A 288,358-nucleotide genomic window follows, 5' to 3' on the forward strand; every position below is an offset into this window, starting at 1 on the left:
AGTATAGCATAGCTATTGGTTCATAGTCTACTTTTTTCCCTTTAAGCTTAATGTAATTTTCTTGTTTATCTTTTTATATTGATTTTTTTTCTTTGTCTGGTAGCATGATTGCAACTCTTACTTTTTTTTATTCCCTTGATACTTAGTAAATTTGTTTCAGTCTCTAATTTTTAATTTATATAAATGGGAAAGTGGTCAAAAATGCAAATGTTTAAGTATGTGCTAAATCTTTCTGCTAAGAAATATTTAAAGAGTAATATTGATAAACTGATACTGAAAAAAACTATCGAAGTTTACAAATTACAAAGACCAATATTGACATAAAAATGAGTGTGAAGAAACCGAACTTGAAAAGCAGGTGATAAGTTACAGGAAGAGAAGATCCTAAGAAAAGATTTAGTGTGCTAAATAAGAGAGTTATATCTAATTTGCTATCAAGATTGAGGGGGATGGCTATGTGGAAATCTAATTAATAAAATGAAATATCCCCTAAATCATAGAATTCTTTCACTTGAAGAAGACACCTAATTTAACCCTCTCAGTTTTAAGAAAGGGAAATTGAGGTTGACTGACTTGCCACTATTTATATACCTGAGTTGACATCCAGTCCGCTGTTTATCTTGTCCCATCACATAAAAAATTAAACACAAAAACTAATACAATAAAGACAGATATTATTATTATAACTATTAGCATTTACATGGACAAAGCTAGTACTCCTTGAGCTAATATTTGATATCTTCATGAATCCAAGTCCAGTGCTCTATTCACTGTGCTACCTACCTACCACTGAGAGAATTCCAAACCAGGTGCAATATGGAATTTAACAAAAACTTTAAAAATAATTAATCTTATGTTGCTAAGAATGTGTTTAAAAGTTCCTTTAATGAGCCCAGCCTTCTTCAGAAAACAATGGCCAACTTTTTTAATAGCAATATTCTACCAGCATTGCTATATGGTAACAAGATGTAAAAAAATGTCTCTGAAGAACTGAAAATAAATATCATATAGAGATCAATGGAGAAGTACATTGTACGTCTGATCAGGTCATAACATATAGCCAATGAGGAACTTTGAAGAACAGGAGTAATAGATGTCATCAGTGGAAAAGTATGCTATGAAGAAAGATAAGTTAGTCACATGGCAAGAACAGCAGACGACAGATGGATGACCACAACATTCCACTGGTATGCTTGTGTTCAGGAGAAAGTGACAAAGGCTCCCAGAATATCATGCAGGTCCCCTTTGATGAACTTATGAGAGGACACAGACAAGAGTCACACTGGATAGGTATGTATGAATGAGTTGCAATTGACCTCTTTGGAGGCAATATTCAAATCAAATGATCACAGGTGCAATTGAATATTGAGTACTGAGAACATGAGGAAGTCAGCGGAAAGGAAAAAAAAAATCCCTTGGGAATACTTATGCTTCAATACTTCCAAAAAACTTCAATACTTTCAAATTAAGAGAGTAAGGAATAGTTTATTTATCAGATTTATGGAGAAGGGAAGAATTTATGACCAAGAAGAGATAGAGAGCATTATGAGGTGTAAAATGACAGTTTAGGTTATATTAAATTAAAAGACTTTTCCACAAACAAAACCAATACAAGCAAGACTAGAAAGAGAGCAGAAATCTGGGAAACATTTTTTTTAACACAAAAGCCTCATTTTTCAAATGTATAGTTGAACTCAGTTAAATTTATAAGAATACAGGTCATTTCTCAGTTGATAAATGATCAAAGGATGTGAACAGGAAGTTTTCAGATGAATAAATCAAAGCTGTCTATAGTCATATGAAAAATACTCTAAATTACTATTGATTAGAGGAATGCAAATCAAAACACTCTGAGGTACCACCTCACACCTATGAGATTGGCCAATATGACAGAAAAGGAAAATAATAAATGCTGGAGAGGATGTGGGAAAATTGGGACACTAATGCATTGTTGATGGAGTTGTGAGCTGATCTGGAGATCAGTTCTCTCCATTCTGGAGAGCAATTTAGAACTATGCTCAAAGGGCTATGAAACTGTGCATACCCTTTGATCCAACAATACCACTACTAGGTCTGTATCTCAAAAAGATCATAAAAAAGGGGAAAAAGGACCTACATGTACAAAAATATTTATATAAGCTCTTTTTTGTGTGGTGGTGAACAACTGGAAATTGAGGGGCTGCCCATTAATTGGGAAATGGCTAAAAAGGTTGTGGTATTTGAATGTAATGGAATATACTTCCATAAGAAATGATGAGCCACCAGATTTCAGAAAAACCTAGAGATGCTTACATGAACTAATACAAAGTGAAGTGAACAGAACAAGGAGAACATTGTACACAGTAACAGCAATATTGTACAATGATCAACTATGATTGACATAGCTTTTCCTCAGACTTATGATGGAAAATATGTATGTATATAGATATATAACGTATGTATTGCATACATATGTATGTATATACATATATGTACATATACACACAGACATGCAAACACACACATGCGCACACACACATATATACCTAGAATTGAGGAAGGAGTCATGTGCATTGGCACTTATACTGTCACAAGTTGTATTTCATTTTCTACAATGCATGGTTTTTTTTGTAAATGGATACACCATTGATTTATTTTGAATTTTAGTATAGCACATTGTAAATTAATTTACTTTTGTTTCATTAGCATTTACAACTTTTCATCATGAAAAAAATGGCAAAGAAAAATATATTTTTAAGGATTTTCAATCTTATTAAAATTCCATGCTAAATAAATAATAACTACAAGGTTATTTTTCCTTCTGCCCTTTAAGAGACACAATAATGGATGATGAAATTTAAATGAGTTTTTGAAAAAAATGTGGACAGCAATAATTCCTCGAAATAAGCCATAGAGACTTCTATGGATAGAGATCTATAAAGGTATCTTTAGAAATTGCTTGTATTTTCTAGCTAATAAGTGCCATATCCAGAGCAGCAGGTTAAAAGTCTTGCATATGCTTGACAAACATTCATATACAAGTAAGATATATGTTGTGATATACAGGCATACCCTGGAGATTTGAATCAGCTCCTTATATAGTTTGGAAATGAATGCCTTATCAGCAAAATTGACTGTAAAGCCTCCCCCCTGCCACCTGTTTATCTTCCAACTTTAGCTGCATTGGTTTTCTTTGTGAAAAAACTTTTTAAAAATTCACATGATTAAAATTGTCCATTTTATCTTCTATGACACTTTCTGTTCCTTGTTTGGCCATGAACTCTTCTCCTATTCATAGATTTGAAAGGTAATTTCTTCCTTGTTCCTTGAATTAGTTTGTGATGTCACTTTTTGTGTCTAAAAGATATATGAATTTAGAACTTACCTTGGTATGCAGTATGGGGTTTTAGCCTATTCCTAGTTTCTGCCAGACTGCTTTCCAGTTTTCCCAACAGTTGTTGTCAAATAATGAGTTATTATTCCAACAGCTTGGCTCTTTGCGTTTGTTAAACACTTAGGTACTAGTTCATTGCTTCTACATGCTGTGTATTTTAATCTGTTTCAGTGATTGACCCTTCTCACTGATTGATTAGTTCTTAACCAGTACCAGCTCATTTTGATGAATGCTACTTCGTAGTACAATTTGAGATTTGATACTCCTGGGCTTCCTTTTTTTCTTCTTCTCCCCCCCCCCCATTATTTCCTTTGAGATTCTTGACTTTTTGTTTCTCCATGTGAATTTCATTATTTTTTTTCTCTCTCTATAAAGTAATCCTTTGGTTGTTTGATTGGTATGGCACTGAATAAGTAAATTAATTTAGGTAGTATTATCTATCTTCATTTCCATACCAAATGTTTTGTAGTTCACATAGTTACTATGCATGTCTTGATACATGAAGTCCCAAGTATTTTGTATATTTTTAGTTATTTTATTTAAAATTTTTTTTGCTATTATTATTAAAGTCACATTTCTGTGACTTAAAAAAAGAGACTAATGTTCCTCCTTTCTCCCTCCCTCTTTCTTTTTAAACAGTATTTTCTTTCCTCGATTCCATGTAAAGACAATTTTTAGCATCCATTTTTACAAGATTTTGAGTTCCAAATTTTTCTCCCTTCCTCCCTCCCTTCCTCTCTTCTCCCCACTTCCTAAAATGGTAGGCAAGTTGATATAGGTTATACATTTGCTATCATGTAAAAGATATTTTCACATTAGTCACAGTTACAAAAAAGAAATAGATCAAAAGGAAAAAAAAACTAAATAGAATAAGGTAAGTGAAAAAAGTATGCTTCAATCTGTGTTCAGACTCTTTCAGTTCTTTATCTGGTTGTGGATAGCATTTTCCTTCATGAGTCCTTTGTACTTGTCTTGGATCATTGTGTGGCTGAGAAGAGCTGAGTCATTCACAGTGGATCACATTTTTTACTTATTTTAAAGAAATTCTCTTTCTGTCTCTTCCAGCTGATTTATGCTGGAAACATGTTTTATTTTTATCACTTGGCTGATCTTCCCAAAGTTTATAGACTTTATCATACTGAATAGGCCATTTGTAAGCATTCAATTACCAGATTTAGCTTGTAGGCAATAAGTTGCCAATACTTCACATAGATATGTTAATTTCTTACTAAAGTTATTTTTAGGCTTACCATTAATGACTTCTATTTATTTTAAGGTAGAGTATTTTGGTGTGCTTGAAAAAAAAGGGGTTAGCAAGACCAATAATAAGAAAGCCACCAGAGGGCAGGAGAGTTCTTGTTGGATTAGAACTACAGTATCACAAATGGAGGAAAATAGATGAAGAAAACACATTCCCAGACTGGGCCACAGACTCATGCTAATCTACCTGGGCCATATACCACTTTTTATGATGTTTGTTGTTATTACATAAATTGTTCTCTTGGTTCTGTTTACTCTGCATCGTATGGGGTTTCTCTTTTATCATTTCTTACAACACAATAGTTTTCTATTGCATTCATAATCCACAATTTGTTCAGTCATTTCTCAATTGATGGGCACCCCGCCACCCTTGCCTAATTTCTGTAACAAAAAGAGCTGCTATAAATACTTTCTTTTCTGTGTATATGAATCCTTTGTCCCTTTTTTGGGGGGAGGGGGAGACAGAGTGTATAGACCTAGTAGTGTTATTACTAAGTCACAGTTTAGTAACTTTTGGGGATTAGTTCTAAATTACTTTCCAAAATGGCTGAACCAATCCACAACTTCACCAACTATACATTAAAGCACCGTTTTTTAAAATATGGCTATTGGTAGCTTAAATTTTGTCCTCTGAAAATACCCATTCATTTGTCAATTGGAAAATAACTCTAATTTTTATAAATTAGAATCAGCTCCTTAAAAATTTTGGAAATAAGTCCCTTATTAGCAAAACTCTCTGTAAAATCCCCCCACCCCCCACTGCTTACCTGTTTACCTTCCAATTTTAGTTGCATTGGTTTTCTTTGTGCAAAAACCAGAGAAAGGAATAGATGAAGAATTTGGGCATAAGTTCGGCACAAGACCATGACATAGTAATGACTGAGACTTTAGTTATCTGGAAATATATTGCAACTCATGGTGTAGTGGGTAGAGAATTGGATTTGGAATCAGGAAGATGTAAGTTCAAATCCCACCTCACCCAATTACTAGCTATGTAACCCTAGGCAAGTCACTTCTCATATTTACCTCAGTTTCTTCATCTATAAGATAAGGGAGTTGCAAATGGTTTCTAAGGTGGCTTTCAGTTCTAAATCTATGATCCTATGATCCATCACAAAGGGAGAGGGGTGGGGGAAGAATCAATATATGACTTACATTAATGAAGATACTGGAATTTCACAAAGTAGAAGAAACATCTCTCCAAGGTAGGTCAGCCCAGGAGGGACAGGAAGCTTACAAGAATGAAAGTCTGAAGACTATTACTGATGGGATGGGTGAGGAGCTATGCAGTATCAGATGGCTAAGGATGCTGAGTGGAGCAGAATTCCCTGGTTTCTTACTGTTCAGTCATCTTATGGAAAGTCCCTTAATAGCATTCTTGGTTATAAGCAAAATGATGGAAACAAAATCTGTACCCAGTGTTTAGGGAATGACTGTATAAGTTTAGGGAATGTGGAGTTTCCACACCAGGAAATTACCCACACTGGTGAAATTACAGGTCCTAACTTCATTCCCCCCATCTCCAGCTTCATCCCCAAAAGAATATAATAAAATATTATTGTTTTAAAAAGAATGACAGACATAAAAATTTCAGAAAAAAGTGGGAAGACTTTATGAAGTGATGTGGAGTGAAGAAAGTAGCCCAAAGAACAATATATATCAAGAGCAGCAATGTAAATAAAATCAATGCTGAGAGGCAGTAACACTTAGCCTTACCTGCTGTATTTACAACAGATACGTTGTCATTGTAGTAACAAAATCAAAGTACATGTACTTCCTTTCAGTTTAACAATGATTACACTACAAATGTGGAAAGCAACATATGATATCAGTCATAACCATTCTATTACAATTTTGGTTGTTTTTGGGAAATGTACTTCAGAGTGGCATCTTTTTGTGTGATTTTGGGAAATGGCTGTTATTCTTAAGTAAAATGTATTAATGCTAAGTGAGATAACTGGTACCAAAAGAAAAACAAGAAAATAGTTTTTAAAATCATATGGAGCCTGAATCCTAGGAAGTTGTTAAAGTCTGGGATATCATAGGTTCTGCTCTCTCTTTACAACTTCAAATTAATAAGAAAGATTCCTAGAAATGAAACAAAAACATCAAGAAGAAAGGGAGAAATGAATCAAATCACCCTAAGGTAATTTCTACAGAAAAAAGGAGACCCTTCAAGTTATCATTCCTAGTTCTCCCACCAGAGGTATTGTTACTCCATTAGGATGTGAGATACTCAAGAGTAAGGACTGCCTTGCTCTTTTATTTGTATCCAGAGTATTCAGTACAATGCTGAGAACGTAGTAAGTCTTAATGAATAATTTTTCATTCATTTATCACTTTCCTCACACATGGGGCTGCTTTAAGAGTCTAATAATTTAGAGTTGGGCTTTTTGTTCCTCCTGGTAGAGTTAGGCATCAGTTTTTGAAGTTAAGTCTTTGGCACTATTCAAAAAATCTTCAGTCTACTGGATAGGTTGGAAGGAGGAACGATTATGAAGCTATGGAGGAAAGTGCAGTCCTCTTAAAGTTTACTTAACACCAATGTTCTCCCTGAACCTTCCATCAATCCTTTAGTTTGCTAAAGATTGTAAATCCAAGACAGTCTCAGTCCCAGGCATAAGACTTTATTTTTTATATTTTTAATTAAATTTATTTTTCACTTTTCAACATTTACTTCTACAAGATTTTGAATTTCAAATTTTCTCCCCACCTCTCCCTTACCCTCATCCCAGGAGAGTGTGCATTGAGTACCCCTTCCCCCAGTCTGTCCTCCCTTCTATTACTGCCCTCCCCCTTCTTTTATCCCCTTCCCTTCTATTTTCCTGTAGGGCAAGATAAATTTCTATTATTATTCTATTATATCATTGCCTATATATCTTATTTCTCAGTTGTATGTAAAAACAATTTTTAACATTCACTTTTAAAGTTTTGAGTTCCACATTCTCTCCTTCCCTCCCTCCCCAACCACCCTCATTGAGAAGGCAAGCAACAGGCCTGGGACTTTAAAAAAATACAATAAAAACATGTAATATGGATGCTCTGGTCCCACTTTTTTAGGGCCTGCTATATCTCCCCTCAGGGTTTTCAAGTACCCCGAGAGACCTGGGAATGTCTCTTTTTTCTGCCATCAGCTCAAGCCCTACTGACTATGTTCCTCCCATTTTTGGTGGGGCAGTAACTATCACCCCAATTCCATTTAACCATTAGAAATTGATTTTTAGTTTGAAGATATAGCAAGAACAAACTATACAGACATTTTCCCCAACACCATGAGGGCATAATCCACCCCTATACAAACTAGTCCTGTCCAGGTGAGGGTAAGGGTAGATTAGGCTCAAAACTTATTTCAATTCCCACATAGCACTGGCTCTACAAGAACAGCATTGCTCCCCGATGAGTCCTCCGCTGGATTATAACTTACTCATCATAGGTATCTTCAGCACCTTGCCTGGAATCCGACTTTTGAATTACTGAGACTTGTGTTCCCAAATCCGAGACTTTACTCATTGAATTTAGAATGGATCCAGGACCATTTCTCAGGGGCCACACGGTCTCAGAGGGAAAGAAGGCCTCATGGCCCTTCCCCTTACAGCATGATGTCATTCTATTACTTCTATACAGAACATAGCTGAAGACAATGAAGGGAAGAACTTGATAAAGCTGATTGAGGTCTTTATTGAAGATGAGAACACCTGGAATAGTCAGGTGACTAATCTCGTATTTTTTAAAAATTTAGTACCATATTTACTTTCTCATGCAGTACATCTGGGACTATGTGGTTAGAGGACAAATGTGATAGCTCTATTGTAATTGGTGATGAAAATACTGTTATTAAAATCTCTATAGATCTTTTCAATTTTTATCTCCTCAATGTCTTCTTTTGGAGTATAATTGAATTTTTTATCAACAATTTTAAAGAAGTCATGGATACCACGTTTATTAAATTTGTATATGACACAAAGCTAGGAGAGATTACTAATATGTTGGGTGAAACATTAGGCTGCAAAAATACCTCTCACACTAGAATGTTGTGATGAATCAAAAAAGGTGAAATCTTACATGGGTAAATAGAATGTTTTATGCTAGGGTTAAAAAATCAATTTCCTAAATCAAATACAGAATAGGAGTGGTATTCATGTGAAAAAGTTCTGGAATCTTTAGTGTATTTAATACGAAGGCAGATATCACTCCAGACTCCTCTTCTACCCACTCCACCCAACCCCAACCCCAAAGAGTGCTCTCCTACGTGGCACTGAGAAAAGCACAGTGTCCAAAATGAAGGAGGTAGTAATTTCATTACACTCTGCACTAGCAAGGCAATAAACTTTAGGAAACACATAGGTAAGCTCAAATATATCCAGAGTGGGGTAAACAGGATGCTGAAAGGTTGGGAAACTATGTCTTACAAGAGAACTGACTGTATTTAGACAGGAGAAAAGAACACTTAAAGGTGAGAGCTGTCTACAAGAATTTGAAGGGCTGTCAAGTGAAAGGATTAGATTTCTGCTTGGTATCCAGGGAATAAAACTGGGATTTCATAGAAGGAGGAAGGAGAAGTTGTAGAGAGGCAGATGAACCAGAAAGGACCATTTATATGATCTATTCAATTTCCTTTGCTTTATAGGTGAGGAAACTTGGGTCTGGGCCATAAAGTAACCCGGCAAAGGGCATACAATGAAGTAGTTGCAGAGGAGGGACTAGAACACACATCTTGGAACTTCCAATTCCTGTGCTCTTTCCAGGTAATTTAGAATTGGCTAAGTCACTATTTCCATATACGAAGCAGTCAAGTAGTACTATATCAAAACGATTCCATAAGAAAGGCTGAAAATACTGTGGGTTAGAAGAGCTAAATGAGAGGAGGACAAAGGTATCCAGAGAGAATGATACGGAGGCAGCCTTTAATGAATGTTTTGATGGATCTATGATTTCATAGATGTTGTTGCTTCCTCCAATGGTTCAAGTCACAACTCAAATGTACCCTCACATCCTGGGTGAATCACTCCTTCCTCATTTCCATCTCTTACAATCTCTAGTTTCTTTTAAAGCCCAGGTTAAATGCTCCCTTTTTCTTGGGGCCTTTCATACTCACTTGCCCCCACCAATTGCCTTGTATTTATTTTGCATATATTATAAACTTGTATGTATACATATTGTCTCTCCCTTGAAAGCCCAGGCTCTTTCATCTTTGTGTTTGTATTCTCAGAGCTTAATATACTGCTTGGTAAGTACTAGGCACTTAATTAAGGGTTATTGATTAATTGATTCATTCTATTTATGGCAGGAGCCATAAATATTGTCTCTATTCAAAAATCTCAAGATTTTGGCTCACTCAAATCAAGCCCTCAAAGTGTCCCAAATGTTTTTTAAGCATAGAGTCTGCTCAGGGATGAATGTGGAATTCATATGCTTACAAAAGTACGTGGAAATAGAGTTGTACTGTTTGGCAATAAAAATTTTAAGCACTTACTATGTTTCAGGTATTCTGCAATACCTTGTGAAGCAAGGCAGTTTCTGCCTTCAAGAAGCTTACATTCTAAATGAAAGGAAACAAGGATTTTGGGCCCGGTGCTAGGTGCTAGAAGACAGTGGGAGGGAAGAGGAAGGCACATGATGAGGTATTGAGGGAATTTCTGCAGAGCTATGAGCCAGGGGAGATAAAGAGATAGAGCAAAAGCTCTCCTAGTCAGGCCTGAGAAACCAGGGGTGGAATTCAAAGTTTAGATGGGAGGGAGATAAGGATAGGGTTAATGGGTAGGGACCAGACATATTATAAGGAAACTGCCAGGAAGTGGAATGGAAGGCATTATTCCTTTTGAGTTGCTTTCCATTTTGTACCATTCAGATTTTTGTACCATGTTGCATCCCCTAATGTGATTCTAAGTTGGAGTCACAGAATTATAAAGTTTAATCATGTTGAAAGCCATTAGTTTATAGATTTATAACTGGAAAGAAAGATCATCTAGTCCAACTGAAGAAATGGAGCTTTTGCTTGTCCTACCCTATTGCTGACATTTAACACAAAATCCACTCTGGAGGTGAAGTTCTCTTCCTGAAAGCATAGACTGCCTTGCTTGCTGATTTTTGTACCACCAGGTATCTCAGGGTAACTAACACTCAGAAAGACCTTAATACATTTTAAATTTATTGCATCATAGTGAACACTATAATACATCATTTGATACTTCAGAGAATGTACTCCACCTTTGACTCATTAAAATGCTGCTTTCCAGACTGGCTTCCCACTCGGACATCTAAGTTAGAAACCAGTTACCCAAAGAGATCAAAGAAAAAGGAAAAGGATTTATAGGTACAAAAACGTGGCTCTTTTTGGGGTGGTAAAGAATTGGAAATTGAGGGGATAACTATCAATTGGGGAATGGTTGAACAAGTTGTGGTATATGATTGTGATGTAGTACTGTTGTGTTACATATAAGAAATGATGATCAGGATGATTTCAGACAAACTTGGGAAGACATATGAACTGATACAAAATGAAATAAGCAGAATCAGGAGAACATCGCATATTGTAACAACAAAATTGCAATGATAATCAATTGTGAAAGACTTAGTTAGTCTCTTCAAAACAATGATCCAAGACAATTCTGGAGGACACACCATGAAAAATGCTATCCATCTCCAGAGAGAGAACTAAATAAACTCTGAGTGCAGATTTAAGTATAATTTTTTACTTTAATTTTCTTCCTTTTTTTATTTGCAATATGGTGTAACAACAATGCTACTTGCCTCTACTGTGGCTGCTAGCACAAATTCTTTGATCTTTTTTCTAAGGAAAGCAACTTTTAAGGGGTTTACAATCTCACTTTAATTAAACATACATATATCATTCACTTAGTTTAGGGGATAAAGCCAGCACCCTGAACTCCAGAGCAAATACAAACAGAAATTACAAACAGAGAAAACAGAGCAAATAACACAAATCAACAGACAGGCTTCTAGCTGTCTGACCAAAGCTATATATACATAGTTACCAGAGAGAGAAGCACCAACATCTGGCTTTTTCAAAGCTGGGGGGCTCCTTAACAGCTACCTAGACTCTCCACACCAATACTCTTCCAATGAGTGAGCCCCTAAAGGCAAAATGCTAACCTCTGAGTTTATATACACTCCTTCAGGGTCAGAGGGAGTCACAACCATGCAACTCAAACCCATGTGACTTAGGCCTTCTCTTGACATAAGCAGGTCATCTAAGATTCCACATTCAGTCAAAGATTCCTTAGTGCTGAGAAGCTCTGCAAAAGAATGACAACAAAAAGTCCACTTTGCTTGCCATTACATTTGAAAGACAAAACTCATCAAAGGTACTTGATTACCTCAGCATTCCAAAAGAGAGAACAGTAAAAAAGTCCCACCCTAATTACCATAACACATGGATTATATGAAAATGTTTTGTATTTCATATGTATAATTGATATTACATTGCTTGCCTTCTCAATGGCAGAGAAGGGACTGGAGGGAAGGAGAGAATTCTACATTTAAAATTTTGTAAAAAGGAACATTAAAAATAAATAATAAATTTAATTTTTTAGAAAAGATATGTATATATACTATATGAACAGTAGTTTAAATATTAACTTTGCTTTGATGCCTCTGATTTCTTTTTTTCATCAGAGGTCATTTTATTTTGCCAAGCAGAGAAACATGGTTTTCAAAAATAATAGTTTAGAGTAAAATTATATTTGCAAAACATCATGGAGTATAATGGCAAAAAATTAGGACCAATGTGGCACATCACAAAATGGTAAAAAGGAATAAAAGAGAAAATAAACATGCACAAATTTTAGTGTAGGACCCCAAAAATTGCTAGTTTAAAAATGATATTGTGCAGGAAAGATTTAAAATGAGTGGACTGAAAGAAGGAAATATATTAAAAATTTCATAGTGGAGAATGGAGAATGTCTAGCTATTTTTATTAGGTCAAATATTTGGTAATGAGACAGATTTCCTTAATTCATTTTGAAGACATTAGAAGTTTAAGTATCTTGGCTAAACATGTATTCACAAGGAAATAAAGAAAAATAAATTTCTCATTTTCAGCACACTTTTACAGAAATGTTTTCATTGGAGCAGGTACTTTCTCCACTGATAAATAATAAAACCTGTACTCTTTTTTTTTTTTTGAGTTGATATGGTAGGGGAAAAAAGTATATTTTGGTGATGAACCACCCTGAAATGAGTAAGACTGGTCCTCAGATAACCAACAGTCTGGTGCCAGGTCTATGTTTGAAATATTTCTAGTTTGGTAAGACCTGACAGACCTCAGGCTTTACTGGTATAACCTTTGAGTATATGTCATGTAGAGAAGAGACATCACCTGTGATGCATTGGCCCACAATACTTGCAAGTGAGGCCCAAATGATATTAAAATATAATTGGGAAATATTTGACAAATAAAATACAGTAATACAGATAATATTAATATGAGGTTTTCTAAGTTAATATTAATCCCACAGGTATCCTTATGTATGCATTAGTGGCCTCTGTTTTTATTTGAATTTGACACCACCGATATGGAGGTATCAGAGGAATACTTTGATGGAGGGTATTTTTTGACAAGTTATAAAGATAGCTTTTTGTATACAGAGACAACTTTGGCATTTTTTCTACAAAGAGAAAACTTACATTTTTCCCTTGATATTTATATATGTCCATTATAAAGTAAAATTTATCAGGTAAAAATAAATGACACTCAAGAGAAATGGGTTTGAAACCGCAGGGGGAAAAAATCATTTTTCTTTTGCAATCTTGGTTGTGGAAAAGTACATTTTCACCTAATAAATAGCTAGTTTCATAACTCAAGTAAGATTAGATCACTGGAGCATAAGGTATACTAGGAAAGCAAACTAAGACACATTTGATAGGAGAAAAAAAGAAAAGTTAATGCAGTATTGTTAACACTACAACAAATAAATGACCAGAAAATTTTTCAATAAGTCTACTAGACATTGAAGTGTCACTGAAGAAAGTGATTGTCAAGATTTAGTGCAACAGTGATGATTTAAAGAATGCCCCTCTCAGTATCAGCACCAGGAGAGTAAAGCTCTTGGAAGCTAGTAGCTATTTTGATTTTTCTATGCACTCCAAGTGTCTAGTCCCATGCCTTGTACATAGGCAGGGAACTGAGCTGTCACAGCTAATCAGCTCCTTAATTTAGTCAAATAAAAATAACAAGTTAGGTGAATCTAAGGAACTTTATTAGAAACTGTTGGTATAGTGCAGATACTAAGTATCTTCATATTTCTGCAGAAAATCGCTTTAGTGGTGAAAATGGTGCTGGAATGAGAAGCATATTTTCATTAGATTTCACCACTTGGGCATCTTCATGGGATTTGTGTCTTCCAGCTGTGCAACTGTCTGGTGTCTCAGTCCCCCAAAGAACAGGAACTCTATTAAGTGTTCCATATTCCGTGTGGAAAACTCCAATCAGTTTTGAATAGCCTACCTAGATATGGGTCTTCACTGCTGTTTGAACGTGTTCACCCCACAGAGCTGGCCCCACCAGGCTTCATCTGAAAGATAACAAGTTCATAGACTCCTTCTTTAAGAGGCTTTACTATTTTGCACCATGGTACTAGATAAGTTATTTCATTCCTCTTTTGGACCATAAGTGGCAGGTTTGCGGAAATATGTTTTTCTTGTTATTCTTTATCCTTGTCTAAGGCTTCCTAAACTTAGGTCAATGAGCAAAATCATCGTATTTCCAAGTATGAAAGACGTTATTCATCACACCTCCAAACTCTTGTTTCCAATATCCAACTAATTCAGAATGAGCTGTACGAAGGTGAATGTGTTTGTTAGTGTTTCCCAGGAATTCATTCATCTTTGCTGGTTGTATGATACAAGTATGAAATCCATAGAATGTCCCATCATATTGTCTGGGACCTGTAGCAAAAGATGCACATATTTGGAAGGAAGAAGGAAAGAAGTGGGAAGATATGGTAAAAAGCTCTGGGCAAATCATCAAATGTCCTTGGGGCAGTTTTCTCCTCTCCACCTGAGGCAGGCGCCTGGACTAGAAGGTGACCAGAGTCCTCCAGGGCCTTCTGAGGTGGAACATGATGCCTCTGATTTCTGGAATGGTGTGAGGAAGTACATAATCCTAATGCAGCTCTGTCTCTATCACTCATTCTGCATTCACAACTTTCTCATGCATCACTTTGAGTTTTAAATTTAGTGATTTAGTGATTTAAATTTAGTGAAATTTAAAGTGATCCTTTATCTCTTATCAGCTTCCTCCCTTCCAAATCACAGACCTTCCTCTTAATGAGGGGTTGTTAATTTGAAGTCCAGGAGCTTAAAAAACATATTAACATGTACAGATAAAACTATTCAATAATCATAACAGTTTTCCCTTAGAATCACATCTATTTTATTTTACGCATTTAAAAACATTATCCTGAGAAAGGGGCAGCAGCTAAGTGGTGCAGTGCATAGAGTGCCAGGCCTGGAGTTAGGAAGAATCACTTCCCTGGGTTCAAATCTGGCTTCAGACTCTAGCTGTGTGACCCTAGGCAAGTCACTTAACACTATTTGCTTCAGTTTCCTCATCTGTCAGATAAGCTGGAGAAGGAAACGACAAACCATTCCAGTATCTTTGCCAAGAAAACCCTAAATGGGGATACGAAGAGCTGGATACGACTGAAAAACAGCAGAACAAATTCTAAGAAAGGTTTCACTAGGTGTCCAAGGGGTCTCTAAAACACACAAGAAAATGTTAGGAACCCAAAATGTTCTCCATTCTCCTAATTTCTCTTTTCTGTTCCCAAGAACTAAAATCCCTGCCTCTCATCCTCCCCCTCGAGCCCCTCCTACCCACTGCATTCCCTCCCACCCATTGCATTCCCTCTTTTCCTCTGGATTCCCGCCGCCTTCCAGAACCCCGCCTCCACAGAGCCCCGCCTCCCTGGCTCTGCCTTCTGCTCTTCCAAACCTCCCATAACAGAAGGAGAAGGGGGCGGAGATTATTTTCCCGTCGACGTCTGACGTCATCACGCCAACGCAGTCGTCCCTCGTAAGGTGCCAACCTCCTTTTCATTCCAACCCCGCTGCGGGTCGGCGACCGGCGGCCTGGGCCGTCGGGAAGGGTGGAGGGGAAGGCGGCTGTGTCGTCCTCGTCCTCGTTGGAATCTGGGTCCGCTTTCGTAGGCAGGGGCTGTCGCGTCCCTCTCTCCCTAAAGTAAGGCGATTTGATTTTTGGAAGGAGGCTGGCGGGCCCCGCCCCTGGTGTGGGGCCTTCTCTGTGGCTGGGCCTCAGCCCCGCCCCCGGGGGGGAGGGGGCAGGAGGAGGGGCGGAAGGCGCTCGGCCCCCTGGTCCGGGGCCTTTTGAAACCATAGGGCTCTCTGGTGTTCTCCCTACAGATGGCCTATTTCTCCAGCGAGGACGAGGCTCGGCTCCAGTCCATGCTCAGGCAGTTACTGCAGAGCGTGAAGGAAAAAATCACGGGCGCTCCCTCTCTTGAGTGCGCGGAGGAGATCCTCTTGCACCTGGAGGAAACTGATGAAAATTTTCACAAGTAAAGCTTCGTTTGGTATTTTAAGCGAACGGACTGGCGTGGCCGCTCAGTAGAAAGTTTAAAGGGCCATTCGAAGCGGTGTCTGACCGAAACCTGCCGCTACTCCTTCTGTTCAGTTCTACTTTTTCTTGTTCCCCTTTTGACAAAGCTCCTATGAAGGGTGGGTGGGTCCCCAGGGTGAACTCTTAGTCTTAAATACACATACTACACCCCGCCTGCCTGCCCCTACTCACATACCCACTAATTAGTGTTCCAAATAGTATCAGGCCTAAACCGTTAATCCTTTACCAGGGGGTAGGAGGAGTTTTAATAACTTAAAAGTGCACTAAGATTTTTGGGGATACCTTGTCAGAGAGCTGAAGACTCTCATTTTTGAGCTTAAATGAACACAGAAGGAATGAATATCCCAATGGAGTGCAGTATTTTGTTCATGGTGGTTCAGTGAAGGATTTTATTCCTTTACTGAAAGATTAGGATAACTGAGTTTCACTGAAAGTCTGGGAGTTTTCTTTTGAGCTGGATCTTATAAATAGAATATAAATATATAAAGTAACTTTTAAAATCTGACCTCAAGATTCTTTAATATATTTTTTAAACTCTTCAGATTCTAGCTTACCTCAACAAGGTAGTTGTTATATACCTCTGGGGATTTTTGGCCGTGTTAGTGATTCCATTAGTTACACTGCAGCTGCTATAATTGGAACCCTTGGTTATCTTTTAAGCAGTGGTTAATTTTAATCTTAAGAGCTGTTTAGAATTTTTTTTCTTGGCTAATGATAATTTTTCATCCAGATTTGTGATTATGCACCTCTCAATCTACTTGCATATTTCCTCATTTCAAGTCTCAGTACAGACCATTAGATGATATTCCTTTTAGAGGTCAAAGAAGAATAATTTTTATTTGATTACATTCTGGGTTTTTAATTTTGCCATATGCATCAAGAAAAAATCAAGGAAGGCTCAGGTTTAGTCACATACTGTTCTGTTTTTCCTTAGGCGACACAGCTAGTGGGATGATATTTGATCCTGGACAAACTTTAAGCTAAATACGTTGATTGTGTTATGTCACATTAAGTGAGTTTGTCAAATCATTTTTAGGATAATTGATACTAGTAGCTTAGTTAAACTTGTAATAAGAGTAGGTGTTTAGATTTACAAACAGCTTTACATTCATTTGTCTCATTTGATCCTCATCACAACTCTATGAAGTACATAATAGAAATATCACCATTTTACAGATGAGTAAACTGAAGGTTAGAGAAGCAGAGTCATTTATTTTTTCCTGGGTCATACAGCTAATAAGTTTCAGAGATGGACTTTTAACTCAGGTCTTCCTGATTTCAAGTTCAGCGCCTTAGCTGCACTAGTCAGGTTCTCCTTTAATTAAATATGGCAGGTCTTTTATTTTTTTTTTGAGGTGGGGAAGGGGCATAGTTCATTAAGCATTATTTCGATCTTAAGTGGCTGTCAGATTCAGCACTGAAAAGGTAGCTCAAACTTGCAAATGAATTTAAGGGGTCTGGAATTTAGAAGGGTACTTTCCTCTGTCCTGCTGGGGGAATGCTGGGGAAGGGAATAAGCATTTATGTAGTACCTACTCCATATTAAGTACTGTGCTAAGTGCTTTTTACAATATTAATCTCATTTGATCTTCACCACCAGCCTTCAAGGTAGATGTTTTTATTATCTCCACTTTACATTAGAGAAAATTGTGCCTATGGTCACATTCCAGTAAGTGGCTGAGGATGGAGCTCAGGTATTCCTGATTCCAGTCCCAGAGCTCTGTGTATGGCCTGCTAGGTTATCACATTGTGGTCTGAAGCCTAGAGATTACTGACACCCTTTGGTAGAGCCTGCAATAGAACTTTTCATAATACTAAGATGTATTAATTTCTAAAATGGTAAATATTGATAGGTATAATCCACGTAAACAAAATCTATTTGGGAGGGTCCCTGATAATTTTTTAAGGGGAAAGGTGCTGAGCCCCAAAAGTGTGAGAATCTCTTCTCTATGGGAATAATGCTGGTTGGATTTCCAGACCAGCCCACAAAGCCCTGTCCAACTGATAACATAGCTTAACTGTAGCCTTGAATGTACTAGTTTGTGGCTGGGCTCCTAGGAACTTGTGAGGTGTCTCAGGGAAGAGTAAAATGATTTCTTTTTCCTTTCCTGGCTTCAGAAATAAGTATAGAAAAACATTTTTGAAAAGAAAAACATTTTTTTCCTTCATCTCCTCCCACTCAACCCCTCTTTGAATCTTGTAGTACTTCTTGCCTTTGCACCCTAAAATGCTGATTGATTTGCCCTTCAAAGTGCTCTGTGATCCAAATTTATCCACCTCTCATCTTTCCCCTTCTTCTCTTACCTCCTTCCCCATCTTTCTCAGCTAGTTGCTGAGGCTAGCTGACTGTCTGAAAGCTTTTTACAGTCTGTCCCATAATATGTTTACTAGAAGTATTTACATTGTTATAAGACTATCTAATTGGTGAAATTTCCAGAAATGTAGCAAACTGAAGGGGGCAGGCAAGGTAGGCAAACTTGTCCTTGTTTTTGGACAAGGTGATAATCACATAACCACTGTACCTGATAGTCTGTAGTTGGTCAGGCCTGCAGTTGATTACTGTGTTGGAAAGTGGTTAAAGAATGGACTGTTGCAGCCCTTTTGTATGGGTCTTTTTTTCATATGGACTGTATGTGAAAGTTTAAATTTGTAAAACATTACTTAGGGTCTGATAACTTCTGCTAAAAATGAAACTAACCTTTTATGAAAGTGAACTTCAGTGGATTAAAGTGTATAATAAAACACCTATTTTCTAATGAGGCTCTTGTGTATAAAACTTTCCCAGACTTATATATATAGGCTAAGGAAGGACATGACTATTAGTAGGTAATAATAAAAACAAGCAGTTGTTATTATACCTTGGAAGGATACCTAAAGTGTTAGCTCTTTGAACTGTATAGTTTGTTCTACTCAAATGTTACAGTATGTAAACACTTTAATTTTGTTATACAGAAGTGTGTTTATAATAAAACATGACTTTTAAAAATTCCTAATATCTGTTACTGACAGTTTGCTGTGTATTTACAGCAGTGGTGTCAGACTCACATAGAAAGTGGGGAGGGCACTAATTCATAACATAAGGATCCCTGCAGGCTGAATAGTAGTTTATTTTAAAATGCAGTATTATTTACGTTTTATTGCATTTTTATTTACTTTATCAAATATTTCCCAGTTACAGTTTTATCTGGTTTAGGCAGCACTCAAGAGTATTACAGGTGACATGTTTGGCACCTCTGATGTACAGTATGAAAGTTTTACATGCTTTTAACCATCAGTATCCTCTGGTAGTTCTGTGCTAATGATTTTTTGGGGAGGGATCCTTACCTCTGATTTCATTGGTGGAGGAATTTCCTTGACTTCAATTAATGTGATAGGTAACTGTTCTGCAACTAATAGAATTAGCCAGTTGCCTGGGGCAACGCAAATGACTTGTCTTGTGTCACAGGGTCACTAGGTGTGTATTACCTGCAGGACTTGAACTCAGGATGTCCAGATTCATCCTGTTTTTAATCCACTTTGCCACCTAACTCCACAGCTGGCATCTTGCCATATGATACAGCCTCTCTGCCATTTACATGTTTTCTAAATAAACAGCTATGAGAAACATTGTTTTGCATACCTAATAACTTTAAAAGTGACAACCATCCTATCTTTTTTTTAAATTATTATTTATTTATTTAACATTTTTAGTTTTCAGCATTGATTTCCACAACAGTTTGAATTACAAATTTTCTCCCCATTTCTACCCTCCTCCCCGCCACTACAAGATGGCATATATTCTGATTGCACTGTTCCCCAGTCAGCCCTCCCTTCTGTCACCCCACTCCCCCTGATCCCCTTTTCCCTTACTTTCTTGTAGGGCAAGATAGATTTCTATGCCCCATTGCCTGCATATCCTATTTACTAGTAGCATGTGAAAACTTTTTGTTTTGAATATCTGGTTTTAAAACTTTGAGTTCCAAATTCTCTCCCCTCTTCCCTCCCCACCCACTCTCCCCAAGAAGGCAAGCAATTCAACATAGGCCATATGTGTATCATTATGCAAAACCCTTCCACAACATGTTGTGAAAGAGTAACTAAATTTTGCCCCTTCTTATCCTATCCCCCTTTATCCCGTTTTCTCCCTTGACCCTGTACCTTTTGAAAAGTATATGCTTTTGATTACCTCCTCCCCCATCTGCGATCCCTTCTATTGTCCCCTCTTTTTTATCTCCTTCCTCCTTCTTTCCTGTGGGGTAAGATACCCAATTGAGTGTGTATGTTATGCCCTCCTCAGGTCAGATCCAATGAGAGCAAGATTCACTCATTCCCCCTCACCTGCCCTCTCTTCCCTTCCAACAGAATGGATTTTTCTTGCCACTTTTATGTGAGAAACTTTATTCTATGTCTCTCTTTCTCCCTCTCTCAATATATTCCTCCTGAATATCATATTCCAAGCCCTTCGATCCCTTAATGTAGAAACTGCTAGATCTTGTGTTATCCTGATTGTGTTTCCACAGTACTCAAATTGTTTCTTTCTGGCTGCTTACAGTATTTTCTCCTTGATCTGGGAGCTCTGGAATTTGGCAACAATATTCCTAGGAGTTTTCTTTTGGGGATCTTTTTCAAGAGGCGATTGGTGGATTCTTTAAATTTCTGTTTTACCCTCTGGCTCTCGAATATCAGGGCAGTTTTCCTTGATAATTTCTAGAAAGGTGATATCTAGGCTCTTTTTTTGATCATGGCTTTCAGGTAATCCAGTAATTTTTAAATTATCTCTCCTGGATCTATTTTCCAGATCAGTGGTTTTTCCAATGAGATATTTCACATTGTCTTCCATTTTTTCATTCCTTTGGTTCTGTTTTATGATGTCTTGATTTCTTATGAAGTTACTGGCTTCCACTTGCTCCAGTCTAATTTTTAAGGTAGTATTTTCTTCAGTGGTCTTTGGACATCCTTTTCCATTTGGGTAATTCTGCCCTTCAAGGTATTCTTCTCCTCATTGGCTTTTTGGAGCTCTTTTGCCATTTGGGTTAGTCTGTTTTTTAAGGTGTTATTTTCTAAAGTATTTTCTGGGTCTCCTTTAGCAAGTCATTGACTTGCGTTCCATGATTTTTTTGCATCACTTTCATTTCTCTTCCCAATTTTTCCTCTACTGCTCTTATTTGCTTTTCCAAATCCTTTTTTGAGCTCTTCCATGGCCTGAGACCAATTCATGTTTTTCTTGTAGACTTTTGATGTAGGCTCTTTGACTTTGTGGACTTCTTCTGGCTGTATGTTTTGGTCTTCTTTGTGACCAAAGAAAGATTCCAAAGTCTGAGTCTGAATCTGAGAGTGTTTTTGCTGCTTGTTCATGTTCCCAGCCAACTACATGACCCTTGAGCTTTTTCGTTGGGGTATGACTGCTTGTAGAGTAGAGAGTACTTTGTCCCAAGCTTGAGGGGCTGCACTGTTGTTTTCAGAGCTGTTTCTACACAGCAAGCTCTGCTTCAGCAGCGCTCCCCCCCCCCCCCCCCCCCCCCCCCCCCCCCCCCCCCGCCCAAGAACTGCCAACCCTGACTGTGACTCAGATCTAAGCAGGTTCTGCACTTCTGCTCTGATCCACCACTTAATTCCTCCCACCAGGTGGGCCTGGGATTGGACGCAACTACAGCTGTAGCTCTGTAAGCAGCCTCAGAGCTGTACCACTTCTGCTGCCCCCGGGGCAGTGGCTGATGGTGAACTCCTTTCCCTCTGTCCCAGCAGTTTTTCCCACTAACTTTCTCTGTTTTCTTTGGTGTTTGTGGGTTGAGAAGTCTGGTAACTGCCACAGCTCACTGACTCAGGGTGCTATGGCCTGTTCTGCCTGGCTCCTGGTCTTGTTGGTCCGGGCACAGCCCACGCTGGGCTCTGCTCCGTTCTCCCAGCACTGTGCGATAGAACTTACCCAGCGACCATCCAGGCTGTCCTGGGCTGGAGCCCTGCTTCCCTCTGCTATTTCATGGGTTTCTGCAATTTGTTCAGAGCCATTTTTTATAGGTTTTTGGAGGGACTTGGCAGGGAGCTCAAGCTGCCATCTTGGCTCCGCCCCCAACCATCCTGTCTTAAGCTTGGAAAAGGTGTACTGTTATGGTAAAATAGTTTTCTTCAATTGAAAATGTTAATTTAATACTAAATTTGCTATTCAGATTATTGTCTAATACATCATTATGTACTCATCAATTCTATAAATTCATGTACATATTGTAAAATTTTTCAGAACTGTAACATTTTAAAAAATATTCCTGTGGTAAGTAATTTAGGTAAAATCTTAGGAAGAAAGTAATAGAAAAAAAAATTGGGGTTCAATTCATTAGCTATTAAATACCTCCTATGGACATGTCACTAGTTCTTAGTAATATTTTCCTAAGCAAGTATGAAGAAGATTGACCATTATGAATAATTCTCCACAAAGGGCAAGAGGTTGGGCAATAATTGTTTACTAGACCTCATTTTCAAAAGGGGCCAAATGAGTACGCCTCCTTTTAGTGGACTTGTTAGAGCAGCATTCCAGGAGTATTCCATATAGGTTACCAAGCATTCCCTAATGTTCTAAGAATGCTTTGAAAAAGATTATGACAAAATGCATTTAATATTCTTTGGGATCATTGAAATTTATCATTTTGGGCTAGTAGTTTGAAAAAAAGTAAACAAATATGATTGGGCAATTCCATGTTATACTTGAGGAGAAAAAAATACTATAGAAATATGAAGTATATAGAAGTATGAGAGGTGGGGAAGGAACATAGGTAAAGGTGAGTTAGGATCATAGTACTATTGTTCTACAGCTGAGAAAATAATCCCCAAACCAACCCATGATTTTTGGATATATAATAAACAGTATAGTACATATAAATCAGTGTAATTATAGCTAGATCTGAAAGGAATCTTAAAGGCTTAAAAAAACATACAGTTTTGAGCCAGAGTATTTGTTATAAGATACTGTTACACAATATAACCAAAATATTCCAGGTTTCAGCTGATAGACCTCTTAAAAGGGCGGTCACAGCTTTAACAGTTTTCTAACACAACAAAATAATTGCATACTCTTTTTATACATTTTGAGCTCTACAACTTGATGAATGTGTCCACTTTAAGAAGATCCCAGTGAAGTGTGGCTCCAACAAGAATAAAACCAAAAAAAATTCATACTACAGAATGGTAGATATAACAAATTTTCAGAACAGAGGTGGTTATTATTGATATTGGGTCCTGGAAGAAACATATGGGCTGTCTTTATAAATTTTAATTCTGGCTCTGCCAGTTGCTGTGTGACCTTGGGCAAGTGACATTACTTTATTAGGCCTTAGTTGCCTCATATGAAAAATGACGAAGTTGAGGTTGATAAAGGAATTGATTTTCGATATCTTCCAAATCTTATCTGTGAGTTGTTTGCCGTTCTCCCACTTCTGTATAGGCATTTAAAAGTCAGAGGGCTTAAAGGAGTTATATTAGCTGTATTACTTAAGGAATTATGTCCTGGATGTTAAATTCTCTTGATAGAAAAGTATTGTTTTTGAACAAGAGTTAGTGTGTTAGAATAATTGTTTTTATAATACGAAAACAATTCCTTATAATTTCTTTGTTTTTGCCTTCTCTAAGAATAAGGCTTAGATTTCTGAGTTACAATGATCCTCACTGATCTTGGGATAGCACTTTTCAGTTTAAAGGTAATTTAATTACCGTGGTATAATCATTTTTACAAATGAAGAAACTGAGGCCCAGAACAATTAAATGACTTACTCAAGCTCACACAATTAGTTAATAGCTAGGATTAGAAATAAGATCTTAACTCCTAATTCTCTGTTCCACCCATTTTGGTACATCTTTATCCATATACATTTTTCTTATACTTGTACATAATTCATTTTTTATGGTCTATTACTTTCTTTGTACTACTTAATGTTTTTTTTTTCTGGAACTTAAACCTTTCAGTTTTGTAGATTTAACCAAGCATTTTTATAATTCTTTATGTACAATGAACATTTACCATGCTAATTTGAGAATTAATTGTGATCAAGTAATCAAGCAGTTGTTAAGGATTTTTAAGCACCTGTAATACCTATGTTAGGCTTTGTGAAGAACCAAAAGAAGTAGGATTTTTTATTTTATTTTATTTTTTGGCATTGAGATGCTGCAATAAACATTTAATTACTTCAGGTAAATAGAGAACAGACAACCTAAGCCATGTGATTAAGTGCTGGATTGTCTTATAGGAACTCAAATACAATAGGAACTCATGTTTGGCACAGTTCTTTGTAGGCTGGGGTCTTGAAGACTTACAGGAGAACTTGGGTCTACCTTATAGTTCAGGCTGTAAGATCTCTTTTGACAAAATTGTGGCAGATGGGAAAGGAGCTTCCAAATGTGGAGAATTGTACCAGCAAAATCATATAGATGGGAATAGGTGATTTGAAGACCCAGGGAAAAATATAGGGAGGATGTAGTACAGTGGGAAAGTATTGGGTTTAGAATTAGAGGACCTTCATTTTAATGCTGGCTTTGCCATTTGCTGTGTGATCTTGGGCAAGTGATTTGATTTCATTGGGCCTTAGTTGCCTCATCTGTAAAATAATGGAGTGGTTGGAATTGATGTGGAATTGGGAAATTTCCTTCCAGATCTCTCTCTAAGGCTTTTTTCTTAGTAAAAAAAAGAAATTTGAAATTTTATTTTAGGTTTTTTAATGCAACTTAAGAAAGCTTCTTACATGTTGCAACCCATTTGTTACTTATCCATAATTTCTAAGATGGTTCAGTTGAACTATTTTATTTAAAATTAATGTTTTGGTATGGTTTACAATGAATTTTAGATTTAAAGGTAGGCGATAACATTTTCTTTTATATTGAACTGGATTACAAATAGAATACTTGGGACTTTGTATGGTAAGAGTCTAGCTAAAATGAGTTTTTTGACTTTCTATACTTCTCCCTTTACTAAGGCCATCTCCATTTGTTCAGTTCCTGCTCAAGGCCTAGTTCATATTCCACCTCCATTAATCCCTTACTGATTTCCATATCCCCTGAAATTCTCATAGCAGTTTACTACTCTCTTTTTACACATTCACCTTCTCCCTTATATTGTAGTTAATTATGCATATCTTATTTTACCTGCTTCTGCATAGTGCCCAGTACAGATTCTTGTACAAATTAGGTGCTCATTAAATACTTATTATTGAATGAATAAAGATGCTTTAAATTATTGCAAAATCATGAACATTTCAAGAGTTTGGGCCAGATATGGAATTAGGGATTTTAAAGCAAATGATCCATGTTGAGTGTATGAAATGGGGTCAGTTTATGGTAGGACTTTTGAATGTCAGGTTAAAGAAAGTGGACTTTAGAATCACAAGAGATCCTTCCAGAGTTAAAAGTCTCCATGTTTAGAAGGATTAATCTAGCAGCAAAATGCAGAAAGCATTAAAAGGTGGAAAGAAAAAGTAGAGAGACTTTTGGGCCAGGGTGGTGGGAGTGTTCATGGAAAATCAGAATGCACTGAATCCAGAATTTAGAGCTAGAAGTGGATTTAGCCCAATTCCCTTGTTTTGTAGATGAAGAAAATGAAATGCAGAGAATTAGAAACTGAGTCTTCTGACATCCAGTCCACTGTTTTTCTTTTAACATTGTGCTAACCTAAATAATGAATTGAAGACACTATGAAACAAGAATCTGCAAAGACTTATGACTCAGTGTGGGGGACAAAGAAGAGGGAGAAGTTAAAATAACATTGTGTTAAACCTGAGGGACTAGGAAAATATTGGTGCCTGTGGCAAATGGGAAGTCACAGGCTTTACTTACTCTGCCTTTCTAAGCAAGGAAATGAAAGGAATGAAAAGAAAGGTTTCTATCCTCTCACTCTCAGGGCTTTGGGGTCAGAGAGTCGGGGTAGGAAGACTTTTGATGTCATCTGAATTGCAGAGAAATTAAATGAATTGCCCTAAATCACATATGTAGCATTGAGATATTGTATGAGTGTATTTCAGCTGTCAGTTTGTAATAACAATATTAATATTTCCTTTATTTTAGAAAATGAATTACGAGAAAGAAAAATTAAAGTAAAATCTCAATGATTCAAACTAATTCGACTATAAGATCTTTAAGTTCTCTTGGTTCTCAGTTACATGTCTTGTCCACGTAGCTAAAGCACAGGCTTGGCCCTTCGTGAGAAGTGCCATAGATAGAACATATACCACTGGAATTGGCCAAGGTGCAAGCCTTTCATGCATAGCCCATATGATGAGAAACGGTATGACAGAGTGGTTAGAGGTCTAGTCTTGAAGTTGGGAAGACCTAAATTCAAGTTCTGCATTTGTCCCATACTAGTTGTGTGACTATGGACCACTAGTCACTGAACCCATCGGTATGTTGGTACCTAGGCAACTCTCTTAAGACCAAAAGTGATGAGACTTATTGATCAGCCTTGCTAGAGGGATTTTCCACATTGAGATTTCCTTACATTGTTTAAAAAAAAACAAAATAACAACCACCACCACCATCACAACAAAAACCCAAAACAAACCAGGTCTATCGCCACCACCACTGCTGAAAAAAAAAAAACAAACAAACCAAAACCTTACTTTAAATTGTCTGTAGAAATCTTTTCATCTCAGTGTATTCACTGATTTTCTAATCTTAACCTTGTATTCTTTATTATTTCTCATTTTGTTTAATGTTTTAACTCTGTTTTATTCCTTTTGTTTGTATCAGTTTGAAAAATCATGAAAACATTGACTAAATTATTTCTCTGCTGGTGCAAGTTTAACATAGGATAGACTAATAATATAAAAAGGCTCCAAATTTCTGAAATTACCTTCTTTAATTCTTTATTTTTAAAGGGTCATTGTTGTTAGATGATTTAGGGGAAAATTTTTGAATTCCTCAATATACTGCAAATGAGATAATGTATGTGAAAGAGCTTTATAACAAAAAAGCACCCCATAAATATACTGTATTCTTTCTTAACATTGTGAGATAATGAGGACCAAACCATTATTATAGGGAACTCTGGATGAGAAAATGAGAAAACATGCTCATTGATGCAAGTTGGCACCTTCTATGTAATTTTATAGTGTTACAGAGTTATGGGCAAGAGGCAGGGAGAGGCGAGGGAGGAGAGGTATTGAAAGGTTAAGTGACTTGTTCAGGGTCACCCGGAGTCAGGACTTGAACCCAGATTTTGCTGGCTCTGAAGCCAGCTTTTTATATACTACTGCATGTGGCATATAGTACAAGGACTAGAATCCCAAAATAATATAAAATTGAACCCTCTATAACTTTAAAATGATGACATTTTTTTATAATGACATATAAGGAATATGACATAGAGTTGTTTTTAATTTTTAATTTTTGTTTCAGCTATGAATTTGTGAAATATCTTAGACAATATATATACAGTACTCTGGGGGCTATGATTGAGGAAGAAATGGAAAAATGCACCTCAGATCAGAATCAAGGTGAAGGACCTGGCTATGATACTCTTGTTCAACATGTTACTAAAGTAACCCAGGAATCTAAAGAGTGAGTATGCTTACATTAATGTTTTAAAGGCATCTGTTTTCCCAGGCGTCTTTGGTAACATAATTATGTTCAATTTCACTTATGGTTTCAACAAATATAGACAACCAAGGGCTTTAGCTATGAATCAATGAATACTCTTCAGTCAGAAAGAACTGGTCATCCATTTTCAAATATATCAATGGCAATTCCAACAAAGATTTAACATTTCATATTTAATTACTAAGGACAGTGGTATAACTGCTGACTTTCTGTGTCTGTTTTATAGTTGATTGCAATCTTGTTGGCCTGTAGATTTTTCTTTTCTTTGTTTTAGAAGGGCTTTGAGGAAAGGAATCTCCTTTATAAGATTGTGTCCCCATTTTTAGTTTGCAAAATATAGTCATTGAAGTGCTTTGCCACTGTTTTTCAGGGGTGGGGAACCTGCAGCCTGAAGGCCACTTGTGGTCCTCTAGGTCCTCAAGTGCAGCCCTTTGCCTGAATCCAGACTTCACAGAACAAATCTCCTAATAAAAGGATTTGTTCTTTAAAATTTGGACACAGTCAAAATGCTGCACCCAAAGATGACCTAAAAGGCCCCATGTGGCCTTGAGGGCACAGGTTCCCTACCCTTGGAATCTTTAGATGTTTCACCAAACCCTATTGTGGATTCTAGTCCTCAGTTCAACAAGTGCCTTTGAGTGCCGAAAATATGCCTAACATGATCCTGAGAGCTACAGGGAATGCAAAATCAGTATATTATATGCTTCTTATTATGACATGGCCTTATTTTGTGTAGATAAGATTTATGTACAAATAGAGAAAAAATAAGAGACAGAACATAATTCTGTGCCAAAATAGTATAAGTGGTATGTGCTATTTGGGAATGGACAGGGAAAATGGGAGTTAGTTAATTTTTTTAAAGCTGTGTTAGAAATAGATTCAAACTGGTAACTTTGTCACCTACTACCCATTATAGGGATCAAGGCAGACTAAGAAGGGGACTTACACATGAGGGTGTTGTTCCCAGATGGAGAGGCCCTCAGCAGAATGACAAGAAATGAGGAAGTTCAAAAGCAAGCAGCAGCAGTGTTGTGTCTCAGAGCCCAGGTGGAGAGCAAGGTTTCTGGCTCAGCCTGCCAAAGAATAACCAGGGTAGGAATCCCAGACTAGTTAAGGAGGTTCCTATATAGTGCTGTCATTCTGAAACCAACAGAGATTTCCAGCTGACTGATAAAGACTTAATCCAGCAGCAATATACTGTTGCTCAGACCCAAACCCAAGTCAGGAAGTTGCAGAGCTCAGACTAGGGTGGGGTGGGCATAGCAACAGACTTTGCCCTTTGTCTTTTGCCACTTTGGGAGCCCTGAAAACTTTCAGGTCCTCAGCTGTCTCCGAAGTCCTGGAAAAACACAAAACTCAATACCCCCCAAAAGAAGCAACAGTACCTGCCCAGACTTTAACTCCAGAAGTGCAGCAGAGCCCAGCCTAGCTTCAAGTCTAAAGTCAGGAAGTAGACTGGATGGATGAACAAATAGAAAAAGAAGCTGAACATAAGAAACTATTATGGTGTCAGGGAAGCTCAAGACACAAATCCAGAAGAAGAGAATGATTCCTAAATATAGCCTGATCAAAAATCGAACTGTAATTCCTGGAAGAGATGAAGTGAGATTACACATACATACACAAACACACACAGACACACACACACACACACACACACATACACACACACACACACACATATTTCTAAACAGAATACTTGAGGAAAAAATTGGGAAAGAAAAATTATGAAAGAAAGATTTGGGAAGGGAATTAACAACTTGGCACAAGAAGTTCAAAACCTTGCCCAAACATCAAACTCCCTGAAAATTGGAATAGACCAAAAAGATGTCAATGACTCCATAGTGCAACAAGAAATATTGAAAGAAAGTGTAAGACTCCTCATAGCAGGGGAAAAAAAAAGAAACCTCACCCAGAAAACAGATCAAGGAGAAAAATAATTAAGAATCACTGGATTATCTGAATGCCATGAACAAAAAAAAAAAAGAAAAAAAGAAAAAAAAAACCTAGACTTCCTATTTCAAGAAATATTAAAAGAACACTGACCAGATCTCATAGAACAGAAGGCTCAATGGAAATAGAAAGAATCCACTCTTCAACTCCTGAAAGAAACTAAATGAAATCTCTAAGGAACATGATAGTTAAAATCCAGAGTTTTCAAGTCAAAGAAAAAATACTTCAAGCAGCATTTTTATATTGCAGAAAGAAAGAAATTCAAGTACTCAGGCACTACAGTCAGGATCACACATAATTTAGCAGCCACCACGTAAAGGAGTGGAAAACTTGAAATACAATATTCAAAAAGACAAAACATATAAGTTTACAGCCAAGAATAACTTATCCAACAAAACTGAGTATAATGCTCCAGGAGAAAAAAAATGGGCCTTAAAGAAATAGACTATTTTCAAGCATTTCTGATGAAAAGACCAGAGTGAGCAGTGTAAAAACTTTGAAGTTCAAACACAGGAGTGAAAAGAAACAAAACAAAAAGAATGAATAAACAATGATTAAGGCCTAAATAAGGATAAATGGCTTACATTTGAATATGGGGAGATGATACATGTGTCTCCTTGGAATTCTGTATCGTCAGGAGTCAGAGTAGTTCTCTCATGTCTTGATTTAAAAAAAAAAGAGTAAGAGGAGTTCATCGTATAGAGAGGGGAAGGGGGAAAGGGAAGGAAAAGTAGGGAAAATTATTTTACATCATGAGTTTATGTAAGCAGACATCTGTTTGTACAAGAAGAGGGAGGGGGTGGGGCTAACTCTTGAACCTCATTTTTTCTGTCCGAACTGGTCAGAAGAAGAAGAATCTCCACACATACAGTTGGGTACAGAAATACATTTCTCGCAACAGGGAAACAGAAGGAAAAGGGGAGAAGGAGGAGGGGAATCTGAAAGAGGGAAGATTAAGGGAGGAATTAGTCCTAAGTAAAGAAAGCAAAACAAAAAAAATTCTATAAAAATGCATAAAAATTTATAGCTTTTTGAGATGGTACAGAATCAGAAGCTGAGAGGGTGCCCAATAACTGGGGAATGGATGAACAAGTTATGGTACAGAATAGTATTGTGCTGATTTCTTATTAGCATAATGACCAACTGTGATTCCAGAGGACAAATTATGAAACATGCTACCCACCTCCTGATAGAGAGGTGAAAGACTCAGAATGCAGAATAAGACCAATTTTTTTTTTCTTTTGGACTTTGCCAATGTGAAAGTTTGTTTTGACTGACTATACATGTTTGTGATGGGTTTTGTTTTTCTTCTGTTCTCAGCTGAGGTAGGAAAGAGGATGGGATGGCAGGGTAAGAAGTTGGATTTTGGCTATTAAAACAATTTTTTTAAAGCAAAAAGACAAGTGAAGAAAAAGATAGTGGTAGAAGGCATCTGGGTGATCTGATATGAACAGGAGAGAAGAGAAAGCTCTTGGTGAATGGTCTCAACTTTTTCAGTAAAATATGAAATAAGATTCTCAGCCAAGTTGGTGTGGGGAAGAGAGAGCCATGGGAGGGAGGAGATAGGAAAAGGTTTGGAAGAGCAGCTATGGTGAGTTAATTAGAGAGGTGTAAAAAGATTGCCTTGTTGCTAGGAGGACCCAGTTTAGGTTATGTAAAAACTTAGTACAGTTTTGTGATTTCACTTAGTACAGTTTTGTGATTTCACTTAGTACGGTTTTGTGATTTTCTCCAGCTTTGTTAATTAGCACATGTGTTGGAATGAAGGCAGCAGATAGTGGGAGTGACCCAAGGCTAAGGCAAGATTAGCAATACCATAATGTGGGAAAGCACTCAAGAGTAAAGGGCAGCTTAGAATTGAACCAGTTTACTTCATCAAGGGGCCAAGATGGGAAAGGAAGGAGAGCTAGTGAAAGGTTGATGGTCTGAAAAGAAATGAGGGGTCCAGTGACTGGAGGTAACACGCCGTGTGGGTAAAGAGCAGAGCCTGAAATTGCAAGGCAGAGGGAGATGTAGAATGATAATAGATTGTAATCAGATAAAGGGATTGCCAACTTCATGAACATGGAAGTGGTACATTTGGTAGTGATATCAAGATCAAGGATATAACTATCTTTTGGTGTGATTTTGTTAGTGTGGAGTAGTATGTCATGTGAAATGAGTAAGCTGAGGAACTCTGAGGGAGGGTGTTGAGGGAGTATGAATATGTGTGTTGAAGGCCACTAGTACGAGGGCAGGAGTTGAGGAAGGGAAAGAGACTGTGAGTGAATCTCTGAACTCATTGAGAAAAGAAGGGTAATGGTCTGGAGATTGGTAGAAAGCCACTATCATGATTTTTGACTGGGGGGAGGGTATGGATATTCACTGAATGAACCTCACAAGAGGAGGTGTTACTGAGTGATGGTGGTGGAGGGAGTACCTGGAAGTAGCAATAGGAAACAAGGAGTATTTTACAATTCCCCCATCTCAACCAGCGAGTTGAGGGAATGAGTGAAGGTGCAGCCAGGGCTAGAAAGAGAAGCTGGGGATGCTGTGTCTTTAGGGTGGAGCCAGATCTCAGTGAGAACCAGAATATACAAGGGATGAGAAAGAAAATGATTTAAGATGGAAGGAGATTTGTAGCCTTCTGGAGCAAATATTCCAGAGGACACAGAGGAAGGAATAGGTAGTGTTAGAGTGAGACATTTTAGGGATTGGGTTGAAGGGAATGGAAATAAAGTATCAGGCAGTGGGGGATGAAGAATGGGGTTTGAATGATGACAGCTAAGGGTTCAGAATCTCTGGGGTGGGAGTAGATGACCAGGAGGGAGTTTTTTAAACCTTTGAGCAGTGAATTCACATAGATTTTGATTTGATTGTAGGGACTTTTGAGTGGAGGAATTAAATATCCATAGCTATAAATAATGAATTTTACTTTGACAACAGTATAAAGGTTGGGCTAGCAGAGTTTCCCCAACATATTCGGCCTACTGCTGCCTCCTTTTAAAAAAAAATTGCTAGTGCCCCTTTGGAAATCTACTTTCTTTTACCCTTTAGTGGTTTTTTTTTTTTTTAATTTGTGTCAAATGAGGCCAGTAACGGCCCTCTGGATTGTTCCAGCAGCCTCCAGGGGGCGGTATTGCCCTCTTTGGGCACCTGTGGGCTAGAGCGTGGAAATAGAGTGGAGTCAGGAACTTATCCTGGTCCTGGAGTCAGGAAGACCTAAGTTAAAATCCAAACTCAGACACTTACTAGCTGTGTGTCCCTGCGCAAGTCATTCAACCCTGTTTGCCTCAGTTTCCTCATCTGTAAAATAATCTGGAGAAGGAAATGGCAGACCTCTTCAGTATCTTTGCCAAGAGAACCCCAAATGGGGTCATTAAGAATTGTTCCCAACTGAAAATTATTGAACAGCAGTAACAATAGCACCTATGTCACAACAACCCTAGGAGGATCAAATGAGATATTTGTAAACTACTTTAGCACAGTGCCTGGCACATAGTAGGCACTATATAAATATCAACTATTATTAACTTTTAAAATGTTCATTTAATAGTCCAATTAAATATTGCAGAGGGCCTGTAATAGGATAGTCGCATTGGGAGTAAAAGTATTAAAAATACTGAGATAAACATTTTACAATGTGAGTTTTCTTTCTTTTTTTTTTTCCAGCTGAACTTTTTTGGACCTAGGGGAAAAAAAGTGATGTCTTTTCCTAGCAGTCTCTTTCTAGCAACATTAGAGTATCATTTTAATGAAATGATGAAAATATTTTATTAGTTAAAATTTTTACACTGCATTAATAGCAAAAATTACTGTGTGAAATCAAGACTTCAGATTTACTTTCAGTATTGTTAGCAAATTACTGTTCAGCTGTGAATAAGCAATTCTATTTTTGTTTTATTTCATTCATGTGTGAACATGTATGTGCAATGATAATTACCTCAACTGAGTCAGGTAACTTTTTTAATTAATGTCATTTGTTTTGTGATCTATACATGAAATAAAGAACTGTACATTATTTTTCTTTTCACATTAATATCTTCCAATTTTACAAAAAATTAATCAAACATAATGTTGTAGTAATAGCACTTATAGTAAATATACTTTACATTTATAAAATACAAATCGTATTCTTATTAAACATTTACAATTTTTTTTTTGCAAATAGCTCTTTTAACTTAGAATTCATCTATTTGCATATTTCCTCTCTTAGTTCAGGAAAACATAAACATAAAGAATTTTTTGTTTCAGCTTGACCAGCTATTTTACCAATACTTAAGTTATTCCACAGTTCTACATAGACCTCATTTAGGCTTTCTGCATTTTAGGTATAATTTACTCTTTTGTGTATGACAAAGATCCTTTAGAGCTTGAAAACTACTGACATGGCTTTGCATGTTAATTCATGCTCATGCTTCTACTTATGTACTTATGTATACAGTACATATAATTAAATTTTCCGGTATGTTTATTTAAAATACAGATTTTCCTCACCTATAAAATAGAAGACTTGAACTAGATGATCTCTAAGGTTCTGTAGAGCTCTAAAGTTTTATGACTGTATTTGTATAGGTTCCCTTGCTTCCCTTTTCCCCATTAGTGTGAATGATTTGAAGGTCTCACCAACTAAGCAGAGAAACTAATCTTATAACTTAAACTGTAGGCGTTAAGATACTGAAAAGACCTCACAGACTGTCCACTCCAATCTCCTTTCTATAGCATTCCAGACAAATGGCCATCTAGTCTCTATTTTGCTCCTTTGATTGACAACTTTGCTTATATTACATTAGATCCATTATTACCCTGTGATTGTGAATGCTTAGGAAACATAAATAATAGACAGGGTAGAAGGACCTAGGGAAAGGGGAAAAGAAAAGGAGTTGATAGAGAGGAATGAGCAAGAAAGAAAAAGAGCAGAAAGAAAAATAAAACATAGGAATGGAAGCAGGCACCAATAATTTTCAGTGGCCTTTTAGCATCACCCATTCCAGGAATCTATGAAATTTGTTGTTCTTGTCTGTGAAGCCAGACAAAGAAACTAGACTGATTACACATCAATACTGATTTCTTGTTAATTGTAAAATGTATATGTGATTATTTCCAGTGCCAAGTTTCCTATTTTGGAGAAATCAAAGTAATTTAGGTTTTTTCCTTAGGCTCCTTCAAACAATTTTTTGTTTCTGAAGACATTTTAACAATTTCATATTAAGTGAAATAAAAATACTTTGAAATATGTTATTTTCAGTTTTTCATTTGATCCTCTTCACTAATGGTCTTACTTTTAAAAAAAGTAGTAATTGAACTCTTAACTTTAAAGGTATAAAGAAATGATGCATTCCCTGAAGAATGTCATGATGGTTGTGGTGGAATCTTTAATTAACAAATTTGAAGAAGATCAGATACGAAATAAGGAGATGCAGAAGAAAACTGTAAAGGAGAAATGCAGTAATTATTGCACAGACAATTGCTCTGACAGTGATTCTTCATTTAATCAGGTGTGTTGTTTAATTTTGCATTTATGCCATGAAATAAATGTTGAACTTCATATGTACAGTAAAACTTTGATTAATGGAAATTATAAATATAATTTCATTTTTTAGGTACCAAAAAATTCCAAATTCTCCTGGCTACTCTGAAAACAACAGAACCTCCAACTGTGGAATTTAGATCAGAACTGAGGCAGACTTTAATACCTAGCTAGATTGGAACTAGAAGATCAGAGACTGGAATTTAAGCCTTAACCTTTAAAAACTTGGATCCATAGCTGAGATAATAAGGATTGTTTGCAGTTTAAGGAGAGTGAAAGGAAAGATTCTGTTTGAGGCTGGAGAAATCTTGTATTAAATGAGACTGAGAGTACAATGAAACCAGGATTCCTAGCTCTTACCTCTTTTGCTTCTCATATACTTCAGTAGAGCAAATGAAGGAGATATTTTTAGTAAACCAACAATATTTTATTATTGGTTGAAAGAATGTTGAGGCATAATCTGTATTCAGAGTAGGTAAGTTAGTTACACATTTTCACATTTCTCATATTGATTAGGCTTTTTACTTGATTTCTTTTAGGCATACTCCTTTTTTCAACATTTATAAGTTGACTGACTACCACATGTCATTCCTAGGAAGTTTTACCTTGACAGTCCAAGGCCAGGACTGGTCTTTTCGTGTGCTTCTTTGGAATATGTACCCTGGAGTAAGGTGGCAGTATGTTTTCATTCTGATAGATTGCTCTACATGGCTGGGCTTAAACAGTGTCTTTCTGCCACTTTATGCCAGATGGTGGGGCACAGAAGATATCTGAGCAAAGTCACTGCAGCAATAAATGTCTATGACCTGAGGCTAGGCTGCACAAGCCTGTGAGTTTGGTTGTGTCCTGTTTGGTATGTGGAGGCTGATGGGGGAGGGGCATGGAATGAGCACTCTGAAATGTATGCATTTTCTGATATTAATTCATAAAAAATTGACCTTACGGATGATTCTGTCTTTTTCTTCTTCCATGAATTTAACTTTAGTTATTCAATATATAACAGGTGTAATTCTTTTTTAGGGTTGGCAGATCATATAGGATTGAAGACAATGACTGATAAGGTGTCTTACTTGTCATGTGACCCACACTGTCTTTTCAAAATAGATATTTGATTATTCAGTTGTTTTTTAATCTGTCCTTGTTAAGAAGATGAGAGTGATTATTAGGTGATTGGACAGGTTTTTACCTAAACCTTCCTTATCTTTGTTTCCTACATAAATGGCAATAAGAAAAAAATGTGTCTTTACTTCTTCAAATTGTCATGTATTAAATAGTTTATAAAATTTTAAAGCAAATCATAAAAATTTCAGATGGCAATATTACCAGTATTGGAAAGCTTCCTTGTTCAAATGAATTATGGTAGTGATAGATATTTGCAATTGGAGAATACATAGTTATATTCCTGACACAATTTAAGTTAATGGTTATGAGAATATTCCTCATCTCATATTGAAATGAAGTAATTGATTATATGATTTCTTGGGGAAAAAAGATTACACACTATATTTTTCATGAATAACTTTTAAATAGTACTATAGCTAAACATAAAATATTTTGATTCTTTAGCTCAGTGAGAAGCTTTAATGGGACTGGTTGTGGTAGCACATACCTGTAGTCCCTGCTGCTGGTTAGACTGAGGCTGGTAAATCCCTTGAGTTAGCATTGCTGAGCTACAGTAGAGTTAAAGTCATTTGGATCTCTAGGCTGAATCTGGCACCAATATAGTGAACCTTTAGGGGTGGTGGAAGACCACCGAGCTGCCAAAGGAGGAGTAAGTCATGCTAAATTAGAAATAGAGCAGGTTAAAAGTTCTCATGTTGATTGACAGTGTGGTTGGGCCCTTGAATTGCTGCTGTACCTCTAGTCTGGGCAAGTTAGAGAGAGCCAGTCTCCAAAAAATAAAATAAATTTCAATGCTGAGCTTGTTTAGATCCAAGAATTATTAATTATGGATATCTACACTGGCCAATTATTTTCCTCTTCTTTTATATTGTTTGCCATCATCATTGCATTATCTTCATGAGAAATTCCTGTCTATGTATATAGTATTTTATGAGGTATTAGTCCACAGTTGGGGAACCTGTGGCTTTTAGGCCACATGTGGCCCTCTAGGTCCTTAAGTGTGGCCCTTTGACTGAATCCACTCTTCACAGAACAAATCCCCTTTATGAAAGGATTCGTTCTGTAAAACTTGGACTCAGTCAAAAGACCTCACCCAAGGACCTAGAAGGCCACATGTGGTCTTGGGGCTACAAGTTCCCCACCCCTGTGCTAGTCAAAGCAAGCTGAATTTAAGCATTTTATAGTTCAAGAATCTCTATTTAGACAGATGAACAAATGTTGATGGAATCCATTAATTATTTAATGAAGCCACTTTCCTTGTCATATTACCCTCTGCATCTTTTCAAGATATATATTTGAATGTTAAGCTGTTATTGAATCTGTTCTTAAGAGGAAGAAAGTGATAATTATGTGATTGAATTTTTATTTATAGACCTCATATCCATAGATTTCTGCTCTAATGTTTTACCATTACGTGGACTTGACCCTGCATTCTCGAAGGCTATATAAGCAGAACTTGAGTCCTGGCAAATTCTGTCATGATGGAAAAACTTTGATTATGACCCAGGCGATAGATTCTGCAGTAATAGTAGACAAATACAGAAAAAGGAGCAAAAGATGCTAGGAATCAACTTATAGACAGTTTGGTGCAGTGGAATGTGCAGTGAATTTTGAATCACAGGACCTGAGTTAAAATCTGAACTCAGGTACTTATTACCTGTATGACCTTGGGAAAATCACTTACATTCTTTGGACCTCAGTTGCCTCCTTTGTTAAATGAGATAATTCCAACTAAATGACTTCTAAGTCCCTTCTAGTTCTAGATGATCTATGTTACAGAATTAATAAGAAAAAAAGAAATTCCTCTCTTCATGCTCTCTGCCTTGGTGATCTCAGAATCTTATGGGTTCATTTATCATTTCTGTGCATATGACTGCCAATTTATATAACCAGAACTATCTCTCTTCTGAACTATAGCCTTTTATTACCAATTATTTGCTAGACATCTCTACTCAGGTGTTTTTTCAGGCACCCAAAACTCAATACATCTAAAATTGAACTCCCCTACCCCCCAATCTATCCTTCCCGTAAACTTCCCTATTTTTCTGGGGAGTAACACACCTAATTGGATTAGGTGTACAATCTCATCTTTGATTCATGCTTTCCCCACCCCATCCTCTATCTTTGTACAGCCAAGTTTTTTGAGTTAATAGATTTAGAGATAGGAAGGCCCTCAGAATCCCCCATTTTAGAAATGAGAAAAAAGACCTAGAGAGTTTAAGTGACTTGTGTAGGGTCACACATCTAGTCCCAGAGGCATGATTTGAACCTAAGTTAGCCTGCTTTTAAAGTGCTTGTCGTCTACTTTAAACCTTCTGATGTTCTTTCTCTAAGGAATTTTAGTTACCAAAGTGTGGGAGAGAAAATAGAAATAAAAGGACAAAGAAACTGTATTTGTTTGGATTTTAACTGTTTTCTTAAGTAGCATATTGTGTTTGTCACTTTTGTGTCACGAATTTGTTGGGACAAAATAATATGCGTATGATAACATCTTAACCTACTAGCTTTCTACATACTGTAATTAAAAAAATACAATGATGGTATTCATATGCGTGATGAAACTGTGTTCCATGAACTCTATCTTTGGATAGATAACAAACTATCTTTGGAAATAAAGATAGCTCATTTTTTTCTTCATTTCATTTTATGCCTAGAAATTCTAGTCTTTAAAGCACTGATTATGAGGATACTAAATAAATGAATTTTTTTCATATATTTATTTTTCAGAGTTATAAATTCAGTCAAGGAAAATTACAATTACTTCTAGAACAACTGGACCCTGGGCAACCTAAAGCGGTATGTTTAAAAGAAAAACATTCATAAAACTTTTTTTATATTGTATATTAATAATGAGTTATAGACATGATGAAACCAAGATAGTAATTCATCATAGCCCTGGACAGACTAGCTCTGATTTTTCTTATTAGATGTATCTGCATTCAAATTAAGATCATTAGGATATTTAAGGCAGTTTCTTAGAAAGAAATAATAGAATTCAGAAAAGTGGGCTAATATTATTTAAGTATACATATGCATGTAAATATCTTTAATGTCAACTTAGTGTATTCCTCCTCCCTCCCTACCTGAAAACTATCCCTTGTAAAGAAAAAAAAAATCAAAGAGAAAAAAAGTAGTTCAAGAAAAGTAATCAATACACAAACCAAGTGTGATAGTACATGCAATATTTCACATCCATAATTCCCCACCAAGAAGAGTTTGTCTTCACCTTTAGTTTCTGCCTTGCTTATCTAAAGACCTGAGCTACATGCAGCTCTTGAAACTACGTCTTTCCCAGGTGTTTGGAATGGTTCTTTTAATAGAATAGGATGCTTAAAGGACACTGTGACTCATTCTACATGTCCCATGAATTAGCTAGTGCATATTTCTTTTTTTTTCCAGTTTATTAATTAATTAATCTTAACATTCTTTTCTTTTAGATTTTGAGTTCTAAATTCTCTCCTTCCCTCCTTCTGCCTCCCTCAGTCACTGAGAAAGCAAGCAATATATCATAATCATGTGCTTCTTTTCCCCTCTTCCTCATCTCATTTCACTTAGAGGCTGTCTGCCACTGTTTCTTTTACCTTGTCTCTTAAGAAGTTGTAACCCTCCTTACCCAAAGCAAATGCCTGTATGTACAAGTGATCCTATTCCATCCCATCTCCTCCAACAGAATGCCCCCTTTGTCATCCATTCTCACTCTTTCGTTTATCTTCAATCTCTGCTATCTGCTGCTTCCTTCCCTATCACCTACCTACATTCCTATGTCTCCCCCCTTCCTCAAAAAATTCTTACTTGATCCTTCCATGCCAGCTATCCTCCTATGTCTCTTCTGCTCTTTGTGGCTAAACTCCTTAAGAAGACTATCTATGATAGGTGTCTCTACTTCTTCTTTCATTCTCTTCTTATTCTTCTCCAATAGGGCTCCAGTTTTCATCATCCCACTGAAATTGCTCTTTCCAAAGTTACTAATGATTTCTTAGTTGTCAAATCCAAACCTTAATCTGATCTTTCCGCAGCTGTTGATACTATTGGTCACCCTCTTTTCCTTGATACTTTCTTCCCTCTAGTTTTTTGGGACATCATTCTCTCCTGATTCTCCTCTAACCTACCAGACCACTCCTCAATTTCCTTTTCTAGATCTTTATCCAGATCATACCCTTTAACCGTAGGTGTTTCACAGGGTTCTGTCTTAAGCTGTCTTCTCTTCTCCTTCTACACTACTTAACTTGGTGACCTCATCATTACCATGGATTTAATTAATCACTGTGGTCCCAGACCGAGCCCCACTTGATCACTAGTTAGGCCCTGATTGTCTCAGAATGAATGTCAGTAACAATTGTTTCTGTTTTGGCCAGAACCCCTGAGGGTCTTCTCCTCCCAGATCTATTTTTTTTTAAAGAGGCCATTCATTGCCTTCTTTTTTTATTAAGCCTTAACCACTGAATGGCTCTGCCTCAGTCCAACTGAGACCTGTTAAAGACCTTAACTTGAAAAAGGCTAAGGTCCCCCACTGCATCCTGGGCCATCTCCAATTGTCCTGATCCATATCTGGCCATTGAACCCAGATGGCTCCAGAGGAGAGAGTGAAGCTGGTGACTTTGCACAGCCGTCCCTCACTTAAATCCAGTTCACTTGCATTTCATGGTATCACCTCCCTGATGTCATGGTCCTCTTCTAGAATGAAGGACAAACAGCAGCAATTATCTCTCTATGCTAATGATTCTCAGATCTTTTTATCCTGTCCCAGTCTCATAGCTGGACCTCCAATTTCACATCTCCAATTGCCTTTCAAACATCTTGAACTGGATGTCTTGTAGACATATTAAATTAAACATCTCCAAAACTGAACACATTATCTTTCTTCCTAAACTCTATCTCCTACCTAACTTCATTATTACTATCAAGGAAACCACCCTCCTCACAGTCCCTCAAGCTTGCAGCCTAGGTTTAATCCACAACTTCTTACTTTCTCTCTGATCCTTCATATCCAATCTATTGCCAAGGCCTGTCAATTTCACTTACAACATTTCTTGAATATACCCCTTTCTCTTCTTTGTCACTACCACCACTCTGATCTAGGCTGTTATCAATTCATGCTTGGACTACTGCAATAGCCTGTTGGTGGGTCGGCCCGCCTCAAGTCTCTTCTCACTCCATTTCATCCTCCGTTTAGCCACTAAAGTGATTTTCCTAAAGAACAGGTCTGATCATGTTTCCCCCTACTCAATAAACTTCAGTGGCTTCCTCTCACTTCCAGGATCGAACACTGTCTTTTGTTCAGCATTTAAAGTTCTTCACACATTCCTCTCCCTGATTCCCCCCCACCTCCTACCGGCCCTCACCCCAAGCCCCCATCTTCTTATACCTTATTCATTGCCACATACTTTTCTATGTAGTGACACTTACTTGTTCATTGCTCTTCTACAAACAAGACACTCCATCTCTCCACTCTAGCCATTTTTTCTAGCTACCTGCCATGCCTGGAATCCCTCCTCATTTCTACCTCATTACCTTCCCTCTCTTTCTTCAGTTTTCAATTAAAACTTTACATTCCACAAGAAGCCTTTCCCAACCGTTTCTTATGTCCAATGTCTTTCCTCTTTTATATATTTCTTAATTATTCTGTATATAGCTTATTTGTATGTACTTCTTTGCATGTTTTTTCCCATATTAGATTGTGAGCTCCTTGAAGGCAGGGACTATTTTTTATCTCTTTTTGTATTCCCAGTGCTTATTCCAATGTCTGGCGCATAGTAAGTTCTTAATAAGTGCTTATTAACTTGCTTTTTTGCTCAGTGACTTGACTTTTTTTTTTTGAGGTTGGGTTATTTCAGTAAGTACTCTGTTTTATGTTCTGTTGATTTAGGCCTGTAGCAACAATGATTTGGGCGTGTAGCGACAATCTGCTAGCCACTACTGTGACTGTGTAAGACCAACAACAACAAGAGGGCTGCCAACAGAGGTTCTTTTGATTTGCTTCACCAAGGAAAGCAATGTTCAGGGGTTAACAATCTTACTTTAATCAAACATACAAATATCATTCACTTAGTTCAGGAGGAAAAGCCAGCAACCTGAACTTCAGAGCAAATACAAAGAGATTACAAACATTGACAGACAGACCTTGTCTGATTCAAATCTTAATTCATAGTTATCAGGAAAGCGTCAACATCTAGGTTTATAAGCCGGCGGGCTCTTAATGGCTTCCCAGAGTCTCTTCAAGTCACACACCGCTCTTCCAGTGAGTGAGAGCCCCAAAAGTCAAATGCCAACCTTGGATTTTACATACCTGTCTCAGGACCCTGGGGCACTTGATTACCTTAGTGCTGAGAAGCACTCAAACAAAGAACAGTGAAAAATCCCATTTAGGTTGTGGGAAAGTTAATCCCAAGTACCACCATATACAAATCAATAACTTCTGATCTAATCAAAGAAACAAAGGCCAGACTCTTCAAGGCCACTTGATTAAATAAGTGTTAAAAGAGAAAACAGTAAAAGAAAGTCCCACCTTAATTACTAATACAGGGCATTACAGTTTCTTTTAAGTATTCATTGCATTTATATGATCAGATTTATTGGCATATAATTGCACGAAATCATTTCTTTTTTTCTTCATTGATTAAGAATTCACTTTTAAAATTTTTGCTGCTGGTAATTTGGTTTTCTTAAGCCAAAAAAAATCAATTTAACTAATAGTTTATGTATGTGTGGAAGATGGATCTGATAGTGTAGTGTTGCTGTTAAAAAAAAACAAGGATTTTCCTCCTTTTAATTGTTCTACTCCATTTTGCTTCTGTCTTACAGTTTTTGATGTGAAGGTAAATAGAGCAGTGTTTGACCAGAACTTTTCAATCAGACACACTCAACAAATTTCCCCCAATTAAGAATTTTTTTGTGGGGGAGGAGAAACTCTAAAGTATATTTTTACCCCCTTCATTCCAAGGAATGTAGGAGTTAAGCTACAAAATACATCTCAGAGATTTTTTTGTTTACCAATCAAAAAACAAATTTTAGGAGGACTAACACTTTTTTATTATAGTATACTTTGAAACTTTACAAACTTGTGCATTTTACTGTGTTTTTCGAAGTCTTATTTCAGTAGAACAGGAATTTGAACTCAGAATCACCATATGCTTTGTGTTGAGGCTAAGGTGAAAGGGGATAAATTTCACTTTGCTCATGCTTCAACCATTTGAATGCCACTGTTTCCACTGGACTCTGAGTAGGGACAGATTTAGTGATAAATGTTTTGTGAAAGTCTATAAGCTCAGTTTTCTAAGCTGTAGCTTACTTTTTCTGCCCTCCTTTCCTTTTCTACCTTTTCTTGGGGAAAAGATGATATTATTCAGTATCTTAGAGAAGTAAATTTAAAAAATATCTAGCTGGCTAGAATTGTAGTCTAGAAGACCTTAGTACTCTTGATTTTCAATTAAGAAGTTTCTCTTGCTTTACCGTAAGGATGCCTTTGCTTTTTTTTTTTTAATGCATACTATTATGTATAAGAAGTTGGCTTGCAAGCCTTATCTTTTAAAGGAAAATGTGGTTTCTTTTATAGTAAATTTCTAAATTAATTATTCGGACTCAGCTATTCAGTAGCTTATTGAACGTTGCTTATTTTGCTGGTTCTGTGCCAATGGTTTATGTTAATATAATGTGTGGATTTCTTTTTTTTTTCCTTCTGATGTCACAGGTGCGACTTGAAGCAATGCAAACATTGTGCTCTACTCCTCCTTCCGATGTATTAAACTGTGAAAACTGGACTACTCTTTGTGAAAAGCTTACAGTCTGTCTTGCAGATCCTGATCCTGCCTTTAATGTAAGGAGACATTGATTTATAGAAATGTTAAAGAAAAATCCGTTTATTATGTAAAATAAACTATATTTCTTTTTTTTCTATGCTTATGGAATTATTTCTATAAAGTAGTAGCTCAAAAAATGATGAGTAATTTTCTGCCTTTAAGAATTTTTTTTTATTTAATATATTTAGTTTTCAGCATTGATTTTCACAAGAGTTTGAATTACAAATTTTCTACCCATTTCTACCCTCCCCCCCACTCAAAGATGGTGTATATTCTGGTTGCCCTGTTCCCCAGTCAGCCCTCCCATCTGTCACCCCACTCCCCTCCCATCCCCTTTTCCCTTTCTTTCTTGTAGGGCAAGATAAATTTCTACACCCCATCGCCTGTGTATCTTATTTTCTAGTTGCATGCCAAAAACTTTTTTTTTTTTGTTTTTGAACATCTGTTTTTAAAACTTTGAGTTCCAAATTCTCTCTCCTCTTCCCTTCCCACCCACCCTCCCCAAGAAGTCAAGCAATTCAACATAGGCCACACGTGTATCATTATGTATAACCCTTCCACAATACTCATGTTGTGTAAGACTCACTATATTTTGCTCCTTCCTAACCTATCCCCCTTTATTGAATTTTCTCCCTTGACCCTGTCCCCTTTCGAAAGTATTTGTTTTTGATTACCTCTACCCCCATCTTCCCTCCCTTCTATCATCCCCCCTTTTTTTATCTTCTTCTTCCTCCTTTTTTCCTGTGGGGTAAGTTACCCAATTGAGTATGTATGGTATTCCCTCCTCAGGTCAGATCTGATGAGAGCAAGATTCACTCATTCCCCCTCACCTGACTTCTCTTCCCTTCCTACAGAACTGCTTTTTCTTGCCACTTTTGTGCGAGATAATTTACCCCATTTTATCTCTCTCTATCTCCCTCTCTCAATATATTCCTCTCTCATCCCTTAATTTTATTTTATTTCTTTTAGATATCTTCCCTTCATCTTCACCTCACCCTGTGCCCTCTCTCCCTCTCTCTCTCTCTCTCTCTCTCTCTCTCTGTGTATGTATATATATATCTGTGTGTATATATATATATATATATACACACAGATATATATATACATACATATATACATACATACACACTCACATATACATATATATATACATAAACATATGCCTTTAAGAATTTTGAATCAACAATTTAGTTTAAATTAAGAATTATCCTTGAATTTTGTGATTAGATGAAAAGCTTTGTCATATATTTTGAGTTATTTAAATAGTGGGATTTTTGATTCAAATGGTTTAAATGCTGAATGTTTTTTTTTTTTTTTGCAATACTATAAGTCTTATTGAAATATATCTTAATAGTGATAGCAAAAATAGTTAACATTTATATATACTTTAAAGTTTGCTAAAAGCTTTACAAATATGTCATTTTATCTTCATAGCAATTCTGGGAAGTATGTGCTATTATTATCCCTGTTTTTCAAATGAGAACATTGATGCAGACAAAATAAAATAAATTGCTTGGGGCATCCAGCTACTAAGTGTCTGAGGCTGGATTTGAACTCAGGCCTTTTTGTCGCCAGGTTCAGTTTTCTGTCCACTAGCTGCACTACCTAGCTGCCTTGTGCTTCTGGTAACACACAATTTAATCGAACTTTTAAGACTGACTTTTTTGTTATGTTACAGCATAGTCAAATATTTCTGTTATTCTCTTGTTTCAAGTAGAATTATTTGTATATAGCAGATTTGTATAGCTATAGATGCTACAGTCATAAAAAATAAGTGAGAAAGAGTGATAAATTAGGATTCATCAATTTTTTTCTTGTTAGTACTTTTAATATACTTAAGTTTTTGTTTACGGATGATTTCCCAGTCTGTTGAAAAGTTGAGAGATTTTAATTAGTGTCATATTTCTTCCCCTTCTAATACCAGTTCATTTTTGGTCATGTTAATTAATATTTCTAACACTCAGTTTCTTTATCTGTAAAGTATTCATAATACACTACTTGTCTCATAGGGGGTTTGTGAAGGAAGCATGTTATAAATTGTACATCACTGTATAAATGTGAGACGTTGATATTACTTGACACAGAAACTGGATGGTAGTGCATAAATTTAAAGCCAAAGTATTAGTAGTCATCTGAAGATGATTAAAAAATAGAAAATTTCTGTAATTATATGTCAGAGAAACTATTTTACTTTGTGTACAAATTTTCACAAACATGTTGTTTAAAGAAAAGCATGTGATGAAAATGAAATAGGAAAGCATTAAGTGCTTACTGGTTTCTGTGCCTCCAGCCACTCCCCATTCTAATCCATCCTCCATTCAGCTGCCAGTGATTTTTAGAAAGTGTGAGTGCACATGTTAACCTCTCCCTTCCTCATCCTCTCACAGTGAGCACCAGAGTTTCACTGTTAGCTCTAAGACCCTCTATAAATTCTTCTATTTATTTTTTTTAAAGATTATATATATTATTATTTAATATTTTAGTTTTCAACATTGATTTCCACAAGATTTTCTGTTACAAATTTTCTCCCCATTTCTACCCTCCCCCCACTCCAAAATGGCATATATTCTGATTTCCCCATTCCCCAGTCAGCCCTCCTTTCTGTCACCCCACTCCCCTCCCCATCCCTTTTTCCCTTTCCCCTTACTTTCTTGTAGGGCAGGATAGATTTCTATGCCCCATTACCTATATATCTTATTTCCCAGTTGCATGCCAAAAACCCTTTTTTTTTATGAGCATCTGCTTTTAAAACTTTGAGTTCCAAATTCTCTCCCCTCTTCCTTTCCCACCCACCCTTACTAAGAAGGCAAACAATTCCACGTAGGCCACACATGTATCATTATGTAAAACACTTTCACAATAATCATGTTGTGAAAAACTAACTATATTTCCCTCCATCCTATCCTGTCCCGCTTTATTCGATTTTCTCCCTTGACCCTGTCCCTTTTCGACAGTGTTTGCTTTTGATTGCCTCCTCCCCCATCTGCCCTCCCTTCTGTCATCCTCTCTTTTTTATCCCCTTCCCCCTACTTTCCTTGGGGTAAGATACCCAACTGAGTGTGTATGTTATTCCCTCCTCAAGTCAAATCTGTTAAGAGCAAGATTCACTCATTCCCCCTCACCTGCCCCCTCTTCCCTTCCAACAGAACTGCTTTGTCTTGCCACTTTTATGTGAGATAATTTACCCCATTCTATCTCTCCCTTTCTCCGTCTCAATATATTCCTCTTTCACCCCTTAAATTTATTTCATTTTTTTAGATATCATCTCTTCATATTCAACTCTCTGTGTGCCCTCTGTCTGCATATATGTATATTCTCTTCAACTACCCTAATACTGAGAAAGGTCTCCTGAATTACACACATCATCTTTCCATGTAGGAATGTAAACAAAACAGTTCAACTTTAGTAAGTCCCTTACGAATTCTCTTTCTTGTTTACCTATTCATGCTTCTCTTGATTCTTGTATTTGAAAGTCAAATATTGTATTCAGCTCTGGTCTTTTCATTGAGAAAGCTTGAAAGTCCTCTGTTTTATTGAAAGTCCATATTTTGCCTTGGAGCATTATACTCAGTTTTGCCGGGTAGGTGGGTGATTCTTGGTTTTAATCCTAGCTCCTTTGACCTCTGGAATGTCATATTCCAGGCCCTTTGATCCCTTAATGTAGAAGCTGCTAGATCTTGTGTTATTCTGATTGTGTTTCCACAATATTCAAATTATTTCTTTCTGGTTGCTTGCAGTATTTTCTCCTTGACCTGGAAGCTTTGGAATTTGGCAACAATATTCCTAGGAGTTTTTTTGTGGGGGTGGGGTGGGGGTGGGGATCTTTTTCAAGAGACAATTGGTGAATTCTTTCAATCTCTACTTTATCCTCTGGTTCTGGAATATCAGGGCAGTTTTCCTGTATAATTTCTTGAAAGATGATGTCTAGGCCCTTTTGTTGATCATGGCTTTCAGGTAGTCCAATAATTTTTAAATTATCTCTCCTGGATCTATTCTCCAGGTCAGTGTTTTTTTCCAATGAGATAGTTCACATTGTCTTCCATTTTTTCATTTCTTTGGTTCTGTTTTATAATGTCTTGATTTCTCATAAAGCCACTAGCCTCCACTTGCTCCAATCTAATTTTTAAGGTGGTATTTTCTTCAGTGGTCTTCTGGACGTCCTTTTCCATTTGACTAATTCTGTCTTTGAAGGCATTCTTCTCCTCATTGGCTTTTTGGAGCTCTTTTGCCATTTGAGTTAGTCCATTTTTTAAGGTGTTATTTTCTTCAGTATTTTTTGGGGACTCCTTTAGCAAGTCATTGACTTGTTTTTCATGGTTTTCTCGCATCACTCTCATTTCTCTTCTTTTCCTCTACTTTTCTTACTTGCTTTTGCAAATCCTTTTGGAGCTCCTCCATGGCCTGAGACCACTTCATATTTTTCTTGGAGGCTTTTGATGTAGGCTCTTTGACTTTGTTAACTTCTTCTGGCTGTATGTTTTGTTCTTCTTTGTCACCAACCAAAGATTCTAGAGTCTGAGTTTGAGTCTGAGTCTAAGTTCTTTTTTGCTGCCTGTTCATGTTCCCCGCCAACTACTTGACCTTTGATCTTTTTGTCGGGGTATGACTCCTTGTAGAGTAGAGAGTGCTTTGTCCCAAGGTTCAGAGACTGCGCTTCTGTTTTCAGAGCTACTTCTGCTCCACCATCACCACAAGCTCTGCCACAGCAGTGTTCCTCCTCTCCCAAGAACTGCCAACCAGGACGGTGACCCAGATACAAGCAGGGCACAGCAAGAGAACCTGCCTCTGTACTCCCACTCTCATCTGCCACTTGATTCCTCCCACCCTGTGAGCCAGGGACTCTGGAAGTAGCTGACGCTGGAGCTCTGGAAGCAGCCACAGGAGCTTCCTCCTGCTGCTGTTGGCTGCTACCTCTGCCACCCCCAGGGCTGGGGCCGGACCACTCTCTCCCCTATCCAGCAGTCTTCCCACTAACCTGCTCCGTGGTCTTTGGCGTTTGTGGGTTGAGAAGTCTGTTAACTGCCACAGCTCAATGATTCATGGCCCTCAGGCTTACTCCAACTGACTCCCATGTCTGGTTGGTCCTGGTGCAGCCCACACTGGGCTGAGGTCAGCTCCCAGAATGGTGGGATAGAGCCTTCCCAGTGACCGTCCAGGCTGTCCTTGGCTGGAGACCTGCTTCCCTTTGGTATTTCGTGGGTTCCGCAGCACTAGAATTTGTTCAGAACCATTTTTTACAGGTGTTTGGAGGGATTTGGCGGAGAGCTTAAGCGAGTCCTTGCTTTCCTGCTGCTATCTTGGCTCAGCCCCCTAAATTCTTCTATTTAACATATAAAGCTTTTCATAACCTGGCCACTTCTTACCCTTCCAGTCTTTTTAAATTTTACTTCCTTCCACATGTCATACAGACCAGTTACACTAGCCAACACATATTTCCTTCTACAGGATAATCTCTCTCCATGCTTTTGCACTAGCTGTCTCACCTTCTTGGGAGTCTCTGGCCCTTTACCTAATTCTTTTAGATTCCCTGTCTTCCTTCAAGATCTAGCTTAAAGCCTACCTTCTAAAGGAGGCCTTTCCTGGCCAGCCCACCACACACCCCTTGCCCCTAGGTGCTCATGTTTCCTCTTTATATTTTAAGTATACCTAGTTCTTAGTTACTTACATGTTGTCTCTCTCATTATAAGACAAGTAGATAGAGTTCTGGACCTGGAATCAGGAAGACTGGAATTCAAATCTATCCTTCTACACTTAGTCACTGTGTGACCTTGGGCAAATTAACTGGCCTCTGTTTGCCTTGGTTTCCTCAACTTTAAAATGGGAATGATGATAATAGCACCTCACATAGTTGTTAAGATGAAGAGATAAAGAAGGAGATAGTGGCAGACAGAATCTGCATAATATGGGATGAAGAAGAGGCAAGAAGAGGGAGCTCAGGGTGAAAAGCCTCAATTTATTTTTCTGCAAAATATGAAGCAAGTTTCTCAGTGACAGTTTGCAGGTACCCCAGGAAGGGGTACCGTAAGAGTAGGTGTAGCTATGGGGTATTTGAAGTGGAATGAAAAAGTTTGAAGATCCATTGTGGAGAGTGGGATAGTGAGCTGATAAAGGGTTTTTTGGTTTGTTTTTGTCTTCCTTTGTATCTGCAAACTTAGCTCAGTGCCTGGCACTAAGTAAATGCTTAAAAATTGGTTGTTGATTGCCAACCACTTGCAATATTAAAACTTGTGTTAGGTGAACAGTTTCTATCAAATACATTTTTTTATCTAAAAAATGATTCAGATAGTTCATTGCTGGTCAATAAAGTCTTTAAATAGTTATTTGGTTTATTTTCTAGAAATTATAGCTCTTTTATATATACATTTTATATGTCATTGTGTTAAAGCTTACCTTTAAATTCTATAGAATATTTTGTGCAAAATTTGGCAAGATAGAATAAAATGTTAGAGCTGGAAATGATCTTCAGGACTTTATCTCATTTTACAGATGAGGACACTCAATCAGCATAGCGAGGTCAATTTACTTGTCCAGAGTTACACTGTTAACTGGTGATATAGTTGGGAATAGAACCCATTATTACCAAGTCATTGCCTATCACCTCAGTGCTACAGTATGTTTTGTTATATCACTAATACTTATCTCCATATAAAGTTATGATATACGGAGATGAAAACAAATGATTGTATCTTGTAGACTTAAAGATAGTGGCACTATTTTTTGAGCTATTGTTACTTTGTAAAATTTTTATAGAGTAAAAGCTGTTTAATTGGCCATTACTTATGTGCACTTCAATATTTCAAACAGCAGAGGGTGTTGCAGACTACTACAAACTAAGCAATTTTAATTTGTAGTAATGACAGAAGGAAAGTGTCTTTGTGGGTCATGTTTTTAATATTTCTGGTGTTCTTTAATTAAAAGGTTGAAGAAAGCATCGTGTTATACTTTTCTGTTATACTTCTTGGTTCAATAAAGATTGTATTCAGTGAATTCTTTAACTTTATGACACTGGTAGTTTAGGAAGCAATTAAGGTCATTTAAATATTTTATGTAAAATACTTTGATAATTTTAGTTATGAGTTAGTGGTCCCTGGAAAAATTCTATATTTAATAATTTCACTTATTAATGTTTAACAGTGGGTCTTTTATGACAATGGACAGTACTGTTATTTAAAATAATCAAATGAATCTTGAAATAGGATAAGAGGTTATAGAAACAATAATTTTGTATTAGGAAATCCAGCAAGAAATTATTTTCATTCCTAACTTATATGTGCACTAAATATTTCTTTTAGCTTTGAGTCTGTGCTTCTGGTGACTCTTTTGTAAGAGATTCTGCCTTGAAGCAGTATATAAGAAGCCATAAAAACGTTAATTGAAATGTTATGAATTCCTGTGAATTTGCTGTAAATGAAACTTTATGCTTGCTAAAAGAGTTAAGTGTCTTAGATTTGGCAGAAATTTCTCAGAATTCCTAGAGAATATTTTGAGTCACTTGGTAGTAAGACTACCTCATATAAAGCTATGGAAAATAAGATTTAATTATTAAAAGTTCAACACATTGCTATATGTTCAAGTTGATACAATTCAAAATCAATAAAAGGGACATCTGAGTTGCTTAGTTGCTTTTATTTTACATAATTTACTATAATAGTTTAATGTAATAAATGTATAACATTAAAATTATATATAGATACATACATATATGTATCTATCTATCTATCTATATATCATAGAAGTGGAGAGAGAGTAGGGAGAGAACTGGATTTAAAGCTGGGAAGATCATTGTTCAAGTCCTCCCTTCGCCACTTAGTGGTTGTTTGATCCTGGGCAGATCTCATATACTTTACATTAAACATTCTAAGTATAAGAAGCACCGTGTTATAATGTAGTGTAGAGGTTTGCCCTTTGAGTGAAAAAGATCCAGATTCAAGTTAGACCTCAACACATTCTGACTAACTGTGGGCCAGTTAAAACTTCATACAACTAAGACTCTACCTTGCAGAACACTTAGAGATACATTTATTTAGGTGGTTTTCTTGCCAGGATCTCCCTACAGTAATGAAATTTTAAGACTGGAGTTCCTTCCTTATTGCCATCAATATGTAGCAGTATTTTTCTTTTCTTTGGGAGTAGGAAAAGGGTAATTAGGGAAATGTTTCTGCTGTGAAACTTGTAACAAAAAAGTTAGAATTTGAAAAAAAAAGTGATTAAATTCAGTCAGGGGACATTGTAAATTTTTCTTTATTGTCGCATGCAGATCTTCTAAATTGTGATATATTTTAAAATGTGTTTGTATCCTAAAAAAAACTCCAACTTGATTAATTGATGTCATTTTGTAATATCTGCTGTGGTTGGCCAGCTTGTGAGCATCTGTTCTTTTTTAAGTAGGAATTTAAGTAGATACATGAATGACTGACTTCTCTTCCTTGGGTTCATTCCTTTAAGAGACCACCCTTTGAAAAATATTAATCTTTTTTGAAAAGTTGAAACAGTCATTTGTTTTGCATAGATTCCTCTTACATTCTTTAATTCGAATGTTTGGTGTAAATTCTCTATCCTTCTTCTGTAGGATCGAATTTTGAAATTCTATGCACAGACATTTACTCTTTCACCACTGCATATGACCAAAGAAATTTATACAAGCTTAGGTATGTATGTTATACGTGTTTTCTCACATTTTTCTGACATCTATATAAACACTTCTGCACACTAATATATAGACATACACAGCTTGGAAAATGGGTGGTGAATAGTTGTCAGAGAAAACTAATAAATATGAGGTGTAATGATACTGTTCTGCTACTATGTTTTACCTTTTCAGCCAGACATTTGGAATTATATTTCCTTTCGGGTGAAAACCATATTCCAACTCTGTTGACTGGGGTAGATGTTACTCATCCTAATGTGATACGTTTACTTAAAAAGGTACATATTGATTAAATATACATTCCTTTGTATTTAGTTTTATATTTCAGAATTCCTGTTTTTTAAGACTGTGTTCCTTATCTTCCATATAGGTGCGTCTTCTAAATGAATATCAAAAAGAGGTTCCATCTTTTTGGATTCGTCATCCAGAGAAGTAAGTCATTTAGACAATGTCAGATTTAGAAGTAGAAATGTGGATTTGACCACTTCTTCCTATATTTCATGTGAGAGAGTACTATATTTTGATATTTAGGAATTGGGGTAGGGAGTGGACCTGTGATTTAAATGATGTATTTGTTTATGTATGATTGTCAAAGTAATAACTTAATTTTACCCTTTTGTGTTCTTTTCTCAACTACATTGTAATTCTAAACAATTCATTCTGTACAATACATAGGCAACATAGAATGATAGCTGGACCAAGAAGTCTGAAGATCTGAGGTTTAGTTGTAGTTTGTTTAGTCATCAACTACTTGCCAATTCAGTTAAGCCCTCTCAATGCTAAGCTGTGGCAGGTTGGTTGGCTTCTCTCAGATGGGAGATATATATGTCAATAGGTAAGGGTGATTCTCACCCAAATATGAGCAAATATGGAGTAAAGCCTGTAAGAATGATGGAACTTTGTGCATTCTAGAAAGGACACACAAGTCTCAGAGTTTCCCAACACGTTCTAAGATTTGTGGTTAAATTGTTCAGACTCTGGGTCTCTTTGTGGATACTAAGAAATAGGTTTAGACTTTTTGACATCTTCTAAGGCCTTTAATAACTTGTTCTCAAAGCCTCTGTGTTAGAGTGGATCCTGTCAGGGAATCCATACACTAAAACATATACCGACAGTGCTTTAACACTGGGTGTTTTCTTGTTTCTGGTTGGATATGCTTGTCTATATGTGGTAACTAAGAATAGTCAGAAGATCTTCATTCCAATCTTTGCTCTGTCATTGATGCCAATTACTAATTTAGTTTCTAACTTCTAAGTATGTGACCCTCTTTTGTGTGCCAACATTCCTTATTTGTAACCAAGGTTAGATTAAATGATATCTATAGTTTATTCCCACTGTAAAATTCTGTTTTATACTGTATAAAAGGAGTATGGCCTAGAATAAGCTAAGGAATTAAATTATGTTTATTTTGCCTCAAAAGAAATGCTGCCATCATCTTCAAGAAGAATAAAGTTTACAAAGAGATAAAAATAATTTTTCCCTTCCCTGGCATGTATGTGTTAGTCATTTCTGGAATTTTAAGGAATAATGGAATAGAGATAAAACCTCATGTTAAGTTGCTTCTAACTATAGGGTTTATTGATAGTATACAGGGTGTTCCTAAAGTCTGGACATATAGGCAAAAGTGCATATTTTGAAATATTTGGAATATTAACAGACCTTAACCCCCTTGACTTCTTTTTCTGGGGCATGCTAAAGGGGAAAGTGTAATCACAGATGCAACACACTTGAGTGAATGCATAAAGAGTGAATGTACTAAAATTGATGGCAATGTGGCGTTATTGTATCGAGTTCACATGAATCTTGTAAAGTGCATCAACCTTTGCATCATAAATGATGGAAATCATATTGAAGATGTTACTTGTTAATATTCTAATTAAATAAAATGTTGTTGAAAATTTCATTAATTTCATTTCTTGAAAATAGGCATTTTTGCCTATGTGTCCAGACTTTAGGAATACCCTGTATAAGCTGCTTTAGTAGATGTGCTCCCTCATACAAGAAAAGTAAAAAACATGTTCCCTGCTTCCCCATTGTCTCAGTGCCCCACTAGCGTGGTTTGGGAAAATGAAGCTGCTTATGTAATTGGGGTCCAGACAAATGGTTCTTTACAGCACACAGATCTAGTACTTTTCAGGACACACATCTATTCTGGATGACTTTCAGATGTGAGGGTCTGTGTGTGATAAGGATAGAACAAAGGGAGATGGTTCCTCTTCAGAATGCTCTAGGATAAACAGACCTCATATTCTTTTAGAGTATCAATCACCCAGTAGGCCAGTTAAGGTTACATATAGGACTTGGTCCCCAACTGCGGCCATGAAGTCAGATATTACTGAACAACAACAAGAAAAGAATTCCTTATTGGTTAGGGGCTGTACTCTTGGATATTTGTTCATCATTTTAGCTGTTTTTATTTCATTATCCCTCCCTCTCTTCTTAATGAAGGGCGCTGATTTAACTTGCCCAAATCAAGTTGTGTATTCTTAATGTTGGCTGCCTGTGGCTCTAAAACACATTCTTGTGCATCAAGCTGTGCTTTAGGGTGTCCAGCTCCCTTTTTGACAGCTACTGCTAGTGATAGAACAAAGAATAACATCTTCCTAAATTCCAGAAATTGGGTTTGGCATTTATATTGTTTCGGTGGCTACTCCAAAGAATCAGACTCTTGGAGTTGCAAAGCTGAGAGGGTTGATGTTTTCTTGTGACTGTGAAACCTACGTATGTTTTTAAACAAGATGGGGGAAAAAAGTATCTACTGATACTAAGAAAGGAATTTGAGAGATGATTATCCCTATACAAAGAGTAAGTAGTTTTACCTGAATTGGGGCTATTGGTTACTTCTAATCATAGGTAACTAAGATGATATGACATGACAAGTAAGTGGTAAATATATTTGATGATACTAGACACATTTTAGAGCAGAAATTCTTGATCTAAAGTCCATGAATGTGCTTTTAAAAATATTTTGATAACTATATTTCAGTATAGTTAGTTTCTTTTGTAATCTTATTTTTTAAAATTCATTTAAAGACATTATTCTGAGAAGGAATTCATAGCCTTCACTAGACTGCCAAAGGGCCACAAAAAAGGTTAAGAACCCTTCATAGATGTTGAGTCAAGGGGTCAAGGTTCATATAAAGGGCTACATGTGGCCTTGAAGCCACAGGTTCCCCACCCCTGGACTAAGTTGAAGTCTTCTGGAGGATGGAGACAAAGTTGTATACATTTTGTTTGTTCCCTACAGTACTATGAATATTGTATGTACCCAATAAGGACTTTACTAATTCTATATGTCTTTTGATGATTTTGTTTGGTAACTTTTCTGAATGGCGATGTTAATAATTTGATGAGTGAAAAACAGAGAACTATAGACCTATCCTTATTTCTGTGGGCATTCTATCTTCACTTTAGATGATTGTACCATACCTTTTAATAATGTGCTTCCATGTCAATCCTCCTGCTTCTCTTTTTTTCTGTCTTAAGAGATATACTTTCCTAACCAGTTGATATCTCAATAGAGCAACAACTTTACTGAAACTTTTCTTCCATTTCCTAGTTTATGTGTCATTTCCTTTCACACCATTTTCTTTTCATCTTAAAAGTCACATTATTAAAAACTGATATAGTATTAAGGTGAACTGCTTATCAAAATTTCAACTTTCCCATTCAAATAATATCAGATCAATCAATGTTATTTATTATTTTATACCTTGGATTTATTTACATATTAATGAACTTCAGTTTTTTGAATCCAATACAAAGAAAAATATTTGTAAAATTGTATATATCAAAATAGTAAATGTACATTTAAATGGACTTTAAATGGTATTTGTTTATAGAAGTTATTTTAACTGTTATTTTGGTATTATGTTTATTTTCGTGGTCTTTTAATAAAAAGTAATATCAATCAGTAAACATTTTTTTAAGAGTCTACTAAGTATCAGGCACTGTGCTAAACATTGGGGATACAAAAAGAGGCAAAAGACATTCCCTTCCCTCAAGGAGCTCACAGTCCAATGGGGAGACAAGGAATAGATATATGCAGACAATCTATATACAGGATAAATAGGTTATAGTTAACAAAGGGAAGGCACAAGAATTAAGATGGCTTGGAAAAGGTTTCCTGTAGAAGATGGGATTTCAAGGAAGCCAGTGTCACTGGATGGAAGAGTAGAGAGTAAATTTATTGGATTATGTTACTGCTACAAGATAATGATTAAGATAGGATTAAAGATTAAAAAAGCTTTATTTTCTTTGGTATTCACCTACTAAAAAGATTTATATGTTTTGAAAATAAGTAAATACATTACACATGAATTCTTAATTATGGATTATTTAAAGCTTTGCTTTTTTGTTACAATTGAAGTAATTCCAGTGTCTTGATTAAATATTGCTCAATTAATTTGATTAGGTCTGGATTATTTTTTCCATTAAATTAAAAAAATACACCTTTTTCCATTGTCTAAAAAGGATTGTAAAAAGTTTCTGTGAATCATTAAATAGTTCCTAAGGATGACTGGATTTTAGTGATGGGAAAAATACCTTCCATATCCTAGAATGAGGTAATAGTTTTGGAACATTATTATAAGATATTACTTATTTAAAAACACACCTAGTCTAAAATGATTTTGAAATATATGTGTTTATTCTTTTATCTTCTTTCCATGAATTAAAATGAAGAAATTGGAATACATGACCTCTAAGGTCACCCAATTCAATGATCTTATCCTAAAAATAATTTAAGTAATTTTTTTTTAAATTTCAAGGTATATGGAAGAAATTGTGGGGAGTACTCTGTCACTATTATCAATTAAGCATGACCAAAGTCTACTTGTCTCACAAAAGATTTTGGATCCAATCTATTTTTTGGCATTACTTGATGTCAAGGCTGTGTGGTTCAATAAATGGATGGTAAGAGAAAATGGAATATGTTGGTAGATTGTAAGTACCTTAATATTGTGTTTAATGTATAAAGTTAGGGAACTTTAAAAATGTCTTAAAAGCCATTTCAATGAATATTTATTGAGTGCAATATAATGTTATTTTAGATCAAATATGTTTTCATGAAAAAATTTAATATTAATTTTATTTTTCTTCTTGTAGTAGAACATTGGGGGAAAGTATTTAATTTATTTTGCACCATCAGTTGATGGCCAGAGCTTGAACATGTGATTCAAAAAGTGTATTTTGGATGTAATTGTGGCCACTGACATTTCTCCAGGAACCTTCTGCTTCTTGTTAGTAGTAATGAACCTTATTTGCAACAGGGTTTTCTCTTATGAAATAGTGCTGCTGCCTTTAATAGATGCTGCTCAATGTTTAAAACTGTGCCATTGGGGTAGTGTTTATGCTCCCTACCTCTGATTATTATCTCCCTTTCCTTGTACTGTGTTTTACTCAGTGAATAACACAGAATGGCGGAGGTTTGGAAAGAGAGCAGACCACATCTACTACTTTAGGGTGGAGTTAAAGTTTCTGATACTGCTAACAATAGGTCATAGATTATTGAATTTTATGTCATTTACCCAACTATATAGTAAAGTTGTGATTAGCAATACCCAACAAACTGGGACAGTCACCAAGAATGTTGTTGGCTTTTTCCCCCCTGCATTTGATTTTTGAAAAAGATAAAAGTAACAATATTTACTTGGAATTTTAAGGTGATCAGAGAGTGGCCTATTATAAACACAAATTGATCCCATTATATCACATTGTCTATCTAGATCTCTATTTCTTTCTCTAAATGTATGGGAAGGGCATGATAAAAGCCAGCCTCTGCCAGGAAGATGTAGTTTCAAATCCTGTCTATGGAACATATAGATTGAGTGACCTTATGCACCCTGAGTGATCTTAATCCTTCAATAACCCTGGCAATTCTTTAAGAGGATAAATTGCTGAGGAGAGGGAAGGACCAGTCTACATTGCTAGAGGGTGTTTCCTTACCCCAGATCCAGTCTCTCCTACTATTCTGGGCCCAGCTCTTGACCTATTTGTAGTATAAGAAAAAAAGCTTAATATGATATTTTAGTACGAATAAAGTAGTGAATATTTTTCTTCTGTCCCATCTCTTAATGATAAAATAGTTTTGTGAAATGCATTTATTCATTTCAGTTCTCTTGATTGCTTTGGTTCTAATCCAATGCTAATAGAGAAATCTGCCTGGTGCTGATTAGGATGACTGAAAACTTAATTTATTGTGTCATTAATTATATAATTATTGGAAATGATGCAGAAAAAACTGATTTGGGGGGTTATAATTTGAACATCAAGTGAAATATAACTTACATTTTCTCCCTAATTTTAGCACGCATATTATAGCAGAACTGTGGTATTACGGCTTCTTGAAAAAAAATACAAATCTCTGGTAAGTACAAATGTACAAGAATTTGGAGGAAATAGTATTGCTAAAAACAAAAGCTATGTGGACCAGTCTTCATAACCAAAGTATCCAAAGATAAGTGTACTGATATACAAACTAAGCAAAATTATTAATCAAACTCTTAGTTAACCTTTTAAAACAATTCCTTAAAGCTCAAAAGGACTGAAATTGAAAACCCTCAATTGGGGGGGTGCATAGATGGGAGGAAGAGGGGAGGAAGGAGGCTAGGAAATGCATAAGATTAGTGCTAAAGTATTAAAGAATGGAGCAATCTTGTAATAGCAATATTTTTTGAATTATATATAATGTGATTGGAAAACATCTGAAATTTTAAAGAAAGGATATAGAAAAACTCAGGAACAAGAAGAATTTTTATATTGCCCAAATTAGTTTAAAAATTAAAAATAATGAATGGACAAGAAACTTAAAGGAATAATTAGATTACAGTATAACACCCATTAGAAAAATCCCATTATAGGAATTACTGTGAAACTTCTTTTTAAAGACATATTCTTTATCATACAGGATAATGGGAGACCCCGGTTAAACATCTGGAAAGAACAAGAATGCATTAAATATATTATAGATGTACATAGTTCTTCTTCTCCTCCCCCTTGTGCAGGGTTTCACTGAAGAAAGGTATAATGGAACAGAAGTTTGAACTCATCCAGGTCTCAGTTTGTCTTCACCCTTAGCATTTTGTGATGTAGGCACGGAGGAGCATTTTAAGATGTAACACTCTGTCTCAAGTTAGGAAACAGTTCTTCTCTAGTCTTGCTCGTGATTTACTTTCATGTTAGTTCTTTTGTATAAATACAAATAAAATTTTCACAGTCATGCATATAATAGTAGAAATACATATATATATACACTCATACAGACTCAGTAGAGTTCCTGCCATAAGTACTAATCCAAATTGGTAGTAAAGGAATAATAAAAATGTTTGAAATCAAGTCATTTATGGGAAAAGTTTAATATGTGGTAATTTAGCCTTATAAATGTGGTAAAATCTTGTGACGAAGCTGTTTATAACAAAGTGGATCCTGTTATATAATAGGTCATTAAATCATACCCCTTTGTTTATGGAGTGCTATATATTACACAGCAATGTGTAAACCTTATATTGTTCTTATCCCCTGAAGTCAACATTGTGATAGGGTTCTGTTGTATGTTAGAAAAATATTTTGGCCCATGTATGTTTTCACAAACCTTTGTTACTTAAGCACATCATATTGATCTAATTCATCTGAGGGCAGTAATTTTCAGCAGCCTGAAAAAGCAGAATCCTAAATACTTTGAATCATAATTTCCTTTTATTTTCTGAGAGCATTGTTTAAGAACTGACCTAATTTATCTTAAACCCTAGAATGAGTAACTGTGCAAATTTCTAGGATGCTTACAATTTGTTATTTTTGATAGATAACAACATCAGTTCAACAGTGTGTTCAATATTTTGAATCATGTGAAAATATGAGATCTGATGTAAATTTGTTACGTCCCAAACATTGTGGTAAGTGTTATTTTCCTTCAATAAAAATAAGAAATCAACTTAGTTTATTAACAAACATAAAAATTATTTAGAAAAACATAATTAATTTTATTTTTCAAATAAAGTAAATCTAGGTAGTTATGACAAGTTGTTTAATTTTCTTAGATACCATTAAAAGCAAACTTTCCCACAATGTTAAATGTATCACAAATAATTAAAGTTTTAGATTACATAATTATGCTGATTTCTTCCACATGTATAATTATTCAATTTATTCTATGTGATGTTTTCTAGTTCTGATTATTGCAACAGCCTTCTTTGTAGATCATTTTAATACCAAACTTAAATCCAAGAAACTTTCTTTGACTACTTGGCACCTACTAATTGCTCTGTTTTTTTGTACTCTTTTTGTACCTAGTTTTTATCCCACCACTTAACCGTTGATATTATAATGTATTTTATTTTTCTCTAGTTATATCACGCATATTCTCTTCCAACTTGGTTGTAAGCTTAATGAGGAGCAAAGACATTGCTTATACTTTCTTTGTATTCTAGTAGTGACTAGTCCAATACAGGGTACCAAGTAAGTCCATAGGAAGGGTGCTAGAGGCAGATGCTTTGTAGTAGAAGAGTTTTACCCAGTGGCAGGATTTTAATGTGCATGATTAGGCAAATATAATTATAGTACCTGTGTATTAGAGAAAGAGTAATCATGAAAGTATGTAAACATAATTATAATAGGTTTTAAAGTTAGTTTCAAATTTTGTTGCAATTAAATATTTATTTATTTGGTTTTTAGTGAAGCATCTCCATGTCCCTTAATTTTAAAAATCTGTTGATATTGAAGGAACTTAAATATTATGACTTCCCTTTGGTGTCTATTACAAACACCAAAGTGCAATAGCTACAGAAATTATACTCTTCTCTGGTATTGAGACTTGTTAAATTTCATTATGACTGCTTTCCTACACAGATGTAGATGAGAGGGAGATTTGTATCATGTGAAATTTTGCTAGTAAGGAAAACTGTCAGATCAGAGGAATAATAAATTTCTTACTTGTACCAGAATTTTCTGCGTTAGACTGTTAGTCACATAGCCATTAGAAAACAAAGAAGATAACTTGTAAATTTAAATTACATTAAAATGATTTTTAAAAATTTGTTTTTCTTTTAAGGGAATAAACAGAAGACTTTCTATTCAGGACAAGAATTGCAATATATTTATTTTGTTCACTCACTATGCCTCTTAGGAAGACTGTTGATCTATACACAAGGCAGGAAGCTATTTCCTGTAAAACTGACAAATGGAAAAGGTAAGAACCATTAGAATAAGTGAAAATTGTTCACAGATTTTAGTAGGTAGCCTTTAAATAGATTCAAAGTACATGTTTAAAATACTTGCCTTTGTTACATACCATACTTTTCAGAAAAGAGAATGCTGAGAATAAGGAAGTGATACTTGTTTCTGTTAAGAGATCACATGCTCACTTAAATGCTTGAGGCACCTAAGGCTTGCCATGGGACAATTATCCTCTAGATTCTGTCTGCTTCTCTCCCAAACATGTCCATTGTTTTGGAAAGCACTGATGGAACTACATAATATTCTACTCCTTAACTTATGTATCTTTAATAGGAAATTTCTTTAAATTTGACCATACACAGTAGGAGAGAAACTCAGATATTATTAAATCCAACCACTATGGAAAGTATGAATTCAGTTTACCTTTCTTCACAAATAGATTTTTAATCTTTGCTTAAAGACTTGTGGTGAAGGGGAACTATTTTAACTGCATTTGATTGGTTTAAATTTTATAAATCCTAAAAGAATAACCAATTCTCTATTCTGATTGCCTTGACTTTTTTCCCCATTGAATTTAACTGTAATTTTGAATTATTTCTATTCAGTTGAAATGGAAAAACTGCATCTTAAAATGGCTTATTTTGTTGGCTGAATGCAGAAACTGAGTTTCTGCTTGTTTCCTTTCTACCTCCCCTATGTCTTAGTTGCACCTGTAATTTTTTCAGTTATTTGAACAATGATTATTAAATGTGTGTCAGCTCCCCTATCTCTGTTGGAAAGCTAGGACTTCAGGCCATGGGACATAGGAGTAGGAGCAAGTGATTGTGTTTCATAAATTTGAGAATCTAAGGTAGTTTCATGTATATTAGAGGCCAATTTTTCTTCTCTGGTTTCTTTAGATTCAGTATCCCTTACAGATTTATTGGTATTGTTTATCCGCCTTATCTATTATTCTCCAAGTTGTCCAAAAATGACAGTAACAACACATGCAGGTAATTTTATATTTACTTTTTAATTGATAACAATTAAAGATTTAACTATCATAAGATTATCTATGTTACGTCAAGAATAGAAACAGCTTAATTGTATGTACAATAAAATCCATTATAGTGGAATTTTTTTCTCCTTTGTACGGTTTGTATTTTTTAAGTGTAAATTACATTTAACTATGTGCATTTAATGAATTGCTCTATTTGTTTGGGCCACCTTCTACTTTTTATCGACTGTATTTTTAAAAAGTTTTATTGGTGGCTTTTTTTGCATCACTACCCACAAACTGGTCTCATAAAAGTCGTTCTTTGGAAAAGATATGTATTTATTTGTTCATCACAAAAAGACAAATATTATTCATTATGAAGATCACTGAAAAATTTATTTTGCCCCCAATCTTTGCTAGATCTGGGATCCTCAGTTCTCTCTTACTATTGTTGGTAACTTTTGTGGCCATGCACCATGAAGAGTTCCTGTAATAAACTGCTAGTGACCACACCTCTTCATCGCTTTGTCTCTCTCTAACTTATACATTTATCAAATGTTTTATTTTCCCCCAACTATATGAAAAACAATTTTTTAACATTCTTTTAAAAAAATTTTGAATTTCAACTTCTCTCCCTCCCTCCCTTCTCCCCTCATTTAGAAGGCAAGCAATTTGTCTTGCAAAACATATTTCTGTATTAGTCATGTTGTGAAAGAAAATATCAAAATTAAAAAAAAACACCAAGAAAAATAAAGAAAGTAAAAAAAAAAGTGTGCTGTGATCTGCATTCAGACTCCATCACTTCTTCCTCTGGAGATAGATAGCATTTTTCATCATAAGTCCTTTAGAATTGTCTTGGATCATTGTATTGCTGAGAATAGCTAAGCCATTTACAATTGATCATTGTACAATATTGATGTTTATGTATACCATGTTGTTCTGGTTCTGTTCATTTAACTTTGCATCAGTTCATGTAAGTCTTTCCAGGTTGTTCTGAGAGCATCCTGCTTATTATTTTCTTATAGCATAATAGTATTCCATCACAATCATGTAGCACAACTTGTTTAGCCATCCCCCAATTGATGGGCATCCCCTCAATTTCTAATTCTTTGCCAGCACTAAAAGAGCTGCTATAAATATTTGTGTACATGTAGGTCCTTTTCCTTTTTTATTTTATTTTTTTAATCTCTTTGGGATACAGACCCAGTAGTGGTATTGCTGGGTCAAAGGGTACACATGATTTTATAGTCCTTTAGGCATAGTTCGAAATTGCACTCCAGAATAATTGAATCAGTTCCCAAGTTCTATCAACAGTACATCACTATCTCAATTTTCACATATACTCTTCAAGTTTTGTGATTTTCCTTTTCTGTCATATTAACCAATCTGATAGGTGTGGGGTGGTAGCTCAAAAGTAGTTTTAATTTTCATTTTCCTAATCAATAGTGATTTAGAGCACTTCTGCCTATAGATAGTTTGGAGTACTTTTGAAAACTGCCTGTTCATATCCTTTGACGGTTTATCATTTTGAGAATGGCTCTTATTTTTATAAATTTGAGAAATGAGACCTTTATTAGAGAAACTTGTAATATTTTTTCACTGTTATGATTACTTAACTTTGTATTTTCCTCCATCATCATTTTTCCCGTTTATCCTATTCTCTTGCTCCTTTCACCCTGTCCATCCTCAAGTGTTTTGCTTCTGACTTTTACCTCCCCCAATCTTCCCTTCCCTTTATCACCCCCACTGCCCTGCATTTTTCCCCTTTCCTTCCTACTTTCTTATAGAGTAAGATAGATTTCTATACCCAAGTGAATGTGTGTGTTATTCCCTTTTTGAGCCAATTCTGATGCGATCAAGGTTCAGGCTCTTCCCCCACTTTTTGCCCCCACATTCCCCATTTCTCACTCTGTTGTAAAAGCTCTTTCATGTGAGATAATTTAGACCATTCTACATTTTCCTTTTCCCTTCTCCAAGTACATTTGTCTTCTTCACCCTTTAACTGTATTTTATTAAATATCCCGTCGTATTCATCTCACCCTTGACCTCTGTCTATGTAAACTCCTACTAACTGCCCTAATAATGATAAAGTTCTTAGGAATTACAAGTATCATCTTCTCATGTAAGAATGTAAAGTATTTAACCTTATTGAATCCCTTATGATGTCTCTCCTTTTTACCTTTTTATACTTCTCTTGAGTCTTATTTTCAAAAGTCAGATTTTCTGTTCATATCTGATTTTTTCATCAGGAGTACTTGAAAGTCCTCTATTTCATTGAATGCCCATTTTCTGTTCCCCCCCTCCCCCCACCCATTATGCTCAGTTTTGCTTGGTGAGTGATTCTTGGTTGTAATCCTAGATCCTCTGCCCACTGGAATAGCATATACCAAGGCCTTCACTCTTTTAATGTGGAAGCTGCTAAATCTTATGTTATCTTGACGGTGCCTCAATGATATTTGAATTATTTCTTTCTGACTTCTTGCAGTATTTTCTCCTTGACATGGGCACTCTGGAATATGGCGAAAATGTTTTGGGGAATTTTCATTTTGGCGTCTCTTTCAGGAGGTGATTGGGGGATTCTTTCAATTTCAATTTTACCCTCTGGGTCTAAGATATTAAAGCAGTTTTCCTTGATAATTTCTTCAAATGTGTTGTCTAGGTTCTTTTTTTTTGTTCATGGCTTTCAGGTAGTCCAATAATCTTTAATTGTCTTTCTTCAATCTATTTTCCAGATCAGTTGTTTTTCCAGTGAGATATTTCACATGTTCTTTTATTTTTTTTCATTCTTTTGATTTTTATTGTTTCTTGATGTTTCTTGGATTCATTAGGTTCTTTTTGCCCAATTTTAATTTTTAAGGAATTATTTTCTTCATTGAACTTTTATGCTTCCTTTTTCATTTGGCCAGTTCTGTTCTTTAAAGGAGTTCTCTTAGATGATTTTTTGTATATCTTTTTACATTTGGCTAACGCTGCTTTTTAAGGAGTTTTTCTCTTCAGTGGATTTTTGTGTCTCTTTTACCATTTGTCCCTTTCTGGTTTTTTAAGGTGTTAATTTCTTCAGCATTTTTTGTCTCCTTACCAAGCTAACTTTTTTTTCATGATTTTTCTTACATGATGCTCTCTGCCCCCCACCCTAATTTTCTTCTCTCTCTCTCTCATTTGATTGTTAAAATCTATTTTGAGCTCTTCTAGGAATTCTTTTGGGCCTGAGACCAATTCAAGTTTTTCTTTGAGGTTTTGGATACAATAACAGCTTCAACTTTGTTGTCGTCTTCTGAGTTTATGTTTTGATATTTTCTGTCACCATAGTAATTTATTTTGGTCAGGTTCTTTTTTTTGGCTTGCTCATTTTTCTAGCCTATTTCTTGACTTTTAACTTTATCTTAAAGTTGGGTTCTTCTCCTGGGCAGAGGGGGGTCACTGTCTCAAGCTTCAGGGTTGATTTTTTTTTTTTGCAGTGGCTTTCAGAGCTAGTTCTGGGGGTCCGTAAGTTTTCAGTTCTCCCAAGGTGGTATGATCTAGGGAACGGTGTGTTTACTAGCCTACTGGCCTTTAGTCTGGTATGTGAGTGATTATAAGCCCTCTTTTCCACCCTGGAATTGTGATGGTAGCCCCTGCTCCACTATAGCTGCAAGCTTTGGTATTCTAGTGCTCCTTCTCACCCTGGGATTGTGACTCAAAACTGCAACCTGAATTTACATATGGGCAATACAACAGAGTCCTGTACCCAGGGCCAGTAAAGGGACCCCTATAATCTCCTTTTGACCAACTTTCTGACTCACCCCCCCCCCCCCGCCCCAGTCTGTGGCCTGGGCACTTGGGAATACACCTCTACGCTTTCTGAATCAGTCACCCCCAAGGCCTGCTGCTCCTTGCTGGGGTATGGCCTACACTGGACTGTGCTCCACTCTCACCCTGGTGTGACAGATCTTTTGTGACGACCTTTGAAATTGTCTTAGGCTGGAAAATTGTTTTACCTTGTCCTTTTGGAGGTTTTGCCACTCCACAATTCATTATGAGGTGTTAAAGTTGTTTGGAGGGGAATTTGGGAGAGCTCAGCTCAGTCTCTGCCTTTGCTCTTAACGTCTTGTTTTCCCCACCCCTATTGTTGTCTTTTAAGTTATATAAATACTAAAAATCCTTATGCTGGTTTTAGTGAATATACAGTTGACAATGTATGTAGTAGTGCAGTAAAACACACAATGTATGCAGTAATACAATAAAACACTTTTTTAAAAAATTTATTTATTTAACATATTTAGTTTTCAGCATTGATTTTCACAAGAGTTTGAATTACAAATTTTCTCCCCATTTCTGCCCTCCTCCCCACTCCAAGATGGCGTATATTCTGGTTGCCCTGTTCCCCAGTCAGCCCTCCCTTCTGTCTTCCCACTCCCCTCCCATCCCCTTTTCCTTTCCTTTCTTGTAGGGCAAGATAAATTTCTACGCCTCATTGCCTGTGTGTCTTATTTTCTAGTTGCATGCAAAAACTTTTTTTTTGTTTGTTTTTGAACATCTGTTTTTAAAACTTTGAGGTCCAAATTCTCTCCCCTCTTCCCTTCCCACCCACCCTCCCTAAGAAGTTAAGCAATTCAACATAGGCCACATGTGTATCATTATGTATAACTCTTCCACAATACTCATGTTGTGTAAGACTAACTATATTTTGCTCTTTCCCAACCCATCCCCCTTTATTGAATTTTCTCCCTTGACCCTGTTCCCTTTCCAAAGTGTTTGTTTTTGATTACCTCCACCCCCATCTGCCCTCCCCTCCATCATCCCCCCCTTTTTTATCTTCTTCCCTCTTCTTTCCTGTGGGGTAAGATACCGAATTGAGTATGTATGGTATTCCCTCCTCAGGCCAAATTTGATGAGATCAAGATTCACTCATGTCCCCCCCTCACCTGCCCTCTCCCCTCCTCCCACAGAAATGCTTCCTCTTGCCACCTTTATGCGACATAATCCACCCCATTCTATCTCTCCCTATCTCCCTCTCTCAATATATTCCTCTCTCATCCCTTAATTTGATTTTATTTCTTTTAGATATCTTCCCTTCATCTTCAACTCACCCTGTGTCTGCTCTCTCTCTCTCTCTCTCTCTCTCTCTCTCTCTCTCTCTCTCTCTTCATATATATATATATATATATATATATATATATATATATATATATACACATACACACACACACACACACACACACACACACATATTCCCTTCAGCTACCCTAATACTGAGGTCTCATGAATCATATTTGTCATCTTTCCATGTAGGAATGTAAACAAAACAGTTCAACTTTAGTAAGTCCCTTGCGATTTCTTTTTCTTGTTCTTTTTCTTGATTACCTTTTCATGCTTCTCTTGATTCTTGTGTTTGAAAGTCAAATTTTCTATTCAGCTCTGGTCTTTTCACTGAGAAAGCTTGAAAGTCCTCTATTTTATTGAAAGTCCATATTTTGCCTTGGAGCTTGATACTCAGTTTTGCTGGGTAGGTGATTCTAGGTTTTAATCCTAGCTCCATTGACCTCCGGAATATCGTATTCCAAGCCCTTCGATCTCTTAATGTAGAAGCTGCCAGGTCTTGGGTTATTCTGATTGTGTTTCCACAATACTCAAATTGTTTCTTTCTGGCTGCTTGCAGTATTTTCTCCTTGATCTGGGAGCTCTGGAATTTGGAGACGATATTCCTAGGAGATTTCTTTTTGGGATCTATTTGAGGAGGCGATTGATGGATTCTTTCAATTTCTGTTTCTATTTTGTGGAAGCAACCGCAGCTGTAGTTCTGTAGCTGCCGCACCTCCCCTGCCCCTGGGGCGGTGGCTGAACCAGGAACTCTATCACCCTGTCCCCAGCAGCTTTTCCCAGTCACCTTCTCTGTTGTCTTTGGTGTTTATGGGTTGAGAAGTCTGCTAACTGCCACAGCTCACTGATTCAGGGCACTATGCCTGTTCTACCTGGCTCCGGGTCTGGTTGGTCCTGGTGCAGCCGAAGCTGGGCTCTGGGCCTCTCTCCTCCCAGCTCCATGCGATAGACCCTTCTCAGTGACCATCTGGGCTGTCCTGGTCTGGAGCCCTGCTTCCTTGTTTCTGCAGCTCTAGAATTTGTTCAGAGCCATTTTTATAGGTGTTTGGAGGGACCTGGGGAGGAGCTTAAGCAAGTCCCTGCTTTCCAGCCGCCATCTTGACTGTGCCCCCTATGCATAGATTTTAAATACATCTACATATTATTTATTTTTGTTATTCCTTTGTAATCATTAAGTCTTCAAGTTTTCACCTTGTTCCCAGTTTAGAAAAAAGGTTCAATACTTTATCTTTGGCCATTCACTTATTTCCATTCCCTTACTGCTCCTAAGCAATCAGCTTCCAAGGAGGAAGATTACCATATAAATGCAAGCATCACAATGATCTGTTTCTAAATTATCCACTTAGCTTAGGATACCTTCCTCCTAACTCTTTGACTTCCATTGTGTGTTATATCAAAGCCGTAGTCAAACTGTATCTTTTTCTCAGAATTTCAAAAAAAAGAAAGTCATAGAAATTTAACATGGAAATGAACCCCATCCTTATCAGATTTGCCCACTGTAAATCAATTTGAATTGTTTACGTAGCATTTTGGTTCAGTGGGTCCACAGTAGACTATTGAAACCCAAGGTCTGATTTCATCTAAGGATTTAGACTAACATTTTATGTAATCCAAGCAAGTTATTTGCCCTCCAAATACCTGTTCGTTCTTTCTTATAAAATTTAAATGAGAGGAAGTAATATATATTAAAATGTGCAGTCAGTGAGCACTTGGTTTGTAGTATTCTTAGTATCTTTTCTAGACTATTTAAAAGTTTATAATAATAATTTTGCACAATTATACAGTGTCTTAAGGTTTACAAAGTGCTTTTCAAAAATTATTTCATTTGATGCTCACAGAAATTCTACGAAGTGCTGTCTTTATCACTCTTTTACAGATGAGGAAATTGGGAGTCAGTAAGGTATAAATGACTTGCTCAAGGTCACACAGCTACTAAGTATATTAGGTTAGGTTTTGAACCTGGATTTTGTCTCCACATCCAACACACGACCCATGATACAACACAGCATTTGATGTTTCTGGAACATCCATCATTCAACATTGTTTAATTTATACATCTGCAATTTTCTATAGAATAATTTTGGAAAGGGCGGTGGATTTTATCAGATGACCTGAATTCAAGTGCTGACTCTCACCTTTCTTAGCTGTGTTGATCTTGGGCAACTCCCTTGTATTAATAGGATTATAAATGTATAGCTAGGCATAACCTTAGAGCAGGGAATGATAAGGAATTTTAAGAGGAAGGGAACAGAAGAGGAGGGAGTTCATGGCAAATGACCTCCATTTTCTTAGTGAGGTAGGCAATAAATTCCTCAGCTGAGAGCAAAGAGGGAGGTGTGGCAGGTTTGAGGAGAGAAAAGGTATGGGACATCTTGTATAGGGAACAGGATAAAGAATTTATGGTGGGGATAAATGAATTGCCAGTTTGAAGTTAGCTAGTGTCCTGATGTACTGTATCTAATCTGAATGGTTATATGACTTCATCCAGATCTGTATCAGTAAGGCAAGATTCATGACCTCGAAGATGTCCTGGAACATGCCTGTGTATTTCGGAATCACAAAGTGTAAGAGATTCTCTAGGTAGAAGCAGAGGAGGTATAACATTTATTTAGACACCAGAGAATCAAATCCCAGAATCAGTAATTCCAGTTCAATATAGTAGTGAATTGTATTCCAAAACCGGGAAGTCTACCTCACTGTAACACCAAGTAAAGTATAACAGTATTACAGCAAGGAACCAAGTCATCCTGTAACCTTCCCCCCTGCTGAGGCCTTCCCCTAAACCCTCAGGAATCCCAACTGTCTGTTTGCCTGCGTTCTCTACCTCCCTCAGTTCTCTGGTCTCCATAGCTCTCTGGTTTCCACTCTCTGCTCTGCCCTCTCTCTGTAGCTCTCTCTCATCTCTCCTCAGCTCTCTGAGTTCTGTAGCTCAGTAGTCTGCAGATCCTCAGCTCTGTAGTCTCAGAGTTCTTACTTCTGCTTGGGCTATATCCTGAATTCTGAACTTATAATGGCTACCTTCTGGGTATATATACTCTTTTTAGGGCTCAAGGGCCCTAAATGAGGGAAAGTAATTGGCCTTCACACCCAGTCAGTGGAATGGTGTAGGCCTGGGGGCTTAGCATTTAGAAAGTAAAAGGTGCAGGCCTGCCTCTAATCACCTGAGGCCTATTGAATGGGTGGGAAAGATCCAGACAGTATTATCTGAGTGAGAGTTGAAGAGGTAAACAGGTAGTTGGAGTAATTCAGAGTTGGAATTTGAGAAAGAATGAGCAGTGATACGAGGAGATGAGATATTGAAAAATTGATGACCGTATGGAACAGAACTGGCTAGCTCTAGGTTTAAGAGAGGAAAGAGAATTCAAATCTGTTGCTTGACCCTCTTTTTGTGTGGCTGAGGTGGAGTGGAAGAGGCATGGGATTTGAGAAGCTTGAGGAATTGGAAGGTTAAGGTATTTGTGGTAGCATCGCCATATATGTTGAAGTCCTCCAGTACAAAGGCAGGAGCTGGAGAAGAGAAGACAATGAACCACATATTAAACTCTGTGGGAAAGAAAGAAGAATCCCTCAAGGGCCAATAGACCACAGCCACTGTGATCTGGATTGATTTAATACGGTGAATTTCAAAGTAGAGTTTGCTGAGTGATGATGGCAAAGGCAAAGGCAGATTCTGAAAGTAGAGGTAAGGAGTATTGCAACTCCCTTCCAGGGCTGATATTTTTAAGGGCATAGGAGAAAGTGTAGCCAGTGCTGAAGACAATGGCTAGGTAATCATCTGGAGAAGATAGATTTCTGTAAATGCTAGGAAATGGGGAGCAGATAAGGATGTGAATTTATTAAACACTTATTATGTGCAAGGCACTGTGCTAGATTTAAACCAACTTCCTTCAATCCAGTGATTTTACTATACTTCTTTTGGGGCTCAGTTTTCTTACTTGTAAAACAAGGATAGTAGTACTCACCTTGCCTAATTCACTGGGTGGTTGTGAAGATTATAAATATAATAGTTTGTGTAAAACTTTTTGAATTATGAAGTGATGTTTGTGTCAGTTATTATTACTAATAATTGTCATCCTTAACAATTATAATTTTATTCAATTTAATCTAGTTATTCCTTCTTGTGCCAACAGATTACAACAAATTTTCTTTTTTTGTCTTAATGTTTGTTTTTTGGATTTGTAGTATATCATTCTTATTTCTCAATTAAATTATTGCGGAAATGTTTAAAACTACTTCGTTCCCTTTATAGATGAATTTTGTTTTTCTGAGGTAATATTGGTAGGAAAAAATGATTTAACGTACTGCCATTCTTGTTTCTCACCCAATTGCCTGAAGTGGACTTCATTTTATGTAGGCTTAATTGAGAATAGAACCACAGATCTAGATCAATCCCAATAGCAAGGTGAAAAAATACTAGTTTTGCATAAAAGAACCTAAATTCTATTCCTAGGTCTGACATTTAATATCTGTATGTCTAGAATGTCTTCTAAGCTCAGTTCCTCATATGTAAAAAGAGAAAATGAGAAAAATATTTGCCTTTCCTCCATCTCACTAGACTGTGGTGAGGATGAAATGAGATAACATGTGAACACCCCTTGAAAATTCTAAAACTATGCAGATGGAGCTTTATTATTAGTAGTAATCTGAGCTTAACCCTGTGTTTGCTTCTTCTGTCATATAAAAGTGTAGCAAGAGAATGTGAGTAATCTAAGGATTTTATGCTGTTTTGAAGCATTTCTTTTAACTAGTATATTTCTTCAAGGTCAGTTTCTGCAACTTGACCTGGACCTACTTGGGTTGAAATGCAGAGCTAGAGAGTTAGTCTAGAATTAACATAGTATTAATGGGCACATTACCATCTCTTGCTTTCTGTAGAAGACCCACTATGAAAATGGTTTTGCGGAAAGAACAAAAGCCAAGTTATCATGAAATAGGTATTCTGTTACTATGATGATAGGTATTCTATTAGTATGATGATGGACGAGTGATACTTTAAATATCGGTCTAATTTTGTAGCATATTCACAGTTAAGCATATGAATTATATGACATTTTAAATTAGTGCACATGTTATACTTACTTTGATGGATATGATTTCAGTCATGTGGTCACACATGATAGATCACAATATTTCAACCCCTTCTCATCCTTCATAATTCTAATGGTAATAATAGACAATTTTATAAGATTTTGAAGTTTGCAAAGTCTTCATATACATTATCTCAGTTGATCCTCGTGACCCTGTGAGGTAAGTATGACCAGTATTATTATCCCGATTTTACAGAAGAAGAAATCGATGATGATCAGAGATGATGTCATTTGTCCTTGGGTCATACATTTAGTAAGTAAAGTGGATAATTCAGGACTGTATTCACTGCACCGTGCTGTCTCATTGACTTCTCTATGTCCTTCCTTAAATTTTGCAGAGAATCAACCTAGTTGATAGATTTTCTTTTAGGTTAACAGTTCTTCAACTTTTTGGCCTCAGGATCCATTTGCACTTAAAAATTATTGAGGACCCCCAAATCTTTTATTTATGTTGTAAATATTTATCAATATTAATCATATTAGAAGTTAAAACAGATAAAATTTTAACATATTATTCTTTCATTTAAAATGCTAATCTCTCTACTAAATGTTAATGTAAATGACACATTTTTATGAAAAAATTACTATTTTCCAAGAAATATTGATGAGAAGAGGGGAAATATTTTATATATTTTTGCAAATCTCTTTAATGCCTGGTGTAATAGAAGACAGCTAATTCTCATATCTGTTCTTGCATTAAATCTATTATGATATGAATTTTTGTTCAAGTATTTAAAGAAAATTTATCCCCACACAGGTATGTATTAGAAAATAAGAGGACTATCTTAATATGCTAATAAAGTTTTAATTTTGTAAAACTAGTTTGGATTTTGTGGACCACCTGAAAAGGTTTCAGGGATCCCTAGGGGTCCATCAACAACATTTTGAGAAACACTGCTGTAGGTCTCTTAATAGTTCTTGGATACTAGTGCAACTACTAGGTTGTCCATATATTATTAGGAGCTCTCACTTCATGATTCCCCAGCCTTTTCTAAACATCCACATCCCTGATAATTTCTTTTATGCTACTTCTTATATTCAACTTAGCATTGGTAATGTACTATAGATTACTTAACTCATTGTATATATTTCTCTTTCCCTTGGTTACTTGCAATTGTGATTCTTGAGAGATTTCAATATTTCATGATTTGCAGGGATATATAACATGACCCGGAAAATGACAGTATTGAAAAGGTGTATACTTGTGTAAAGGAGCAGCATGAGATTATTTAAAGTGTTTCATAATTTTACAAATGCAATCAAATCCAGTATCTTTCACCTATTTAATTCTGGAGTTAGCTCATTTTCCATTTGTAGTGCCCTTCCAAGACATACGTGCTGCTGAACTAACCCAGTGCATTGGCTTGCAATCCATCAAACTGTATCTCATAATCTATTCATTGGCCATTATTTATCCACTTGGTTTTTCCTTTGTAGATTATTTCAACAAGGAACTTCCTTTGTTCTAATTACCTGATGGACTGACGTCATGGTTTAGTCTGATATGATTCCTATGTCTGTAACCAGCTATTTATTGTCTTTAAAGTTTTAGTTCATTTTTTTTTTGGTGATGTTTGATGTAACATTTCACCTCTACTAAAAAAGTCTTCCATGACATATAAGTGTGAGGCCTCTGAATATACTTTTTCTATACATGAGTTTTAATTTTTATCCATATTTAAATTATACAAAGATTAGAAGGTATGTCACTTTGGACTTAGCCTAGATTGGAACTAATAATAATCATATTACCTATCACAAAGGGTTGCTGTGAAATGTAGACTTAGCAACCAATACATTAAAATATAACTCTAAATGATTATGATGATGATGATATGTAATTTTTTCCATTTGCTATCTTTTCTTCCCCCCATATGATCTTTGGAACATTTTGACAAGTTCCCAGTCTTTACTGAAACCTCAAAGTTCAGACATCACAATCACATTTAAAAGCATTCTGTAAGAAACTCCTTTTTCTCAGTAAGATTCCACTTACTTTAACTGTGGTTGACTGACTTGTAAGACTGTTTCAAGAACTTAGCTTTCTTTTTATGACTTCTACATTCCTTTGGATATTTGAAAAAGTTTCCAGAGTGCAACATTTAAACATTCATGTGAATTTTGTGTATGTGTCACTTCTTGGCAAAAATCCTGAAAATAATTCAAGTGAATAAATGCTGGACAGCTTAATTGCTAAGAACATTTTCAGTACAACAATAGATTTCTCTGACACTTCCAACAATAGAAAAGGACAATATATTTTAAAATTCTGTTTTCATAATGTGTTTTTCATCCATTTCTTTAATTTTCTGTATGTGTTAACTAATAATTCAGTAAAATTCATTATGCGTAGAAATCAGGGGTGAGAGTCAGGAGAATTGGGTTCTAGACAAAGCACCACATCTGTCTAAATTGGGCCAATTCATTCCATATATTTCTCATCTGTCTTATCTGATTCATCAGCCATATACTATGTACTCACCTTTATACAGGGCTAAATGTTTTTACCTTTTGTTTTAAAAGATAATTTGAGTCCTTAATACTTAATGTGTATGTTAAAAGAAGAAGAAATTTTAGATTCTTCCACGAAATTACTTTTCTTTTAGCCTGTAACAGTTGCCAGATATACCAATTCTTAATTTTAAGATACCCCAGGTTATATTCTATTACTATGTGCATCATTACAAATTAATTTTTTTGCTTCCTGTTTTATCTATTTAAAGGGAAACATTTGTTATTTATTTTTAAAATTAAAAAAAAACTTTTGAGTTCTAAATTTTCACCCTCATTCTCACCCCTCCCCCACCCACTGAGAAAGCAAGCAATATGATATCGGTTACCTATGCAAAATCATGTAAAGTTTATTTACATATTAGCCACATTATGCCCCCCAAAACAATAAAAATAAAGAAAGCGAGAAAACTACTTCAGTGTGCACTCAGAGTTTATCAAATCTTTTTCTACAGGTAGAGAATGTTTTTCATGAGTCCTTTGGAATTATGCTGGATCATTGTATTGATCAGAGTAGCCAAGTCTTCTACAGTTGTTCATCATTACAATGTTGCTGTTTCTATGGACAATGATCTCCTAGCTCTGCTCACTTCACTTTACATCAGTTCGTGGTGTTCCCATGCTTTTCTGAAACCATTCTCCTTGTCATCTCTTATGGTACAACAGTTTTCCATCACAATCATATACCACAACTTGTTCAGCCATTCCCCAATTAATGGGTATCCCCTCAATTTCTATTTTTTTTTGCCTCCACAAAAAGAGTTGTCATAAATATTTTTGTCCACATAGCTTTTCTTTTTCATTTGATCTCTTTGGAGTATAATACCTAGTGGTATTGCTGGGTCAAAGGGTATGTTTTATAGCCCTTTAGGCTATAAAATGGTTGGACCAGTTCACAACTCCACCAAATGTTCATTAGTATGCCTGTTTTCCCTCATCTCTTCCAGGAATTACAATTTCTGATAGCTATGAGATGATACTTCAGAGTTGTTGCAATTTACATTTCTCTAATTAATAGTGATTTAGAGCATTTTTTCATGTGACTATAGATAGCTTTGATGTCTTCTGAAAACTGGCAGTTCATATCCCTTGATAACTTATTAATTGGGGAAAGGCTCTTATTTTTACAAATTTGACTCAGTTCCCTATATATTTGGGAAAAGATTCCTATACCCAACTGAGTATAGATAGATTAGAGATATACAAGAAAAAGATCTATCTGTCTATCTATATCTTTTTAAACATATTCTTCTCTCTTTGAACCAATACTTATGGAGTCATTAGCTTTCACTTGTACAATTCTAATTTTTAAGTTATGATTTTCTTCAGTGAGCTTTTAAGGACTTCTTTCCTTTAATAAATTTTTGGTACCTCTTTTACCATTTGACCAATTCTCTTTTTACAAGTGTTCTTTTCTTCAATATTTAAGCTCCTTTGAATTGGGATTATTTCATTCTTTGTATTTGTATTCTCAGTGCCTAACATTTTAAAATTATTATTAATTGATTGACTGGTGATATATACCATCTGCTGTAATTGAAGTATGTAACTATGTTAGTCAGGTTTGAGATTTTAAAGGATATATACATTATGTTTAATATTGCTGATCTAACTACAGGATTTATATGATAATATTTACAATATTTATTGGATAATATTGCATAGAACAAGGAGTGTACCAGCTATTTGTGCTCTTAGTCTCAGTGCCATTCCAAATCTTCATTTTGGCCTGATTTAGGGAAGTGAAGCCACATGTATATATATATGTGTATATATATATATATATATATATATATATATATATATATATATATATATATATATGTCAAATTTAGATAACTTTTCTCATTTCTGTAATAGTGAGTAAACTCTAGCTGCCTTTGATTATTCCAACCATAGGTGTAGCTTGTTAGAATTCTGAGTCGTGGAGTATACTCATGAGTATTGTTAATCATTCTAGCAGCCTCTTTCTTTATGTCCTCATTCTTTTTTTTTTTTTTTTTGCAGAGTGAGGGAGTTGATCTAACCAGCCTGTATCAGTGACTTTTAAATTTTTATACTTTGATCTCATTTGGATCTTGTTACTTTTAGTAGTTAGAAAGTGATTTTAGAAAGCTACGGTTAAAACATCTTTTCTAAAACTGTTTCTCTAAAGTCCTGTGTTGCTGTGTCATGGAGGCGTGTCCCAGGGTTCTTGCAGTCTATGATAGCAAAGAATTATTTTGGGCAGGCCCTACTAAGCTGGAAAAACCATAGGCTACATGTATGTCTGTTGCTCAAGAAATGGCCCAGGAAAAGGCATTGGTGCTCATCTCCAGAAGATTGGCTAGGAGATGACATTTTTTAGCCATAACAGTTCATAAAATGTTGTACTAAGGCAGGGATTTCAATCTGCATAAGTGGAGAGAACGCCCACTGATGAAAGCACAGATCCTTGACATATTAGAGTGATAAACCTGGAGTCAGGAAGACACTTAGTAACTCTGTGACCCTGGACTTATTTAATTACATTGTTTGCCTCAATTCTTTCAACTGTAAAATGGGAATAATAAAAGCATTTATCTCCCAAGGTTGTTGTAAGACTCTAATGAGATAATATTTGTAAAGCAATCTGCTGACGTTAAGCATTATACAAGTGCTAGTTATTATTATGAGTAATGAATAAGCAGCTAGGTGGTATAATGAATTTGGGCCTGGAGTCAGGAGGACTCGTCTTCCTGAATTCAAATATGGCCTTAGTCACTTACTAGAAGCTGTGTGACCCTGGACAAGTCACCTACCTCTGTTTGCTTCTTTTTCCTCATCTGTAAAATGAGCTAGAGAAGGAAATGGCAAACTACTCCAGTATCTTTGCCCAGAAAACCACAAATGGGGTCATGAAGAGTATGACTTGACTGAAAAATGACTGAAGAAGAAAAAAAAAAGAAAGTTGAACTTTTTTTTTTCATTTGCTAGACAGAGAATATGTATAGGGTGTTCTAAAAGTCTTAGTTCAGTAACTCGTACTAAATAAAAGTATAATGAGCTTCATTAAGATTTTTGGAATATCCTGTATTATTCACTTTTTGTATTTCCAGACATCTTTAAAAGAAATCTTTAATACTTGCTAATTATACAGTTTGTTGAATTACATCTCACAAAATGCTACTATGTTTTATCCATCAGAGGACTATTCTCCAGCAAGTTTGGTGACTGAAGTACTATGGATACTGTGTGATCAAAAAGAGTGTGCAACTGAGTGTTTATATAAGAGCCCAGTGATAGATGCATTTCTTGAACCTATTCGTAATTTAATGAAAGAAACTGAGGTTAGTATGCTTTACTAAATGCAGTCAGAGGACCTATTGATACTGTATTGGGAATCGATGAGGACACTCAGTAAGGACTTCATTTTGTAATGTGCTACATTTGAAATATTATTTTGTTATTCATTTATTTCCCAGTATGAAAATATTTTATGCTGATAGAGTTCTTATTGATAGTACATAATTTTCAGCTTATGCAGAATGTTGCTACACTAGCTATAACAAGGAGGCATGAAAAATTGCATAGAACATTTTGAGTGTTTCAGCTTTTATTTTGATCAGTCTTAGATAGGCTGATGACTTGTGAAAATCTTTAAAAAAACATTCAATTAGGATGATACCTGTGGAATGGGTATAGAAGGGGCCTAATATTAGCAATACTCAAAAAAAAAAAGAAAGAAAAGATTTCTAGTGAAGTATTTATAGAATATTCACAGAAGAATGCCAAAGAAGGGTTGGATCCAAGATATCACAGACAAGTGAGACCAGCTGGCAACTAATGCATGGAAGAGCAAGAAGAATAAGAGAAATCATGTAGTGGTTTCTAGCATCGTGAGTGGGACATATAATGTATGGTTTAATAAATAATTAACAAGTTTGGATTGAAAAATAGATATTTTTATTTTTAAGCTGATCAGTTCTGTTTTGGCAGTAAACTATCATTTACTCTTAAATTTTGTTCAATCTTTATGGTGATCTATAGACAGCAAAATTAAATTCCTTTTATCATCATGTAGACATGACTTTGTCCCTGCCACTTTAATATATGGGTTGAGTGAATCATTGGCATGAAAGAAAAGATTATAATTCACTTTATTTTTTAAAACATATATCTATACATAGGCTGCTCCAAATTGTTCCGAAACAGCTTTAATTCATATAGCTGATGTTTTGGCCAGAATTGCTTCTGTGGAAGAAGGTCTTTTTATACTTCTTTATGGAGAAAATATGAACTCTTCCAAGGATGAAAAGTAAGCAATTAACCTCTGTATAATTTTTCATCTTGTGTTATATTTTTATTTCCATTGATGTCATTTTATTTTTTTCACTTAATAGTATTTTATTTTTTCCAATTACATGTGAAGATAGTTTTCAGCATACATTTTTGTAAGATTTTGAGTTCCAAATTTTTCTCCTTCCATCCCTTTCCTCTCCCCTTTCCCTTCCCCAAGATAGCAAGCAATCTGATGTAGGTTATACAGTTACAATCATGTTAAACATATTTCCACATTAGTCATGTTGTGAAAGAAGAATCAACAAAAGGGAAAAACCATGAGAAAACAAAAAAACAAATAAAGTGAAAATAGTATGCTTCAATCTGTATTCAGATTCCATAGTTCCTTCTGTGGATATGGATAGCATTTTCCATGATGAATCTTTTGGAATTGTCATGGATCATTGTATTGCTGAGATCATAATTGATCATCGCACAATAATGATGTTACTGTGTACAGTGTTTTCTTGGTTCTGTTTACTTCACTCAGCATCGGTTCATATATTTTATTGGTTTTTAATAAAACTAGCTCTTATTTTTATTTATTATTTCAATAGTTTTCTTACTTTCAATTTTATTAATTTCTCCTTTGATTTTCAGAATTTATAATTTGGTATTTAATTGGGCATTTTTAATTTGTTCTTTTTCTTTTTTTTTAGTTGCACGCCCAATTCATTGATCTCTTCTTTCTCTGTTTTATTTATTTAAGCATTTAGAGATATAAAATTTCCCCTAAAAACTGCTTGCATTGCTTCCCATAAATTTGGTGTGTTATCATTCTCTTTGATAAAATTATTTTTTCTATGATTTGTTGTTACTTTCACTCATTCTTTAGGGTTAGATTATTTACTTTCCAGTTAGTTTTTTATATATGTGTCCATTGCCCATTCTTACATGTAATTTTTATTGCATCATGATTCAAAAAAGATGCATTTAATATTTTATGACTTTCTGCATTTGATTGTGAGGTTTTTATGCCGTAATACATGGTGAGTTTTTCTTTAGGTGCCATGTACCACTGAAAAAAAAGGTATATTCCTTTCTATCTCCATTCGGTTTTCTCCAGAGGTCTATCTAACTTTTCTAAAATTCTGTTCACCTCCTTAACTTCTTTCTTGTTTTTCGTGTGGTCAGATTCATCTAGTTTTGGGGAAGGGTGTTGAGGTCCCTCACTAGTATAGTTTTGCTGTCTATTTCATCCCTTAACTTCTCCTCTAAGAATTTGTATGCTATGTTACTTGGTGCATATATGTTTAGTAATGATATCTCTTATTATTTATGGTACCTCTTTATCAGGATGTTGTTTCCTTCCTTATCTCTTTTTTAGATCTCTGTTTTTCTTTTGCTTTGCTTGAGATCAGGAGTAGTGCCAATGCAGCATTCACAGTGCCTACAGCGGCTATGAATATGCTAGCATAGTTATGAATTGCAAAATATAACAGACTCTCCACATGGAAGACAGAATCAAAACATTTATTCAAACAGCAGAAAGCCAAATCCATTATAACAACAAAGAAATCTATATACATTAAGAATATGGGGGCACTGTCATCCCCAAGCCTCCCTCTGTTAGGGCCGTCCCACAAACGAACACCCTCAAGCGAAATCACTCCCTGGCTCTCATCCACGCTAACTGCAGCTCTGACTGCCGTTCTTTCTCAAAGTTGCACCTCCCACCATCTCTCTCCCAGCTCTAACTACTCTCCCTCACTTCCTCTCAGGTGTGTTCCACCCTTCCTGCTCCACCCTTCCTGTTCCACCCCTTCCTGTTCTACCCATTCAGCAAGCTCCTCCCACCACAGGCTTCATGTGACTCAAACTCATATGACTTAGGCCTATTAATGGATTGGAAAGATTTTCCCATTTACATTACCATTACACTACCCCTGCTTTTTTTTTTTTTTGTTTGTTTGTTTAATTCAGCTGAAGCATAATATACCTTTACTCTATGTGTATCTGTCTGCTTCAAATATGTTTCTTACAAACAACATGAAGGATTCTGGTTTTAACACTCTGCTATCCACTTCCATTTTATGGGAGAGTTCATCCTATTTACATTCACAGTTGAGATTACTAACTCTGTATTTCCCTCTATCCTATTTCCCCCCATTTTTACTTTTCTCTCTTATTTTACCCTTTCCCTCCTCATCAGTGTTTTGCTTCTGACCACCACTTCCCTCATTCTGCCCTCCCTTCTATCAGTCCTTCCACTTTTCTTTCCCCTTTCCCCTCCTACCTCTGCCTTCCCTTCTGTCAGCTCTGCCGCCTTTACTTTTCCTCTTCCCTTTCCCCTCCTACTTCTCTATAGGTTAAGATAAATTTTTGTACCCAACTGAGTATATATGTTATTCTCTCTTTGAGCAAATCTGATGACAGTAAGGTTCAAATAATGCTCACACCCCTTCTTTCCCTCTACTGCAGTAGGTCTTTTGTGCCTCTTCATGTGATGCCATTTGCCCTATTCTGTCTCCCTTTCCTCTTCATCTATTACAATCCTTTTTTCACCCCTTAATTTTTTTTATATCATCACATCAAAGTCTACTTATGCTCATACCGTCTTTCTTTGTGTACTCCTTCCCATTGTCCTAATAGAGATACAGTTCTCAGGTATCATTTTCCTATGTTGGGATATAAATAATCTTATTGAATAACGTTTATGCTTCTCTTGAATCTTGTATTTGAAGATCGAATTTTTCTGTTCTGCTCTGGTCTTTTCATCAGGGAAGTTTGAAAGTCCCTTATTTCGTTGAATGTCCATCTTTTCCCTGGAAGATTATGCTCAGTTTCGCTGGGTCATGATTCTTGGTTATAATCCAAGCTCCTTTGCCTTCCCAGAATATCATATTCCAAGACCTCTGATCCTTTAAGGTAGAAACTGCTAAATCCTGTGTAATTGTGACTTAGGCTCTTTGATATTTGAATTGTTTCTTTCTGGCTGCTTACAGCTTTTTCTCCTTGACTTGATGATTCTGGAATTTGGCTACAGTATTCCTTTGAATTTTCATTTTGAGATCTCTTTCAGCAGCTGCAGTGGATTCTTTCAATGACTATTTTACCCTCTGGTTCTAGGATATCAGGGAAGTTTTCCTTGATAATTTCTTGAAAAATGCTGTCCAAGTTCTTTTTTTGATCATGACTTTCAGGTAATCCTTTAATTCTTAAATTATCTTTCCTGTCAGTTGTTTTTCCAATGAGGTATTTTACATTTCCTTCTATTTTTTCATTCTTCTGATTTTGTTCGATTAATACTTGATGTCTCATAGAGTCACTTGCCCAATTCTAATTTTTAAGGAATTACTTTATTTAGTTAACTTTTGTCCCTCCTTTTCTATTTGACCAATTCTATTTTTAAGGAGTTGTTTTCTTTAGTCAATTTTTGTGCTTCTTTTTCCAAGCTGTTGACTCTTTTTTCATAATTCTCTTGCTTAGCTCTCATTTCTTTCACCAATTTTTCTTCTACTTGACTTTAAAAATCCTTTTTGAACTCTTCCAAGAGGACTTTTTGGTCTTGAGACCAATTCATATTCCCCTTTATGGCTTCACATGTAGGCATTTTGACATTGTTGTCATCTTCTGAGTTTGTGTTTTGATCTTACTTATAGTAGATAGTAGATTTGTATGGCCAGGGCTCCTTTTTGTTTTTTTGTTTTTTGCTCATTTTTCAAAGTTGAGCTCTGCCCCTGAGGCACAGGGAGCACTGTCCCATGCTTCTTGTGTTGGGGTGCTAGTGGCCTGGTCACTGACTTTCCATGCTGGGGCTTCAGGTGCTGGCAGCTTGCCCATTGTGCTGGGGTGGCCCAATCTAGTCATGCCTGTTGTGCCAGGGTTCTAGGGCTGGCAGTTTGTCTGCTGAGCTGGGGCTGGAGGCCTCACAGCGGCCTGCTGTGCCACTAGCCTGCTGAGCCAGCACGGAGGGGTTTTGGCTGCTGATCTGTGCTGTGGCTGAGAGCCTGCTGCTGGCTTGCCCAGCACTGTTTGCTCTAGGCTGTGCTTCCCTTTTACCCAAGTGAGACAGACCTTCTTGAAGTCCTTCTAAGTTATCTTAAGTTGGAAAATTGTTTCGCTCCATTTTGGTTTTTGTTGTTGTTATTGTTGTTGGTTCTGTCACTCCAGAATCTGTTCAGAGGCTTGAGTTAACATTGTTTCCAAGGGAAACTGAGGTGAGCCCAAGCAACTCCCTGGCTTCTCTCTCCCATCAAAGCTCCACCCCCTTGATTAAAAAGTTATACTACTATATATTATAATGAAAAAAATAACTAACCAACTGTGCCATGGCTAACAAAGGTTATTGACCTTCCATGGCACACCTGATAATTTTCAGAAGAGTTCTAAGCAAGGCATTGCCAAGTGATGTATGGGGTGCAAGACTGAGTGTTGTTACGACCATGGGATTAATTGCAAAAGTTGGGCTTACCCTGGGCTAGGGACTTCTAAAATCTTTGCATATTTTCTATTCAGTACTCAGTTACTCTTTTTGGAAATAACCCTATCAGTCATTCAATAAATAATCATTTGTTAGGTACCTACTTTGTGCCAAGAACTATGAAAAGTTCTGAAAATAATCCAATATGTATATGTATATGGCAACCTATGTATGCCTGCCCATCTTGTGTAACTTTTATCTGTTTCTCCAAAAATTCACTGTAAGGTGCCAGCTGTTGTGCTGGGGGCCATCCTCCATGTCTCCTAAAATGGTAAGGGTACCGGTTGAACCCTCTGCTTGCCCATCTGTAATGCTAGTGCTCTAGTCACATAAAGACAAAAATAAACTATTTTCTGCTCTCAAGGAGGTCATGTTCTAGTGGAAGGAGGCAGTATATATGCATTGATATGCAGTATAAATACAAAGTGACTTTGTTAGAAAGGTATTGCAGTGGCTGGGGGGAGGGGAAAGGGTTTAGAAAAGGCCTCCTGTAGGAGGGTAGCATTTGTGCTCTGCTCTGAAAGAAGCTAAAAAGCAGAAGGGAGGAGGAGGTGTCTTCCAAGCTTGGGGAATAGCTGGTGCAATGACTCAGAGACAGTCAATTTAATGTTGTGGAGGAGGAATAATAAAAAGCCAGGTTGGTTTCATCAAGAGCATGTCATAAGGCTGGCAGGTTGGTGAAGACAGGTTATAAATGTCTTCAAATGCCAATTACAGGAGCTTGTATTTGATTGAGAGGCAATAGAGACCTATTAGAGTTTATTGAGTAGGGGAGTGATGAGATCAGACCTGTGCTTTAGTAGTAGTATTCTGGCATGTCTTTGTTAGATGGATTAGAAAGAGGAAAGACTTCGAAGGAAGACCAATAATGGGCTATTTCAATAGCCGAGTTGACAAATATTGAGTGTCTGAACTAGGGTGGTGATCACGTGATTGAGGAGGAAGGGACAGATATGAGGTGTGCTGTGGGAGATGGAACAAAAAGAACAACTGATTGAATACATGAAGTGAAGGAGAGTGAGGAATTGAAGATGATCCCGAGGTTGTGAACCCTGGTGACTGGAAGATAGTTGTACCCTCAGCTGAAATATGGAAATTCAACATTTGATGGAAAGAAATGATTTTCATTTTCATTGATCTGAGTTTCAGATACCTGCGGTATATCTTATTTGAAAAGTTTGAAAGACAATTGGTAATGTAGGATGGAGCTCAGAAGATGGAGGCTAAAATAATTCATCTGCCTAGAGATAGTAATGGAACTCATTGGTCTTGGTCAGGTGACTGGGAGAGTATAGCAAGTGAACAGGGTTTAGGAGCCAACCTGTATCTAAGTACAGCTTTATCTATGGGACCCAGTATATATGATGGCCAAGCAAAACATAGTGAGAAGGTGCAATGAAGACAGAAGGAGAATCAAGAACAGTGTCATGAAAATTCAGGTTGGTGGCAGTATAGGAATAGAGCATAGTCAACAGTCTTGCAGAGAGGTCAAGAAGGATGAGGATTGAGAAAAGGCTCTTTGGAAAGAATATTTCAGTTGAATAATGAGATCATTATAAGGGACTGAGAAGTGAGTAAGAGGAGAAGAAATAGAAGCAAGGTGTGTAAGCATTCTTTTTTTCCTTCCTAGGAGTTTGACTGTGAAAGGAAGGAGAGATATAGAGTAATAGTTTGAGGGGATGGTAGGGTCAAATTAGGATTTTTTCCCCCCAAGGATGAAGATCTAGGCATGTTTATAGACTTCAGAGAATGAATCATTATGTAGTAAGATATTGGACACAAGAAAGTAGGGATGAATGATTGAGGGGGTCAGTAATCTGCTGGAGAAGACAGGACAAGTTAAGATTGAATTTATTCTATAAGGTAGAGAAGGGGCAGCAGGTGGTGCAGTGGATAGAATATTGGGCCTCAGGTCAGGAAGACTCATCTTAGTAAGTTCAAATCTGGGCTCAGATACTTATTAGCTGTGTGATCCTGAGCAAGTCACTTAATCATGTTTGCCTCAGTTCCCTCATCTGTAAAATGAGCTGGAGAAGGAACTGGTAAACCACTCCAGTATCTTTGCCAAGAAAATCTCCCTGGGGTCATGGAAGAGTTGGACATGACTGAAAATGACTGAACAACAATAACAAACAGTGAAGTAGAGAAGAATCATTTCTAGCTGTAACCCTAATTCTGATTGTTGTACTGGAATACTAAGTACTATAAAGGTGGTTAGGTAATGAGTAAAAGGAACTCAGGAATCTAGCTCTATCCCCAAAAGAAGCATATTTAGGTATGCTTCTTGTCAATTCTACTTGAATTTCCTCCGTATCATGCTTCTGATGCTTTGGAAGTCACTGCCATACAGGCAGAGCAGGAGCAGTAATATGAAGAGTCCTAAGGAAGGATAGAATAGGGTTAGGGGAACAGGACTAAGTTAGACTTTTGATATTGCAAAAATGGTTCAAAAATTTAGAATGGAAAGTCAGGATTCATGGTGTTCTCTTCTAGCCCCACAGGTGCTCATTTAATTGCCCAGTTTTCAAAGAAGCTCCTTGATGAGGATATTTCTGTGTTTTCTGGATCTGAGATGTTGCCTGTGGTTAAAGCAGCTTTCATTTCAGTGTGCCGCCAGATGTATAGCACCTGTGAAGGTCTTCAGGTGTTAATTCCTTACAACTTGCATGATTCTATCGCTAAGGCATGGAAAAAGGTAACTCTGATAGCTATTTTCTTTTTAGAATTTGTTGAAACTTTGGCCAAATATATATTTCAAGTACATTTATTATTATTTTTTCCATAATGTATTTTTGTGCTGAACACTTTTATTGATTTCATTATTAGGATGAGTATTTGTGATGGGGGAGATTTATATAATACAGGTGTTGTTATTTGTCCTTTGTTCTCAAAGAGGACCAATGACATCAAGAGGATAATAGCATAACTTACAAGTGAATTTGCTTTAAGTGAGGCAGTGGTGTGCAGAATCATCAGCCTCATCCTCTCCTCCAGAGTCATCTGAATCCAGTAGCAAGACATAGCTCAGGACATCTGGAGATGGCCTCAGATGCACTGGGTGAGACCTTGGCCTTTTTAAGCTAAGGTCTTTCCCAGGTCTCAGTTTGTTTAAGGCAACACCCACTCGTTGATTTAAGGCTAGGTAAGAAATGAGGCAAAAAATGGACTGGTTTGCCTACTCAAAAAAAAAAAATAAACTGGGATGGGAAGACCCTCAGGATTTCTGGCCAGAACAGAAATAATTGGAGGAGAGAGTGAGGCCGATGATTTTGCACAGTCCTGCCTCATTTAAATCCAATTCACTTAGAAGTCATGCTGTTACCCTCTTGATGTCACTGGGCCTTTTTTGGAATGGAAGGACAAACAACAATCTGTGAGTAGTAGTAGCTGCCCCACTGGGAACCCAACTGGCCATTTTCATTTGGATGATGCTCCTTCCTTCCTTCCTCCCTCCCTTCTTCCCTTCCTTCCTTCTTTCTTTTCTTCCTTCCTTCTTTCCCCTCTCCTTCCCTCCTTCCCTCTTCTCCCTCTGTCCACATGGAGAATCATACTCTTACATGTGGGTACATATTCTAATAAATTATTTTTAGTGCATTCCAAATAATTCCTTGCTAATGTTGGAATATTTGAGATCTGACTGTATAGTGAAGTTCATTCACTATATGCTATTTTTTCTCCCTATATGCTGATATATATCACAACCCTACAGTGGTCAGTAAAAGTCATCCTTTGTTGTCTAATCCTTGCTGATAAGATTTATTAAATGCTTTGGTTTTGTAGTTTGTGGAGTACTTTGCAAGGGGATCTACATAATAAACAAATTACTTGAAAAACATGAGTCCAGGAGAGATTATAAATATTTTATTCGCAATAAAACTTCACTTTTGAGCAACACATATTAATAATAGCATTTCCAAATAATATAAATTTTTACCTTATAGACCAGCTTGCTTTCAGAAAGAATTCCTACTCCTGTAGAAGGTTCTGATTCTATTTCATCAGTAAGCCAGGAGTCTCAAAACATGTAAGTATTACAGACTGTACTCCTATGTGTTTATATTTTATGTAATTATTAAAAATGAGTAGATGATAGCAGTTTACCATAAAGACTTTACAAAGAGGTGAAAATGTGCATTGAAGTTGTTTCTTTTTCATCACAATATTTGGTTTACCTACTTTGTTAGCTTAGGAAACTGAGCTTACATTGTTGTTTGTAGAAAAGTTAGTGATTTCCTCAAAATTGCAATAGAATAGGTAAAAGCATTTTTTTTTTCAGAATAAATTTTGTGTTAAGTTTAATTAGCAAGTATAAAAACAAGATAGGAAAATAGGAAAAACAAGGACAACTTATATTATTTTCAGATTAAAAAAATAAAGAAAACATATATCTTAACCTTCACAAGATCATAACAGAATTTGTTTAGATAATCTATTCTTCCAAAGGTGCTGCAGTAGATAGAGTACCAGGCCTGAAGTTAGGAAGACTCCTCTTCCTAAGTTCAAATCCGGCCTCAGACACTAGCATTGTAACCCTGGACAATCACTTAATCCTGCTTCCCTCAGTTCTTCATCTGAAAAATGAGCTGGAGAAGGAAATGGCAAACCACTCTAGCAACTTTGCAAAGAAAGCCCCAAAACAGGGTCACAGAGATTCAGATGTGACCAAAAATCACTTAACAACAAATCCCATTCCAAACTTATTTCTGTGAAAGTTCAGACCCCCTATAAAAAGTTAAAAAGCTGTGAAAATAAAATATAATGCATATATGCTTTAGAAACTTCAAAAGAATGCTACTTAGTTATAAAAAGTAAGTATATGCATAATGGAGAGCTGAGACTTTGGAAATCTAGGCACAGAAGTATAATTTTTAAAAATAGTGGTACAATAGATAAAATGCTGGACATGGAGTCAAGAAGACCTGAGTTCAAATTATAACTTAAACACTTACAAACTCTGTCACCCTGGACAAGTCACTTAGCTTCTTCCTCAGTTTCCTCATCTATAAAATAGGAATAGTAATAGCACTTACCTCCTAGGGTTGTTGCGAAGTTCAAATGAAATACTTGTCAAATGCTTAGCAGGATTCCTGGCACATAATACTATATAAATATTAGCTATTAAATGAGGTGAAATAGAGGTGTGGATAAAAGAATGTAAATAATATGAAAACTGATGTTTTCTTGGTTTAGCATGGCATGGGAAGAAAATTTATTAGATGACTTGCTAAATTTTGCCAGTACTCCAAGAGGACTACTACTTCTTCAGAAAACAGGTTCCATCAATGATTGTGTGACATTTATGTTCAACCGATATGCAAAAAAACTACAGGTATGAATTAAAATCTATCACAGACAAAATGTATTTATTATTGTTACTGTTAGTAGTAGTAATAGTAGTAGTATTATTAAAACAGTAATATTATCTTTCTGTGGATGAATATTATAACAATGCAAAATTTAGTTAAAGAAAGCATCATACATAACCTACACATTGATTTTTATGTAGCAGATCATTAGGCAGTTGAGAACACAGTAGGTGGCCTTATACATGTGAGAAAAGCACTTCATAAACAGTGAAAATCAGTGAATCAGCTGTATATTTTGTTAATATGATATCAAATATCTGTGTACAGTTAAATCTAAGTTATCCAGATAGTAAGTTCCTTAAGGGCCTTTAATTTTTTTTGAATTTTAATTGTTTAATTTTTATCTTTATATCCCTAGTGCTTGGCACATAGTAGATTCTTGAAAAATGTTTTTTGAATTTAACTCTCAAGGACTGAATTTATATATATGACTGAATTCTCTAAATAGCTCTTGATGTGTTCTTTTAAACCCTAACATTTTAAAAAATATAAACCACTTTGACTGGAAATCTTTCCAAAATGCTTTATACAGTAGGCATTTTAAAAAAGAATGTACTGAAGAAAATGTTGATTTTCCTTCATGGCATAGAAATATTATTATGAACATAAATTGTTTTAATCTTCTGTAGTAGACACTATTAAAATATGTTGGAGATAAATGGGCCAAATTGTTTTCTTCTGGAGATATATGCATTTTTGATCAGTTAGTCTATCAATTCTGAATATAGTCCGTGATTCTGCTTGTAACCAACCTTCTGACACATTCTCATTGTTTATTATTGATAATCTCTGCCAGCTTAGAAATCTGAGTGTGTTATACTTATACCTAAAATCTGAATTAATGGGCTTCTGTGAGTAAAAAAATGGAGCTTTCTTAGTTCATGAATTCCACCATCAGTTTTAGCAACTAAGCCTTTATTCAGTCCTTTATAGTTACTTTTAAAATAATTTTAATCTCTAGCTGTTTTGGCACAGCTGTAGTTATAACCTTAAATTCAACGTATAATTATTAAGCACCTTACATTTTGAGGGAAAGGCACTGGTAGAGGCATAAAGTTGTTTATTTATTTTTTAATGATACAATTCTTTCTGTCACAGAGCTTAAATTCTGATCGTTGATTATACTGTTAGTCTTTGATTAAGATAAAAGCTGCATAAAAATGTGTAAATAATATTTATTTTACTTTTAATCTTAAAAATCATACTCTTTTCTTGTTATTTTTAGGTAAGCAGGCATAAAAATTTTGGATATGGAGTGATGGTTACTCAAGTGGCATCAACAGCTGCAGGCGCAGTAGCTCTACGGAATTCAGGTAATATTTTTGGCTTAAAGCTATCATTTTAAAAAACAAACCTGATACCATCTGAGCTTAGTATAGTAGCAACAAAATTCTATAATTTCCTAAAGATATACATTACCTGGATGGTATGATTTTTCTCTCAGTCAAGGTCATCTTAGAATTAATTGATTTACTTGATTTTCTTCTTTAGAGCAGTGATAATTGATGAAGCAATCTATGAGGGATACTTCTTATCATAGGATTTTTCCTTTATTAAATATTGGAAAGTACCTTGTAACAATGACTGGTGTCATCCTTTCGTGAAGTAATATTGTATTTTAATCATTCCAGGAAGATTTCTTTTGTCCATCACCCTGCTTCCCAAACCTTATGATCCTACAGTTGGTGTCAGGAAATCACAATCATGCCAAAGATTTAATTGTCTTATGGGCTGTTGATAAAGTAGTGTTAAACCACCTTGCTGGGGGGTCCCGTAGGGCCAACGTCATCTTGCCTCCTGATATCATACAGCATACATTACCAGCTTTACTGTGACAAACAAAAAAAAGGCATGTGTTTTAACAATCTGGCTAGCAGCTTCTGTGGGGGCGTAAGATCCACCCACAGCCAGCACCCAGGAGGCTGCCCGCACGCCGGGAAAGCACAGGTTCTTTTTATCTGCTTAACCAAGGAAAGCACGGTGAAGGGGTTGACCAGCTTACTTTAATCCAGCATTCAGTTAGTTCAGGGGAAAAAGCCAACACCCTGAACTTCAGAACAAATACAAACAAATTACAAGCATCAACAGACAGACCCAATACAATTCATAGTTACCAACATCTAGGTTCAACCCGAGAACTTGGGCTGGCCCAGAGTCACGCTCACCACCCCTGCCGTTCCAACCGAAAAAGGGATCTTCAAGCTGTCCTCTCCCCTCTTATAGAGTTTTTGACATCATCAAGCACCGCCTGAATGACCAGGGCCTTCTCTGCTCCCCGGCATGGGTCTCTGGGCTTCCTGCCCTGGAAGAGAAGCAGCAGACCCAGTACTCAGCAAGGCTCAATGAGATAAACTGAGTCACTCAAAGAAAACAAAGGCTACTCTGGCCACAGCATGGAAACTTGGCATAATATCCAAAATTAGAGTCATACTGCAATTGCTCTCAACAAGTTACATTGTGACTTCATTAAGTGTGTCTTTTGTGAACTGCTACTTGATATTATTATTTTTATTATTAAATATATGTGTATATACACAGATATCCTTGTATATACACATACATATTTTTACTCTGTATTTTAAGTACTTCCTATGGAATTTAAAAATGGGCTACTTCCATTATGTAACATGTTTTGAGGTCAAGATTACCTTACTTTTTAATCTGTTTATCTGTTTACTTTAGTATACGTGAGCATATATATTTTGATTTTTAAGTAGAAATTTTGTTTAGAGCTTGTTATTCATTCTACTTGCCTTACTTCAAAAATAATTTCGTGTTCATATTTCTATAATTAATGGAAGAGTTTTTTTCCCCTCTATATGGAAAGGTTATTTTGTCATTCTTGAGATTCTTAAAGCCTGGATGGCGGTAAACATTGGACATGAAATAGGAAATTTACTGCCTCCAAGTATGGAATTGTGTAAAACACAGAAATGTAATTATGCTGAGAAAAGGAAACATGCTAGGCAGAAAGATATGATACTGTATTAGACTGGAGTAAAAGAATCAAAGGATAGAAAGAAATGAGAAAAAAAAAGTTATGGGTAGATGTGAAATAATAGAGAGTTTTGAAGTCAAGGACAAATAATTTAAATTGTGGCAGTAGAGCAGTGGTGAACCAATGGAGATAATTGAGAAAAGGTCATAAGCTTTAAAGGCCTTTCTAGCATCAAAATTCTATGATTTTAATTATGCTAGTACTTTGTGAACTGATTTGGCTTAGGTTTGGGGTACAGAAAATCCTTTAGCTGAGATTAGGTTGGAATATTTTTAAATTAAATTTTACTAGAGAAATATTAAAAGCAAAGAGAAAGAAGAAAGCAAGATATACATTTCTGATTTGAACTTTAGTATAAAGTTAAATAGTATCTTGGTACTATAGCTATCAGATTGCCACCAGCTGGTTCTTTTCTGTCTCTTCAGACATATCTAGGTTTAATGCTAATGATAAAGGAAATTTTGGTGTACAGTAGAGTTGTTACTACTTCTTGGTCTGGTGGAAACTTCTGTCTATCTCCAGTCATAAGTACCTGTCTCATCTAATTTTGAAAGCCTGTATGTCATCACCTTTTTGTTTTTGTTTTATTCTGAACTTAAGAAATAAAACAAGCATTTTCATAACAAAGTAAAGTAGAAAAAAAGGATTACACATGAAACTGCAAATCTATTATATGCAACTTGCTTTTTCTTTTAAATATATTGTGAAGTCATCATGTAACTTTCTCTTTTCTCCTTCTCCCTTCCCCCTCCCCACTCTAGAGATGGCCACCATTAGACACAAATATATATATTGTGTATATGTATGTAAATGTATATGTGTGTGTATGTGTATATATGCATATACATATACATATATATATGTAAAATCATACTATACATACTCCTATTAATCAGTTCTTTCTCTGGATACAGAGGGCTTCTCCTTTGTAGTTAATGTGGGTACACTCTGGTTGTTCTTCAGATCACATACATCTTTTGCCTTTTACTATATGTTATCACCTTGGCACTAGGCTATACTGTACTTCCATTCTATATTCAGTTCATTGCTTTTGGGGTCTTTCCTTGATTTTTGGCCTCCTTCTTGATAAAGTAACTTCTCTATCTGATTCCCTCAGATTTCTTCCAGTGACATGATCTTTCCTGAGTGGTACAGAGATTATAGGCAGTATATTAATACTTATATAATTTAAATCAATAATAGAAAATAATCAATTTTTTAGGGTTTATCAGTGCACTTGTAACTGAATTATGGGCCATTTTGGAATGTGGAAGAGATGATGTTAGAGTAACACATCCCAGATCTACCCCAGTGGATCCCATTGACCGAAGCTGTCAAAAGGTAAGAAGTCACTTAGCGCATTCTCTAGAGTAAGAATTCTTAACCTAACCCATTTAGCTGTGTGGTGAAGCCCATGACATGGGGAACAGCAATTGAAAATATACAGTAAGGAGATAGAGAAAGTAGTGCAAGGAATAGCAGGGAGGCTAGTGTCACTAGATAGCAGATTATGTGAGAGTATGTAAGGAGTAAGAAAACTGAAAGGTATAAAAGGTCCCAGTAATGAGGGAACTTAAACAGAGAATTTTACATATAATGGTGGAGGCAGTAGGAAGCCAGTGGAATTGATAAAATTGTGAGGTGACATGGACAAGTTTGTGTTTTAGGAGGGTCACTTTGACTGCTGGGTGGAAGGTTTCACAGAGTGGAGACAGACTACAGGCAGGGAGACCAATCATCTGACTATTTCAGTAGTCCAGTCATGAGGTGATAGGGCCTTGGATGTAGGCAGTTGCAATGTCAGAAGAGAGAAGAGGACATATTGAAAAATATTGTTAAGGTAGAAACGACAGGATTTGGGAGCTGATTTGATATGGAGGTGAGAAAGAATGAGGAGTCGAGAATGATACATAGATTTTGAGTTTAGGTGACTGAACTCAGTTTTGGACATGTTGAGTTTAAGATTTCTACATGACATCTACATTAAGATGTCTTTTAGGTAGTTGGAGATCAGTAGATAGGTTAGGGCTTGATAAATAGATTTGATAATCTATAAATTCTCAGCATAGAGATAGCCTTCTCTAGGAGTTTAGTTAGGAAAGGGAGACGAGATATAGGACAATAGATAGCTGAGATAGATGGATTTTTTTTTTGGTTTTTGTTTTTTAAGGATGAGGGAGACATAGGTATGTTTGTAGGTAGTAGGGACACAGCCAATAGAGATTAAAGATAAGTAATGGAGTGGGTAATAGAGGAAGCAATATTCTGAAAAATAGGGGATGAAATGGTATCACTTTTGCATGTGGAGTCCTTAGTCTTGGAAATGAGAAGGACCATCTTTTCATGTGAAATCAGAGGAAAAAAGGATGGTAGAAGGCATTTTAATGATATGAGATAAGGAGATAAGGAAGAGGGGAAAAGAGGGATGTCTCTTGGTGAATGGTTCCAATATTTTCAGTCAAGTATGTGGCAAGATGTTCAGCTGAGAGGTTGGGGAACCATGGAAAGTTTGAGAAGAGATGAAAAGGTATGGAAGATCCCCTGTAGCGAATGAGATAGTCAATTCAGGAGATGTAAAAGGATTACCTTGTTTCATTTAAGGCCTAGCTAAGATTATATAACATAAATTTGCAATGGATCCTGTCAGCCTGGCTTCATGATTTTCTCTAGCTTTATTCTGTAGCATATAGATAGGAGTAAAATCAGGAAGTAGTAGGAGTTATAGAAGGCTGAGGCTTCGCAGGACAATATTTTTGATTGGATAAGGGAGCATGGACTCTAGAATAAAATTGAACTGCTTCACTTGTGGTCTGGATAGAGAAGAAAGTGTAGTCAGTGCATGAGCAGTGGCTCAAGAGAGACCTGAGGGGTCATTGCATGGGATGACATGGTGCAGATGGAGAATAGATTTTGAGGTTTTATTCTCAGTACCTAGCACAGTATTTGCTATATACTAAGCACTTAATAAATGCTTGTAGGCTGAGAGACTAGTATAATAGAACATTCCTTCTGTACCATTATTATGTGTTAATATGGACATTTTAATCATTGATTCATTTTGTTTTAACACCTTCACCCTACTTCACTGCAGAGATAGGAAGTCCATGGTGTGGAAATTGTATGTATGTTTAGACTTTTTCAATGCATTGACCAGTTTTTATTTTTTTTTTCTCTTTTTTTCTCTTTTCTAAAAATATGTGTTATATAGGTTGGCTCTTGAGGAGGATTAGGTATCGTGGGAGAATTTTTGTTAATCTAAAAAAAAGATATCAATAAAAGTTATATAAAAAAGAAAAATTAAGCTTTTATAGATGAATCTCTTACAGTAGTATCAGAATCAAGTAGCAGTGGCTCCCTGAGGGCTGTATATTATGTAGAAAACCACAAATTAACAGTATACTGTATTGTGTTTTTATTTATTTTGTTTAATACTTCCCAGTTCCATTTTAGTTTGGTTAGGGCTTACTTGGGAGTTTGGCTGAAAGTTTGACAGCTTCATAATCATACAGTTGACTTTAAAATGTAGAGAATACGGGGGCGGAGCCAAGATGGCGGCTGGTAAGCACGGACTAGAGTGAGCTCCGTACCCAAGTCCCTCCAAAAACCTATAAAAATGGCTCTGAACCAATTCTAGAACGGCAGAACCCACAGAACAGCAGAGGGAAGCAGGGCTCCAGCCCAGGACAGCCCGGATGGTCTCTGGGTGAGCTCTATTCCACACGGAGCTGGGAGCTGGGAGCTGGGAGCTGGGAACGGAGTGGAGCAGAGCCCAGCCTGAGCGGCGTGGACGATCCAGACCAGAAGCCGGGCGGAGGGGGCCCTAGCGCCCTGAATATGTGAGCTGCGGCAGTTACCAGACCCCTCGACCCACAAACACCAAAGACTGCGGAGAAGGTTAGTGGGAAAAGCTGCGGGAGTGGAAGGAGTTCGCGGTTCGGCTTCCAGCCCCGGGGGCAGCGGAGTTGGGGCAGCTACAGCTGTTGTTACTTCCGGCTCCAGGCCCACCTGGTGGGAGGAATTAAGTGGCGGATCACAGCAGGGGTGCACAGCCTGCCGAAGATCTGAGCCCAGTCTGGACTGGGGGTCCTTGGGGAAGGAGGAGTGCGGCTCTGACAGAGCTGGCACCTCCCCCCCAAACATAGAACATAGAACTCTGTAATCTACAAGCAGTCATACCCCACTGAAAAACTCAAGGGTCAAGTTAGTTGGTTGGGAATATGGCCAGGCAGCGAAAACGTGCCCAGATTCAGTCTCAGACTTTGGATTCTTTCTTTGGTGACAAAGAAGACCAAAACATACAGCCTAAAGAAGACAACAAAGTCATAGAGCCTACAACCAAAGCCTCCAAGAAAAACATGAACTGGCCCCAGACCATAGAAGAACTCAAAAAGGATTTGGAAAAGCAAGTTAGAGAAGTAGAGGAAAAATTGGGAAGAGAAATAAGAAGGATGCGAGAAAACCATGAAAAACAAGTCAATGACTTGCTAAAGGAGACCCAAAAAAATACTGAAAAATACACTGAAGAAAACAACACCTTAAAAAATAGACTAACTCAAATGGCAAAAGAGCTCCAAAAAGCCAATGAGGAGAAGAATTCCTTGAAAGGCAGAATTAGCCAAATGGAAAAGGAGGTCCAAAAGACCACTGAAGAAAATACTACTTTAAAAATTAGATTGGAGCAAGTGGAAGCTAGTGACGTTATGAGAAATGAGGATATTATAAAACAGAACCAGAGGAATGAAAAAATGGAAGACAATGTGAAATATCTCCTTGGAAAAACCACTGACCTGGAAAATAGATCCAGGAGAGATAATTTAAAAATTATTGGACTACCTGAAAGCCATGATCAAAAAAAGAGCCTAGATACCATCTTTCAGGAAATTATCAAGGAGAACTGCCCTGATATTCTAGAGCCACAGGGCAAAATAGAAATTGAAAGAATCCATCGATCGCCTCCGCAAATAGATCCCAAAAAGAAATCTCCTAGGAATATTGTTGCCAAATTCCAGAGCTCCCAGATCAAGGAGAAAATACTGCAAGCAGCCAGAAAGAAACAATTTGAGTATTGTGGAAACCCAATCAGAATGACCCAAGATCTGGCAGCTTCTACATTAAGAGATCGAAGGGCTTGGAATGCGATATTCCGGAGGTCAATGGAGCTAGGATTAAAACCTAGAATCACCTACCCAGCAAAACTGAGTATCGTGTTCAAAGGCAAAATATGGATTTTCAATAAAATAGAGGACTTTCAAGCTTTCTCAGTGAAAAGACCAGAACTGAATAGAAAATTTGACTTTCAAACACAAGAATCAAGAGAAGCATGAAAAGGTAATCAAGAAACGGAAATTGCAAGGGACTTACTAAAGTTGAATTGTTTTGTTTACATTCCTACATGGAAAGATGATGAGTATGATTCATGAGACCTCAGTATTAGGGTAGTTGAAGGGAATATGCATATATATATATATATATATATATATGCATATATATATATATATATGTTTAAGTATCTATATAAGTGAATGTGCATGTATGTATGTATCTATGTGTATATGTATGTATGTGTATGTATGTGTATATATATATATGTAAAAGAGAGAGAGCAGACACAGGGTGAGTTGAGGATGAAGGGAAGATATCTAAAAGAAATAAAATGAAATTAAGGGATGAGAGAGTAACATACTGAGAGAGGGAGATAGGGAGAGATAGAATGGGGTGCATTATCTCGCATAAAGGTGGCAAGAGGAAGCAGTTCTATGGGAGGAGGGGAGAGGGCAGGTGAGGGGGGAATGAGTGAACCTTGCTCTCATCAGATTTGGCCTGAGGGGGAATACCATACATACTCAGTTGGGTATCTTACCCCACAGGAAAGAAGAGGGAGGAAGATAAAAAAAAAAATAAAAGGCGGGGGGATGATGGAGTGGAGGGCAGATGGGGGTGGAGGTAATCAAAACAAACACTTTGGAAAGGGGACAGGGTCAAGGGAGAAAATTCAATAAAGCGGGATGGGTTGGGAAGGAGCAAAATGTAGTTAGCCTTTCACAACATGAGTATTGTGGAAGGGTTATACATAATAATACACGTGTGGCCTAGGTTGAATTGCTCAACTTCTTAGGGAGGGTGGGTGGGAAGGGAAGAGGGAAGGGAATTTGGAACTCAAAGTTTTAAAATCAGATGTTCAAAAACAAAAAAATTTTTTGTATGCAACTAAAAAATAAGATACACAGGCAATGGGGCGTAGAAATTTATCTTGCCCTACAAGAAAGGAAGGGAAAAGGGGATGAGAGGGGAGGGGGGTGATAGAGGGGAGGGCTGACTGGGGAACAGGGCAACCAGAATATATGCCATCTTGGAGTGGGGGGGGAGGGCTGAAATGGGGAGAAAATTTGTAATTCAAACTGTTGTGAAAATCAATGCTGAAAACCAAATATGTTAAATAAATAAATTGCATTTAAAAAAAATGTAGAGAATACAAGATAATGCTGTTTATTAAAAAAAATAAAGAACAAAAATCAATGAGAACACTGAAATCAAGATTTTCAGAAGTTCAGTTTTAGAAGAGAAATTGAACTGTAGCTGTAAGGAATAAAAAAGGCAGAGGAACCAATCCCTACTTCAAGTGGATTTATACGAGAATTCTATCAAACTTTTAAAGAAAAATTAAGTGAAGTAAGTAGAACTAGGACAACCACATATTCAAGTGACGATGCCAGTGTAAATGGAGAAAAAAAAAACAATAAAATCAGCCATGCAGTAAACTTTTATTTAGCACCTAGTATGTGCCAGGTCCTGTGCTAAAAGCTGTGGATACATATATGAAAAAGAAAGACAGACTGCTCTCAAGGAGCTTAGTATGTAATGGGGGAAGACAGCATGCAAAGGGAAACTGATAAGTGGGGGAGAGGAAAGAGATTGAAAGACAAATTCCATTTAAAATAAGTACATAGAGTATAAAGTATTTAGGAGTTTACCTGCCAAGACATACACACAAAAACTATATGAATACAAATACAAAACACTGTTTACACAAATAAATACATATCTAAATAATTGGTGAGATAGTAAGTAATTTTTCATAGGTAGACTGAGCCAATTTGATCAATGACAATATTATCTAAATCAATTTACTTATTCAATACCATCCCACTCAGAGTACTGTAGGATTACTTTATAGATTTAGAAAAAAAATAATTCATTTGAAGGAATAAGAGATCAAGAATATCAAAGGAATCAGTGGGGAAAAAATTGGACAGGAGGAAGCCTAGCAGTGCTGTATTTCAAACTATGCTACAAAGCTGTAATCATCAAAACAATTTGGTATTTGGTGCTAGGTAAGAAATAGAGAGATTGATCAGTGAAGTAGAGTAGGTATACAATATAGAGAAGTAAATGAACATAGCAACATAACATTTGATAAACTCAAAAATCCCAGTTACTGGGGCAAGAATTCGCTATTTGACAAAAACTGTTGTGAAGACTGGCAAGTAGTCTGGCAGAAACTATTTTTAGATCAACATTTCACACCATATACCAAAAGAAGCTCCAAATGATTTAGACATAAAGGGTGATATTCTAAGAAAATTAGAGGAACATGGAAGAAATTATCTGTCATATCTATAGATGGGAGAAGAATTCATGACCAAGAGGGAGAGTTTCAGAGGGGCAAAATTGGCAGTTTTGATGACGTAAAATTGAAAAGATTTTGTGGAGACAAAACCAATAAAACTAAAATTAGAAGAGAAGCAGGAAGTTGGGAAAATATTTATAGCAAGTTTGCTTTTAAAGTTCTCATTTCAAGATACACACACACACACACACACACACACACACACAGAAAACTGAGTCAAATTTATAAAAATTAGATCCATTCCTCATTTGATAAGTGGTTAAAGGACAGGTATACACAGTTTTCAGAGGGAGAAATCCAAGCTACCAAGTTTAATCAAGCAAAACATGTTCTCAAATTCTCCGTGCCCAAAAATATATGCCTCATTCTGCATCTTGAGTCTATTACCTTTTTGTCAGGAGGTGGATAGTATGCATCATCATCAGTCTCTTGCAATCATAGTTATTCATTACATGGATCATTGATTTGGCAGCTAGGTGTCAGAGTGCATAGAGTGCCAGGCCAGAGTCAGAAACATTCATTTTTCTCAGTTCAAATCTGTCCTCAGACACTTACTAGCTATGTGACCCTGTGCAAGTCACTTAACCCTGTTTGTATCTCATTTGTAAAATGATCTGGAGAAGGAAATGGCAAACCACTCTAGTATCTTTGCCAAGAACCCCAAATAGGATCACAGAGAATTGTACATGATTGATACAACTCCATAACAACAACAACACCACATTGATCAGAATTTTGAAATTGTTCATAGTTGCTTTTTGTTCACAGTATTGTTATTGTATACATTTTTTCTTGCTCATTTCACTTTGCTTGTATTCATGTAAATTTAACTAATTTCTCTGAAACTGTCCATTTTTTTGGAAAAGTATTTCATCATATTCACTTATCATATTTTTTTTAGTAATTCCCCAATTGATAGGCGCCCCATTAGTTTCTGGTTTTTGAATGAAGTACTTTTCCTCTTTCTTTGTTCTCTTTGGTGTATGAGCCTACTAAATGCTACAGATGGGTTTGAGGGCATGCACAATTTAGGAACCCATACCGAGTTGCTTTTCATAAACTTTTCATATAGTTCTGCCAGCAGTGAATTAATGTGCCTGTTTCCCCACAGCTTTGCCAATAATAATATTTTTTTTATCCACTTTGCTAATCTGTTATTTGTGAGGTGGGACCTAAGAATTGCTTTAATTTGAATTTCTCTAATTAGTAATTTCAAGTGTATTTTCATATACCTGTTGACAGCTTGAGAACTTACAAGGTTATTGAGATCTTCCTATTCATATCTCTTGATAGTTTATCGATTGAAGAATGGTATTATTTTCATAAATTTAAATCCGTTATATATAATAAGTACATATTATATAAATAAAAATGTATATGTGTATACACTCACATACATGTATATTTTTATTAAAACACACTCACACACATACCTTGGAAATGGGACCTTTGTCAGATAAACTTGGTGCCAAGTTTTTTTTTCCTAGTTAATTGTTTCTCCTAATTTTAGCTGCATTGATTTTATTTATGCAAACCTTTTTTTAAAAATTTTGTGTGATCAATATTGTCTATTTTCTCTACTGTCTAGTATTTTATCTGTATTCTCTGTACATTGTTTTGTTATCAGCACCTTCCCAATCCATAAATCTTAAAGGGAATTTCTCCCTTGATTCTCTAATTCGTTAATGATATGGCCTTTTAAGTCTAAGTTTTATATCCATTTGGAGCTTATTCTGAGACATAGTGTGAGATGTTGGTCTAAACCTAATTTCCGCAAGATTGCTTTCCAGTCTTCTCAGAAGTTTTTGCAACAATATTTGTTTATGTATGTATATATGTATGTATGTATGTATGTATGTTTGTATGTTTGTATCTACACTATTCTGCAGATCAACTCTTCTCTTTTTTGAGCACTACCAAATCATTTAGATGATAGCTGCTTTATTCCTATGCATGTCCTAATAACATAAAATATTCCTTAATGCAGAATTAATAGAGAATTAATACAGAATTAAATTTGTTCAGTGATCCTCTGGCTGTTAGTATCAAGGAGGACATGAAATGGAGACATAAGTGTTCAAAATTCTCAGCAAGCGTGTCCTGAATTGACTGTATAAAGAGGAGGGATTTCCTATGGCTTTAAAGTACTGTATCGAGATGTTTTTTTGTCTGCAGATGATATACTGATTGTAAATGTATTACCACACTTTCAGTTTAAGATCCTTAGGCCACTCAAGAATTTGGCCTAATGGTGAGGAAAGACTATTGCCTAGAAGACGAGAACCAGTATGAAGGGTTTCTATTAAAATAAAATCAAATGACTTGTTATTTCAATCAAGTTTTCTTTATAACAAGATATTTGAATTTTTGTTTGTTTATTTTTGACATGAAACTAATGAGATCATCTAAGGCTTGAGAGATTTGTAATTCCCAAGAAAAGACTTGGCCTTAAGGCAGTGCTTTTGCGTTAAAAGTAAATACCACATTTTAAAAAAGAAACTTTATTCTTTGTTGTTTATCAGTTGAATTTTCATGTTGCTTTCTAAGCGTTAATAATATTGGAATTATGTGATTGGTATGCCATATTTTTGTGAATAATTAATGAGTGATATAGCATATTAAAATTATACTTGTCCTAGGGACTTGTAGTCTTTATATATATTTTCTTAAATTTCCTGCCGTCTTGCAGGATAACCAGATAAAATTATATTAATTAACCAGATAAAATTATATTAATTATATATAGCACATTAAACTATATTAATGATTCTTCAAAAATCTTAAAGTAAAAATGGTATTTTTACTGTAATCTGACTCTACTGAAGCTCAAATCTCTTTACAATTCTGTTCAGGGATGTTTTAGACCAAATGCATTTATTGGATTGTTTTCACATAGAGTTCTACTTAATTGAATATGGGAAATAGCACATCAGAACTAATTAAGATGATATGTGGACTGAATTTTATAATCTGATGCTTAAGGGTAATCTTGTAGAAATCAATAGGAATTTTACAGATAATTATATCATGGCTTGCAGTAAGTTACAGATGCATAATTTGTTATAAACAATGTTATCTTAAACAGCACTTTTTAAAGCTTTATTAATCAGTTATAATTATGTTGGTTAAATTCAATTAACTAAAAAAATTAGCAGTTTTCCAAAGCAATATTTAATAAATATCAGCATGTCATGTAAGCTGTATATTATGATTGATATAAATAAAATTTGAACACATTTTTATGATTACATTTCTGTGTACATATTTGCATGTATGTGCATGTGTAAGAAGTTAATAAACACATTACCCTCATGAATTTTTGAGATATATTGATGTAGAAAATAGGCTAAATTGGAATTTTCATTTCTATTTGCTGTTCACTTGTTCACTCATGTCCTACTCTCAATGACCCCATTTGGGGTTTTCTTGGCAAAGATACTAGAGTGGTTTGCTATTTGTTTCTCCAGATTTCAGAGCTACTTCTCTAATCTGGGCCCTGATTACCTATCTACTGACTTCTAGAATATTATCCTGCTCAACTTCTTTTCCTCCAGATTATTTTCTTTCTGTTCATTTACTACATACTTGTTAAATAATTATATCAAACACAATTTTTTAATCTTAACCTTTTTTTCATTCAGTTCCTCAGTGCTTTTTTGAGAAACTGGAAAGCCAACAAATGAATAGACCCAAAATCAACACAATAGAAAACATTTAGAAAGTCAGGAATCATAAATGAATTTGAAACCAAAAAGACTATAGAACTAAAAGCTTATTATTTGAAAAGGCTGACTAGATAGATAAACTTTAACCATCTTGATTAAAAAAGAAGAGGGTGGAAAATTAAAATAAAAGTGAACAAATTAAAAATCACAAGGAACCCAGAAGAAATAAAAAGAATTATCAGTGCCTACTGTGCATAATTAGATGCCAACAAAATTAAAAACTCAAAAGAAATAAACAGTTAATTACAAAAGTGTAAAATATCCAAATTACCACAACCTCAAATAGTGTTCTTAAATAATCCTAAAGAATAATTAATACTTATACTAAACAAATAGTTGTAAGAAAGGATAAAGAAAGCACTCTTCCAGTTTTGTTTTGTTAGACAAATATAGTCCTGATATCTAAACTAGAGAAGGTCAAACAAAGAGAACTCTTGGCTAATTTTGTTAATGAATATTTCTTCAAAAATCTTAAAATTCTCATATAAAGATGTCATCAATTTGTGCAAAAAATCATTATTATCAAGGTGGAAATTATGGAAATGTTTAACATGATCATATTAAAAACAAAAATATCTATAACTATGTGGCTATCTCATTTGATGCAAAAAATCTTTTTACCAAGTGCAATACTCATGCTAAAAATGCTGGAAAAAACAGGAATAGAGGGATCTTTAAAAATGTGATAATAAGCAGATATATCTAAGTCAGTAAGCACTTATTAAGCCACCACTGTTTCAGGCACTGTAATAAGCATTAAGGATACAGAGAAAACCAAAAAGGCAATCCCTTCTCTCAAAGAGCTCATTGACTAATGGAGAAGCTGGTACCAGAGAGAACAATTGAAGATAATCTCAAAAAAGGCACTAAGGTAATGGAAGACTTGGGACAGGTATCTTGGGGGAAGTTGAGACTTTAGTGGAGATTTGAAGGAAGCCAGAGAAACCAGGAGGTGGAGATGCAGAGTGAGTGAGTTCCAGGTGGGAGGATAAGGAGAGTGAAAAGCATGGAGTTGAGAGAGAAAATTTCATGTGTCAAGAACAGAAAGGAGGCCAGTGGATTGAAAAATAGGTCGGAGAGAATGGAATAAGAAAATTACAAAGGTAAGAAGGGGCCAGGTTATGAAGGACTTTCGGTGCCAAACAGAGGCTCTCTTCCTTTTCCCTTCAAGTTCCTCCCCATCCTCCAATTTGTAACTTCCTTCACTGGTTTTCAAATTTTGTTTAATGTACTAGTTCATTCTTCTTGATTACTATTATTGAGTTATTTAATCCTTATCCTCTTTATCCCTCTCTCAGTTAAGTAGTCAAATAAAATCCCTCTCCCCCTTCTCCCCTTCACCTTTTGTTCATTAGGTTTTACAATTTAATTTCCTGTTCCGTTTTGTAAAAACAATTTTCCCCTGTTATTCTCTTCATTATTTATCTTCCCTATCTATTCTACACTTTAGTTCTTTGATTCATCCCTCTTATACTTAGTCTTTCTTTATTCTCTCTATTCCTCATGGAATTAAAGCATCTATTTTGGGTTCCTTATTCTATATAGTTTCTATATTATTGCATTTTAGATCTTGGCCCATTGACTGGTTTTTCTTATAGATACCCTGTCTGCAGGTGATAGAGAGGATATTAACCCATGGTAGGAATTTTCCCATGTCACTGATTGTTCCATTCATTATTAACCTCTGCCTTCCTCATGATTGTTCCACCTACCACCCCATCTGCTTGAAATCTCTTCTATGGATCTATACCCTTCCACTCTTTTGAATGTCAGTTGACCCCTTTAACCTGAGGCAGGATGCATTGGTCTTTCTAAGCACCAAATCTCTGCAGATAATGCCCACTATCACGTCCCTATTTACTTTTATGGATTGTCTCTCTTCTCCTTTGCAAGCATTCCTCAGTGGTACTCCTTCAAACAAGATTTACCTATTCTTATTCCCACTTTTAATTCCTTCCTGTCTCATCAGCCATTCTCCTGAAGGCTGTCTTCTTTCTGGGTGACTACAAATGTTGTTTTCCCTTCATCATTAGCAATTGACTTGATTAATTTACATCACATATTTTCCTATATTTTCCTCCTTTCATCTCTGTTTTTATTTTCCCTCCTATTCTTGTTGAGGGAGAAATGATCCCCAGGGATGTAAGAATCCCAAACCAAAGTTCCCAGGTTGCCTGGAATGAATTTGTAGATCCAAGCATTCTTTAAGTCAAGGAGGGAAAGATTTATTACACTTTTCAGTGGGCAAGTGTTCTTAGGGAACCTGAAACTCTAAAGAGGTGCAGGGGGGGATTTTTATAGAAGCTTCTAGGGGATGAAAGGGGGGACACATGTCAGTTAGGTGTTTGGGGATGGGATTAGGGAGTGGTGGGGGCATGGTTCTTAAAGAAACAGGCACATTTAGTATCTGCTGCACAGGCGTATTACCCAGAATTCTCTAGGAAATAGCCCACAGTGGGGTTACTGGTGGTGTGGTTTTTACTGTGAAATATCACTGAGTTCACTATCGCTTGGGACTAAAGGGAATAGTTTCTCATCTAGTGTCTTGTTAGACAGAATACCATGTCTAAGATACATGTTAGGTCAGCAAATAGTAAATATGGTTATGACTTAGTGTACTAAGGAAGAAGCAGAGATAAGTTAGGGCATACTGCCCTTTAGCTAGAGATAGACAGCCTGAGAGAGAATATGTTTTGAGAACTAGATGTGTTTTGGAATTGGGATGCTGGCACAGGCATTCTGGCAGAGGCTGTTAGAATTAGGGTTCAAGCATAAGCACCCCATCATTCCCCCCTTAAATAGATGGGACCCAAAATCATTTGGGGTAAGGGATGAAGGTCTCAGCTTCTGGAACTGCTTCTTGCTGAGGGTGGATGTAGAGCTGTCCCTGCCTCACAGGGTCTGTACCCAGTGTCTAGAACTTGGTTGACGCCAGGTCCAGGGGGTGATGGGTCATGGTCTTGGACAGAGGTTGGTATCCAGCTTGAGCTGTCATCTGCAGGTGCAGTGCACTGAGCCTAGAAGAGACAAATCTGGCAAGAAGGTTAACAAGAACCAAAAAGAAATAAAAGAATTACGATCAGGAGGGGGACAAGAAAAGGAGTTAACAAGAGCTTCGTAGCCAGAGAAGGCCGTGGCCTTTTGTATTGGCTGAGAAGTGAAAGCTAGATAAGGAGAACCTACAAGGAGGGTGGAGAGAGGAAAATGATCATAGGTGCAAGTTGGGCATGTTCCCTCAGTACAAGAGGTACAACTGGCAAAAGATGTGAGAACACTCTTCACTGTGGGTATCCTCACAGGTGGAGCAAGTTAAAAAAAAACCAGCAGAGACATTTACAAACCCTCCCTTAACAGAGGTCTTTACCAGTTCTGTGGCTGTAGAGCTTATCTGCCAAGCCTGAGAATAGTTCCCTGTTACTAAACAGGGGGTGGGGGAGGATAAATTTGCCCATTGTGGAGTAGCCAATACTATAGGGGTGGCAAAAACCTCTGAGGAGGTCACATTGGGGAGAGGGGCTTTGCAAAAACTGCCTCTGGATAAAAGTGAGGATTACTCTGTGGATGGGGGTGACATACCCAGCAGTCTTGGGCTCCCCCTCTGCCTACATAATTTCCCAGTTTAATTAAATAGTTGTCTTCCCACTTGCGAGGGTGAAGGGAACTTAGGGTATCAGGGAGAAGGAGAAGGAGAGCTATGGTTGACATTATCAGTACAAAGGAAATGGTTCCAAGCAGGAGAGAGAAAACAACTACTTTCCTCTATATTTCTACCATAGACAAGATAGCTCATAAGTTATTACTCTTCACTAACTTAACTGTACTGCCTTAAACAAAAAGAGGTTCCTGACTTGAACCTTACAAATGAATAGACACACATTGTTGTTTCACAAGCTTCTTTTTTTTTATCCTTCCTGATTGTATTCATTCTGGAAGAAATAGATACTTCAGAAATTGAATCTTTTACATATAATAAGTTCAAACATTAATTTAACTGTTGCTTAGGCCATGGAATGACTACAAATTCAGATCAAAACAGCAAGATCTGTAAACTCATTACATTAATTTAGCAATTTTCTCTTGGCAATCTGGGAATTCTTTTGATTGGCAATTCCGCTCCCCCTCACCCCCATTTAGATGTTCTGGGCAGTTTTTTTTTGTTATTTCTTGAGTAATAGTCCTTTTTTTCACTTTTTCTGTTCTCCTGGAAGACTTATAATTCTTAAGTTGTCTCTACTTACCCATTTTTGAAGATCAGCATGTTTTGTTTGTATGGAGACTATGTTTTCTTTTAGTATTAGTGCTTTTTGTTTCTCTTCTAGATCATCTTCACTTCTTTGTATTTGCATTCCTACTCCCTTATTCTCTCTTTTGCTTCTTTGGTGATACTTCCCACCAGGGATTAAAGTTGTTTTTCCCCATTCTTACAGTTATTAATGTGTGCAGACCATAAATTCTGCTTTTGTTTTTATTTGTCTTTCAAACCATTTAGAAACATCCTGCTGTGGTTCCATGCCCTCCTGAGGATGGATCTAGAAGGTCTTCTGCCCCATTAGGTTTTGCTTTATTTTCCTTTTTTTCAGAATATTCATATATAAATATATATATATGTACATATATATATACACACACATATATATATACACACACATACACACACATACATATATATGGATTATTTCACTGATATGCAGGTCACATTCTTTTTTGTTATTAATATTTTCCCTTTCAGCTTATCTGCTTATGTTCTAGGCCTTTAATTGAGTTTTCTTCTTCCTAAGATCTTTGTAATTTCAATTTTTTTTTCCTCGTAGGCTTCTATTATCTACTTTCTGGCTTCTTCTCCTTTGGAAGGGGTTGCCCTCGAAGTTGAACTGAGATAAAATTCTCATCAATCTCCTTCCACAATAGGCAGTTCATGGTTCACTGTCCTCAGTTTCTGCCCCAAGTGACTTTTGTGGGCACAGAACTGGCTCCAGCTAGTTGTGAGGCTCATTCTTTCATGCTCAGTGGAGTACCACACAGCCATACATATTTCCTCCCCAATTTCCTCTCTTTTATAGTTCTCTGTTTGAACTCTGCTGTACTGAGGGAACATTCCCTACTTGCATTTTGATTTTTCACAACACTTGGGATTGGGGTGGGGTGGGAGGGAGCATAAAGAAGAGTTAAGTTCTTGTTGTAGGCTAGTGGGTCATTTTGTGCAGCCTTGCTCCCAGAACATGATGGGCAGTAGAGGAAGGGGTGTTAAGTGAGTCAGGTAAGAAGGGCTAGCAATTAACCTTCTTTGTTTTAATTTCACTGACTTTTACCTCATTTGAGTGCTTGGTGTCCTAGAACATAAAGGCGACTGAAATTTCTTTATTTGTTGTGTATATAGTTCCTGTTTTAGGGAGATTTGAGAGGTTGTAAGAACTGGAGGATATGTCTAGTATTCTGTCTTATTGGTCATATGTCTGGGAAGTCATATCCAGGTCTTGACCTTACCATTCTCTTAATGTTCCAGGGTTGAAATCTTAGACTGCTTTTTTGACTCCCCTTCTCCCTCACTCTCAGTGTCCAAAGAGTTACTAAGTCCTATGGGTTCTGCCTCCTCATTTGCTCTTGTATCTGTACCCTTCTTTGTTTTCCCATTGCCACTATTCCAGTTCAGGCCTTTGTTACATCTTGCTTGGAATTTCAGTAGCCATCTATTCAGTTTCCCTACCCCACTCCGATCTGTTTCCACTTTGCTGTAGCCTACATAGACTAATGCCAGTGTAATTATCCTAATACGATACCTTGGTTGCTCTTCTCATAACCTTATTTGGACTCTCCATTACCCGCCAAATAAAATACAGTTATTTAACAAAGAATGTAAGACCATTCAGTATTACCTTATACTGCTTTTGAGGGTTGAGGGAGCCGAGGTCCAGGAACCCCAAGACTGGAGTTCCTAGATGGGGTTGTTGAGGAGGAGTGCCCTTCAAGAATCTGAGTACTGGAGAGAGTCGGGGCCATCTGGAATGAATTCATGATCTCAAGCATTCTTTAAGTCAAGGTGGAAAAGATTTATTACACTTTACAGCTGGCAAGAGTTCTTAGGGAACCTGCAACCTTACAGGGCTACAGGGAAAGTTTAAGTACAAGATTTGGGGGTGAAACCTGTCAATTAGGTGTTTTGGGGTGGGATTAGGGAGTGGTTAAGGGGTGGTCGGTTCTTAAAGGAACATGCACTTTTTGTATCTACTGCACAGGTATCTTATCCAGAGTTCACTGGGAAATTGCCCAAGGGGGGCAACTTGGAGGTGTGGTTTTGACTGTGAAATGTCACTAAGTTAACCAATGGTCAGGGCTGACTGGAAATATCCAGGTTGCTTCCATCAAATGTCTTGTTAGTCAAGAGTAATGTAAGGGAGTATACATTTGACTATGTCTAGGATACATATCAGTAGGTCAGTAAGTAGTAAATTTTGTTACATCCCAGTGCACAGCCAATTAGCACTTACACAGGGAGTCGTACCAATAAATTCTACAGGTGCAGCTGGCCGTAGTATCAGGAGGAGAGATAAGTATTTTGCAAAGGCATGCTAACCTTGAACTAGAGAGGAACTGCTAGGGCCAATGCTTAAAAGCTGAGGAGAGATGTAGTTTTAGAACTGGATGTGATTCTGGAATTGGGGTCCAGGCACAGGCACCCAAGCAGAGGCTAAGGGGAAATGTTAGCATTAGAGTCCAAGCACAAACACCCCATCCCTACTATGTTTCACATATTCCATAGCCTGACTAGTATGTTACTCATCTTAGGAATTAGTATTTCCTCAATTTTTCTTATGCTATCTTTCTTCCTTGATGTCTACTATGTCTGTAAGGCACTTTCTGACCAATTTCTGAAACCTTATCTATTTTTCAAAAATTAGGTTAAATTAGTTTTATCTATCTTTTTTCATGAGGCTACTTCTATCTCTTTTGCTTCTAAATTGTAGGTGACTCCTTGTCCTCCTTCAAGGCACTAATAATGTAATGTTACTGCTGTACCCAAATTGTATAATGTGACTACCAGAAAAGGATTAGAGTGAAGGCTGTAAAAAAATTGTCAGAAAATTATTTTTTAAAAGTGGATAAGCTGAGCTAATTAGAAATAAACCTTTTATAGAAAATATAATGACCCTTGGAATCTATAGAACCAAGATTCTAGTACTGAGAGACTTGCCCATGTCACTTATCTCTGTCCTTATTTCTTCATTGTCAAAAGCAACTTGAACTAGCTCATCTTTGGAGTCCTTTTAAGCTTAAAAAGTTATGATTCTAGCTGGTAATATATATATGAACATAATTTTAAATTGATAAGAAAATATATCTGCAAATGAATATAAACTGTAAGTATATATGAAATGATAAGATCTGAGTGAACTTCATTTGGGAATGTTTGGGGTTTTAAGCGAAGTGTTGAAAATTTAGAGTAATCTGGTATAACTGCTAACATGGGCATGAAGATGGGAAAAAAATACATTTTACATAGTGTATGCACCTATATGGGTATTATCGTAGTAAGCAAATGTACTTGTCAATAATAAAGGGCTTGTGTTGTGAAATAAAGAAAAAAAAGTTGTTGAATAATACAAAGGGAGATGGAGAGCTTTTGAAACTAGGTGAAGGAGCTTCAATTTGATTTGTTAATGGGGAATTGTTAGAGATTCTTGACCAGAAGAGTAATATGATAAAATTGGCATTTTAGAAGAAAGATTGTGTTTTGTGTAGAATTGTTCACAGTGAAGAGAGACTTAGTGATTACTATAATGGTAAACTAAGAAAGAGTCTGTTCTTTGATCTGGAAAAGTGATGAGTTTTATAGGTCACTTTACTTTCTTCCTGAAAGCAATTTTTTTCTACAAATCTAAATTGCTTCCATGAACTAGCAATAAGTAGTTAATTTGGTTTCTGATTTTTATGCATTAGATAAAACAGAAGTTCTTAACCTGGGGTCTGTGAATTTCCCAAGGTGTTATGTGTAGATTTCAAAGGGGCTATAAACTTGAATGGGAAAAAAATACATCCTTATTATATATCCTCATTTCTTTAAATTATGGATTTAAAATATATTCTAAGAAAAGGGACCATAGGGCCAAAAGGTTCCATGACACACAAAAATGGTTAAAAACCCTGAGATAGAATTATTAAATAAATGGCCTTGGTTCATAGGTTGCATCTGTGAGATCAAATGTTTTTGAATACTTTGCTTTGCCTTTAAAATTTTTCATCATGTTACTTTTTTCACAGATGCTAAATGCAAATATGTCTTATATGTGATATTTTCTTTAAAATGCACTCAGAATGTATTTTTATTTACTAAATATTATTTTCAAAAAGAAATGGACTGAAATCTTGCAATTAAAACTGTTATGCTAGTCTACTTCTTAGCTATATATAAACAAAATTTCTTTCTTAAATTGAACAAAATTTCTTTCTTAAATTAAATAACCTCTTCTATTCTCTCCTCTTTTTTTCCTACTCTCTCTACCCCTTCCTTTTCTTTCCATTCTTTCTCCATAGTCTTTTCTAGCACTGGTAAATTTATTATCCTACCCTGCTGTTTATGAATTGATAAGCAACCAGGATATTCCAAATAAATCAGAATATTCACTTCGTGAAGTTCCTACATGCATAGTTGTAAGTATGTTCTTATAAAAACCATTATTAGAGATTTAGATGTAAAACTATTCTCTGAATAAGAACAGCCATTCTTTTAATCAAATTTAGAGCCAATTTTGATTATCTCCTCATGGATTATCTGTATTGTAAATTATACTTGAATGTGATACATGGGTGAACCTGGGCATCATACTCTCTTGCTGACATTGCTCCAGATTGCAAGGTCATCTTTCTATGTGTGGTTGAAAGGAAGAAGGATCATAGTTGATATGTACGTAGTTGAAATTACAAGTGACTGTTTTTTGTTGACTATATTTTTTTTATAAGTGACTATGTGTTTGGTGATTATTTTGATTATCTTTAGAAATGTGGCTAATTAGGAGCAAACTCAATTTCAACCAAATATATGCCCTTTTAAAATCTGAAATTAAAAGAAACAAACAAAAACCTGTTCTAGCAAACTATTTTTTAGTACTGCATGTGAATAGTACGTGCATGTTTGTTTTATCCAAGGCATTTAACACTTAAAAGTCAATGACCATTTTTTGATTTTTCAAAGTTTTTTAGTGCCTTGACTTATAATGAATATGTATGGACTATATGAACATATAAGGATTAATTAAGTAAAGGTTAAAGGAATAATAATTACTTGGTACCACCTCCTCATAAAGGCAGGAAACTGCTGCTCTTGAAATGGTATTTTTTTTTTCTTCAGAAGAGACCTTGGAAATGAGGGAGGAGACCTGGCACAATATAATGACATTTTCTCCTTTTATGCCAAAGCCTGGTATGGGAAGGGATAGTAGCTCTCCTCTTGCTGTGGGAGTCTGGAAACCAGGCAGAAGAACCAGTGTGTTGATGTGACTTTTTTCTTCTTCCAGAGGGAGGCTATAGACCATGTAGGATACTGGTTCAATGAAAGGGTAGTATCTTCCCTCTCCACAAAGATAGGAGACTGGTATGTGATAGAATGACTTTTCTCCTATTCTGTCATGCCAGCCAGAAGGCTGGTTTGCGATGGGATGTTGTTTTTCTTCTTCCTATAGGAGAGTGGGTTGTAGGTAGGAACCTGGGACCTGGAAGTGATTTAGGATGTTATTTACCAGGACTTTGACAGATTATAGCAGTGTGCTGTTTCATGAGCTAGTGAGACTAAGTTCTCTCTCCTTTTTTGTGAATGAATAAATGAATGAATGAGAACTTAATAAATGCTTACTCTATGCCAAGCAATATGCTAAGTGCTGGGGATACAAATACCGGGTGCTGGAGAGACACTTCCTGCTCTCAAGGAGTTTACAGTCTAAAAGAGGAAACAATATACATAGAGAAGTGGTGGTCATTTAAATCAACAATCATGTTTTAAGTGCTTATTATATGCCAGACATGGGTTAAGAAAGATATTTTAGTTTTTAAAAGCATGGTGATAGTGAGTGGAGTCATAGGGGAAATGGTAGATCAATTATACCCTTTCAAGTGGCAGTGGCAGCATTGGTTTAGTTATGCCTGCACAGCAGCAGGGGTTGGGAAAAAAGAGGAGGACATATGCATGGTGATGAGATGGCAGAGGAATAAAGTAAAGCTTGGCTGTCCAACTAGTTGTAGTAAATCATATGAGTCTCTCACCAGTTAGGACAATGAGGGCCCCAGGGCACAAGTTTCAGAGATGAGGGGTTAAGTCCTTAGCATTTTCTCTGATTGTTGGTAAGAAGATCAAAGGTTTCTTTACACGTAATACTTAGATTCAAAACTAGAACTTTGGAGTTACCTTAATCAGATGCTTGCACCAGTATCCTTGAAAGTCTGGATTATTTTATTTTTCCTGCTGTTTAATAAATGCTTATTGACTGATCAGTTGTGATTCAGAAAAACCTATAGGATCATCTTTCGAAGGTGCTTCTCATAGGAAAAAAATAGTGCTTTTTCTTACCTGAGACTTAATAAGGCAAAATGGCAGGCATTATTCCCTTTACAGATTTCAGTAGAGAGCTATTTAATTTCCTTCTTATCAGAACTCTTGCCTTATCCTGCTCTTGCTTCTCATCAATCACATGAAAATTTTGGACTTGAAGTCCTTGGAAAGAAAGGTAATGATTTTCCTGTCTATGAGAATAAGTTACAAAGAGCTCTAATGCATGGAACATATATGAAGCATGGCACATATGTGAAGCAAGGCATTCTTTTAATCATTGTGGATGGTTTTCAGAGTATTTTTGATATGAACTAATAGGCTTAACTAACATCCTCTAGCTCTAAGACTAACTGATGATAACTTTAGTCTACCAATCTCTCTCCTCTCTCCATATATCTGTGTGTGTGTGTGTATATATATATATGTGTGTGTGTGTGTGTGTGTGTGTGTTTATATATATACACACACACACAGACATATACACAGATATGTGTGTGTGTATATATATATATATACTAATGTCATGATAATAAAATTTTAAAGATTATAATTTTTATTTTGGCTAATAGACATTCATACAAAAATTCAGTATGAAGTTGTCAGAGGCCTGGGGTTTTTCTTGGCTTTGACTAAATGATTGTGTAACTTTAGCCAAGTTACTTAACATATTTGGGACTCAGTTTCTTCATCTGTAAAATAAATATAGTGATAGTTGCACTATGTTTTTTGTAAATCTAAAAGTATAATCTAAATGCTGTTATAATTATTGTTATAATTATTCTTATATTGTATATAATATAGAAAATCATAGAGAAAACAGTATCAAGGCAACTTCCTTGGCAAAATCGGTTATATGAGATTATACACACTGATATATACTATAAAAATTAGACTATTTTTCTAAATGATTTTAATCATTGGTTTCTTAGGGTAGATAATATTTAGACTAGCAAATTGAACTGATTTACTGCATATGAAATTTTAAGATATTTGTGTTTCCTGGTTTTGTTTGATTTACTCTTATTCTAATAGTGTTATGGAATTTTAGTATAGATTTTTCATTATTGAGGATCAAGACTGAGAAAAAGTAATTGAATTTAGTAATTAAGAGATCATTGTTAGCTTTAGAAAGAGTTGTTTCAGTCCTGTGGTGGGGTCAGAAGCCAAATTATAAGAGGTCATGCATTGACTAGGAGTTGGGAAAGAGGATGTAAACTGCTTTTCTAGGAATTTGCTTTCTAAACAGTAGAGAGGGGAGCCAAGATGATGGATTAGAAGCAGCCACCCAGCTACTCTCCTAACATTTAACTTCAAACAACTTTAGAATAACACCTCAAATTAAATTTTGGAATAGAAATGCCAACAAGTGTTGGAGTGAGACATTTTTTCAGCCTAAGAAAACTTAAGAGATTGGCAGGAAAAGTCTGTGGGACCAGGTTGGAGGCCTTTCCTGTGCCTACACATACTGCAGTGGCAACAGCTATTTCAGCAGCAGCTTTTGGGAGCTCTCAGCCCAGAGATGGGAAGGGACTTGGACAACTGGTTACAAAGAGATTATACGGGATCTTTTGCTGGCACTGGATAGAATTGATGCTGATTGGCAGCTCTATTGCCCATACACAGTTCTGAATCACAGTTCCTGGACAGAGAGGAGTGCTCTTGGTCTGTCACAATGGAGTAGGGGCCCAGATCACAATTCCAAGGCAGAGAGTGTTAGTGCTAGCATTGGTGGCTGCTGGGGACCAGGAGCCCTTTTTGGGTAAAAATGAGAGCACAGAACAGGAGAACAGTGACCTTACCTTTCCCAGGATCACATTACCTTAGAAGCACCCAAAACTTGTATGCTCCCAGAACTAGTTTTGAAAACAGCAGTACAAAAAGCCTGAAATTTTTACACACACACACACACACACACACACACACACACACACACACAGATGGGGGGAAAAGGATAAATAGAAGAAAATAGGATGGAGGGAAATGCACAGTTAATAATCATAATGTCACACAAACTAAAAACAAAACCAGATGTAATTAAAAGAGATAATTATGGTAAAAATACCTTAGACAATGACGTAAGATCAAAATTTTTTACAAGTTTCTCTGATAAAGGCCTCATTTGTCAAATAAATACTAAGGGTAGAACTGAGTCAAATTTATAAAAATAGGAGCCATTCCCCTAAGAATACAAATGAGCAGTTTTCAGAAGAAATCAAAGCCATCTATAGTTATATGAAAAAATGTTCTAAATCACTATTGATAGGGAGAACAGCAAATTAAAACAACTCTGAGGTACCATCTCATTCCTATCTGAAATAACAACCGCTGGAGGGGATGAGGAGAAAATAGGTACAGTAATGAGCTTCTGGTGGTATAGTGAATTAGTCCTGCCATTTTGGAGAACAATTTGGAACTATGCCTAAAGGGCTATAAAACTTTGACCAAGCTGTACCAGGACTATGTCTTTATGACAAAGAAATCAAAGGAAAAAGAAAAGGACCTCTCTGTCGAAAAATGTTTTATAGTACCTCTTTTTGTGGTAGCAAAGAATTGTAAGTTGAAGGGATGCTTGTCAGTTGGGGAATGGCTGAAAAAGTTGTGGGGTATGATTGTGAAGGAATACTATTGTGGTATAAGAAAAGATAAGAGGGATAGTTTCGGAAAAAAAAGCAACATGGCAGGATCTGTATGGACTGATGCAAGGTGAAGTGAGAAGAACCAGGATGTCACTGTGCATAATAACAGCAATATTTTAGTGATGATCAATTGTAAAAGACTTGGCTGCTCTGATCAGTACAGTGATACAAGACAATTCCAAAAGATTCATGAAGAAAAAATGCTCTCCACCACCTCCAGAGGGAGAACTGATGAACTCTGAGTGTGAATTGAAGTATAATTTTCTCATTTCTTTATTTTTCTTGCCTTTTTTTTTGATGTGGCTAATATGGAAGTATGTTTTGAACAATTTTTTTAAAAAGGGAGGAGCTTGAAGGGATGGCAGGATCAATTATATTTTGGGAATTCAAATATCTTTTTTGACAATATATATGTGTGTATGTATATACATGTAGTATTTATATATGTATACATTATATATACATATACATATACATTCACACATACACATGTGGCAAATAGGTGGTGCAATGTATAGATTACTAGACTTAGAGTCAGGAAGACCTGTGTTTCGATCCTGCTTCTGCTAGCTCTGTAACCCTGGGCAAATTACTTAACCTTTCTCAGCCTCAGTTTCCTCAGCTGTTAAATGGGGATAATAATAGTATCTACTTCACAGGGCTGTTGTGAAGATCAAATGAGATGACCTATGTAAAGCAATTTGTACACCTTAAAGCACTATATAAATGCTAGCTATCGTATATATACATGGAAACATACACACACACAAAAGCTGTATATCTGTATGCATACACAAAAGCTATATATGATAGCTAGCATTTATACAGTGCTTTTTATATGTATGTGGGTATAACAACATGTTTATTTGTATGTATATATGTATGTTTTGCAATATAAAACATAAATATGTAATAACATATCATTTCAATGATTTTGATGACTTAAATCAATGAGTTTGATTTAAGTGTTCCTTACAGTAGGGTTTTATACCCCATATTATGTCATAGAAAACCTTGCAATATATTGAGACCTGAGCTGCATAGCTCCAGTAAGTTGTCAGCAGGTCACAAAACTTCCATTCAATGCACTTCAGAATTGTGATCTTCTTTCTATGGGCTTCCATTATAATCATTTCATCTTCTTGGCTAACTTTATTGAATTTCTGAAAAAGTGTTTTTAGCCGGAAAAATTATATGAGAAAAATGAAAAGTTAAAAGCACACTAAAATGACTATAGGATATAATAGCTTGAGAACAATCTGATGTCACACTGGTTTATCTTCTTTAAAACTGATTCTGTAACTTTTATATGTTCTTAATAAATATCTGTTATATAATATACAATATTATACTCTTATTCCTTTCTCTTTTAGGATATTATTGATAGACTTATAATTTTGAATTCTGAAGCCAAGATTCGATCATTATTCAATTATGAACAATCACATATTTTTGGTCTAAGGTATGGGATTCTTTTCCTTGGAATGTGTATGTTCATTTACATTAAAACAGCAAGTATCTCTTCAGGATTTTAAAAATAATTTGTATTGATTTTCTTCCTCCTGTACCAAAATAAGAACCTTTAATATCAATTATTAATCACCATTTTTTACTATTTCACTTGTAGACTCAAAAACCATAAAATAGAAGTTGTTACCTAACAGTTTGAAGACCACCCCAGGCAAAAGGTCCTATTATATTGTTTTATTTGGACTTTACACTTTATTCATTGTTATTTTGCTTTATAAAACTGTGGTATTCTTTAGTCTAGATTCTATTTCATTGTGTAAGAACAGTAAGTTGTCTACTGGGCAGCACTCTGAAACTTCATAGTGAATTGGAGCCTTCTTAATCTTGAACAGATCCTACCTTCCCCACAGATTTGGTTTTGATGGGATACAGTGACATATTTGATCCACCACTGATGCTTCAATGTTCATTACAACTTTGATTTTCTGAAGTTTTGTTGTAACCACTGGGATGAAATTTCTGTCTCTTAGCTATTAAAAACTAATTTAACAAATATTAATAGATAATCAGGAAATGGGTTTTGGAAATATAAAGATATATAGAAAAGACATCAATAAAATATTTTAGAAATGTTAATAGATCAGTTTTGTCTAGGTGTTAGCCCAATTTCCAAAATTTTCTTTGCATTGTTGATTGTAGGTTACAGTGATAAAAATAATCCCAAAAGGATACTAGATTTTTAATATTTGTTTTAAAGACTTTTTCAGTTTTGTTAGAGTCAAGCAGTATCTTTTTTTGCCTGAAAAAATTAATTGTTCTTCAAGAACATGAGGGGGTCAATGGGCAGACTTTTTTTTTTTTCTAAAAGAGAAAGCAATTAATTTTTCTTTCCTTAAAATTTAATTTATTTTCTTTTTAAAATTAATTTATTTTAAACTTAAATACTAAAACTTAAAAATACAATAAGAAAGGAAAAACAAATGTATGATAGACTTAAGTACTAAAACTAAAATATAAAATAAGAAAAGACAAAAAAAAGCATTGCCATGTGTACAGAAGAATGTAAGAGAGGATTCAAAATATACAGGAATAAATTTCCATTTTAAGAAAGCTTATATAGTAAATACTACACATTGTATTCTGAGCGGTTCATCTTTTATTTGCTTCCTTATAAGTTTTCTTTTGTTCTCTGGTGTGTACTTTTTCTTTTTTCTTTTTCCCCCCTTCCCCTAAGAAGGCTGCAATTAAGCGCAGATATATTTGTGTGTGTCTATCTGTGTGTGTGTATGTGTACACACATACACATATATACATACCCACACACATATATACACTTATACATACAAACATATATACATATACATGCATACACTTACATAAACGTACTATATTTAGATATCTATAATCATACTCATGTATGGATAAATACATTCATACGCATCTAATATAAGACTGTGCTGTTCTTATTTGTCCTCTGTTTCTCTGAGGGTGGATAATGTCTACCTTCATAGGGCCAAATTTTTCCCTATTTTTTTAAGTCTACCAATTCATCATTTCCTATATCACAGCATTATTATGACCTTTTACTGTCTACTTATTTAATAGTGTAAAATATTATTGATTAATATGGCTGACATATAGTGTAGTTTCCCTATTTTTCTTTTCTGATTAAATCTATTTTAGCTTTTTTGTCTGGGCTCATGATTACTACCTTTGCTTTTCCCCCCCAATAACTTCTACACCTGATCTTTATTTAATGTTTGTGTGTATCTCCTATTTCCTATCCTTCCTGACTCCACTACTTGCCTTCTACCTGCTACCGTGGTCCTGGGATTTTTCTTCTGATTGTCCCAGGAGGACCATTGTTCTGCCCCAACTCTTATTGTTTTTTCTGCTCCATGTTCACACATTGTGGGGGAAATCTGGAGAGTTTGGAATTTTCTGACCTACTCTGCCATCTTTCCAGAATCCTCCCAATTTAATTTATTTTTAAAAAGTTTTAAGGATATTTTTATTTTTAAATCACAGCCATTCTTTTATATACTTTCTCCACCCCCACCAAATGAGCTCTCCCTGGTAATAAAGAAAAACATAAGTAAAATCAATCAACACAATGATCACTTGCAGTATATGTGACATACTACATGCATAATCACTCATCTCTCTCCTCGAGGTGGAAGATAGTTAGGCAACTCTTTTCTATGACCTAGATTGTTATGTATGCCTCAGTGTTGAACTTCATTATGGCATTCTTTTATTTATATCATTAGTCATTATATATATGTATATATATATGTATATATATATATATATATATATACACACACACACACACACACACATATATATATATGTATTATTCTCCCACTTCTACTTACCTCATAGGATTATAAGATTATAGATGCACAGTAATATTTAATGGGATCCCAGAAGAAGCCATCTAGTCTAAATCACTCATTTTACATATGAGGAACTGAGGCCCAGAGTGGTTGAGTACCTTGCCTAAGCTCACACAGGTTGTAAGTGGCAGAGACAGTATAAGAACTTAAGTCTTTTGACCTCAAATCCAAATTTTCCCCCATTTCACCTCACTGGCTCCCATTTTTAAACTGCTTTAGTTCATAGAGGTATTACTAGAATTACTGAATTCCTCATATTTGTTATTTCTGATAGCACAATAATATTCCATGATGATACCCAAGATAGTTTGATACTTACATTAAAAAATAGTAAGAGCTTACCAGTTTTTTCTTAATGAATTCAAGTCACCTGGCCCAGATGGACTTCATTGTCATTTATTGAAAGAATTGGCAAATGTGATGAAAGAAGTACTAACAAACTGAATAAATGTTATTCCAATTTTCAAAAATAGGAAGAGAACAGACTCTTTAAACTATAGCAACTCTTCAAACAGTGAGCTTGGTTTTACCTCTTGGGAAAATTTAAGAACAGATCATTAAAGAAGTGTCAGTCAAGTGATTATAAAGAACTACCTTCATCAAGAATAGGTCATGCCCTGCTGACTTCATTTTTTTCACAGAATTATTAAACTACAAGATGAGGGAAATGGTGTAGACATATATTGCCTAGTTTTTTTTTTTAATAAATCTTAATGTATCTCATACTTTTCTTGTAGAGAGCATGAAGAAATTTGCATTAGATTATAATCCAACTAGGTAGATTCAGAAGTGATTGAATAGACTGTTCAAGGTTCATGTGGCAATAGATCTCCTGGAGAATAACTTGGAGATCTGTACTTAGCCTTGTGACATTCAACATTTTTAACATTGGCTTGGTTAAGGCCATAGATGGCATGCTCATCAAATTTTCTGTTGACAAAGCTGGAAAGGATAGCTAGCATTCTGAATGATTGTTAGGATCCAAAAAGATATTGACAGGCTGCCTAATAAATTGAAATGAATTAGGGGTAAATGTAAAGCTTTAAGCTTGGGTATAAGAAAATTAGCTTTATAAGTAAAAGATAAAGGAGACATGATTAAACAGTAGCTGTAAAAAGAATCTGGTGGTTTTGGTGAATTATAAGCTCAATATGTGTCAGTAGTATAATATAGCAGCCAAAAAACCGAAGCTGCACTAAGGGACCTTTGTATATTTCTGAAATAAAGAGATGAGAGTCTTGTACTCTGCCTTCATCAGTCTTATCTGGAGTATTGTGTTCAATTCTAGCCACCGCAGTGTTTTAAAAGGACAGTGGTAAGTTGCAAAACATCCGAAGGAGAACAGCCAGCAGTTTGGGGGAATCATTGAATCCATGTCATATGAGGTTAAGTTGAAGGAATTGGAGAGATCTAGCTTGAAGAAGACTCGAGGTGGGGGTGCGGGAGGAAGGACACAATAACTTTGTTCAAATATTAGACTTCTTCCATTTGGTTCCATGTAACAGAACTGGGAGCAGAGGAAGTTGAAAAGAGGTAAATTGAGGCTATATGTCAGGAAAAAGATTCTTTAAACTTACAACTGTCCAGAGGTATTCTAGCATAGCCTTGCTGAGTGCTTGCCAGGGAAATTATAAGGACTCTTTGTTATGGATTTGTAGATGGCTGCTGAGGTCTCTTTGAACTCTCAAGATCTGTGATTCATATATCCCAGTTTATTTAGGCATTCCCCAATGGACATCTACTTTATTTCTCTCTGTACACACACACACACACTGTTGCTAGGAATATTTTAGCATGTATATTTAGCATGTATATGGTTTTTTTTTTGTCTTTGACCTTCTTGTGGTATATGCCCTGTGGTGACATCTCTGGATCACAGGGTATGAACTATTTATTGACTGTTCTCACAAAATTCTAAATTGTTTTCTAGAATGGTTAAGCTATTTATAGCTAGTGAATTAGTGTATATATCCTTGCTTTGGGAGCATTTCCGACATTTATAATTTCTGTCTTTGATCATATTTGCTAATTTTCTGGGTGTGAGGCAAAGTCTCGTCATTGTTTCAATTTTAATTTTTTCCTTTTATTGAAATGGAACAGTCTTTCATGTGATTGTTGGTAGTTTACAATTTCCTCTTTTGTAAATTTAATATTCTTTTACTATGTATCTAATGGGAAATGGTTCTGGATCTGAAGCAATTTTTTTTTAAATCACTGTCCCCTGATCTTAGGACATGCCTTAGATCTTTTATTCAAATATTTTGACCTTTCATTAAGAGCCAAGCTTCATTATAGGGTTTTTAAAATTCAAATAGGGATAAAGCTAGAAGCATGACATCACCAGTATAAGATTCTTAGGGGTAGTATAAGTCAGCTTTTCTGTAGCTTAATTATCTAGTTATCTAGAGAACCGAAAGGTTAAGCGACTTCCCAGGGTCACATAGCCAATATGTGTCAGAGACAAGACTTGAATTCAAGTAGGTTTTGAGGCCAGCTCTCTCTACACTGCATGGCAGTCTTAGTGTAGAAAAATTACAGGTATAAACAGTTTTTTGCATTTTGTGTCCTTGCAATCAAACTTATTCTCATGAAATCCTAATAGAGTTTTTAGCTTATTGTTTCAACAATTCAGCTAGCAGCTGCTGTGGGGGTGAAAGACGAACAACAAGAATGTTACCAGTACAAGTTCATTTGATCTGCTTTACTAAGGAAAGTAGCGTTAAGAGGTTAACAATCTCATTTCAATCCAATATACAAATATCATTCACTTAGTTTAGGGGAAAAAGCCAGCACCCTGACCTTCAGAGCAAATACAAACAAATTACAAATATACATTATAAACAGACCAAATACAATTCATAGTTACCAAGAAACCAACAACATCTGGGTTGACAGCTGGGAGGCTTTTACAGCTGTTACCCAGAGTCCCACACTAACACTCCTCTAGGAGTGAAAGCCTCAAGCAAATAGCTCTGTTCTCTCTTTTTATACAGTCTTTGGACATCATCAAATGTTATCTGAGCGACCAGAACTTAGGCACCTACTATTGGCTCTGGTCTTAGCAACTCCCCTTAGTACACTGAGGGCTTCTTGCCCACATAGGCATAGCACCTAGTAATTAGCGGTTTGGGCCTGGGGCTTTGCACCTAGTATTAAAACGGTGTGGGCCTGGGGTTTAGCACCTAGTAAGACACAAGCAAAGAGACTTAATTAATTTATCAATCTGAAACAGTAAGAAAGTCCCACCTTAGTTACCAATGTACTTGTAAACTGATAACTCTATGAGCTATCACCTCAGTCACTTTTTTTGTGTAAATCTCAACAGCGGGGAGCAGTATACTATAGATGAGGAATTCTTTAGTGCTTTATTTTGACAAGGGTAATTCTGGGTTTTATAATGATAAACATACATTCTAGATTCTTTTAATAAATGTTTTATATCTCATATTTTTTCTCTTATAGAATGATGCCAAATTATGTCACATGCATCTTGAGTTATGCTTTTCAAAAATGCATATACAAGAACATTAATATCTAATGAACTAAAACAAAAAAATCTATCTCATTATTGAAATATGACCTGTAGTTCTTTGTGTCATACACCATGGATGTAATTTAATTTCTTGGAATCTCAATTTCCCCATCTGGAAAATGATAATAATATTTGCCATAGCTTATTCTGCAGGATTATTGTGAGGAAATAGCTTACCAAACTCTAAAATAGTATAGAGATGTGAGTGATCATTATTATGTCAGTTTTATTTATTCTCTTTTTTGGTAAAATTGTAGTAGATACAGTCTCTCTTATCCACATTCTAGAAACCTGTAGTATATATCTAAATTTTATAGGTACAGGTTAGGAACTTTTACTGGGCTTTTGAAATCTATATATTATAAAGTGCTTTGTTTTTAATATATATTGGCTACATTTTGCCTGTGGTTAATGATATTTAATCCATTAGTTATACAATGCTGGTCAACATGGATTATTAATAAACAGCACAATGAAAGAGCCAAAATACTTTTGGGGAAACAGACACTCTTCTTTAATCGGTTCTAAAATCTGCAATTCTAGGGATCAGGCAGTTTTGTGCATTTTGGATATTTGTGTATTTTAAATTTGAAAATTTTACATTAAAGACCCACCTTAAATTCCTCATCAGTAAGATTCATTAATCTAGAGTCTATAAATTGGGTGCTTATCCTTTTTTATTTCTCCTAATTTTTGATGATAATGGAAGTGAAGTATATGGGAAAAGAAAGTTAATGATTTCCAAGCTCCATGATGCATATAACTACTGGTAATATTTCAACATGGACTGACTTTCCTGATGATTTTAGGTCACTAGGTATTAATGTTCTTGTATGTAATTTTTTTTTGAAAAACTGCTCAAAAATGCAGGTGATAATTTAACATGATTTTATAAGAGAAAAAAATGGGATACTCACACATTTATTACAAGAATCTAGAGGAATATGAGGACATATTTAAACATTAGCAAAAGTACAGTGGGAAGGATAAATCAGGATAATCAGGTGCAATAATCAAATCAGGACAAAAACAGGTGCAAAAGACAGAAGGAGGAGACAAAGAAGGTGCTCCTGGGCCTCAGGGTTTCCAAGGTCTTCTGCATCCTCAAATGGAATGCACCAGGGCACAATATGCTAGACTCTCTTCTTGCCAAATTTATATGGAATTTTCAATACTGAATTAAGACCATCAATATAAACTTTCAAGTATTTTCTTTAGTTTTTGAAACTAAATAATAAGGTGGAAGACTATTAAACATATATTTTTAAACCTGCTTTTCTTAATATAACAAGTATAATGAATAAAATGGACATAAAGGAATCTATCACCTTTTCCCCATCCTCTATGTACCTAATCACAAAATATCATTATGATCTAATGAATGTTCCTTAATTTTCTTTATCCTAGATCTTCAGACTTTTATCTAAATTGCTATCATCTAATTTTCCCAATATACAGGTTATTAAGTGTATTATGCTGTGATCTAGATACCCTTCTACTTTTAGAGTCCCAGTATCAAGTGTCTGCAGTGCTGCTAAATGCTCAAGAGGAAAATGTTTTAGAAGTCGATGGAGGCAACAGGTAAGAAATAACTAAAAGACAAAAACAAAAACCCACACTAACCAAAGAGGGAACCAGGTCCAAAAATCTGAGAGTTTACTTGTAGATTCAGATGGAGACTTACAGTATGTGAAAGGTAGTGGAGGATTTTCAGTGACAAGGTATAGCAAAGTATCTGGAAATTAGAATAAATCTTATAAATCATCCAGTCTAAATCTTTCATTTTAAAGGCAAATAAATGTATACCTTTAAAAAAGAGACTATTACCTTGATTGTTTGTTGATTTTTCCAAATTCTTATTTTATAAATTATCTCTTGCTTTGTAGAGGTCAGTATATTAATTTTAACCATATACCGTTATCAAATTAAATGCTGTTAAATGAAAATATAGGCAGCTAGATGGCACAGTGGATACAGTGTCAGGCCTGGGATCTGCAAGACATGATTTCAAATCTGGCCTCAGACACTTATTAGCTGTGTGACTCTGGGCAAGTCACTTAACCCTGTTTGCCTCAGTTTCCTCATATGTAAAATGAGCTGGAAGAGGAAATGGCAAACCTCTTCAGTATTTTGCAAAGAAAACCCCAAATGGGGTCACAAAGAGTCAGACATGGCTGAACAATTAAAAAAAAAAACAACAAAAAAATTAAAATTAGAGTTTTGTTTTTCAGGGACTTTATAATTGATGGCCTGTCAGTAGAAAGAAACCATGTTCTTGTTAGAATAAACCTTATTGGTGGACCTTTAGAACGGATTTTACCACCCAGGGCACTACAAAAGGTAAGTGACAAACACACTCTTTGAATTTGGTAACAGAATATAGCCTAATTTAATAGTTCCGTTATCTCTGTTGTGTATGTCACAGGGTCGATTTTTTTTGTTAACCAATTTGAAAATGCAATGGTATTTATTTTATTCTTCTTACAATTTTTTCTTGATTTCCCACATTTGTAAATGTTACTGAGGGGGAAGAACAAAAGCGTATTGCTTTTTTCACTCCCTCTTTCTGTGATTCTTTGATTTTTACTTCTTTAGATAATATATACTTTTTATAAAAAGTTTTTTTTTTATTTCCTTAACAATTTTAGCCTCCTGTACCCTCATTAGTATTTCATAAAGTTTATTATTTGCTAAGGAAGTTTTTTTCTTAAGTAATATACTTCTCCCGTTATTAATAAAAAGAAATAAAAATTACTGTAAGCAGAGAGGACACACAGATTGTTGAATGAAAATTGATAGTAACATTTTTTTATTGAAGGCTATTTTACTAGCATGTGTTTTAACAACCCAGCTAGCAGCTTCGATGGGGGCATAAGATCCCTCCCCGGCAGCCGGCACCCAGGGGGCTGCCGGGACCCAGGAAGCTGCCGGGAAAGCACAGGTTCTTTTTATCTGCTTAAACAAGGAAAGCAGGTGAAGGGGTTGACCAGCTTACTTTAATCCAGCATTTAGTTAGCATACAGACAACAATCATTTAGTTCAGGGGAAAACGCCAGCATTCAGTTAGCATTCAGTTAGTTCAGGGGAGCATACAGACAAGCATCAAGAGACAGACCAAATACAGATTCATTGACTTACTTCAGGGGAAAAAACCAGCACCCTGAGGTTCAAAACATTCATTTAGTTTGGGGGAAAAAACAAACCAGCACCCCGAACCTCAAAAACAAAATACAAACAAATTGCAAATATCAACAGACAGACCCAATACAATTCATAGTTACCAACATCTGGGCTCAGCCCGAGAGCAAGGGCTGGCCCAGAGTCACGCTTGCTTGCCGCTGCTTCCCACACCAACCGGAAGAGGAAAGAGAGAGCTTCAAGCTGTCCTCTCCCCTCTTACAGAGTTTTTGACATCATCAAGCACCGCCTGAATGACCAGGGCTGATTGGTTCTTGACTTGGCCCCTCCCCCTAGCGTAGACCAGATTCTGGAGCTAACACCTCCCCTCAGCCAGCCCCATGACTCATCACACAGGAAGTTGTCTGCTTCCTGGAATGCTCTTTGGGCTTCCTGCCCCGGAAGAGCAAGCCACAGTGTCCAGAGGCTCAATGAGGTAAGCTGAGTCATTCAAAGAAAACAAAGGCCATTCTGGTTACAGCATGAAAAAATAGTAAAAGCAACATTGTCTGCTTTGGTTAACCGTAACAAATTTATGTAGATGTTGGGTATTAGCACAGACTGGATGTTTGTATGTGTTAATCTTTCATCCAAAGTATAATGTTAAATTACGGTATCAAGTAGAATTTTGGTAAGGAGACAATAATTCTAGAAGTTATGAGAGACAAATGCCATAGAATAGATTACACAAGTTATATAAATAGATAAAATAAAATAAACTCGTGTTGATTCATAGCTGATATCAGTTATTTTTCCTTCCCTTTTTTAGGGTAATGATCCATATCCTTGGCCAATGTTTTCATCATGCCCTTTACCAAACTGCTATCTTTCAGAAGTTACTAAAAGAGTTGATCCAAAGCAAGGTGAATTATTTCTCTTGTCATAAACTAAATCAAGTACATACACACACATACACATGTTGGCTTTTCTTCATTTTGACATGTGAGGCACAGAAAACCTGTTTAAGAGCAGCAGAAATTTGGTTAAATATGAGAATTAGTTTTGCTTCTTTTCTTGAATTCACTCTGTTTTGGGGAGAACTTAGGGTATTTTAAGAAGCTTCTTGCTACCATAAACTTTTGATTTTTCTGTCATTCTGTGCCCTTTACAATTTGGGGCATGCCTATGGAAACAAATTAGTATATATCATATATGTCGGTAGGTCAAAGATCTGTGATATCAGTGTGGGAATTCCCTTCACTGAGTCAGATCACAACTTTCCATTTTGTAGAGTTTAATTTTCTTGCCTGCAGCCACACAGCTGGTAAATGTCAGAGGCAGAATTTGTACTAAGGTCTTTCTGAGTATGTTTATATAACACCCTATTGCCCTTTGTATTGTTTATAAACATCCTTGCTTCCTCCCACCCCTTACCTCTATGCACATTTACTCTAACTCATGTCTCAGGGATCTGTCATTTTATTGGTATGGGTATTCTCTGGACCAACATAAATTAGAATCCTTTAATGCTCCACTAGTTGGTTTTTGTGTATTGCTGTGACCAAAAAAAAAAATATTCCCCAGTGGACACATATCAGATGGTGATGAGCAGCCTGATTCCTTTGGAGTAGATACATTTAACCTTAGGCCCATTTTCCAAACCTTTCTAGCTTGGGTTCTGTTTTTGCAGTCTCTGAGAATGAATGCTCATGGAAGTAGTCAGTATGGAATAGGAGAAGGAAAAAGTATAGCCTGTTCTTCCACCAAACCTCCTCCACAAAGATCTAGGAAGCACACCACAGTGATCCTCATTGGAAATCCAACAAAAAAGCCATAGTGAATTATATTCCAGTTTAGGGCAGCTTAGGGAGATAGAGAGATCTGTGGATGGTGGTCATGGGGTCTAGCTAGGAGTATGCTGCACATGGAGCATTCAAGTTTCTGGGGTTTGAGAGTGAGCTACAACTGGTTACTACAACTTCATGAGGCTCCAAGGATCCCTGGACTAATGCAAAGTGAAGGAATTGGAGCCATTTAGTAAGTCTCTTGCTTATGTTCTGAAAGCAGTAGGGTTAAAGGGGTGGGATCCAGGTAGAGATGGTAAAGGAGAGGTTATTAGCAAGTCCTACATGTGTACTGAGGAAGGTGCAAGTTTGAAAGAAAAAATAATAACAGTGTCTCTGCTGTAGCAGAGCTGGGACATGACTCTAGCTCCTAGCCCAGGGTAGAAGACTTCTATGGAATAGATAGGGCAGAAGTACCAGGCTAAAGGGGAACCTATAGTTCAGTAATTGAACCTGCAGAGCCTCCCGGTGGCTGAAGCCAGCAGTTGTGTATAATAATAATAGCTAACATTTATATAGTGCTTACTATGTACCAGGCACTGTGCTAAATCCTTTGCAATTATTTCATTTGATCCTCACAACTTTTGGAAGTAAGTGCTATTAAAATCTTCATTTTACAGATGAGGAAACTGAGGCAAATAGAGGCTAAGTGACTTGCCCAGGGTCACACAGCTAGGAAGTGTCTGAGGTAGAATTGTAACTCAGGTTTTCCCAGTTCCAGGCCAGGTATTCTATCCACTATGCCACCTAGCTACCCCTATTTCTACTGAAACTACCAACTAGAGAATGTCAACAGACCAAAACCAAGGTAAGGAATTTGCACATTTCAGACCAATGGGGAAATGAACAGACTTTCCCCCATATCATATCACTTTAGGAGCAGTGAAAACTTACACAACCTTGTACAAACCACCCCCCCCCCCCACACACACACACGCCCATGCACATACACTCCCAGCCTGAGCTGCGAAAGCAGCAGAATATAGAAGAAAAACTCAAGCCAGACATCAGTCCTTTAAATATGCAGAGCCCAAAACTAACAATACAAAGTCAAGAAGGAGGCTGGAAAAATGAACAAACAAAGAATCTCATTAAAAAGCTACCATATTTCCCCATGTATAAAATACACCCTTTTTTGAAAAATTTGGGCTCTAAAAACTGGATGTGTCTTATACAGTGGTTGTAGATTTTTTTACTTGGCATTTCCCACTTTTTCACACTTGTATTTGCGCTCATTGTTGTAGATTTTTTTTACTTGCATTTCCAACTTTTTTGTACTTGTTGTCTTTGGGCTCATTTTTTTCACATTTCTTACTGGCATATTAGGTTACGTTTTGCCACGTTCTGCCCAGTGATGGCCCAGAAAAGGTTTTCGTACAGTGCTGAATTCAAGTCAAAAGTGATCCAGTTTGCAAAAGTGAATGGAAATCATGCTGCTGAACTGAGAAAACAATCTGAGACTGGCTATGGGAATAAGAAACCCTACTGAAAACCCATGGCAGAAGAAGGTCATGAGAGGCAAGTCAGCAAAAATGGCCTGATTTTGAGAGGGAATTGAAGATATGGATTGAAGAGCAAAGGGCATTTGAAATTCCTGTGTCGACAAAGATGGTTCAGCGTAAGGCAAGAAGAATTGCTGATGAAAAAAAGTTACTGATTTCAAAGGAAGACACAATTGGTGCTTGAGGTTCATGAAACATAATGGACTAAGCATGCGTACACGCACCAGATTTGCCCAAAAGATGCCTGAAAGCTATGAGCAGATGAATAAAACTTTTGAGTTCAAGTGAGTCTTATACATGGGGAAATATGGTATTTTTGGTAACAGGAATGTTCAAAAAACAAACCTGGGAGAGAATGACTCAGAAACATCTGCAAGAAAATGCTCAAAACAAAATGAAGCATGGACACAAGTTCAACCAGAATTTCTAGGAGAGTTAAAGCCAGAGGTTTTTTTTAATGTAAAAAAAAATTAAAAAACAAAATGAGCGTAGAGGAAGAAAGGATGAGGAAAAAAGAGCTATGAAAAAGAACATATGAAAAGAGAATTATCAACTTGGAACAAGAGGTGCAGAACTTTATGCGAGAAAATAATTCCATGAAAATTAGAATTGTTCTAATAGAAGTTAATGATTCCACAAGTCATCAAGAATAATAAAACAAAGTCAAAAGACTGAGATGATTTGAAACAACAATGACTGACCTATAAAACAGATTGAGGAGAGGTAACTTCAGAATTATTTGACTACCTGAAAGTCATGACCACAAAATAGAGCCTAAATATTATATTTCAAGAAATCATAAAACTGCCAAGATCTCTTAGAACCAGAGGGCAAAGTAAAAATTGAAAGATTCAACTGTTTACTTCTTGAAAGAAACCCCCAATTGAAACCTCCCAAGAATGTTGTAGACAAAATCTAGTGCTCCCAGTTCAAAGAAAAAAATACTGAAAGGAGGCAGAATGAAAGAATTCAAGTTCTGAGGAGCATCAGGCAAGATCACATAGGATTGAGTAGTCAATACTATAAAGAAATTGAGAGTATGGAATATGATATTCTAAAAGGCAAAAGATCTAGGTTTACAACTAAAAGTAACATGCAGCAAAACTGAGTACTACTCACAGGGGGAAAATGGATATTTAATGAAATAGAGGGCTTCCAAGCATTCCTAATGGAAAAAAAATGGGATGAACTCACCAATAAAAAGTAAGAGAATATCAGAATGAATTAGGAACTAGAATCCAGCTCACATTGTTCTGGACAGCTTGTCAATAGAAGTGTCACAAAATGGTGAGATTTCTTAATATGCTATCCGGTATGGTGAATCTTTAATAAAACTTTGTTTTTCTCTTTGGCTGTAACAAGGCTTGGGTCAACTTCATTTGGCAGGACCCAGCATGTCGATATTTTGGGGTCCTAGGCATCCCTAAAGCCCAAACCTCAACATATGATTTCCTGGGCAGGAAAAACTGCTAATCGCAAGTTCCTCTCCAGTCAAGACTGGAAGAGCTAAGGCCCAGCAAGCAAGCTATGCTTGCTATGATAACAATCCTTTGTGCTCTGGATGAACTTTCCTGCAACTAAATCACAGAACCAATGGTCCCTGAGCTCTGGCAGGCACCAGTAGGCCTAGACATGAAACCCTGCTAGGAATGGACATTTTGTCACTAGACATCCTTGCTTCACTGTTGCTGTGCTATACTGTTTGAGTCTTTATTTAGCTACAAACATATAAATCAAGTTTAGCCCAATGCCTGGAGTTTCCTTTTAGAGGAGACCCTGAACATGTCTAATTTCTCTTCCCTAATGGAATAAACATAGCTTTTTGCATAAAAAAAGGAAGAAAGAAACTAGAGTCCAACAAAGTGTTGTTAAGGAAAAAACCTCCCACAAAACAGAAAGATAAACAGAATTAAAATAAGGGGGATGGAGCCAAGATGGTGGCTGGAAAACAGGGACTTGCTTAAGCTCTCCCCCAAATTGCTCCAAACACCTGTAAAAATGGCTCTAAACAAGTTCTAGAGCTACAGAACCCACAGAACAACAGAGGGAAAAAGTCTCCAGCCCAAGACAGCCTGGATAGTCACTGGGAAGGGTCTATTGCACCCCTAGGAACAGAGCACAGCCTAGTGTGGGTCTTTCCAGGACTAACCAAATGGGGAGTTGGGTGGAGCAGGCCTTAGGGGCCTGAATAACTGAGTTGTGGCAGTTACCAGACTTCTCAACCCACAAATGCCAAATACAACGGAGCATGTTAGTGGGAAAACTGCTGGATCAGGGTGAGAGAAGTGTGCAGTGCAGCACCAGCCCTGGTGGCAGTGGAGGTAGCGCAGTAACAGCAGCAAGAAGCTCCCGTGGCTGCTTCCGGCCCCAAGTCCACCTGGTAGGAGGAATCAAGTGGTGGATGAGAGCAGGAGGGCAGGGATTGCTTTGCTGACACAGAGGCAGGGTTCTCTTGCTTTGCCATGCTTGGATCTGGATCATGGTCTGGGTTGGCCGTTCTTGGGGGAGGAGGAACACTGCTGTGGCAGAGCTTGCTGTGTAGAAGTAACTCTGAAAACAGCAGTGCAAGGCACCTAAAGCTTGGGAAAAAGTACTCTCTATTCTGCAAGCAGTTATACCCTGACAAAAAGCTCAGGGCTCAAGTAGTCTGGGAACATGACCAGGCAGCAAAAAAGGACTCAGACTCAGACTCAGACTATAGAATCTTTTATTGGTGACAAAGAATATCAAAACATACAGCCAGAAGAAGTCAACAAAGTCAAATAGCCTACATCCAAAGACTCAAAGAAAAATATGAATTGGTCTCAGGCTGTGGAAGAGCTCAAAAAGGATTTGGAAAATCAAGTAAGAGAAGTAGAGGAAAAATTGGGAAGAGAAATGAGAGTGATGCAAGAAAATCATGCAAAATAAGTCAGTGACTTGTTAAAGGAGACCCAAAAAATACTGAAGAAAATAACACCTTAAAAAATAGACTAACTCAAATGGCAAAAGAGCTCCAAAAAGCCAATAAGGAGAAGAATGCCTTAAAAGGCCAAGTGGAAAAGGAGGAAAATACCACCTTAAAAATTAGATTGGAGCAAATGGAAACTAGTGACTTTATGAGAAATCAAGAAATTGTAAAACAGAACCAAAAGAATGAAAAAATGGAAGGCGATGTAAAATATCTCATTGGAAAAACCACTGACCTGGAGAATAAATCCAGGAGAGATAATTTAAAAACTATTGGACTACCTGAAAGCCATGATCACAAAAAGAGCCTAGACATCATCTTTCAAGAAATTATCAAGGAGAACTGCCCTGATGTTCTAGAACCAGAGGGCAAAATAGAAATGAAAGAATCCAGCAATTGCCTCTTGGAAAAGATCCCAAAAAGAAAACTCCCAGGAATATTGTAGCTAAATTCCAGAGTTCCCAGGTCAAGGAGAAAATACTGCAAGCAGCCAGAAAGAGACAATTCAAGTACTGTGGAAACACAATCAGGATAACACAAGATCTAGCAGCTTCTACATTAAGGGATCGAAGGGCTTGGAATATGGTATTCCAGAGGTCAAAGGAGCTAGGATTAAAACCAAGAATCACCTACCCAGCAAAACTGAGTATAATGCTCCAAGGCAAAATATGGATTTTCAGTAAAATAGAGGACTTTCAAGCTTTCTCAATGAAAAGACCAGAGCTGAATAGAAAATTTGACTTTCAAATACAAGAATCAAGAGAAGCATGAAAAGGTAAAGAGGAGAGAGAAATCATAAGGGAATTAATAGAACCGTTTTGCTTACATTCCTGCATGGAAAGATATTTGTAACACATGAGACCCTTCTCAGCATTAGCAAAGTTGAAGGGAATATACATATATATAGACAGAGGACACAAGGTGATTTGAATATGAAGGGATGATATCTTAAAAAAATAAAATTAAAGGGTGAGAGAGGAATCTATTGGGAGAAGAAGAAAGGGAGAGATAGAATGGGGTAAATTGTCTCACATAAAAGTGGCAAGAAAAAGCAGTTCTATTGGAAGGGAAGAGGGGGCAGGTGAAAGGGACTGAGTGAATCTTGCTCTCATCAGATTTGACTTAAGGAGGGAATAACATACACACTCAATTGGGTATCTTACCCCACAGGAAAGTACGGGGGAAGGCGATAAAAAAGAGGGGATGATAGAAGGTATGGCAGATGGGGGGAGGAGGTAATCAAAAGCAAAAACTTTTGAAAAGGGACAGGGTCAAGGGAGAAAACTGAATAAAGGGAGACAGGATAGGCTGGAGGGAAATATAGTTAGTCTTTCACAACATGACTATTATGGAAGTGTTTTGCATAATGACGCATATGTGGCCTATGTTGAATTGCTTGCCCTCTCAAGGAGTGTGGGTGGGGAGGGAAGAAAGGAGAGAATTTGGAACTCAAAGTTCTAAAAACTAATGCTCAAAAAAAAGTTCTTTTTACATGCAAGTGGGAAATAAGATATATAAGCAGTGGGGTATAGAAACCTATCTTGCCTTACAAGAAAGTAGGGGGAAAGGTGATGGGGGTGGGGAGTGGGGTGACGGAAAGAAGGGCAGACTGGGGAAAGGCGCAATTAGAATATATGCCATCTCAGAGTAGAGGTGAGGGTAGAAATGGGGAGAAAATTTGTAACTCAAAATCTTGTGGAAATCAATGTTGAAAACTAAAAATATTAAATAAATAATAAGAAGAAAAAGAAAAAAAAAGAAGTAAAATAAGGTGCTGGAGCAGAATGTATTATGCCTCATTTGAAGTAACAAAGGCAAGGGTAGCAGTTATGATCTCAGCCAAAGCAGAAGCAAATATAGACCTAATTAAAAAGATAAACAGGGAAACAACATTTTCCTAAAAGTTACCATAAACAGTGAATTTATATACAAAGCACACATGCACCAAATAACATAGCATTTAAATTCTTCAAGGAAAAATTCATTGAGCAGAAATAAATAGCAAAAATAAACAGTAAAACTAATAGTTGGGAACCTAAATTTACTCCTCTTAAACCTAGATAAATCTAACCAAAAATAAATTGAAATGAAATGAACTGGAATAGAAGTTTACAAAGTAAACTATGATAAATATAGAGAATATTTAATGAGAATAGAAAGGAGTATATCTGTTTCTCATCTGTGCATGTCATTTTCACAAAAAAAACTAACTATGTATTAGGACATGAAAACCTCAAAACAAATATAGAAAAGCTGAAATATTAAATACCTCTTTAACAGAGCCTTTGGGACAAGAAATCAATATCTGGCAAAAACCATAGATAAAACTAGAAAGCATATCAGCAGAAACTAGATATACACCAACATCTCACATATGTACCAAGACAAATTCTAAAGAGAGACATGATATAGACACAAAGGTTGACATCATAAACTAATCAGAGGAACACGGAAGAAATTACCTTTCAGATCTATGATTAGCAGAAGAGTTCCTTACTAAACAAGAGTTAGACAGGTTAATGGGAAGTAAAATGGACAATTTTAATTACCGAAAAATTAAAAAAATACACAAGCAAAACCAATGAAGTTAAATTAGAAGGAAAAAAAAGGAAATTGGAGGGAGGAATCTTTGCAGCAAGTTTATCTGATAAAGTCTAATTTCTAGTATCTATAGCAAACTAGAGAAATGCAAATTAAAACAAATTTACCAACATATTAATTTGCCTAGTCTCCTGCAGCATCTCTAAGACTTGGTACAATACCTAGCACATTATAGACACTACACAAGTCTTTATTCCCTTTTTCTCCTTGTCCTGCAACATTTGCCATTTCCTTTTTTTGTCAATCTTGCTAATCTTATGGTCGTGACCTAGAACATCAGAGTTTTTGTTAATTTACATTTCTCTAATAATTAGTGACTAGAAGTATTCTCTTTCCACATTGCTATCTATCTTGGCTTTCTTCCTTAAACAACTGCCTATTCATATCCTTTCATCCTTATATCAGTTGAAAAATGGCTTGTTTGTACCTTCTTCTTGAGTCTTATTTCTGTTTTTCAAAGAGTGTTTCATTCTTCCTGGTAAGAGGGGGAATAGAACTGTGTTCCAGAAGCCTTTCATCTTCCTGTGTGAGATGGAATTTTCAAATAATAGGAGAGACATCTTTAGGAGAAACAAAGTAAATTTATTTTACAAACCTTGCAACATTTGGGCACACCTCCATAATGGAGGAGGCAAGGTAAAAGGGAGCCTGCCTTAATTTATACTCTTAATGAAAAGATTCCCACCCACCTCTATCTCTTCTCACCATTAGCTAGGAGGTGGGCTTACAGTCTAGGCAGGAAAACTAGACAGAGGACTGAGCAAGGTTGATCCAGTTCATTCAGGTTTTCCCTATTGGAATTCAGCTGCCGGGGTGGTGTCTGAAAGTCTAGGAGAAGAAATGGGGTAGCAGGGAGGGGGTGGTGAGGAGAGACCTTCCTGGAGCAGAGAACAAATAGCTCATAGGAAGTTCATTATCTTCTAACATCTGAGAGAGAGGGGGAAGGGCATGCCCATAGCTCCAGGCCCTGACCTTCCAGAATCATAAGGCCAAATCCCAAACCTCTCTTACTCCCTGTGAAGTCTTCACAATTATCCATCCCATTCATTCTCTAGGGTGAAGACCAAATTGAAGTTTATGTGTATATGGAGTTTGCCTGGTTCTGGCAGAAACACCAACATAGCACACTTTCTGGAAAAAAAAAATCCATAAATGTTCAAAGTCAGATCCCCTGTTCTTTGCTTTCCTTTTGTACTTATCCTTGTCAACTCTTGTGACAAATTGTAGTTATAAATTACCTGTTTGCCATGCTTCTTTGCTGTTCTGAGAGTTAGTGGTTAGGGCCTCCTCAATCAATATTAAATTATTTAGAACACTTCCCTAATTTTCTTATTATATGACCAAGCTATGTACTTAGTTACTTAAAGTTATCATATTCTTTCTGTGACCTAAAAGCCAAAAGCAAGCAGAAGATGGCCATAAGCATAAATCTGATTATCAAATTAGAACTAAAACTGCCTTGTCACTGAATTCTGGTATCTATTATGCCATGAGGATTTATAGAAAATGGCTTCCTAAGGTTAAAGAAAATAGATCCCATTGTGTTCCTCAAAGGAGTAAATGTAGACTTCTAAAAGCATGGTCAGTAAAAATAATGCTGAAGCACAATCTTCTCCAGAGCAAGGCAGCATTTTAGTAACAGCAATGCATATATTGTTAGTAAAATAGTCACACTGGCACCTTATCAAGAAGCCAGGGACCAGGGAATGATCAATTTATTATTTAGGTTATCACTAACCAATAAACTAACAAGTTACCTCAGCTCCTCCCTTAGGTGACAGAAAGTGGGCTGGCCTTCAGATATGGCTGATTATGCCCCTTTCTGACACTTAAGGAATACTAGTTTTTTTATGAGACTCCTAAAGCAAAACAAAAACTAACAGAATCAGGTTCCCCCTGGTTTGGCCATCCTGTTGAAGACCAAGTCATCCCTCACTTTGATGAGGAAAAGCAAGAACAAGAGAGTTGTCCCTTGTGGAAGGCCTAACCCAAGCTGGTTCTCTTTTTAGGGAGTAAACAGAAGGGAGGGTCCCACTTGGGAGAAGCCCAGCCCAAGCTGGTTATGGAACAGATGCCTTGGGGGCTGGAGTGATCACATTTACTTGATCACACCCTTTGAAAGCTAGCTGTTAAGCTAGACTGAAAAGTGGGGTCTGACAAAATGAGGAAAAGATGGATTACAAATTAATGTTATTAAATAAGATAGCATAATATTTATTTTCCTTGATGGTAATTTAATGGAATAAATGTATTTAAATAAATAACATGAATTGAGAAAAAAAAATTAATGTACTATGTGCTAGAAATATTTAAAGATCCAAATCGTTATTTTAAAATTATATATTTTCAAGCTTTGAATATAATTGGGGGTTGTTTTTGTTAAATTTCTTATTGCTTGTTCAGTATCGTGCTGCAAGAAGTATTGGATATCTTTTTAATCTTGTGGGAAAAATATCCTTTCTGTTGTATGTATGTGATGACAGTGTCTCTAGATCATCTTTATTTATTTCCTTGATCTACTCACCTTCCTTTATAGTTAGCATCTCTTTTAAAATTGCCTGTTGTCGTCTAATTGCCATCATTGTTAGAAAAATCTGAGTATGTATCATCCCTAAACAAGAATCATGAAATTTCTTTTGTTTTTTTTTTTTAATTTCCAAAGTCATCAGATTATAAACAAAACATCCACTTAAAAGCTACTGAATAAGACACATTTTATTTTCACAAAATTCCATTTCTAATGCAGCGAGTAAATTAGATCTATTGTTGGGACTTACAATCATAGCCTATAGTTTTCATGAAGAAGCAAATACAAGTTCATATGCAACTTTTCATTGTTTATTCTTCTGTTAGTAAAGTTGTAAATAGTTTACTTATCAGTAAAATATTTATTAATGAGAAATTGCATGTAAAGTGCCCCCCCACACACACATATTTGCCTGTTATGTGATAGGTTTATAGGAAGTAAGGATTAACAAATGAATTCAGTTTAACAGACATTTATTAAATTCTCCATTGTACACTGTGTCAACACTGTTCTGGGTACTGAGGATACAAAAACAGAATAGTTTCTGTCCTCAAAAAGTTTACATTCTCCTTGGGGTTGGGTAGGAGACAAAATGTACACAAATAATTAGAGCACAAGGAAGACTGAAGCAAAGGAAAGCACTGACAACTAGTGTCTGTGAGTCAGAGAAGGCTTCAACGAAGAGTGTGGCACCTGAGTTGAGCTTTTAAGGGAGATAGGGATTGTGAAAGGTACAGATAAGAAGGGAGCATGTTAAAGGTGTGGGGAGTGAATGATTAGTGATCTGGTTTTGGTGTAATGTTTAGTGTGTGAGTGGAAGCAGTTCAGAAATATTTATGTTTGGAATAATTCTGGAAAGGTAAGAAAGAGCCAAGCTGTTGAGGAATTTAAATACTGTTCTAAGGCATTAGCCAATAGAAAGATACTGAAAAATTTTTGAGCAAAGAATTGACATGGTGAGACCTATGTTTTAGGAAGATTATTTTGACAGCTGTGGTAGATTTGGAGAAACTTTAAGCAGACAGACCAGTTATAATGTACTTAATGTAGTTCAGGGAAGAGCCAATACTGAGGACCTGAATGAAGGTAGTAATTAGGCATCTGTAAAAAAAAAACATGATAGTTGCAAAGGATTTGGTGACATAATCAATAAGACTTTGCAAATGTTTTTTTATATATGGAGGATGACAGACTCAGCTCCTGACAATGTCTGTGAGTTCCTATGTCATAGAAGAGTCTTAGTAGTGACAGATTGACGTCTTTAAGTTTTTCTTTGTCAAAACTCTTCCCTGTTACTCTCTTGCATATATTTAAATTGCAAAACTTTAATCACCCATCATAATTAGCATGTTCTTAGTAAGCTTAGATGTAGGCTGAAACTATAAAGTTAGCTGGTAGAAATTAAAATTAGGCAAAGGCTAATATGAATTTTAGTAATTTATGCCATGTCACCACTATTCGATTTTTATGAATTGCCAGTGCTAGGTTAACACTTCCTTCAAGACAACTATTTAAAATAAATTTTCTCTTTCCTCTAATATCTATGCATAATAATGGCTATATAATAATTTTAGAGGTTATTATTTATGATATTGTTATATTGAGAAATATAGTTCTTGAAACCTTAATTGATATATTGTGGCAATCCAAACATCCTCTTGTAGTTTTGACTTCCCTCTAGACTAGCCTACTGCCAGATGTACTTTTATATCCCCTTTTCCTATGTCTTCTTCCTTTATGGTCCTTCCGTTTCTCCTGAATTTCAACTATTAATCAGACCTGATTTAAATAGGGCTATGTGACACATCTTAATAAGTAAATGCTCCTGCCTCTTCCCATCTCCCCCCTTCCCTCCCCCATGAATATTTTTTAAAAATTTATTTATTTATTTTTGTTTTCAATATTTACATCCATAAGATTTTGAGTTACAAAAATTTGTTTATTTATTTTTGTTTTCAATATTTACATCCATAAGATTTTCTCTGTCTCCCTCCCTCCCCTCCCCCTTCTCCAAATGGCATGCAACCTGATCACTCATGAAAATTTTGTAGCTATGTCTATTGTCCTTTCTTCTGTCTTGATCTTTCTACTCTCACTTACCTTTCTTCTCTTTTCTTTCTCCATTATAATTACCCAAACATATTATTTTAAAAGAATGGTTTCTTTCCATCCCCCCCTCTCCATCAGCACAATACCCTCAATCCATTCCAGTTTTTATTTTGTCAGTTAGTCAGAACTCTCTCCTTAGGTTGTTCCTAGAAAATTTAGAATTAGGTACTAGTCAATGTGTACCATTTAGAATGTGTATACCTTTCAGGTTATAATACCAGTTTGCTAGATAGACTTTTGCATTTATCATTTAGAAGATTGCTACTTTACTGCAGAAAATTTTATCCTTTACAAAGATTTAAAATTATGTTGAACCTAATAGAAATTTATCATTAAAGTTTCCCTTCATTTTTGACAAACTGAGGGGAAAAAAAGTTAACTAATGTTCAATTTTTTTGTTTTGTGATTCTTTCCAATTTAGGCTGTGGTAACATATCACTCTTGATCCTTCGAATTTGTTACTTCCACCAAAATGATGTCTTACAAATAATATTTGAAATAGATCTATTCCTTATTTTTGAATATTTGGAAAGTGTTGACATATTAAAACTTCCATAGTTAGATGATACAATGTTTTTGATAAGGTACATCTACAAGATGTCATTATGCTTAGTGGTGGAAACCACTAAGCATGTATATAATAGAAAAAATACTCCTATGGATTCTTTTCTTTTTCAGTATAAAATATTTTTCTTGCTGTAAATTGAATGAGGTATGTAGTATATTGATTTCATGCAAAATTGAAGGAAATTCTGGTTAGAACTTGTCTTATACTTTTCCTAAATTTTCAGGTCTGAATGAATTCTGTGAAAATCCACTCTGAATTATCAAGATCTACATGGTAATTGAAAATGTCTGTACATGTAATTCTTAGACAAAGTTCACACATATCTTGCTGTACAGACTTTATTAGTTGTATAGATACATTACTTAAAAAAAAAATAAAAACAATAAAGTACCTAAACCTTTTTTTGAGGAAAAAAGGTATTTTCCATTTTGATTAAGGTATTATTTATCTTATAATGTAGCACTTTATATTTGTAACCAATTTTATAATCTTTTAAGATACCCATATCAGCTAAATAAGCATTGTAATATTATAGTTAGGTTTTTTTGTTTGTTTGCCACTAAGGACAAAGACAATGAAAATCAATAACTTGCCAACATTGCCAAACATTCTTAGTTATGCAGTTTTAATGTAGAGGTTAAGGTGGTATAGTCTTACCAAACTTGCCAGTTTTCACTATGCATATATAAAAGCAACTCTGTTTGTACCTCTGTTATTAGAATGTTAACCTAGTTTTGTTCTAATTTAGAAAAAAATCCTCAGTAATCAAGATAGCATCAATTACTATTTTTGTATTATTTGTATATATTCTTTTACATGATTATTACATGTTATTTATTGTTAACTGCTAACTGATACAGTTTTTGCTCTGTTTTGAATGTTTCAAAAGTTTCATGAAGCTGTTCTAATCTGTACTAAATTTGCTTAAATTACTTTTCTTATTCTTGTTCTGTTCCATACTCTCTGGGCCATGATAACTATCTTTCATATACTTTAATGATTTATGTTCAAATAATTTTAGAAATATTGACATCTTCTCTTGAAATATAGCTATTTTATTAATATTAAATATATAAACAGATAATAAATCACTACATCTTCCTAATGTTACTAATCTCCTTTATGCTTTGCTATTTTTTAACTAATCAAATTGGAATATAGTTAATATATTTGTAATATATTTTATATTGTAAATTTTATATTGTAAATTTAGGGGATTGTGGGATTTTTAAGGAAAGGAAATGTTGAGTCATGTATATTATATATATATGTATATATGTGTATTATATATGTATGTATATATATGTAGATTATGTATGTATGTATATATGTATAATATATATACTATATATGTATATATAGTTAAAAATGATCTTCATTTCCAAATAAAAGTCTTAATTCCTAAATTAGGTGACTTCACAGTCAGTCTGATCACTTGTATAAAATTTAGGTTTCCTGAAGTGATTTGCACAGAAAAAAAAAAACTACTCTCAAATAGACTAGGAGTTGGGATCCTATACAGCAGTACCTACTTTTTCTGTACTCATAATACCATCTATTATTGCCTTGATCATAAAGTCCTTTTTGAAAATTATTTAATAATGATTAATTTGCTATTTTATCAAGTCTTCTCCAGGTCATCTTTATTTTCCTTTTATGTCTAATCTGTCATTTAGTCATTCTTTTTATTTCGAATATTGTTCCTGAAATTGGCATTAAGATTTCCTTTCTTCAGGTGAAGATGGCTGGCTTTCATTTGCAATCACTCTTTAACCGTGACTGGTATAATGACAGAGCTTATGGTTTATTTACTACAGCAAAGGGAACACCTCACCTGGAGCTGCAGCTCTTGCCATATTCACTTTAAAATTCAAAATATATTTTCTTTTTCATGTTAATTTTTTATTGTCCTTTTAAGTTTTTAAATTAAAAACAATTATTGCTGTTCATAGCAATCAGGGAAAAATACTGTTTGTATCCTGCATAAGAAAGAATATTATGGAAAAACAAATTGTTTTTATTTTTTATATTATTGACTTATTATAGATGAGTTTTGATCATCCAAGCCAGTGAAATAGTTCATCTAAAGTAAAGGATGTTGCATTATATTTATATTTGCTATTTAAATATGGATGTTTTTGATGTTTTGAGGAGTTCACAACAGTTTACGTAAAATAATGAAGGTACACTAAAGATTCAGGCTCAGAAGAAATATCTGGAAATCTGCCAGACTTCCTGATCTTGTCACTCTTTTTAACTCCTCTTTGCTCCCTGTTTTTTGTAGTGAATGATATTTCTGTTTCCTCTTCTCCCTTCTCCCCCTTCATCTGTTCTTTCTTCCTCTCTGCTTTGCTGTCTTTATGACTTAAGCTATCCTTACACCCTCTCCAAACAAGTAGGTAAAGTGCTATATTTCTCTCTCTTAAATAGTAATATGGTGTTTACTGTTTGCAAGACACAAAAGTAACATGGCATGGTGAATAAATTGTTGAACTTGGAGTTAGTAAATCTAGGTTTAAAACTGGCCTCTGATCCTTCCATGTTTGATCATGGGCAAGTCAGTTGTTTTCTCTAAACATCTTAAGCTAACTATAATTTTATAAATTTGTTGCAATCTGTGAAAAACAGGAGTTCTCAGATTAAAAAAAAATCACAACTCCATCTATTGATATGTGTGCAAAACACTGTGCTAGGCTTTTAGGGATAGATGGAAAGTTGCAATCATAGTCCTTTTCCTCAAAAAGCTTACCAACTATTAGTTGAAATAAAGGCAGATACTCTTGCTTACTTTGGTAATAAGACTAAACAGAGAATTAGAGACAATTAAGAAATAAGGGTCATAAGAGATTTTGTCAGTACGACTTGGAATACAGAATTACAGTTATAAGTTTAAATGTATGATCTTGGATAGAGAGCTAACCAAGTAATCAGGAAGACTGGACTCAAGTCTTACTTCTTGTACATAAGTGGCTGAGTGAGCCTGATAAAGTAATAAACTCTCAGTGCCTCAAGCAAGTCTAGCACTGAATTTTCCCCAGCAGTCCCACTGTTAGAGGCAGTTTCCTTATTGGAAGTCCCCTATAACAGTGAATTTACAGATCCGGATCCCTTCCACCATCCACCCCCATAGCACAGCAGGATCAGACATGTAAAAGTATAAATTATTAAGTAACAATTACTCTCTGTTCAAAAGAAAATTATTAGTATTAAACAGGAATCGGGAGAACCTCTGTAAACTGTTTACTCATTTAGCCTAACAAGCACTATATTTTACTAGACATATTGGATTTTCATTATTCATTTAGGAGTCTATTAGAAAATGATCTTGATAGTGTGGTATTCCCTAAGGGAAAGTATAATTTTCTAATCTTTCTAGATAAATACCTAGTAGCTGCCTGAGATATCTATTTCATTAGTAAATAATATGTAGCAGAATCTAATCACAGATTGTGATTGGACTGCCTTACATATGTCACCCAGGGTCAATAAAATTAGAATGATTCTATTACAAAACAGTAATATAATACATACTTCAGCAAATCTCAAAGTGTAAGAATAATGTTTATGTTTAACCCTTACTACCATTATGAAACTTGTGTAAGCAGGTAGTATATCTTTTTACTTATATTTTAGTAATTTAAATGTGGTTTCACACTTACAACATAAAATTTAAAATTGGAAGGACATGTTGTCTAATCTCCTACACCGTCCAGAACTCTTCTGGAATATCCCTGGCAGAAGCTTGTGGCCCAAAGTAGTATTTATTCAGAGGCATGTTAGTTTTGCAAGTTGAATATCAGGCAGTAACTTAAAAGAGTCATTTTGAAATTCTGAGATTGGAAAAAGGTTCATGCCATTCAGGCATTTTTTAAGCACCTTTCTGGTTGAGACTGAAATCCTAATAATGGTGTCCAGCCAATTCCAAAGGGATTGAGCTGTTCTTCAGACTTTTTCTTTCCTGCCACATTCCTGACCAGGGACACTAAACCAGGGCCATACCCTACCCTCCAGCAATCATGAATGGGGTTGCCAAATCCAAGCCCTGGCCCTTCTTAAAGTTCTAAATTCAGAGCTCATAAGATAGGGATTATAGTCTTTGATCCTTGCCCCTTCTCAGCTCCTGTGAAATTTGAGTAAGTGGAAATTATAAAATGATACAGGATTCATTTTATGTGAGCCAAATTTCAATTAATTTGGTACATATCAGCCAGTTGAAAGTTTTAGTGTTGTTAAGTCATCATTCTGTTCTTGCCCATCATCACATGTGGATGTGTTGTGCTACTGCATACCATGTTACCAATGATTCTTCTATTTTTTAAGCCCTTAACAAAATGTACAATAAAGGAAGAATAGTTAACACTGCCAGCATGAAAAAAGAAAGGCTTCTTATTACATTAGAAAAAGAATTTAATGTAACTCTAAAATAGAATGAGATGTCAGAATACATGAATCTGTAGCATGGAATATTATAAAACATGCAGACAAAATAAAAGAAAAAGGCAAAATTATATCAGATTTTTGTGGTGTACAAACTTAGAAGGATTAGTGGTCTTACAGTGGTAAAAATAGAGCTATATGGATTGAAGATTGCAATCAAAAGCATATTCTTCTTAGCAAAGTAGTCCACCAATCAATAAACTTTTTTAAGTGACTATAATGTACCAGGAACTGGGCTAATGAATGGGGATGACGAAGGCAAAAGGCACTCCCTGCCCTTGAGGAGCTTACAATCTAATGGGGAATACAATGTAAAAACAAACATGGACACGTAAGCTATATAGCATAAGTGGAAAATAATAGAGAGAAGACACTAAAGTTAGGAGGGATTGGGAAAGGCTTCCTGTAAAAGGTGGAATTTAACTGTACTTTGAAGGAAGACAGGAGGTAGAGATGAGGAGGGAGAGCATTTTAGGCATGGGGACAGCCAGAGAAAATGCCTGGAACTGAGAGATGGAGTATCTTATGTGTGGAATAGCCAGGAGGCTAGTGTCATAGGATCAAAGAGTATGTGTATCTATTGGGGGTATGGGATGGGGATATAAGGTGTAAGAAGACTGAAGAAGTTAGAGGAGAGAAGCGGGTGTATTCAAAAGATGTAAGGGTGAAATTGGCAGGCCTTGGCAACAGATTCATGATGGGGAGTGAGAGAAAATGAGGAGTCAACAACATTTGGTTGGATGGGAAACTGGGAGGATGGCTATACCTTTGATAGTAACAGGGAAGTTTAGAAAGGGGGAGAATTTAGGGGAAAAGATAATGAGTTTAGTTTTTGACATGTTGAATTTAAAATGTCTAATGGACATCCTGTTCAAGATGCCAAAAGGCATTTGGAGATAGGAGACAAGGTCAGTAGAAAAATTAGAATTAGATAAGTAGATTTGAGGATTTGAGAATCACCAGCATAGAGATGATAATTTAATCCATGGGAGCAAATGAGATCATCAAGTGATGTAGTATATATAGAGAAAAGAGTGCCCAAGACAGCCCTGTGGGAAACCCAGGGTTAGTGGTGTGATCTGAATGAGAATCCAGCAAAGGAGATTGAAAAAAAGCAGTTAGATAGATGTCAGATGGGCGTGAGGAGAACCAAAAGAGAGTGGTGTCTCAAAAACCTAGAGAAAAAGAGAATGTCGAGGAGAAAAGTGTGATTGACAGCATCATAGTTTGCAAAAGGTTCAAGAAGAATAGAGACTGAGAAAAGGCCATTGGATTTGGCAATTAGGAGATTATTGTTGACTTCAAAGTGAGTAGTTTTGGTTGAATAATGAGGTCAGAAGCCAGATTGTAGGAAGGGAAGAAGAAAATATGACAGAGGAAGCAGAAGCACCTATTGTAGATGACCTTCCTCAGGAGGTTAGCCACAAAGGACAAAAGAGAGATAACACAATAGTTAGCAGGGAGGAAAGGATCAAATGAGGGTTTTTTTGTGGATGGGGGAGATGTAAGCATATTTATAGGCAGTAGGGTAGGAGCCAATAAATAAGGAGAGACTGAAGAGAAGTAAGAGAGTGGCACTTCACTTTGCTTCAGTTTCCTCATCTTTAAGATGTGGCATTTGGACAAAATATTCCATAAGGTCCCTTCCAGCTATAAATATATGATTCTTTGTTAAAGCGTTTTAATTTTAGAAAGCTATGGTTACAAATAAATGCTTGTGGTGGGTTTGTATGTAGATGGAAATGTATAAATAATTCTGCAAGATATAATCATATTTATTTGTGAAGTTTATTTTATTCTCAAAACATCATGTACTTGTACTATGATTAATAGTTGTTTATATTACTTGTTTCCACCAGATTCTTCATTTTCTTATGAGAATAACAACATGATTTCTTTCTTCTTACTTAGATAATGATGATATTGGGAAGCTTTTATCTCCTTTCAAGATTTCTGATAAACAAGCTGAATGGATAGAGAACTGCAGAGTACAATTTCGCCAAACTATGAGGACCAAACCTAATATCATCAGTGGAGCCAGTGAGTTTTAGGGCAGTTTGGCCACCTGGGTGGAATGGAATGGAGAAGCTTGTAATGACTATCAAGAGAACTTGAATTGGGTAGAAAAACCTCATGAGTCTCATTGACATCTGGGTAACATAAAATTAAGTAGAAAGTCCACTCTCCGAGAAAGTCCCAAATTTATTGAAGTATACACAAAGTGTCATTGTGTTATAAATAGAAACTAGAACACTGGAAGTTGCCTGGTTCTAGCAAATCTTTGGTTATACTAAAACAAATGAATTTTTATGCTTATATTTAGATGTTGACTTCTTGTTTTCTGCTCCAGACCCCACAGTGTATTTCAGATTAATACATAAATATCTATTTTAACTTCATAGGGTTACTATATATGTTCAAGCTTTAATATATGAAAACAAAGTCCTGGTATGTATGTGCCAGCTTGAGAACATGGAAGAAAAGTAAATTTTCTGTTAGCTTTATTCAAAGTTAATTTAATATCAACCTGACAAAACAGATCTGATGGTTGTGGAGATTTTTCTAAAAGTTTATGAAACTCGGGCACTGCCATTAGTCATATTACTTTAATCTACTGCTGAACATTCTAATGAATAAGTCCAGTAAAGGAGTATTTATTGGATACCTACATCATGCCTTGTACCATGCCAAGAGAATTGGAACTTGGTTCAGAGGGCAATTAGGGAATACTTTTCTAGGCAAATAACCACCTACCCGATTCTTAATAGTGATCAAAGACTTTCAGTCTTAAAAAAAGGGAATAATTGCCTGAAGTGATTCAGCACATGTTTTTGGATCTCAGAGATAAAGTTTTCCTTATAACTCTTCATTATTATACTTACACTCTGTATTGCTTAAACATTTATATTATTTTAGGGTAGCAGGTCTTTTTGTTCTAATTTCACATTTCTCAGTTTCTTACCATTTATTAAAATATATGTGGTTATCTTTGCTAAAAAATAACAAAAATATCATTGTCTGGCATTTCTGAGCAGAAATTTCCAGATAAGCATATATATATATATACATATATATATATATAACTATGCTGCTTATGGATAACAGTTAATGAAATTAAAACCAATAATAAAATACCATTTAAAGTTAGTGTACTATACCAAAGATTTTCTCCAGTAAAAGGAGATGATTTAATGAATCAATTCAGAAAACTACATGGATATATAAATTCATTGAACTCTTACTTATATAACATTTTTCATTGGACTTACACTTTATAGGATATAATATATATGTATTATGGTCTTAGGGTTTTTCAGTTACTAAACTCCTTTGAACTGGTTCAAACTGGAACTAAATTTTTCTTTTTTAGAAAATGCTGCTGGAAGTTCTAGTACATTACTGTTATACTATTCATTTTATATTTGAGATTATACTCTTGAAAACCCTTTGAAAAGTTTGTTATTTTTAACAGTAGGATAAAATTGCTGCCATCAGTCTTTGATTGCTTAGTTCATTTCATTTGTCATTGTCTCAGAGAAAATTTGATTTAACAACATCTGAAGGACAATACCCACTCCAATATCCCTATTTCTCCTGTATATTCTCATTATTCTTTACTTTTGTATCACCACTGTTAGGCTGGATGGGGAAGACTCACAACTAAAGTTGAATGTTAAATAAGTTTATATGTTGATGGTTCAGAACCTGCATGTTTTTGTAGGCTTTATGATAGGATATCAGAAAGACTCCAGTTTCCCCACTAGAATAATGAAAGAAAATGAAAAACTGTTTTTATTTCATTTTAGAAGACTGTATACAAATGATATATACATTTCTACAATCTTCAAAGTTTCATACATTTATTGGCTATCCTTGAATACAAAAGAAATATTGATACTCAGATTTCATATATCCTGTTAACCTCTCAGTATCAATAAAGTGAATTTTGATTTTAAGAAACGGTAATTTGCTATGCAGAGCAAGTAGTAATGTAATTTCTAAAATGACAAACCAATTTATTTGAATGAAGTATATTTTCTGGAGTAGTCATTCACTGAAATAATTTTTTCAGTGGATATTTGCTTGTGGTAAAAATAGAAAGACATTAAGGAAAATAAGTTTGATGTCAATAATAGAATGTTTGTTTATTAAAAGCTATAATTTAAAAGAGCTTCTAATGTCAACATTCATGCCATATGGATTTTAATTTGTGTATTATCTGTTAAGTAATTAAAAGATGGGGATAAAAATTCAAAGCAAAATATTAAAATTTTCTCATGGGATTTCCAAAAAAGTTACATTTATAGAGGATAAGTGACATATTAAAATAACATAAATAATGACTATATTTTCCTCTGAAAAGTATATTTGTAAATGATGTGTTTTAATTATTTAATGCCAACAAAGTAATTATAAATGCTATAGTACAGTTTTTTAAGCAACAATTTATCAAACAATGTAAATATAGTCCATTTTAGTAGTCATTGTGCTATAGGGTTTTACAATGAGAAAAACAAAGAAACATCTATAATAGTCTTTATTGATATGTATTCAAAAACAGTACTTTCTGCCCAACAAGAATAAAAAGAATACAAATGGGTCTTATGGTTTATCCTTATAATTAATTGAGCAGATACGTTTAAATTAAGATCATAGGATCATAGCTAGAAGGGAACCGAAGAGGTCCAATCCCCTTGGAAGAACCCAGGTTTTCCAACTTCAAATCCTGCATTTTTTTTTGCTATACCATATAAAAGGAAAGGAATACTACAGTTAAGATTTATCTTAGGAAAGTATTATTTTTAATAATAGCTAGAATTTATACAGTGCTTTGAATTTTACAAAGTGCTTTACATATAATACCTCATTTTATCCTCAGAACAACATGGAGATAGGTGCTATTATTATCTCCATTTTATAGACAAGGAAATTGAGGCAGAGCTTTCTATGATTTGCCTAGAGTCACACAGCTAGTTAAGTGCCAGGGATATTCAGTCTGAACCAAAGCTGGTCAAGGCCTAGAATAGGCCTAGAATCCCCAGGATTACAGATGAGTCAGGATCAAGCCAGGCCTTCTGGCCCAGTAAGGCACTTTCCTAAGGATTCGGCTCTCCTTGGCTTCCGTATATAGGTATCTGAGTCTGGATTTGAATTCAGGTCTTCCTGACTCTAGGTCCAGGGCTCTTTTCATTGCACCTGGAAGAATTAAGGAAGTTTTCAACAGACTCATTTTGCTTAGACCGAGGGCAGAGACAAAAACATGGAAGCTACAAGGAGACAGATTTTAGCTTAGTTTATAAAAGAATATACTAACATCATAGAATCATAGACTTAGAATTAGAAGTGACCTTTGAATCCACCTGCCTCATTTTAAAGATCAAAGTCAGAGAGGTAAAGTGACTTGTGTGTGTGTTTGTGTGTGTGTGTATGTATGTGTGTGTAAATATACACATACATACCCAGAATAACCATTCATCTTCTGTCTCCCTGTATACCGATTCCTTCCCTGCTGTCTATAAACATACGCTTCTTTACAAAAACCATATCTTCATCCTGTCTTCACCTCAAGCTGTTATCTTATATTTCTCCTTCAATGCATAGCCAGAATTTTAGAAATAGCTGGCTATATTCCTTATTTCGAAATCTACTTTTCTAATTCTCTTCTCATCCTAGCTTCTAACCTCACTACTCAACTTAAACTGCTCTCTTCAAAGTTAAGAATTATTTCTTAATTACCAGATCCACTGATCTTTTCTCTTTTTTTCAATCAATGAGTACTTATTTTTTTCTCTCTCCCACCACCTCCTGACCTACGGAAGAAAATAAAAAAATAATAAAAACAAAAAAATTTTTTAGATAACACATATGCATAGTTAAGCAAAGGAAATTTTACATTGATTGTATCCAAAAATGTATTCTCAATCCTCATCCTTCTGGACATCTAAATATTTGAAGCTATTGACCCCTCTTCCTTCATGTGGACACTCTTCTCTGGATTTTCATGACACTGAATTCTTTTGGTGTTCGCCTCACCTGTTTGACCACTCCTCAGCCTCTTTTATTGGTTCGTCATCTAAATTCCATTCCCTGACTGTGGGTATACTACATGATTCTGTCTTGAGCCTTTCTGTCTTTATCCTGATTCTTGGTGAAGTTACAGCTTCCATGGGTTTAATTGTTATCACTATGTAGACATATCCCAGTTCTATATTTCCTGTCCTCATCTCTCTCTTGAGCTTCAATCCAGCGTCACCAACTGCCCATTAGAATCTTTGAACTAGATGTCCTGTAGGCATTTTAAACTCATCATGCCCAAAACAGAGCTAATTTTTCCCTGCACTCAGATCTTTTGGAAAATTCTCTATTTCTGTTCAGGGTCAGCTCATTGATGCAACGTATTGGGCCAAGAGTCAGGAAGACGCATCTTCCTAAGTCCAAATCTGACCTCAGATACTCACTAGCTGTGTCACCTTGGGCAAATCACTTAACCATATTTGCCTCAGTTCCTCATCTGTAAAATGAGCTGGAGAAGGAATGGCAAACCACTCAAGTATCTTTGCCAAGAAAACCCCAAATGGGATCACCAAGAGTCAGACATGACTGAAATGACTGAAAAACAACAATGAATCCAATCTATTGCCAAATCTTGTTGATTATGGCTCCACAGCAGCTTTCACTTCTGTCTCATTTCTACTTATCACCCTTCTTCAGGCCCTTGGCACCAGTACTTCGCTATAGTCCCTCAGTTGGTCTCCCTGCCTCAAGTCACCTAGTTTTTCAATCTACCATCTACTTAAGCTGCCAGAGTATTACTTGAAATGCCTTCTTTTAATAACCACTTGTCATCTCCTTCTCAATGAACTCTAGTGTCTCCCTAACATCATCTCCACTAGCATCAAATTAAAACTCCTTTGTTTGGCATTTAAAACACTTTACAGCTATTAAAGCTTAAAATGAATTGACTTTTGGGGCACCCTATATTTTTTTCTCTTCTTCCTGCACACCAACAAAGCTACTCTTCTTGCTTTTCCTCACAAATGACATTCTAGTCATTTAGATGTGCATATTGTTTTATCCCAGAAGGAATGTGAGTTCCTTGAAGCAAGGACTGTTTCATTTTTGCATTTTTATCCTTATCACCCAGAGCAGTGCTTTTCAGGTAGGATGTGTTTAATAAATGCTTCTTGATTAAATATAAATATAAAAATATAAAAAATTAAATATAATCATTCCCAATCACTATTTGCCTTGAGATGAGAACATAAATTTGAGTTCAGTTGGTACAGTTCTGACAGGCTAAGTGAAAGGCTGAAACTGACTACAGCTTTCATCTTTAAGACTTTGCTAATTCTAGTATTGGCTCTAGAGTATGATAAATCATGACCCAGAACTACCACAGGCATCCTTATTTTTTCCATCTCATTGTGCCACATTCCACAATAACACAGTAAGAGACCTAGGAAAAATACAATTGGTCCTCCAGAGGTACCCTGCCTACCAACCTCAACTAATCTTTTCTAGCACCCACTCCATTTACTCTTACCCCAACATGTTATATTTTTTTACTCACTGACTCTGACCTAAATTCCCTTACTACAAGAGAAAAACCTGGAATATTCTATACCACAGAGGTGGGGTTTTTTTTGTTTTTTTTTTTTAAGGAATGCTCATGGTCTGTTTTTTGAATGGAAACAGGTTTGTTCATTGGCCTCTAATTTGATTAACAGTTTTTGAAAATCTGTCCTGCAGCACCTCTAAAACTTTTCAGAAGGTCAATGAAAATATATAATTCTGTGACCTATAAACTCTTTTCAGTTCTCTGGGTTGTAATTTATAGACTTTATGACTTGAGTTCTATGAGAGCTACTAAGCACTCTGTTGACTTTTCTTCACCTATCTAAGGTTTCAATTTCCTCTTAATTTCTGTTGTTCTATCATCTTTAATTTAAGGATCATCTTCAATAAAGAAGATTGAAAAAAGCAAAATATTAATAAAGTATTCTTCACTGCCTCTCCCCCCTTTTCAGTCTTACTCAAGTGCCATTGACCTTCTCTTGCTCTTCTTCAAACAAGACAGTCCATCTCCCACCTCTGGACATTTTTATTAGTTTTTCCCTATTCCTAGACAGTTCTGCTTCTTCATTTCTGTCTCCTGGCTTCATTCAAGCCTTAGCTAAAGTTCTCTTCTCCTAAAGGAAGTTTTTACTACCCCTCTTAATTCTAATGCCTTCCCTCTGTTGATTATTTCCAATTTATTCTGTATATAGTTTGTTTGTACATAGTTATTTACATTTTGTCTCCCCCATTAGAGTGTGAGCTTCTTGAGAGGAGGGACTGTCTTTTATCTTTACAACCTCAGTACTTAGCGCAGTGCCTGCCATATATTATGCATGTAATAAATGTTTGACTAACTTTTGCCTAACTATAAGCTTTCACCACTTGTATTATAATATGCAAACAGATGGAAGTTTTTATAAAACAAGAAATACAGTTAAATAATTTTGACAGAAATAGGCTAATTCAAAGAATGGTAGTTCAATCAAAAGACCTCCTTATACCTGCTGTTTGACTGAATTGACATATCCTTGTATTCACCAATCATTTCATTGAGAAGGGTCAAATGAGTTATACGTGTACATTCTTGTATTCTGCCCCTCCTCAATCCCATTATCTTCTTCCCCCTAGTTTAGATAAATGATAAACAGTGGATCTGTAACTTCATATATTTTCTCATTTGAGTATTGTCTGTCAACTAAGGTTAAGTGCTTCTAAGAAAGCTCAACACAAAAATATTAAACAAATCATTGTTTCCAAAGTACCGAATTTAATATGGCTTAGTGTATCAAACATCACAATATCAAAAATTTTAAAGCATAAGTAATTAGAACTAAGAACAAAAGCTTTTAGATACAAATTTTCCAAAAGTTAGTATTCCATCTATGCAGAAATTACATTATCCAGCATTATGGGTATGAATATTTAATAAACATTTAGTTATTATAATTATCATGAGGAATAAATTGATCTTAGCTATATTCTTATGAATGAAAAGTAACATAAGCTCAAAGAACGTCAATAAATTGCTGACCAACTTGTTAAGAAGCAGCTAAATGCATATATTTCTGTTATTATAAGAAATCTAAAAGAAGTATAGGGATTTAAGAAACTCTTAAGGGAATTAAAATACAGTCATACAGATAAAAATAATATGCATTAAGCAATTATAAAAATATGCCCTTTCTTTCTATCCAATTGATTGCTAGGGTCTACTGATTCTATCTAAACATTATCTTTTGAATTTATCCTTTTTTTCCACGGCATGTCAATACTATCTCAGTTGTATGATTGGAGGGAAGAAGGCAGAATCTGAGATAAGAGGACCTGGTTTCAAATCTTGACTTTGCCATTTATAAGTTTTGTGACTTTGAATGAGTCACTGAACCCTTTTGGGTCTTATTGTTCATATATAAGATGACACAGAAGTTGGACTAGATTATCTCTAATGTCCCTTCGAGTTCAAAATCTATGATCCCATTGGCACTACCTTAAGTTCCTCATTACTTGGATTACTGGAATGCCTTGAACTTTCTTCTCTGCTTACTTTAACTAATTCCTACCTCTTCCCTTACCCACATTCATCCTGAACATAACTTCCAGATTCATTTTCCTACAGCACAGATCTAATATCATTCTTTTTATCCAAGTACTTCAAAAGTTCTATTTTAGGTGATATGTCCTATCTCTACTCAGGTTGATTACAAAAACTGTCTTCACCTTAGTTGATGTTTTCATGAGTTTCTGTGGCCAAAACATTTGTCACCTAGCAGCCAACCTTTGGATACTGAATGTTTTCATGCTAGGCTAGGCTGACATACAGACTGTAGGCCTTCACTGGACCTGTAACTGACATTTTTATAACACTTTGATGAGGTGCTTGCTAAATATTGTCATTTGAGGTCAGGGCAGACATGAGATAGGTACTACATATGTTCTGCTTGAATGTAAGAAATTGAGGCTGGGAGAGAAGAGACTTATGCATGGCTATGCAAGAGCATAAATGACAGAGGTGGGATAGGAAACCATGTCTCTGCTGACCCGAGTTCTGTATTCTTTCCACTGCACTATATTTTTGTACTCAAAAACTTTTCAGTTTAATAGAACTTGCCAGAGTTTACTGGCATAAACTTTGAGAACACAGGGTCACTTCCATACCATGGTGACCCATTATTGATTAAAAATATTCAAGGGCTCCCTGTTGCTTGTGCCAAATAATCATTTTCTTTATTATCAAATTTCTTCCTCAATCCAGTATACAAATCTGGTTGTCAAGTTTCATTAATTGTTTCTTATCTGATTAACCGTAATGATATTTTTATTCTAGGGACTAGACTTATTTAGAAAAAATTCATAATGGAAAAAAAATTCCACATTTTATATAGTTTCTTCAAATCTGTTTAAAAGAATTCCGTTTGGTTACTGATATTTTATACTTTCTATAACTCTTTTAATCTTTGGTTGTACCATAAAAGTAAAGCTAACAGTTACCACAGAGGATATTTAAGCTAATGCAATCCCATTATTTTGTAGAGGAGGAAACTAAAGCCCAATGAGGTTAAGCTACTTGCTAAAGATCGTAACGAGAGTTTATGCATTAGAGGCCAGATGTAAACCTTCCAGGTCCTCTGACATCCAACTCCAGGGGAAGGTTCATTCGTTCTTTTTTTAAAAGAATTTATTACTGATTATTTAATATTTTAGTTTTCAACCTTAATTTCCAGAAGATTTTGAGTTACAGATTTTTCTCCCCATTTCTACCCCGCCCCACTCCAAGATGGCATATATTTTGATTGCCCCCTTTCCTCCTTCTGTCACCCCACTGCCCCCTCATCTCCTTTCCCCTGACTTTCTTATAGGGCAAGATAGATTTCTATACCCCATTGCCCATATATCTTATTTCCCAGTTGCATGTAAAAACAACTTTTTTTTTTGAGCATTTGTTTTTAGAAATTTGAGTTCCAAATTCTCTCCCTTCATCCCTCCCTACCCACCCTCTTTGAGAAGACAAGCAATTCAATATAGGCCACACACAAGTCTGGTAACTGCCACAGCTCCATGATTCAGGGCCCTAAGGCCTGCTCCACCCAACTCCCGGTCTGGTCTGTAGTGGCACAGCCCTTGCTGGGCTGTGCTCTGCTGCCAGCACGGTGCGATAGACCCTTCCCAGCGACCATCCAGGTCTTGGGCTGCAGACTTGTTTCCCTCTGTCATTTCGTGGGTTCTGTAGTTCTAGAATTTGTTCAGAGCTGTTTTTTACAGGTGATTGGAGGGATTTCAGAGAGAGCTTAAACGAGTCCCTGTTTTCCAGTTGCCATCTTGGCTCTTCCCCAGGTTCATTCATTCTTAAGGATGTAGATGGTAGAGTATTTTGCTCAATTAACAACATAGTGAAGTTGTTGATCATATACTGATCATAATGCCGCCTCCATTTATTCCATCATCTCTACCTTCTTTTGGACTCTGCCCTTGGAACCATTCTGGGCTTTAATTTTCCATCTTGGTCTTTATCTTATCTGAATCTAGGCCTTCACTCACTTCTAGGCCATTTCCATTCTCTGCCTCTAGGAACATACCTCTCTACTTCTCTCCCTCCTAGCTCCCCTTTATGTGTTATCTTTCTCTATCAGAACGTAAGTTCCTTGGGAACAGAGACTTTCTGGGTTGCTTGTATTTCCAGCTTTTAGTATAGTTCTGAGAACATAGTAAGTGCTTAATAAATATACAATGAAGAAAAACTTCTGTTAAATTAACTCAGTTGGTTAGGGTTGTGAGCTTTGAAATCAAAAAGATAGTTACCTTTTATATCTTAATAAATATTTCCTATTTATTATGAAATCTGCTAGTTATCCAGTTGATAAACATTTATTAAGGGATTACTGTGTGCCGGATATCGTGCTCAGCAAATTAGTGGTCAAAGAAAAGCAAAAAAAAGTCTCTCTCTTTGCGGATCTTATCCTCTAACGGGGGAAATAATGGGTAAATAACTAGGTTCCTACGAGATATATACAAAGTGGATGGAAGATTGTCTGGGAGGGGAAGGTTCTAGCATCTGCTGGGGTTGGGATTGGTTCAAGAAGGCAGGATTTAAGCTGTCTTGAAGGAAACCAGGAAAACTGAGAGGGAGACATATTTGAGGTCTTGTCTGGATCACTAGGTATGACCGTGTTCATTGGAAACAGACTGCATATATAATCCATAGCCAGTTTTGCAAATCCACACTACTAGTTACAACAGAGATTGGGAAAGAAAGAATAGGTGGACTTGTTCAAGTCAGTCACTACTTTTGAAAATATAATAAAAGTGTGTGCCCTAATTCAAATGGGCTTTTATTATTTTCATGTAGTATATTATTACTATAGAGAACTGTGATTTGTAGGTCACATATCATCATGCTAAATTGAGTTTCATGGAAAAAAAAAAGCATTCAAAGTCCTCAGTAAATTGTTAATTCCATTCAGTTAAAAAAAATTTGTGTTCAGATTTGATTAAGAATTCTCTCAATTCAGTGATGAATGTATAGTCGCATATCTAGCTACCCAAAATTGATTTTTGCTCCTGAGTTTCAAAGAATTGCTTAGCAATATACAATTACTTAGTTACTATTACATTAATTGAAACACTGAACTAAAATATTGGCATAATGCCAGTATCTGGATAGTTTGCCCCCAAATTTGAACTACCTAAGATAGATGCTTTCATTTTAAAAATCATTGTTTGGCTTTATCCTGGGTACAAAATAAGTATCTTTCATCTTAGATTAGCGTGAGTTTATACTGCTAAATTCAAAGTAAAAAGCTTATTTGAGATATTACTCATTCAGAGTGAAATTAAAACCTTAAGGTGGACAATTGTCATTTAACTTGCCACTGATGTCTTTGTAGTCTTCTTACATATTACTTATTACTTTTTACTTATCACATTACTTATTAAGTATTACATATTATGGACAAGTCTCAGTTATCTTGCAATTTGCCTTCTTACATCTTACTTGTTGTTCAGTTGTTTCAGTTGTGTCTGACTCTTTGTGACACCATTTGGGGTTTTCTTGGCCCAGATACTCTAGTAGTTTACAATTTCCTTCTCCAGCTCATTTTACAGATGAGAAAACTGAGGCTAACAGAGTCAAGTGACTTGTCCAGAGTCACACAGCTAGGAAGTGTCTCCATGCATGCTGTGGTCCAGCCATACTGGACTTTTTGCTATTCTTCACATATAATGTTCCATCTCCCATCTCCATGCCTTTGCACTAGCTGTTTACTATAATTAAAATGTTCTCCCTTCGAACCTCCATGTCAAGCCGTAGCTGCACTTAAGGATCAACTCAAGTGATGCCTCTGGTAGGAAGCCTTAAAAGTTCCTTCCCACTATTAAGTTATTTTTTATTTATCGTATATATATATATATATATATATATAAAACTGGTTTATTTGATAATTGCTATGGTATCTCTCTAGGTTATTCTGGAGATGTATACTTTTTTTCAATGGACAAAAAACTTTAATACATATTTTTACAACCTACGAGGCCTTCCCTGATCCCTCCAAGCTGGTAACAAGCTTCCTTGAGGGCAGAGACTATATCTTGTAAGTTAAGCATTATTGTCACTCACTCCCTATCTTCTGACAAATCTCAGCCCTGGATTATTTCGACAGTCTACCTCATCTCCTCCTACTCATGCTGAATAGAGCTGGAAGAAGTCACATTACTATGCTTCGTACATGTTATCTGGCTTCAAATTGACCCTCACTAACATTGTTTGCTTCTCAATGGGTGAGAGAGGGCCTAAAGGGAGGAAAAGTTTTGGAACTTAAAAATATGACTAAAATGAAATTTTAAAAATGGTCATCACTGTAACAAGACAATCCTTTTATTCCTCTCTAATTGATTTTCTTTTCTCATTTGCCACACAAGCTATTCCAGACATTCTGTCTTTTCTCCATACCTTCCCCTCAATACCCTCAGCCACCTAAATTCCCTCTACTTCTTTTCATCTCGAACTTCTTGGCATCATCTCCTACTCTTTTCTTTCTCCCAGTTTCTGACATTGTAAGATTAACTTCTCTTCCTGAATACTGTTGTCTTTGGATCTTTGTGGTACTGCATCCTTCTAGTTCTCCTATAGGACTGAATAGTCTTAAGTTCTCTTTTTTGGCTGATGTTGTTGGTCAGCAGTTTTAGATAATCTATATCAATGCTCCTACTCTAGATATTACTCCAAGGCTCTGTCCTGAACCCCTCTTATGTCTCTACACATCTTCTGTCATGGTGACCATGTTGAGGTCCCTTGAGTTTAATTATCATTGCTATGCTGATGATTCAAAGATCAATATTCTGACCTTCTCTTTTCCTTGAGCTTCAGTCCCACATCAGCAATTGGCTATCTTACATTTCATATTGGACATCTTATGGACATTTCAAACTCAACATATCCAAAACAGAATTTGTTGTCTTTATCCCCAATCTCATCCCTCTTCCAAATTTTTCTGCTGCCGTCAGACACTACTATTCTTCCACTCTTCTAGTTTCGTAATTTTGATCTTACCTCAACTTTTTATGTTCCCTTTATGAACATATCTAATTAGTTGACAGATATTGCTGTTTTTATCTGTACACCATTTCTCACATCTGGTCACTTTAGTTCAGGCCCTCACTACCTTTCACCTAGGTTATTGCACTGATCTCCAAGTCACAAGCCTTTTCCCACTCCATCCCTACTATACTCCAGAGGTGTCAAACTCACTGCAGCCTGCAAAACTCCCAAGTGTGACGCAGAGTAGATTAAAACATAATTGGGAAATGTTTAATAAAATAAATAAGAATATAATGAAATATAGTGGTTTTCTAAGCCAATATAAAGAGCACAGAGATCCATTTCTATTTGAGTTTGATACCATTGCTCTACAGTGCTGCTAAAGTGATTATCCTTAAGCACACATCTGACCAGGCTAGTCCCCTACAGTTAGCTTCAGTGGTTCCCTACAGTCTCTAGAATAAAATATAAACTTCTCTGTTCACTTTTTAAAGCTTATCACAGCCTTGCTGCAACCTCTTTTCAGCCTTATTTGATACTATTTCCCTTCCGCATTTTGTGAACCAGCTAAATTGGTCTTGTTACTATTCCTCAGAAACAACACCCATTCCCCCATCCCCATGTCTTTTCACTGGCAGCCCCATTTGCTTGGAATGCATTTCCTCTTCACCCTTGCCTCACAGAATCTCTCTTACTTCAGTCCACAGTTCAAGCCTCACTTTGTAAATGAGCCTTTCCTGATTTCCGCAACTTTTAGTTCCCTCCCTCCCAAACTACCTTATATTTAATTACATGTATTTATTTGTATTTATTCTTTTTATTTATTCTGAATATACATTTACATATGTGTTTGTGTATTTATATATTTATATACATATACTTTTTTTCTCCCCCATTAGAATGTAAGTTTTTTGAGAGTAGGGGTTGCTTCATTCTTTGAACTAGTATCCCCAGCACCTAGTACAGTGCCTGGTAGTAGGTACAGAATACATATTTATTGATTGATAAAGGTGGCTTTGACGCAAGGGGTACTCATAGCTGGGAGGGAAAGGCAAGGATTGGGAAAGACCAGGTTATAAAGGGCTTTAAATGACAAACTTGAGTTTTTATTTTATCCTAGAGGCAATGTATTTGTCAGGGGTAAAGGGAGTTTGGTCATTGGAGTTGACAATAGGAATGTTATATTGTCAGTCGTGGATTTTAGGAAAATGGTAGCAGTGTAGAAGATGATTGGAGTAGGGAGATAATTGTAGCAGTGGAACTATTTAAGCCCTTATTTACCGAAATCTAAATGAGGGGTTGACAAAGGTCTTAAAGAAGGTAGTGCCTATGTAAATATTAAGAAGGAGCCATGAAATATTGTGGATGTAGAAATGACAGTATTTGACAACTAATTGATATGTGGTTAAAAAGGGAGTGAAGAAGTGAGCATACTATTGACACTGCAAGCTTGGGACACTAGAAGGCAGTGTCCTTCATTGAAATAGGGAAATTTAGAGGAATACATTCAGGGGGAAAGATACTAAGTTCTGTTTTGTACATGTTGAATTTGAGATGTCTTATAGGACATCTGTTTTGAAATACCCAAATGGACATTTGTCAGTATGGGACTAGGGCTCAGAAGAGATCAGAGCTAAATATTCAGATTGTGGCATAATTTGCATAGATAGTGATAAACTTATATAAGCTGATTTAATCGTGAAGTGAGAGATATAGAGAAAAAATAGAAGAGGGGCCAAGACAGATCAATTGAGGTTTACCACAGTTAAAAGAACTAAGTTTTATATCTCTCTTAGTGATGGGGTTGGGGTGGGGTGGTACTCCTCAAGAACCAGAGTACTTGATGGGGTCATCTAGAATGAATTCTCAGACTCAAACATTCTTTAAGTCGGGGTGGCAAAGACTTATTGTTATGCTTTTCAGCGGGCAAGAGTTCTTAGGTAACCTGCAACCTTAGAAGGGTACAGTTAAAATTCATATAGGATAAACTATAGTAAAACATGTGTGAGATAGCTAACTAGGTGATTCAGGCTGGGATTAGGGAGTGGTTAAGGAGTGGTCAGTTCTTAAAGGACCATGCACTTTTTGTTTCTACATCACAGGTATTTTACTAGCATTCACTTGGGAAAAGCCCAAGGGTGGCTATATGGGGGTGTGGTTTTTGATCTGCTATGTCACTAAGTCAGCTAGCAGTCAGGGCTGACTGAGGAATGCCCAGTCTGCCACCCATCAATGTCTTGTTTGATAACATAGATGTAGGGAGTATATACATGTCTAAAGTCTAGGATACACATAATCAGGAGTCCAGGATGCATATAATGAGGTAGGTCATCGCTTATAGATAGTCCAGTGGGTACTGAATATCTTTATAAACTAGTACAAAGCCAGTTCAAACTGATAAATCCTATAGCTGTAGTTTGTTATTGTATCAGGGAGAGAGATAAGTGTTTTGCTGCGGCCCACTTGTGAGTAATTGTTAGGCATAGTGTCCTTGGGCTGGGGAGAAACTGCCAGGGATAGTGTTTTGAGGCTAGGGAGAAATGTGATCTTGGAATTGGGGTCCAAGCACAGGCACCCAAGCACCCCATCACTAACACCCGCCCCAGTGTTCTGTACTTACTAGATACATTATAAATAGGATCATAGGATTGAGAGTTGGAAGAGACTTAATCATCTAATGATTAAAGTACAACTCAAATCTGCCATCTGCCCTCTGTCCCCTAAGCTACATTCTTTTCCACCATTTTACAAATGAGAAAAATGAAACCTAGAGTGATACTATCACTGAGGCCATTAATAGCAAAGCTGTTATACAAACCCAGATCTTTTCACCACATCATACTACCTTTCTATATTTGTTTTAGTTTTTAATCCAGCTGGGTAGGTACTGTGCTTATGTGTGCAGATATAGTGACAGTATTGATACAGGGTTACTAATAGCAAAGAGCAAGGTATCCTTTGAGTCTCATTCAGTACAGTTACCCTGAACAGACATAGATAGTTTCTAATTTCATACTTTAAAAATTTAATATATGCGATATATAAAAATTGAGACTATATTTATCCTAGCCTACCCTTAAAGAATTTTTTTATTCTTAAATGTGCAGATAAATTTGATGTTATTATCACCTAATTATATGTTAATTTTCTTCTATTGAAATAATTTAAATTACTGAGAATTCAAATTCTCAGCAATTCTTGGAGAATATAAAAATAGCAGATGATTATTTTTCAAAAATTTTACTTTGAATGGATTCTCACTAAAGCTATTAAAATTTAATTTAAATCTGAAATGTTGTTATGAATTCCAAAACAGTGTGTTTTTAATTTCTGCCTCTCAAAATCTAACTCTACAACAGTTCAAATTACTTTTATTGCTTATGTTTATAATTTATAGATGCACTGCCATGCTTCATTCATGATTCTAGCATCCTAATGATTTTCTTGTTTGTTATAGTTTTGGCAGAATTGCTTGAAAAGTTTGTGTTGGATCTCACTGAAAACCCATCTGACTGCTACTTTCCCACTGTTGAATATAAAGGTACACATTCAACCTCTGTTTTCATAATGTAAACATTTGTATATACAATTTAATTAGAACAGTAATATTTTTGAATTTTGAGAAAAGTATGAAGTGTAGAGATGCGGGTCATACTTTGCAGAACTAGTATAGGATCTATAAACTTCAAATGGTAGGCTGGATTTGTGAATTTATTGATGTAAGGAGCTCCCAGTGAGTAAACTCTAACCAGCAGACTCACAACTGTTTTACAAATTAATTTTAGAGAATTGCTGGAGGCACTGGAGGTTAAATGAATTGCCCAGCCATACAGTCAATATGTGTCAGAGGCAGGACATGAACCAACATTGTCCTGACTCTGCAGTCAGGCCTCTCTCCAGTACAGTGCTTCCTCTTAGAGATAACATTGAAAATTGAATTTTAAAACCTTATTTTAGCTGGTTTTTTTAAAAAATAAACTTCTTCACTAAAAATTTTACCAAAGCATCTAACCAGTAGCAAAATAAGCTGCTTTTTAAATTTTATTTTTTTTCCTTTACTTTTTTTGCTTATTTTTTGATAGACATTAAAGATTCTGAGGAAGTTGAAATGAAAGCAGAAAGGATATATAAGAATGTAAAAGATTCTTTAATAATCTTCAAGCCATTCTTGGGTTTTTCCCCCCTTTGACCATTACCTCTTAGTTTTATAGGTTCGAGGTATCACTTTGCATTTTTATAGGGAAGAGAAGGGAAGCACTTTATTAAGTTCTTACTATGTGCCAGGGACTATGCTAAATGCCTTGCAAATATTTTTTCATTTGGTCTTTACAAAAACCCTGGGAAATAAGTGCTCTCACTAATTCTCATTTTAAAGTTGTAGAAACTAAAGCAGACAGATTAAATTACTTGCCCAGGATCACACAGATGGTAAATGCCTAAGGTCAGATTTTAGTTCAGGTCCTTTTTGACTCCAGACAAATAATAATAGTAATATTAGCTAGCATTTATGTAGCATTTTAATGTTTACAAAGCACTTTACAAATATTATCTCATCTTTTCCTCACAACAACCCTGGAATGTAGGGGCTCCCATTATCTGCATTTTACAAATCCAGAAACTGAAGCAAACAGAGATCAAGTGACTTGCTTAGGGTCACATAGACAGGAAGTGTCTGAGTCTGGATTTTAACTCAAGTCTTCTTGAGTCAAAGTCTAGCACTCTATCCACTGTGTCACTAAGCTGCCTTTTTCTGATTTTTCAAATGGCCAGTAATAATTTGAATTTTCAAAAAAAATAATTTATATCATTTATTCTCTAATCTATTAGAAAGTGAATTTAAATTTAACATTTCCAATCAATTTAGGTGTCACATATCAGATTTTTAATACAAAGATTTTTAACTCATCCCTATATATTTTTCTTCTTCCATTGCTGCTTTTTCTGTGTGTGTGTGTGTGTGTGTATATTTTTAAAAACTTTACATAATCAGATGTGTATTTTTCAATTTATTTATTTATTTTCGTTTTCAACATTCACTTCCACAAGATTTTGAGTTCCAAATTTTCTCCTTATCTCTCCCCTCCCTTCACCCCATGATGGCATGCATGCATTCTGATTACCCCTTCCCCCAATCTGCCCTTCCTTCTGTCACCCCACCCCTCTCTTATCCCCTTCCTCTTCTATTTTCCTGTGAGGTAAGCTAGATTTATATACCCCATTGCCTGTGTATCTTATTTCCCAGTTGCATGCACGTAAAAGCAATTTTTAACATTTGTTTTTTAAAACTTTGATTTCCACATTCTCCCCTTTACTCCCTCCCTTCCCATGTACCTTCATGGAGAGGGCAAACAATTTGATACAGGTTGTACATGTGTAGTCATGCAAAACATTTCCATAATAATTATGTTGTGAAAGACTAACTATATTTCCCTCCATCCTATCCCTCCCTCCCATTTATTCTCTCCTTTTACCCTGTCCTTCCTCAGAAGTGTTTGCTTCTGATTATGTCCTCCCCCAATCTACCCTGCCTTCTATTACCCCCTGCCCCTTATCCCCATCCCCGCCCCCACACTTTCCTATAGAGTAAGATAGATTTCCATACCCAATTGAGTGCTTATATTATTCCCACCGTGAGCCAGTTCTGAGAGTCAGGTTCCCTCATTCCCTCTCACCTCCCCACTCTTCCCCTTCACTGTAAAAGCTTTTTCTTGCCTCCTTTATGTGAGATAATTTAACCCATTCTATTTCTCTATCTCTCCTTCTCCCAATACATTCCTCTCTCTCACCCCTTAATTTAATTTTTTAGATATCAATTCACCCTGTGCCATATGTGTGTGTGTATACGTGTGTTTGTGTGTGTGTAAACATATATATACATATGTGTATATATATATATATATATATATATATATATATATATATATATATATATGTACACATAGATAGATAGATAGATTGATTTTATCCAACTACCCTAATAATGAGAAAGGTCTCATGAGTTACAAATATCATCTTTCCATGTAGGAATGTAAACAGTTCAACTTTAATAAGTCCCTTATGATTTCTCTTTCCTGTTTACCTTTTCATGCTTCTCTTGAGTCTTGAACTTAAAAGTCAATTTTTCTGTTTAGCTCTGTCTTCTCGAGACTGCATTAAATTCCTCTGTCTCATTGAATGTCAATTTTCCCCCCTCATTGATTACACTCAGTTTTGCTGGGTAAGTAGGTGATTCTTGGTTTTAATCCTAGCTCTGGAATATCATATTCCAAGCCCTCTGATCCCTTAAAGTAGAAGCTGTTTAATCCTATGTATACTGATTGTGGTTCCACAATACTTGAATTGTATTTTTCTGGCTACTTGTAATATTTTCTCCTTGACCTGAGAACTCTGGAATTTGGCTATACTATTCCTGAGAGTTTTCCTTTTGGGATCTCTTTCAGGAGGCGATCAGTGGATTCTTTCAATTTCTATTTTACCTTTGGTTCTAGCATATCAGGACAGATGTCCTTCATAATTTCTTGAAAGATTATGTCCATACGCTTTTTTGATCATGGCTTTCAGGTAATCCAATAATTTTTAAATTATCTCTTCTGGATCTATTTTCCAGGTCAGTTGTTTTTCCAATGAGATATTTCACATTGTCTTCTTTTTTTCCATCTTTTGGTTTTGTTTTATAGTTTCTTGATTTCTCATCGTCATTAGCTTCCATTTGCTCCATTTTAATTTTTAAGGAATTGTTTTCTTCAGTGAGCTTTTGGGCCTCCTTTTCCATTTGACCAGCTCTGATTTTTAAGGCATTCTTCTCCTCATTGACTTTTTGGACCTCTTTTGCCATTTGGGTTAGTCTATTTTTTAAGGTGTCATTTTCTTCAGTAATTTTGGGGGTCTCTTTTAGCAAGCTGTTGACTTGTTTTTCATTATTTTCTTGCATCACTCTCATTTCTCTTCCCAATTTTTCCTTTACTTCTCTTACTTGATTTTCAAAATATTTTTGTTCTCTTCCATGTCCAGAGATCAACTTACATTTTTTCTTGGAGGCTTTTGATGTAGGAGCATTGACTATATTGTCTTTTTCTGAGTGTAGATTTTGATCTTCCTTGTCACCGAAGTAAGATTCTATAGTCTGAGGGTTTTTTTTTTTCTGATTTGCTCATTTTCCCAGCTAATTACTTGACTTTTTAACTCTTTGATAAAGTTGGGCTCAATTTCTAATGTGGAGGGTATACTATCCCAAGCTTCAGGGGTTTTGTGCAGGAGTTTTCAGAGATCCTTCTGGGGACCTCTAAGTTTTCAGTTCTTCTAAGGTGGTATGATCTAAAGAGAGGTGTTTACCCTTCTCCTGGTCTGTGCTCTGGTTAGTGAGTGACCACAAGTACTCTTGTCTACCCTGGAACTGTGAGAAAGTTTCTCTCTCCACTGCTGCCACAAACTCTCCTATGCAAATGCTCCTCCTTGCCCCAGGACTGTGACTCAGATCCAAATATGGGCAAAGCAACAGAATCCTACCTCAATGCCAGCAAAGACATCCCTGTAATATCCTTATCAGTTGTTCTATTCCCCTTACCTTCTGTGGGCTGACAGCTCTGGAAGCAGCCACTGCTGCCTCTACTGTTGCTGATGCCACTCCCATGAGGCTGCACTGGGGCTGAGGCTGGTCTGTGTTCCTCTTTCACCCAGGTCTGGCAGACCTTTCCCACTGACCTTCTAAGTTGTCTTTGACATTTGTGGGTTGAGAAGCTGCCAGTGATTCAGTTCTCTGAGGCCTGCTCCAGTTTTTTGGGGGCCCAGTCTGTGCAGGCACATGCTTTTCTCTCAGCCTGGCACAACAGACCTTTCCCATCCACCATCCAGGTTGTCTTGGGCTGGAAATTTGTTTCACTCTGTCTTTTTGTGGGTTGCGCTTCTCTAGAATTTCTTTAGAGTCATTTTTTATAGTTATTTGGAGGGGTTTGGGGAAGAGCTTAAGGGAATCTCTGCTTTCTGCCATCTTGGCTCCACCAATCCACCTTCCCTGCCATCTTGGCTCCACCCCCCTTTTTTTTTCTTTTATAACTTCCACTTTCCCACAGCTGGTTACAAAGTCATATCTTATATATACTTGTGCAAGATATAACTTTACATTCTTTGTTTTATTTTTTGGGGGTTCACATTTGTATTTGGATCATTCATCTATTTTTTATTTCTTCTACTATATCATGTGTATTCTTATCTAAACCTGTTTTCTGCCAATTTGCTGCTCCATCTTCTTAACTATTTTTAGTGAATAAAGACTCCATTCAGACATAGTGGAGATTGTCTCCATTCTCTTAATTTTAAAAACTTCCTCACAAAATTATTTGTTCTTTCACATATGTGATAAATATCACTTATAAATCCATCAAGCCTGGTTGTTGTTACTGTTTTCAGTCATTTTAAATTTTCTCTTGAAATTTTACTTTTTCCTTGCTCAATTTCTCATTCTATGAACATTTTATTTAGGTTATCTCTTTTCTGTTGAGCACATTTTGACATTTAATTTTTTATTAGTAACTAATACTTTTTAAAAAATTTTCTGTTTTGTTGACATATAATCTGGTATCATATTCTAATTTTTCATTATTTCCTCTCCATTGTAAATACCCCTTTTTAATTTTTGATTTTAACAATTTGTTTTTCCTTCCTCATTTCTTTTCATTTTGGTTAATATTTTTCCAGTGTTTTTTAGTATTCATAGCCCTTTGTTTTACTTATTATCTACTTTTAAATTCTTAGTAGTTGTTGTACCTTCGATTTAAAAAAAATGTGCTTATTAATTTGCTAGACTTAAAATTTTTTTAAATTGTATGCTCAATTCATTAGTATGGTTTATGCAATGCCCTCCATCTCCTTCCTTTTATCTCCACCTATTGAAATTAAACCCATCTTAGAAGCCAAGTCCAAATCCACTTCCATGAAGCTTCCCCTGACTATTCCAGTAAGAATTCATTTTCTCACAGAATTCCAGTAGCAGTGGTATACATGAAATCTCAAACATATATGCACTGGGTAGATACCTTTTGGAAGATTCAAGGGAGGAAGACATAGACAGGGATGTGTTGTGAACTACACCCAGTAGAAGTCATATTTTCTACTAATGTTGACTGATAAGAATTTCTATCTTTTGACACATTGTTGAATTTTTTCAATGTAGTAAACAATTTATGTTGCAAGATGCAAGTTTTCTAAATACTGAACAAGATGGATTACTCAGTGAACATTCATGTTTTCTGCCCTCCTGCATCATTTCTTAATCATGCTAAATGATCTCAGATGTTAGCTTTTCAGCTTGTTCTCTGGACATGTATATAGAATGAATGTGAATTAAAAGTACTTAAAGGCTATAATTGATTAGCTACTCACTGCAGTTGAGAGTATAGGAAAAATAAAATGGCCTTCTGTTGATTGATTCTTTAATATTTAATTTGGTGATATGCTGAAGCTGATGCTATTATTGCTGTTAGCCCAAGGCTTTAGGTTTCTTCATGATTAATCACTTTTTTGCCCATGGGACAACAGTTTGGTGTTATAAAGTATCTATTTATTGCAAATAAACAAAAAATGCTGTTTTTTTAAATATGAAGGTATTTCAAAAGAAAACCTGTTGGATAGATTCGATGTTTTCCAAGTTTCCTAAAATGAGAACTTGATTATCTTTTAAAAAATCACAACTTCTCAACCCTCAGGTAGCTGAAATTAGAATGACAATCATCCATCTGTTCTTGATTCCCTCAGGATTTCAATCTATTATAAAATTTGCAAATGTGAAATAAATTAAATGATTTAGCTTTTATCCCCTTACAAGAGAAGAAAAGAACAGATAAAGTTTAACACATTCGCAATTTATGATTCCTTATATGTGTCCGCACAAATTTTAATTGAAGCCAACATTCTGGTATACTGGGTTACCTTGACTGGGAGAAGGATGAGGTTTTTTTCTTATATTGTAATTGCCACTTGAAAAATGATAAATTGAAATCAAAGGGATGCCCATCAATTGGGGAATGGCTGAACAAGCTGTGGTATATGAAGGTAATGGAATACTATTGTGCCATAAGAAATGGGGATGATACGGACTTCGTAACAACCTGGAAAAACCTACACGACATAATGCTGAGTGAGTGGAGCAGAGCCAGGAGAACATTGTACACAACCACAGATATATGGATTCCGTGAGGACCAACCCTGACATACTTCACTCTTCTCAGCAACGTAAGGTGCAAGGACAACTCCAGGGGACTAACGATGGAGAATGCTATCTTCATACAGAGAAAGAACTGTGAAGTTTGAATGCAGATTGAGGCACACTACATGCGTGCCTTTTTTCTTCTCTTTTGTTTTTGTTTTTGGGTTTTTTTTTTTTTTTTGGTTCTATCTCTTCTTTCTCATGATTCATTCCATTGGTCATAATTCTTCTCCACAACTTGACTAGTGTATAAATTAATTCAATGCGAAGTTATACATGGTAGTTATATGAGATTCCATGCCGTCTTGGGGAGGGAGGGGGAAGGGAGGGGAGAAAATCTGTAACTCAAAATTATGTAGAACTGTGTGTGGTAAACTAAAAATAAAAAAATATTAAAAAAAGAAAAATGATAAATTAAATAGCTCTTTTAGAAAATTATTATCTTTAATCCCAAAATTCTTGTTAACCAAGTATTTAAAATATAACAAATAGCTGAGAATTATCCTTCCTTCAGAACATAAAAATATAAGTTTACTGAACACGGGAACTAATTCTCTCCCATATTTAATATATACCACCACAATTACCATCTGTAAATCCTTATATTTGCCATTATTTGAGCATTCAACAAATGTGATAATCATCATCATGATATGTACTTATTTACTAACTGGTACAAAACGCTGGTTCTGGCAAAATAGAAGAGTATGGTTCCCAACATCAAGGAGTTTGCATTCTAGTTGGGAAGACTAAATGTATGAATAAAAATATAAATACCAATGCAGAATACAATATTAAAAGCCAAATAAGTGATTTTTCTCTTTTCCGAGCTCCAGTCACACATTACCAACTGCCTAGTGGCTATTTCAATCTGAATGCTCTTGCAGTGTTTCAAATTCGGCACATCTTAAACTGAACTAATTATATTTATCTCCCTCTCTACTCCCCCATTCCCAATTCACCACACCTCTGAACTAAAATATTTCAGTAAAGGCTACCAAGGATGCCAATCTTTTAGTCACCCTGATTTATGGCCTTTGAGTCAAAATTTTTCCCTCTTATTGTCCCAGTATATCTACTGACTTACCAAGTCTTCTCATATTTATATCCATGACATCTCTCAAGTCAGTCCTCTATACTCCTATCATACAGCCACCACTCTAGTTCAGGCCCTCATCAGTTTTTGCCTGGGACATTGTAGTTGTATCCTAATTTGTTTTCCTGGATCAGGTCTCTCCTTTCTCCATTCTATCTTTCACATAGCTGCCAAACTGATCTTCCTAGTATTCAAAAAGCCCTATGTCACTCTCCTACTCAGTAAACTCCAGTGGCTCCCTACTACCTTTAGAATCAAATATAAACAACTCTCTATGGCAATTAAATCTCTTTGCAACTTGGCCTCAATCACACTTATACATTATTCCTTTTCTCATACACTGGAGTCCAGTCAATCTGGCCTTCTTTTCTGATCCTTATATAATGACATTCCATCTTTTACTGTTCCCCATGCCTGGAATTTACTTCCTCCTCATCTCCATCTCAGAATCTTTAGTTTTCTTCAGCCTTATCTCAAGTACTCCTTCCACATGAGGCCTTTTCTGTTTTCCCCAACTAATAGTTTCTTTCCTCCTATCCACTTTGTAAACATTTTATGCATACCTAAACATACTAAAAATGAAGGCAGAAAGGGAGCGTTTCAGCTCATTGACTTCTTGATTGAAGTGAAAGTTTTCTTACCTTTCAACAAATACAGGCAACAAATCAGAAAAGTTGATAAATATCAAAGTAGGTCCTGCTTCTTCAACTATGGATTTGTCCTCCAGTGGAGAAATTTGTCACTCTCCTGAAAATTTATTTTTCCACACCATTAACCAAGTGCCAGACAGAATAAATTTAATTTTTTCATCATACATGTCCTAACATACTGAACTAAAAATAGAACAGACTGAAATGAGTGATTTTACTGCATACTAAATATATTCTTTCAACTATTTTTGTCCTTCAACTATTTATAGGTTAAATGCTTTTTCTTTCTAAATAATATTCTTTGATTTCAGTACAGATTTTGCTTGAATTAAATGTAGGTAAATAGACATGAAATGCAAAACATGGCATTTTAAATATTTAATTTATTTATTTTCAGTTTTCAACATTCACTTCCATGAGTTTTAACTTTTCTCCCCCTTCTTCCTCCCTCCCTCCCCAAGACGCCATACAATCCAATATTGGCTCTACATATACGTTCCTACTAAACACATTTTCACATTAGTCATGTTGCATAAAAGAATTATAACGAATGGGAGAAACTATGAGATACAAAACAAAACAAAAGAGAAAAGAGTCTGCTTCACTCTGCATTCTGACTTCATAGTTCTTTCTCTGGATGTGGATGGCATTTTCTATCATAAGCCCTTTGGAAAAGTTTTAGATCCTTGCGTTGCTGAGAAGGACTAAGTCTATCAAAATTAGTCTTTGCACACTGTGGCTGTTACTTGTACAATGTTCTCCTGGTTCTGCTCACTTCATTCAGTATCAGTTCATATAAGTCTTTCCAGGTTTTCCCAAAATCTGCCTGTTCATCATTTCTTATAGCACAATAGTATTCCTTTACATTCAGATACCACAACCATTCCCCAATTGATGGGCATCCCCTCAATTTCCACTTCTTGGCCACCACAAAAAGAGCCGCTATAAATATTTTTGTACGTGTGGGTCCTTTTCCCATTTTTATGATCTCTTTGAGATACAGCCCTAGAAATGATATTGCCTTTATTTTGCTATCCCTTTCATAGTGTCTTCAGAGAATGGAAAGTAAAAACTTCCATTTTCTGTCTGACTTCACTTTAAATATAAGGAAAAAGCATTTTTTTTTAAATTCTTTCAGTAAGTAGTTATTGACTATGGACTATATGTATATATCTGTAATAGATGTTTGTTTTCATTTTTAAAGAAGACTAATGACATAATGTCTTGATTTGTGTGTAAATTGGATTTAAATGAGGCAGAGTTGCACAAAGTAATCATTCTCACTTTCTCTTCCTGAGTCATTGAAGTCCAGTGGCAGGACAAAAGTCAAGATGACTGGTGATGACCCAGGTTGCAGTGGACCTTGGCGTCTTTGATGCCTGACCAAGCTCTAAGCACTCCATAGAGCTTTCTTTAGCTGACTTCATAACCATTGGAACAAATTGTCCTCATGTGCCCATTCCCCCTGGGAAAGTCTTCATGTGCTTGGGGTAGACATCCCCCTAACTCACCAGAACGTTTGAGGCCTGTCAGTTACCCTCAACCTGGTTTAGCCTAACCCACATCTGAGTATGGGCAAAGCAAGAGAGTCCTGCCACCAAGCCAGCAAAGAGACCTCTGTCTCCTTCTGTTCAACCCCTTTACCATCTGTAGGCTGAGAGCTCTAAGAGCTGCTACTGATAATTCAGTAGTTCCCAAGGCTTGCTCCTGGTTTGCTAGGGCCCAGTCTGTACTGGTGTGGCCTGCATGGAACTGAGCTCCACTCTCACCCAGGTGCAGCAGACTTTTCTTGCTGACCTTCTAAGTTGTCTTTGGCTGGAAAATCATTTCACCCTGTCCTTTTGTGGGTTCTGCCTCTTCAGGAATTGTTTTATGGCATTATTTAAGGTGTTCAGAGGGGTTTGGGGGAGAGCTCAGGCAAATTGCTGCCTTTTCTCTGCCATCTTGGCTCTGTCCTTACTGGTTTATTTTGACTGTATTTTAAAGGAATAGAAGAATCCTCCTCCAAAGAAGTAAGGAAGGAGTGCTTTCCAGGCCTGTGGAAGAACCAATGCAAAGACACAGAGAAAAAGAAACATACTGTCCTGTGTGAAAGAGAGGGAAGACTAATTAGACTAGATTGTAGAGGGGCTGCAAGGGGATTCATGTCCAGGGAGGAAGGAGAGATAAGTGAGGGCCAGGTTGTATAGGATTTAAAAGTCTAAATTGAGAGGTTTATATTTTAACTTAGAGACAATAGGTAGCCCCTGGAGCTAACTGAATTGAAGGGGGCAGGAGGGTCAGATGGCCATATTTGCACCTAAGTAAAATTGCTTTGGCTGTAGTGTATGGGATGGAGTGTTAAGAGACTTGAGGCTGGGACCAACTGGATGCTGTTGAAATAATCTAGTTGAGCCATAGTGAAGGCCTGAATTAAGGTGGTAGCTGGGTAAATGGAGGAAAGGCTTCAGATGTGAGACATGTGAAGGTAAAAACAGCAAGATTTAGCAACTAACTGGATATTTGTGGTGAGGGAGAGTGAGGAGTTGAGGATAATACCAAGGTTATAAACCTGGGAGACTGTAAAGATATTGGTCCCTTGATAGTAATAGAGAAGTTTAGAAGGGGGATGGCTTTTAGGGGTGAGGGCAGAGAAGATAATTAGTTTGGGGCATGTTGAGTTTGAGATGTCTCTAAAAGCACCACTTTGAAATGTTCAATAGGCAATTAGTGATGAAGGACTAAAGATCAGAGGAGAAACTGGGCAAGGTATTTAACCTGATATACAGTGACCCTGGATGAGGCATTTAATCTCTCAGTGCTCTAGGCTTTTCTTTAATGCTATAAACTGCAGAACAGATTCTAGCCTGCATGGAGAGAAGGAATTCCTCACCAGGAAATCATAGGTTTAGTAAAAAAAAATGGAGAGTGGGGTGGGGGCAAGGTATGTTAGGGGCCGTGGAAATAAAGCGAGAAACAAAACTATCTCTGCCTCAGGCTTTCATTCTTCAGGGTTAAGGGAATAGGAGTACAGTATGTATATTGTTGTTGGGTAGTTTTTCAGTTGTGTCTGATTCTTCATGATCCCTTTCAGGGTTTTCTTGGCACAGATACTGGAGTAGTTTGTCATTTCCTTCTCCAGCTCATTTTACTGATCAGAAAACTGAGGCAAACAGGGTTAAGTGACTTGTCCAGGGTTACACAGCTAGTAAGTGTCTGAGGGCAGATTTTAATTCAGGAAAATATCTTCCTGACTCCAGGCCTAGTACTGTATCCACTGAGGAACCTAGTTGCCCAACAGTATATATACAAGTAAGTCAACATAAAATATATGAGAAGAATTTCATTCACACCATTTGAATTCATCATAGAATGTTAGAGGGAGAAAGAAGATAGACACAAGAAATATGGAGATAAGGCCACAGCTGATTTAGATATGGCATTTTACAGAGAGGCAACAATGAAGATTATAAATATGTGTAGTTAGAAGGAAGTTAGTATTGTCAATAGAAAGAGATATTTGGAGGGGAAATGGTTCCCAATTAGTGGATATAGCATCATAGAGTTGGAGATAACTATGGGATATGTAAGTGCCCACTATGTACAACAAACTTTGCTCAGTACTAGGGATACAGTAACAAAAATGAAATTCAGGGCCCTTTAGGAATTTATATTCTGCTGGGGGTGGAGTGGGAGTCAGTGTGCCTTGCTCTTCCCTGCCTGCCTGTTCTTTGCTTATCATTTCTTCTTGTGTGGGACAAAAACTAAACCCAAAAATTAAACTCAGAGGCTACTCAAGTAGAAAGTAGAAAGTGATTTTATTACGATCCCACTGGAAAGGGTGGTCTCTGAACCCATAGACAATCAGTAGGGAGAGGCGGGCTCAGAGGGCAGAACTTGAGCTTTATACCCTAACGTAAACAACCCCCCACACCACCACTGGCCTTTTACTCTCATTGGTGGAGTCTAGTCTCACAGTCTCATGAGAAATCTAATCCAGGTACAAGGGACAAGGAAACGCTAATTGAGCCATTCACAATTCTTAAGAACACTTACATCCTCATTTGGTGAGGCTCCTGCTGAGGTAGTAGTGGGGAGGAAGTGGGTCTGGGTTCTCTAAGTTCCGGATTCCTATAGGTCAGGCGATTTTGTAGTAACTGGAGATTTAGGCCTAGCTGTCAATCAGAAGCCCTGAGCCACACTGCAAAATTCCCACCCCATTCATTCCACTTAACTCACAGAAAGGCCAAGATCCAGATTCCATGAGAGGGCTTCACTGTCCCACTCATTCTCACCTATGATTACATTTTTTTTGCCCTCCAGTTATCCATATGTTTTTCTGTGTAGTCTTCCTTGATCATTCGGCCTTTCTTTCATCTCCCTTTCTCTTAAACTTCTAGCATATGTATAGTCTATAACAACACAATTAAGTGCTTAATTATGTTCTCTTATGTCTGTCACTCAAGATGAGTTATGTTGGTGGTCCTACAAGATTTTAAGCTTTTTGAAGTTATGGAACCACAATCTTATGCTACTTATTTTCTTCCCTCCCCTGTACCGCAGATCGCCTCCCCCCACCTCCCCATCCTCCATCTTGGCACAGTACTAAATTCATACATTTACAATGGTATAATCTCTAAGGAAGGAATTATAGAATCTTTGCCCTAGGACAGAGTTGTCCAAGGATGGCATTTTTGCCCCAAGATAGGAGATTTAAATGACTTCTGACAAGGAACTGTATTCAGTTAAGGAGGAAGGCAGGAGTGAAGCCTGACAGGACTTGACCTGGTGATAGAAACCAGTAGATAGGGGCCAAACTGTTTGAATGATCAGATTGGATGCCAGTTAGAAGGCACAAAATTTAATGTAGAATTTTTTTGTCTTTTTTATTGTATTCAACACACATTTATTACAGCACAATAATATTCTATTACATCCATGTACCATAATTTATTTAGACATTCCCCAATTAATAGGCATCTACTTTGTTTCCAATTCTTAGCTATCATAAAAAGTGGTACTAAAAATATTTTCAAATAGATGGGGACTTTTTTTTCCCTTATCAATGGCTTCCTCAGAATATAAGCCTAGCAATGGAATCTCTGGTTCAAATTATATAGACATTTTAGTCACTTTATATGAATAATTCCAATTTGCTTTCCAAAATTATTGTATCATTTCACAGCTTAATCCTTGCAACATTTACTATTGCCATTTTTTGTCATCTTTGACAATTTGCAAGGGGTGAGGTGAAACATCACCATTATTTTGATTTGCATTTTTCTTATTATTAGTGATTTGGACTATGTTGTGAATAATGTGCAGTTTTTCTTTTGAGAATGGTTTGTTCATATCATTTGACCACTTATTTATTGGGGAATAGCTATAAGTCATACATGCATACATGCATACATACATACATACATACTTGTGTGTATATATATATGCATATATGTGATACCAAAACTTTATTAAAGAAATTAGATACATTTTTCACATTTCCTTGTTATTTTAGGTGCATTAATTTTTTTCTGTGCAGAAGTTTTTCGATTTCACATTATCTTTTCCAATTCTCTTGTTTGATTAAGAATACATCTCTTGCCCATAGTTGTGAGAGTATTGTTTACTTCTTTTCTAATGTTTTCAAATAATATTATCTTTAATATTAAGGTTGTGTATCCATTTAGAATGCATTATGGAAAATAGTGTAAGGGATTGGTCTAAGCTTAATTTCTGCCAGACTGCTTTCAGATTTTCCCAGCGATTTCTTTTCTTTTTTTAATCAAATAGGGAATTCTCTCCTGGAGAATTTATATTTTACCTAGAATGAATTACCCCAACACTGGGTCATTGAGTTCCATTGTTTCTGATTCTCCCCTTGCCTAGTCTGTTCCATTGATATGTTTCTCTAATTTTTATCGATACCAAATGGTTTTGGTGCCTATTGCTTTATAATACAGTTTGAGGTGTAGAAGTACTATTCCTCCTTCATCCTTATTTCTTTTCATCATTTCCCTTGATATTCTAGATTGGTTTTTTTCCAAATGATTTTTTGATGATTTTATCAAGTTCTCTAAAATAACCTCTTGGTAATTTGATTGGTATAGCATTAATAGTTATAAATTACTTTTGGTAGTGTTGTACCAAAAGCGAGTGAGACACACCACAGAGTATAAGTTTTAAATGGAGAATTTATTAGCCGGCCACCATTCGGGGTCTTTTACCCAAATCAAAATGACCTCGAGTTGGGGTAAAAAAGCAGTTTATATAGAAAATACAGGGTACAGAGGTTAATTATCTCTTGGAACTTACAAGGGTCACAGGGTGGTCTGGGGGTACAGGAACAAAGGTCCGGACAGATCACAGATTCTGACTGCTTATCGTTAAGTGGGATAATCTTATCTATTGACATTCCTTGGAGGAGTCACGGGGCCCCAGGGACATTTGCTAAATGCCGAAGAGGTCTGAGTTCCTTCTTTCCGGGGGTGTTGTCAGAGGCTAGGGGTTTTCTCAGGGGTCTCCTTAGCAGTAACTGATTTTCCAGCACCACAGTAGTATTGTCATTTTTGTTATATTGACTGTCCTAGTGATGAGCACTGAATATTCTCCAGCCTTTTAAAATATTCTTTATTTCTTTTAGGAACACATTGTAATTGAAGTTATACAAATTTTTTCTGTGTTTTGGCAGATTGATCCCCAGAGAGTTTATGTATTTTGTAGTTATTTGGAAAGAGATTTCCCTTTCTATTATTGCTGCATGGGTTTTGTTATTATTATGTGGAAATGCTGTTAATTTTTTAGTGTTCATTTTGTAGCTTAACTTGGTAGTGTACTTTCTAGAGATGTACACATTGATAATGAGAGTGACGCAGGCATTGCCAGAATCACCTCAGTTTTGGGGAGGCTCTGAAGGAAAGTGTGGGAGAGAAAAGGAATTAGACTGACTACCAAGCTGAAGGTCTGTAGAACTATTGTGCTGACCTCATTGTTGTATGCCTGCGAAACCTGGACAGTATACCAATGCCATGCCAGGAAACTGAATGGCTTCCATTTGAATTGTCTTAGGAATATTCTGAATATTCTGGAATATTCTGAACATTCAAACTCTGCTGAAGAGAGCACACCTCCAATGGGCTGGCCACATTGTTCAGATGTAAAACAAATGCTTGGCAATGTAGTTCAAGAAAGGACCTCAGTGTCTGGTATCTTATCTTGCCAGGTAATTATCAGAATCTTCCTAAGACAATTCAGATGGAAGAGATCCAGTTTCGTGGCATGACACTGGTGTACTATCCAGGTTTCATAGGCATACAACAAGGAGGTCAGTACAATGTCTCTGTAGTTTGTTAAGCCGTTTTTAATACCTCTTCTCTGCCACACTTTCCTTTGGAGACTCCCAAACACTGAGCTAGCTCTAAGCAATCCATGTGTCAAACTCATCATCTGTGTGGACATACCTGGAAAGTATAGTGCCAAGATAAGTGAACTTAACCCCAGCATTCAAAATTTCTTTATTTGCTGTAACCAATGGTTCCACGTATGGATGTGGTGGTGGCTGATGGAGCACCTGTGTTGTCTTGGTGTTAATTGTTAGGTTAAAATTAGCACAGGCAGCAGAGAATCAATCCATACTTTGTTGCATCTCATCTTCAGAAGCTGCATTGAGTGCACAAGCATCTGTAAATAGAAAATAATACACCGATACTCCTTCCACTTTGGTCTTGGCTTGTAGACTTTTTAAGTTGAAGAATTTATCATCAGTATGGTAGCTGACCTTGATGCTGAGTTCTCACTGAAGGCATTTGACAATACGGCTAAAAATATCATGCTAAAAAGCATGGGAACAAGCACACAACCTTTTTCCACGCCATTGGTGACTGGGAAAGCATGAGATCATTGTCCATTATACAGAACATAGGCAAGCATGCCATCATGAAATTGACGTACAATACTGATAAATTTCTCCAGGCAACCAAATTTTGACATAATTTCCCATAAGCCCTCACAACTGAGAATATCAAAAGCCTTGGTCAGACCTACAGGTGTTATGTACAGACCTCTGTTCTGCTTCTAGTATTTCTACTGCACTTGTCAGGAAGCAAACACCATGTCGACTGTTCCTCAGCCCTTTCTGAAGCCACACTGTCTCTCAAGTAGATGACCATCTTCCAGGTGAAGGATCAGCCTATTAAGGAGGACTCTGGCAAGAATCTTGCCAACAATGACTAAGAGAGAGACCCCACTGTGATTGTCACAGGACAGTCTATTTTCTTTACCTTTATAGAGGTGGACGATAGAAGCATCCTTGATTCCTGGGGGATAACCTCTTGCCATATAACCTGGAAAATTTCAGTCAGCTTTTGTATGAGCAATGGACCCCCCACCTTGTGTTGGAACAGAATAAGCACCAGGTGCTTTGCCACGTAAAAGGAGCCTAATGGCATTTGAAACCCCTTCTTCAGTTGGAACTTCAGCTAGAGAAGGATTGACTTCAACATGAGGTAAACAGTCAGTGGCTTCAGCATTGCTTGATGACAGTCTGTTGAGAACACTATGGAAGTGTTGAGCCCATCTCTGTAGGATCATGTCCTTATCATTAATCAATGTGGCTCCATCATCACTGAGTAGTTGAGATGCACCGGAGATCTTTGGCCCATAAATTGCTTTCAGGGCATCATAAAAGTGCTGTGGATTGTTACTATCAGCATAAAACTGAATTTCATCTGCCTTCTTACTGAGCCAAGTATCCTGCGTCTCTCCAAACTTTGCCTGTGCTTTACTTTTGCTGGACTTAAACGCTGCCTTCTTAGAGATAGATGAACTACCCTGATGGTAAACCCTGTGGAGTTCTAGTTTTTCATTTAGCAGCTTCTGAATTTCCCCACCATTTTCATCAAACCAGTCTGGATGTTTGGGAGTGTTCTGACCCAGAGGAGCAAATGCAGTACTGTACACTAAATCTCTGAAAGCTGCCTACTCCTTTACTGCTCCACTTTGGCCAACTTTATGTTGGCTCAATTTTCCCTCCAAGTTAGCAGCAAACTGTTTCTGGCTCAAATAAGTGTTCTAATCTGTTGACGTTATTCTTCTGATAGTCATTTTGCCTTGGGGCTGCCATTTTTGTTGAATGGGAATACTTGACTTGGAGAGGATAAGTCTCTGATCAGTGTAGCACTCTGTGCCATGCATTGCCTTCTTCACTCTCACATCCTGTTTGTCTCTTCTCCTTATACTAACACAGTCTATTAAATGCCAGTGTTTACTATGAGCATGCATCCATGAAGTTTTTTGCGTTTGGTAAGTGACCATTGTTGTTGCTGTTTCCAACTCCATTCTTCCCTGGGACTCCTGCAAAGTCTGGTAGTCTGAGCCTGCTCTATCATTAAAGTCACCCAGGAATATCAACTTGTCCTCTGATGATAAGGGTCTCCAGGCCTTCATAAAATTTTTCTTGACCTCATCAGGGTTCATCATAGTGGGAACATAGGCACTGATAATGGAGGCATAGAGTTTTCCTATAAGTGGCAATCATGTTGTCATGAGCCTATCATTCACTCCTTTTGGTAGGCATACAAGCTTGTTGACTAGATTAGTTTTGATTGCAAAACCTACAGCAGCTTCGCATACTCCCCTTCACTGTGGCCACTCCAGAAAAAAAAAAACATGTATCCAGCTCCAAATTCAGTAAGCTGGCCTTCATTTGCCAGCCTTGTTTCACTCAGGACTGCTTTTTGGATGTGATACCTGCTGAGTACTCTTGCAACAAGAGCTGTTCATCTTTCAGGTCTACTGGATTTTGTGTTGTCTATAAGTGTGTGCACATTTCATGTACTGATGGTGAGTGGAATTGTCTTTGTAGACATTTTTGTACATTTTTTTGTGTTTCAACCACAGGGTGGGATCCCTCCCTGCCATGGTAATCAGGCTAGGGTTAGGTAAGCAGACAATTTTTTATGACACATCTTCTAGCCCCTTCCTCACACCAGGAGGTGAGCAGTGCAATCCTTAAAAGGTTGCCCATATACGCGGGGGGCTGCTGAATCCCACTGCTGCTTCCAGTGAGAAGACGATCCTATGGCCTGGGATTCCTGTGTGCGGGATTGTGACTACAGCTCCCAGTGTATCCGTACCTGCTGCTTTGTCACTTATCTGCTGCTTTTGAATTTTTATTGGACTTTGAATTTTTTTGAAAAGAATAAAGACTAGAAGAAGGGAGAACACTAAGGAGACTATGGCAATCACTTAGTCTTAAAATGATGGTTACCTAGACTAAAGTGGTAGAGTGATTGAGAGAAAAGACAGAGAGATAGAAAATATGAATATCTCTTAAGCATTTACTACAAGCCACTTACTGTGATGAGTGCTGGGCATTCAAATACAAGCAAGCAAGTCATGTTTTGCCCTCAAGGAGCTTACTTTCTAATGAAGGTAGCAGTATGTAAGGGGGAATTGGAACAGGGTGGGTGAGAGCTAAGATGACCATAAAGTGGAATGGACTCTTGTTTCTGGGCAAGAAAAGGTAAAATGTCAGCTATCAGAGCCTGGGGACTCAGGATAGTGCCTAATAGAGATGACTGTTGTTGATGATGATAACAATGATAACTGACATTGATATAGCACTTCTTAAGGTTTTCAAAGTCATTTACATATGTCAGCTCCTGTTATCCTTACAGCAACCCTTAGTTGTTATTTTTATTTTATAGATAAAGAAACAGAGGCTAAGTGGCTAAGATAAGTTAAGTGACTTGCACATGGTTGCACAATTGAAGTTAAAAAAAAAGTAGATGCAATCTTCAAGGGAGAGAGTGAATAATAGAAGATCACAATGTTGAAGATTAGTATTGGACAATGGCCACATTTGTAAGGAATAATAAGAGCATAGAAAGATAGAGCCATGACAGTGGAATATTGTGAAATCCAGGGAAGAAGACAGTTTCACAATAGAGGTAAGGTAGTCAAATTTGAATGCTTCAAATATTTCATTTTTTAATAGCAAGAACTTAAAATGGTCATTGGAGGTGATAATTAGAATTAAATTGGTTTCAGATGTAAACACTTTAAGAGTAAAGATTGTTTAATTTTTTTGTACTTTTATCCTCAGTGCCAAGCATGCTACCTAGCACATAGAAGCCACTTAATAAATCTTTGCTGCTTGATTGATTGACAAATAGAACATTTTACAGAACATTTTAAATTCAAATACATTGAGCATCTTATGAATTACATTCAATTACCCTTTCAGATATCAATTATGAGTGTACTTTTGAATGTTTAAATTTTTCTCTAATTTCTATTATATTATAAAAATACAGTTTTGGGAGTCACTTGTCTAACCACATATCTACATGAAAGAAACTTAGTGAGGAAATAAAACTGTACTTGTGGTTTCTAGTAGAATATGTCAGTGACAGTTATAGCTACACAGATACCATTTGATCAAGTTATTATTGTATTTTTCCATTCTGAGATGTTTTCAGTCAAACTGATTGATTGGTGCACATGAAAGCAGAATAGTCTCAACCTGGGCTTTTGTCCTTATTGTCCTTATAATCTGACTGGCACAAATACTTTATGGGAGGGGGGTGTTTACATGTGGTGATAGCCATATTTTTTCCATTCCTTTATTCTCATCACAAGAAATCCTTTAGACACTAGAAAAAAATCATCTCAGTAAATATTAAATCATACTGAGCGTGATGCTCTTTCACCTTCCAGTTTTTAAAGGAAACACTGTGCTTTCCTAAATTCTTTGTTGTTGTTCACTAGTTTCAGTTGTGTCCTACTCTTTATGATCCCTGGTAAGGTTTTCTTGGCAAAGGTACTGGAGTGGTTTACCATTTCCTTCTCCAGCCCATTTTACAGATGAGAAAACTGAGGCAAACAGGGTTAGGTTAAGTGACTTGCCAAGGTCACACAGCTAGTAAGTATCTGAGGCCGGATTTGAACTGGGGTCTTCCAGACTCCAGGCCTCTACTGCATCACCTAAATTCTAAGAATGCCCCAAAGGACCACATTTAAGGAGTTTAGAGAATAAAGAATATATCTCAGGCCAATACCATCCCATAATGATCTTCCTAAAATGGGGTTTATCCCAACTTACCCTCTGAGTTACACATCATTTAAATTCTCTTACAGCAAAACATTTTATTCATCATAATATGAATAAAGCACTAGTTTCGGAATCAGAGGAACTGGGTTTTGAGTCCTACCTTCTCATTAGCTAGGTGCGCTAGTTTCCTCATCTGTAAAATGAGACTAATAATACTTGCACTATATACCCTGCAGGTATATTGTAAGGAACCACCATATAACAGTGAGCTATTACTGCTATCATTTTTGGTAATAGAAAAAAAAAACAACCAAAAAAGCTTCCAAACTTTCATTGTTAATTATTGCCTGTTTGTAAGGTATTGATAAGGTAGTTGTGTAAATCAATTATCATTTAAGATTTACTGTTTAATCTCTTAAACAAATATGTAACATATAGTAATATCTAATCTTTGAGTATAACACATAAATAGGAGTATGGATTACTTTTAAAATATTTAAACCTGTAAATTATATGAAATAAAGTTTTGCTTTTAGGTATTGAGTTAAATGAGCAGTTCATATTAGAATCTACTCAAGAATTTTGAAGATTGTGGTCTGGTGCATTGCTAGACAAAAGTGCAGTATTTCTGGATTGTTTTCAGTTCGACATTTGTGTGTGCTAGAAATTATACAGCCTAGTAGAATAGAAAAAAAAAGTCCAATATATCACATTTTGTTTTTAATGTAATTTTAAATGCCTTTTTATGATAGAAGGTAATTATGTTAAGTTTTATGTTAAGCTATTTGAAAATAAACTGATGGCATTTAGAGTACAAATTCATCAGTGTTTTCAAAATTCACTTTAAAATATGTAAAAATATTGCTTTCATCAATTTCCAATTAAATGTGATTATTATTCAGGCTTTAATTCATTTTTATGACTCAGTTTTCTATTGTTTTTAGCTACTGATGCAAATGTGAAGAATGAAAGTCTTTCATCTGTGCAGCAGCTTGGCATTAAGATGACTGTCAGGTATACTTTTTGAAACCATCTCTCGTGTATTTTTTGATTTTGTTTTATCTGCTTGGAGTATGTTTAATAATATTTCATTTAACAACTCACTATTTAATTCAGAGTTCATCTTTAAGAAAATAAAAAAAACTTGTTTTTTTAAATATTAGCACCTCATTAAACAATCTTTACAAACTAAAACTCTTCATCGTTATTCTAGAAGCCAAATGCAATATATTTAAGCCTGTATCACTGTTAATTCTTTCCAAAAATAACATTTTAAAATCATTATATAATAGCATAGTCTTACCTATTTTCTAAAAATATAATTACTTCTAATTGGCATTCTATGGTGATGAGCACAATAAGTGTTTTAAAAATAAATGTACAAATTAAAATTAATGAATTCGAATTAATGTAGTTGGAATTCAGAATTTTAAAGGTATACTTCTTCTAAAGAATAAATAAGTATAATGTGCTGACCTGGTAATTAAGATTCCTGGTTTCCCTGACCCTCAGATAATCACCTCTATAAAACCAGGATAATAATACTGTTCTTGCCTTCAGAGGATCAACTAAGAAAACTAGTATGAAAGCATTTTGAAAGCATAAAGTATTAAAAATTTAAGATTTTTTTTATTAGTCCTCACTTTGCCACTGATTGGTTGTGTATACTTGGATATGTATCTTAACATCTCCGAGTCTTGTTTATCAAGTTGGGTATTGTGTAACAGATAATTTGTAAGGTCCTCTCCCAAATCTGATACATCTTTAATTCCAATCCTCCAGTACTTCATAGACTGTATTAAATCAGGATAAAACCTTCTCTAGAACTGCTGTGACTTTGAACTAACCATCCATTGTCCCCCCATTCGTGTACTATTAGACTTCTTGAGAGCAGTCCACACTTGCTGCCTCTACTTTCTCACCACCATTTTATTGTTTAATCCCTTGCAACGTGGCAGCCATTTCTACCACTCTTCTGAAACTCTATTTTAAAAAAAAACCCCATTGACCTTGTAATCCAATAAATTATTCCTAGTTTTCCTTTTTGACCTCTCTGTACCTCTCTATTTGACCAAAGTAACAGTATTCTCCTTCTTGAAACCCTCTGATCTCTTGACCTCTTTGACACTGTCCTGGTCTGGTTCTTTTATCTATGACCATACATCTTCCATTCCTACTTCTTTTCCTCCTTTTGCCTCCTCTAGGTATTCTTTAAGACTCTATTGTTGGTTCTCTTCCTTGATAGGCATTCGGTAGCACTGCAAACTAAATTTGTCTCACATCAAACATCTCTCACTCTCTCCATCCCCGACAACTTACTATTCCTCCTGATTTCCCTGTTCACACTATTGTCTTATATCTTATCCTGTTTCAAAACTTCACTGTAATCTCTGTCTCCTTTCTCCTTCAGCTTCACATAGTGTCACCAAATCCTGTGCATTCTATAGTGCTCTCTCTCAGATATGTTCAATTGCTATTGTTATCACTCAAGTTCAATCTGTTAATAACTCCTGTACTTGTTTTCTAACTGGCCTCCCATCCTTCCTTCCTTTAACCAGTTCTATATAATACTGTGAGATTATTCTTCCTAAAAATTGTGTTGATCATGTTATACTTCTCTGTTTAAAAATCGTTAATGGCTTCCCATTTCTTCAAGCATAAAATCCAGACATTCCACTGGCATTTAGGGCCTTTCCCAAAATTATTTTTAAATATGTTTTATTTATTTCATTAAGTATTTCTTAATTATATATAAAAATTGTTATTTAAAAAAATTAAGTTCGAAATTCTCTCTCTCATACCGCCCTTTGAGAAGGCAAGCAATTTTATATTATATGAGTAAAGTCATGTAAAACATTTCTATTTTAGCCATGTTTCAAAAGAAAATGCAGACAAAAAAATAAGAAAAATAAAGAAAACAAAAAAGAACATGTTTCAATCTACATTCATAGTTCATTGGTTCTCTCTCTGTAGGTGAATGGCATTTTTCATCATGGGTTCTAGGGATCATTGTCCTGATCAGAGTAGCCAAGTCTTTCACAGTTGATCATACTTACAGTATTGCTGTTACTGTATACAGTGTCCTCCTGGTTCTGCTCACTTCACCTAGCATGAGTTGATAGAAGTCTTCACAGGTTTTCTTTGAGAGCATCTTCCTCATCATTTCTTATAGCACAATCATATACAACAACTTGTTTCCCAATTGATGGCCATCCTCTCAAGTTTCAATTCTTTGTTACTATAAAAGAGCTACTATAAATAGTTTTGTTCAAATAGGTTCTTTCCCCCTTTTTTTAATCTCTTTGGGATGCAGACATAGTAGTGGTAGTATTGCTGAGTCAAGTGGTATAAACAGTTTTATAGCTCTTTGTGCATAGTTCTAAATTGTTCACCAGTATGGTTGAACTAGTTCACAACTCTATAAACAGTACATTTGTGTCCCAATTTTCCCATATCCTTTCCAGCATTTTTCATTTTCTTTTTTTTGTTATGTTAGCTGATCTGATTGTGTGGGGTGGTATTTCAGAGTTGTTTTAATTTCCATTTTGCTAATCAGTAATGATTTAGAGCATTTTTTCAAGTGATTTTTGATAGCTTTGATTTCTTATTCTGAAAACAGCCTGTTCATAACCTTTGACCATTTATCAATTGGGGAATTGCTCTTATTTTTTATTAATTTGGCTCAGATCCCTACATATTTGAGAAACAAAGCCTTTATTAGGGAAACTGGTTGCAAAATTTCCCTCCAGCTTCTTGTTCTCCTTCTAATTTTGGCTGCATTTGTTTGTGCAAAAGTTACTTCTTTTTGATTTCATGTAATCAAAATTATCTGTTTTGCTTCTGATGATCCTATCTCTTATTTAGTCATAAATTCTTCCCTTATCCACAAATCTGGCAGATTCATTTTTCCATATTTCCCTAATTTATTTATGATATCACCCTTTATGTCTAAATAATTTATTTATTCTGACCTTATCTTGGAATGTGGTCTGCAATGTTGGTCTATGCCTAGTTCCTACCAAACTGCTTTACAGTTTTCTTTTCAATTTCTGTCAAATGTCCTTACCCCAAAGATTGGATGTTTGGCTATATCAAACATTAAATTACTTATGGTCATTTACTACCATGTAGTATGTAGCTAACCTATTCTCCTGATACACCATTGTATTTCTTAGCCAATATCAGGTTATTTTGATGATTACAGCTTTGTAATACAGTTTGAGATTTGGTACTGCCAAGCCACCTTCCTTCACACTTTGTTTCATTGATTTCTTTAATATTCTTAATCTTTTGTACTTCCAGATGAATTTTGTTATTATTTTCCTAGCTGTTTAAAATAATTTTTGGTAATTTGATTGGTATGGCACTGAATAAATTAACTTAGGTAGAATTATTTGTGTAATGATTATTTTGTAATTGTGTTCATATAGTTCCTGGGTTTGTTTTAGCAGATAGACTCCCAAGTATTTTGTAGTGTCTGTAGTTATTTTAATTGGCATTTCTCTTTCTATCTCTTGCTGCTGGGTTTTGTTAGTAGTATACAAAAATTGATGATTGATGTGTGTTTATTTTGTTGAAGTTAATTCTTTCAAGCACTTTTCAGCTGACTTTCTGGGTTCTCTAGTTATACCATTTACAAAGAGTGATAGTTTTGTTTGCTCATGAACTATTTTTGCTCCATTTTTTTTGTCTTATTGCTGTAGTTGGCATTTCTAGCACAATACTTAATAAGAGTAGTGATAATGGACATCTTTGTTTCACACTTGATCTTACTGGGAAGCTGCAAGTTTATCCGCATTTCAGGTGATACTTACTCTTGGCTTTAGATAGATAACACTTATCATTTTAAGAAAGGCTCCATTTATTCCTATGCTTTCTGGTATTTTTAATAGGAATGTATATTGTATTTTTTTGCTTTCAATTTTATTAATGTCTCCACCGATTTTTAGCATTTCCAATTTGGTGTTTAATTGGGGATTTTTAATTTGTCCTTTTACTAGGTGTTTTTTTAGTTGTATGTCCAGGTCATTGATCTCTTCTTTCCCCCATTATTGAAGTACTTGTTTAGAGATAGAAATTTTCTCCTAAGAACTGCTTTGGCTGCATCCCACAAATATAGATATGTTGTTTTATTGTTGCCATTTTCTTTAATGAAATTATTGATTGTTTTTATTATTAGTTCTCTGAGCCACTCATTCTTTTTTAAAATTATTTATTTAGTATTTTATTTTTGCCCCAAATACATGTAAAAAAACATTTTTAACACTTGCTTTTAAAAAGTTGTGTTCCAAATTCTCTTCCTCCCTCTGTCTCTTTTCCTCCTCATTGAGAAGACAAGCAATTTAATATAGGTTATACATGTGCAGTCTTGCAAAACATATTTACATGTTATTCATTTTGAGAAAAAAAACACAGGATCTCCCTCATCTCCCCCCAAAACCCAAGAAAAATAAAGTATGCTTTGATCTACATTCAGACACAATCAGTTCTTTCTCTCAGAATGGAGAACATTTTTTTTTTTATCAAAAGTACTTAAGAATTGTCTTAGATCGTTGTATTGATGAATATGGTTAAGTCATTCACAGTTGATTATTGTACACTATTGCTGTTATTGTGAACAGTGTTCTCCTGGTTCTGCTCATTTCACTTTACATTAGTTCATGTAAGTCTTTCTAGGTTTTTTGTAGCATCCTGCTCATCATTTCTTATTGTACACTAATATTCCGTCACAATCACATAGCACAGTTTGTTCAGACATTCCCCAATTGATGGGCATCCCCTCAATTTCAAATTATTTGCCACCACCAAAAGAGCTCCTATAAATACTTTTTTAAGTATAGGTCCTTTTTCTGTCTGGTTTTTCATCTCTTTGGAACACAGCCCTAGTAGCTGTGTTGCTGGGCCAAAGGGTATACATGTTTTATAGTTCTTTGGGCATAGTTTCATATTGCTCTACAGAAAGACTGAATTTGTTCACAACTCTAGTAATACTGCAGTAGTCTCTTAATTTTCCCACATTCCCTCCAGCATTTGTAATTTTCCTTTTCTGTCGTAATTAGCCAATCTGATAGGTGTAGGGTGGTATCTCAGAGTTATTTTAATTTGTGTTTCTCTAATCAATAGTGATTTATATTATGTATGACTACAGATAGTTTTGATTACTTTGTCTGAAAACTGCCTGTTCATATCCTTTCACCATTTATCAATTGAGGAGTGGCTTTTTTAAAAAATAAATTTAACTCAGTTCTCTATATATTTGAGGAATTAGGCCTTTCTCAGAGAAACTTACTGTAAAAACTTTTTTTCACAGTTATGATTACTAGCTGTATTTCTCTCTGTTTATTCTACTGTCTTTCTTCTTTTACCCTGTCCATCCTTAAAAGTGTTTTGCTCCTAATTAATGGCTTCCACAGTCTGGCCTCTCTTCTATCAGCATCCCCCCCACCCCTCTCTCTTATCACCTTATTCTCTTACTTTCCTGTAAGATAAGATAGATTTCTGTACCCATCTGAGTGTGTATATCGTTACCTGTTTGGGCCAATTCCAATGAGAGTGTCACACAGTCCCCTCACCTTCCCCATCTTCCCCTCCAGCTCGTTTGTGCTTCTGCCTCTACCTTTCCCCTTCTTCCAGTGCATTCCTTTTTTCACCCCTTTATTTTTTTAGATAATTGTTCCATTATATTAAACTCAGATCCTAGCCCTCTATCAACATGCAGCCCTTGATCTGCCTTAATAATGAGAAAATTCTTAGTAGTTACAAGTGTCGTCTTCCTATGTTGGAATAGAAAGAATTTAACCTTTCTGAAACTTTTATGATTTCTCTTTCATTTTTACCTTTTTAGCTTCTTTTTGAGTCTTTTATTTGAAAGTCAAATTTTCTATTCAACTCAGGTCTTTTCAGGAGGAATGCTTGAAAGTATTCTGTTTCCCTGTATGTCTATCTTTTACCTTAAATGATCATACTCAGTTTTGCTAGGTAGGTTGATTTATGGTTGTAATCCTAGCTCCTTTTCCCACTGGGAAATCATATTCCAAGTCCTTTTATCCTTTAATGTAGAAGGTTCTAAATTTTGTGTTATTTCTTTTTGGCTTTTTAAAATACTTTCTCCTTGAACTGGGATCTCTGGAATTTGGCTATAATATTCCTGGGAGTTTTCATTTGGGGGTCTCATTTAGGAGGTGACCAGTGGATTCTTTCCATTTCTATCTTACCCTCTGGTTCTAGAATCTCAGGGCAGTTTTCCTTGATAATTTCTTTAAAGATGGTGTCTATGTTCTGGCTTTCAGGTAATCCAATAATTTTTAAAGTATCTCTCTTTGATATATTTTCCACATCAGTGGTTTTCCAAAGAGATATTTCGCATATTCTTCTACTTTTTTTTTTCATTCTTTTGATCTTGCTTCATTCACTGCTTCATGATGTCTCATGGAGTCATTAGCTTCCATGGGCCCAATTCTAATCTTTAAGGCATTATTTATTTCAGTGAGCTTTTGTACCTCCTTTTCCATTTGGCCAGTTCTACTTTTTAAGGATTTCTTTCTTTAGTCAGTTTTTGTACATCTTTTCCCATGTGGCCAATTTTGCTTTTTAAGGAGTTCTTTTCTTCAGTAAATTCTAAATATATCTTTTTTTTTCCATTTGGCCAAATGTGCTTTTTAAGGCATTCTTCTCTTCATTGTATTTTTGTGCCTTTTTACCATTTGGCCTGTTTTTAAGGTGTTATTTTTTTCGTTGTTGTTGTTGTTGTGTGTGTGTGTGTGTGTGTGTGTGTGTGTGTGTGTGTGTCTCCTTTATCAAGCTGTTAACTATTTTTTCCTGATTTTCTCACATCATTGTCATTTCTTTACCCAATTTTTCCTCTGTTTCTCTTATTTGATTTTTAAAATCCTTTTTAAGCTCTTCCAGGAATTCTTTTTGGGCTTGAGACCAATTCAAATTTTTTCTTTGAGGTCTCAGATGTAGCAGTTTTGACTTTGTTGTTTTCTACTGAGCTTTTGTTTTGATCTTCTTTGCCACTGTGGTAACTTCCTATGATCCTGATCTTTTTCTGTTGCATGTGCATTTTTCCAGCCTGTTTCTTAACTTTTAACTTTATATTAAAATTGTGCTCTGCTCCCCGGGTGTAGAAGGCATAGTTCCAAGCTTGAGGTTTTTTTCTGCAGCCTTTTTCAGAGCTGAGTCTCTGGGTCTGTATGTTTTCAGTTCTTTTGAGGTGGTATAATTTAAGGAGAGGTGTGTTTACTGTTTTTCTGGCCTGTGCTCTGTCTGATCCATGATTAGCCACACAATTTTCTGCTCGAGAACTGTGACCAGGGTCCCCACTTTCCTTTGGCCACAAGCGCTGGTATGCTAGCGCACCTTTCCACCTGAGATTGCAGTGTAGAACTATGACCCAGATCCTCATATGGGCCATGCAACAGAATCTTGTACCCAGTGCCAGCAAAGGACCCTTGTAATTGTTTTCTGACCTGTTGTCTGACCCCCTTACTGTCTGTGGTCTGAGATCTCCAGAAGTAGCCACTGCCTGTGCTGATTCAGTCACTCCCAAGGCCTGTTGTCTAGGCTGGACTACACTCCACTCTCAGGCTGGTGCAATAAACCTTTCCTGACAACCTTCTAAGTTATCTTGGGCTGGAAAATTGTTTTGCTGCATCCTTCTGTGGGTTCTGCTATTCTAGAATTTGTTTTGAAGAAAATATTTAAAGTTGTTTGGAGAGAAATTTGGGAGAGCTTAATAGAGTCCCTGCCTTTTCTCTTCCATCTTTGAGCTACTTCTTTATGATTAGATTATTGTTTCCAATTAATTTTAATATGTCCTTTCACAGCCTTTTTAATGTAATTTTTATTGCATTATGATCAGAAAGGGGTACATTTAATATTTCTGATTTTTTGCATTTGGTTGTGAGGATTTTATGTCCTAATACATTGTCAGTTTTTGTGAAGGTACCATGTACATCTGAGAAAAAAGTATACTTCTTTCCATACTCATTCAGTCTTCTCCAGAGGGCTACCCTTTCTTAATTTTCTAAGATTCTATTCATCTCCTTGACTTCTTTCTTATTTATTTTATACTTATATATGTACAGCTCTGAAAGGGGAAAGTTGAGGCTCCCCACTAGTATAATTTTACTGTCTATTTCTTCTGTAATTCATTTTATCCTTTAAGAATTTGGACGCTATGCCCTTTGTTGCATATATGTTTAGTGCTTCATTGTCTCTGGTTCTTTTTAGCCATATGTAATTTCCATATTTATGCCCTTTAACTAGGAATTTTTTTGCTTTTCTTTTGTCTTGGATCATAGTTGCTACCTGTGACTTTTTTTAAAAATTTCATAAAAAAAGCATAATGGATTCTGCTCCAGCTACTTATTTTAACTTTGTATGTGTCTCTCTGTTTCAAGTTTGTTTCTTGCAAACAACATATTGTTGGAATCTGGTTTCTAAACTGTTCTGCTTTCCATTTCTGTTTTATGGATGAGTTCATCCCATTCATGTTCACAGTTATGATTACTAATGGTGCATTTTGTCTGTCTTGCTTTCTTTTGCTTAACCTTCTCTCTCACTTTTTATCCTGTCCCTCATCTAAAATTTGTTATGCTTCTAACTACTGCCTTCTATCTACCTTCCCTTTTATCAGCCCCTGTTTCTATTGTCTCCTTCCCCTCCTACTTCCTTGTTGTATAAGATAAATTGCTCTTACCAATTGAGCATGTATATGTAACATGCAGACATATACAAACACACATATGTATATATGTTTTCCTCCTCTTTGAACCAATTTTGATGTGAGGTTCAAGCATTGCTGCCATCCTACCCCCCTTCACCATTTTCCCTTCTACTATAAAAACTCTTCCTTTCATACCTCTTTTATGTCAGATAGTTTTCCCCATCCTTCCTCTCCTTTCCTTTTTTTTTCCCCAGGGCATCCCTCTTTCTTAGCTATCCACTTTTTCTTATCATTCCAACATAATCGACTCCCTTCCAATACCTTCTTTATATATAAGGTCCTTCTAACTGCCCTAATAATGATAAAATTCTTAGAAGTTATATGTATCATCTTCCTATATATAAAATTAAAAATTTAATCTTATTGAATCCCTATGATTTCTCTTTCATTTTTACCTTTTTTGGCTTCTCTTGAGTCTTGTATTTGGAAGTCACATTTTCTATTTAGTTCTGGTTTTTTCATCAGGAATGATTGAAAGTCCTCTATTTCATTAAAAGTCTGTTTTTCCACTTGAAGGGTTATACTCAGTTTTGCTGAGTAGGGTATCCTTGGTTGTAATCCCAGTTTTTTTGCCTTCAGGAATATATTTCAAGCCCTCTGCTCCTTTTTTTGTGTTAGCTTCTGAATCTTGTGTGATACTGACTGTGGCTCCATGGTATTTGAATGGTTTCTCTCTGGGTGCTTGAAGTATTTTGTTTTTGACCTCAGAGCTCTGAAATTTGGCTACAGTTTTCCTGGTAGTTTTCATTTTTTGCATATCTTTCAAGTGGTGATGAGTGGATTCTTTCAATGTCTATTTTACTCTCTGGTTCTAGGGACAGTTTTCCTTGATAAATTTTTCAAATATGATGTCTAAACTGTTTCCTTGATCATGGCTGTCAGGTAGTCCAATAATTCTTAAATTATCTCTCCTGAATCTATTTTCCAGGTAATTTGTTTTTCCAAAGAGATATTTAATATTTTGCTCTATGTTTTCATTCTTTTTACTTTTTTTTGATTGCTTCTTGACGTGTCATGGAGTCATTAGCTTCCACTTCCCCAATTCTAATTTTTAAATAATTATTTTCATCAGTGAATTGTTTTATCACATTTTTCCATTTGGCCAGTTCTTCTTACTAAAGAAGTTCTTTTGTTTGTTTTGTTTTTTGATTTTTGTTTATCAGTGAAGTTTTGTACTTATTTCTTTCCATTTGTCCAATTCTGTTTTTTAAGGTGTTATTTTTCTGCAGTATTTTTGTGTGCCTCTTTTACCAAATGTTTAATTCTCTTTTCATAATTTGTTTCCTTTGTTTTCATTTCATTAACTAATTTTTCCTCTATCACTCTTAATTTGATTTTGAAAATCAATTTTTTAAGTCTTCTAGGAATTCTTTTAGGCTTGTCCAATTCACATGTTTCTTTGAGGCATGGCTTGTAATTGTTTAATCTAATTATCTTCTTCTGAGTTTGTATTTTGATCTCCCCTGTCACCATATTAGCTTTTTATGGTTGGGTTCTTTTGTTGTTGTTTTTTTAATTTTGTTTTCTTTTTGTTACTCACTTGCTCATTTTTCCACCCCAATTCTTGATTTTGAGCTTTATGTTAATTTTGTGTTTTGTTCCAGCATGGGGTTAGGGAGGGGTGCTATCTCAGGCTTAAGGCTTTTTCTGCACTGCTGTTTTCAGAGTTAGTCCTAGAAGTTTAGACATTTTTGGTGCTTCCAAAATGGCATGATCTGGGAAGAGGTGTGGTCACTTGTCATGCTTTCTCATCCTTGCCCAGGAAGGGCCCTTGATCTCTTGGGATTTCAATTGATATTGCTCTTAAGGGCTCCTTTCCCCTTGGGACTGGAAGTGATACTTTTCTTCAGGGTCCCTGATCCCTTGAGGCTGGAAGTGATACTGTTCCTCAGCATCCCTGATACCTTGTGACCAAAAGCAATACTGCTTCTCAGGGCTTTCACTCCCTCCTTGCTGAAAGTGCTCCTCTCAGCCCTTGAGCTGTGACCAACACATTGGTAAAGGCAACAGAGTTGCCAAACATCCTCTGCTTCTGCATCCACTGCTAACAAAGGGATCTCTTGTAATCTCTTTCTGACCAGTTGCCAGATCTCTTTATTATCTCTGGCTTAAGAACTCCCAAAGCTGCTGATGCTTCTCTTGCCACCACTTGGTTTCACTGCTAGTGTTTCATCTTCATGGGCATCAGGTCAGCCTCTACTCCTTGTGTCACAGATCTCTCTTTCAAACCTCCTAAGTTGTCTTGTTCTGGAAGAATATCTCACTCTGACCTTTTGTTGACTCTGCTTCTCCAGAATTCTATTTGACATGTTATTTTGAAATTATTCCAACTTTAAAGTTATGTTGACTTCACTATTTCTTCCTGTGGTGCCATCATCCTCTATCTTTCTCTCACTGTTGTGCAAACAGTACTAGATCTAGTCAGAATAAATTTGTTCAGGTCTGGTTTCCTTCATACTACCTCTGTGATTTTGGGAAAGTCACTTAAGCTCTCTGGACCCAAATTTCTCAATTTTTAAAGTGACAGGGTCAGAATAGATGACCTCTGAGAACCCTTCCAGCTCTAAATCTCATCTTGTAATCCTTGATCCTTGAAATTATAGCTGACTTTTCCTTATCCTTCATTTCTCATATCCAGTCAGTTACCAAATCTCCTCCACATTATTTCTAGTATTCAAAACCTCTTCACCATGGCCAGAGGCACCATTCTCATTATTACTCACAATGTGTTTTTTTGCAGTGCCCTCTTTACAGATCTTTTCATCTCTATTCTTTTCCCTCTCTAAACCATTCTGTATAGCAAAGATCTTCTTCCCAATGCCTTAATCGAGTTATATGACTCTTCTGCTCAGAAATATTCTGTGGCTTTCTTTTGCCTATGAAGTTCAAATTCATTTTTCTGTAAATCTAAGCTCTCCACACTTTTTGTTTTATTGTACTTGAGAACTTTGCTTCAACTCTGTACTAGAGTTAAGAATTTAGAAGGAGGAAAATTGTTTAAGTTGACCTCTATATTTATTAATTCACTTAAATAGAATTTAATCAATTGTTTTCTAGTGTATGTCTCATTTTAAATGTGTAATGGGTTTTGTGTAGATATGGTAAATTCCTTAATCTACTGGACGATGGTGCTGAAAATGATCTAACTTTGGTGTTGAAGCATTCTGAGAGATTTCTGAAGCAGCAGCAAGCGACAATAAAATCTTCACTTCGTATCCTTTCCTAATAAAATCTAATCAAAAGGAACATTGCCATGATTTAAGTTTCCTAGATACTTTTTTCAAAGTATCTTATATTTTTAAATTTTCACTTTTACCTACAGTAGTCAATTTGTGTTTAATTTGCCCAATACACTGTGAAATTTAATTTAGAATTTTGTATCTTTTTAAAAACTATTTTTCTTAACGTGCTTATTTATTTATGATATATCAGTGGTCCATTCATTAGAATTTGTTTACAGGCTTATTCAAGGAAATATTTTTTTTAGAAACTCTTGTCTCCATGCATTTTCACAGGCAACTGCCCTCCTTTCTTTTCCCTCTCCCAGCATTGGTCTCCTCACCTTCTCCAACTCACATTTTCTCTGGCTTTCTTCAAGACTCACCTCAAATCCAACTTTCTGCTGGAGACCTTTCCCAATGCTCACAGATGCTAATTCCTTCCCTTCTGAAATTACCTTCCATGTACTGTGCATATATCCTTTTTATATGTAATTAGTTACATGTTGTCTCCCCTATTAGAATGTGAGCTCCTTGAGGCCATGGGCTATTTTTACTTTTCTTTTTATCCCCAGCATTTAGCACCATGCCTAGTAGTGAACACTTATTAAATGCTTGTTGGCTGACTCACTAAAATCACATGATGTTGCTAAGTATTTCCTATTGTAAATTTAGCCACATGTTACTGAATTTCTTCAAGTATATAGATTCAATTTTATTACTTCAATAGAAAATTTGTTATTCAGTAGCAGGTAAAATAATTGTACTGAATTTTACCAAACTAATTTTTTAAAAACATTACTGAATTGAATAAGTACATTCTCACAAGATGAACAACTTGCTTTTGGCTCACTAGTAACTGCATCAGACTCTAACTGAGAATAGAAGAAATTAAAATACACTGAGATAATTATAAGATAATAGCTCCACTTTTTAATCTGATATTGCTTATTTTTACTTTACTACTTGTAAATGTGTTTGCACAGGGGAATAAGGTATCTTGCATCTGTCATTCCTGAAGGAGAACTTGAAAATGAACACTTGCGTATACATAAGTAATATGGGTAACTCCTTGTAGCAATGTTTTTGTATATTTCCACATTATATTACAAAAATAAAAGTTAATTACAGTTGCTTCTTAACAACATTCTAAAGGCTGCCTACAGGGACGTTACCCTGGCCATGATTGGTTTGTGTCCTCTCTGTTCCTTATGATGTTGGGTGACAAAGAGAAAACACTAATGTTTCTGCAGAAATTCTCTAGACTGCTAACTTCTGCATTTCTCTGGTTGCCAAGACTGCATATTTCTGTAAGTTTTATGTGTATCTGTCTTTGTGTATGTGTGTGTGTGTGTGTTTGCATGAAAATTGTTTTGTTTTGGAAAGCCTTTATATATTTTAAATTAATCAGTTCTTTGTGTGTATGTGTGTGTGTGTGTGTGTGTGTGTGTGTGTGTGTGTAAGTAACCTTTACTTAAAAAGTTTTTTTTTTTACACCTAAGAGTAACTAAGTTACAGATAAATTGATGGTAATGGATGCATTATTGAATTCAAAGCTGGCAATAAAACAATTTTTACTAGTGGGTTTAATGTTCTTGTATAAGCAAAAAGTACTACTTAGTGACCAATTTTTAATATTGTTTTTCTATGCCTTCATGATTCATATTAGAGCATAAGATTGTTAGAATGTAGAAAATATAAGTATGATTAGAAAGAAAAGTAATTTTAAATATTTTTGACATTAATGCTTACCAGGTTCTAACCACATTTTAATAATTGTGTGCGTGTGTGTGTGTGTGTTTGTTGAGTTATTTATGGGTTTCACTTATTTTTTAAAAATCTTCATGGCTTTTTTGTTGAACACTTGACAAGTTCTTGAACTCAAAAAAATTGTGCTGTAATTTGTGATCAAAGGCTAGAAAATTTTTCAGCTGGCAAACTTTACATTAAAGGATGTTTTTTAATCTTTTAAGGTTTAAATCTCTACAGTTTCCTCAGAATTGTATGTCAAGCTTCATGAACTCTGTTTTTTTAATTATTTAGACCAGCTTTTTTTTTTTTTGTTATGGCTACTTTGCTATTAACTTTTTAAGTGGAAAGACCATTTAACTAATCATTTAACTAATAATGATAGAACAACTTTCAATGCATAGAACATTTTTTGAGTGGCCATTATAGTAAATTAGCATCTTGGGTACAGAGATCAGGTGGATCATATAACTAATAATAATGAAACAGTGTTAAATGAATAAACACATAAACTCACCTTGATATTTTAAGGTGATAGTATACCATAACTGCTTTCAAACAAGTAAGATTTATGTTTGAATGCTCTTCGTTTCCATATTTTAAAAAATGGTTTGGAATCCAAAGGACATGATTTCTTCCAGGTTCATGAGTTAAATTAACTCTACTGAAATATCTTTAAGAGAATAAGAAGATAAATTTAGCTAACTAACCCTTACTAGAATAAAATATGATTTTTCTAACAACCTGAGAGAAGAGAAAGAAGAAGGGAATAAGCATTTATGTTGCACTTACTATTCACCATGCAGTGTGATAAGCATTTTTTTTTTACAAATAATATCTCATTTGATCCTTACAACAACCCCATAAGGAAGATGATATATTAACTTTAATTTTTTTAGTCCTGAGTTTACTCATTTCTTTATTTAACCATATACTTTCTAATACATATTAATATCTATAATTTTTTCCTAGTCTACCACTCTAATGTCTTCTTAACTTTACCTAAGCATTCTTAGTTGCATCATCCTTTAAAAAAAATATCTATTATGTAGCATGATTAGGGAATGATTGTATGCTCTTAATAGTCAAATCTTCTGGTTAATGGAATTAACTCATATGTTTCTGCTTTTTAAACAATTAGAATTCTATAAAACACCATTAAAATTAAAACTATGCCATATTTTAATTTTTCTTGTTTCAGAGCATACTAGAATAATTCGTAGTATTTTATGAACTTTTATCATCATCAACTGTTGTTCTATAATTGTATATTATTAATAGAGTTCTAAACAAATAGCATGGCAGATAAAAGTGAAATTTCTGTTTGTGTATTGTCAGATAATTTGTATCTCTCCATGCTTTGAATTAATCCAAAAAATTAATTGAGCAATAAAATCATATTTAGCCTGTGCTAAAAGATCTTTAACCTTTAAAGTATGAGTCATTTCAATCTTCAACTAACATATTTTTTATGCTAGGTGGTTCAGACAATATAGACATATAGGATAGATCACCTTTATAGTAGGAGAACTGATAGCTGATGAGAGAAAAAAAATTAGAAGTATTATTATCTCCTCCTTTAAAATTCAGTTAGCAGCAAGGGCATGCTGTTCAGAAAATACAATTAACAAGACTGATCTCATTCATTTTACTGGACTTCTTATGTTGAAAGTGGCTGTTTTTAATTCAGCATAAAATGATACTGTTACAGGAAGCCAAAGTTGGCCAATGTAATTTTTTCTTGTATATTTAAAGAATAATTATCTCCCCAACTTTTGTTTATTATTTTTATGTACTGTCTAGTATTCTTAATTTTAATTTTTCATAATTATAATATGTATTAGTGTATTTTGTTAATGTACTACCACATTAATCACAGCAACAATTTAAGGAATAACATGACAGGACATAAACAAGTGCATATTTGATTCAGCCAACATTTTCATTAATTCTCAGTTTCTCTTTTTCACTCAGAAATACCTACCTACTGATATCTCAGAATCTGGCATACATCCTATATATTTTTGTGGTGCTCATTATATTGAAATGTTGCTGAAGACTGAGGTTCCACTTGTCTTTTCAGCTTTCCATATGTCTGGATTCACCCCATCACAGGTAAACACTTCAAGAGATTTACTTTGTTTAACTGATAAATCAAGGATACTTTTTTAAAAATCAAATTCTCAGTCTTACAAAATATAGGATATATATAGAATTATTTTTATCAATAATATATATATATATGTTTCATCTTTAATATGCCAATCCAGACTGATCATTTGTTATTTCCTCTTTATTAAAAATCAAAGTAATACTTTCTTCTTTATCATTATGGAATTTTGGACTAGTTGACTGGTAAAAAGTTCTTCCAGTTATATTTAAAGATTCTATTATATTGGGACTCTGTCACAGTTTGAGAAAGGTAGCCTGGAAAGATCACTAGAGTAGTACTTAGAGGAACCTGTGTTCTAATCCTTGCTCTGTCACTAACATTTGGTTTAAATTAGACCAGTCACAATCCTTCTTTCTGCTTCAGTTTCCTTATCTATAAGGTTGTTTTAAGCATTAAGGCTTTATGGTTCCATGACTATATCCCTAGGATTGGGTGGGAGGAAGGAATTTTGCATCCATTTTTGCATTTCCCTGGCTTCAGCTTATTATGTTGCCTCTAGGGTTGGGGCTATTGTGTTCCTGGGCTTAATTAAAAACAAAACAACAACAACAAAACCACAAGAAAATAAATACATAAATACAACAACTAAGTGTAGCACTAAAATCTTGGACTCCCTTTCTACATAGGGAGTCTTCTGTGACTTCACTTGGCCTTTTTAACCTTGATGTTATTCTCAACTTCTTACTCTCTCACGTCCCACATATCTAATCAGTTGCTGAATTTTACCATTTGCACTCTCATAACACCTTTCAAGCTCAATGCTCCTTCTCTACTCATACAGCCCTAATGTTGGTTAAGGTCTCATCAATTCCTGACTCAACTATTACATTGAGCTCCTACTTGGTCTCCCTGCCTCCAATTGTTCCCTTCTCGATATCTCCTCTACACAGCTGCTAAAGAGATTCTTTTTTTCTTAAGTTCAAAGTTGACCATGGCCCCTGCTCCATAAAGTCCATTGGATACCTATTTCCTCTGTGATAAAATATAAACTTGACTTTGGCTTTAAAATTTCTTTACAATATGGCTACAGTCTTTCTTATTAACCTCATTATATGTTAGTCTCCTTCTTCCACCCAAACTAGCTTTCTCTTTTTCTCACACCCAACATTCTATCTTTCATCTCTATGCCTTTGCATTTGTCCCTTTGTTCGGAAAGTATCGCCTTTCATAGAATCTCTTACTTCTTTCAAGATTCATCTTGCCCACTACTTTCTGCACAACCCCTCCACTTGCTAGTGTCCCCCCACCCCAAGTACCATGTATTTATTTTGTATATTCTCATATGTATATACACACACATTGCCTCCTCCAGTAGAATTTAACTCTTTAAGAACAGGAACTGTTTAATTTATGCCTTCTCCCAACCTAGCACACATAATTAGGTTCTGGTATGCATACACATACAAGTACATAGTATGGCCTTAATAAATGCATCTCGATTGATTGAATGATTGAGTGATTTATCTTTTACCTAACTGGATTGGGATTTGTGTGACCTGAGTGTACATTAGAGAGAGTCAGTTGAATATGTGTAGAGAAGCCAAGAGCTCTTTTTACCTATATGTACAAATATAAGGAAGTAAAAAAAAAAAAACGAATCTAAATGTGTATTTTCCATAGGCATTTCTTCCCATTATGAATTGCCAAGACATATTTCCACAAGAATTGCTCCTGACTCTTGGATGATGGATGGGAAACAGTGGGCTGAAAGCAGGGTTACCCTCTTATCTGTGCCATTATGTGCTACGAACTATGCTAGGAGTTGAGGATATAGAATAAAAAGTGAAGCATTTCTTGCCCTCAAGGAGCTTACATTCTAGTGGAGGAAACAACATGCAAACATTTAAGTTGTGTGTGTGTATGTGTATTTTATATGTGTGTATATATATATATATATATATATATATGTATATATATATATATGTACACACACACACACACACATACTTATATATAATGTCTCTGTGTCTCTTCTCTCTCTCTCTATCTCTCTTTCTCTCTCTCCTCCCTTCCTCCTTTTCTTTCTCTTAACAAAAATTGTGAGGTATATATTCACACTATATAGTGTGTACATAATACATATACAACATGGTATGTATATACACAGCACACACACACATATATATACCATATGAATATGTCAAGTATATGCATGTAAACATGTGTATGATATTTATATAAAGAGAATATAAATATCTTATATATGTACACATATATGTTTAAGATTATGCATAGATACTATATGTATGTATATATACATATTTTCTATGTATGCATATATACACACACATGTAAAATGTAAACATGATATCTGTGTATATGTGTAGGTGTGTATGTATAATAATCAGATAATTTTGTGAAGAAGTCACTATCAGCTGAAGAAAGATTAGTGATGTTTGGGCTGAGGTTTGAAGGAAACCATCGATTATAAGAGGTGGCTATAAGATGAATCGTATTCCAAGAATGAGGTATAGCCTGTGAAAAAGCATGAAGGTAGGAGATGTTAATGCCTTGTGTATGTAAGGGTCAATAAGAACATCAGTTTGACTGGACCATAGTAGTGCTTGAAGGGGAATAATGTATAATGAGCCTGGAAAGGTAGGTTGGAACCAGGTTGTGAAGGACTTTAAATATCAAAAAGAATAGCCTGTATTTGCTACTAGAGGAAGTAGACTTTATTGAGCAAAGGAATTATGTGGTAAGACCTTTGTTTCAGAGCTCTCTTTAGTAACTTATGGATAAAGGATGTTAATTATATTGAATAGCATATGTCCATTTTTATTTTAAAAAAAAAACCTCATCTCTTTTGGTGCTATACTTTTACTTCATATATTGACTGCTAGCATCAGAGCGCTAGATTTTAGGATGTACCCAAGAGCAAGGTACATAGAATAAAGGTGACATTTTGGCTTTCTCACAGTTTTATTCTTTGCATGTTACAATGCATATTTTTCCATAATGCCACCGTTAACTAATGGATTATCACATATTATCTTTTCATGTGTGAATGGACTTTTAAAAATCTTAGTGGAGAAAAATCTATAATACCTTTACTAGGTGGCATAGTAGATATTAATGAAATTAAGTGAAATTAATTCAGCTGACAGAGTCACCTCTGTGTCATGACACATCAAAATAAGACTAATATTTATGAATAACATGTTACATGTTAACTAATAATAACATTTATATGGTACTATATAGAGTTTCTCGAAGTAACCTTACATTTCAGTTTAAGTTGTTGTGCAAGTAGTAAATTTACTTAAATAATTTAACTAAGAAGACAAGTAGACAAGTTCTATTTGATAGAACGCTATCTTGGAGTCAAGAAAACCAGAGTTTAAGTACTGACTTAGACGCAAAACTGACTGTGTGACTCTGGACAAAGCACTTGACATTCATCGCTGCAGACGTGAAGTGTCAAACACTGTGAGGGCTCATAAATGCTTCTGAGTGCCCCTGAGCCAGATTAAAATGTAATTGGGAAATATTTAGCTAAGTAAATAAAAATATAATAAAGCATAGAGGATATTAATATGTGGTTTTCTAAGTCAACATGTGGCCCAAAGGGATGATGGAATACTATTGTATTATAGGAAATGATGAATAAGATGTTCTCAGAGAAACCTAGGAAGACTTAGATGACCTGATGCAAAATGAAATGTACTTTGTACAAACTCACAGCAGTATCATAGGATGATCCCTACGAATGACTTAGCTATTCTCAGCAGTACAGTGATCCAAGAGGACTCTGAAAGACTTATGATGAAAAATCCCTGAATGCATCCATCTGAATGCAGATTGAAGCATTTTTTTTTACTCTCTTTATTTTTCTTGAGGGTTTTTTTGTCTATGTTTTCTTTCACATGACTATTAGGAAAATGTTTTGCATGACTTAAAAAAATAACTCTTCCTCCTTCTTTTTAAAGGTGTAGGACCATGGTTGTAGAATGCTGAATTTAATATGAGACTTGTTGGTATTTTGGTAATGTTTGTTAACTTTTTTCCCCTCTTACTCCTTTTTAGTCTTTAGCCTTCAGGAATACAGTTGCAAATATAGGTGATATAAAAACAAAAGATATCAACAAAATTTATTTCTTAAAAAGAATGTTTTTGTTTAATTTTAGATATGTCAGCAATGGATAACTCAGTGTTTCTGGAATTATTTGGATTGGATTGAAATCTGTCACTACATTGCCACTTGTGTCTTTCTTGGTCCTGATTATCAGATATACATATGTATATGTATATTAAAACATTTGCAGCAAGACATTCTAAAGCATACCCAGTCTCAGGATTTACAGATTTTTCTTAAAGTAAGTCTATTTTTAATTTCATGGGCAACACATAAATTAAATATTGTATTATTTTTAAGTGGAGTATTTTTATACCAAGTCATCTATATATCTATCTATATGCACTTATGTATGCATAAATACATAGATACACATATATATGCACACATGCATGTATATGCGCATGTATTACCACATGCCTATATGCACACATATGCACTGTGTATATATGTATGTGTGTATATAAATTTATGGAGAAGAGAATGCATATACCTATATCCTTCTATTGAATTTTAGAATATTATCAAAAACAGGTAGTTTTAACCCCTACCCCATTTTGTTGTTTTGTTGCTGTTTAAAAACATTTTCTCTGTAATTTCACATTGGCTTTATCTTTCATTAACAATAGATATCTTTTAGTTACTTTCTATTTGGTAAATAATGGTGTTAGACTATGTGGCAGTCCAACTATTCAAAGGAAAATCATTTGAAAGATACTAAGTTTGAAAACTTGTAAGTTTTGTTTAAGCATGCAATACTAAAATTCAGTCTGAAAAAAAGTTTTCATTAAAATATTTTTGTACTTCTTCATCTTGCATAATTAATTGAAAAAGTGAATTTCACTTAGAAATATTAATAATTAAATATTAGATGTTAAAAATTAAACCCATAACAAGAAATATAATAACATATAATTTAGTTTTCAGGAATTTTATTTGGGTAACATTTCATGTGCTAAGATCACTTAATATGGAATCAGAAGACAAGTTAAAATAATAGCTCTGTCATCATCTAGTGGTGGAATCGTAAGCAAGTCACTTTAATCTATTTCAGTTTTCTCATTGGTTAAAATAAAAGGGATGGGGATGGGGAGGATCAGACTTAATGATCCATTAAGTCCCCTTCTTGCACAAAACCCATATGATTCTGTGAGCCTCTAAAATACTGGAAGGCATGTGTCAAATGGAATATATTCAAACTAATTTTTAAATGTTATATTCAAATAAATGTAATCATTTCTTGAATTGTGGTTATAATAACTAATTGTCTTGACTATCTGTAATCCACTCCCCCTACCCTGAAATTATTCCAGGCCACTATTCCTTTTCAGATAGCCCTAAGCCGACAATTCCACCTTAATGTGCAGCATTAAAAAAAATAGGGAATTTTCCCCCCTCCACCTCTCTTCTTTTTTATAGGTAAGGGCATCAGACTGCTCTTCATATTCTACTTGGTTTTACAACTTAGTTCATTCTATCTCAGACATTCTCTTCCTTACATGCAGATGCACATCTTCTTTGCCTTAATCCTCTTTTCTTCCCTTTCCTCTCTTTTTCTTCTTTCCCTGTTATACCAGGAAAATATTTTTTCCCTCTCTCCCTGTCCCTGTCCTATCTCCCTTTCCTTGCTCCATCTGTGAGTCCTAAACCTTGTTTGACAAATATGAATAGTATTTCTGATATATATATTTGTCAAAGAAAAGGGTTGTTTTATGTCTTGAAATGAAAAAAAGAGATAGTAAAGAAAGAGTCCCACTAATAGCACAAATGACACAAAGAAAGGCGAAAAGAAACTACAAACCTAGAGCTGCATAACAGGAATTAGAAAATGTGCATAGACAGTGCATCTGGACCTTCTGGGGAAGAAGTAATGTTCCATGCTTCCCATAATCATAAGAAACAATCTACAGCCACTAAAAGAGTACAAAGAAACCTTTTACTCACCCAAGAGGGAGGTATACCACTGTGCTTAGTGACTTGCTACTGAAGTAGCCTTACACAGATTTGATATAAATAATGAGATGTGCCATCTTCCTAAAACAGAGGTTCTTAATCATTCTTGTGTCATAGATGCCTTTGGCAGTCTTGTAAGTCCAATAGATCCCTTCTCAAAATGTTTTTAAATTCATAAAATGAAATACATAGGATTTCAAAAGAAACCAAAGATTAGTGGAAATATTTTTTTCTACACCGAAGTTCAGGGAACCCATGAAATCTATCCACAGATGACAAGTTAAAAACCATTGTCCTAGAAGCTATATATGAGACCTAAGGGAGCCTATTGATTCTTATTAAATATGCTCAACACTTCCTCATTTTGACTAATTTGGGAATCAGTGATTCATTAAACCTATTGACTAGGGGTGGAACCAAGATGGCAGAATACAGGAAACAGCCAAATTCTTGGAACATTCTTCTCTAATCAACTTTAAAATAATACTTCAAATCAAATTCTGTAGTGGCAGAGCCAACACAAGGTCAGAGTGAGATATTCTTCGAGTCCAAGGAAATTTAGGAGGCGAGAAGCAGAGACAGGTGACATGGGGGTGAAGATTAACCAAGAAATCACTTAGATGCAACACTAGTGGTGGAACTAGGTGATGGTGACAGAAGCAGCAGCAGCTTTGGGAACTCTCAAATCAGAGCTATTCAGGGGACCTGGCAAATGGATTCAGGACCAGAAATTGTCTGGCAGCTCCTTTGCATATACCCACTTCTGGGTCACAGTTTAAGGGCACAGAGGAACACTTTATGTGAAGGGGAGGAGGGGAATTTACAGCAAATTACTCTGATAAATGCTTTGTTTCTCCAATATATAGGGAACTGAACCAAATTTATAAAAATAAGAACCATTCCCCAGTTGATAAATAGAGGATATGAACAGGCAGTTTACAGATGAAGTAATTAAAGCTATCTATAATCATGTGAAAAATATTCTAAATTACTATTGATGAGAGATGCAAATTAAAATAACTCTGAGATACCACCTGAAACCAATCAGATTGGCTAATGTTACAGAAAAGGAAAAAGACAAATTAGAGGAGATATGGAAAAATTGGCACATTAATGCATTGTCAGTAGACTTGTGATTTAGTCCCACCATTCTGGAGAACAATTTGGAACTCTGCCCTAATACCTGTAAAACTGTGTGGCAATACCACTAGGTCTGTATCCCAAAGACATCAACAAAAGGAAAAGGGACCTATTTATACAAAAATATTTATATCATCTCTTTTTGTGGTGGCAAAGAATTGGAACTTGAGGGTATACCCATCAATTGGCAATTGGCTGAACAAGTTGTGGTATATGATTGTGATGGAATGTTATATTGCACTGTAAGAAACACTGAGCCAGATAGTGTCATAAAAACTTTCAAAGAGTTATGTGAACTGAAGCAAAATGAAGTGAGCAGAACCAGGAGAACACTGTACACAGTAATAGCAATATTGTAAGGGTGATCAGTTGTGAAAGACTTAGCTACTCTGATCAAGATGGTATCCCAAAAAATTCCCAAAGGATCCATAATGATAAAAACTACCCTCTTCCTGAGGGGGAACTGATTAACTCTGAAGGCATGGAGATTGAAGCATACTTTTTAAATGTCTTTATTTTTCTTGGGGTTTTTTGTTTGTTTGGATTTTCTTTTGCAATGTGGCTAATATGGAATTACGTTTTTCATGTGTAATTGATATATTACTTGCCTTCTCAAGGAGTGGGAAAGGGCAAGGGAGAGGAAGGGAATTCAGAACTCAAAATTTTTAAAAACGAAGGTTAAAAACATTTTTGTGTGTAATTGGGAAATATTTGACAAAATAAATAAAAGCTCTTCTTTAAACCTTTGGACTACAAATTTATGGGCATTTATTTACATTTTAGCCCAACCAGACAACTGATTGTTACCTAACGTTATGCATTTTCACAAATCATCTCCCATGCTTGGTGTGCGCTTCCTCCTTATTTCTCTTTTTCAGAATTCCTGTCTTCCCTCAATGTTTTCAGCCCAGGTACCATCTCTTCCACATATCCTTCCTCCTTTCAGGTTTTAACTCTCTTTCTTAAATATTCCCTGAGCCCTTTGTCTCCTTTTTTATCCCAACTCCAACTCCCTCCTTCTCTTAACTAAACCAAGAGCCAAAAGAGCCCTAGCCACTCTGGCTTATTGTCCTACCTTTGAATTACAGAGCTCAATCATAGTCTATATTATCTGAACCACCTAGCATAAAAAATATGTTAGTTGAAGATTGAAATGACTCATACTTTAAAGGTTAAAGATCTTTTAGCACAGGCTAAATATGATTTTATTGCTCAATTAATTTTTTGGATTAATTCAAAGCATGGAGAGATACAAATTATCTGACAATACACAAACAGAAATTTCACTTTTATCTGCCATGCTATTTGTTTAGAACTCTATTAATAATATACAATTATAGAACAACAGTTGATGATGATAAAAGTTCATAAAATACTACGAATTATTCTAGTATGCTCTGAAACAAGAAAAATTAAAATATTGCATAGTTTTAATTTTAATGGTGTTTTATAGAATTCTAATTGCTTAAAAAGCAGAAACATATGAGTTAATTCTATTAACCAGAAGATTTGACTATTAAGAGCATACAATCATTCCCTAATCATGCTACATAATAGATATTTTTTTTAAAGGATGATGCAACTAAGAATGCTTAGGTAAAGTTAAGAAGACATTAGAGTGGTAGACTAGGAAAAAATTATAGATATTAATATGTATTAGAAAGTATATGGTTAAATAAAGAAATGAGTAAACTCAGGACTAAAAAAATTAAAGTTAATATATCATCTTCCTTATGGGGTTGTTGTAAGGATCAAATGAGATATTATTTGTAAAAAAAAAATGCTTATCACACTGCATGGTGAATAGTAAGTGCAATATAAATGCTTATTCCCTTCTGCTTTCCCTTCTCTCAGGTTGTTAGAAATGTAGAACCTGGACACTTGGGGATAACAATTTTCTGATTTGTTTGCTCTAATACTGATAAAACTTGAGAACTTATGCTACTACCTTAGAGATAAACATCTACTTCCCCTACGTGAACTTTAGCTCACAAGGCATTAAGCAGAACAGATTTTATTTACATAGTTAAGCACATAGAAGACATTGGTTCTTGAACCCATAGAGTCAAGAACTCTTCCTTCTTCTTACATTCTCCTGTCTGTTTCTTCCTCAAGAGGGATACATTGCTATGAATCAGTATGGTCCTGGTTGAATCTCCACTGAAGTACAAGGCCAGGGTTTGTTTCACCTCTAATCAGACAGTTTGGGTTCTTCCGTATGCTATTTATCTCTCCTTGTGCATAGGCTTTCTAGTAGTTGCTTCTCCCCAGGAATGTTTGTATCTTCTCAAGGGCTACGAGCTCATTATGAAACAAAAGCATATATGGCTGCCAAGCAATTGCGCGTGTTATCACTAAATGCATTAAAGAAGTACATCGAGAATAAGGGAGCTATTTCATTCTGTCTTTACTGGTTAGAATTCATCTGGCATGCCATGTTTTATTTTTTTTAATGATATTTATTAAGAATAAGGGCAGCTAGGTGATACAGTGAATGGAAGGCTGGGTCTGGAGTCAGGAAGACTCATCTTCCTGAGTTCAAATCTGGCTTCAGACACTTACTAGCTGTGTGACCATGGGCAAATCACTCAACCCTATTTGCCTCAGTTTCCTCATCTATAAAAATGATCTGGAGAATGAACTGGTAGGAAACCACTCCAGTGTCTTTGTTAAGAAAATCCCAAATGGGGTCACAAAGAATTGGACATGACTGAAAACTCAACTCAACAACAAAATTTATTAAGAACACTTATCACTTAAATTCTGTCCAGAAGCTAACAACCAACTTGCTAAGGAGAGTTAAATCTTGCTGTCTGAGAAATAGTTGAATTAATTAAGTATATTTACCATCAATAAGAAAATATTTAAGAAAGAAAATATTACAGTTCTTAAGATATTTTAAGGACTGGATTTTAGAAAAAGAGTTAAACTTATTCTGCATAGACCCAGAAGACACAATTAGAACTAATTGATGGAAGTTACAGAGACATATTTTGACAGAACTTTCTAACAATTAGAGACATTAAAAATAGAATGGTTTTGCTTATTAGCTGCTAAGCCGTGGAATTCAGTAATAATTTGATGGTTTACTCCCCAGCAGAGATATTGCAGAGATTCCACCAAACGGCGGAAAGTTGGGCTCTGTAACCTTTTATATAGTCATTTCCAACTCTGTGTCTGTAACTTGGAGATCTCCCAATGCTATAGGTACTCTCTGTATGCATATGTTAGCCTGCATGTCATTATTTTGCAGTTTCTCCGACCAGGACTGGAATGCTCCCCACCCCCTCTCTTCTAAGACTATGCAAATTCTACTTCTTTCCCCGACTATTCCAGCTTATACTGTGCTCCTTCTTTCTCTGAGTGATCATTACACTTACTCTTTTCACCAGTCATCCTGACATTTAATCCCACATTCTTTTGTGTGTGCATTTATATGCTTTTTGTATACATGTAACTGTGGGCATGTCCTGTGTGTTTGTCATGAGTCCTCTTCTGTCTATATACTATTTCACTTAGTGATTTCATCAACTCCACGAATTCAATGATCATTTCTATACAGATGATTCTCAGTTCTACATACCTCATCCTAGTCTCTCTCCTATACTCCAGTTACACATCACCAATCTTTTGGACATATCAAATTGGATGTCACCCTAGGGGCAATTATTTTTCCACATTAAGAATCTCTGGGGCAGCTAGGTGGCACAGTGAATAGAGCACCCGTCCTAGAGTCAGGAGGACCTGAGTTCAAATCTGGCCTCAGACACGACACACTTACTAGCTGTGTGACCCTGGGGAAGTCACTTAACCCCAATTGCCCTGCCTTCCCCCCTCAAAAAAAAAAGAATCTCTACTCTCTCCTCTCTAAATACATTTCAAAATTTACATTAGTAGAGGGGAAAGCCTGTGTAGATAAAATTGCAGGTCACTGAAATATCTCAAAATAAGCTTCTATGGTTATCCTTTTATTTAACTTATGTATTTATATTTGGTCATTATTGTCACATAATTCTTATTGCCATGGAAGTTGCCTTATAATGTATTTTATAAGGTCCAAAGTCCCATCCAAAGGAAAGTTGTTATCATTATCATCAACTAACATGTACATTGCAAAGAAAAGCACTCTATAACCCTATAACGTAAGTTATTTTTAAATGTTAGGTTGAGAGCTACTGCTATAGTACACTTCAAGATGTTAAAGATATGCAAAAAAGCAGCAGATTGATTCTAAATTGGAATTGTTTACATTGTGCATTCTTTTCCTATTTTATCCTATTTAAAAGTGGAAGAAGGGTTTTAGAGGTTTCATGGGCACATTGCCATATAACGTGCTTCATTCACCTTATCACTTCCTGCTGCTATAGCAGGTCAGTAATGTTCCCTCTATATAAGTATGTTAGGGCTTTGTCTTGACTCATTTACTATTAACTTCTTTCCAAATATTGTAAATTAAGTGGCATCTACTTAAATTCTAATGCCATGAAAACATCAGTGCTATTACAAAAGCACTTTTAACTTATGTTGCAGCAGATGAGATCATTAGGTAGATACCAGACTAAAAGATATTAGGAAAGGGCCTTTATGACCTGGAACTGATAAACAAAAAGCAAAGGTCAAAATACTAATGACTGGAGTGCTTCCCTATCCACTACTTAAAAGAGAAAGAAAAATAGTGGTCTTTGCTAGGCTAAGAAAAAAATCATCCTCCCACCAAAAAAAAAGGAGCGGATTCTGGGAAGATGGCAGAGTAGGTCAGAAAATACCAAGCTCTCCAGATTTCCTCCACAAACAATACAAAATTCCACCTCAGGGTGAATGTCAAGCAGCAAAAATAAACAAGAGTTGAGTCAGAACAGTGGTCCTCTTGGGATAACCAGAGAAGATCCAAAGAAAGATCCCAGGACACCTGCGTGAAGTATAAACACCTACAAGCTAGCTTCCCTGAAATGGCAAGTGGGGAGCCCTGGGGGCAAATAGTGTTTGGAGGTAGCCTTCATCTCAGCCACCGGAATTTTTACCTCTTAGATGTGTGGCGAGTCAGGTATCTGAGTAAGGGAAGATTGAGGAAGCCAGCTGAGCTGCCAACACTTGATCCTGAGAAAGAAGGAACCGCATATGCCTGGTAAATGTAGAAGCTCTGGGGTGGGGATGCTGCTGGCTGTGGTCACTTACACAAGAGCTGAGGTCCTGATTTCATTTCCAGGTCAGAAGGGAAAACTGAAAGTTGTAGCCACCGGAAGGTTCTCAGGGAGTAAGAACATTTCCAGCTTCGTGTGCTGGGAGGCCCTAGCTGTGGCTTGGAGGGGGAAATGGTACAGAAGTTGGGTCCAGGACAAAGCTCAAAAATAACATCAAGAAAGACCTGAAGCCAGAGGTACCAACCCCCAGGCCCCAGAATTAAAGATGATTATAACGACAAGCTCATATTTTTTTAAATGAGCAGGCAAAGGAGAAAGAACCCAACCATAGAAAGTTACTGTGGAAATAGAGAAGACTGGGGTTCATCTTCAGAAGAAGACACTGAAGCAAAAAAAAAAAGGCTCTTCTACCCCAAAGAGTAACATAAAATGGTCACCTGCCCAAAAAGAATTTGGAGAAGAACTCAAAAAAGACTTCAAGAGAGACTGATGAATTTTTTTTAAAGTAAGAACAATCCCAGATTAACAAGAAGATTATGAAAAGAAAGTCAGCCAACTGGAAAAGGATATCCAGAATCTTAAGGAAGAAAACAACTCCTTGAAAATTAGAATTGGGCAAGGGGAAGCCAGTAAAGTTATAAGACCAAGAAATAACAAAACAAAATATAAAGAATAAAAATAAAAAAAAAATAGAGAATGTGAAACATAAGAAAAACAACCGATCTGGAGAACAGATTAAGAAGAGAAAACATAAGAATAATCAGGCTACCTGAAAGCTACAATCAAAAAAAGACTCGATACAATAATACAAGAAATAATTAAATAAAATTGGTCTAAAGTGTTAGAACAAGAGGGGAAAGTAGACATAGAAAATGTCTACCAATCACCACCTGAAGAGAACCCATGAGGAAAACTTTCAGGAATATCATAATCAAATTCCAAAACCTCCAGCTCAAGGGGAAAATACTACAAACAACAAGAAAAAAAATCAAATGTATGTATGTGTGTGTCTATATGTATATGCATATGTAATGGACATTGTGAACAACTAGAAATGCATTCTTTTAAGGATCTTTAATGTATATTGAAATTATTTTTCCCAGATAGTAAAGCTTAATTTATCTTGTTAAGAATGACAAGTTGTAAGGCCTCTAAATTTATATTTTTTAGCAATGTTGATAGTAATATCCTAATACATGGAGGTCATACAAAGGATAGACAAATCAAGCAGTGTAACACTGTCATTATTGTATGGTCATTTGAATTGAATTCTTCAGCTGAAAGATTATTCGTATATCAGGTTGAAAGAAGTCTTTTTTTGAAAAGGAAAGAATGAAATCTGAATAACTCAAGACTTTTTTTTTTAGAATTCAGTATTTTTATTTTTTTTAGATTTTTTATTTGATATTTTTTAGTTTTCAGCATTGATTTTGAGTTACAAATTCTCTCCCCATTTCTGCCCTCCCCCCATTCCAAGATAGCATATATTCTGATTGCCCCATTCCCCAGTCAGCCCTTCCCCTTGCTTTCTTGTAGGGCAAGGTAGATTTCTATGCCTCATTGCCTGTATATCTTATTTCCCCATTGCATGCAAAAACCTTTTTTTTTTTTTGAGCATCTGTTTTTAAAACTTTGAGTTCCAAATTCTCCCCTCTTCCCTCCCCACCCATTCTCCCTAAGAAGGGAAGCAATTCAACACAGGCCACACATGTATCATTATGCAAAATAGTCATGTTGTGAAAGACTAACTATATTTCCCTCCCTCCTGTCCTGTCCCCCTTTATTCCTTTTTCTCCCTTGAACCTGTCCCTTTTCAAAAGTGTTTGCTTTTGATTACTTATTCTTCCTATCTGCCCTCCCTTCTATTGTACCCCTTTTTATCCACTTCCCCCTACTTTCATGTGGGGTAAGATACCCAATTGAGTGTGTATGTTATTCCCTCCTTAGTTCTAATCCAGTGAGAGCAAGATTCACTCATTCCCCCTCACCTGCCCCCTCTTCCCTTCCTACAGAACTGCTTTGTCTTGCCACTTTTATGTGAGACAATTTACCCCATTCTATATCTCCCTTTCTCCCTCTCTTAATATATTCCTCTCTCATCCCTTAATTGATTTTTTTTTTAGTTATCATCCCTTCATATTCAACTCACCCTGTGCCCATTGTCCATATATATATATATATATTTGTATATTCCCTTCAGCTACCCTAATACTGAGAAAGGTCTCATGAATTACACACATCATCTTTCCATGTAGGGGTGTAAACAAAACAGTTCGACTTTAGTAAGTCCCTTGCGATTTCTTTTTCTTGTTTACCTTTTCATGCTTCTCTTGACTCTTGTGTTTGAAAGTCAGATTTTCTATTCAGCTCTAGTCTTTTTACTGAGAAAGCTTGAAAGTCCTCTATTTTATTGAATTGGAACATGATACTCAATTTTGCTGGGTAGGTGATTCTTGGTTTTAATCCTAGCTCCATTGACCTCTGGAATATCATATTCCAAGCCCTTTGATACCTTAGTGTAGAAGATGCTAGATCTTGTATTATCCTGATTGTGTTTCCATAATACTCAAATTGTTTCTGTCTGGCAGCTTGTAGTATTTTCTCCTTGATCTGGGAGCTCTGGAATTTGGCGACAATATTCCTAGGAGTTTTCTTTTTGGGATCTTTTTCAGGAGGCAATCAGTGGATTCTTTCATTTTCTATTTTACCCTCTGACTCTAGAATATCAGGGCAGTTCTTGATAATTTCTTGAAAGATAATATCTAGGCTCTTTTTGTGATCATGGCTTTCAGGTAGTCCAATAATTTTTAAATTATCTCTCCTGGATCTATTTTCCAGGTCAGTGGTTTTTCCAATCAGATATTTCACATTGTCTTCCATTTTTTCATTCCTTTGGTTCTGTTTCATAATATCTTGATTTCTCATAAAGTCACTAGCTTCCACTTGCTCCAATCTAATTTTGAAGGTGGTATTTTCTTCAGTGGTCTTTTGGACCTCCTTTTCCATTTGGCTAATTCTGCCTTTCAAGGCCTTCTTTTCCTCATTGGCTTTTTGGAGCTCTTTTGCCATTTGAGTTAGTCTATTTTTTAAGGTGTTGTTTTCTTCAGTATTTTTTAGGTGTCTTTTAGCAAGTCATTGACTTCTTTTTCATGATTTTCTTGCATCACTCTCATTTCTCTTCCCATTTTTTCCTCTACTTGTCTTACTTGCTTTTCCAAATCCTTTTTGAGCTCTTCCATGGCCTGAGACCAATTCATATTTTTCTTGGAGGCTTTTGAGTAGGCTCTTTCACTTTGTTGACTTCTTCTGGCTGGATGTTTTGATTTTCTTTGTCACCAAAAAAAAAAGATTCTAGAGTCTGAGTCTGAGTCCTTTTTTGCTGCCTGTTCATATTCCCAGCCAACTACTTGACCCTTGAGCTTTTTGTCAGGGTATGACTGCTTGCAGAGTAGAGAGTATTTTGTCCCAAGCTTTAGGGCCCTTGTGCTGATGTTTTCAGAGCTACTTCTCCACAGCAAGCTCTGCCACAGCAGCGCTCCTCCTCCCCCAAGAACCTCCAACCCAGAGTGCTACTCAGAGTCAAGCAGGCTCTGCACTCCTGCTCTGATCTGCCACTTAATTCCTCCCACCTGCTGGGCCTGGGGCCTGAAGCCACTGCAGCTGGAAGCAGCCCCAGAGCTGCACCACTTCTTCACCCCCGGGGCTGGGGCCAACAGTGCACTCCTTTCACTCCATTCTAGCAGTTCCCCCCACTAACCTTCTCGGTTGACTTTGGCATTTTTTGGGTTGAGAAGTCTGGTAACTGCCACAGCTCAATGATTCAGGGCCCTGTGGCCCATTCCGCCCGGCTCCCAGTCTGGTTGATCCTGGCGAGGCCCACACCGGGCTCTGCTCTGCTCCGCTCCCAGCTCTGTGCGATAGACCCTTCCCCAAGACCATCCAGGCTTTCCTGGGGTGGAGCCCTGCTTCCCTCTGTTATTTTGTGGATCCTACAGCTCTAGAATTTGTTCATAGCCATTTTTTACAGGTGTTTCGAGGGACCTTGGGGAGAGCTCATGCAAGCCCCTGCTTTCCAGCTGCCACCTTGGCTCCACCTCCCCAACTCAAGACTTTTCTGCACCCACCAGAAGCCACTGGAGAGAATAAAATTTGTTCTGAAGAGCGAAAGAATTTAATATACAACCCAATTTAATATACAACCTTGCAAATCTGAGTTTAATCATTAAAGAAAAAGATAGATGTTAAATTAAAAAAGGGTATTTGAGCACTCATTCAGTAAAAACCAGCCCTGAGGTTATTTGCTTTGCAAATACCCCAAGACCCCCCCCAAAAAAGTAGTAAACAGAGCAACCAAGGAAGGCACAGATCTTGAAATAAGGGGGGAGAGGGAGAAGGAAAAATAAAAGGAAAAGACACGTATGGGGTTTACAACAACTATAACAGATTAACAATCTGTTGTTAGTTTTACTTTCTAAAAATAAACAAGGAGATAAAGATCTGTCAGTGAACATTCAGTAAAATTTTACTGTGTCAATCACCAGGCTAAGCACTGAAAAGACAGTGTCTGCCTTCAAGCAGTTTACCTTCTAATGGAACAAGACACAAAATGAAACTGAAAGAGTGATTGAAGGGTGGAGGGGTACTCAGCTGGATGAATGGTAGAAGAAGTCTACAGTGAACCTGGAAAAGAATTCGACCTTACTGACCTGGGTACCTTCCTTAAGTGGAAGGTCTGTGAGGAGCCATCCAATCAGTAAAAGAGGTCTCAGGTGCAGAGAATAAGGCTGAAGTGGGTGAAAGGTGAAAGTGGAAGTCCAATAGAAGTGATAGTGAAAGAACAGGCTTGAAACATGGACTAAAACTTCACAACACCCTACCCACAGGTGAATCGGTGTATTTTGTATGTGTGCCTAATGTGTGAGGGGTGAGGGAAGGGAGGGAGGGACTAAACTGAATATCGGAGAGCCCATAAGAGAGGTGAGGAGAGGAAGAAGATAGAGGGGAATATATGGTATGATCAAGTCAAAGATTAATCATGGAGGTGAAGTCAACCCATAGTTTCTCAGGAAGAAAAGCACCTATATGAGAAAGGGTGAAGAGGCAAAAGGAAGGATTGAAGCAGAAGGAAAGAAAAGGGGTAAATCATTTCAGAACTGAGAGAGGGTTCCACTGATGAACATTCCCATAGGGGAAGAGATATATTCTATAATGTGACATGAGAACCTTACAATGGGTGTAATCTTCAGATACTTGATTCTTAGAGAAACCATTCGTCTTGCCTCAGGAGAAAAGGTATCAGCTTCTATAGGCCACTTGCAAGTAAGGTGGATTTTTAAGGTGGATTTTAGTGTGTAAAGTGGATTTTTGTTATTTCTTAAAATTCAGTTTCCAAGGATCCATGGTCATAACAATCTCCATTTCCCAGGCTCATTGTTCAAAATATTTCTACCACGCTTGTGCAGCGTTATGTAATGATAAATAATATAAACGTGTGCTGAAATTGTAAACATCCTCTCCGACTTCTCAGTGAGACATAGGGATGAGGTGATGTAACCTTGTGAAGCTGTTGCTGGCAATATGCCTTTTTTGTCTGTTGCCCTACAAAGCAGGTGGGCAGTAGTCAGTGATTGGGGAACCCTGAGGGTTGATGCTGTGTGTGCCTTGATCAGCCCCCATCAAGGCTTGAGGGGAATCTGTGTTTGCCTTAACTGGCCCCCATTGAGGCTTGAGTGGATTTAGGGGAATTCACAAGTTGTGCCTGTCAAGATTGAGGCCATTGAGATGTAGGGGTAGTTGCCCTGCCTTCTGCCAGCCCCTGCAAGAAGGGTGATTAGGGAAGGCTGTAAGAGTTTGTACTCATTATCAGCAACCATTGTGACAATACTAGACTAGAATAAAGTAAGATTATTAACCCCTTTGAAGCTCTTTCCTATTTGACCAGATCAAGAGTGATCCTGTGCTAGCAGCCATGCTGTATGCTAGTGTTATCTGTCTTCCATCACTGATACTCAGAAAAGTAGGAAGTTTGAACCCAGAGTGGAGATTTCATGGCAAATGTGCAAGTAGTCATAATCATTATTATTATGAGGGAGAGGACACGAAGGGTACTAATGAACTGCACAGTGAGGGACAGGAGAAAATTCTGAAGGTGGAGAAATACGTCTATGCTCTCTATCATATTCAGGAATTAGAATTTTCAAGAGCGAGGCACAACAGAAAAGGGGGTGGAACAAGAGTACAAGGCAATGACATAGATACTTTTTGGGGAAGAAAACTCAAAATATGTACCTTAGAAGCTTTAATTCTATGAGGAATATTTAGATTAAAGAAGCAATAAATAAATATAAGAGCAATGAATCAAAGAATAAAAAGTCTAAAATATTTAAAAGAGAACAGAAATAACAAAGAAATGAGGGAAAGATATCCTTTTTGAGAAAAGGGAACAGAAAATGAAATTAATGCTATCATACAACCAAATTGAAAGAGTTGAAAGAAGTAGAGGGATTTTATTTGACTATTTAATTGAGAAAAAAGAATGGAAGAATTAGGCAACTAGATTAAAGAAAGAAAATGGAATTAATGAATTAAACAAAACTAGGGAAAAGAATGAAAAATGGGAAGATGATGCTTGAGAATTAGAGGACAAGAGCCAGTGAGGATAAGGTTGTTTTAAATTAGATTAAGCTAAAAATAAATGGAAACAAATTACTGTCCTTACAGAAGTAGAGGCAGGAAATTTTTAATTTGGGATATGAAGTATCAGAGATAAATGGAGCAAAATACAAACCTCCTAAGTTTAAATGTCCAATGAAGCATAAAAACAACATATTGAATAGGAAAACAAAACCCCATAATCTGTTCCTTATAAGAAAGATTCAAAAACCAAAGATGCACACAGAATAAAATTGAGTGGATGGGGCAAAAATTTACACACACACACACACACACACACACACACACACACACACACACACATATATATATATATATCAACAGAGGAGTCTAAAAAAGCAGGAGTTACAATTATCCTAAAGGACAGAGCAAAAACAAGAATTCACAACATAAAAAAGATAGCTAAGGGAATTACATCATGCTAAATGGAACCATAGGCAACAAAGCAATATCACTGTTAAACATAAATGTTTCAAATGCCCTTGCACCTAAATCCATAAAAGAAATATTAACTGTTTTACAAAAGATAAGAGACAGCAATGCAAAGAGTGGCAGAAAATTTTAATGTCCCTCTTACCAGTTTTGGAGAAACCTAACAAAAAGTTAAACAAAAGGAAAAATATAGAATTTAACAAATATGAACATATACACATGTGTGTATATGTTCATTAATGTGATATGTGTGTGCACACATATGTATGTATATACATATATATTTCTTAGTACATATGTAACTTTTATAAAAATTGTCTGTATTAAGACACAGAGATATTGTAAGTAAATTTAAAATTTTAATTTAGAAGTAAAAATTAAAACACAGAAATAATAAATATGTCCTTTATAGCCCATAAAGTAATAAAAATAGTAATCAGTTTAGGAAGCACAAAGGACACAGAACCGAGTGGAGACTGTATAATATAATCTCCAAATCACAGAAATGGTTTATAATTATGTGAAATAAATTTCTGGTTGTTTTGAAAGACTAATAAAATTGATAAGTATTTAGCTGATGTGATTAAAAAGAAGGCAGAATTGATTTTGTTTTTGTTTGGTTTACTTATTTTATGTGAGTAAACCTTCTTTCCACCACTATCTAATATAATAAGCTTCTTGAGAATAGGAGGTAGGTCTAGCTCCAACCCTCACTTCCTCCCTCCTGGACTATTTCAGTAGCCTTCTGGTGGTTGGCCCACTTGCCATAAACCTCTTCACTACAATCCACCCTCTACTCAGCTGCCAATGTGACTCTCCTAAAGACCAGATGCAACCATGTCACCCCTTCTTCCCTCCCCCACACTCAACAAATTCAATTGGGTCCCTATCACCTCCAGCATCAAATACAAAACCTCTGGTGCTCAAAGCCCTTACTAACCTGTCCTCTATTCCATCTTTCTACTGGTTTTGGGCCTTATTCCCTGCCATATACTTTTTGATTTATTGTTTCTAGCATCCTTCAAAAAGTTACTCTATCTTTTGATTTCAGGTATTTGCCCTGGCTGCTTCCCATGCCTAGAATGCTCTCCCTCTTCATCTCTGATTCCTGGCTTTCTTGGCTCCTTTCAGGTCCGAGCTAAAATGTCATCTTCTACATGAAACCTTTCCCACCTCCCCCTTGATAGTAGTACCTTCCCTTTATTAATTATTTCCTATTATACTTACAGATAGCCTTTTTTGTACATAGTTGTTTGCATGTTGTCTCCTCATTAGCTTATGAACTCCTCAAATCCCCAATCTATCTTTTGTTTTTCTTTATATTTCTAGCATTTTGCATAGTGCCTGGCACTTAGTGGACACTTAATAAATGTTTACTGACTAATTATAGATTATATTCTTTTAATTTCTTGTGATGAGTACATTTTTTAAAATTGCATTTTACACTCTATGAACACTTCATTGCATTTTAACCTCTGATCTTGAATTATTTGATTGCCCTAGATTCAATCCAGACCAAATAAAATTGTGTAGTGAGTATAAGTAGGCTGTGACATATTACCCATAAAGAATTGTGAAGACGTGGCATAAAGGATAACGTCAGAAAGATGTATGAAAAGGAGATAGGGTAATTAAGAAGTGAAAACAAGGATCGCTGATAGACAGCCTTGGCATCTACAATATGTCAAAATAGATAAGGAGAAGGTCCCAAGCCTATTGAGGGAACCTGCTTTAGAGGATTTGTGGGGGGACAGGGACAATAACCATATGGCATATGGAGACATGAATGGTTTGCAATCTTGAGGAACATACATATTAATGAAATCATGGATCCAAGAAAATGTAATTTAGTCTCCTGTAAAATTTTCTACTTCTTGAAGATAGGTACCTATATATTGGGAGGTTGAGAAAGTAGAATGAGGGTAATAATTATAAAGCACTTTAGCAAAGCGATACCCTGTATATATTTATAAAAAATGTTGTGCTGGTGTTTTGCGTTGGGACATGATTGCTTAAGCAAGCTTGATATATATAAATTTTTTTCTGTGGTTCCAAGAGCTGTGCTTTTTCAGAAGGATGGTCATAGGGCTTTGTAATTTAGAGGAGAAAAATAGTACTATCTTTTAGCAGTTAATTTGCAGAATCAATTCAAGACAAATTTGTATTGTTTGTTGAATGCTGTTTGTGGAATTTGTAAATTTCAAAAACCAAAAAAAAACAAAAAGCATTTCATAGGAGATTTTTGGTACAGAAAACTCAGTTCGTTTATTTTAAAATATTGCCTGATGGAGGATACTCTGATTTCTCACATCACAAAAAATAAGAAGTTTTCTGGTAGTCTAAAATACCCAATCTGTAACAGGAGAAAAAGAAAAAGTTGATTGTTGATTTAAATGCAGACATTTAAAATTCTTAACTTGGGACTGAATATATTTTTCAAGTTAATGAATTTCCCTTTGTATTGTTTGGGCAGGAGGAAGCACTTCATGGATTTCGGGTGAGTGACTACTTTGAATACATGGAAAACTTGGAACAGAACTATAGGCCCATGCTACTGCAAGACATGAAGAGCATTCGAGTGCAAAGCACGTAGCTCCAGAGAACCAGCATTTCAATTTCATGTTTTAGTTGTTCTTAAAGGGCTACTGATTGTTTTATATTGGTATCCATAAAAATTCACGCTTTGTGAATGCACATATTGTAAAATCAATAATGAGGGTTTTGTGAATATAATAGTATTTTCAAGAAGGCATTATCTCAATTGGTGACCTGAAATGAATTCATTTTTCTAGGCTGGTTTACAATTGCCAGTAGATTGCTTTAGTGCCAGCCCTAGCTCACTTGTGGTCTTTATTTCTGTTTTCTGGGAGTGAATCCCAAACTATACCACCTTATTCCAATCAGGTCTTTGCCATCTAACTGAAATATTTCTAGAGAGTTTGGTAATAAAAAGTAATATTGAAAATAATCATCTTGCTAGCCTGTATGTGTCCATAGAGATAAGACAATTGTTTTCTGTATTCATGGCTCTCATTGTAGAAGAGTCTGAACTTTACGTGTAGAGGAACAGAGGACAGGGGCGCACTAATGTCTCATTATCTAATTATGTTCTAAAAGTTGGTATATGATACTTAGATCCATGTATAAATTTTCATATGAAAATCTCTACCCTTCTTACTTCAAAGTTAACTTGGCTGTTCCATCCTGATGAACATTCTATTATTGTTTTTTGACATGTTTTCTTTAGTGATTGATCTGATTTGGATTGCATTTGAAGTAGGAAATTAAAGCATTGATTTCTGAATTAATTTAAGTGAACACATCATTTTTTTCTTTTATTTGAATGGAAGTCTATCCTTAAGGAAAATTTGTCTGAACAAGTATGGCTCAAAGCTTGTTCCAATTTATTTTCATGTAGCATAACTGTCATTGTGTTTCTTATTTATGAAGAGTCTTTAGAGTATAAAAGTACACATTAAATAACCATTATTTTCAGTAGCACTTTCTATTTTAAATAAAAGTAGTCCAGTAGTAATATCTTGTTTTCAAATTTAACTTGAACAATTTTGCTGCAGGCTCTTCTCCCCAACCTCCCTCTTTTTAACCATTTGACCAAAAATGGTTTACAACAAACCATTTTTCTTTTTTGTACAAGAAATAAATGGCATGAGGCATGATGACTTGTATTATATTCAGTTCTGTGTGATTTTAAACTATTAGAACATCAGACTACCAAAATCAGGTTTTATGTTGTAAATGGCAATATGACCGTATCAGGAATGTTCTTCTCACAAGGCAGTCATAAAGTCTATCAAATAAAATAGAGTAAGTTAACTTGACATCCTGTACATTTTATCCATGGTTCATATGAATTTAGCTAGAGAGTCCTCTAGATGACCTAAAACACACAGCTTTGTCTACTTTCAAACTTAATTTTCAAAACCTATTTTACAGAACCTGTAATATAAGTTTATGGTTCCCTTTCTTCCCATTCTATTCCTGAATTATTATTGTTGGTCCTAAGAAATTTGTGGTGCTTTATTTCTTTTTAAAAGCAACTCCAAAGTAATTGGAAATATGAAATGGGAAAAGGAGAAACAATAAATTAATTTTAGAATGTTCATTGTTGTTTTTGATTGGAAACTGAGGTAGGATATAATACACAAAAATTGCACTTTTAGAAGGCTGACTTCAGTGAGAGCCAGGAGGCTAACTTTAACTTTCACTGGAAAAGTAAGTAATGCTAGTGATTTGGTTAGTGGAAGGCAGTTAAAAGATATTCTAGCCCATGTGGCAGCTCTTGTGAATTTACTTTGTATAAGTTATTTAGTTTTTATCAATGTAGTTTGGAGAAAAAAGTGAATATGACCCACCTTTTGATATACTTTTTTTCTTTTCCTTTTGATTATTTAGGGTTTGTAAGCCCCTGAGGACAAAATGCTGGCCTGAAGTCAGGAAGACTTAAGTTCAAATATGACTTCAGAGGTTTGCTAGCTGTGTGACCCTGGGCAAGTCACTTAACCCTATTTGCCTCAGTTTCCTCTTCTGTAAAATGAGCTAGAGAATGACATGGCAAAACACTCCAGCACCTTTGCCAAGAAAACTCCAAATGGGGTCACAAAGAGTCAGACATGACTGAAACAACTGAACAACGACAACAATCCCCTAAGGCAGGGCCAATTTATATTTCTTTTTTTTTGTATAGCATACTTGATACACTATTTATAATTCAGTTATAATAAACTATATTTTATGACATAGCATTGTATCAGTAAGGCAAGATTTATGACCTCAAGGATGACCATGAACATGCCTGAATGGCTTGGAATCACAAAGTATGAAAAACCCTCTAGGTAGAAGGCAGAGGAAGTATAACATTTATTTAGACACTAGAAAATTCAATCCCAGGACCAGTAATTCCAGTTCGATATAGGAGTAATTATCCTTCAAAACCAGTAAGCCCACCACAATGTAGCAAGAAAGAAATTATAACACAGCATTATAGCAAGGAGCCAAGTCATCCTGTAACCTTCCCCCCTGCTAGGACTTTCCTGTAAGCAATCACTCACGAATCCAAAGTCTCCACTCAGCACTCTGTTCTGCAGGTATGTCAGTGCTGACTCTCTCAATGTCTGCTCTTCAGCACCCTCTTTATGTCTGCTGCCTCAATGTCGTCAATGTCTGCTTCTCAATTCTGCTTCCCTTCAGTTCTGTCCGTCTTCAATTCTGATTCTCTCAGTTCTGCTGCTCTCTGCGGATTCTGGTTCTCTCACACGCTGAGCTCTCCTCATATACAATCCTAGCTGGCATCTGATTGGCTAGAACTCAGGTCTCTGATAGGCTGAATTCCTGATTGATTAGAACTCACAGCACATACCATTGACTCTGGTCTTAGCAACTCCCCTTAGGGCCCTGAGGGCTTCATGCCCAAATGGGCCTGGTAAGTGGAGGCTTTAGACCTACTTAGGAACACAGTTATAATCAGGCTTTCCCACCTAGCCCCACCTGAGGCCTAGTGAATAGGTGGGGAAGATCTTTGATCACATTTATACTACAAGCATGCAATCATTGGTGAAATTTTTAACAATAACATTTACAATTTTGGATCATTACTCACACACTTCATGTTGATAGTTATTTAAATATGAATATCTTTTGTATACACTTAAGAGAGTGGCTGAGCGTGGAGTGTTTCAGATGGTTGGTTTTACATTTCCTAGAAAGGAAAGATAATCTATTTTAAATAGGTCTTCCCATTCCATCCTCATCCCTACCAATCTGTCCACATGATTGTTTAACTAATTAGACCAGTTAGAAAGGATGATACTATACAAACATGGCAATATATTACCCATACCAGGGGAGGATCATAGAATCAGCAATATAATTGTATATTTTAAAGACAGTTACATTACTAGTTTACACATACATATCAAATACAATATAGTCTTCTTCCTACACTTAATAGTATTCTGACTCTGTGTGCTAGACCTTTGGTTTTTATATGGGAGAACTGATTACTACGACAGTCACGTAAAGGATAGGAACAAATATATGTATTTAAAAACAAAGGAGGCTAAGAGGGTCATGTGACCAACAAAATAAAAGATTAGACTTTTTTTCAGATACCATTAACTGAAGAAAACACGAAAGAGAGATTATTCACCAGGTGTCAAGCAAGATTATTCACCAGATGTCGAGCAATCATAACTATAGCCATGAGACAAGACAGCCCAACAACTTTTTCCTGGGCATTTTCACTTAGACAACAAATACATTACCTTCTACCCCAAAATAACTTCCAATGTTTCTTTTGATGATGCTGTTCATGATTTTCTTAATTACATAGGCTTGAAACTTTGGAATCATATTTAATGTCTCCCTCTCCCTTTCTCCTGATATTCCATCAGTTACCAAATACTGCCAACTTTTCCTTTATGACACCTCACCTATATGTAACTTCCTTTCTGTTTCATTACCACTGTGTTAATCCAGGCTGTCCCATGTCCCATATGGATCACTATAGTTGTTATTTTACTGGTCCACTTTACTCTTCCTTCCAATCTGCCTTACACAACTCATCCTTCTACTTCCTGGTTTTCCTCATATCAGTCCCCCTTTTCACCAAACTTTTTAACCTGCTCTTTCAGACCCATCACAATGTGCCCCCAGCCTAGCTTTCTAATTAAAAAAATAAATTTTAGTTCTTATTTAAATCTTATTATTCCCCTAGAATCATGGGACCTAGAGCTATATAAATCATTTCCTCGGTTGAATTGGGGCAAATAATTTAAACTTGCTGGGCTTCAGTTTACTTGTGTCCAAAATGAAGAGTTGGATCATAAACTCCCTGAGATATCTTCCAGTTCTAAATTCTAAGAAATCCATGACTTCCTATAAGTCATCAAATGGGCATTCCAACATCCTTGTGTTTTACCCTTCACCTGGAATGACCTCCTTGTTTCATTTTTGTCTTTTGAATTCCTACCCCTGTTCGAGATTCAGTTCAAATCTCTCCCCAATCCACAGTGATTTCATGTAATATTAATTAAGGTGGGACTTTTTTTTAACTGTTTTCTCTTTTAGAATCATAAAGTAATCAAGTGCCTTTAAGTCTTACTAGGTGCAAACCCCCAGGCCCACACCCTTTTGCTAACTAGATGTGAAGCCTCAGGCCCACACCCTTTTGATGATTAGATGTGGAGCCTTTGAGCCCTAAGAAGGGTATATATACTCAGAGGTCAGCGTTTTGTTTAAGGCTCTTACTCACTGGAAGAGTGTCATGTGATTTGACTAGACAAAACTTTGGACAGCCTTGTTAAGAGCCTTGCTGCTGCCTTTGGAAAACCCACATGTTGGTGCTTCTCTGGTAACTATGTATATTGTGATTTGGTTAGACAGAAATGTTGATCTGTTTATATTGTCTCTGTTTGTAATTTCTCTTTGTATTCGCTCTGAAGTCCAGGGTGCTGGCTTTTCCCCCTGAACTAAGTGAATGATATATGTACATTTGATTAAAGTGAGATTGTTAACCCCTTAAAGTTGCTTTCCTTAGAAAAGCAGATCAAAGAACCTGTGCTAGCAGCCCTCCTGTGTGCTGGTGTTATTGGTCTTACACAGCCACAGTAGTAGCAAGCCACATTGTTGTTACAGTTCACCTTCCTGAGAATTGATAGCACTTATCATCTAAATCATTTATTTGCACTTAATCATAGTACTAATGTGATCATTTTATATTAGCTCATAATTTTAACTTTTTATTCACATATTGCTAGATTATAAGCTTCTTGAAAACATAGAACATATTTTGATGGGTTTTTTTGTTCCCACAACATAAAGAACTTAATTCTGTGCACAAAATAGTAGTTTATAATTATTTGTTGAATGAAATACCAAAGGACTCATAAAGTACACATAAACTGATCAGAATATGAGTACATTTACAATATCTATCTCTTTCCCACCTTAAGCCTTCAATAAGCTCAGAACACTTTATCACTAGAGTATAGCAGAATCAAGATATGAAAACTAATTTTCTCTTTGATATAGCCAGAATTGGTGATTAGGTTCCCTGATCAGCCCACAAAAGCCTATTTAATTCATCATGTAAATGAAATAACCTACTTTTGTTTTCGACTACTTTAAATTGCAAATGTATAGTATTTCAGCTATATAATTGGTCAGTTAGGCATCTAGGGGCTAGCTTTGCTGCCTAATCACCATTTTATAATATTATTTCTATAGAGAAATTTGTTCTAACTTCCAAATGACTGGTGCACAAATGAATTTTGGTGCTCTTGCCAAAATCATAAGACTGGTGTTTGAGTTCCCACTATAACATTTTTAAAGTGACCTTGAAAAAGACACATTAGGTCTCAGTTTCAAATTCTTCCTCAGTAAAATTAGGATATTAGTCATGCTACTTAACCATCATTGGTTGTGAGAAAAGTGTTTTGTAAAGTTTTAAGTGTTTGTGTTTGTAAAACATTTTGATTGGCTTGGTGCTGTGGGAAACATTACAGATGTGTTTAACATGCAAATAGCTTTTATTGAAAAAAAAATCTATATATAATCTTCATACGCTGAAGCTGGTCTCTGGACTTGTGTTCTCTTACTCTTCCCCTCTGGAGAGCTACTGAGGCCAATGGCAGCTGTTGCTGTTTCTGCTGGTGCCGTTGTTGTTGTTGTTGTTTGTCCTTCGTTCTTGAAGAGGACTGCGACACCAGGGGAATGATGCCATGACATGAAAGTGAATGGGATTTCAGTGAGGAAGGGCTATGCAAAGTCACCAGCCTCACTTTCTCCTCCAGAGACATCTGGGTCCAGTGGCAAGATATAGATCAGAACAACTAAAGATGGCCCTCGATGAAGTGGGAGACCTTGGCCTTTTTAAGCTAAGGTCTTTAACAGCTCTCAGTTTGGCTAAGGCAATGCACATTTAGTGATTAAGACTAGGTAAGAAATGAGGCAGAGAATGGCCTCTTGTACCTAGTTAAAAAAAAAACCAATCTGGGAGAGGAAGACTCTGGACTTTCTGGCTAAAATACAGACAATTGCTATTTATATTCATTCCGAGTCAATCAGGACCCAAGCAATGAGCTAGTCAGTTTGGCCTGGAACCTATTGTTGTCCAGTCAGTGAGAGCCAGCATAATTTGGGTTTAAGGCATGGTAATTCAGAAAAAAATATCTAGCCACTAATAATATACTTTGTGGGCAGAGGGAGGGGAGGGGAGGGAAGGAGAAGGGACTGGAGGGGAGGGGAGGAAAGAAGAGAGGGAGCAAGGGAGGGAGGGAGGAGGGAAGGAAGAAAGGGAGGAAAGAAGGAAGGAAGGAAAGAAGGAAGGAAGATAGGAAGGAAGGAAGAAGGAAGGAGGAAGGAAAAGAGGGAGGGAGACAGGGAGAGAGGGAGAGTGTGTTGCCCTTGGATTTACCCTCTTCTCCAAACAGGAGAGAAGCTAAAGCAGGAAAAGTCCCATTTCTGATGCAGGTTTCTTTAACACATTGAGAATGAATCTCAGGGAACAGCAGAAATTTAGCCTTGTGCTCACCACTTCCTTTTTTTGTCTGAACAATAGTAATTGCACTCCCAATAGATCTAGGATCTCACTGAAGTGGGTACTCTCTCTAACAATGCAGTTCATGACCTCTCTGTTTGAGACTCCCATTTCTTCCCACAAATCCGAAACAGAAAGTCCACCCAGTGTGCAGGGGGGCCCTTTTTTTGTATTCTTTTACATTTTGTGGATTTCAGCAGACCATATATCTATCAATAATCTTACATTAAACAATTATATAAAACACATTTATAGCAATGCTTCCTGTCCCTCTGGCAAAAGTTAGTTTTATTAGATATTTTTTATTTTCTAGATTATATCAATTCTTAATGATTTAGCTAAGTATTTTTGGATTATTTTGTACTCTCTATTAATAAAGGAGAAATGATATTGAAATAAAAATGTCATTTGTGATTTGAAATATCACAAACACAATCTTTATTGTGGAATATATTAATCTATAACAATTATAGTTTCTACAAAATAAGGGAAAGAATTATCACTTAAGTTAGTGCCAGTATATTTACTTACCTGATGAGTTAAAATAGGGTCAAAGGATTTAGCCTCACATAAAACCTGAATTTTTAGTTCCAGCAATATCTTAATCTTTAAAATCAGTTAACTCCTTTGGCTTGATTCCCACCACGTAGTCTACTACTGGCAATTGGCCACCATGCAAGTCTTTGCACCATGGAATTAATTGGAGTGTCATGTTTGCTAATAGCGTGTATTTGAGATACATTGGAGGAGGCACTTATTAAAATGTTAGCTGTTAAAATTTGATCATCTAATCCACTATTTAAACATTGATCTACTATCATCAGAAAATTTGTCAGTCCTCCATTATTTCTTATCCTATTCACATTTAAGTTATTCCTAAAAACCAAAGTTTAATTCACTTTGTTGAATCTCTCAGCTATCTTCCTTTGATTTTGTTTTGTCAAATATAATTAGGACAGAAAATACATTTGCCTTCATATGAATGAAGGCAAAATACTTCCAAAGCACTAATCACCACAGCCTCAATTTCCTTTTCTGTAGTGATTTCACCAAATGGTTTCTTTATATACTATCATAAAATGCTTCTGACCTGAGATTCAAGATAAAATGGAGGAAGTGATAAATATGAGACTAGAATATGTATTTAAACACTTATTGGTTTAACAATCCACTCCTAGTAGTTCATAAAAGAAGAATTTAAAAGAAATTTTTTTAAAAAAATCATGCACTTTCACTTATGAAAGCAGTTCTCTCAGTTGGTTCTTTTGCAACCTCCATAAGGTGAGAAGGCAAATACCCACATACCCCTGCCCTAATTACAAAAAAATGAAAAAAAATAGATCAGTGGAACTGAGCTACATAAATAAGAAACACGTGATCAGAAGCTGTAATCCTGTGTTTTTAAACCCAAGAACTTAAATTCCTAAAGAAAAAAAAAAGGATTTATTTTTTGGTAAGAATTCCCACTTAACCCCCTTTTGAGAAAACTGCAAAGCAGTTTGGAGAAACAAATAGGTTTAGACCAGGGGTGGGCAATCTGTGGCCTCAAAGCCACATGTGGCACTCTAGGCCCTCAAGTGTGGCCTTTTGAATCCAAACTTCACAGAACAAATTCCCTTAATAAAAGAATTTGTTCTGTAAACCTTGGACCCAGTTAAAAGGCTGTACCCAAGGACCTAGAGGGCTACATGTGGCCCAGAGACCACAGGTTCCTGACTCCTGGCTTATACCAACATCTTATATGCTTTTACCACAATAAACTTAAAATGTAAACGAGAACTGAATATAAGTAGTCACGCCACAAAAGAAATTAGAAAAGAACTAGATTGATACTTTTCACAACTATAGTTCATGAGAGAGTTCTTAACAAAGCAAGAGATAGAGGATATTGTAAAAGACAAAAAACAAAATAGGTACTCATCAAATGAAGAATGGCTAAAAAAAGATATGTGAATGTAGAGGACTATTGTTGTGAAATAAGAAATGCAAATGAATTCAGGGAACTCAGAGAAACATTGGAATCAATTATGTGAACTGAAACAGCAAAATGAACAGATCCAAGAAAACAATATACACAATAGCTTAAATGGTATAAACAAAGGGAAAGTGAACTCTAAGTAAGAAGAGTCAGTGAAAATCCAGACAATCAGATGATGAGACATATGCTTCCATGATGGCAGATTATTTGCAGACTATTTCAACAGAAAACTCTATACACTTTTTAGGGTATATTTCTTGTGCCCCAGTCCCACTCCCTTGTTTCCATCCCCACCCCCAACCCCTCTCCTCCAGTGTTTTACACCATAGTTATCCAATCTTCCAGTGTTCTCTAGAATTTTCCATAGTTAAGAAACTTGCTTTCATCTTAAAATTTTACATTTCTCACTACTTCCAGTTTATAAGCTGTGCAACCTGGCTCCCTCTTGATAACTCAGCTTCTCTCATTACCCTTTCCAGTACTGGTTGTATTTTCACTGAAACACCCAACTCATTGGTAAAGAGAGTTGGAATACTCCTTGTTCCCTATTGCCACCTGCAGACTTTCATCACCTTCGCTCACTAACCACTCCTAGGGGGTTTATTCAATTCATATTTATCACCTAGTTAAGATTCTTGTGGTTGTTACCTCCTATCTCCAGGACACTTTCCTTCCTTCCTCAATGATTTCAGTGCCTGGCTCACAATCTCTCTCTCCCCTCCATGCTAGGAGACTTCAACAGACATGTTGATACTGCATTAAACACCCCAATTTCCCAATTTCTCAGTTTGATCATTTCCCATTTCTCTACCATTTCTTCACTCCACTTCACCTACATATAGAGATGGACATGCTATTGATCTTGCTGTCATCCACAAGTGTGCTCCTGCTATCAATGAACACTGAAATTCTTTTATCTTTTCATAATTTGCAGTCATCCCACCTTTCCCTCTGCCTTACAACCCCTAACCTTATTCTTTGTCTTCGTTGTGACATCCAGATCTCTGCATCCCTCAGTTCTTTCCCAGGCCATCACCCTGCACTGAATATACTCTTCTCTCTTCCCTATCTTGACCTCTTGAATGTGTTTCTGTACTTGGCTACAGTCTCAACTTTCCTGCCCATCTTTCATTTTTTTTCTCCTTTACTAGTCTTTTAAAGTTTTCCTGCTACCCAAGATGGGCACCCCATGAAGCTCTGTATATGACTCTCTTCTCAACTTTCTCTCTCTTCTATTGCCTTTAGCAAGCTCATTCACTCCCATGAATACAAGTAGCTCTTATGTGGATGTCTTCCAAATCAATATTACTGATTCTGATTTTCTCCCCATGAGTTCAAATAATATTGCTTAGGCATACCCAGAGTCCCCTCTGGATTTAACATGTTCAAATATAAACTTACTGTCTTTGCAACTCCTACCCATTTCTCCTGGTTTTACTTGCTAAAGCCAAACAAAACAAGTCTGATCTCGTCTGCATCACAACTCTTCATGTACTCGAGGACAACTGTTATACCTGTCCCTCCCCCCAGTCTTGTCTTCTCCAAATTGGATAAATTCATAGACCCTAGGTTGAGAATCCCATCTCTAAATCATAGCATCTGAACTGAGCCTTAAATCTAAGGAAAATATTTTAAGAGGTAGAAGCAAGGAAAAAATGCATTATAGGAATGGGGAACAACCCATTCAAAGGTTTATAGGCAAGAAAAAGAAGGCTGAGTTTGGGACACAACAAGTAAGCCAACTTGGCTGGATTATAAAGCTGAAGTTTTGTTTTGTTTTTGTTTATCCTAGTGTTTAATCCGAAAGAAGGATTTATAGGGAAATTTTAAGTGAGTAGTGGACTGGTTAGAAGACATATTTTTGGTTGGAGGGGCCTTTTCTGGTGCATTTCAAATCGCATATTATGGGAGGCCACCTACCCCATCTGCTCCTAAGGCTAGCCCTGAGTGTATGTGTAAGTATATCAACCAAGACAGATGAGCACTATGGCAAAAAAGGTGCCCCTGAACTCCTCCACTCCAGAAATGTTTCAGTGAAACTCGCAGCTATTTTTAAACCAAGTACACACTCAGACCCAATCAATACTTAATGGCTACCTAACATTCTCCAAAAGGGAGAAGGCAAGGACCCCGCCCTCCAGAAGCCTGCCATGAAAGTCAATGCAGACGCAGACGCATATTGCAATAGGTTGAACTTAGAATGATATAAAAGCTGTTTCATTATAGCTGAGACTTCATTACCTAGCTTCATTTTATTCTACTTCTCTGTAATTTGAACTTTTAAGAAAAAGGGACTAGCAGTGGGGAGGGTCAGGGGAGAGGGAGGTTCATCAAGGAAACTATTTCCTGGGGTAAGGGGTGAGAAACACTTGCCAGAGCCCTGCAAGGCAAGATTTGGAACCGTTACAGGGGCTTTGGCAGGAATTTAAAGGCTATCAGTGCCCAGGCAAAATGGAAAGGTCATTTATGTAGGTCATTCCCAATTATTTTATTCTCTTGGAAGTATGATTAGTATAGATCAGTTTAGAATTTTCTCTGTATTTTCTGTATTTTCTCTGTATTTTCTGTATTTTCTCTGTATTTTCTGTATTTTCTCTGAGCCCATTTTGAAGAGTGTTTAGCTGAAACTACCACTAATTACCAGAGAGCATAAGTCAGAACTTAAAAGTTTTACATACTAAAAGAACAGAATACTCCAGTGAATACTTGACTTCAGGATAATAAGGCACTTCAGGAGTAAAGTTAAAAAAAGAATTCCACAGCATGAGCCGGGTGTTTGGCTTCAGTTCTTCTCTCACAGAAACCCTCAGGAGCGTTTGAAGCATTAATAGCTTTTGCTTTGACTGAGTGGGACGCAGGCAAGTGAGAACTACCAGAGGAGCAGTATGACGAAGATGCTTTTTGCTTTCTGGAATGAGGAGAAAAAGATTAGTCTAGGCAGAATAAGGGAAAGGAGATGATGCAGAGTCAGTTTCTTGGGCTAAATAGAACAGTTTGGTGTAACTAGAAATAAGCAATGAGACTGATTTTCACATGTGACTTATGGAAGTCATTCATCACTTTGTAGACATGTTTTACTTGTCTTCCTTTTTGATTGACTGGCTTTGATGAGTAGATGGTTTGCTATCCCTTGTGTCTGAAAGCCAAGGAATCCAAGAATGATGGAATGTTAGAATTGTAAGCATGGGTGTGCAGGTAAACGTTTTAAGTTTAATCTGCATTAGTAATATTTTCTCAATCACTTTCTTAGGGCAGCACAATCGACAAAACAAATCAAGCCCTGATTTGTAGAATTTTCTGAATTTTTGAGATGTAAATGCGCACACTGAAAATTTGGCTATGTTGGAACTGCCCCCAGTACACACCTGGGTGTAAGAGAACTTGTAGGTGGTCCAAAGTTCTTCATCCTATGGGTAAAGAGCTGCAGTCCCTGAAAGGTAAAGTGATTTTGCCCAAGAATGCACACAGTAAATAGAGCCTACACTTAAATATAGCACATAGCACTCTTCCCACTATATCATGCTAAGTCATGTGGCTTCTTTTCTTTTCCATATTTCATGATTTATAATAAAAGTTTAGAATGAGCAGTAGAACACTTGAGTCATTGGCAATGTTCTTCTTATTAAACAGGGAAAGAACTATGTTGATGATAGGCCAAAATAAATAAGTAAATTTTATATCAATAGCATGACCCATTCCCCCTCAAAAAAATCCAAACACCAAGAATAGATTGCAGTAATACAATTTTGAAAAAAAATTCCCCATAAGTAATCTCTCCTCTGCTTTCCTCTTTTGAAATAAGAATATTTAAGCTACCCTTAATAAAATGTGAACTACTGAAGAACTCATTAAAAACAATTATTTTTCTAACAAAACTTTGAAATGATAACCTAAGAAGTTAAAGTGACCTTTGCATGATACCAGACTATGATAAATAAACTCCCAAAGGGATCAATGGAAATCTGGGGCTAGATACTCTTATAAATGACTTGTGTCAAATACAGGGCGTCCCAAAAGTCCAAGTGCAATTTTAGGCTTAAAACTTTAAAATTTAAAGCTGTTTAAAATTGCATTGAGGCTTTTGGGACACTGCATTTAAACAACAATTTACCCCTATATTATATAAATTGTTGCCTAAGGTAAAGATAAAAAGCCATTATAGCAAGTTGCCTCTGTGAGACAAACATAGTCATAAAATTAGGCAAACCATGGACTATTTTTAAATGCGTAATTATATTCTTCCTAAAAATGACTTTGGATCTAGTTAATAAATATAGAAACACAGATATGTCCTATGAAAAACAGAATGGTGCTGTCATTTATCACAAGAAAACAGAGAAGGACATTTAAGAATATTGGTAGCCCAAGATACTTGATGTATGTGGTGTACTAGAAACATTTAAGTAAGAAAAAAAATGACATTTTCCCTGAAGTTTAATCATTGGGCTTTATCATTTGTTCTTTATGGAAAATTCTCTTCTCCCTTATCTTAAAATGTAATTGCTGTTGTTATTAAAATTATCTGTTTTGTAAGTAACTAAAATTCAGTCTTTGTAATGTGAAGGTTTGCCTTGTTGTCTAGAACTGCCTTGGTTGGTACCATTTTACTCCTTGCACATATTTAAGGATGCTGAAATTTTATCTGCGGCTAACCAAACCAATCTACGACACACAGGTGCCAAGTTTTCCAGAGGATATGCAGTCAATTACTCTAATGACACACTCCTGGCCACCACCCACAACTAATTGCAAGTGGGTTTGTGGGTGGGAGAGAAATATAGAAAGTGTCTGTAGAAAACTATAAAACTTTACCTTGCAAAAGAGAAAGCTTAGTTGGACACTAAAGGGAAAGAGAGTCGCAAAACTTCATAGGTTCAATCAGAACTTGATCCTTACCTTTAAGTGCCCCTTATAAAACAGAATGCCCATTCCTTGTGGCTATTTAGTCCAACTTCATTATACTCACCATAGGTGTTTAGAGAAAGAATAGAAAAGACCAAACTAATGAGTTTCTGTAGGGCTGTAAATCTCCACAATGGCCACAAGCTATTACTATGTTGTTTTCGATAACAGCATAGACCACTTTTCCTCTGGGCCATCCCTGCTGGAAATAATTGCTGACATTAATGATACAAGCTCCAAAATTTAATAAATCGAAGTTTATGCTGTCATCTATCACTGTGCAACCATCCGCTATCTTCTCTGCTATTACTGAAAGTTTCCTTAAATGTCTTAAGAAATTTTACTTTAGCCTACTGATATCTTTTAATGATAAGGAACTACTAACCAAAATTCATCATCACTACCCTCCTTGATTTTTATGTATAATGTTATATTCATGGCATAAAAATCTATTTTTACTGCATTTTGAAGACAATCACACTAATTTGCTGCAAATAGGTAGCATATAAACTTAGAACTTATATTAGATTTCATACTTGCAGGACACTGTCTTGAAATACAATGAAATATGTCACCATCTAATAAAGGACTTGATGAAATGGTGATTTCTATGGGCTCCTTAGTAGGTTCCTTTTTACACTTTTTTTCCTCCAATAAACCAGGGACATGAAAGAGCCTTGTGGCATTAGGAAATCTGACAGAGGTTCTCCATAATTTAATTACCTACTATAATTTAAAAACTCATAAAAGACATTATAAGGTCTGATTTATAAACTGACTTTAAATACAGCTGTAAAGCAGTTTTAAAAAATCAGTCTCCTTATTTTATGGTTGCACCTTATTTTTGACCCCAAATGATATTACCCAGCTTGATCACATACCATATTCATCAGACATAGATCCAAATTATTTTTAGCTTTTTTCCAGAAATTAAATCATCAACCCTCAAAAAACAAAAACTTGCCAGCAATGAGGATATTCACCACAAGCTCTGAAGGCAGTTGCAAAATCCTAAAATGTTTTGTTCCCTGGCAGCATTGTCAAAATAGGTGGCCATTTCCCAGGGTGACTAGCTTAGGAAAAGATGAGATAACTCATTGAATATGTGAATTCCAGTATGGGAATACTGTTCTGGATACTTTATAGTCACACTTTGAAAAAATAGGACAGCCATCTTACTATTGTGTGATCATGCAATAGCTAACAAATCTTTTCATGGTAAAATGAAACTTATTTCTAGGTTCTAGATAGGGTCAGTCAGTCGATAAACATTTATTAAGTTCTTAGGATATGCTAGACATAGTGTTAAGTATGAGGAATGCAAAGAAAGGTAAATCTCAATAAGCTTTGTTTTCCCATCAAATGGAAAAAGAAAAAGGCAAGACTCCTAATACTGATAAAATGTATGTATGTAAAAATCAACCAACTAGAACTTTTGTTAAGCACCTACTTTGTGCTATGTCCTGTGTTACTGATTTACTATGGATACAAATGCAAAAGAGAGGTAGAGCTTTAGAGCCTATCTATATGTATGAGGCCACAGGATCGTAGATTTCCAGGTGGGTTATCTTTGAGATGATCTTCCCCTTGTCCTCATTCAATAGATGAGGAAACTGATGCCTAGATTGATTTCAATCACTTTGTCAAGCTCACGTAGGCGGTATCAGAGGAATAAGTTGAAATCAGCTTCTTTGACACTGACCTGAGCACTCTTTCCATATTACTGCCTCTCTATGGATATATAGATTCCTCTGACATTCCTTACTATCTCCTTACTGGCTTTTAGGAAATTGACACAACTGTACTTTGTTTTCATCACTCAAATGTTGGAATACAGTTTTGTCACTAAAAATCAGGAAACTTTATGCTGGCCATGACATAAGGGTAGAAAATTTGACACATTAAAAAAATAGCCTAGTGGCAAAGAATTGGAAATTGAGGGGATGCCCATCAGCTGAGGAATGTCTGAACAAGTTGTGGTACTCGATTGTGATAGGACATTATTGTGCTATAAGAGATGATGGGGAGATGGTTTCAGAGAGACCTGGGAGGACCTGTATGAACTGGTGCACAGTGAGGTTAGCAGAAGATCATTATATGCAGCAACAGCAATACTGTAATGATGGTTAACTGTGAAGGAATTAGGTATTCTGATCAATACAGTAATCCATGAAAATTCCAAAGGGCTTATCATGAAAAATGCTGTCCACCATAAAAGAAAGAAGTAATGAATTCTGCATGGGTTATTTTTGTGACATGGCTAATATGGCGTGGTTTCGCATGTATAATTGATACATTGCTTGCCTTCTCAGTGGGTGGGGGAGGGACTGGAGGGAGATATTTTGGAACTCATTCTTTTTAAATGTTAAAAGTAAACAAATAATACGTTAAAAATAATTTACCTAGCCTAGAACAGTGAGTGCCATCAATCTTTCACTTTTCGAAATTCAGTCCTTATGGTTCAGTGGCCTTAAAATTTTGATCTTTGTATTCTGTTTTAGTATTTGTGAAATTCTTTACTTCTATACTCAGAGAACATGCACCTTTGGTAAAGACTCCTGGGGGATGAAGAATATTCTGTATAACATAGTTTAATACATGACCTGCACTAAACCCTATATTCTCTCTTTGGAACACAAGGCAAGAGAAATTCTAATATGCATCCAAACACAATGATCATTCCTCTGTGTCATTCTTAACCATGGGAATCATAACAGCTACCTCTCAGGGTTGTTGTGAGAATCAAATGAAATAGAATATGAAGATGTTTTGCCACGCTATTTATTGTTGTTGTTGTTGTTGTTCTGAACTAGAGGTCTTTCTGCCACATAGATCTCTAAGAACTTTAGGCCTGGGATGATTGAGCCTAATTTCTGATTCATGGAGTCTGAGCAGGATAAAAAGATGTCTAATAGATTTGATGTCAAAAGGCCTCCCCAGTTTATGGATTCTGGAAGACCAAAGAATGTATGAAAACATGACCAAATTGATTTGAGCAAATCCTGCATGATTTCAAATTTATCAATTCATTCAATTAAAAGAATCTATCTATCTATCTATATATATATATATATGTATATATACATATACATATATATACACACATAAACATATAAAAGAAAATGAACAAAAGTCAGATAGGATAGGAAAATGAAGCAAAAAAGGTTGGAGATAAGAGAATTACTCAAACCAATTCATTTGTTTCTTATAGATAGTAATTTTTATGAAGGGCATTGGCAATCTGGAGCATAGCTAAAAATGACCAAGATGGGGAAGAGTCTCCAAACCATAGTATGTGAGGACCAGGTAAAGGAAGTAAGGGTTTTTTTGCCTAGAGAAGTCTTAGAAAGAACATGATTGCTACTTCAAGCATTGAAAGGATTGTACTATGGCACATTTCCCATGTTCTCAGGTGGTAGTACTATGACCAACGGTTAGAAATTGTAGGAAGGCAAAATTTGTCTCAGTATAAGGAAGATCTGCTAACATTTAGAAAAGTTCAAAAATGGAAAGGATTGTCTCAGGAGATGGTGAAGTCCAGACTACTAGAGTTCTGTTGGCCTTCTTTCTGTTCCTCTGATGCAATATTCTGTCTAATCTCTCTATGACATTGCAGTAATTGCCCTCCCCCATGCCCCAAATTCACTTCCTTTTCATTTCCACCTTAGAGTATCTTTAGTTTCCTTTCATACTAAACTCAAATGTCACTTTCTGTACAAGGCCATTCCTGGTCTCCTCAGCAGCTAGTCTCCCCTCCCCCCATAACACTCCCTCCTCCCGCCACAAAAAACCCTTGTATTTATTTGGTATATACTTAGTATATTCTTCTACATGTACGTTCATCTCTTCCTTTCCTCTCTATTCCACACCTCTTATGCCTTGTATATAAGCTTCCTGAAACTACAGACTTTTTCAGTTTTGGTTTTGTATCTCTGCATCTAACATAACCCCTGGCATATAGTTCTTGTTGATCTATTAGTTTAAAAGGAGAATGGATGGCCAACTAGAGATGATGGTTAGATTAGATGATTTCTTAGATTCCTTCCTACTCAAAGATTATTGAATTAGACCTTGAGGGAGGGCTTTGAGCAATCTGACCACCTGCCTCCCTCAGTGAACTTCTCTCCCTCCACTGATAACTCTGCCTGGAATCACTCCTGAATGGTTAATACAATCTCTTTCCCCATCAAATCCCTATCTCAGTAATTCTGAAACCTTGGCTATCTTTAGTTAATCCCAGAGTCTTTTCTCTCATTCTTATCACCTCAACAGTCTCTCATAATGTCCCCCTCTTGATGTACCCACTGCTTCTATTATGCTTTCTGAAATTCTTGCTCTATAATTAATGAACCAGTTTTCGTGTTGAGTATTTACTTCCTTTTTCACTTCCTCAAACTTCTAACTTTCACTGTGCCTTGGCTCCTTACTGATAATACTATTTCCCTAGGCTCCTCCTAGCACTGCCTGCACTTTCACATATGTCTCTGACTCACTGGTCATGGTGGGAAGTTGGAATACCCCTTGCTTTCCATTGTCACCTAATCTAGATTCTAGTAACTGTTATTTACTGATCTTGCTTCCTCAATGAAAAAATAAATATGAGTGCCTGCCCTCATATTAGGATGTGTCAACGTACATATTGCTTCTTCAAGTACTCTAACTTTCCAATTCCTCCACTTACTCAATTTCCATGACCTGCTCCTCCTTTCCACCTCAGCTGCACACAGAGCTTGACATACCTCTGATCTTGCCATCACTCATAATTGTCCCAATTCTGTGTTTATAAACTCTAAAATTCCTTTATTTGACCATATTTTATCATTCAATCTTTCCATCTGCCTTTTAACCTCTAATTCTAGTTTTAATCTTCATTGTGACCTTCATTCTCTCCACTTCTCAATTCTTTCACAGGCTGTGCACTGACTACACTATCCATCTTTCCATATCTAGACTCCTTGGTTAATCAATTTGACTCTATACTATGCTCTACACCCAAGTCCCTTGGCCCCTTGTCCAGATGCTGCTAAGATTTGCCAAACCCCAATCTTGGGGTGCTATTACCATCTTCCTTTGCTACTATTCATGTGCTACTTAATTAAGCTGGAAAAATTTACAACATGGCGCTCACTGAGTCCACTAAAAATTTGTCACATAATCTCAATTGAGACCTCACTGCAACAAGGCAATCCTTTTATATCTCCTTAATTTATTTGTTATGCCACTCACTGCAGTGGTTATTCTAAACCTTTTCATATCCTTTTTCAAGTATCATGTCCCCCACCCTCTCAGCTGAGAATTTCATGTTATATACTTCACTGAAAAAAAAATGAGGTCATTAACTAAGAGCTCCATTTTCTCTCTTCTTGATTTCGTATCACTCAGGCATTTTCCCTTACTACCTTCTCCTTTACCTCATGTTCCACGAAGGAAGAGGTAGCCCTTCTTCTTTCCTTACTTGTTCCAAATATCACTGATAGCTATTGTCTTATTTTTTTTCTCTCTTTTCTGGCAAAGTTCCTTGAGAAAGCTGTTCACCCTGGGTTCTTCTACTTCCTGACCTCTCATTCACTTGTAAGTGCTCTGAAATCTGACTTCCAGCATCATCATTCAATTGAACTTGGTCTCTTTGGATTTACCAATGATCTCCTTTTTTTTAATTAAATTTTTTTAAATTTATTTAATATTTTTAGTTTTCAGCATTGATTTTCACAAGAGTTTTAATTACAAATTTTCTCCCCATTTCAACCTCCCCCCCCAACTCCAAGATGGCATATATTCTGGTTGCCCTGTTCTGCAGTCAGCCTTCCCTTCTGTCACCCAACTTCCCCCCCCCATCCCCTTTTCCCTTACTTTCTTGTAGGGCAAGATAGATTTCTATGCCCCATTGCCTGTATATCTTATTTCCTAGTTGCATGTAAAAACTTTTTTTTGAACATCCCTTTATAAAACTTTGAGTTCCAAATTCTCTCCCCTCTTCTCTCCCCACCCACCCTCCCTAAGAAGGCAAGGAATTCCACATAGGCCACATGCGTATCATTATGTAAAACCCTTCCACAATACTCATGTTGTGAGAGACTAACTATATTTTGCTCCTTCTTCTCCTGTCCCCCTTTATTCAATTTTCTCCCTTAACCCTGTCCCTTTCCAAAAGTGTTTGTTTTTGATTACCTTCTCCCCCTATCTGACCTCCCTTCAATCATCCCCCCTTATCTCCTTCCTCCTTCTTTCCTGTGGGGTAAGATACCCAATTGAGTGTGTATGGTATTCCCTCCTCAGGTCAAATCTGATGAGAGCAAGATTCACTCATTCCCCCTCACCTGCCCCCTCTTCCCTTCCTACAGAACTGCTTTTTCTTGCCACTTTTATGTGAGATAATTTACCCCATTCTATCTCTCCCTTTCTCCCTCTCTCAATATATTCCCCTCTCATCCCTTAATTTGATTTTATTTTTTAGATATCCCTTCATATTCAACTCACCCTGTGCCCTCTCTCTCTATATATATATGTATATTCCCTTCAGCTACCCTAATACTGAGGTCTCAGTATACTATATACATCATCTTTCCATGTAGGAATGTAAACAAAACTATTCAACTTTAGTAAGTCCCTTATGATTTCTCTTTCTTGTTTACCTTTTCATGCTTCTCTTGATTCTTGTGTTTGAAAGTCAGATTTTCTATTCAGCTCTGGTCTTTTCACTGAGAAAGCTTGAAAGTCCTCTATTTTATTGAAAATCCATATTTTGCCTTGGAGCATGATACTCAGTTTTGCTGGGTAGGTGATTCTTGGTTTCAGTCCTAGCTCCATTGACCTCTGGAATATCATATTCCAAGCCCTTTGATCCTTTAATGTAGAAGCTGCTAGACCTTGTGTTATCCTGATTGTGTCTGCACAATACTCAAATTGTTTCTTTCAGGCTGCTTGCAGTATTTTCTCCTTGATCTGGGAGCTCTGGAAGCTCTGGAATTTGGCAACAATATTCCTAGGAGTTTTCTTTTTGGGATCTTTTTCAGGACATTATAAGTGGATTCTTTCAATTTCTATTTTACCCTCTGACTCTAGAATATCAGGGCAGTTCTCCTTGATAATTTCTTGAAAGATGATATCTAGGCTCTTTTTTTGATCTTGGCTTTCAGGTAGTCCAATAATTTTTAAATTATCTCTCCTGGATCTATTTTCCAGGTCAGTGGTTTTTTCCAATGAGATATTTCACATTGTCTTCCATTTTTTCATTCCTTTGGTTCTGTTTTATAATATCTTGATTTCTCATCAAGTCACTAGTTTCCACTTGCTCCAATCTAATTTTTAAGGTAGTATTTTCTTCAGTGGTCTTTTGGACCTCCTTTTCCATTTGGCTAATTCTGCCTTTCAAGACATTCTTCTCCTCATTGGCTTTTTGGAGCTCTTTTGCCATTTGGCTTAGTCTATTTTTTAAGGTGTTATTTTCTTCAGTATTTTTGGGGTCTCCTTTAGCCAGTCCTTGACTTGTTTTTCATGGTTATCTCACATCACTCTCAGTTCTCTTCCGAATTTTTCCTCTACTTGTCTAACTTGCTTTTCCAAATCCTTTTTGAGCTCTTCCATGGCCTGAGACCAGTTCATGTTTTTCTTGGAGGCTTTTGATGTAGGGTCTTTGACTTTGTTGACTTCTTCTGGCTGTATGTTGTGGTCTTTTTTGTCACCAAAGAAAGATTCCAAAGTCTGAGTCTGAATCTGAGACCATTTTCACTGCCTGGCCATGTTTCCAGCCAACTTACTTGACCCTTGAGTTTTTTGTCAGGGTATGACTGCTTGTAGAGTATAGAGTACTGTGTCCCAAGCTTGAGGGGCTGCACTGTTGTTTTCAGAGCTATTTCTTCACAGCAAGGTCTGCCACGCCAGCACTACTCCTCCGCCAAGAACCGCCAACCTGTACCTGACTCAGATCTAAGCTGGCTCTGCACTCCTGCTCAGATCTGCCACTTAATTCCTCCCACCAGGTGGGCCTGGGGCCAGAAGCAACTGCAGCTGTAGTTCTGTAGATGCACCCACCTCTGTTGCCCCAGGGATGGTGGCCAAACTGCGAACTATTTTCTCTCTGTCCCAGAAGCTTTTCCCACTAACCTTCTCTATTGTCTTTGGTGTTTGTGGGTTGAGAAGTCTAGTAACTGCCACAGCTTACTGATTCAGGGCACTAGGGCCTATTCCTCCCAGCTCCCACTGGGCTCTGCTCCGTCCTGGGTCCCTGCTTCCCTCTGCTATTTCGTGGGCTCTGCAGTTCTAGAATTTGTTCAGAGCCATTTTTGGAGGGACCTAGGTGGAAGCTCACGCAAGTCCCGTCTTTTCAGCTGCCATCTTGGCTCCCCCCCCCCCCCCCCCAGTGATCTCTTAATTGCAAAATCTAATGGCCTTTTCTCAATCAGTATTACTCACAATCTTAGTGTCATCTTTGACTCCTCACTCCCCTCTCCCATGTCTCATCCTTTGCTAAGTTTTATTATTTCTACCTTCATAACAATTCTTGTATACATATCCTTATTTCTACTCACACAGTTATCACTGGAGTACATGATCTCTTCACCTCATGCTTAGACTATTGAAATGTACTCGTGGTTGGTTTTCCTGCTTTAAGTCTCTCCTCACACAGATCATTCTACTTATCAGTAGCCAGTGTGATCTTCCAGAAATACAGGTCTGACCACGTCATCCCTGAATGGACCTCTATCCAACCACTGATACTTTGCCTCGGCTCATTCCTGCATAGTTGTCATTGAAGTATTTTTAGTTTGTTTTTTTTTTTATAGTATGCCAGAAGTTTACATTTCCATGGCAGAGCCTTAATGAGCTCAACCTCAATGCCATGATGAGGAATCAGTGTTGGACTTGGTAGAGGAGTATACACATATCCCATTCAAAACATGGATTAAGCTTCCCAAAGGTGAATATAATAAAGTAGAACTAAATTTTAATGCTGATATCAAGGGACAGAGTTAATAGCAATTTTATAGATGATATGGTGAAAGACATGCATTATGAGGGCACATAGGTAATATAGGGGATAGAGTGTTGGCATAGAAATCAAGACCTTGATTTTAAATTCTGCCTAGACACTTAGTAGCTATGTGATGCTGGGTAAGTCTAAGCTCTCAGCCTGTTTCCTCAGCTGTAAATTGGGATAATAATAGCACCTACTAGGTGCTTAATACATATTTGCCGACTGACCTACTTCACAGAGCTGTTGTGATGACTAAAAGAGGTAATATATGCAAAGTGTTTTGCAAACCTTAAAATGGACTATATGTTACCTACTATTACAACCAAAACTCTGTTGTGTAGTGGGATGCTTTATAGTGGAGCTTTGTAGCAAGATCAGTCAAAAAACAGTAGTCAATCAACAAACATTTATTAGGAATTTACTATGTGCCAGGCACTGTTAAATCCTATAGATATGAAGGAGCAGAGGAATGAACATAGCTCCTTCAATGTGCAAGAACCTATACCAAGCACTTCACAGAAACCTTGTGAGGTAGGTACTGTAATTAGCTCCATTTTACAGTTGAGGAAACTAAGGCAGACAGTTAAGTGATTTTCCCAAGGTTACATGGCTGGTAGGTGTCTGAAGCTCTATTGGAACTCAGGTTTTCCTTACTCTAGATCTTATGTTTTATACACTGTACCACCAAGCTGCCTATTCAATAGGAATTTACTATGTGCTCAGCAGTATATTAAATCCTGTAGATTCAAAGAAATGCAAAAACAGTTTCAAACCTCGAGGAGTTTACATTTTAGTGGGGAGAGACAACATATAATTAATTGGTATATACAAGATACATAATAGTATATATGTATATATATATGTGTGTGTGTGTGTATGTATGTATATATGTGTATATATGTGTGTATATATATACATTCATTCACACACATACACAAATACACACATATATACATATATATATATATATATATATATATATATATATATATATATATATATATATATATATATACTTACATACATATTGTATGTGTATAGTAAATGGAAGACAGTCTGAACATAGGGCATCATTAGCAGCTGGAGGATCAAGGAAGCCTCTTGCAGAATGTAGAATTTGAGTAGTCTTCAAGGAAGCCTGGGAAACTGGGAAGCAGAGGAAAGGAGAGAGAGCATTCTAGGTGTGGGGGATAGTAAGGGCATAGGTAGAGAGATAGTTAGATATTATCTCAAACCTGCATTTCCAAATTATAGACTCTCTGTCTCTCTCTCTCTCTGTTTCTATCTCTGCTCTCTCTCTCTGTATGTATGTGTATATATATATATATATATATACACACATATACATATACACACATATATATGCACACATATATATGTGTGTGTATGCATGCATGCATCTATATACACATGTACATGTATGTGTGTATATTGAAAAGGCAGGAAGAGGATAGGTTATGAAGATCTTTAAATGTTAAACAGAAAAGTTTATATTTCATCCAGGAGGTAATAGGGAGACAGTGGAGCATTTTTTAAGATAGTAAAGTACTATCTAAATGGAAAGCTGTTTAATCATCTTATAATCCTTATATTATTGACCTCCCATATCAATAAGAGACTAGGTTAATTAGGGGTGGGGCAGGGAAAGGCAGCTGTTACCCTTTTTTTTAACTGAAGGCTCTACCAAAAAACTAAATATATTTTTTTCCTATTAAATGGATATACCTGTGGACTGGTATGGATTCCACACTCACAGGCATTTAGCTATTTTTTATGAAAAAGAAATATTAATAAGGACAGATGAATAACAGAGCACAAAAAAGTTATCAGTACAGTTTCCAACAATATCTGACATAGAATACTCCTATCATGATGAGGTCATGCTATGCCAAATCACTAGGCCTAATGCCCTTAGCTATAGCTTCCTGCTTCTTGCCATTCTTGGTGTTTACCTACGGTGTTCTCATTCAGAAGTCACTTTACACTGCCAATTTTGGAGCGTTCTCCCATAGTCAATAGATTTTCACTCTCTCCATGCGTCTTTGGCACTACCCAGGTTTAAAGAGTTCATTTTCTGATCTGGTTGGGGTTACAGCTTTTTCCTACAGAGATATTGATTCTTCAATCAGGACACCAGACAGTGCTTCATTTTTTCTGTAGTTCACCTTTTGAGATTCTCCCTTTGTGTATGGGAGTAATTTAAAAAAAATGTCTCTTGTTTTAACATCATCTATATCTCTGTTCTCCTCCCCTACCAAAAAGCCATCCATTACAGCAACAAATAAAAAAGAGGAAAAAAACACAGCTAAGCAAAATGACATTATATGCATTGTTCCAACTCCATAGTTCCCAGTATCTCCACAGAAGATTGCCTTCTCTTTTTGAAGGACCAACCTTGGTCATTATAATTTCACAACATTTAGTTTTCATTGCCTTGTTGTTCTTTCCATTGAATATCTATCATTTTCCTGTTTTCTTCAGTTTGCAAGAGTTCGTTTATCTTTTCCTGCTTCTTTATATGCATTATGGCGCATATGGGGTATTCAGGAGTAGCACCTCACGTGTGAGGGGTTGCTGAGCCTTTCTTAGAGCTGCTCATCCACCTTTGGCGTCCACTTTCACCCAACTCTCACCTGTGGCTCCAAGAAGCTGTAGCATGTGCAGCAGCCACATTCCAGTAAGCTCTTTTGGCAGACAGGCTAAACCAGGTTGAGGGTAACCTACAGGCCTCAAATTTGTTGATGAGTTAGGGGGATGTCTACCCCAAACATGTGAAGACTTTCCCCGGTGGAAAATGAATGAAACAGGAGCTGTGGAGTGCTTAGAGCTTGGTCAGGCATCAAAGATGGTAAGATCATCCACTGCATTCTGGGTCACTGCCAGTTGCCTTGACTTTTGTCCTGCCACTGGACTTCAATGATTCAGGAAGAGAGAATGAGGCTGACAATTTTGCGCAACTCTGCCTTGCTTTAATCCAATTCATGCACAAGCCAAGACATCACTTGTGATGTCATTGGTCTTCTTCTAAAAAGAATGAATAGCAATATGCATCATATCATCCCTCCTTGTACTATAGTAATATTCCATAACTTTCATGTACTATAGTTTTTTTAGTTATCCACCAAGAGACTGGCAGTATTTTGTTTCTTGTTCTTTACTCCTAAAAACAAAATTTCCGGTATAAATATTTTAACATACATGTGGAACAGCAACCACACTGGCATACTGGGATGGCTGCTAATGCAGGTTCTTTTTTTTTTTTTTACATGAAAACTTTTTTACTATGACAAAGACATCATACAATTTTTATGATCTTGGTCTTTCCTTCTTGCCTTTGTACAAGGCCAGAAGAGAAACATTTGCAACTTTCACAACCTTGAATCGGACTCCAGGAATATCACCAACAGCATGACCTTTTCGACCAAATCCAGCAACCAAAACTTCATCATTTTCCTCAATAAAGTTCAAGCAGCCATCATTGGGAACAAAGGCAGTGATTTTTTTGCCATTCTTAATCAGCTGGACTCTCACACACTTCCTGATGGCAGAATTGGGCTGCTTGGCTTCCACACCAACTTTTTCCAAGACAATCCCTTTGGCATGAGATGCTCCTCCAAACGGGTTGGCCTTCAAGGCAGTGCCCAAATGAGCTTTCTTGTATTGTTTGTCATGCCACTTTTGGTCTCTTCTGTGGCTTCGGAGTTTTCGAGCAGTACGAAGACCACGGCACTTACCCATGCTGCCGCCGTCCTGGCCGAGAGAAAAGAGAGTGCAGGTTCTTTTTTTAATCACATAAAATACAAACACAAGAAATATAGGAAAGAGAAATAAGGACCAACAGGCCTGAATCAAAGCTTTATATCCACCATTGAATCAAGAGAGCCTTTACCTCTGAGCAGTCAGGGAGCTCTGGACAGGAACTCAGAGTCTTGACCAGGGAATCACAAAATCCTTCTTGTAAAGGAGCCCCCAAAGCAAAAGCTCACGTCTCAGGATACATACTCTTTCAGCTAATAGGCTCAGAGCCAGAAGGCATCACAATGGACTCATTGCCTAATTAGCTTATTAACAAAAGGTGTGCAAGCCTTCTTACAAGCAAGCTTCCTTTAATGGACTCCATATGAGGCCTATTAATTGGCAGGAAGATCTTATACCCCACCATTAAGATTATAGCACGCAGTCTTTCTTTTTGTCAATAACTTCCTTGGGGGCATATGCTTAACAATGGAATCTCTAGGGGGAAAGGGTGTGGACATTTTAGTCATTTTCTTACCATAATTCCAAATTATTTTCCAGAATGGTTTAATCAGTTCATAGCTCTACCATCAACTCCAGTCTTCCCACATCCATTAAAAAGTTCCTTCTTTTTTCTTTTTTGCTAAGTGTGAGACAAAACTATGGAATATTTGATTTGGATTTTTCTAATTTATTAAGCAATATTTCATATGGATGTTAATAGTTTGTAATTCTTTTGACCACTTATTTTTTTGGGAAATGACTTTATGTTCATATATTTCTGCTAGTTGATTCATATATATATATGTATATATATATATGTACACACATGCATACAAATGCATACAAACATATGTGAGTATGTATGTGTGTATGCAAATTTACATATACATAATTTAGCTATAATTACATGTGGTCTATAATTTTTTTTGGAGAGTTGCAATGTTGAGGTAGTTTGGAGAAAGTGATTCATCTGCCACTTTTATTAGTAGGTCATAGACCTGCATTTTTAAAATTCACTCCTTGGAGCTCTTCCATGGAGTTCTTACATCCTTTGATCCTGCAATAAAATAACCCAGAGTTGCCTCCATGTTCTGACAATGGTGAACAGAAACTTCAAAGTCTTTCTCTAGGTGGTACAGTGAATAGAGCACCAGGGCTGGAGTCAGAAAGATCTGAGTTCAAATCCAGCCTCAGTCACTAACTGTGTGATACTGGGCAAGTTACATGACCCTGTTCAGTTCCCCATCTGTGAAATGGTCTGGATAAGGAAATGGCAAATCAATCCATTATTTTTGCCAAGAAAATCCTGAATGGTTTCACAAAGAGTTGGACACCACTGAACAAGAAACCTATGTCCTTGGCTTGGTATCTCCTAAATCAACTCAGAGGAAGGAGGGAGGCAAATAAGAAAACAAAGCGGCTTTATTTTATAATGGATTAACAGCAGATATGTGTAACAAAATTTCCTTTGGTGGGGTGGGATTGGGTATAGACTTGTGATTTCTTTGGTGCAGAGAACTCCTAATAAGGGAACTCTCCCAGTCAATGTAGACTGGCAGGAGTTTTACAACTTGCTGACTTAGAGCTTTGCCTGGGGCATTGAGAAGTTAAGTGATCTGACTGAGGTCCTCGGCGCTGTTTGTGAGAGCAGATATAGAACGTCATTCTTTCCAACTCCAAGGTCCATGTTCTATTCATCATGCTAAGCTGCCTTCTATAATAGAAAATATGTAGAATATTATAGAATACTGCATATCCTTGTAGTTTTCTTTGAAGTATTTTTCTTCCAAATACATAAACAATATGGATATTCAACCTAGAATTAATTCTGACAAGTGAGTTGGTATCCTATATAAAGCAGAGAGAAAACAAAGCACTTGTCAAATGAAATCATTTCAAACACCAGTTTGACTTAGGCAAATACTAAATAGATGAAAACAAGTTGAATTACATGTAAGTGATTTGAACAAGTAACAAATCAGGTGGGCTGGTTATTATCATCCTTACTTTGTAGATGAACAAGCATCAGTGTCTTACTGTCTCTCTAAGGTTATCGAATGAATTAATGATGGATTTTATAAAAGACTTCTAGAAAATCCACTCAGTCTGCACAGCTTGATGATATTTCCTCCTAACAAATAGAGTTCTTAGCAAAAGAGGCACCAAAGTTGGAAGGTTTCAGGTTGCTATGTAGATTTACATATTTAGGATGTGAAATGAGCCTTCAACAACTCCATGTACTCACATTCATGAAGTAAAAGGGATTGACATAAAAGGCATCCTAGTGAAACAAAAAAACAAAACTCAAAGTGGGGGGTAGATTATATTTTCCTCATGCCATATCACTCTGGAATATTTTGGTAGGGGGTGAAATCACCAAGCATTTTATCTTGGCTAAGATGGAAGGCAGAAAATGAAGCAATGATTACAATATATAATCAAATGTAAACAATTGAGAGTAGAGCCATAAAAAGGATTAAAGGCAGAGAAATGGTGGGGCCAGGGGAAGGAAACTGTCATTAAACATGGAAACCAGAAGGTTACTGAGTGACTTAATTACTGTCTTCAGATATATAAGTATTGAGAAGGTAGCTAGCCAGTCTGCACAGAAGACAGAATGAGAAGATGTGGAAAGTAGAACATATCAGTCGGAAAAAAGGGAAAAAATGTGATTGTGAGGGTGACAAAAATCTTGAAATTGCTTATCAAGGGAATAGTCCCTATGCTTTGAGATATTTTCACAGGGAAAGCCATGTCTACCCTGGATCTTTGTGAGAGATGACGGACGGACTCATCATTGATCTGATGAGGTCCTTTCAACCTCTGGAAGTTTGGTTGCTTTTTGATTTGGTTGAGGATATTTATACCTCTAATGTCAAACCCTCAAATTATAGCTTTTCTAGAATATGAAAGGTTTGGAAGTTTAGAACAGGTTTCAATTTAATAATTCAACAAATATTTATTAGACTCCTACTATCTTCAAGGCAAAGTATTAGGAGATAAGATAGAAATGAGAAAAAAAAAATCTCTGTCCTCAAGGAGCTAACATTCCGTAATAGGTATATATAATCAACCAGCAAACATCTATTAAGTACCTATTATATATGTTCCAGGCAGTGGGCTAGGAACTTTGTACATACGGCTTTAAGGTTTGCAAAGTACTTTACATGTATTCTCATTTGATCCTTATAGCAGCCCTATGAGATAGGTGTTATCATTATCCCCAATCTACAGATGACAAAACTGAGACTTTTAAAGAGGATGAGTGGCTTGTTGAGGGTTGGACAGCTAGTTAAGTACCTCAGGCAGGATTCAAATTCAAGTCTTCTTGACTGTAAGTCCAGCATTCTGTAGGCTACATTGTCTCATTGAAACACCTGAATTATTCTTTGAAGAAAACTAGGGCATTTGTTAAACAGAAATGAAGAGGAAGTATATTCTAAACGTGGGGGACCACTTTTATGAAGGCATGGAGGTGGCAGATAGAATTCAGAAAACAGCTAGCAAGATCATTAGGAAGAGTATTTCTTATATTGTAGAAACATATATTGTATGTTGAGGAACAAGTCTAGGTGGCAAAGTACATAGATTTTTCTGGACTTGGAGTAAGAATGATCTAAGCTTGAATCCTGCCTCACACATGGACTAGCTGTGTGACCTTGAGCAAGTCATTTAACCTCCATTTACTTTAGTTTCCTTATCTAGTAAATGAGGATAACACCTACTTCCCAGTCATTATGAGGATTAAATGAAATAACCCATGTAAAGTGCTTTGCAAACCCTAAAACCCTAAATAAATGTTATCTATTATTATTTTTATTATTGTACCTCACAGTGTTGCACTTGCATGGATTAAAGTGATCCACTTCAATATCCCCTGATATGGGTAAACAAATGCAGTTAGTGGAGTTGTGAACTAGTCCAACCATTCTGGAAAACAATTTGGGACTATACCCAAAGGACTATAAAACTGTGTATAACCTTTGACCCAGAAGTATCACTAATAGGTCCGTATCTCATAGAGACTAAAGAAAAAGAAAAAAAAAACCTATATATATAAAATATTTACAGCAACTCTTTGTGGTGGCAAAGAATTGGAAATTGAGAGGATGCCCATCAGCTGGGGAGTGGCTTTTTGTAACATGATTGTGATGGAATACTATTGTGCTGTAAGAAACAATGAAGGGAATAGTTTCAGAAAAACCTTGGAAGACTTATGTGAACTGATTCAAAGTAAAGTGAGCAGAACCAGGAGCACATTGTATACAGTAACAGAAATAGTGTAATGATGATCAACTGTGAAAGACTTGGCTACTTTGATCAATACAATGATTCACAAGATTTCTAAAGGACTAATGGTAAAAAATATATTTTCCTGCTACAGAGAGAGAACTGGTTAACGCTCAGTACAGATTGAAACTTTTTTTTCATTTATTTCCACTTTATTTTTCTTGCTTTTTTTGCAACATGTCTAATATGAAAATGTTTTGTATGATTTCACATGTATAATGGGTATCTTATTGTTTGCCTTCTCAGTAGGTAGGGGAGGGAGAAAATTTATAACTCAGAATTTAAAAATGAATTTTAAAAATAAAAAAAAATACTGGCTATAGTAATGCATTTATCAACAATAATAAATTTTAACATGTGTAAACTGCAGTGTCTTAGGTCTTACAAGTCAGAATTAGGGTTTTCTACTAATAGAAGCTCTGGCATATCCTCTCTCTTTCAATAAACCCTTATTCCTCCAGAACTGGTTTATTATTCTTAATAGAACTCAACTCCTTAGTAGAACCCAACTCTTTAGTCTCCTTCCACAATATCCATAAGCACACACCAAGATAATTGCATTAATTTAAACTTTCATTTGGCTTGTGTTTGGCGTGATGTCATTATTTGAAGGCAACAGGATATTTGCTTTAAATGTCACTTTGGAAAGAAAACCAAAAGACTGGACCCTCGATGAATTTTCACCAACTATGAACCCTGCAAACCGCTGCTCCAGATGCTATGAAATGATGTTCTGGGAAGCTTGCTTTCCCTTTTGTCCCATCAAAACTTCCATTTCTTGCCAACATGCTGAATATTTGGGAAGATTCAATGGCTTTTTTTCAGTGGCTTTGTGAGTCAAAAAAAATGATTTCTGGACTTGTCTTCAAGCCCTGGAATATTTTTTTACTTCTGGATCTAACTGACATTCAATATATTCACATCAAGTGCTGCACCAGCTGTAGGAGTTTCAAAAAGCTCCTCTCCTGGTGACTCTCAATGGGATACTTAATTCCCTGTAGTTGGCAAAGACATCTACTTGCTCTGCTTTGGTACCTCTGGGGTCCAAAACAAAGCAAAAACTAGGCAAACTGGATGGTCCCACATGGAGATTACTGAATGAAAGTCAATTAAGAAAAGTTCAAAATGGCACAACATATTTTTGGTAGAAATGTCAAGAAGAGACTAGATTTGGTTCTTACTTCCTATTCAGGAGAAATCTACCAAGCAGATTTAAATTCCTCTTTTAAAATTAAATAAAGCATGAGAGATAGCAAAGACAGACAACCTGAGTGTAATCTAATAATCATACATATTAGTCAATAGCTTTATGATTGGGAGGGGGGTAGGAAGAGAATGGCATCAGTTTGGAACCAGCTGGTCAGCATTGTAATATTTGGTAATATGAGCATCTGGGCCATTCTTTATCACTCACTTACTGGCCCAAGACTGCTTCCCTTTTTCAGGGAAAAGACACAAAAGCATATAATAAACTTTTATTGTGCACAACATTTGCCCTACATATGCCATGAATATTTAAATGAATCCAGATTTTAATTGTACTGAAAAGAAAAATCGAATGCAATTCTGTACTGAATACTGTGTGAATTTCATTTGATTGTCCCCATTCAGAAGGAATACAGACGTCTGTCATTGGTTATTCCACTCAGCAATATAAAAGGAGGGGAAAGAGAGGTTAATGAATTCCTACTAAGAATGGAAAACAAATGAGAGAAAAGAAGCATGACAGTTAATGGCAACCTCTCTGTCCAGACCATGCTTGAAACTGAAAGAGACCAAGCTTAGTGTTTTAAGCTTATTGTACATTTCCCCTGACATTATTTGAGCTCTTCATATCCTGCTACAAGGTCAAGGTACTTAACATCAAACTATGCTATGGGATTTACAGATCATTGGTGAGGGATGGAGAGGATGGGAGGTGGGATAATGGGTGGGAATGGATCTTTAAGGCCTGAAATTGTTAGGCTAAATGGAAAAAAATAAACCCAAACAAAAGCAGAAATAACCTCAAGCCATAAAAATACTACCTACTTCAAGCGTGCACAGAATGATTTTCTAGAAGAAAAACCCTATTTCTAATGCATGAGTATGAAACAGTTTTACTTTTATTACACCCTGGATTTGTGACCAGCATTGTAGTTGTTTCTATGATGCTTGACTTTCATGTTTAAATCCAAATCCTATTTGTGTTGAATTTGTTTTCCAATCCTTTTCTTGTTGGTGATTAATATTTTGTCACCACTGGCAAAATTTTTACTTTCCATTGGAATTGTGATGACATTTTGGTAGAATTCATAAGCATTCATCTAGTTATGCCATACATTTTTGCTATGAATGAAAATATGTCAAAAGAATGCATCATATCACAAATTGCAATCTTTTTTATTGTTGTTCCATGCCTACATTTTATAATCATTCTCAAAAATTAAACAATGGTGTAGATGATTTCTTTTATTTTTTTTTATTCTTAGCTTAACAAACACCAAATAAAATGAGCACTTCCATACAACAAGAAGAGTATATAAGGACTGTCCATGAAAATAGGAATCTTTATTACATAAAACTTGCTTTTTAAAATTTTAAGTATGTAATAAATTCAATGTTATTTTCAAAGGTCTCCTGCTGATCTGTGTTTCCTTCTAAATTTTTTTTCAGTTTACTTCTGTGCATTTAAAAAAATTCTTCAATGACCTCTTTTGTTTTTTTTTTCTTTTTTGACAATGTATTTTTGAGCCCTCCTTTGTAATGGTAAGAAGGGTGGGACTTTTTTTTTTTTACTGTTTTCTCTTTTAGAATGCTAAGGTAATCAAGCACCTTTGATGAGTCTTGCCTTTCAAATATAGTGGTAAGTAAAGTGGACTTTTTGTTTTCTTTTGTTTCTTTGATCCAATCAAGAGTCTTTGATCTGCTTAAGAAGCTTGAAAGCCTAGTTCACATGGTTTTGGCAAGGTTGTGATGCCCTTTGACCCTGAAGAAGTGTATATAAACTCAGAGGTTAGCATTTTGCCTTTGGGGGCTCTCACTCACTGGAACAGTGTTGGGTGATTTGACCAGAGGAGACTCTGGGTAGCAGCTTTGAAAACCCAGATATTGGTGCTTCTTTCTCTGGTAACTTTGTAATTCTTTGGTCAGACAGATAGAAGCTTGTCTGTTGATATCTGTGTGTTATTTGCTCTGTTTATATAATGTATGCTTGTAATTTCTGTTTGTGTTTTCTCTGAAGGTCAGGGCGCTGACTTTTTCCCCTGAACTACGTGAATGATGTATATGTGTTTAATTAAAGTGAGATTGTAAACCCCTTAAAGTTGCTTTCCTTGGAAAAGCAGATCAAAGAACCTATGCTAGCAGCCCTCCTGTGCGCTGGTGTTATTGGCCTTGCGTAGCCACAGAAGCAGCAAATCGCATTGTTGTTGTATCCTTCTCTACCCAACATTAGCCCGTATGTAAATTAGGAAAAATAAAACTTTTAATAAATATTCATAATCAAACAAAACAAATCTGCACATTGGCCATATTCAAAATAATATGCATCAGCCTGAATCTTGAGATCAATATCTCTCTGTTAAGAGGTGGGTAGCATGTTTTATCATCAGTACTCTGGGGTCGTGGTTGGTGATTGCATTGATTAAATTTCTTGAGTCTTTCAAAGTTATGTTTAGCTGCAAAGGTGTTGCTTTGTAGATTCAATAATATTTCATTACATTAATTTAGAATAATTTTTAGCCATTCTCAAAATTTATGGGTACTCCTTTAGTTTCTGGTTCTTTCCTATATAGAGATGATACACATACACACACACACATACACAAATAATTTATAGAACATTTACCTTTTTCTTTTATATCTTTGAAATATAGAACTAATACTCGTGAAAAAATATGCACAGTTTAATGACTTTGGGAGTAATAATTTGAAATTGCTTTCCAGAAAATCTGGACCAGTTCAGAGATCCATTAACAAGTGCATTCATTAGTGGGCTTGCCTTTCTGCAGCCCATCCAATAGCTGCCATTGCCATTGTAAATTTGATGGGCATGAGGTAGAATCTCAGAGTTGTTTTTACTTGTGTTTATTAATTATTTGGAATATTTTTTCATAAGTTTGTAGCTTACTTGAATTTCTTCCTTTGAGAACTTCCTTTCATATTCTTTAACCATTTATCTATTGGAGAATGGCATTTGTTCTTGAAAATTTGAATTGTTAATTACTTATATAGCTTAGATTTTGAGACTTCATAGAAAAAAAGACAAAGATTTTTCCCACATTACTGTTTCCCTTCTAATTTTAACAGCATTGATTTTGTATGTGCAAAATCTTTTCAATTTTATGTAATAAAAATTGTTTATTTTGGGCCAGCTAGGTGGCACAGTGAGTAGAGAGCTAACCCTGGAGTCAGGAGGACCTGAGTTCAAATCTGGCCTCAGACACTTGACACATTTACTAACTGTGTGACCTTGGGCAAGTCACTTAACCCCAATTGCTCTGCCTTCCCCTGGCAAAAAAAAAAAATGTTTATTTTATCTTTTTGCACCATGTCCCCTATTTGGTCATGAATTCTTTCCCAGTCTATCATTGTAAAGGACATTTCTTTCTCTGCTCCTCTAACTTGTTTATAATGCAGAGGGTTTTCTTTTTTAATATTTTGTATATACAGTTGATACTTCTCTAGGTAGTTAGTGTGAGATATCAATTTCTGCCAGATGTATTTCCAGTTTTCCCAGAAGTTTTTGTCAAATATCAAGCCCTTACCTTAGTGGTTGGGTTCTTTGGGTTTATTGATTGGATATGTGTGTGAACCATCTTGGATCTTTTCCTCTTCTCTCTTTATGGTATTTCACTTGATGATCTCATTCAATTAGTTCAGTTATCATCTCCATGTAGATGACTCCTAGATCTCTATATTCAACTCTAAACTCTCTCCACAGTTTTCTTCTCACATTATTTTTTGGACTTCTGGAACTGGATGTTCCATGGACATCTCAAAGCCAACATTTTTGGTACTAGAAATTTAATTTTTCTCTTTCTTTTTTTAAAATCAGATTATCTAACTTTATCTACTAGGTTTTTTTTTTAATTTAAAAAAATTTCCTTGGGTTTTTTTTAACCAACTTAGTGACATTTTACTTAAACTTTAAAAATTCTTTTCTTTCATTTTCAAATTTTTATTGTTAGGTTTTTTTTTTTTACATGTGTTGCTTTTCTAGTTTTTCTAACTTCATTTAGTTGTGTGCCAAATTACTTGATCTACTCTTTCTCCAGTTTCTTAATAAAGGTGCTTAGTGATATAAAATTTCCCTAAGGATTGTTTTGGATACATCCTACAAGTTTTGGCATGTTGTCTCATTGTTATCATTTTATTGGTGTAATGGGCAAGCAAAATGGGACTTTTCACTGTTCTTTGTTTGAATGGGGCAGGTACTGTGGGATCTTTTTCGTCTTGGAGTGTTTCTCAGGATTAAGACAATGGGGAGTCATTGAATTGTATCTGATGTGGTGCTGGTGGTTGGAGCTTTCCCACACTGATTTCTCACACTCTAAATGGTGAACCTCAAGTGTCCCAGGGCCTTGAGACAGGCATACAAGATCCGAGGTTGGCATTTGACTTTTGGGAGTACACTTACTGAAAGAATGTGGGTGATGAGACTCTGGGCAAGCCATTGAACCCCACCCCACCCCCTGGCTTTGTAATCTAGATAGATGTTGGTGCTTCCCTGGTAACTATGAATTGTGATTTGAACAGACAAGGCCTGTCTGTTGATGTTTGTAATTTCTGTTTGTATTTGCCTTGAAGTTCAGGGGGCTGATATTTTCCCCCTGAACTAAGTGAATGATATATGTGTGTTTGATTAAACTGAGATTGTTAACCCCTTAAAGTTGCTTACCTTAGAAAAGCAGATCAAAGAACCTGTGTTGGAAGCCCTCTGTGTGCTGGTTGTTGTTGGTCTAACACAGCCACAGTAGCTGCTAGCCAGATTGTTGTTACAATTGGTAAAATTGCCATTTATCTCTTTGATTTGTTCTTTAAGCCACTAATTTTCTAGTACTAAATTATTTAATTTCTAATCAATTTTTAATCCTTTCTTCAAAGCTCTTTAATATATTTTTTGTGTTGTGGTCAGTAAAGGATATTTTTGATATTTATGGGGGTGTTTTTTGCCTTTGTGAGGTTTTTGTGCCTTAAGACCCAGTCAACTTTTGCAAAAATACCATGCTCAGCAGGGAAATATGTGTACTTCTTTCTCTTCCCACTCAGTAATTGCCAGAGATCTAGCATGTCTAACTCTTGTAAAATCCTATTTTGTTCCTTACCTTCTTTCTTATTTTTACTTTGTTATTTTTATATATTTGAAAGAGGCACTTTGAGATCTCTGTCTATTGCAGAGAAAGATAGGTGTCACACTGGCTAGAGTGTTATACCTGGAGGAAAATCAGAGTTCAAATCTAACCTGAAACATTTGCTAGCTATGTGAATTGATATATCACTTCATCTCTCTTTTTGCCAGTTTTTTCACTTGTAAAATTGGAATGATAATAGCAACTATCTTCCAGGATTGTCGTGAAGATAAAATGTGTGATATTTTTGAATGGCTCTGTAAACCTTCAAGTTCTAAAGAAATGCTAGCTATCATTATATATTTGCTATTTCTCCATGTAAATGGATTGATTTTTCCTTTAATTATTTAGATACTATGCCATTTAGCACAGTTACGTTGTGTTGATATAATTTATTTCCCAGTGCATCTTTAAGCGTACACTTTGGAGTCAAAGGAACTGGATTCAAGTCATACTTTTGATGATACCATCGAACCGTGGGCAAGAAACCTGATTTCTCTGGGTCTTAATTTCCTTATAGCCTCAAAGGTCCCTTCTAGCTCTAATTCTGTGATCATATTAATGTTCGCTAAGCACAATGCTGCTTTGTTCTTTCAATACATAAAGACAAGGTGAGGTACAAATCATTTGTTTTAGGTTGCAAGAGCTGTCTGAACTAGGGTTTGAAATGCGATATTAATTGCTTACGCCCCTAGATATGAATTCTATTATTCACAGTACATTATTTCAACTCCAGTGATTCCAATCATTCACAACATTAGGAATGAGTTGGTTTTCAAAGTGTGTAGCTGCGGTACAGCCTTCTGTTTAATATATGAGGTCACCTGAATCACTCACCTGAATGAAAGATGTGAAAGAAGCAGAATGTCCTGAAACAAATATCTCCAGAGATTTTTCCCAGACTATGTATAGAAGGCTGCCAACACCAGGATTTGTTTGAAAACCCAGTTTACCTGCTTTTTTCTCCCAAGGTTTTAATTCTCAAAGAAGAATGTTTGGAGACTTTATAAGCAGATGCTTGAATGCATTCATCCAGCTTATGAAAAATTCAGCATGTATTTTAAGTAAACGTGTTGAAATCACTTATTAGGGAAAATGCAGAGTCTGATAGATGGAAATGATTATCAGGTAAATTATTCATTTCTATTCACAAAGTAATCACCCAACAAAGACGGTCTCATTATTCACATGTTGGCAGAGAACAGGTTGTGGCAGGAGCCAGCCCCATTACCACTTAAGCTGCAGAGAGATGCTAGAATGTCTGGATACTGAGTGCAATGAGCAAAACAATTAGAGGCAGTGTAAACACACAGACTGGGAGGGGTGTGGGCAAACTGTAAAGGAGCAGCTCTCAAACATGCAAATCAATACTAAAGGAGTAAAATAAGACCCCATATGGAAAATAGAAGAACCTTATCCTCACTGGAAATAAAAGAACTTTAGATACTGTACTTAAATTCTAGGGATCCAAGGGAGATGGAAATAAAAACTCAAGGGAAAAAAGCAGGGAAAGCAAGGGGAAAGAAAGTCTGCAAGTCAAAAAAAAAGTAACTACTATAAACCAGAATCAGGGGAACAGATGCCAATATTTTCAAGTCATCAGCATACCCAGTCTTGGAGTTTATACTTCCTATGTTTTTATTCTGGGCTTTTTATGAACATCAGAAAGCCCATGTTTTATAGTCATGTCTGGATTTTAATTTAGGAGATTTGTCTATATTTTCAGGTGGTTAGTAATACTGATTACTTAATATTTTTGAGACGTGGAAACAGCTTCAGTTTTTTCTGGTCACTTGTCTTCCAGCTGTTCAAGGAGACTTTTTTCCCTTCCCTTTCATACTAGTAACAGCCACCTCATAAAACTGTTCCAAACTTAACTATACAAAACGTAGGTCCTAACAAACAGTGACTGAAAATAAAAGTTAGCATGTCCCCTGCCTATTTTGACAACGGAGAGAGTGAGAGGGAGAGAGAGAGAGAGAAATACAGAGAGAGAGAGGGAGAGCCAGAGGTGATTTCTCCTATCTTAAAAGAAAATGCTTTTCTTTTGGGCGAAGTGTTTTGTTTTGTAATAAGAATGATAATGGCAACTGGTATTTATGTAACACTTTAAAGTTTTCAAAGTAAGAGCAAGCACCCTAGCATACCCTGAATGGCCTGCTAACCAGTTCTTTGATCTGTTTTTCTAGGAAAGACTAATCAAAAAGAGGTTAACAATCCTACTTTTAATTACATTCACTAGTTCAGGGGAAAAGTCAGCACCTTGAACAGCAGAGAAAATACAAGCAGAGAAAAACAGAGAAATTAGCATAAAGACCAACAGACAGGAATCTGACTGCCTCAATCAAAGCAATATTGCTATACATACATCAGTGGATTGAGAGAGCCTTTATATCTGAGCAGTGGGCGGTGTGGGGTCTGAACCCCAAAGCAAAATACCAGCTCAGAGTATATATATATACTTCTCAGAGCCAGAAGGCATCACAACCCTCATGACCCAGTGCCTAATCAATTTAGTATCAAAGGGTGTGAAAGCCTTCCTACAAGAAAGCCTCCTCCAAGCAAGCTTCCCTTAATGGGCTCCACATGAGGCCTATTAAGGGCAGGGAAGATCTTCATATCCCATTAACATTACAGTGCTTTACATACATTATATCATTTGAACTATACTACAGTTCTGTGAAGGTATTATTATCTCTATTCTGTAGTTGAGAAAACAGTCTCAAAACACCTTACTCACTTTCCCCTGGTGATGCAGCTAGTATCAGAAAGAGAATTTGTGCTCAGGTTTTCTTCACTTCTGCTCCATCACTTTCTCCAATCTGCCAAGCTGCTTCTCTAATTAAAAAGTGGTGGAGACAAAAAGACCAAGGATCAAGCCCTGTTTTGGACATGCATTAACTGTTTGACCATGGGAAAGTCATTTAAGATTTGAATGAATCAGTTATCTCTTTTAGACTGTAAGTTATAGAAGAATTGCAAATCTACCTGGAGAGGATTTCCATACTGGGAGTTCCCTAAATGAACAGTAATGAAATCATAGGTTCAGATGCCCCTAAAAATATCTTCAAAGTGCATCACCTGTGGTTAATCATGCTTTCCTTTTAAGCCTTGTCTGTTCCACAGAGGGTTATATGGCATGTTATATTTATTCAAATGCAATCACTTATTAATAGACAAAATTATACTTTCATTATTAGTCATTCTCCTCTGAAACACATACACTTGTGTATCATAATCCAGTATGTTGTACTATTAAAGATAGCTTTGCTGTGTACATATACATGTGAAAGACAAAAATATGGTCAGGCAAGAGGAAAAATGAGCTTAGCTTTGTCTGTATCTTTCTTCCTGCTCATTAATCTGCATTGGAGATTGAAAGGAGTTTAAAAATTGAGAAACTGGGGTAACATGAATCTCAGAGGCCTTGGCAATCTGAGGAGAGTAGCTCCTATATGAATAATGACCAAGCAGTTTAGCCATTAGAGTTTTTAAACAGTAGGCATATACATATGAATATATGTGTATATATATATTTATATATACATATACATGCATACATACACACATATACGTATATATGGATGATGACTAAACAGTCTAGCCATTAGAGTTTCAAAACAGTATGCATGTACATATGTGTATATATGCATGGATACATACACATATGTATATATAGATGATGACTAAGTATTCTAATCAGAGTTTCAAAGCAGTATACATACCTATGTATGGGTATAGACATACATATACATGTATGCATGCACATATACATATGTGTATATGTGCATGTATGTGTGGCAACTCTGCAGTTTATTAGAGTTTCAAGACAGTACACATGCACATGTGTGTATATATGCTCACACATATACATATGTGTACATGCATGCATGATTACTAAGTAATCTTGCCATTCGTTTCAAACAGTATATGTATATATATATATATGCATACATACACATACGTATGTATAGATGATGATTAAGCATTCTAGTCATTAGAGTTTCAAAACAGTATACACACATATACATATGTATATCACTGCACCTTTCCGAGGTATTAGATGTCCTTATGCCCCTACTCTTCTCAATCCCCTTTTAAAAATATTATTTAATATTATTTTTTCACAGGAAGGTGCAAATGACTGATAAATGTTTAAAGTATTGTCTCTCTCAGAGTTAGTTTGCATTTAGATGGGGGTCAAAACATTAAGCCAAAAGGATGAAATTCTCATAGCAGAATGCTGTCAACATAAGAGAAGATCTTAAGGCTCATTGGGATCTTCCCAGTGCCCTTAAAATCACACTGAAGAGGCAGTCCCCTATACCATCTATGTGTCAAACTGACTATTTTATAGAGATAAATGGGGAGAAAATCTCACATAAAGAAACTGTAAAAGGCCTTTAAGTGACATCATAACCTGAAGATAATGCTTTGGCAAAGAATTTAAGTTTTTAGTTTCTCTTTGCCTCTGCATTTCTATATTTTCATTCCTATAAGAATAATTCAAAAAGATAAAAACTCTGATATGTTAAAACATAACTTGTAAACTTAAATCTGTTCAGTCATAGACTCAAAGGGCCCAAAGCTAAAGGACTTGGGGGTTTGTTTAGTTCATTCCTTTACCTTCAAAACAGAGAATCAAATGAGCTGGTGCATGTAAAATGCTTAGCAAACCTTAAAGTTCTTTATACAAATGCCAATTATTATCATCATCCTTATCATCTGTATTGTTATTTTAAAATGAAAACATCAGATAAAATTAGCTGTATAATGAAATAACTATAGATTATTTTTCAATGTGCTTTAGTGGAAAGAAAAGTGAACTTGTAATCAGAAGACCTGTGTTCAATTCCTGGCTCTAATAGTCACTATCTGAGTGGCTAAATCATTTAACCTCTCTGTGCCTCAGTTTCCCTATCAGTTAAACGGAAGGAATGACACTTCACTACCAAACTCACAAGGCTGTGAGTAAGCCATTGGGGATGGATTCGATGAACTCTAAGGTTCCTTCTGGCTCTGTATCTATAATCCTATGATTTAAAAGTGAATTCTTATTATTTAAATGAATGCTTGCAGTTGTAAAGAAGGGATAAAAGAAGTCATAGATAGAAATTAGGACTTCATTTCTGTTACTGTTCACTGCTCTTTCCTTCTCGTTCTAATGTTCTCAGTTAATCTCTTCCCTTTTGTAAGATAAAAAAGTTTACTTTTAACTAACCAAAAAGGTTTTAATGAGTTACAATTATTTATCCTCCGTGCTTTTTAAAATAAAAATACAGACCATATACAATAACATGATGATCATTTCTCAACTGAAGAGCGTATCTCTACCCATGTTCAGTTCAGTAGAGAAAAAAAGCTGAAAGTAACTCAACAGTTTTGAAGCTGACAATGGTGGTAAGAATTGGCTGGATAAAAATGTCAAATTGCTGCAGATTTTATAACCAGTAGGTCAGTCCGCATGAAATAACCTTTTGCTGGATAATGAAGCTATGGAAATGGGCAAAAATCAGTAGCATAAATGACTGACAAAATCAAACTAGCCTCCTGTAAAACTCACTGATGTTTGTACCTTCCTAACAGCTCTTGTATAGATTCCCTTTTTACCATTCACACAGTGGTCACCCTGGTACAGCTCCTTGTCATCTCCTGCTTGGACTATTGAAATAGTGTCATGTTCCATTTTGTCTCCTAGCTTCAAGTCTCTTTCCACTTTAATCCATTCCCCCATTCAGCTGCCAAAGTGATTTTCCTAAAGCACAGGGCTGACCATGTCACCCCTTATTTGATATACTCCAGTGACCTCCTGTTACCTCCAGGATAAAATATAAAATACCTCTGTTTGGCTTTCAAAGCCCTTCACAACTTGGCCCCTTCCTACCTTTCTATTCTTCTTATCATTTGCTCCCCTCCATTTACTCTAAGATCCAGCTACACTGGACTACTTGATGTTCCTCACACACTACACCCCCTGTCCTTACTCCATGCCTTTCCCCTGGTTTCTCTCCTCGCCTTTGCCTCCTGGCTTCCATCAAAATTCAACTCAGGGCCCACTTTCTGTAAAAGTCATTTCTCAGTCCCCTCTACCCCTACTTTACTCTGGGATTACCTTCCATTTTATCTCTCTCTCTCTCTCTCTCTCTCTCTCTCTCTCTCTCTCTATCAATCTGTCCATCATCTATCTGTCTATCTATCCATCTGTACATAAGTTGTTTGCATATTACCTCTTTGCTTAGAAGGTAAGCTCCTTGAGGGCAGGAACTTGACTTTCCTCAGCCTAGTTCCTAGCACACAGTAAGTACTCGATAAATGTTTCTGTACTCTAGTCTGACTGCTGTTTCTTTGGTGTTCCTGTCAACTCCTAACAATTCCTCTTGGTTTTAACCATTTGGCCTTGACCTATTGACACATCAGATACCTACTATGTGTGTGACTCTGGGCAAGTCACTTAACTCTGTTTGCCTCAGTTTTCTATCTCCCAAATGAGCTGGAGAAGGAAATGTCGAACGACTCTAGTATCTTTGCCAAGAAAACTTCAAAATGGGATCATGGTGAGTTGAACACAACTGAAATGACCCAACAGCAACAACAAGTGTGCCTACAGTGGTTCATAGTCAGCCATCTTCAGAAAAAACTGCCTTACTCCCTGTATGTATTTCTGAGCCGCTGGCTCTCTCTACATGTAGAGTCCTGGACACAAAAGAACTGATGACAAGGTGTGTGAGTCACAGTGCTTAATCAATTAATCATACCAACAAATATTTATTAAATGACTACAATGTGCTAGGAACTTTGGTATACAAAGAATAAAACAAAGAAAAAAGAAAATCCCTATTCTTAAGAAGCTTACATTCTATCAAGGAAGATGATATATAGCACATCAGCATATAAATGATAAATTCAAAATAAACACAAGATAGTTAAATACAAGGTAGGTTGGGAGGGAGTGTACTAGATGTAAATATATTTTGGTTGAATTAAAAATGTAAATAAAATTTTGCTATCACGCACTGTTATTAAATGCTTTGTCAGTTTTGATATAAATTAAGCATCATGAGGTGGTGATACAGTGTGATTTAGCACAGGGAGATGGGGGTAGTGAGAAGTCCCTAGTTGACTTGTTCTTGCATGCTATGTGAAGTCCCAGTTTATGTGTTATATGGCAAGACAAGCTTGAACAAATTTATATGTGTTCAATCATGCAGTGAAACTCTCAATATGTTGCAGATAGTTTTGTTAGGTGTAATCTTGACATCACTTGATAAACATTGCTATTGTTTCTAATCCTGTTTTCTCAAGTGTTTTGTATTTTGTCACTGTTGGTTTGCATTATTTAAATTCCTGGTATGCCTCAACAGTGTGTTAGTCATCTGAATAGTTTTGTTAGGTATGTAGGAAACTAACTTTAAAGCAAATGAACTGTATTTTGGTTGTAGGAGAAGAGAATATGACTTGGCCCCTGACTTGTGCAGTCCTGCTTGTGTTAGACTACTAACTAAATAGATATGTGGAAACTGTCCAAAGTTGTCAGTTTAAATCAACAAGCATTTATGCACCAGGTACTGGTTAGTCCGGGAAAATATTTTTTTCTTATCTCTGTTTTACCTTAGGTTGGTTTTAAGAAAAAAAAAATTATTAAGGTGATGAATCAAAATTGGTACAGGTTTTCTTTATCTGAAAAATAAAGTTTTAAGAATACTGTGAGGTTAAAATTATATTTATGGGTCTTAAGAAAAAGGAGGCGATGCTATTATAATAATGTTAAATAATAGTTGAAAGAACAACATGGAAATATTTTTTTTCACAGTGACCAGAACCTTTTAAAGAAACTACAAGGCAAAAAATTATTTAAAAATCATCAGGGATCGTATCAAAACTTATGATTTCTAAAGGTGATTAAAGATCCATTTCTTGGATACAAATTTAGAATTCTTCCTTGGAAACTTAATGCGCATGGATTCTCTTAACCATTTTGGTGGGGCAGACAGCAGGACAGGAGTCCAAAGATCCAACAACTTTAGTGTTTTGGATGCATTTTTCAGGTTATGTGAGTAATTAGCTCTAGGAATATTTCTAACAAGACATGGAAAGGCAATACTGGAGCCAACAGAGTGCAATCACATTTTTTGACTGACTACCCTTATTATTGGACATTTCAAAAGATGTTCTGCAGGTAAAATACAACAGGAAATCATTAGGGGCCAAATTTTAGGTGAGTTAAATGACCTAAAACATTAAACTGTGATTGCCATGAAAATTGTGGGCGATTGAACAAAATCTGAAGCAATAGTTTGAAATCAACACAGAAAAGAACTAGAAATTCCATCTATTTTCATGGATGTTACAGGGAAAAAAGCTGGTTGTCATCCTTTTTGTCATCCAATATAATAATATGTCAAATTAAGTTTGATTTATCCAATATTGAATGCAAAATTAGTTATGTCATTGGTTCCGGATAAGCAATCTCAATTTTGGTGATTAATGAAGACAACTGAACAAAGTACAAAAGATAAGACCTTTCTCTTTTTTTAATTTATGGAATAAAAAAAGCATTTCTAGAACAGTCATATAATAAAAAAAGATGATTGCACATGAAACTGCAAATATATTATGTACCACTTGCTATTCTTTAAAAATATATAATAGTTACCATGTAAATTTCTTTTTCTCCCCTTTTTTCTTCTCCCTCCCACCCTGGAGATGACTATCATGGGACACAAATATGTATATACATGTAAAATCATTCTATACATTCTTCTATTTATCAGTTCTTTCTCTGGACACAGATAGCATCTTCCTTCATATGTCCTTTGTAGTTAATCTGGGTATTCATAATAGTCAAAATGACTCAAAGTTGTTCTTTTTTTTGAGGGGGGAAGGCAGGGCAATTGGGGTTAAGTGACTGATCAAAGTCACGCAGCTAGTAAGTGTGTCAGGTGTCTGAGTCCTCATTTGAACTCAGATCCTCCTGACTTTAGGGCTGGTGCTCTGCTCACTGTGCCACCTAGCTGCCCCTAAAGTTGTTCTTAAAACAATATTGCTATAAACTGTACATTTCACTCTTGATTATTTCATGCAAGTCTGTCCATGTTTTTCTAAGATTGTCGAGCTTATCATTTCTCATAGCCACAGTAGTATTCCATCACAATCATATACCATAACTTGTTCAGCCATTCCCCGATTGAGGGGTATTCCTGCAATTTCCAGTTCTTTGCCACCACAAAGAGAGCTGCTATAAATATTTTAGAATATATAGATTCTTTTCCTTTTTCTGTAATCATCTTTGGAAATAGACCTAGTAGTGGTATTGCTGGTTCAAAGGGTATGTACAGTTTAGTAACTCTTTGGAAATATGCTTCCTGCTTTCCTTATAATCTTGGCTACATTGGTTTTCCTTGTGCAAAACCCTTTTAATTTAATGTAATCAAAATTATCGATTTTACTTCCTGTGATCCTTTCTATCTTTTGTTTGGTCACAAATTCTTCCCTTATCCATGGATCTGACAGGTAAATTTTTCCATGCTTCCATAATTTCCTTGTGATTTCTAAATTATTCTAAATTCTAAGTGATGACTCAATCATGTACCCATTTTGACCCTGTCTTGGTATACAGTGTGAAACATTGGTTTATATCTACTTTCTGTGAAATTTCTTTCCAGTTTTCCCAGCAATTTTTGTTAAATAGTGAGTTCTTGTTCCAAAAGCTTGGATCTTTGGGTTTATCAAGCACTGTATTACCATGATCATTTACTACTGTGTGTTGTGTAAGCTATTCCACTGATCCACTGCTCTCTTTCATAGCCATTTGTATTGGGGCATACTAGTGACTTTTTCTCTGTATCTTCTTGAATCTTTAAGGAACCCACATGCTAAGATCTGGAGTTTGTCCAAAAATATGTTTAAGGTAAAGAAGGACACAGTAGGGACATGGGAATAGGACATGCAAGTAGGTTGTAGTCTATTAAACTATCAGACATCTATTAGAAAATGAATGGGAATTGTTTAGTCCTTTGATATAGGCTAACAGTTTTCAGGCTATATCTACTTTAAAAATGAAAAACAGCGGTGGACTTGTTGGTGCAGTGGGCAATATTTTCACTAAAAACAGAAGATTCAGACATTACAAGAGCCCTATCTAGGGGTTTTTAAATTCTATAAATCAGGTGGCAAACTGCCTGAAACTGTGCTTGTAATTTACATCATCTTGTAAAGTTTGTACTTTAATATGTCCTCACCCTCAAGTAAAATTTAGTTACTACTTGTACTATGGGTGGTACTTGGGGAGGGCTAGGAGAAGTGGTTACTACCTGGGAAGAGAGAAAATAAGCGTAGTTCATGCACCCCTTTATATGTTCTCCCTCTGTTTTTACATCCAGGTTTGTGGTATTCCAGAAATGATTATCTCAATCCATAGTTCATAGATCCCCATTTCTACTACTTATATCCCAATCAACCCAGAATGTTCTATCATATCATACATAAAGCAAAGGATATTTATGTAAAACAGAATGCAAGGTAAATAGCAGGCACCTAAATCAAGCAGCAGTACTGCTCACCACTCACTTCCCAAAGTATGATGTTGCAAAATAACTCACTCTTTATCTTTAGCCCAATGGGTGAAGGAGACAGTCAGTTTCATTTACAATATGAGGATTAAAGAGCAGTACTGGAAATAGTCTGTTCAGGCACATCCCATTCCATCCTGAGGGGTTGTGCATTTCTCAATGCAGCAATCAGAACAATGTTGAAACCATGGGACATTCTGAGATTACTGATCTTTGGCACTGCAACCAGATAAACAATAAACTCTTAAAAGCATGGTGTCTAAGCAAAACAAATAGATTATCTCCATGTCAGCACCAGTTCTAGCTGCCATGTCTTCGTTCTCCTTATCTCTCATTAGCCCATTATGGGCTTTTCTTGCTCATGTCTCATCCCATGATGAGATTCCTATCTTCGTTTCAAACTAGATAGATTGAAAATTGTGGAATTCCACACAGGCTTCTGGGAGATGTAGTTCTCTAAAAGAAAATGGACTGGTTATACCTCCTTCTCCTAGGTAGAGGACCCAGGATTATGATCTTTGATGGAAACATCTTTCTTCTTTACCTTTGAGTAATGGCAATGGGAAACAAACTCAAGTCCCTCCACAACACTCAACACCTTTAGAGAGTATGTGAAGTAATTGTTGAGTTTTGTGAGAATACTCAGGGGTACCAGGAGGCATAATAGTTGCTGGGGTATGGAGAAAGGTGGTGGATGTGGAGACTAGTTTTGGTTCAAAGAGTATGAGAGTACGACAGTCAAGGGTTGTGAGCTTTGTGTTTTTTGCCTTGAAAGACTGAATATGGACTAGGAAGGAGTGGGAAAGACTGAAGGATGTGTGGTAATGCTGTCTAAGTCTTGGCTTTAAATCTCTTCCCATTATGTTGTCATTGTGGCATATATTTATGTATGTATATGCATGTGTGTATTTGCCTGTATATGTGTTTGTGTGTTCGTAGGAGTTCGTCTCTAATGGGATTCTTTCCATGGTTGCAAATTTATTCTAGTTCTGAGTATCTGAATTATATCAGCTCAGTTTGCTTCCATCCATCCTCAAATATATCAGAGGATAGCTCCTGAGGGGGCACAGGACAACCTCACATAGAGTCTCAATCATTTGTTACAGACAGCTACACAATGATTAAACGTTTGGCCTTGTTGGCCCATATTTTATGCCTATTATTTTCAATTTTGGCCACTCTATCATATCTAAAGCCTTTCTGAAAATTTATTTCATTTGATTCCTGATATTTAGTTAAAGCGGTTTGCCTCCAATTTAATCCCCACTTCAGCTGAGGACCTTAAAAAATACAGAGGATATATGGGTTCTGCAAGATTTAGTCTCTTGCTGGGAATCAGGGGACTACAAGCAAGCCTCCAGGCCTTCCATCACAGGTGCCATCTGGCAAAAAATTCTCCTTGATGGCTCATTTAGAACTTCAAGAAATCTTGCTCAGATTTAAAATTCTCATTACAGTCTTTGCCAAAGCATCTCAAATGCAGGGCAATCTTAACTCTAAAAAATGGAGAAATTGATCAGGGAGACATACCATTCAGAGTAGAGAATTGAAAACGGAGGTAGAAAATGTGACACAGAGAAAATACTAGCTCATTTTGTCAGACTGTTGTCCTCTGAAAATATACAAGTGTTATGACCCTCATTAGGGTTTTTCTAGGTCCCTTTCTATACAGAACTGCATTTTATTTTTCCTTCAGGATAGAGGTCCCACTCCAATTTACAGAGAGGCAAGGAATAGAGCTGCTAAAGATTTTCCCTAACATTTGCCACTTTCTTCAACCTTTGGAATGAATCCTATGTGAACTCAGAGTTTTATAAGTTACATGTTCTCTCTGTTGTTCTTGTACAATATCGATCTTTTTCAATTCTGTTTTTTTTTTCCTTCCTGCCAGGAGAAATGCATATCTCCATTTCTGGCTTTTGTCCTAAATGGCCATTTTTAATGGTAGGTCAAAGAGTTCATTCAATTTCGTCCAGAAATACTACCCTTTGTCATTAAATTAACCTTAGTACATCTTAGAGGGTATAGTGGCTTCTCATTTTAACCAATCCCCTTCATTTCCATCTATCCTCCTGCTAGGCTTCGGCAATCTTTTACTTGCAGCAGTCTTGTTCTATTCCCCCGCCACCCCCCTAAGAATTCAGGTGCACCTAAATCAAACATGGTTCCTGAAAATTTGAGTGAATTTTCTGCACTTTTTTTTTTATAGAATTTGGCTTTCTAAACTCCATTACATCTTCTGTAAAAATCTTATAACAATTTTTTTTTTTCCGAAAGGACCAGGAAGTAAAGACTCAGTAGCAAGAATACAGATGAGAACCATTTTGGTGATCAGTTGGCAATATCACTCTAATTATTTGTGTCATATTTTTTACAATGATAGATGATGAAACTCCAACCAAATATAAATATACTTACATTTTCTTACTGAGGGAAAGCATGCTGTGCTGCTGTACAAAGGCGGGTAGCATCGGGGACCATCTTTATAATGACTTCGAATGGAAAACAATCGTAGTAGGAATCTTCTTCCTGAAAGAAAAGGTATTAAGATGATGATTCAACATTCTGGGTGATATGAAAGAATGAAAGGATGTACCTAGAAGCCACTGGAGGGTCTAGCAGGTGTCATCCTAGGTGTGTGTAATCATAGGCAGGCCAATTAACTTCTCAGAATTTCAGTTACCTCATCTGTGAAGTGGGGCAAATAACATGTGTAATACATATAGTATCTCACAACACTATTGTGAGAATCGAATGAGATTTTACATATATATGTGTGTGTGTATGTATATTACTATGTAAATATGTTATATTTTATAATAATAGAATATTAATTCTCCCTAGTTGTAATTTTAATCTCCCTCTTCCTATGACCTATTTACCTCTCTTTTGTACTTTCTTCTGTTTGTTTACACAGCTACAACCCTAGCTTAGCCCCTCTCAGCTCTCAATTGGCTTACTTCAATAACCATTTAACTCTCCTAGCTGCTAATGCCTATTCTCTCCCCTCGGTTTTTATATCCCCAGTACTTGGCACAGATCCAGGAAAAACAATAAGTGCTTAATAAATGCATATTGACTAATTATATTCTCCCAGTTTAATATAAATTCCTTGAAGTTAGAGGCTTTTCCATTGTGTCTTTGTGTCTTCAGTGCATAGTATGTTGATTTGCATCTTTGTTATTGCTGTTCAATAGTTAAGTCATGATCCCTTCAACCATATTTGTCCATGGGGTTTTCTTGGCAAAGACGCTAGAATGGTTTGCCAATTTCTTCTTCAGTAGACTAAGGCAAACAGAAGTTAAATGACTTACCCAGGATACTACACAGCTAGTGAGTATCTGAGGACAGATTTGAACGCAGGTCTTCCTGACTCCAGGCCTAATGCTGTATCCCCTGAGCTACCTAGCTGCCTCTTTGATTTGCTCATAGTATATGCTTAGTACTTGCTGGATTGGGTTGATTATTAAACCAAGGTCAAATCTTCCCATGCCAGTGATCAATGACACTTTACTTAAATGATCACGAGGTGACAGCAAACACTATTAATTTCAATTTAATTGAAAGCACTTTCATAATTTCTTGGCTGATTAAATGAAAATGAGTAAAATATCATATGCACTGGACACTGTTAAATTTCTTCAACTGGATCTTTTTGAATAGAAGTCATCACTTAATGAGCCCTTTTTAGATGAATTGGATAAAGAGAGAATCCATGTCTCTCTTTTCTTTCTAAATCCAGCTTAAAAACTTAATTCTTGATGGGAAAAAATTAATGCATTGTTAAGAAAACTAATGCATTATTACTGGAGTTGTGAACTTATCCAAGCATTCTGGAGAGCAATTTAGAACTTTGTCCAAAGGGCTATAAAACTGTGCATACCCTTTAGTCCAGCAATACCACTACTAGGTCTGTATCCCAAAGAGATCATAAAAAAGGGGAAAGGACCCATATATACAAAAAAAATATATATAGTACCTCTTTTTGTGGTGGCAAAGAACTGGAAATTGTGTGGTTTCCCATCAATTGTGGAATGGCTGAACAAGTTGTGGTATATGAATGTAATGGAATACTGTTATTCTATAAGAAATGATGAGCAGGTAGATTTCAGAAAAACCTGGAAAGACTTACATGAACGGATGCAGAGTAAAGTGAGAGGAACCAAGACAATATTGTACATAGTAACAGCAACATTGTGTGGTGATCAACTATGATTTGTTTAGCTCTTAGCAATACACTGATCTAAGACAATTTCAAAAGACTCATAATGGAAAATGCTATCCACATCCAGAGAAAGAACTGTCATGTCAGAACACAGATCAAAGCATGTTATTTTCATTTTGCTGTTGTTGTTTTTTTTTTTCTTTATGTAGTTTTTTTTCCTGTTGTTTTGATTCTTCTTTCACAACATGACCAATGTGGAAATATGTTTGACATGATTATACCTGTGTAATCTACATCAGATTGCTTGCTTTCTTGGGGAGGGGGGGAGGAAAGGAGAAAAATTCAGAAATCAAAATCTTACAAAAATTGAAAATTATCTTTATATGTAATTGGAAGAAATACTATTAAGTGCAAAAAAATCCCACTTAATTCTCGCAGAAGGTTAATTTTCATCCTATGAGTGTGGTATTTGATAAATATTATATTGTCAGTTTATAGAGGTCAATATTTATAACATATGGAATAGATACATGGATTAGAACCTACTTAATAAAGAGGGCATTATAAACTTCATAAAGATCAGAGTGAAGGAACCAGGGAATTGTAGCAAAGTACATCTAGGAGCAAGGTCAGGAAGATACACTAAGAATATGCTCTGTGAATTACGGGAATCATTTGAACATTTGAGAACTTAGAAGTGATCTCAGAGACCATTTAATTTACCCCACTCATTTTACAGCTGGGAAAAACTTGAATCTAAAGAAGTTTAGTGACTTGTCCAAGGTCATAGGAGATGAACCTGGATACTCTGATCACAGAGCCAGTGAACTTTAAATGGCAATGTTTAGATCATTTTGAATGGCCTCAATCTTCTTCAAGAAGTAGGAGGCTAGATAATCTCAAATATTGGAAGAGGGTGTTAAGACTAGAGAGAAAGGAAAGAAAATAAGATCTGGAACAGATGTCAGAGGAGAAAGAGGATTTGTAGGGTAGTAGTTCAGATCAACTTATGCATCATGAATTTTCAATAGATGAAGTCAAATAAAGAGTTACATCCTTAAATATGTAAAGTAACCCCCCCCAAAGGGAAAACGTACTTTATAAAAGCTTTGCTCTCCTCAAATCGGACCACTGTTTCCCAAAACACATTTATAGAATGTCCAGCAGCCAATCTGTAGGACTCAGGCATAGTGGTGCAATGAATACAATTATAGAAAGCACTGCCTGAAAAAAAAAGAGAATACAGGTTTCATTTGAACATGATTGTATTCAGACATCAACATAAACAATTTCTTGCTTTAAAAAATCATTCTAATCTCTTTCCTCAGCTTGCCCCTTAGTGCTTCTCTGGTGTCATTTGGAATGCAGTGCCACAAGCTCCCGTATTGCTAGGAATGATTTGCTGCCTTCATGCACAAAGCTGCACTTCAACAGCTTTCCACACCAGAGGCCACCTGGGAAAGTGTGAAAGTGATGTTTGAAAGTTATCAAGGCACCAGACAGGTTGCTCTGCTCATGTTTCTTTAATTTCTGTCTATTTTTTTATATCCAGATAGGACTGGATGAGAGAGGATGGGAAAGAAAAAAAATCATCATAGAATGATAGATTTAGTGCTGGAAGAGACCTTAGAGGTCATCTAGTCTTATTCTCTTATTTTACCAGTTTGGAAACTGATATCCAGAGAGTTTGAATATGACCTAACTAAGATCACTTGGCAAAGAAGAGATTTGAACCTGGGTTCTCTATTTCGACATCCAGTGCTCCTGTCCTTGTACATAATGTATTCCTTATTCTCCACCTTGGTTCTCAACATTGATGAAGCAGAACTAGAAGAGAAAAGAGAAGCTTATTAGCACAAGGACATTATCAAACACAATAGCCACACCCCTGACCTATGTTATCTTCTTATTCAGGAAAAATTAAATCAGTAGGTACTAATTGAGCACCTTCTAATCACCACCTAGATGATGCAAAGATAAATGAAACACTGCCCTTCTCCTTCAGGAAATTACCTTGGCATTTGTAACATCTCTCTGAGAATATGTCATAAAAAGTTGAATCCTGATGTAAGATTAATAACACTTCCAGAAAATGGAAGAAACGATGATGACTATTCTCAAATGGATTTTTTGATAGAATAAATTTGAAGGAGAGATCACTTGAGGATGGGACAGTTAGGAAAGGAAGATATCAAATAAGAATAAATAATAATAATAGTATTAGTACTGCACTGGTGAATATTTAACAACTGCTTCTCTGGAAAAATGTATGTGTGGCACACTTTTAAGTTTATTCTGTATTAATAACATTTTCTCTATCATTTTCTTTAGTCTAGAAAATCAACAAAATAATTTAAGCCTGAATTTTCAGCAATTTAACATTTGTATCTAGGGAAAAAAGGGAAGGGGAGAGCTGGGGGAGTAAGGAGAGGTATGAGAAGGGGAAGGAATATTCATTGTGTATTATTTGAATTGAATTAAATTCCAAGGGCAAAGAGAAGACTAGCTTGCCTGGTATATAGTTGGAAACAAGGTTAGATTGAAACAAGGTTAGGGACAAGATTATGTAAGACCTTAAAAACTCAGTCTGAGGAATTTGGATTTCATTGGCTAGATAGATTCTTGAGCAAGGGCATGGTGAAAGAAGGTTTTTAGGAACCTGAGTCTGGCAGTGGTATGCTGGATGTACTGGAGAAAGGGAAACTTGTTAGGAAGTAATTTCAATAATCCAGATTTGATATGACCAAAGCATGGAATAAGATTGTGGAAGTGGTATAGAAAATAAAAAAGGATGACCAAGAGAAGCATTTTAGAGGATGAAGAATTACTGCTTTGTACATAACTGGATACAGGAAATGAATGAGAGGGAGGAATCAAGGCTCAGTCTCAGATTTTATATGTAGACACTAAAAATTATAAAATTCTACACCTCAGATGCCACTTTTCATTCCTGGATCTCCAGAAAATCTACCAGGATATGAATCATACACTCAGAATCCTAGCTCACAAGTTATAGTCTTCCTCGTTAAGACCTACTTCTATTGTGTTTATCTTTACTGCTCATCAAGAGGACCCAATTAGTTCAAAGCAAAAGCATTTAAAGTATGAAAAGTAACAGAGAGTTCTCCTATAACTAAATAAACCTGGGATACACTCTTCCTCAAAGCCATATAAAATTAGTGGGAGGGATAGGTTTATTTAGGAAATATAAGTGGTGATCATGAGGACAACATATATATGAAGGACATACAGAGAGAGAATATATGTGGCCATTATACATATTTGGAGAAGCAAACAGTGAACTCATAAAACCAGAACATGTGCATAAGGGACAATTTATGCTTCTGATGCTGACACCAACGTCTTTTGATGATGTCAAAGTGCTTCTCTCACTGGCCTGCCTCCCCAGATGACTATCTCCACTGCTGCTCACTGCTGGGTTTCACATCACATCGTGTCTGCTATTCCATGCCACTTTCTATCTCTCTGCTGGACAGTTCTACTGCCGATTGATGCTACCAATTGGGTCTCAGAGAAAAGATAAAAGGCATAGGTCTTCCCCAGAAGAGGGATTGTTGGCTCTCCCATTGTCAGTTTTTTAAGCCTATACCTTGAGAGGCAGCCTCATTAAAAAGAGGTAGAGAACTGGCCTTAGAATCAGGAAGACCTGGGTTTAGGTTCTGACTGTGACGCATACTGTGTGAATAATCTTGGGCAAGTCTCTTAACCTCTCAGTGCCCTAGGCAACCTTCTATACTATACATGCAGAGAAGGTATAGATTTTACATTGATAGAGTAAGTTCTGCACTGGAATCTCCCTACACTAAGTGCAGGTCCAAAAAGAGAAAAAAAGAAAAAGAAGAGAAAAAGGAAGGAAGGAAGGAAAGAGGGAAAGAAGGAAGGCAGGCAGGAAAGAAGGCAGGCAGGCAGGAAGGAAGGCAGGCAGGCAGGCTGGATGGAAGGAAGGAAGGAAGGAAGAAAACTCTAGATTCTGAGTCCCAGGACTTTTAGTGAGAAAGTGAAGCTCTCATTGATCCAATCACTGGACTAAGGAGATAGCCTTATATGGAATTCAGTGTTTTCTTTAAATGAAGAGACGCTGTCAGTTTCCAGAGTCAGCACAAGGGTGACCAGCTGACCAGCCAATCAGAGTTAGTAGGCATTTTGTTTGTCTTTGGAACTCATTTCCTCTTGGTAGGAAGCCTCTATCTGATTTAGGGTTAGGTAGTCCTTGTCAATTACAGTACATATCTAATTATTAACATGCATTCCTCCTAAACAATTTTGTTTAAATTTTGGGAGAGGTGCCTTTCAAGAAGTTGACAAGGAAATTATAGTTTTTAGGCACCATAACTTCCCTCAGCACATCAAATCTTCTGGGTTTCCCATACAAATAAAGAAAAGTGGAAAGAAAAATGGTTAGTGGTTCAGCCATGAGGGTATCATCCTCCACCTTTGTTCTAGACTTCTGCTTTTTATGCATAACTTACTGGTCAGAAACCTTTATAAACAGAGCCTTCCCTTTCCCCCAAATAATAACTACTTACATTTATATAGCACTTTATGTTTCATAAAGTACTTTCTTCAGAATATCACTCTAAGGCAAGTAGTAAAAGTATGATTATTTCCAATTTTACTGATGAAGAAAATAAGGTTCAGAAAAGAGAAGGGATTTTTTCCATGGGTATACAGCTAATAAATGATGGAGCTGGGTTACAAGTCCCGGGAATAAGAATACTGTTACAGAAAATCCCACCAGCGGCTGTGGTGTTGAAATGGCCAGAAATGGCCGAATGCTGTGGAGTGTGAAAAGAGAAACTCATAACATGGGCCAGGTGGAAGAGTAAAGAACAGCTCCATTTATTATGCAGAGGAACAGGGCTTATATACCCTTTTAGGCAAGTAGAATCAACAAATCCACATGCGAGGCATTTGCATAATGCATGACTTCCTTGTGCTTAGTTCCCCTTTTGTCGTAAACAATATTGTGTTAATAGCCCACAGGTGGTATTTAGCACGTGTGTGCTGTGGGGCTTTTGGAGAGAGCACGTGTGTACCAGGGAGGCTTGAAGAGCCTTCATCCTGAGCAGTACGTGTATGCCGAGGGAGGGATGGAGAGCCCACATGCTGAGTTATCAGCCCAAGGGCAAGAACAAGCCTCTGGCCTGTATCTTATCCCAGAATGGACTTTCTCAGAGCTGGCCCTCTACAAGAAAACATGTGTCCTCACATTCCTGTTAGAGGTATTATCTGTAAAGACCCAGTAGCTTCCAAACAGGGACACACACAAAGCACACTGGGATTGTAGAAAATGAATTACTGAAATTGGGTCAATCATGGCTCCTCAGGGAGATATTATATTTGTACTGGCCACTAGGGGGCACTCAGTGAATCTCCTCAATGCAGAGAATATGAATTATAATAGCCAGTATTTATATAGTGCTTTAAGGTTTATGAAGCACTTTACAAATATTCTCATTTTATTTTCACAACAACCCTGACAGTAAGAAACTATCACTATCCACATTTTGCAGATAAAGAAACTGAGGTAGATAGTGTTAAGGGTTGGGGGAGCTCAGGACCAGGAACCCCAAGACTGGAGTTCCCAGACTGGGTCATTGAGAGGGGGTGCCCCTCAAAGACCTGAGTACTGGAGAGGGTCGGGGCCATCTGAAATGAATTCATCATCTCAAACATTCTTTAAGTCAAGGTGGCAAAGATTTATTATGCTTTACAGCAGGCAAGAGTTCTTAGGGAACCTGCAACCTTACAGGGCTACAGGGAAAGTTTAAGTACAAGATTTGGGGGTGAAACCTGTTTATTAGGTGTTTTGAGGTGGGATTAGGGAGTGGTTAAGGGGTGGTCAGTTCTTAAAGGAACATGCACTTTTTGTATCTACTGCTCAGGCATATTACCCAGAGTTCTCTAGGAAATAACCCACAGTGTGGGGGGGAGGGGCTTACTAGGGGGTGTGGTTTTTACTGTGAAACATCACTAAGTCATCCAGTGGTCACAGATGACTGGCAATATCCAGGTGGCCTCCATCAAATGTCTTGTTAGACAAGATGAACATAAGGGAGTATACATTTGACTATGTCTAGGATACATATCAGGAAGATCAGTAAGTAGTAAATATTGTTGTGTCCCAGTGCACAGCCAATTAGCAATACACAGGGAGTCAGTCTATAGGTAGGCACAGCTGCCTACTGTGAAAGGAGTAGAGATAAGTATTCTGCTAGGGCGTGCTGCCCTTGAACTAGAGAAAAACTGTCAGAGACAGTATTTTGAAGCTAGGGAGAGATGTGATTTTATAACTGGTGTCCAGGCACAGACACCCAAGCAGAGGTTAAGGAGAAATGTTAGAATTAGGGTCCAAGCACAAGCACCCCATCAATAGCAGTGTCCTGCATTTCTTTTGTTTGTTTTTGAAGAGAATCAGTGATATCACAGGGTGATGTCTTGACTTGTGCATGAATTGAATTTAAGTGAGGCAGAATTGCACAAACTTGTAAGCCTCACTTTCTTCCCAAGTCATTGAAGTCCAGTGGCAAGACAAAGGATGACTGGTAATGGCCCAAGATGCAGTGGATTACCTTGGCATCTTCAATGTCTGACCAGTCTCTAAGAGATCCATGCTACCTGCTTCAGCTGCCTTCATGGCTTTTGGAATGAATTATTCTCATTTGTCCATTCCATCTGAGCAAGTCTTCACATGTTTGGAGTAGACATCATACTAACTCACTAATGGATTTGAGGCCTATAGGTTATCCTCAACCTGGTTTAGCCCATCTGCCAAGTTGGATTCACCTGCATGTGGCCACTGCATATACTACAGCTTTTTGTAGCCACAGATATGGATTAAGTTGAAGGTGGACACCAAGGATAGATGATCAGTCCTGAAAAGGGCTCACATAAGAGTTGCAAGTCCTTCCTGAGCACCGCATACACTCCATGTAGTTAATAGGAGCTGAGGCTTTATTTGGAGTCAGGTTCTTCTTAACTCCAGGTGCAGAGCACCACTTCCTTGCTCCTAAGCATAAGGATCATCAGTCCAAGTCACTGTATATACTGGAATCAAATTCTCAATCCCATCTTTACTATCAGCAAACATTTATTGAGTTTCCTTTGAATACTGTTATTAATTCCAGGGGATGGAGGTAAAGAATGGTAAGTTTTTTAAATAGGCTTTCTGAGTCTGGGATCTACTGACTGGAAAAAAGAATCCATATTTCACCTTAGGTATTTTTTATTCTCAAGAGTGTTTGAGTCTGAAAGTCCTGTCTTACTTGCATGTATTTTTATCTTTTGTGTTTTTGATGTCCATGAACTGAGAGGTCACCACAAATAGATTTTTGTAAACTGAAAAATAAATAATGTAAACTCTCATGCCAGGAAGATGAAACTCACACACACCAGAGGCAGTCAAATTGAGTCTTTGGAAAAAAAGAAAGCGAAATGAAAGGAAAAACTAAAAATAAAACAGTGAAATCTGTGACCAAAGCTGTTGATAAAGCTACACTCAAGTATTGATTTTTTCCACAGTAGCCAAAACTGGCAGCTCCTAATAGGAAAACCAAGAGGTGTAGTGTTATGAACAGACTAAGTCCTTAGGATATATCTAGCCTCTAGTAAAGAGGCCCTACCTATAATCCTCCTAATGACAGGAGGTGGGGTATCCATGAAAGAAGCCCCACAGAAGAACCCCCATAAAAGAATCACATGCAAGAAAAGATTCACAGTTCTTAACAAAAGCTGTACTATTTATCATACAGGCTTTTTTGAAATGAAAATTTGTTTAATATGTTGAACGTGACATGCTTTTTTTCTTCTTTGTATTTTTTCTTCTTTGTTCCAATATTTAAGTTTATGGTATGTTTTCATTTCTTTTCTCTATTCTGTATTTGTGTTCTGGTGTTTCAGTCTAAAATAAAATTTAAAAAAAGAATCACATGATGACTTACTGATATTAGTTAAGAGCTATTACATGTTGGAATCTTTAAGAAAATCAAAATAAAATCTATTTTATTTTATATGTGTGTGATGATTGTGGTAAGGGTAGAAGAATGAGAAGAGGAGAAGAGAGAGAAGTCCAGAGAATGATTTGGCTATTTATCCATCATTAACTAGCTCTCTCTTAGAAATGAACTAGGAATATCCACTAATAACTAGAAATCTAAATTAAGTGCCTACACATGTGCTTTAATAGAATCACAGAAGGCTAGAAGGGACATTAGAGTTAGAGTTAAGGACTGGGCTTCTGGTAATGGGAGCTTTCAGGTAATGGCACTACCTCTACCAAAGCTAGTTGGCATCATTTCTGCAACTTAGAGAATTGCCTAGATCATAGCAAGGTTATAAGGCTGTGACTTGCCCAGGTTTGTACAGTCAAGTGTCTGAGGCCAGACTTGAAATCAGGTCTTCCTGACTCCAGAGGCAGATCTCTATCTATTTTGCCACTATCTCCTCAGATTGTGATTTCCTGCCTTTCCCCTTTGCTTTCCTAGCTCTTCTATTTGCCTCTTTTTCAAATTGACAATACCACCTACCTGCCTCCTTCTGTACTTTGGAAGTGAGGATAGTTGATAGTTTGAGTCCCATCTTGTTGTGGAGCTTACAGATGAGAATAATTTGTTCCAACAGTCATGAAGCCAGCTTAAGCAGGCAGTATGGATCTCTTAGATCTTGGTCAGACACTGAAGAAGCCCAGGTCATCCATTGCATCCTGGGCCATTGCCAGTCATCTTGACTTTTGTCTTGCCTCTAGGTTTGATGACTCAGGAAGAGAGAGTGAGTCTGATGAATCTGTACAACACTGCCTTACTTAAATATAATTCAAGTGCAAGTCAATACATCACCTATAATGTCAATGATTCTCTTCAAAAATGAAGGACAAACAAGTGTATATTTTGTCTCCCAAAATATTTTATTAATTTGCAGGAATTTGATAACATTATCACTACTCATTATCATCATATTGCTAAATTATTGGGATGTTGTAAATAAATTGTCACTAAAAGAAAGAACAAATCAATGTTGTTTTTCATTGGGTAGTTATATCATATACTTGTTCACTATTATGTCATACTAACAGAGCAGCAACAAGGGCAAGCCAAGTGAGGCACGGTGATCAAATCCAAGGAACACAAGAAAAAATATGCATCTACCATTCCAAGCACACTGTTCCATTGGAATAAAGAGCTGCCATTTAATATTCTGACTTTGGTTGAAGAATGAGCTAATTGCATTACTGATTAGAAGCATAAAAATTACATATGATGGACTTTTATCCATGATAGTGGCCTTAGACTTGGATAGTTCCAAAGAATGATTGACTTGAGAGCATGAGCTTTCTGAATGGTTCTTGCACCAGAGGATCATTGATAAATGACCCCCAATCAGAGACCTTAATTCAACATACTCCATCTGACTGAACTATGTGGATATCCTAGAGGCAACTTGTTCAGAAATATTTATCAAAAGCATCCGGTCTGGGCCAAGTAAAAGTGAATATTAGAATTAATAACAGGTAGAGACTGTGATATCTTTTACTGCCAGAAAATAATTTATCACATGCACTTTTTCAGTCTGGTGCTAAGTAGAATTTCCTGAGAAGAACATTCACAAGGTGGACAATTTATAGCATCTTCCTGTCATATTCTAGGTTTGGGGAAGCTTAAATCAAGCTTCAGTGAGTGGGGGTAGGGGACTGTGGAGAAGGAACCTGATGAAGAAGGAGACAAAAAGAGGCGAGGAACTCAAAGAAGGCTCTATTGAGCTTTATGTTTAATAGAAAGAGAACACTGAGTTGGGAGTTTGAGGACTTGGGTTCAACTCCAGCTCTGCTTTTTATTTCCTGTGTGGTCTTAGAAAAGTCACATTACTAAAATGAGGAAGGTGTACTAGATGTCCTCAGAGGTCACTGCCAGGTACTATGCTAAGTACTAGGTACACAAAGGCAAAAATGAAAAAAAGTCCCTGCCCTTAAGGAACTTATGTTCTCCTGAAGGAATAAGCAAAACCAAAAGCATAAGCAGAACCAAAAGATCTATATACAAAAGGCCTAAAAGAGTGTGAATGGAAAGTTTGCTCAAAGGAAGTCAAACTCAGTAACTGAAAAACCAGTAATGAGCAACATGTAATCAGATAAGTAAATGTCAAATGAGAAGTCAGACTACATGGCCTCTTAACTCCCTTCCTTCTCTAAATTTTATATACAAAATATATGATAAAAATAAAGTCTTAGTGAGTGAAAGGAAATTAGTACCAATAACTAGGCCAATCAGGAGAGGCCTCTTGTAGGAGGAAACTCTTGAAGGGAGCTAAGAATCCTAAGAGGTGAGGTGGGAGAGGGGGAGAATTCTAGTTCTATATACTTCTGATCATAATTTCATCAGTGATGGTGCTGTTTTCTCCGACACATGCTACAACCTTATTTTTACCAGTTACAAAAATCAGTCACCTAATGGACATCTTTTAGATGATGAGCCTCTTTGCACTTAGCAAGACTGGTCCTCAGATGACAGCCATAATCTGTCACTTGTCTATATTTAAGCCCTTCCATTTAACCTATCAGTTTTCAATACATTAGCATAGATTTGAAGAATCCAAAGTGGTGAAGAAAGACTTTAACTAAGCCTCATTCAGAGAGCAAGATACAAAGGAGTTCATGCTGTAGCTTAGAAGAAGGACAGACATCCTATCCTTTTTTTCCATTGCTAGGGTACCAAAAAGTGTTCTGAACTTGAAAATTCAAATCCCCATTGGGTCATTTCCTACTCATATGACAATGGACAAAACACGTAATCTCTGGGCTTCAACTTCCTCATTTGTAAAATGAGGGATTTGGACTAAATGACTTCTAAATTCCTTTTGGCTAAGATTTCTGATCCTATGACCAGTGTTTCTATGATCTTTCAACAACTTGTCTATATCTATTCACATTTGCTTGAAACACCAGAGATAGGAATCCCTTCAATGTTTCAGTTGCCCTACAGTCTAGTTTGGTGAGTGAATATGCCTTGATAATATCCCAAGAGGATAGAGGAAAAAATAGTATTTAGGGAGCTTTATTGTTCAACACCTTCTCATTTGGATTCAGTATTGATGGCTTTGCTTGTTTATGTAATAAACAATTGCTAATCTTTTATATTTGTGACTGACAAAATCTCAAGATGTTTTAAGAAATGAATAGACTGTTCATCGTCTCTTAGGATGCAGCCCCCAAATTGGTCTATAAACCACTGAATGCTCTATGTCACCAAAAATGTGTCTCTTTAGTATTTTAATGTACTTGCATTGGGAGGAGGAGGGAATATTAACAATCCCCTCTCTGCTTCTTAATAGTGTGGCTGCAAATGCTGCAGATTCTCAATGATGAATAAGGACTGTATTTAGTCATCCATTCACAGTGACAAATTAGTGTACTGGGTGCTAAACACATACCACACATACACGTGCACACAACATTAAGCTTCCTTCCAACAAGCTTCCTCAAACTTTAATTCTCACTCTAATGGAACAACTAGTTCCAGCAATAACTCCTCACTTTAAAACAATCATTTAAGCTCCCAGCTCTTCCACACGTGCCCCTAAGTGATTTATGGAGCTCTCAAAGTCATGAAACCCCACAACCAAATGCTAGTCAAAAGCCAATCTTAAAGCTGGAATGCATAAAAAGCACTTTCTGTTTATTAAAAGAAATTATGATTTCCTATTTTTCAGTACAGCATTGCTAGCAAAATTAAGAGGAAAGGACTGAAGTGGTTTTTGTTTTAAAATCTAATCCTTTCGCTAGGCCAGGATTTCAGTTATCTGTAACATGCTTTTGTCTAGGTCTCTCTCTCTTTTTTTTAAGAAAGTTAAGTAATTTTTTATTTACAGTGTGAGCCAAGTTTTTTTTTTTCATGCATCTCCACCTCATCCCCACCTCTACCCCTCAGGGTTGCTTGAGGCCTGGGGATTTTTCAGCAGCCACATCTTTTTTGGAGATCTTATTAGGACAACGAATACTAGAAACTCATCACTGATGTTTCAGATGACTCAGTTGTTCCCTATTAAGGAGGTTCCCAAGGATCCAGGTCTTTTTGTAATTCTCTTTGTCCAACAATCTCTACTAAAACCTGGTTAGGTCAATCTTTTTCTTTCTTGAATAATCTTAAGACCTTTTAAATATATGAGTAGTTTTAATTTATTATCAAGTCAACAAGAATTTATTAAGTGCTTACTATGTACCAAGCAGTGTGTTAAGCTCTAGAAATATACAGAAAAGCAAAAAAAAAAAGCCTTTACCCTCAAGGAGTTCACATTCTAATGGGAAACTATTGTTATAAATTATTTTAAAATGCTGCTTCAATTTTTAATTTTCAATATTCAGGTTTGAAGGCAATGTGGAGAAGTGGAAAGAGTTGGCCTGGGGACCTCGAAGACTTGGATTCAAATTCTTCCTCAGATTTCTATTGGCTGTGTGACCCTGGGAAAATCACTATTACTTTATCCCTTAGGGTCCTAGTAATTCTCCTCTAATGCAACATATGCAGATGAGATGCTAGCCTGCATTGATAAAAGGAGGATTCTTCATCTTCTACCTCTCTTTACCAATGACATCACAGATCATTCCCTTTTCCTAGCCTGATTTTGAGTATGGGCCTACCAGCATACTCCCAGGACCAGCTGGGGTAAATCTGGAAAGATTCATTACTGGAAGCTGGCCA

At 36.2% G+C, this 288,358-nt stretch overlaps 2 protein-coding genes and 1 pseudogene across 7 annotated transcripts; 1 reads left to right on the forward strand and 2 right to left on the reverse strand.

Annotated features, from left to right (window-relative positions):
- Nucleotides 1-13,889: 13,889 nt before the first annotated feature.
- Nucleotides 13,890-15,989, reverse strand: LOC118857664 (annotated as a pseudogene).
- Nucleotides 15,688-224,453, forward strand: TBC1D32 (TBC1 domain family member 32). Of its 6 annotated transcripts, XM_036767860.1 has the most exons (36): nt 15,688-15,833; nt 16,016-16,170; nt 27,582-27,743; nt 35,035-35,212; nt 39,094-39,162; nt 44,054-44,179; nt 52,732-52,810; nt 52,984-53,087; nt 53,180-53,241; nt 57,579-57,723; nt 59,117-59,176; nt 60,611-60,701; nt 61,856-61,993; nt 62,880-62,972; nt 78,799-78,941; nt 79,782-79,909; nt 86,849-87,050; nt 88,297-88,379; nt 89,546-89,684; nt 90,947-91,034; nt 93,942-94,060; nt 112,601-112,717; nt 114,709-114,783; nt 118,618-118,706; nt 126,104-126,226; nt 126,877-126,985; nt 128,592-128,685; nt 148,212-148,340; nt 164,345-164,428; nt 180,033-180,134; nt 185,807-185,876; nt 197,689-197,804; nt 198,966-199,120; nt 201,534-201,674; nt 205,860-206,048; nt 223,619-224,453. In XM_036767860.1, exons 2-36 carry the CDS (start codon nt 16,016-16,018, stop codon nt 223,736-223,738), a joined length of 4,077 nt encoding a protein of 1,358 aa, XP_036623755.1. In that variant the 5' UTR covers nt 15,688-15,833; the 3' UTR covers nt 223,739-224,453. The 6 variants fall into 6 exon arrangements, with proteins under 6 accessions (XP_036623755.1, XP_036623757.1, XP_036623756.1 ...); XM_036767862.1 differs by lacking the exon at nt 180,033-180,134; XM_036767861.1 differs by lacking the exon at nt 114,709-114,783.
- Nucleotides 224,454-249,805: 25,352 nt separating this feature from the next.
- LOC118857351 (40S ribosomal protein S23) lies at nt 249,806-250,300 on the reverse strand. Its single transcript, XM_036768035.1, has one exon. It carries the CDS (start codon nt 250,291-250,293, stop codon nt 249,862-249,864), a length of 432 nt encoding a protein of 143 aa, XP_036623930.1. The 5' UTR covers nt 250,294-250,300; the 3' UTR covers nt 249,806-249,861.
- Nucleotides 250,301-288,358: the final 38,058 nt, after the last annotated feature.

The sequence above is a fragment of the Trichosurus vulpecula genome, chromosome 7 (assembly GCF_011100635.1).
Source record: "Trichosurus vulpecula isolate mTriVul1 chromosome 7, mTriVul1.pri, whole genome shotgun sequence".
Classification (NCBI taxonomy): Eukaryota; Metazoa; Chordata; class Mammalia; order Diprotodontia; family Phalangeridae; genus Trichosurus; species Trichosurus vulpecula.

Excerpts from the sequence above, each read along its gene's own strand:
- LOC118857351 (XM_036768035.1), bottom strand. The coding sequence starts at position 250,293 with ATGGGTAAGTGCCGTGGTCTTCGTACTGCTCGAAAACTCCGAAGCCAC.
- TBC1D32 (XM_036767860.1), top strand. The coding sequence starts at position 16,016 with ATGGCCTATTTCTCCAGCGAGGACGAGGCTCGGCTCCAGTCCATGCTC. Across the intron at positions 62,973-78,798 it reads GACAGTAACAACACATGCAG|AGGACTATTCTCCAGCAAGT; the intron begins GTAATTTTATAT and ends TTTATCCATCAG. Across the intron at positions 128,686-148,211 it reads AAGAGTTGATCCAAAGCAAG|ATAATGATGATATTGGGAAG; the intron begins GTGAATTATTTC and ends CTTCTTACTTAG.